Genomic DNA, 274,453 nt, shown 5'->3' with positions numbered 1-274,453 from the left:
TCTCTAAATCTGTTAAATGAAGGTAATGATGCGTGTTCTCATGGGTGTTTTACAAATAAGGGCAAATAGCTCTCAGGAGCTCCCTTTGAGAGCTGTTTGCCCTAGAAAGCTCTTTAGTGTAGTGTTGTTATGTTGAGTGGCTTTTCATTCTCTTCTTAGCTCAGTAGCGAATCATGAAATGTAGAACTTTTGAGATTATATTAATTGGGCTAGAACACTAAGAGGGGAAAACTAGAATTTGGACAGAGTTTGGCATCTTTGACCAAGGAGGAGTTTTAGTTTTCGCCAGAAAGCAAGGAAACCTTGATTCTACCGTGGCTGCTCCGCAGGCGGCCAGGCCAGGAGAAGGGTCTGAAGCGGGGAGACAGTCCCGGCGCTCCTAGCTGGGATTGGTGGTCTCTGGTAACTGAAGGTGCAGCACAGGCAGCTAGTGATGTGGTTGGTCTCCTTGTGGTCGGAAGAGAAGCCTGCGTTCCCTTCCACGTGGATTTCTGCACCTTCCCACTCCCACTCCTGTCTCCTCCTCAGCCACTCCCCTTCACCGTACACTTCCATAAACTTGAACTCGTTTTAGCAGTTAGCCTTTTAAGGGTGGGGCAGGGAAAGCTAAAACTTTAGAAAATTTTATGCTGCTCTTTAAGTTTATCCCTGTCATTGTGGGATGCAAGTTGAGGGATTATAATTGTTTTTCAGGGGATTTTTTTTTTTTCTAAGCAATGGCTCTTTCCGTGAGAGCTCGGAAAATAAGCCTTGGAGGAACACTACTGAGTGTGTTTGAGCTCCCTGATTTCTCACCGGAGAGTCGTCTTGGGGTGGGGGCTGTGTCTTACTCAGGGCGGCACCTGGCTGCCTGCGGTCGGTGCTCAGGAAGTGTATGAATTGAGTTTTCTCACCACTGTCAGCAGGAGCGTGGGCTTTTGCCACGCGCCATCCACACGACGCTTGAACTGTGGAACCTCGGGAGGTGAGGGCCCAGGGTTGGGATGAAAGAGGCACTGTCAACTGAGGAAAGCGTCATTTAGGTTTTTCCTTTTTCTACTTGAAAAGCACCAGATTTTAAAAATAACCTTATGTAAATTTAGAAGTTTTAATTTAAAGTAGAGAAGTGTCATCTGGAAACTAAAAATGTAGTTTAATTCTATCTGGTTTAAAAGCAGAGCAAAGCAGAGAGCAGGAGCTGAGAGACTTCTACAAATTGTTGCAAATTTCTAAAGTGGCTGAGTTATATATATATATATATATATACATATTCATATGTACCTTTGGGCTACCACAGCTTGAAACCTTTCATGTACAGATAATATGATTTCAGTTTAGATTTCCTACCTTAAAATGCAATATTTTGTGTAGAATACATCTCCATTGTACTTTACATGAAGTATTTTCTTAAAAAGCTTTGTGTAAAATTAAAATGTGTATATTTTCTTACAGACTTTCATCGTGATTTTCAGTGACATAGCCTTAAAAAAATTGGCCCTAAGAAATTCTTGCAGTGTTTTTCCAGATGCCCTCTATCTGTGGAGGCTTTTATAGTGGAGCCCCTTGCCCAGCTGCACTTTGGGGTTTAAATTAGAATTTTCTTACAATTCAATTGAACATTGACTAATAGAATAGCACCCCGTTAATAAAGCATGCTAACTCTGCTAAGTGTGCACAGCCCATATTTATGTAACTGAAGTCATGGAGCTTTTGAGTTGAGGATGCAGTGTAGATTGTGATGAAGAGTTCCGACCCTACAGCCAGTCTAGAAGGAGAGTCATTTAATCTTCCTGAGCCTTAGTTTCCTCACTGGAAAACAGGGATAACAATAGTAACTACCTCAGGGTTGTCTTAAGGATTAAATGATAGTGTATGTGCCTGGCACATAATGACCCCTCCATAAATGTTAACTACTATTATTATTAACAAACTAAGTCCAGTGAATCATCCAGGGATGTGTAACAAAATCCCTAGCACTTGAAAGAAGAAACACCTGACGCATTGACCAGAAGTCCCAGTGGGGGGAGGTCTCAGCCAGTGCATCTCCCAGGAGTCCCTCCCGCTGTTCCCGAAACCCGGTACTGTCTGAACACTCTCAACCCCCACCCCCGACAGCCTAAGAAATTGGAAGAGGGCAAGCTACTTGCTCATTATCTCAGAGTGGTTAATGAGTGGCAGAGTCAAGGCTAGGGTTGGGATCTCCTGACTCTGGTTGTGGGGTCTCCGCCATTCCCGCTGCCTTGTGAGACACCTCAGAGGTGGCTCAGATGGACAATCAGTCTGCACGGTGCCGCACACTAAAGCACACACTCCAGGCACCTGTGCCGAAGGGGCTTGAACGTTGAGTAGTGGCCACATGAGCGAAGCGGGCACCCAGCAGTTCTCAGTGATGTAAATAAAGCATTGTGCAGAGTCATTTTCGGGACAGAGCTTGGCAGCACAGCGCTCTGCACTTTGTAATAAGTACCAACTTAACATTTAAAAAAATCTAGTCCTACATTCCTTTTTCTTAAAAAAAAAAAAACAAAAACAAAAAAAAACTTTATTTTGTGCCATTTTAATGACTGAAATAATGTATGTGAAAGCACTTTGAGGAAAAAAGTATCAAATGTAATATAACTCTAAGGTTGTATCATTAATGTCTTTAGAAGATGAAACAGTTGGTTAGATGCTGATTGACATAGAGGCTTTTACCTGTGGGGGACCTGAAATGCAGACATACATAGGGAGAAGTCATCTATACTTTATGACATTTATAACTATGAAACTGCTAACCGAATATGTGCAGGTATAGTACGTGTTTTATGAAAATTGTAGCTCAGTGCTGAATAACTTCAGAAAACTAGGGACCAACTTTCTGGTTTAATTATAATCATTAAAAAGTAGCAGTGGGTGCCCACTCCAAAACAGGGGAGCTCTGCCAGGGCCCTGGACTCGAGGCCTTCCTGGCTTTGAGCGTTTGTCCACCACACATTCAGTCATCTCGCATCCTGAATACGGTGGGAGCAGACGCATGACCTGTTGGTGTTGACAGTGTCTTTTTTAACCTATGTCCTGTGTGGGTCTTTTTTTATTTTTTTATTTTTTTTTTATTTTGTGGGGCAGAAGGTGTCGGGGTGAGAGGAGGAGATTGGATGGCTGTAGAACCAGTGTGTTTTGGAAATTACTTTTAGGATTTCCTATCAATTAAAATTAACTTGACGTTCATCGTCCATGTTTGTTTTTTCTCCAAGAAGAGTAGCTGAACATAACTCACCTGTTAGATTAGAGGATGCCCAGGAGTGAATGGCACTGCTGGCCACAGGGAGTCCCCGCTGCTCTGCATCCTGACCCTCTGGTCCCCTTCTGTTCTGCTACTGAACCCACAGTTACTCTCAGGCCCTGCTCCTGCAGTTCTCCACACTGGGCTGACGGGTTGTCTGCAGTTTTGTTCTTGATGACTTGGATTTCATTGTCTTGCTTGCATTAATTTGGGGCCCATCTCTCTGCCCTAAGCATTTACAACCAGTCCTCTTTATGTAGGTGGGTCTCTGGACATGTTTCTTATGTATTTATTAATAGACTCCAGCTTTTTATCTGTTTTAGCTTCTGTCAAACCAGTCACTCAATTCTTTTGTACATATCTGATTCAGTTTGACACTTGTGGAAACAGGAGAGGAATAGAGAAGGCAGCCCCAAGGACCCCTGGCAACCCAGGGAAATTGCTGCTAGCCATACTGGTCTGAGAGAAGGCCTTGGGCTGGTTTTAAAACATGCCCTACTGTTAGCAGAATATTTGTATCTATGGCATAGAGTTTCGGTTTTCCAAATCCCAGACTTAAAAAAACCTAATGTAAAGCTTGCTCTTTGGGGCAGGCCTACAGTGCCTGGAGTAATAGTTCCCCTCACCTGCCTTGTTACTGAGGGAATGTGACTGCCCACCTGCCCCCTGGTAGCACTGGGCAGGTGCTGGGGGCTGCACGTGAGCTGCACCTGCTCCAGCATCCACCTCGGTGCCGGCCTCGGCCATAGCCTGGCTGTGGTGGAGTTCACTGCAGTGTCCAGGTGATGGGGTTCTGCTGCTCTTCCTGCCACCCACCTGAGGTATGTGTTCTCTCTTGAGATGACATGTACAAGATGATGTGACTCCGTGTCCCAGACCTGAAGGACAGGAAATTGGGGAAGGTTTCACCCCGCGATAACCGGGTGAAAAGGTCCCGTGCTTCTCCCCAGGAGAGGAGGAGAGGGCAGGTCGTCTTGCGTCAAGGCCGACTTGGGAGTGGGGTCACTCCTAGAGGATTGTGCCTTCAGAGCTGGATTCCGTGTGTTGTGTAGAGAAGACTTGCCAGTGAGTTGATGGTAATTGAACTAGAACTGGTAGAGCTGGACTTGGCGGGCAGCAGTGCCTCAGAGCCCCGGCCAGTGCAAGTCCCTGCTTGGAAGTCCTCCCCACACGGGGCGCTGATCTGGCCGACCGTGCACTTTTCTCCATCCTGCTGGGGGGTAGGGGGCTACTCTGACCGGACCCTTGCCGCCCTCCATGTGCACTCACTTCTTTGCTTCTGTGTACAATTTTGAATTTGAAATTGTTTACCTCCCTTAGAAAAAGCATATCCTTTTCCTCATTGCTGAGTGACCTGAACATAGTAGCCCGGCCCTATTAACCTCCACCTGCAGTCACAGGTGGTGTGTGAGCAGATCTTCAACCCTGCAGACCCCAAGGGATGGGGTTGTCTCCATTAAGTCGGAAGGTTGGCCCGCAAGGTTTCAGACCACACGCTGTTCACACCCTCTGTGCCTGTTCTTTGTTCATCATTGTGCTGGAAGCAGGTTTCAGGGTCCTACAGGCCACTCTAAACTTCTGAGCTGTTGCACACACAGGGCTTGAAGTCTTGGAGCATTCTAGTTTTTTCTTTTGGGCGTGGTGGAAATGAACTGTCAAATGCTAGCAGGCTTCAAGGAAGGAAATAGTGTGTGTGGTTGGAGCTTGCTTAGATTTGCTTCTGAGCCATGAGATAGTTTTAAATCATATTTAAGCACCATAAACTTTAGTTGGAGAATGGGACTTCTGGTTCATAAAATATTCACATTTAAGGATAGTTAATTTTCAGCAATTATAACAATAATAACAGGTATGCCAAATAAATAAATGTATTCTTGATTCAGAAGATACTGCAGGAGGCAGCACTGCTTTCGGGTCCTCAGTATTGAATCCCAAATGGTGTTCTGTACAGCTCAGAAGCACCTTAGCGTGTGTGTGAGTGCAGGAAGGCCAGGCCTCGGCGATGGTTCTGGTGGGTGAGGGCCAGCTGAGCTCACCTTCCTCCATTTTGACAAGCTATTTTTCACCGTGGCCACGGTCTTTGGAACTCCAGTATGAGAGAAATTTACTGAGATCTTGAGAAATCATCTTGATTAGGCTGATTGTCCATCAAGAGAATTAGTATTCAGGAGCTAGAAAGGACAAGTGGTACTCATTTTAGTTACTTTGGGTGTATGTTTGAAAACCCTCACATCTTGGGTCTGCATAGAGGGGCCGTGTTGTGCCCACATTACATACATACACTGTCGTGGTGCTAAGAAGGGAGGGGCGAGTGCACGGTGTCGGCAGATGGTTCTCTGTGGTGAACAAGCCTGAGCCGCTCATCCACACTCGGGACCATGTCTCCTGGGCAGACCCCACCCTTTCCTTCTCTGCAGTCTGATTCCTAATGACTGACCATCCGTGGAGGAACCCCAGTTTTGTGTTTGCTTGGCAAAAATAAGTTTGAATATTTTGTGGTGGTTGACAGAATTTTGTCCTAAAATACATGCTTCAGATTCTTTAAAACTTGTAACGTTTATACCAAAGGTCACGCTCTGCAGGTGTGTGTGTGGTGGGAGCAGAAAGTGAGGTCTGTCTGGGGGCCTGGCATCGTGTGCGTTGCTAAGGGGGCACAGTGAGACAACACGGGAACTGAAAACGCGTCGGTAAAGGGTCACACTGCAGTGTCGTTGGGTGTTTCTTAATTGTTATTGTAATATATTTTCAGGTGTTTTGTTTTCTAATTTAATTCTCTGACCCTGTTGTCTGACTGTGAACTGCTAACAGTGTTAAACTTGATATAAATAAATGGGGCCCTTGAAAGGGGAATGCTGTCTGCCTGTTGTCTCACAAGGCTTGCCAACTGTTTTATTTTAAATAAAGGTTGCAATATTTTATTGGCAAAGTAGGCTTTTTGATTGGAGTGTTTCTGCCATGATTTTTACCCGACGGGGACTCTAAGCAGGATCTGTCCCTTCCTCTGCGTGAACTAGTTATAAGGTAAAGCGGGTGGAGTAGCCACCTCTACATTCTTTAGAATGTCCCCTGGGGGTGAATATGCATCCTCTGATGGATTACATTTTTGGAAATGGCCAAAGGCATCTCCAGAAGCCCAGCTGGTACCTAAGGTGGGTAGTTGTGTGTGTCTGTTCATCTGTCCGTCCACCATGAGGTGACTATTACAATGTGACTCGATTCTTTCAGGGTCCATTCTGAGAACAACTGCAAATAAGTCCTAAAAACTCAACATGATAAAGGCCATCTATGACAAACCCACAGCCAACATAATACTCAATGGGCAAAAATTAAAAGCTATCCCCTTAAGATCAGGAACAAGGCAGGGTTGCCCCCTTTCACCACTCTTATTCAACATAGTTCTGGAAGTCCTCGCCACAGCAATCAGACAAGAAAAAGAAATAAAAGGCATCCAAATTGGAAAAGAAGAAGTAAAACTATCATTATTTGCAGATGACATGATATTGTATATAGAAAACCCTAAAGTTTCAGTCAAAAAACTACTAGACCTGATAAAAGAATTTGGCAAGGTGGCAGGATATAAAATCAATACTCAGAAATCAGAGGCATTTTTATACACTAATAATGAACTGTCAGAAAGAGAAATCAGGGAATCAATCCCCTTTACCATTGCAACCAAAAAAATAAAGTACCTAGGAATAAATCTAACCAAGGAGATTAAAGACTTGTACTCAGAAAATTATAAAACATTGATAAAAGAAATCAGGGAAGATACGAATAAGTGGAGGCATATACCGTGCTCATGGTTAGGAAGAATAAACATCATTAAAATGTCTATATTACCCAAAGCAATTTATAAATTCAATGCAATACCAATGAAAATACCAATGACTTACTTCAAAGACATAGAACACATATTCCAAAAATTTATATGGAACCAAAAAAGAACACGAATAGTCTCAGCAATCCTGAAAAGGAAGAAAAAAGCGGGAGGTATCACACTTCCAGATATCAAGTTATAAGGCCATTGTACTCAAAACAGCATGGTACTGGCATAAGAACAGGCACATAGATCAATGGAACAGAACAGAGAACTCAGAAATAAACCCACAGCTCTTTGGACAACTGATATTTGACAAAGGAGGTAAGACAATACAATGGAGTAAAGACAGCCTCTTCAACAAATGGTGTTGGGAAAACTGGACAGCTACCTGCAAAAAAATGAAACTAGACCACCAACTTACACCACTCACAAAAATAAACTCAAAATGGATAAAAGACTTGAATGTAAGCCATGAAACCGTAAGCATTTTAGAAGAAAACATAGGCAGTAAGCTCTCTGACATCTCTCGCAGCAATATATTTGCTGATTTGTCTCCACAGGCAAGTGAAATAAAAGACAGGATAAACAAATGGGACTTTATCAAACTAAAAAGCTTCTGCACAGCTAAAGACAATAAGAACAGAATAAAAAGACAAACTACACAATGGGAGAATATATTTGACATAGCGTCTGATAAGGGGTTAATAACCAAAATTTATAAAGAACTTGTAAAACTTAATACCAGGAAGACAAACAATCCAATCCAAAAATGGGCAAAAGAAATGAATAGACATTTCTCCAAAGAGGACACACAGATGGCCAATAGGCATATGAAAAAATGTTCAACATCATTAATGATTAGAGAAATGCAAATTAAAACCACAATGAGATATCACCTCACACCAGTCAGAATGGCGCTCATCAATAAAACAACAGAGAATAATTGCTGGCGAGGATGTGGAGAAAAGGGAACCCTCCTGCACTGCTGGTGGGAATGCAGACTGGTGCAGCCACTGTGGAAAACAGTATGGAGATACCTCAAGAAATTAAAAATCGAACTGCCTTTTGACCCAGCTATACCACTGTTAGGAATATACCCCAAGAACACCATAGCACTGTTTGAAAAGAAGAAATGCACCCCCATGTTTATGGCAGCATTGTTCACAATAGCAAAGATTTGGAAACAGCCCAAGTGTCCATCAGAGGATGAGTGGATTAAAAAGCTTTAGTATATATATACTATGGAATACTACTCAGCCATAAGAAATGATGACATAGGATCTTTTACAACAACATGGATGGGCCTTGATAACATTATACTGAGTGAAAGAAGTAAATCAGAAAAAACTAAGAACTATATGTTTCCACACATAGGTGGGACATAAAGATGAGACTCAGAGACATGAACAACAGTGTTGGGGTTACAGGATGGGGGGAGGAGAGGGAGGGGGTTGGGGGAGGGGAGGGGCACAAAGATCATGGCTTTTCAGCATTGGCCATATTCCCCCCTTAATCTATAGACAGACAGCAAATATTTACGTATGGTGTTCCCACTATAAAGACTGCTGTCTTAGGGACAAATGCTGACAAACTATTTCAGCAGTTCCTCCTTCTTCAAAGACTTATATGTAAACATAAGAGCTCCATGTTTCATAGGACATACTCAAGCTCACTCCATGCTTCCTGGTGCTTTAGCACAAGGGAATGCCCCCCCCCTTTTTTTTGTATTTTTTTTCTTTTATTTATTTATTTTTTGTATATTTCTGAGGATGGGGATGGGGAGGCAAGCAGACAGACTCCTGCATGCGCCTGACTGGGATCCACCTGGCATGCCTACCGGGGGGGAATGCTCTGCCCATCTGGGATGTTGCTCTGTTACAACCGGAGTCATTCTAGCAACTGGGGCGGAGGCCATGGGGCCATCCTTAGTGCCCAGGGTGGATTTGCTCCGGTGGAGCCTTGGCTGTGGGCGGGAGGAGAGGGACCGGGAGAGGGGAGAGGGGGAGGGGTGGAGAGGTAGATGGGCGCTTCTCCTGTGTGCTCTGGCCGGGAATCGAACCCGGGAATCCTGCACACCAGGCCAATGACTCCGACGGGTCTACCATATCATGCTTTTTACTTAAAAAAAAAAAAATTTACATTTCTTTTGAAAGCTGATGAACAGGAGACACCAAATCTACCTTCTTTATTAGATCTAGCTAATAACACTGTTCTGTCTTTTTTCCAAATAGCTCCAGATATATGGAAAAGATTTATATAGGCGGATGGGGATCCTCAAACCCCTCAGCGAGATCTTCTGAGAATGGCTTTTAAGATACCTAGAGGCAGAAAAAGCCCAATAGAGATCAGGGGGAACTACCAGCTTTTAGGATACACCCTTAAAGGCTCCAGCACCCCAAAGGGGTCTCATAGGATGCCATCTGGGTCCTGCTTCAATAGTGGAAAGGAAGGTCATTGAGCTAAAGCCTGCCAGGCTTACACACCTCTGCTGTGAGGAAACAGGGACACTGGAAGGTGGGCTTCCCCCTCGCTCCTCTAAGGGAGGGTTCAGTCTCTTCCAGGCCTGCTCCAGCCACCTATGACCTAACCTTGCCCAGAATGCTGGGGTTTGCCACTGAAGGCTGAAGGTGCCCAGGGCCGTCGACCCCATCTACGACACTGTCGACGAGCCTAGGGTATTTCTTCCAAGAAGCAGGTAAACTGATCTCATTTGCACAAGGGCCACTTAACTATGTTTTGCCTGAATAGTCAGGTTCTTTATTCTTCCCTCAAAGATCTCTGTTGTGGGTGTTGATAGTCCTATTTTCTGCTGCTTTGCTTAATATATAGTGTTTCCTTTATTCCTCCTACCTCAATGCCCCACTCATATTTCAGGCTGGGACCTACTCTTAATTTAGAGCTCTCTTTCCTCCTTTTGCCAACTTGTATTATGAATTTACCTTTGCCACCCAGCTTAGTGTATCCCAAGGTTCTCTTTACCAGGCCACAGTCACAGAGCTCCAGGGAAAAGCAACCTGGTCTCAACTCTCCAGGCAGAGGAGAACAGAAGCTCCATATCCACGCATGCTGCAAATGGCTTTTTCCAGTCTACCTGAATCATTACCAGCTAGAAGCAGCGGTCATTGGGACTTGCACATGAGCTGCAAAGTATAGAATGGTGACAACAATTCCAGTGCCATACGGACTTTTCCTGTGGGGAACTTTCCTGGACTCCTGCTCCCTGTGACAGCTCCTAACAGACTGAACTGTGGTTGGGTTGCATTTTTCAGGGATTTGGCATGGTGAGGGGGCCAACTTGGACTTGGGGAACATGTTAAGGACACTACTCATTTATGGATTCTTGCTATATTGGCCAAGAGTTTGCTTAAAGGCTTTTAATCACTGTAAAAAAAAATAGAGGACTAGATGAAGAAGATGGGGCACATATACACCATGGTATATTCAGATAGGAGAAATGGTGACATTGGATCACTTATAGCGGAATGGTGGAGTCTTGGTAGCATTGTGCGGAGTGAAATAAGCGAATCAGAAAAAAACAGGAACTGCAGGATTCCATACATTAGTGGGACATAAAAGCGAGACTGAGAGGCATGAACAGGAGTGTGGTGGCTATGGGGGGTGGGGGGAGGGAAGGAGGGAGAGGGGGAGGGGAGGGGGAGGGGTACAGAGAGAACTGGATAGAGGGTGGCAGAGGACGATCTCTCTTTGGGTGATGGGTATGCAACATAACTAAATGACAAGATAACCTGGAAATGTTTTCTTTGAATGTATGTACCCTGATTTATTGATGTCACCCCATTAAAATAAAAATTTATTTATATATATAAAAAAAAAATAATAAGTCCTAAAAATATTTTGCACCAAAGTGGCAAGTAAGTGTAGAACCTGACAAGAACATTCTATTCTTATTTGGGTCATTTTTTAAAAAACAAAAATGAGTCATTGCTTTTACAAGTAAATATGAGGACACACGGGACCGGCACCTCAGGAGGTTCTGTGAGCCCCTCCCCGCTCCTCCGCCTGCCTCTGGGTCAGCGTGGGAGTCATTTCAGCCTTTAGAGAAGAGCCCCCCTCCTCACCCCCTTGCCTCGTGGACTGCTGTGATGTTTTCACTGCCGGAGGCTATGGTATTTGTGGAGTAAATCTGGAAATTGTCTTGGAAAGAAGTCACTAAGGGCCGGGTACTGGATCAGACTGCCGGGGTTGAACCCCACTCCTGACTTGAGCTTTGTGACTTTGCCTGAGATCGGTCGTCTCTGAGCCCCTGTCTTCTCAGTGATCAAATGGGGATGAACTTGGTACCCAAGTCAGTGTTCAAGGCTCGCGAGACCAGGGCTCTGAGGTACTCGGCACAGGGCACAGCACGTGGTCAGCTCTGGGGTGCTGCTTGCCAGCCAAGGTCCTGAGAACGGGCAGAGGGCAGGCCCCGCCAGGGCATAGCGTGTGGTGTCCGGCTGACAGCAGTGTCACCAGGCTTTCCTGATTCTGTTCCCTGAGCACTTGATGAAGATGAACTCAGTCCTCACAGCGGCCTATGAGGGAAGTACAGCTATGAGGTAAGTCCCGCTTTTTACAAAAGCAGAAACCAAGGTTATAGTGAGCTTGTTTGTCCTCGCAGCGGTAAGTGGCTGCAACCTGGCACTTGAGCCAGGCGGTCGGGCCCCAGAAGAGTGTTGGGAACCACTGCATTCTGTGTGTCTTGGTCCCCAGGGTATAAGGATTAGACCTGTATTTATGACATCGGACATGGCTGGCTCGCCTGCTCTAGAGCATGCCTTTAGAACGCATGTGAGCAAGCTCGCAGCTGGGTGCAGCGGCGGGGTCGGCTGAGGCAGGGTGGGGGTGGGGCCGGGGCCCAGCCCACTGCGCTGTGCAGTTGAGCCAAGTTGACATTCCTCCCCGAGGGGTGTGAAACTAAGTTCCTTCCATTCGGCTATTTACTGGGGAGCTGCTGTGGCTCAGGCTGGTACTCCCTAATCACAAGGCAGCTGAGTGTGTGCTCGAGTGTCACATGAGGGGGCAGTGCCACTTCAGCAGGGCCGATGGTAGGAAGGCCGGGAGGGCTTTAAGTCCGAGAACGACCTGTGTATAACTGAGAAGTGTGAAGGGAAGAGACCTCAGAAATGACTTTTCCTTTCCAAAGCTGCTTGCACGGTACTGCCGTCTCCTACAGAAGAGCAATGTGCTGAGGAGGGAGCCTTCTCCGCGAGGAGTGATGCACTATCAGCTCGGTGAGCGCCAGCATCCGCTGCGTGTCCCCCACCGCCCTGGTCCCCGTCCCCATCAGAGTGACGTGGCATTCTGAATTCTGCTGAGTGATTGGGAGTACTAGGTCTCATTACAGAAAAATACAAAACTTTAATATTTACACATGACACGATGAGGGCAAGGCCCCCTGACTTGACATTTTTAAATCTGCAGAGCAGAACAAATCTTAGCCTATACTGAAGTGATTTAAAAAAAAAAACAAAAAAAAAAACGTATTTGGTGTCCTTTTTTTTTTTCAGCCTGAGGCTCTTCCCTGAGTAGCAGCCCACATCCAACCGAGGACCGGACCCGGACCGGGGGGCCTGCCTGTGGCAGGTAGGAGCACCTCTCTCTGTCCCAAGGCTCCTGGGGTCGCTCTCCCACACACTGGGCCCACGTTTTGAACGAGGCTTCTCTAAGGCACCGTGTGGTTTAAGGGACCTGCCTTTTATGCAGCACAGTGTGCGTGCTGGACGTCCGCGGCGGAGGGTAGCCGGGCTGGAAGTGTCCCACTCCCCCTCAAGGCAGGACGTAGTTCATCCTCTGGGCAACAGATTTGCAGCCCTGCGAGGAGAAGAGAGGCCCCTCCTTGGGGACGTACACCATCATCCTGGCGATCTCGTCCAGCGCCGCCTCCGTGTACGGGAGCGCTTGGCTCAGGAAGGCATCGCGGGCACACAGTCTCACGTGGCGGGATTCCAGTGGCAGGAAGGGGACGAAGAGGTCAATCAGGTTTTCCTTCACTAGGCGACTGTGGCCAAAGCCACTGTCTGAAATTAAAACCAAAGTTATGTGGGAGTGTGACTAGGTTGAATCCAGCTGGAGTTTCAGTGTCCCTGACTCTAAGCGGGGACAAGGTCTGACACGCAGTTCTGGAAGGCTGGCGGGGGACCTGCAGCCCGCGCTCTCGGAGCATGCGTGCCCGGGGCAGCCAGAGGCCGGACGGCGGTCTGGGTTGGTGGCAGGAGGTACAGTGAGCCCACCTCTGACTGCAGGCCGAGCCTGGGTCCCACAGGCCTCCCGGCCACTGCCTGCACCTCCAGGGCTAGGGCCGGCTCCTCCTCTCAAAGCATTTTCCGAAAAGGGGCTCAGCTTTCTTGGCACTCTTCCTGTGCCTCTCTGATGCTGACAAGGGGATTGCGTGGAGGGTCCTGCGGTCCTGAGGACCCTGTCCCCGCAGAAGCACGCATTCTAGCCCCAGAGGCTCGGGTGCTGTGTGGCCGGGAGTCGGTTACCTGTGGACACCAGAATCTCAGCCCGGAGGTGGGGCTCCACGTGCTCCATGGTGATCGCCTCCCGGGACCACCCGGCCTTCAGCAGCCCCAGGACCGCCGCATTGATGCTGTTGCCGCCAAGGTTACTGGAAGAGACAAGCGCTTGTTAGCAGATGTCACCCTTCTGTCTAGGTTCACACGGATGACCTGACTGGTGTGCGTCTCTGCCGTGGCAAGGAGGCATGGAGAGCCACAGTCCAGGGCCTCCCTTCCCCCAGAAGATCTTGTCACAACTCCAAGGTAGATACAAAAGACACAGCTTTCCTGCCTTGCTCCCTTCTGACAAACACGGGAGCCCAGAGATGGCGTGCTGGGATTCCCTCCACTGACTTCCATGGCAGGGAGGGGCGTGGGCGTGTGTGACACGAGGACAGTGTGGCAGGTGCTCGTGTAGGGGCAGCAAAGGCCCAGAGGGAGGACTTCAGGGGGAGGCTGGGGCTTCTGAACAATGCAGACCCAAGTAGTGAATGCCAAGCGCAGGCAGGGAAGGCGTGCCCAGGCAGTGGGTTCCAGGGGCCCCGAGCCTCAGCCGCACGAGGAAGCCGTAGCTGGGCACGTGAGCTGATGGCTAAGGTGAAGACTGGTTTTAATACTCTGGGGGGTGGGGTGTGCATGCGTGCAGTGGCTGGGTCGGTTTCCTTCCTCAGAACATCCCTAGGGCCACAGAGCAGGCTGGCGACACCTGGGGTGGCAGCAGAGGGCCCAGCAGGGAGCGAGGAGGAAGGCGCCTGAAGGGGGGGGGGTTAGGAATTAGCTTCTTTAGGAGGGTCCTGACGGCAGACAGCATGGAGGCCACCCAGGTCTGCACTGTGTGCCCTGCGCTGCCTGCGGCCCTAACTGGGGATGTAGAAGGGTGGAGGGGACGCTTGGGTTTACACGTGAGTTCTACAGTTGTGACAGCATCAGGCAACCGGGACATTGGGTCTGAAGCACAGAGGGAGGGGGCTGCCTGGAGCTGCCAGACACCCCCCCCCCCCCGGCCCGCACCATGTCCTCCTCTTGCTGCAGCCTCACTCTGCCTCTCCCTGGGAGTGAGGTCGTGGGGACCAGGACTTGTGTCTCCTTATGAAGCAGACTGGTTCCCTGAAGCTCTCGGGTACATTAACTCAACTTTCCTTTCAGTGTTCGAGCATGTCCTGTGCCAGGCCCTGGGGCACGGAGGGGATTTGAGTGCCTCTCTCCTTGCCTAGCAGGCAGATGGGGCTGCCAGTGATCCAGTGCCTCCTTCCTGTAGGGATCATGCCCCCGCTGCTGCCTGGCTCTCAGCTCTGGGAGTCCCAACCCCCAGCTCAAGGTCAGCTGCTGAGCCAGACTTCTGACTCCTGCACGTAGGGAAGCTATTGCCCTCAAGAAAGTCATCTCTGCGCACACACACAAGTGGCCACACTTGCATCAGCCCGGGTAAGACCTGACCTGCATTGCTTCATCCGAATTCCCCAGAGGTCAAAGGCAGGCTTACACAGGCTGGGGCAGGCATCCGGGGCAGAGGGGAGGGAGGCTTACACAGGCTGGGGCAGGCATCCGGGGCAGGGGGGAGGCAGGCTTACACAGGCTGGGGCAGGCATCCAGGGTAGGGGGGAGGGAGGCTTACACAGGCTGGGGCAGGCATCCGGGGCAGGGGGGAGGGAGGCTTACACAGGCTGGGGCAGGCATCCAGGGCAGGGGGGAGGCAGGCTTACACAGGCTGGGGCAGGCATCCAGGGCAGGGGGGAGGCAGGCTTACACAGGCTGGGGCAGGCATCTGGGGAAGGGGGGAGGCCTGGGACTCGCTCACTCGGCCCCAGGAGCATGGAACTCAGTGCCTTCCCCATTTCTGCCCAGGACCACCTGGCGCTGGGTCTCTGGCCCACAGAGCAGGTGCTCAGTAAATGTTTATTAAAGGAGCGCGCACTGTGTCTTCCTGAACTGCCCATCCTGTTCCCCAGCCAGCACCCCCTGTTCCCATGTCAGGGCTTCAGCTCAATCACCAAGACAAAACCTGGGTTCCCTCTCTAGTCGCTCTACTAGCCCCGAGACGAGCATCGAAGAGAGGTTCCTGGAGCACCCCAATTCCCCCTTCCTCTTCGCCCGCTGACCGGGAGGTCTGAGGGGACAGAAGTCACATCTAGAAACTGGTCTCTGCCCCTGGGTCTGGGGTAGAACATGTAATCTCACCAGCCCTAAGACCCCAAAGGAAGGGGACGCAAAGGCCTTTTCAAACTCTGGAGAGACCAGCAGGGTAGGGATGGGGATTGTTACCAAACAGATTAACAACTGAATCAAGCTTATATCTGAGTCTTAGTTTCCTTGTTTGTAAAATCAGAGAATTAGACAATTTAAAATACCTACCTTAGGTCACCTGAGATTCCAGTTAGTAAATATATGTGCATTCCTAGGAACACTTTCTATGCCCTGTCACAGCCCTTTCTCTTCTCTTCCTGCCCACAGCCCAGAGAACAGCCACAGATGTCCCTCCCCACCTGACAGTGGCAGTGAGAAGTGGCCGTGCTCTGGCCCCAGATTCTGCATTCCTGTCCTGGCCCCCGGTGCCCTCCTAGACCTGGCAGAAATGGTCGGTATCAGCTCTGAGGCCCAGGTCCTCTAGCCCAGCACTCTCCATGTCCTGCCTCACTGCCACCACCACCGGGCAGGCCTGCAGAACCACGCTGCGTCCCTCAGACAGCAGGCTAGGGAAGTGTCCAGGACGAGGCCACCAGGACGGGCTCACCAGCAGTTTGAGTCAGCTGCACTTTTCCTGCACATGTGCCCATCCCCCTACATGTTGTGAAATCAAGTTGAGAGAAGACCCCCCCCCCCCGGCTGAATGTGAAGGCTCTGCCGCAGCCCCTGGCACGGGCCTGGCACTGACCCCCGGCCTAGCTGCAGGCTCTACCTTCTCCAGGGGTGCCGCCTGGACATTTTCTGGTGGGTCCCAAGGAGGCCACCTGTCACACAGGCCCTCCCCGTCCCCAGGGGAAGCCCAGGAGTCGGCCTGGGGAGACCCTGCCTTCCCCGAAGGAGGGCTGTCCTGCTGGAACCAGTCCTGCCCAGTGTCTGCCCCAGAGCCTTCTGCACTGTTCCGCTCCTCCACGGGGCGCACGCAAGTCCAGACCTGCTCAATAAAGCCAGTTAGTTCTTCAAACGGACTCGACTGACTTTTGTTAACAGATTCTGATACCCTGCCTTTCCCCACCCAGTTCGAAGCACCAGGAGACCTCAAGGTGGGGGTTGGGGGCTCTAGGCACCCAGGGCTGCGCTGGGGCCACACCCTCACGCCCCTGCCACAGGTGTGGTGTCCTCCTCCCCGCAGGCCGCTTTACCCGGCCGGCTGTTCACGGTCCACCCAGTGGCCTTGGGCAGCGCACAACATTGGGGTCACTGGGGAAAGGGCAGAGCTGGAGGGGACAAAGGCACTGCTGGGCACAGGGAATTGTAGAGGCCAAAATATTACAATGTTATAGAATTATATAGCAGGGTCACAGTAGGAAATCCTGGCACTGGGCTGAGAACTGGACTGAACCCACGGAGAGGGCCCGCAAGCCTCAGCCCGAGGCAGCGCTGCTTTAGGCGCCCTTGGAGGAGGGGAGGCAGCTATACACAAAGGGTTTCTACAAAAGCAAGCAAGAATCCCGGTTGAGCTGGTCACCGGGCTGCCCTCCCTTCAGTCAGCTCAGAGGGTCCCCAGGCTCCCACCCCTGGCGGGGCTTATGGGGTGACGCCTTATTTGGCCTCATTGCATTTGGGAGCCCCCACCTAATTCACTGCCGACAGGAAGAGCTCTGCCTCCGGACTGTCTCGGAAGGTGGTCGGTAAGACAGAGCCCATTACATCAGAAAATTTCTCTGCTTTTCCCTTAAACCCACCTTGGGACAGCCTCCCTGCCCTTCACAGTGCTCTGCAGTTAGTGTCCCATAAGCCTTTCGTGTGGAGCCGGAAGGACTTGCCATCCAAGCACAGATATCTCAACCTGGCACCAGTTGAAACCAGTTCTATCCTGTCTTACAAACCCACTGGGAAACAGGACCTGCCTTGTGCAGCTCATCCGTCGCACTCCACGCCTGGATACAAAACCAGACCCCTCCTCCTCCACCTGCACAGGGCATGCCCTAAAGCTGGGAAACCCCGTAGCAAGCCCGTACTGGCCTACGCGCCGGGGTGGGGGTGGGGGTGGGGGTACAGGGGCAAGGTTTGCCTTCCGCTCAGTGCAAGGAGCTGCATGTGAAGCCTTCAAGTTGGGCCAACAGGAACCCAGACTTGACTTCCACAGACCTTGGGCAGCACATTCTCAGGTGGAGCCAACATAAAATGAAAGGGTTGGACAAGCTGGGTTCTAAGTCTGCTCTCAGCAAAGCCATTTCCAGAGCCTGGGCCAGTCAGCTGAACTAAACAGGGCCTGCCCGCAGATCAGGAGGGCTTAGCCTTCAACACATTAGCCCCTTTTTTTCCCTTTTTTTTGTGATGGAGACAGAGACAGAGAGAGGGACAGGCAAACAGGAAGGGAAAGAGATGGGAAGTATCAGGTCTTCATTGTGGCTTAGTTGTTCATTGATTGCTTTCTCATACATGCCTTGACCATGGGGCTCCAGCAGACCGAGTGACCCCTTGCTCAAGCCAGCGACCTTGGGATTTCGTACCTGGGTCCTCCGTGTCCCAGTCCAACAGTCTATCCAATGCTCCAGCCCCTGGTCAGGCTGTCCCCTTAATTTCAAGCCAGTAACCACCTCCCATGGTCAAAGAAAAACCTTCCAAGGTCGGGGAGAGGAGACACTATGTAGGACTGAGTTGGAAACTCCTCTGCTGGGTCCACATTCAGAATTTTCAAGGATAGTTAGTACTTGATTTTCAACTAATTTGCCTACGAGTAAACTTAACCCTTTGAGTAGTAAGTTTTTTTCACACTCGGTGACCCCCAGGAATTTTTTTTTCCCCAAAAAATGAGTTCCAGTTACAGTTTTAACTTAAAATCATGTTTGTTAACCAATTTATGGAAACAAGAACATACATTTGCCTTTTTTTTAATATACATGCACAATCATACTCTGGATGGTCAGGAGGCACGAGGATGTACATGAATGTTCGTGCTACTCAAAGGGTTAATGCCCTTCTAAGGGAACTCCCAGTATGTGAGTTACATTTCAAATGACATTACAAAGCTACAGTCATCAAAATAGTACACTATAGGCATAAAGATAGACACGTAGCTCAATGGAACAGGATAGAGACCCCGGAAGTAAACCCATGCCTATATGGTCAATTAACATCTGACAAAGGAACCAAGAATCTACAATGGGGAAAAGACAATCTCATCAATAAACAGTGCTGGGGAACTGCAGAGTCACATGCAGATATATGAAACTAGACCACTATCTTACACCACACACAGAAATGGACTAAAAATGGGTTAAATACTTGAACATAAGACCTGAAACTCTAAAACTAGCAGAAAACAAAGGTGGTAAGCTCCTTAATATTGCTCTTCATGATGATTTTCTGGACCTGACACCAAAAACAAATACAATAAGCAAAAATAAACGCGACTACATCAAACTAAGCTTCTATACAACAAAGGAAACCCCCGACAGAAGGAAGGGGCAACCTACTAAATGGGAGAATATTTTCAAATCATATGTGGTAAGGGGTTAATGTCCATAATATGTAGAGAACGCACAAGTCAACAGCAAAAACACCCAACCACCAGATCTGAGTAGTTTTCCAGAGAGGACATACCAATGGCCAGCAGGCACATGAAAAGATGTTTATCGTCAGGGGAATGCAAATCAAAAGCTATCACAGTGAGATACCATCTCATAGCTGTCCGAAGGGCATGACAAGATGAGACAAATGCTGGCGAGAATGTGGAGAAAAGGGAACCCTTGCGCACTGTTGGAGGGACTGTAAACTAGTGCAGTCCTGGGAAATAGTGTGGAGGGTCCTCAGAATATTAAAAATGGAGCCACCACACGACCCAGCAACTCCACTCCTGGGTATTTATACTAAGAAAAAAAAACGCTAACTTGAAAAGACATGCACTCCTGTGTTCACTGCAGCATTACTATCACAGCCAAATATGGAAACAGGTTTTACCCTGAGTGTCCATCGAAGAATGAAAGAATAAAGAACATGTAGTTGATACACAATGGACTTACTACTCAGCCATAAAAACCAATAAAATCTTGCCATCTGCAACAACATGGCCGGACACTAAGTGAAGTCAGAAAGAGAAACAGTACATAGTCTCACTTCTATGTTGAATCTAAAAAAACGAACAAAAATAAAACAGAAACAAACTCAAGCTCAGATACAGAGGCCAGACTGATGCTTCTCAGAGACGCGGGGAATGGGTGAAGGGGGTCAGGGGGTACAAGTTTCCAGCTATGGAAAGTAAGTCCTGCAGATGCGATATACAGCATGCCGGCTCTAGTTACCAACATTGCACTGCAGATTTGAAAGCTGCCAAGAGATCTTCAAAGTTCTCATCAAAAGAAAGAAATTTTGTAACTACACATGGCAACAGATTTTAACTTAACTAGACTGGTTGTGGCGACCATTTCGTAATACAGACAGATCTCGGAGACACTGGTCTCTGTACCAGACCGCCCACACAAAGTGGGTATTGCAATCAAGCAAGTTGTAATCTTTTGCTGATGGTCTTGTCTTCAGTTTGTAAAAAAAACCCCAACACGTAGAAGCCTAAAGCAGTAAAATGGGGTACGCCTATATATACCAATAGCCAGTCATGTCCCATACCTGCTCTAGTCAAGTACACCTCAGTTAAAAACAACATCAAAGGCCACAACCATACTGCCCTGCGGAGAAGGCTCTCCGGTGAGCGGTGAGCGTGGTGCCTCACGGAGGCGGCTGTGTGCAGACTGGGGGCTGGAGGGGAGCTCCACCACCCCAAGAATCACGGGGAGGCCAGCTGCTCTTCCCCAGGCCAGTTAGCTGGCTGTGCCGCGGGGGAAGGGACTCAGTTCCTCAGAAGTGCCCTGGGGGGATTCAGAGCAGGAGCAGGAGACCTAGGTCCCCGGCCTGCGACACCCCATGCAGCGGGGCCTCCTGGAGAAGGGCCCACGAGCCCTCACACCAGCTCACACCTGGCCCCCACGCTGGGCCCGCCAGGCACACCTGCACCTCCGTCTTCCCTCGTCAGCCCTCCTGTTTGCACGCACCCCTACCTGAGAAAAAGAAAGATGGTTCTTGGGGACTCAGCCCCAGGACTCCCAGGGGCCTGGTGCTCCAGGTGCTGCCCGAGGGCCTCGAGTAGTTCGGGGTGCAGCTTCTCGGCCTCATCAAAGATGAACAGGGTCTGGTGGCAACGTGCCTGTGTCTCCCGCACCTGGTCTGCCAGCTGCTCCTGCAGGGACACAGAGAGCTGCGGGGGAGCCCTGGGGGCGGCAGTCCCACCCTCCGGCCAGAAGACCCAGGAGGGGCGCCACCAGCCTGCCCATTTCCCAGGGGTCTGCAGTGGGTTGCCCAGGGCTGGGTTCTAACCTCCAGGGACAGGGTGAGGTCCCCAGTGATTGTCCTGCACCCTGAGGTTTGGGAGCCAACTAAGTGGAGCCAGCCTGGGAGAGGGAGGGGGGCCTTCCTGCCCCTCCAGAATGAGGCCCCAGACAGCCAGCTCGCCCTCCCCAGGGGGCAGACATCAGGTTCTTATACAGGGGCGACAGGCGAGACAAACTCAAGTGCCCAGGGGTGGCCACAGTCTCATCTTGAAATTCCAGGAGCAGAGCCCACTGGGCTGAGAACTCAGGGAGCAGCCTGGGGGACCCTGTCTGGGGTCAGCCAACTTGGAACTGGGGTTCCCTACCCAGGCTGAGAAAATGCTGCTTTGTGGGGTTCACCAGAAGAGGGCCAGCCCTGCCCGCGGGGGTTCAGCGGACTCACTGTCCACCTCTAGCCTTCCTGGATTCTGACTTCAGCCCCCACCCCCGCCAGTGAGGCTGTGCAGGCTGTGAGCATGTGTACGTGTCACTCTACACGGTGGGAGAGCCCAGACCTGGTCTGCCACAGTCAAAGCCAGCTGCTTCTTCCTGGGAAGGCCGGGTTGACCGCTGCCTGCCCTCTGGCCGGTCACCCTCCCCCTGCCCTCCAAGGCCAAACTGAAACTGCCAGGTGACTCAGGCAGTCCTGTCCTCAAACGTTTATCTAATCTTCCCAGGTTATCGCAATTCCAAATATTGGAACTGAGAGCCAGACAGACGCAATCATCTCTGGCAGCAAGTCAGGCTGCCGTGGGGCTCTGGCCCCCGTCCAGCTCACTTTAAAGGTTACGTCTCAATGAAAGACATCCAAAATAGCAGGGTAGCAAAGACAAGTTTTGTCCCTCTGCTTGTTGGCTTATAATGAGCAGTTTGGAGGAAAGAAAGTTGCATATCCTATTTTTATTTTTTTAAAAGGCCTATCCCATCCTAAGTGACTTTCTCCAAACTGTAGGATATATACCAAAATGCTAACTGCTATGTCTGCGTGGGGAGACTATGATGGAGTTTTTGCCTTCCTCCGTTCTCTATTTCCTTTGACATTTCCACTGCTTCTGAAACAGCAAAATTAACACACAGGTTCTCTGGTTAAGCTGTGTCTGGCCTCGTATGTAAGGAGACGGAGGTCGGGATGAGTCGTGTTTGGAACTTGTCTTTCCCCCTCACTGGTGTGGCCAGATGTCTGAGTTATTACAGGTTCTGTGGAAATGGCCGCATCCTCCGACCCCCACCCCGGCTTCCCCAGGGCCGATCCTCCAGCCCAGAGGGCCATTCCTCAGGCTGTCCTGGCCACACTCCAGCCGCAGCCCTGCCTGGCCTCACCTTGTACAGGTCCACATACTTGGGATGAGGGAAGTGCAACATGGTGATGAACACCCTGACACAGTCGCTCCTCAGCCCGTCCCGGTACAGGTTCTCTGCCAGCATCCGTGCCACAAAGTTCTTGCCTGTGCCAGACCAGCCGTGGAACGACAGAGCCAGGGCTTTGTCTGGCTGGGGCAGCTCTAAGTAGCCCCTCACTGTGGCCAGGACCAGCTCCCGGGCCAGATGCTGGCCATGTAGTCGCACACTCAGGTCTGCCTGTAGGCCTAAGGGTGGGAGAGACGACCACAGTGAGAGGTGCACACAGGCCTGATCCCACCAGGCTCAGCTGACAGGAGAGTGAGCCCCTCTGAACGTCGCTGAGGTGGGGTCACTTACCCACCCTATGTGGTCTCAGAACAAGCCAGAGGGCAGAGCTGGCAGCAGAAGGGACCCAAGGGCTATATTCTGAAGAATTTGAGACATCACTATTGAACTTAGGGAGAGAATGGACTCACTCTTTCAGAAGGTGCTGAAGACCCCCAGAATGACTGTGGAGTCCTGTTTGGAAGACGCCCCCCACGCCCATGAGGTTGCTCCCACCTGGAAGTTTCAGGATACCCTAAATATTTTATGGAAACACCCTCCTTTTATTCACTTTAACTCAATTCAGCAAATACCTACTGAGGACAGCTAGTGTTTTCAAAGTCCTCTGCTTGCCTTACTTCCTCACAGCCCCAAGGCTGCAAGGTTTGGAGACAGAGGTCAGTGGGGGCTGTGGGGGAGGAGGGAGGGTGTGCACCGTCTGCGGGCAGGGTGACGCAAGGTCTCTTGCCCTGTCTCCTGCATGGAATTGCCTCCTGTCCCCAGATCTCTATCTCCTCAGGGGCAGGCAAGCTCCAACCTGTGAAGTTGTTGGAGATCCTGCAGTCTCCACTGTCGCAGCAATCCTGGAAGCTGCAGTACCATGTGATCAGGATATCCAGATACTGCTGGCCCAACAGGGGAAGGCTCCAGCCTAGAAAATGAGGAGCTATGAGGCAGGGACAGAGCCTGGGGCCAAGAGGGAGCCTGGCCTCCCTACCCTCCCCCTCCAACAGGTTCCTCCAGTCCTCTGTCCTCCCTCCAGAGCCAGCCCTTCACTGGGCCTCCCTGGTGCCAGGGAACAGCACGAGTGAACACCTCTAGCTTTGAGGAAGTGGAGGGCTTTGCTATTGATGCAGCTCCCGCAAAAGCTGTTGGCTCAACAAACATGCCTTAAGCCCTGAGCCAGAGACGCAAGAAGCCTGGACCTGCCTGCGAGGGGTGTGCAGTCCAGTCACGACCCCCTCAGGAGCTGGTCATTATCGTTCTTCCTACTTGGCTCTGGATTCCAAAGTCATCTGACCACAGCCAAACCCAAAGGCCTCTAAAATCTTTTGTCAAATGCCAATTTGACCATGCCCAGCAGAGACAAACACAAAACAAAACAAAACAAAACCCAATCAGTGGAAGTTAGAAGTCTTTTGATCTAAACCAAAGACGTTCAGAGAGCCATTACAGGACTGCCATTACAGTACTAGCACTGGATCTAGAATTATCCACCGAGGCCACCAGAAGCCTCAGAGAGCACCTGGCCTATGGAAGTGATTTACAACCCTGACACACAATTTGTCAGTGACAAAGCAGGAACTGGAACTCAGGTCTGGAACTCGCGGCCCAGGCTCTGCCTCCTTAACAGCAGAATGGGGAAAAGGGACTTGGGGTGTGTCCAGTGGGGACCTTAAGACAGATATCAAGGTGTGAGCTGTCCGTAGAAGCCAAGGAACTCCACAGGGGAGGGCGGCCAGGCCGACCCTCTAAATAAGACAGCCGCATCAGGGACCAGGGGCGTGGGCGGCAGAAGCAGGGCTTCTTGTGGGCAGGATGACGCAAGGTCCCTTGCATTCGAGCCAAGTCTCCTGAACTGAACCGCTTCCCGTCCCCCACAGACCCCTATTCCCTTAGGGACATGCAAGTTCCAGCCTATGGGTGCTTCCCGGCCCCAAGACGCTGGGCGCCTGCAGTGTGTCCCGGAGCGAGCCGCCCGCCGCGCCCGTGTGCATCTCCCCGCCGCTCTTACCCAGGGGCCCCGCAGGGGCCGTCCTGTCCTGCTCACAGGTCTCGGGCCACACGCGGCAGCTGAAGAGCGCCCAGTATCGTCTGGAGAGGGCGCCGGCCGCCCTCAGCCCCTCCCGCAGATCCCGGAAGGCCTGCCCAGCCCGGCCAGGCTCCTCGGCGGTCTCCCTGGGTGCGGCCGAGCCGCGGTGCCCCAGCGCGCCCGCGAGCGGCGGTGGTGGCGGCAGCGGCAGCAGCAGCAGCAGGACGCAGAGCCAGAGCAGCCGCAAGGAACCGCGCGGCATGGCCAGCCCTCCGGCTCTCTGCTGCCCAGCCGCGTCTGGCGGGTTAAGTGCAGACGGCGGGCACGGAACTTCCGAGGCCGGACCCGCCGGGGATTGGCGTTGCCACGGGAACCGCAGCCCCACGTGACCGAGGGCGGACGCCCGGAATCAATCCTTGGCTGGGCTGGGAGGGCACCCGGTGGCCAGGGGCAGGCGCCGCCCTCCCACAGAGCTGGCCTACCGGCAGCCATCTATTCCGGGCGGACTGTGGTTGCGAAGGTGAAGTCAGATCTGGATATGGCTACTGTCATCACCCTGCTGTTACTCTCGGGCAGCCTGTGGCCCATCCGAGGCCTACCCCATAAGGGCCCCCTTCGTGCCATGCCCAGTGGCTGAAGATCAACTTCCTGCCACCCTGGGCAACCACCTCGCCGAGGGCAGACGCGGCCCCGAGGACGGGAAGAGCCCAGCGGCTCCGCGGAGGGAAATGAAATGAGCGGCTCTTCGCCAGCAGGTTTCCACAGCCGGGACCGCAACAGAAGCAAGAGGAAGCTGAGGGCTCCCATCTGGATGTGTGGGTGTTGGAAACTCCCGGGGTCATGGGGAAATCAAGAGTCTCGAGTCGGTGTAATCGTATCTCCTTACCCATGCGCAGTTTCTGACAACACTGGGAAGACCCGAGGCCCTCTCACCGGCTCCCTATCCCATAGCATGAGTGCGCGGCTAAGTGAGTGGGTTTCAGAACTCAACGCAGTTTTCTAAGTCACCTGACCTACTGAAGCCACTGGCCTAAGAGCCACCTTGTCCTAGGAAGAAACTGCTGTCTAGAATTCATGGCACTTGGCTACTGTCAGGCTCAGGGGCCATGTGTCAGCAACGTTACAAGCAGATTGATTCGCCCGCGCACCCCAGTCTCTGCTCCTAACTCCACCGCTCACCAGGTCAGCTCCTCTCACTCGGCTACAGAAACCAGGTAGGCACCTCTGTCAGAACACAGGAGTTAAACTGGAGAGCACTGTTATGTAAGTATACGGTATTGCTTAGCCACTCAGGGTCATGTCAAAACTGAACCCAAGCCTTCCACAAAGCAGTGACCAGCCAATGAGCACCATGTTATGTGCAGTCCCGCTCAGGAAACCCTCCAGGGACAGCTACCGAGGAACGCACTACTCTATACGCAGTCGGAAACTGAAAACATCACTCACTCAATAAATGTTGAGCCAGAATGGCAATCTAGTACTGTGGTTAACTGAATGGCCCGTGCCATTTTCTGTATGTGGCCTTGGGTGTTACTTAGCTGCCTGGTGCCTCAGTTTCCCCACCTATAAAATGGGGATACTGTATTCCCCATGTATAAGACTCACTCTTTTTTGAAAAATTTGGGGTCTAAAAACTGGGTGCGTCTTATACAGTGGTTGTAGATTTTTTATTTGCATTTCCTGCTTTTTCGCACTTGTTTTTGTGCTCATTGTTGAAGCCAGTGAATCGTCATCAGACACAGGTGAGGACAAGCTAATGGATGGGAGTTTTGACAGTATGAGGAGTTGTATTAATTTTATGAATAAAACTTGAGTTCAATAACTTTATATAAGACTTTTTTTTTTTCAAAACTCAGGCCCCAAAATTAAGGTGTCTTATACAGGGGAAAATACAGTAATAGAAAATAGTCACTTTATAGGGACGCTGTGAGGGCTGATGGACTAGTTCAGTTACAAGTTTACTTTTATTAGAGCTGTGTCTCACCCTGGCGGCGGCTCTAGATGGTGTACACAGGGAGCCTGGATGGTGTTATTTATACTAGTGAAGTTTATAGGTGAATTTATGGTGATAAAATTACTAGAATACTAGTTTCTTTAAAAAACCCAAACTTTAAGACCGTGGAAATAACTTTTTACTGTCACTTTCATGCAGTGCTGTTAATTTCTTAGTTTGATTTGAATTTAGCATTTCATGGTAACTAAAGTAGCTGGCTGTTAAATTCTTGGACAAGCAACTCCATTTCAAGAATACATTTCCTTTTCCTAGAAAAATAGGGCCAAACATTTTTTCAACAGTCAGTCCCACAAAGAAACAATGAATCCAAACACTAGTTTTTAGAGGAGCATCTAGTTGCAATAAATTGCTAACACTTCTCTGAGTCGAGAGCCTGTTGGCTGAACTCTAGGAGCAAATTTCATGGATTATAGCGACACCTAAAGGCGCTTGTGAAAACTACAGGCAGCTACAATTCCTTAGCAAGCCAACCCCATCCGTGCTGCTCCTGTGTTTGAAACACAAGATTTCTGTCCCCAAAGCTACTAAATCAAAACCTGCATTTTAGTAGTCTAAGATAAAATGGGCACCCACCACCTTCGCTGTCATCTCAGTGGGACTTACCTTTGCAGAGATGGTTTCCCCAGTCAGAAAACATCATCAGCCTTGAAAACCACCTTTGGGTAAGAATCAAGTCTACTTCCAAATGAACTCTGCACGTAAAAGGCAAACTCTGAAAACAAAATGAATGGTTCACAGCTTGTCTACATGCCAGCAGCTCCTTTACCATCTATGCCATAAAACCCCTGAACCATTCCAGTGGACTGAGACTGACCTCTCAAAAGACATGGCCAGAACCACAACTGACCAGAACCACAGGAAACAGTTCTGGTGACCCAGGTACCGACAACAGAGCACAGGCCCAGGAGGCTCTGCGTTTCTGGAGTCGGGTTCTACACACACCACACGTCAGGCCTGCATCAACCTCTTCAGTGTGGGTCCGCTCTGCCCCCCGCCCCCAACCCTCACCATTCTTTCCTGGGCCTTATTTGCATTGTAGTTAACTTACATCACTCCCGAGACATTTAGTACTTGGCAAGCTGGAAAGGGAAAGTCATTACCATCTTGATGGCATCCACAGCTCACAGCCCAATAGCCAAATGTCTCCTGAAGAGAGATAAAATACTTTACACACCGTCACTTACTACTGTTATTCCCTGGGATTTATACAGCAACCTACCTGACAAAGCCCACTCATGCTAAACCAGTGATTATGACCATTTTCGTCTCTTACAAAATGAGGGCTGCTCAAAGTTTTCATAGGCAAATACACTGGGTGAAATTATCCCATAACAGAAGCGTGCCTCCCACTCCCAGCCGCCTTGTTCAAGCTTCACTACCAGTCTTTCGGACATGCCAGAGAAGCCATCAAAGCCCGAGCTCTCGCCTGAAAAAGGATCAGCCGTGGAGAGTCCATAACATGGCCTAGGCTCCAGCCTCCTATTGCTATTCAAGTGCAAATGACAAAAACGGGAGCAAACACAAATACTGTCGATCAAGTAAAAAAGTCTTAAGAACGCTGCTCAGTTGTGTGCTTAAGATCTATGATGCTGGATTTCTACTTCAAAAGTTAAAAATACAGGTGTCTGGCCCTGGCCGGTTGGCTCAGCGGTAGAGCGTCAGCCTGGCGTGCGGGGGACCCGGGTTCGATTTCCAGCCAGGGCACATAGGAGAAGCACCCATTTGCTTCTCCACCCCCCCCCCTTCCTCTCTGTCTCTCTCTTCCCCTCCCGCAGCCAAGGTTCCATTGGAGCAGAGATGGCCCGGGCGCTGGGGATGGCTCCTTGGCCTCTGCCCCAGGCACTAGAGTGGCTCTGGTCGTGGCAGAGCGACGCCCCGGAGGGGCAGAGCGTCGCCCCTGGTGGGCGTGCCGGGTGGATCCCGGTCGGGCACATGTGGGAGTCTGTCTGACTGTCTCTCCCCGTTTCCAGCTTCAGAAAAATACAAAAAAATAAATAAATAAAATAAAAATACAGGTGTCCTAAGAATTACAATCCGGGATCTGGTCTTCTCTTCCATGCCTCCGCATTCTGCCCTGACAAGTTCTTTGGGATTCATAACTCTTCACCTCTAAAGCTGCAAGAATTGAGTTAATTACTAAAAGCACCCAAGAGTTATCCTTTGGGGAATTGTGATCTAGTCACCACATGGTATAGGCCTTTTGAAGGCCCTTGAGGAAGCTAACGGTCTGATTCATCATATACTGTGGAGGTACGAGATGGTGATGTAACCTTCTGTCCCCTAACACAACAGATAGCAGACTGAAATAGAAAACACTGGCAATATCCTGAAATGGGGGGCGGGGTAAGAGGAAAACATCACACGTAAATACTTATTAAAATCTTTATTCATCTTTTTTTTTTTTTCACAACTGAAACCCATAGAACACACTAGAAATTTAGGTGCACATCTGTCTGGTTTGGTGAGTTACCAAGCACAGCCTCTGTTTGTACAATACAACAGCTCTCAGAGGAAATCCTTGGCAGATCAAAACAGAGGGTGGAGGTTCTTACGCTTCCCTTTTAAGCAAATAAATTAGCTTCCCAGTAAGTTCCCCCCAGTTCCCCCAAACATCTGTATTCGGAACACCTTAGTTCCTTAAAAGCCTGTGGCAGCACAGTCCCCATCCCCTGCCCCCACCCCTACCTTTTCAGCCCAGACTGGAGGAATCGCACCAGAGGGGAAGCTGGCTTTCCCTGTGCAGGTTTCTGCAGGCGGGTCTACCTGGTTCGTTCAAGTCCTAGCGGGGCTGGCTCACTGGAGGCGCTCAGTAGGTGGATGCTGAATGAATGGCCTTTTTGCTCATAGGGCCCACTCCCAGGGGCCGAGAGGAAAACCTTTCACTAGCTTCAAGTTATTCAGCAACATAAATCAGTGTTTCCCTGTGTCAAAATAAATACTTTTCTCGCTAAAATACATATATGACTATATACATACATCCACCTTTCCTGACGTTTCCTGAGGCTCACGCTCACAGGACGTCTTGTATGAGACAGCTCGCTGACGGGCTGCTTCACCATGACTGAGGTGCGACCACTTACTGGGCAGCCAAGGACACAGGGGCCACTGAGAAGGAGAAGGGAGGCTAACGGAACATGGTGGATTGGAAGGGGAGGCCAAAGCCTTTTCTTTTTTTAAAGAAAGCATGGGTTTCTTTGGAAGAAGATGTTGCCTTCAGATGACATTGAAAAATGGCCCACATATAGGATTCATCTTTTGCAAAATAATATGCTGTGAATGTACCCAAATTCTCCCATTTCCTTCTTAAATCTCATTTGACATATCAATCTGAGAAATGCCTTACTAACACGTTGCTGAACAACACTCCGAGCAAATCCGAGCCTGTCTCTTCGTCTGTTCTGCACAGGGAATTATTTATGGCCAAACCCAGAATATAGACTCACATTAAAGAACAGTTTTAGATTGAAACCTCTCCCCTCATAGTTCTCCATTCAAACTCTGGAATCAACACATTTAAGAAACAGGAGGAGAAAAGTAAATAGCTCTGATTTCCCTAGCTTTATAATATTCAAATGTACCCGCATCTACCCTTCCACGTCACCTAGGCACACCCTACTTCAGGTTGACCAAAACCCCTTCCAATGACTTGTCCGATTATAATAGTGCTAGATTCTAATAAATAAATGGCAAAGAGGACAGTGTTAGGAAACTTTTGAAAAGATATCTGTTTTTTCAAACAAAATTTAGTGTTTGTGAATTTTAGGGCTACCATATGTTTATGGTTGATTTTCTTCAAGGTTCACCTGAACATACTTTCTTTACTTAATCCAATCCTGACCCTGAACCCAAACTTCCTTTCTCAGTAACATGTCATTAGCATAATCCTAACTTTAACCAATACAGGTCTGGAACACCGTTTTAGAGCATGAATTTTTAACTAGTAAGGAAAGAGAATGATATGACTAATTTTCGGCCATGTTTTACAAAGGGACGGGACATCTTCAAAGCCGTGTCCCTCCTAGTCCTTTTCTCAGCAGAACCTCGTGCCTTCAACATTATGAACAAAGTTCCCAGTTTGGGGACAGCTCTTCAGTACAATGTGGCACTGACAGGACCACGTGTTGAAAGAACACTGACCCAGAAGTTAGTGCAGCGAGGACAGCAGCGCCCATGTCCTCCTCCGGCCGCTGCTGGCCCTGCAGTGAGCACGCTCCTGGGCGTCCTAGGCTCCATTGAGGACTCTAAGCACCCATTCCCTCTCAGTACCCGGCCTTGCAACTGGAATCAGTGCCTCCTTTCATTAATTCTACTTCAGTGTTTTGTGCTAATACCTGTCTTCTTAAATTCAGTACCTTTTACAAGAACTCAGCCAGCTGTGTACATCTCAAAATGTACTTATGAAGTACAAAAGTATCCCAACTTCACACTCTTATAAAATAGTCCCAGGACACTCAGTTATCTTTCAATGTGAGGACGTTGAGGCATAAAGTCTAAACTGCTTTTGAAAGGAGTTCAAAACTGTTTACTTAAAACTCGTCTCCAGTGGCTGGAATATGCTTGTTCACCCACAGTGCTAACTACCAGCCTCTGCTCTACAGCACAGGCCTGGCACAGCACCCAGACAGCCTGTGGGCTGGTCCTGCAACTCCGAGGGCAGGGGGCGGGCACCGGGCCCGCTGTCCTGGCCCTCTATTCTACTGCAGCTGCTTACACGTCACAACCTCTTTGCCACAACCCAAACTAAGCCTGTGGTTTAGTAACCTGAAATTTGAGAGTGCGAACAAGAGACAGGGGAACATGGGTTCGAAACTCCAAACAAAAGTAAATGACAAAATTAGGGTTTGACATAAATCAAAGTCTTAAGGCTCTTCCTGGTACACAAGACGGGTCCGGCCACCAGCAGGACGGGCACCATCACCTGTAGGAGGGAGCTGGCTTTTCTCACAAGAAAGCCACGATCAGGCTGGCCGATCTCTGGGGAATAGCAGCTCCAAAGGCCTTAAAGGCAGAGGCGGAAATTCGTTTCCGAAGCGAAACCAGGATGGCAGAGGTCACAGGCTGCCTAAATCTCATCCAAAGGTATTCTTCATTTGCTTTGTTAATTTGGAAAGATTTGTCTCTTTTGGGCAAAAGGAAAAAAATAAAAGTCTAAGAGAATCATGTTTGGGCTGGAACAAGAAGCTCTCTATGGACAATTTTTGGTTAATTTCAACACAACTGGGAGAACGCAGACTTTATGTGGACACGTGTCACATTAGCTTTTTACTCAGTTTAAGAACTTAAATCCGGGGGAGCTACTTTCACCAGCCCAGTCATGTCTCCCTGGTCTCGGTTCTACCTTCTCCCCCCTCCCGCCTCCCCGCCTCTGAGAGGCATCGGAAGCGCCACTGCGGCCCCGGCCCCGTCGCTGAGAAGCCCAAACCCCTCTCCCGCTTCTGTTCTTCCTGCCACTTGTTGTAAAAACACACCCCCTCCAACACCCCCTCTGCAGCCCCGCAGAGCACCAGGCAGCCCTGCCGCCCTCCCGCCCTCCTCAGCGGGCAGTGAAATCCCCAGTCTGACTTGAGATTGCAAAGTGTTTCCAGAAAATCTACAGGCGTGGCAGAAGGACGATAGGGCTGCACACTCCAGAACCAACCCCAGCGCTAACCTATCCAGACGGCACACCTGCTGGTCCTTTGGCATGAGAACGGGCGAGTGCCAAGGAAGTCCGGTGACTGAGCAGGAACATTTCCGTTGTCCGAAACTTACAGTCCTCGCTTTAGTTTCTACGACGGAAAACACCAAAGCAAGCCCAGGCCACCCTGCCCCTGGTCACCAAAACTTGCTGCTGGCCATCTCTAATCCCTCTCATACCATTTGGAGCTGATTGTGCTGTTTCTCTATCTTTGTAAAAAAGAAGTTTCAGTTATTCTGTGTTGCGAATTACAAGTGAGAGAGAGGCATCCTGTCTTCCACCAGCACAGTGTCCATCCCAAACTGGTCAGTGCACTGCTTCACGGTGGCCAGGACACTCAGGAGCCGCTGGTCCACAGCGTCCAGGTGGGGGGCGGAGAGCACTGGGGAGATGGGGTCGTGGGCCATGGCCGACTTTAAGGCAGACTTCAGCACACCATTCTTCAGGTAGTTCAGTCTGTTCCAGGTAGAAACCCGAATGCTGGAAGAGAATGTTTGTGGACTGGTTACACACCTCTCACTATCGCATGGAATTTAAAGCCTGTTTGGCACACAAAAGTAAAGAAATAATTATGCAAAATAACAACTGAAAATAGCATTATGAGTAAGTCACATTTTGCTATTTTTCTAGGTAATGAATGAGAGATAGTACATGCAGTTTTACAAATGTGCATTGCAGTGCTATCATAAGACGTGAACTAATCTGAACATCCAATAATTGGCAGTTAAATGAGTTATGTCACAGCGTCACATCCATTCACGGAAATACCATGCAGACATGAAAAGGAGGAAAGAAAATTCAGTGGCACAGGAAAATGTCCATGACATAATGTTGGGCTGGGGTGCGGGCTGGAATAAAGAGACTGTTTTACTCCAAATCTGTGGGGAAGGAAAATGTGTGTACACACTCACAAGCACACACACGATTAGAATGAAGACACTATAGTGTTAACAGAAATTATCCTTATGTCTTTTTTTTTTTTTTTTTTTGCATTTTTCTGAAGCTGGAAACAGGGAGAGACAGTCAGACAGACTCCCGCATGTGCCCGACCGGGATCCACCCGGCACGCCCACCATGGGGCGACGCTCTGCCCACCAGGGGGCGATGCTCTGCCCATCCTGGGCGTCGCCATGTTGCGACCAGAGCCACTCTAGCGCCTGAGGCAGAGGCCACAGAGCCATCCCCAGCGCCCGGGCCATTTTTGCTCCAATGGAGCCTTGGCTGCAGGAGGGGAAGAGAGAGACAGAGAGGAAGGCGCGGCAGAGGGGTGGGGAAGCAAATGGGTGCTTCTCCTGTGTGCCCTGGCCGGGAATCGAACCCGGGTCCTCCGCACACTAGGCCGACGCTCTACCGCTGAGCCAACCGGCCAGGGCTCTCCTTATGTCTTAATGTATGACTTTAATTTCCTTCTTTTTATGTTTCTGAATTTAAAAGATTTTCTACCATTAATATTATGCATAGGAAAAGCTAATTCTAAGGACACTTACTTTCCTTAATTATTTCACCACCTTAAGAAGGACCTCTGTTTATATCAGGAGGAAAGTGCTCACCCCGTGCGAGAATCACTAGGTGTGCAAAACAGGGTGGGGGGCCCTCTGCCGGAAGCCTGTTCTGCAACCATTTCATAAGTAATTAAGTAAAGGAGGCCAGTGTTGGCTAAACATGGGAGGGATGAAGCACAGAGACAGTGTGGTTTTGCTATTTTAAAATACACTACAAATGCCCTGAGTGTCTGGGCTTCCCTTGTACAACCAAGGTGTCACCTGATGTGGCCTGCTATAATAGATTCCTTTAGTGTCTCTATCTCCTCTTAAGCCTTCTCGGTAGAGGGCGCCCAAGGAACACTGCAGGAGGACGCAGTGTGCAGGCCAGGTCACCCATGCAGCTCTGCCCAGCCCAGACACAGAATGGGGCAGGCCCTTGGTGATGCTGCAGCAGCCTCGTTCTGGCCTGGTCAAAACCATCCTGAGACCCTCCCGAAATGGAAACCAGAGGCCCCAACGGCCCCCTACCCACTGTGGAGCCCTGACTCCCTCTGCAGATCTATGAACAGGTGCGGCCTAGAACCCAGAGGGTTCCTACCAAGCCATCCCCCCCCCTTTGAATGCCATGACACCAGTTGCTGACACCTATACCCTGCCTGCATTCTGGAGGGCTGATTCCTGCTTAACCCAGTGCCGGCCAACTGGTGGGCTTCCCTGCCACTCAGTGGGCTGAACTACCAGCCTTGGGAAGGGGGTCCTCTTCCAAGTTTGTCCATCCTTGGGTGCTCTCCCTCAGCCCTAGCTTTCTTTTATAGCCACTCTGGCATCAGAGTGGATCAAACTTCCCTGTTTAACCCGCTATGTCTTTGCTATCTCCTGAGTAGACCAGATGGATAACACTAAGTATGTATTAATATAAACACATTGTCCTTCAAAGATAGTTTCTGATTGGATGTATCATTGCTTCCCAATACTAAATAAAGATAATTAAGGGTTGCCTGGGTAATCTTTCTGCAGAATATCTTTGTGATTAAGAAAAGAAAAGAAGAAGAGAGAAGCAGATCAGCTGCCGGGAGGGGTAGTCTTCCACGGTCCCAGGGGCTTGGGTCTGACCAGCAGGAAGTGGACTTGCATTTCTGTGTGGGCTCCAGCTAATTCTCAGGGCTCGCTTTAAATTTTCCCAGCAATCATTATCTGAAAAGGAGCTCCTTAGAGCGCTGTGTCTTTATCTCATTTTCTTGATTAACGTTTTAATTTCTTTATTCTCTAACATAGGCTTAAAAAATCAGTTACTAAATACCTATGAGAAATGATACTTTCGGTTTATACAATTTCAAATTGAGATATGCAGACCACAGGGTGTCTGCAGAGGTGAGAGAGAGGACTTGAAACCATATGGTAAACACATTACAGTGGCCAGGGACACAGACTATATTAGGTTTGAGGGAGGAGGAAGCAGACTATATTGTGCTATTAAAAAAAATACAGATATACCTTAATGAATAGATGGAACACTTCTCTATTCATACAAAATTAAAAATGAATTGAGTGCTGGGTTTCTGGCCTGCACCCTTCCTTGGTCCTCCATCTCAGGACTCTGAGGGGTTCTGGGTTGGAAACGCATGAAGAGCTCTGCTCAGGGGTTAGGAAGTTTTAAGGCCACGAACATGCCGTATTGCGACCTGAGCCTGGCATGTTGTGTAACTAACACAATGAACACTTACATGAGCCTGGCACGTGGTGGGCATAACTAACATGATGTATTGTGACCTGAGCCTGGCACGTGGTGTGTGTAACTAACATGATGTATTGTGACCTGAGCCTGGCACGTGGTGTGCGTAACTAACATGATGTATTGTGACCTGAGCCTGGCACGTGGTAGGCATAACTTACATGATGTATTGTGACCTGAGCCTGGCACGTGGTGGGCATAACTTACATGATGTATTATGACCTGAGCCTAGCACGTGGTGGGCATAACTTACATGCAACACTGATAGAGAGGGGCAAGAATGCTTCTCTCGTCCAGCGAGGGGTTCCCAAAGCTGAAAGTAAAATGAGATCACAGTGAATTGGGGGGAAGCACCAGCTATCTCAGCATCGGAGCAGAACAAATTCTGTAAGAAACCCTAACATGATCCTAAATAATTTCATGCTCCCACAACTCCAATCACTTAAATTAAAAATAAACAGGGCATGACCAATTAGGCACAGGATTTCTAACAACTTGTACTACAGTAATGAACAATGAATCTACTCGTTTATGAGGACCCTTTCTCCTGACAAGATACAGCAAGGTGCTGGCGCACAACCACGGTAACATGGACCAAAGGGAGATGCGGAGACCTCCAAACCCGAGGACACTAAGTGTGGGCAGAGAGACACGGGCTCTGCATCGCAGGCCCCCGCCAACACGTGGACAGTCAGTGCTTGTGAAGAGAAGTTACGCTGTTCTACTCCAAAATTATTCGTCAGAACAGATTTGGATTATTCTGTTATCCACAGTAAACATACGGACGTATTCAAACTGGAAAAACTACTCACAGAAGCTGAGAAAATAGTTAATTCAAAGGAGATATAAAAATGATCTTAGCAGCAATTCATAGCAGATCATTTTTACAAGTAAGGATAAAGATTTTCATGCAGCACTGGCTACTGCCTGCTGTGCTGTGGGGTGGGGGAGAGGTGGTGTCTGCTGGCCTCTCGCCTCCTGTGGCTGTGGCCACCTTCCACAGAGCACGCCGCACCTGGTGCACAGTGTCAGGGGGCCGTGTCGTTTGCAAACCTGCCCATGCATTCTTTGCAGAGGACTGCATCCTAGCTTATTCTCAGCTACCAGTGGTAACAGCAGCGGACGGGACAGTTCCTGGCTCCAGAAAAGTGTTCTACCAGCTGACACTAATGTGTAACACTGTGCGGCACCGCAATGGGCACCAGAGGGTGCAGAGTGCATGCTGAGAACGCAGGGGACACTGGGCGCCAGAGGGTGCAGAGTGCACGCTGAGAACGCAGGGGACACTGGGCGCCAGAGGGTGCAGAGTGCACGCTGAGAACGCAGGGGACACTGGGCGCCAGAGGGTGCAGAGTGCACGCTGAGAACGCAGGGGACACTGGGCGCCAGAGGGTGCAGAGTGCACGCTGAGAACGCAGGGAGGGCAAAAGAGGCTTAGGGTGTTCGTATGGAAAATAACACACTAACTCATAAGTAATAACACAAGAATAAACTCTTGTTTGTGTGCTCACAACTGTAAACCTTTTGCCCACCCCTGCACAGTGCACAGTGTGTTACTCAAAGAGCTCTGACTTAAAAAAAAAAAAGACATTCCATTTTTTCAAAACTAATAAAATTATGTTTCTCAAGATGAAAATACCTTATGTTTATATATAATCACTAAGCAACTCCTTGTCCTCTCATGACAGCAAAAGGTCTGGGCCCAGAGTGCTATAAAAATAGCCAAACAGCCTATCAAAAAAATCTATCTTTTAAAATGCATGAGCCTGTGGATAGAATAAGTTTAACAGTAATTAAGTTTCATGTTCTATTTAAATATCTATTTCTGAAGATTCTAAACATCATAGTCAAGAAAGGATGACATGAGTAGCAATAAACCCAAGGCCTTGGTTTCCAGCTGTCTGTGAATAGTCACAGTCTGACTCCCGGAAAAAGGCGTGTTCCCATTTCTTTAAAGCCCCTGAGCAAGGGTGGAGGCATGGGAGCACAGCGGCGCAGACCCCGGGCCCAAGCAGCCACATGAAGGCTGGCTGCCCAGTCCCCACAGGAACCCCACCAGGGATGCCCAGCTGGCCCTACCTTTTGGCATTGTCGAGAAGGATGAGCATGCTGGCGCCCTCGTCATCCTGAAAGCTCTCATAGTGATGGCGGTCAGCATTGCCGATCAGGTAATCAAAGACGGCTGTGTCGATGATGTCCAAGAGGCGCGGGCCGGAGTCGTAGGGGGACGTCTTCTTCACGGCGTCACAGTAGCTCTCGTCATACTCCCACCTGGAGGCAGGCATATCGCCAGGTTACTGACAGCGCCAGCGCTGTGCCTGACACTGTCTGACACAGAAGACGAGGTCCCTGCCCAACAGGCTTGCCCCGACCCTCCGGTGTTCCTCGTCCAGGTCAGACCCCGGGCTGCACATGGGGCTGGCTCCTGGCCAGGCACAGGGGACAGCGAAGGAGTGGCTCAAGGGGCATTTACCTGGCCAGTTTGCCTTCTCGGTAGGTCCGGCCCCAGGGGTGTCGGTGCTTCTGCAGAGGCCACACGTCTGGAAGCCAGAGTGTGACAGATCCCTCCATTGTGTCTCCATCAGCACAGGCGGGCTCTGTTTCTCGGCAGTAATAACACTTCCCGTAGAAACAAGTATTATTTCCTAAAGGAGAGAAAGGAACCAAGTACAGGCTCCAAGTCAGGAAAAAAGGAAGATTCCAAACTGTCCCCAAAGAACGTAGAAGAGAGACAGCAGCTAAGTAACCAAGATCCTGAACTTACATTAACTATTATACAGGTAATAAAAGCACACGGTGTAAAGAAGTCTCTCTTTCCCTGGGTCCCTTCCACCTGATCTCTCTCTGGGCGTCCACTGCTGTCACAAGCGCCCTTCTGAGCTCCCTCTAAGCAGAGGAGAGTCATGTCTTAGTCTGTTCTGCCAGAGCGCCTGCAGGAGGCAGCACACATGGCACAGGTGGGTGGGCACACTAGATACGGGAAGGTCCACGTCCCGGGCTGGGCAGAGTGACAGTGTGAGAGTTCGTCACACTCCTCTGAATGGTGCAGTCTAAAACTTACCAGCTGTGTATTTCTAGAATGTGCCATTTTCATATGCTTACTAAATTCTTTCCATTCAGGAGTCTCTTAAATCTTGCTCTGCCCCATCCCTTCTTTCTGACTCCTACTACATATGCATTCAGTCCAGCGGACCCAAGCGCTGCCACCCCCAACCCTCCCCTCCCTGGCGCACCCTCTACAAGTGATTTTCCTGTGTTCAAGCCCGTTTAGTGGCTCCCAGTGCCTAATGAGAAAGCCTTCAGTGCCCTTCAGTGCCGCTGTCCTGACCACCTCCTTGCTACCTCCCTTGCCCCCCAGACCCTTCACTGCAGCTAATCACATTCTCACAGCTGTCATGCTCTCTTGTCACCCTGTATCATAGCTGTCCTCCACCTGCGACGGGGCTAACTCAGCCCATGAACTGGATGGGAACAAAATCACTTCTATTTTCATTAACTCCTGCCTGAAACTTAGCATTTCCTTCACTAATTACATCAGCAGTAAATTAGCGTTACCTGTGGCTTTTTCACTAAAATCACAGATTTTTCATATCATAGTAGCATTGTGCAAATATTACAAAGTATCCGCAGGGGTCTCCAAACTTTTTACACAGGGGGCCAGTTCACTGTCCCTCAGACCATTGGAGGGCTGCCACATACAGTGGTCCTCTCACTGACCACCAATGAAAGAGGTGCCCCTTCCAGAAGTGCAGTGGGGGCTGGATAAATAGCCTCAGGGGGCCGCATTGCGGCCCACGGGCCGTAGTTTAGGGACCTCTGATTATAGTCTCAAATGATTTAATGTATTAAATAACAAGGCACAAGTGACAATATCACAAATTTGCTTGTTGAAAAAGTTTTATATTTTGATACAAAATATTTCAATATTGTTAGCTTCATGTATAAGTCTATGCATTCTAATTTATGTTTTTAAAAACATTTTGAAAAAGCATCCATAAGCTTCTCTAGACTGCCAAAGGAGTCTCTAGCACAAAAAAGGTTAGGGTTCAGAAACCGATGTACTGTTCCATGGAACTGTTCCTCTCCCAGTGAGACCTGGCTGCAGTGACCCCTTCGCTGGGTGACTGTCGCCCGGGCCCTGGCCCTGCGCGGCCCTCTGCACACGCCTGGTTCCCCAACTAGATGAAGCTCCGTGAAGACAGGAAGGAAGCATTCATTTCCAGGTATTCAGCACCTAGCACAGAGCCTGCCACAGACGTGCAACAAAATTTTGTTGAATAACTATAAAAGAATATAAGCAAATTAAATATTTGAGGGTTTCAGATCTGAGCTTGAACCCTGGCTAACAATTAGTCATTTTAGGACTTTGGGAAAGTCAGTTGACTCTTTTTAGCTTCTTTCTCAGGCATGACATGGATAAAACTCCCTCCTCTCCTAAACTGCACTCTTGTCAAGGGGATCGAATAAGGTAACTGTGTAAAAGTGCTTTGTAAAGTTGCAAGGGCTACATAGAATTCAGTTATCACACTAAGTTATCCGGTGATATATTTTTCAAATGTGCTAAGGTCAGTCTATTATTTTAAACCCACCTCCAGTCAAATCCCCCTACCTACAGGCTATGGACTCAATCTCTGCGTACCTAGAATTCCTATGGTGAAGAAGCCCTAATCCTCACTGTGGTGGCATCTGGAGGTGGGGCTTTGGGAGAAGCCCTCATGCTGGGATTAGCATCACTGTAAGAAGAGACAGGAGAAAGATGCTGTCTCTCTCTCTCTGCCACATGAGAACAGGGCAAGAAGGTGGCTGACTGTAAACTAGAGAGAGGGCCCTCATCAGAACCAACCTCACTGGCACCCTGACCTTGGACTTCTAGCCTTCAGAACTGTGCATGAGTCTTTACTGTCACAGCCACACAGCCTATGATGTCTCGTTATAGGAGCCTGAACTAAGGGCCCTGTGCTCTGGGTGTAACAGAGGTTCACTCCCCGATGTACTGATCCTGTGTACCTCCAGGTCTTTATGCTCTTGTTTCTATTATTATTTCCTAGTATTTTGCCGAATGCCCGTTCCTCTTTACTGCCTGGGTAGCTCCTACTGATTCTTCAATACTCAGTCCAAATGTTAATATCTCCTCTACAAACCTCTTCCTGGCCTCTCCCCCATACCTCATACATCTGAGAGCTAACCTCTATGAGTCTCTAGAGCAGTGGTCCCCAAACCCCAGGCCGCGGACCGGTACTGGTCCGTGGGCTATTTGGTACCGGTCCGCAGAGAAAGAATAAATAACTTACATTATTTCCGTTTTATTCATATTTAAGTCTAAACGATGTTTTATTTTTTTTAAATGACCAGATTCCCTCTGTTAAATCCGTTTAAGACTCACTCTTGACGCTTGTCTCGGTCACCTGATACATTTATCCGTCCCACCCTAAAGGCTGGTCCGTGAAAATATTTTCTGACATTAAACCGGTCCATGGCCCAAAAAAGGTTGGGGACCACTGCTCTAGAGAACAGGGACTCTGGCCTATTCTTATTGACCTCCTCTCATCCAATGGGAATTTATATTTGTCTGGGCATAAAATTGAACAAGCAAAAGTGACTAGAGGCACTGGCCGGATGGCTCAGCGGTACAGCATCAGTCTGGCGTGTAGAAGTCCCGGGTTCGATTCACGGCCAGGGCACAAAGAAATGCACCATCTGCTTCTCCACCCTTTCCCCTCTCCTTCTTCTCTCTCTCTTCCCCTCCCACAGCCAAGGCTCCATTGGAGCAAAGTTGCCCCAGGCACTGAGGATGGCTCCATGGCCTCTGCCTCAGGCATTAGAATGGCTCCAGCCACAGCGGAGCTGCGTCCCAGATGGGCAGAGCATCGCCCCGTGGTGGGCATGCCATGTGGATCCCGATCAGGCGCATGCGGTAGTCTGACAGCCTCCCCACTTCTAACTTCGGAAAAATACAAAAAAAAAAAAAAGGTGACTAGAAAATAGATGAAACAAATCAGTGAAACTGTATGCTTGTGGTTATTTGTAAGAACAGCATAGCTTAGCCTTGTAAGTTTAAAGTCTGAATGATGAATCTGTCACAAGTCTTTTAAATATTCAGTTTCACCTCATTCTAAATGCAAATCCATTCATTCTAGCAAAGCAAGGTGAAGTTCATCTTGCAATGTCTGTTCCAAGTCATATTACAATGTGTCACTGAAAATGTCGTCATGAATAGGCTGGGACCAGAGACCACAGCACCTCTGAATTCTCCGATTCTCACTGTGCCCCCGGGAACAGGAGTGAGAGTTTTAGCTGAGATCCCGCACCTCAAAGTGAGACAATAGAGAGCAGAGGACAGGGGTCCATGGCCAGTGCCACATGCCGAGTGACAGGCTCCCGTTGCAGGGCGGCAGGAGGCAGGGGTGATCTTCTAAGCCCAAATGCAACCCTACGAGGGAATTTCTGACCCTCACAGAGTTGCCTTATCGTTTCCTCAATTCTAAGTTCCTGAGTAAGTACATGCATATGAAAAAACTACCCAGCCGATGATATACAGAAAAGTACAGTTTTAGGCCAAAATCGGAGTCTGAGCTTTAACTTAAGAGCAAGCAGAGAGAAGTAAAGTTATCAGCTACTTACACAATCAGTAAAGGGCCTCACTTCCTGCTGCACAGACAACAAAGTACACTTGAGGGAACACTTGCTCCCTGCCATGGAGACACCTTTCCCCCAGGACCCGACGGCTAGCTGCCTGACCCGCTCCTATGCTCACTAAATTACAGTCCTCAGTTCCTCAGAGTCACGAACCAGCTTGCTCAATGACACCCCATGTAACTTCCTAACTGTGCCCCATCCAAATGTCCTCCAGTCCTCTTACCTACAGTCAGGAAGGTGCTCAGGAGCTGCTCCGTGGCCACAGGCTTGATCTCTGTCCGCAGATTAACAAACCTGCCCACCACCAGGGGGGCTCGGCGGAAACCCAGAATCCTGGTATTTGGAAGGTTGAAAAACAGAAGAGAAGAATCTTTGGGGCCATATTTTAAATAGTCTTACAAATTATAATTAATCATGTCAGATGTGTAAAGGAATTATAGGCAGGTAAGGTAAATATTTTTTAGAGGTACAAATATTTATGAGTTTAATATCAAGATGCATGTAAGTTATTTTAATATTCACTTCAGCAATAAATAAATAAGGTAAATGTAGAAAAATGTGAATGATTGCTGATTCCAGGGAGTGGGTACATGGAGTCATTATACTATTCTCTCGACTTCCGTTAAAAATTTTTCATAATAAAATTTTAAATAAATTTTAACAAAGCATTAAAAAAACTGCCTCTAAATCCATACTTAGGTTCAGAGCTTTGGCTAAAACAGCACATTGACAGAAAATGATACAGGTTTAACCTGAGAGGAACCCATAGGACAAATTAATCACAGATATATTTGAAGATATTTCTCTCTAATGATCTAAAAATTACCTTATGCCTGAGCATAATCTTTCCCTTTTAATGAAAGTCTCTGTCTAAAAAAAAATACATCCTCATTGAAGGAAAGTTAGAGGGGCAGAATTCAGAACACACAAAAAATTTATAATGAAAATATAAAGATCACCCATAATTCCATAACCCAGATAGAACTCCTGACATTTTGGCATATGAACACTTTTCCTTTACAAGTATATATGCACACACTCCTGTGTGCAGACTCACAATATGCAGTTGTTTTTTTAATTTTACTATTTTTTTTATTAAGACTTTATTCATTTTAGAGACAAAAAAGAGAGAGAGAAAGGAGGGCGAGGGCAAGATCAGGAAGCATCAACTCCCATATGTGCCTTGACCAGGCAAGTCCAGGGTTTCGAACCAGGGACCTCAGCATTCCAGGTCGACGTTTTATCCACTGCGCCACCACAAATCAGGCTACAATGTGCAGTTTTGTATCCTGTTTTTCACTGATTGTTATATCACGAGCCTTTTCCCATGTCATTACAAAGCCTTTACAAATGGCTGTGTGGTTACCAGAGGGAAAACAGGGTGGGAGGAGAAAGAGGGTCAAGGGGGATCAACTGCATGGGGACAAAAAGAGACCTGCCTTGGGAGGTGAACACACGATGCGATACACAATGATGTATTATGGAACTGTACACTTGAGATATAATCTTATTCACTAGTGTCACCTCCATAAATTTAATAAAATAATTAAAAAATGGCGGTGTAATAAAAATGCATTGTTCAGGGCTGCTGACTTTGTCCTAAACTCAATCTTAGATTAAAGCACAAAGGTAAAGAGATCAACAGAGGAGTCAAAATATAAAAACAGAGAGAACCCCGTGAGGCCAGATAAGGTGGTCAGGTACTAACGCCCTTATCTGAGATGGAGAAAGAGCAACCTAACGCAGAAAAGTGTCAGGAGCCACAGGTGGGAAAAAGGTGCAAAGGACATCTTCTCCTCATGACCCCTGCCAGGCCAAAGACCAGCAGCAGCCAGCTTGGTGCTGAGGGGCCACGTCACAGAGGTGGCAGCTAACAAAAAAGTTAACAGGTGGCAGGTAACAGAGGGCGTATGGAGACTGGCTAGAGAGTATATTTTAGATTTCAAGGTAGAAAATGACTTTTTTTTTTTTTTGACAGAGACAGAGAGAGTCAGAGAAAGGGATAGATAGGGACAGACAGACAGGAAGGAAGGGAGATGAGAAGCATCAATTTGTCACTGTGGCACTTTCATTGTTCATTGATTGCTTTCTTATAGGTGCCTTTACCAGGGGCTACAGCAGACCGAGTAACCCCTTGCTCAAGCCAGCAACCTTGGGTCCAAGCTGGTGAGCTTTGCTCAAGCCAGATGAGCCTGTGCTCAAGCTGGCGACCTCAGGGTCTTGAACCTAGGTCCTCCGCATCCCAGTCCAACACTCTATCCACTGCGCCACTACCTGGTCAGGCTAGAAAAGGACTTTTAAATACAAGACCTCCTAAAGCACAAGTCATAAATTAAAACATCATATTTAATTAACATAAAAAGTAATGATTCCTGCACAAAGACAACTTCACTCTAAGTTAACAAATAGGTGTTGCTGTGAAAAGATAAGAAGATACTGAATTTTGCCAATAATTGGCTTGGTTGGTGAGAGCATCAGCTGGAAGCGCGGAGGTTACTGGTTCGGGTCAGGGCACATGCAAGAACAGATCGATGCTCCTGTCTCTCTCTCCCTCTCCCCCCTCTTCTCTCTCTAAAGTCAGTAAAATAAAATAATGAGATGCCACTTGACATGTATTAGATGAACAGAAACTGGCATGTTGGATAATATGAAGTTCTGGTATGGATACGGGAAGATGACCTTCATGCACTGCTGGGATCCACCAACAGGGAAACAGAAGGGAGTGTGGCATGAAGGAAATGGGGAAACAAATGAAGTCTTGGAAAGACTGATTCTAGTGTAGGATCAAGTGAGGGGCGGGATTTACCCAACTCTTTCCCAGTAGGTCTTAAAAGAGGCAGTAAAAACTCACGGGATTTTGAACAAACATTTACTTAACCTTTTCCATAGCATCAGATGTTTTTCAGATTGCTACCAGTTTTTCACTTCTGAAAATGCTTCAGCTAAGACTGTGGTGTATGTATCTTCGAATTTCTAATTATTTCTCTAGAGTCCTTCTTAGAAACATCTTTCCAGAGATTTCTTAGATATTTGCATAAAAAGGTGGTTACACATTTTTTAAAGAGTTTGATTATCAAGGGTTTTGACACATAAGACCAGAGTTCTTAAAATAAAGATTAAATCAATTAACAATACCAGAAGCAGCATATAAATCTCTTCCTGCCAATGAAGTGGTTTTTTTTTTTTTAAATCTCTGCCATTTTTAGGAGAAGAAAATCCGTATCCCACTGCTTCAGCTGGACGGTTTGTATTACTTGTGAGGATGAGTGCTCACTCCATCACACTTATTAGCAGTCAATTACTATTCCACCAACGGTGTCCTTAGACCATTTTCTACTAGCATTTGAGCATATGTGTAGATCCGTATAAATAGTTATATATTATGGCTATTAATGATTAGATTACATTAGATTCAAGTATTTTCTCCTGGTTTGTTCACATTTAAATTTTTGTTTATTGATTTTACAGAGAGGAGGGGGGAGCAAGAAGTATCAACATATAGTGGCTTCACTTTAGCTGTTCACTGCTTGCTTGTCGTATGTGCCTTGACCGGGCAAGCCCAGGGTTTTGAACCAGTGACCACAGCGTTACAGGGTGACATTTTATACACTGTGCCACCACAGGCCGGGCTCACATTTAAATTTTGTTTGGTGGCCCTGGCTGGTTGGCTCAGCGGTAGAGCGTCGGCCTAGCGTGCGGAGGACCCGGGTTCGATTCCCGGCCAGGGCACACAGGAGAAGCGCCCATTTGCTTCTCCACCCCTCCGCCGCGCCTTCCTCTCTGTCTCTCTCTTCCCCTCCCGCAGCCAAGGCTCCATTGGAGCAAAGATGGCCCGGGCGCTGGGGATGGCTCTGTGGCCTCTGCCCCAGGCGCTAGAGTGGCTCTGGTCGCAACATGGTGACGCCCAGGATGGGCAGAGCATCGCCCCCTGGTGGGCAGAGCATCACCCCATGGTGGGCGTGCCGGGTGGATCCCGGTCGGGCACATGCGGGAGTCTGTCTGACTGTCTCTCCCTGTTTCCAGCTTCAGAAATATGCAAAAAAAAAAAAAAAAAAGTTTGGTGTTTATTGACATGTCTGTTAAGCTTTTTTTTAGTGACTTTTTTTTTTTTTAGATTATTGCTCTTATGCTTAGAAAGTCCTTCCTAATCCAGAAAAAGACAGAAATTCACCTTAATTTCTTCCGGTTTCCTTGCAAATTTATTTTTAAAATATTGTCACTATTTACGTAATAGTCTGTCTTGCCCTGACCAGATAGCTTGGTTAGCTGGAGCATTGTCCAGAAGTGCAGAGGTTGCCAGCTGATTCCTGGTCAGGGCACATACTGGAACCTGAAGTTCTTGTCTCTCTTTCTCTCTCCCTTTCTCTCTCACTGAAATTAAAAAAAAAAATGCCCTGGCTAGATGGCTTGGTTGGTGAGAGCATCAGCTGGAAGCGCAGAGGTTACTAGTTCGGGTCAGGGCACATGCAAGAACAGATCGATGCTCCTGTCTCTCTCTCCCTCTCCCTCTTCTCTCTCTAAAGTCAGTAAAATAAATATTAAAAAATAAAAGTGCCCTGGTGAAAGAGCTGATCAGAATGGGAGAGCAACTGGGTTATTAGACAGTTCACTTACAAGATTCCTGCTGAAAAACGGTCATTTTCCTAGTTGACTTATACATGTAGAATTCATGCCTATTTCTCTTTTGGAATTATTCTGGTTATTAAAGCTGTGCATATTTTATATGGACAATAAAATTCATTATATATGTCATGCTATATGTTGCCAGAATATGGGGGAAGGTTGGTATTACTTCCTTAAAACAAAAACAAAATGGTGTTGCCAGGCTTCCATTTAGGGATTTGAGTTTAAACTTTGGTTTTCACCCTGCCATCTTATTACTGATAATATCTTCACTCATGATAATGACAGAGGGCAGACCAGAACGAAATGACCCCATAAAGCCTGGAGTTAGGAAATTTACTCTGGTATTCTTAGTACCTACCATCTGAATTATGAGGGACTCATACAAATTTAACAGAATCAGTCCAGCAGCTATCCAAAGTAGATAACAAATCAAAGTTATCTGCAAGAGTTGCAGCCTTTAGGAGTCCGCACACCCTCTCTTCCAGGACATTAATGAAGGAAACAAAACACGGGTAGCCCGCTGCGACCACACGTACCTGTCCAGGTGAAAGGCGGCCACCTCCGCATTGTGCCTGTCGTAGCCAGCGTAGGGCTCCCCTTCCACCACGTAGTCTCGGCTGTACCTGCAGAGGGAACGCAAGCGCAGATGCGGACATGGACCCCACCGGCACACAGGCAATAGCACGAGGGGCCGCAGGACAGAAACTGCGGCAGCCCTGGACCTGCTACTGCACAGCTCCCGGCAGCCCTGGGAACAGCCATGGAGACTGAGCCACTGGGAGAGCGGTGACAATGAAGTGGGGGCCAGGGTCCTGGTCCACCTCAGCCATCATTCCGTGAATAAACCACAGAGGTGGCACTTTCCCATCTGAAAGACTTGCCATGTGAAACTACAAACTAATTTTCTGGAGGGCAAGGCCCATCGTTCATCTCCACAACAGTGGTGAAGCCCAGAGTTGGTGCTTAATAAAAGTTTACTGAAATGTTTATTAGACTGAACTGAAGAGATGAAGGAAAACTTGTAATTGAAATGTTTAACAGAATGGCTAGCCAAAAGGCTTCTAAGAGTGGTTTAAATTTCTTGGGAAGAAAATGGTCCTGCTACACTTCAGTCTTTGTTAGCAAGAAGGCGCAAGTGTATTTGAAAAAAGCTGTCTGAATAACCAAACCCTTCTCTTTCTGTTTCAGTTGATAATGCCACAGTGGAAGAAATACTGGACCAGAGTGCCAGCTAGGGAGGGACCGGGACCCTAACCCTTCCCTTGGGGTCTTAAGAGTCCTTCTCTACAACGTTAGGGGCTTGACTCAAAGGCAAACCGAATATCTGTCTCATCTCAAACTCCATTCTGATGATTTTACATTATATGCACATGAAAAAGGGATCATGAAAACTGGCATAGTTCTATTAATCATAAAAACAGATACAATTTAAACCTGTTAAGTAGGGAGAAAAAGACCTCTACTGTTCACCTGCATTTCCTGATTCAAAAGGAGTCCTACTGGGCTGTAAAAGGAACTGCCACATAGAAATAAATTGAGATTGAAGTGAAGAGGAGAGGCTCCACTAAGGACCTGATCGCCAGTGCTGCAAAGCCTGTGGGGAAGTGGGAGACGCGGCAAGAGAAGGCCGTGACCTTCAACATAAACGGCCATGGAATAAAAGCAAGCATGGCCACAAAAACCACTCATCACGGCGAAGTGATGAGATATTTATGCTAGAAGACAGCCAGCCATCGGCACACGGCTGGACCCCAGTTACTTCTTACTTTTGTCAATATATTCCAATGTATTTGTTTCTAGAGTCAAAGCATTAGTGAGGCTACCTAGAATTATACTGGCTTCCTCCAAATTAAAAGTTTCAATCTTCAAACAGGTCTGCAGCCAAAGCTGTCACTCAAGCACTTCTCTGTCACTATAGCTGTGGGCCATCAGTAAGGCTGGGGAAAGTCCTTGAGCTTGTTTTTTTTTTTAAATGAGAGCAACAGAGGGACTGGCAGGGACAGACAGACAGGAAGGGAGAGAGATGAAAAGCATCAGTTCTCCGTTGTGGCTCCTCAGTTGTTCATTGATTGCTTCTCATAAGTGCCTTGACTGGGAGGGGCTCCAGCTGAGCTAGTGTTGCTCAAGCCAGCAACCTTGGGCTCAAGCCAGTGACCCCACCCTCAAGCTGGCAACCTCAGGGTTTCCAACCTGGGATCTCAGCATCCCAGGTCAACGCTCTACCCACTATGCCAGCACCTGGTCAGGCCAGTCCTTGATTCTTTATTTTTCAGACTCCAGAGGAGCCACAGAAACATGCGTGTTGATGTGCAGACCATTCTCCTCAGTGAGAGAGAGCTTTCTGGTGTACTGAAAGGCTGCTCGAAGGGACACATAAGACCCTAGAGCAGCGGTACTCAACCTGTGGGTCGTGACCCCAGCTGGGATCGAACAACCAAAACACAGGGGTCGGGACCCACAGGTTGAGAACCGCTGCCCTAGAGCAACAGGGAACTGTGGAAGGGGGATGAAGAGGGGAGGGGGAGAGGGAGGGGAGGGGGGAGACAAGCAGAGGGGAGGGGAAAAGGAAGGGGAGGAGGAGGAGAGGGGAGGGGAGCAGAAGGGGGAAGGGAGGAGGAGGAGAGGGGAGAGGGAGGGAGAGGAGAGGACTAAATAGCCTCGGAGGCCCCCAGGTCAGAAGAGCCATGTGCTGGGTGTTTCCGGACCCTGGTCAATTTCTATGAGCACTAAAGGTACACCTAGCTCCCCAGCTAGCGACAGTGCCAGGTGCAGGTCGCATAGGTAAGTGTGCGTAGTGACTCCAAGTGCCATCACCACTGAGAAGCCCACATACTTGCCGAGTGAGGGGGACAGTCCCCCCAGAGCTGGTGAGGGATTAGGGGGCCCAGCTGACAGAAATAAGGAACTGGGTACAGAGAGGAAGACAAGACCTTGAGGGGCCTGACCATGAGGCGTGGACGCTGGCTTCTGGCTGGTGAGCAATGGGAAGGCCCTGACATTCTAAGGCTAGGCCGCACCGGGAGAACGTGGGTCTCTGGGGAGGGGTCACACGGCTCCCAGCGTGGTCTGGAAGAAGGAGGTAAAAGAAGGCTGCAATGGCAGTGAGAGATTTGAGATGAAGCAAGTGGCTGAGGCTAGTTTATGCTTTTACCTGCTTACCCGCTGTCACCTCCCCTCGTCGCCAGTCCTCTCCTCCCTCCACGTACAGCCCAGGCCTGCAAAGCACCGGGACTGACACCACCACTGCCCACTGCCAGGACTCTGGCTTCTGACACTTCCTGCTGCCCCATCTCACCCTCCATCCTCGGCCTCGCTCTCAGCCTGTTTCTTATTCTGGAAACAAACCCTGCACCTGCTCCCAGCTGTGATGTGTAGGTGAAAAGTATCACCTGACACAAAAGTCACCAGAGCAATGCCTGGCAAATGGTGTGCACGCCATGGAACTAGATCCCCAGGCCCATCGAACTACCCTTTCCCACACTGCCTGCCAGTCAGACTTCTCTGTTCTCCAAATCCACTTCATCCTTTAACCTTCCTAATTCCCACATCTCTCATACATCATGCTTCCCAGTTCCGGGTACACACAGATCCCTTCAACTTCTGCGATCCCAATAATTAGTGCTCCGGCTGCCAGTGCTCTACTGAGTTGGTAATGAAGGCAGCTAAGCCAACTGCTCTGGTCACAGTTAAATTCTGCACATCTTTACCCCTATTTCTTCTCCCACTCCAGCGAGAGACCCAAAGGTATGTGTAGCAATGCTTTCAAAAGCTCCACTGAGGATTGAGAAAGATGTGAGGACACAGAAAACTTCAGACATCACAAGCTTGGAGAAAATTCACTGGTAACTAATTCCTGGCAAACGAACATGAATCACCACGTTAACCTACTTCAAATTCATACACTGACAGAGAACTTTTAAAAAAATTAATTACACTATAGAATTGACACACCAATTATCTCTGCAGATCCTCAGAGTCACTGTTTAACATACAGTCCACTCTCTAGTTCGAGCATTAGACTGAGGAAACTAAAATGGCCAGTTCCCTGCTTACAGCAGGTAAAAGCAGCAATGAGATATCACTGCACACCTAACAGAACGGCCGAAATCCGAAACACACACCACAGCAAACGCTGCTGAGAGCGACGTGGGGAAAAGGAACTCGTCCCCGTTGCTGGTGGGAATGTAAAATGGTGTGGCCACTTTGGAAGACTGTTCGGCAGTCTCTCACAAAATTAATTAAGTCTTACCACATGATTCAGCAATTGTGCTTGGTATTTATCCCAATGAGCAAAAACTTACATCTACTCAAGAACCTACACATAAATGTTTATAGCAGCTTTATGCACAATTACTGAAACTTGGAATCAATCAAAATACCTGTTGGTGAATGAATAAACAAACTGTAGTACATAAAGACAATGAAATATTAGTCAGCAATAAAAACAAATGAACTATCAAGCCATAAAAAGACAGAAAAACCTAAAATGCATATTGTTAGGTGAGAGGAGCCAATCTAAAAAGGCTAGAAAAGGTATAATTCCAACTATATATATGGCATTCTGGGAAAGGCAAACCTATGGGAATAGTAACAAGGCCAGTGGTGGCTAGGGGGTGGGGGACGGAGGGAGGGAGGGATGAACAGGTGAAACACAGAGCATGTTTAGGGCAAGGAAGCTCTTCTGTATGATACTATAATGGTGGATACTTGTCATGTTCATCAAAACCCGCAGAATGTAAACTTAATGCAAACTATGGCCAGTAGTTAATATAACAGTGGCTTATCAAGGATAACAAATGCACGCCACAAATGTATGTTAATAACGGAGACACTGAGGAGAGGGGGAAGGACTACCTAGGAGATCTCTGTACCTCCCCCTCAATTCTCCTGTAAACGTAAAACTGCATTAAAGAAGTCCATTGCCACCTGACCTGTGGTGGTGCAGTGGACAGCACAATGACCTGGAATGCTGAGGTCACCGGTTTGAAACCCCTGGCTTTCCCAGTCAAGGCACACATAACAAGCACACAGTGAACAACTCAAGTGAAGCAACTATGAGTTGGTGCTTCTCTCTCTCTCTAAAAATCAGTAAGTAAAATCTTTTAAAAAATAAATCAAACAAAGTCCACTGCCCTGGCTGCATGGTGCAGCAGATAGAGCATTATTCCAGAGTGCCAAAGTTGCCAGTTCAATGCAGGGGTCTCTGGCTCGATTCCGAGGGAAGCTCCACACCAGGTCACCAGGTTCTAGCCTCCGTCAAGTCATGTGTGAGAAGAAATCAATGGGTGCATGACCAAGTGAAACAGTGAGTTGATGCTTCTCTCTCTCTCTCTCAAAAAAAAAAAAAAATCTATGAATTAAAAACAAAAACAAAACCCAGGTGAAAGAATTATAGCTTCAATGCTAAGAGGGAGTTTTGTCACCGATCCAAAACCCACTCCAACTCTGGGAAGCTCCTCTAAAAAGCATTTAGTTATCTTACCTAGTCTTTAACTGAATACTTCTGGTGACAAGTTGCTTATTTCCTAACCAAGTCATTTTGTATCTCAATATCTGGCACATAGTAGATATTTGATAAACTTAAAAGGATAGCTCTAACCATAAAAAGTTCGGTCTTATACGGAACCAAATCATGTTCCTATAAATTTCCCCCTCTCGAAGACTCACAGAACATTATGAGCTAGAAAAGACTTCAAGGATCTTCCCATCAACCCCCCTCGTTTTACTAAAGAAAGACAAAGCCAAGAGGAGAGGAACGCTCTCACATAAATCCCAAGTTACACACATCAACCAACTAGCACATGTAACTTCCAGGAGGAAGACTTACCGCTTAGGTTTGAAGACAACTTTCTGTCCTCCTTCAAGTATCAGCAAGGCTTTCAGCTGTGTCCCTTTATAACCCACATCAGCTTTAATGACTTTCTTGGTGGCCATGGCATGCATGATTGCCCCCAGCTCTGGGGTCTCTTCAGGATACACTTCCCGGGGAACCACCCACTGGGTTGCAATCTCCCAGGGAGACTGCAAGGTGTGGTCCAGCTTGGGCACCAGCTCTACCCGCAAGCCAGCCATCATTCGGTGAAAAGCCCTCTGGTCCTCCCGGTTGGCAGCTGATGAATCTAAGTTGTCAATCAGGAAAACTTTGGTGAAGATAAAGATGACGAGGAGGATTGCTAACAGCACGACTCGCTGCTTCAGCTTCATGTTGACCTCTCTTCCTTCTCCCCGACCCACTCTCTCTCATGCGCCAGGGAGAGCAGGTGGCGATGGTCAGCAAGGAGATTCCATCATTATACACACTGATCCATTTCCTCACAGAAGCGCCTTCTACATGTCCTGCAAGCCCAGAGATAAAGCAAATTTCAGTCAGAAATTCTGTCCTTCCCCTGAAACCGCAAATACATTACTTATCCTTTCAGCCTTGCTAAACCTATGCTTGAGAAGACCTAATAATTTAAAATTAACTAGTCTGGGGAAGGACTTACTAGATAAGAACCAGATACAATGAAAATTTAAAAGCAAATACTCCTGGCCCTGGCTGGCTGGCTCAGCAGCAGAGTGTCGAACCAGTGTGTGGACGTCCCAGGTTTGATTGCTGGTCAGAGCAAACAGGAGAAGCAATCATCTGCTTCTCCACCCCCCTTCTCCATTCTCTCTCTCTTATCTTTCTCTTCCCCTCCTGCAGCCATGGCTCGGGTGGAGCAAGTTAGCTCCAGGCGTTGAGGATGGCTCCATAGCCATCACCTCAGCTGCTAAAAATAGCTCGGTTGTCTAGCAACGGCCCCAGATGGGCAGAACATTGCCCCATAGCAGAGTGCTGAGAGGATCCCGGTCTGCGCGCATGTGGAAGTCTGTCTCTCTGCTTCTCACTTAAAAAAATCAAACTAAATAAATTTTTTAAAGCAAATACTCCTGTTTTAATAGGATGCAGAACCATCTAGGAGCCATTTGGATGGCTACAAATTCCTAAAAACCAAAACAATGAGGAAAAAGCACAACAAAAAATAACACAGTAAGATATGTATAACTTCTTAACTTTTATTTCTGCTTTTCAAAACCCATAGAGAATTTCTGAACATCCAAACCACCAATATTTGGTAACTTCTCAGTTGTTATCTTCTCCAAAGTTTAAAGACATACTGTAGGACAGAAACTCCTAAAAATGCCAAGAAGAGCACAGAGGACACAAATAACTCCTCTGAACTCAAGTTCCCAGCAATTGTATCTAACTTATGATACATGTCACATCTGCTGACCATGTACTTACATACAACATCCAGACACACATCTCTCCTTAATCAGCCTTCTACTAATTTTTTTTTTTTAATTAAAACCCCTGTAAAATATGGATAATCAAATCTGGGTAAATTAAGTAAAGGGAAAACATATCTCTGTAATATCTGGCTATTAACAGAACATGACTGGAAAATGAATGAAACCTGGTACTACAGCAGCATGACTAAGGATGGAGAAAACTTTGGTGAAGATAAAGATGACAAGGAGGATTGCTAACAGCACGACTCGCTGCTTCAGCTTCACGCTGACCTCTCTTCCATCAGGCACATCACAAAGATACCAATGCCACAGACATAAAGACATTGCAGTGTGGGGCCAACCACACACAGTCAATTCCAAGTTAAAATATTCCAAATACAAGATCTGTGTGAGGGTGTGTCAGTCTCACTTGCACGCTGACAGGTTGCCTCCCAGGGCCATTTAAAAACACACACAAGCTTGCTCTGCTCTGTGCCTACAGACAGCACAGCACTGGGCTGGGACAAAGGTGACACCACGACAACAGGGTGTCGCCTCATTCTCCAATCCATTTAACAACTGAAACTATTAATCGAGGGAATAAAACCAATACAAAAGACAGGGCAAATGATTCCGTGTGAGACATTTCCACCTCAACTGGAGACTGCTTCCCTAATACCAGCTGAAATGCATCCCGAAACAGTTTAGTAGAGCAACAATGGGTTCTGAGAACCGCCTTGAGGAGAGCCCGCTGGCATGCAGTTTATTTTTAGTGATTAACCAACCACTCTGCACATTAAGTTTTCAAGAAAGAGTGAAAAGTCATTGTCAAATTCAAGTTCTGATTATCTCCAGCCACCTGTTTGGTCTCATCATCATCATTTCCCAGGGAGTACATAACACTATTAGCTGAAACAAAGGCACTGCAAGTGCATCCAAAATGTAATTGTGATGGTATCAAGTTTGGTGTGAAACTCAATGTAAAACAGTTCCCGTGCGTACTGATAACGGCAGTGCTGCGAGATTTCAGAGATCTTTGCCAGTCCCAACACAACCTAAACCACACAACTTCTTCAGTTACCCATTCACGGTGCACGTCAGGCTGCAGTGATAAAAGGGAACACGGAAAGTTCGCTGTGTCAGCAAATGCTTCCTCCGCACCTGCAGCTGCCACTCCCGACTGTCCCAGCTCAACTGGCACCAAGGGGTCAGCCCAACAGCCCCTGACTTCCTATGAAGCTTTCTTCAGAACTCAAGTCTGATTAAGGCATAAACTTCTAATGATGTCGCTCGTTTCATTTAGAATAACAGAAATTCCCTCATGCTACATGCTCATATCATATGTAAACATTTAGAATAAAGGTTAGAATATTGAAGTGGTTTTTTTTAATCACCAATATAGGAAGATCTAGCAGCCCCCAATCTGAGACAAAACAAACAGTCCAACCCTGCAATGTGAGTGTTTTTGAGTTCTGAAGTCTCATTAACCTTTGGAACAGGCCTCAGAAGAACACATACGTTAATTCAGGGATGAATTGCAAACAATTCATCCATCCCACTGGGATGGAAACTGATAGCAAGGGAACTAAAGAGTTCAACTGTTAGATTATTTCACTATTTACCTCTGCAGATGAGCAGTGAGAGCAGGTTTAAAGAAGAGGCTAGGTCCTGGCCGGTTGGCTCAGTGGTAGAGCATCGGCCCGGCATGTGGAAGTCCAGGGTTCAATCCCTGGCCAGGGCACAGAGGAGAAGCACCCATCTGCTTCTCCACCCCTCCCCTTCTCCTTCCTCTTTATCTCTCTCTTCCCCTCCCACAGCCAAGGCTCCATAGGAGCAAAAGTTGGCCCAGGCCCTGAGGACGGCTCCATGGCCTCCTCCTCAGGAGCTAGAATGGCTCCAGCTGCAATGGAGTAACACCCCAGATGGGCCAAGCACCACACTCTGGTGGGCATGGCGGGTGGATCCAGGTCAGGCACATGCGGGAGGCTGTCTGACTGCCTCCCAGCTTCTAACTTCAGAAAAAAAAAAAAAAAAGAGGCTAAACACGTCCTCATGCTGTGATCATTCACGTCTAGGTAGAAGGTCACGATTTGGCACTGTCCTGACTGCCCTACCCTACAGTTGCCAACCTTATTTAGTGCTGGTCACCTACTGGATCACCGGAAGAACTGCCTTCTGGGCCACCAGATCCTCCAATCCAGACTTGATAGTGCAGCGAATCAATTTTTAATCACAGACCATGTCCTATTTCTACAAATTTCTCAGCAAGGCATACAAACCCTACCCCACATGGCTTCAGCCAATCTACTTGGTTAAGTATCACCGTCTTCTCAGCTTTAACCTCGACAGACCACAAACACACTCTGGTCCCCAGCTCCCCGCGTGTGCTTGACCTTTGCCCTTGTCATGCCTCACACTGAAACTCCCTCCAGATTCCTCTTGCCCTCGGCCTTTCTTCCCATCTTCCCGTTTAAAGACTGATCTGTCTTTCAAGGGTCACCTCCAAAGCCACCTGCGATTCTTCCTCACACTGCACTAAGCTCTCTCTCCGTCAGACCTCAACTTAATGGCATTTTGCCTTGTCCAGTATATAGCTCCTAATTCCCCTCTTAGAATCTTGGCTCCTGAGCGATCCTGACTACCTTCGCATTCCCCTGGAGTACCTAATATAGTAAAGTTTATTCACCTAAACTGAAGGAAGTGTTACAAAGAGGCTCTGCAGATATCTTAAGACTCTGGTGTCTCCTTTGGTATTAACTGTCAAGTGAGTGTGTATCAACTGGCACCCCAATGATGGCAATCCTTAATCAGCTAGCCTCCCTTTATTTAGTCATTTATTTCAATACAAACACTATTGATACTGACAGTTCGGAAAAAAAAAACAAAGATGTTTAAGAAATCAACAATGTAGAGATTGTAGTGGAATTTCTACAAAAGTTTATGAGTTTGCAAGACTCCGAGTCCAGGAAAAAAAAATGTATGAACTGCATGATAAGGATCAATTTTATCCTCCAATGATGGTACACTGTACTGCTGTGCCCTTGAGAGGGGAGGGTGCCCAAGATAATTCTTTTCTATTTGAGACAGCAGTATACTATACACTCTGCAAACTGGGTTTCTAAGATCCCCATTTTAGATACTAAGGAAATTAAAACAATACCACTGGGTATATTCCAATTATTCATGAAAACTTACCCTGCATTCCCAGAAGCCTCCGCCTCCTGTTTTATGCTCTCACCTCTTCTTATATATGTCTCCAACAGTATAGCACTGTCCAGGTATATTACAGTCATTTATTTTAATGTTTCTGTTACGTGGAACAGAGCCTACCTCAAAGAACAAATAGACTCAAGGTAATAACATAACTCAAAAAATGTTAAATATAAGAGGCAGTGCAAATGATAGTCTTCACACTAAAAGTTGGTGTCAACTCCCGATTTGAGTTCTGGAAGGTAGACCTTTACAAAGGATTTTCCTACTGAACTCTGGTTTCTCTCTCAGGTCCTTTGGCTAAACGAGCCTTGCTACCGGGGCTCTGTTTACTTTCATCCTGCACACATGCACATGCACACACACACACCAGCTGACACAGTCACAAACTTAGGACTATTAAGTTGTTTGGGAGAAGAGCGATAGGTAACAGAAAAATAAAAGAAGTCCTGGTATAAAGCCCTCTGTTCAGGAATCTGACTGAGGTCTGGAGAAACACATATGGGAAACACATCAGTGCAGAGGTCTGTAAGTCATCGTGCGATAAAATTCAACATATGTGGCTGCTGAGGAACGTGCCAACACTCACTGCCTTCCTAGGGGCTCCCACAAGCCACCAGAGAGGTTCCAAGCCTCATTTGTAGTAGTGGCCCTTGAATCTCCTCTGGTCAAGTGACTGCCTCACACTGCTTCTCCTAAGGTCATAGAGAAGAAATCCTATCCTTGGCTCATAGCAACTGCAAGTGAAAGCTTCAGAAATAACCCTTTTTTGTTTCCAATTCAATGGTCAAATCAAGTTCTCATCACATAAACAGAACATAATATGCCTTGTGAGTTTAAGGCACAAGGAAAACATTCAGTATGAACATTTCACCAAGAGGGCAATTAACAAAGGCAAGTATGGCAAAGGTGTTGCAATTTATTATACAACTAGCATATGATCATATTGACTCACACAGCTCCATGCCCTTGATCCTGAGTAGGAATTACAAGGACCCTTTTACAAACTTCTTCGGTAACTGTTGGTTTCAGCAAACCTCTGAAGGTTTGGTGAACATTAAGAGATAAGACTTGAATTTCATTACGAGTTTTTGATTGTCTACAAAGATAGACACCAACAAACAATTCCCATCAAATGGTAAAATCAACTCCCCCCCCCCCCCCCCAAATCTGAGCTGGTTTTGTGACCTGTTTGGACCAACAGAATGCTGTAGAAGTAACTGTGTCAGTTCTGGGCTCAGGCCTTAAGAGACCTGGCAGCTTCCACTTGGGACCAAACCACTATGTAAAGCAGCCTGGGCTAGATGACTGAATGATGAGACCTCTATGGAGAGAGATCCTGGCCAGCCCCTGGCTCTTCTGGCCACCCAGCTGAGGTGCCAAGCACAGAAACGAATCCATCAAGGGCATTACAGTTCCGATTAAGGGGCTAGTTGCCTGGCTGGTGGTGGCGCAGAGGATAGAACTTCAACCTGGGACGCTGAGGTCCAAGATTCAAGACCCTCAGGTCGCTGCTTGAAGCCCAAGGTTGCTGGCTTGAGCAAGGGGTCACTAGCTCAGCTTGAGCCTCCCCCGTTGTCGAGGCACAAACAAGAAGCTAGCAATGACCAACTAGTAGTGACGCAACTACAAGTTAATGCTTCTCATCTCTCTTCCCTTTCCCACCCCCCCACACAAAAAGGTGCCAACTGATACAGCCACACATGCGAGACCAGCCCATATCATGTGGGGGGAAAAAAAAACAAAACAACAGCAGGGCTGCTGACAAACATGATAATAAGAAATAATAAGTTGCTGACTTGGCCCAGGCTGGTTGACTCAGTGGACAGAGCATCCGCCCAGCATATGCACTTTCCTGATTTGACTCCTAGTCAGAGCACACAGGAGAAGTGACCATCTGCTTCTCCCCCACCCTTCTCTCTCTCCCCCTCTCTCACTGTCTCTCTTCCCCTCCTGCAGCCATGGCTTGATTGGTTTGAGCACGATGCCCTGGGCATTGAGGATGGCTCTGTGCAGCCTCTGCCTCAGGAGCTAAAAAATAGCTCATTTGAGAGCATGGCCCCAGATGGGATGGGTGGATCCCAGTTGGGACGCATGTGGAAGTCTGCCTTTCTATCTTCCTTTCTCTCACCTGAAAAAAAAAATTTTTTTTTAATTTTTTTAATCGTTGTCTTAAGCCATCCATTTTTAAGAGTAGTTTGTAAAATCCAACATTCTCACATCTATTAGGTCCATATCAACTATTTTGGGGACATAAAAATTTATTGAGGAAGAACACATAGGGAAATAGATTATGTGACAAAAAACAATCCCCTCAGGAAGAAGGGAAACATTAATTCATCATTAACTATAAATAAAGATTGAATAAATAAACTGTTGTCATATTCTTGATTATTTATGCCTTATAGAGTAATAAACTCATTATGATAGTTATATGCCATTTCTATTTCTCTTCATTGTAGATGTTTAGAAAGACACATAATTAAGGACTCTTTAAGGTAACAAGAAAACAAACAGAATCTCCACTAGATCACAAAATGCACTTACATACTTCAGCAGTTAAGACTAAACTCACTCAACAACACAAGCCCAGTGTATAAAGCCTAAACTTTATACTTCAGCCAAAGCAGAAACTAAAGCAAAAACCACAGCCCTTTACAAAAAAAAAGAAAGAAAAGAAACATGCACACTTTTACCCTGGGCTATACTGTCCTTTTGCTTTTTAATTGGTAGTGACATTAGAGCACTGTGCTATATTATTACGAGCACTGTGCTATATTATTATTAGCAGCCCCCTAGAAATCAAGCAGTCTCTCCTGGTTCTCTGTAACAATTACTATAAGGAAAATCAAGAGCATTCAGAAACCTTCCCACTTAACACTGTGTGCTTCTATCTAGGAAGTCAAAACCTCCAATACCAAATGGCATCCGTGTTTATCACCTGATAAACCCCAACTATCTTCAGGAAACCAGCCCACCCCACACTGCCACCGGCCACCCACCACCACAGGATAACACACCTCTTTTTCATCTTCAAATAAAACAACAACATATACCAAATAACATTAATCAGCATCTGCCTATGGCTTTCCTTTCCCTGTAATTCTCGACTTAAGAAATAGCTTCTGGCCCTGGCCGGCTGGCTCAGTGGTAGAGCGTCGGCCTGGCGTGTGGAGGTCTCAGGTTTGATTCCCGGCCAGGGCACACAGGAGAAGCGCCCATCTGCTTCTCCACCCCTCCCCCTCTCCTTACTGTCTCTTCCCCTCCCGCAGCCGAGGCTCCGTTGGAGCAAAGATGACCCAGGCGCGGTGCTGGGGATGGCTTTGTAGCCTCTGCCTCAGGCGCTAGACTGGCTCTGGTTGCAACAGAGTGACCCCCTAGATGGGCAGAGCATCCCCCCCTGGTGGGCGTGCCGGGTGGATCCCAGTCGGGCCCATGCGGGAGTCTGTCTGACTGCCTCCCCATTTCCAGCTTCAGAAAAATGCAAAAAACAAAAAAAAGAAATGGCTTCTGAATTCACCTTCCTATGCTGAATATAAACTCATCTGTAGCAAAGGGGGTAAGGGTGTTGAGGGTATATGCGCTGGATTCTGAATGTCTGCTGGTCACCTACTGTGAGACTTGTGAAAGTGATTTAATGCCTACCCATTCTAGGCCTTGGTTTCCTATGAAAAATAAGAACACTATTATTTAACTCACAAGTGTTATTAAGAATGAATGGCATTATCACATGTACTGTGTTCAATCAGAGCCTGGACAACCCATAGTAATTGCTTGTTAGTCATTATCACCATATCAAAAACCCAAAGATGATTTCCTGAGACGAGAGAAGACAAAGCAAATAACCCTGACTGGTTAGGCAGCCTTCTGGAGTACAGTCAGGGGCTAGATACACTAGGTGCATTACTAAGAGAGAAAGTAGTCCTATATCTCTGAACCAAACCCTGTCCTAAATTTGAGAAGCAGCGAAGACTCAGAGCAAGTAGGACTCTTTAGAGTGGGTACCACGTGAAGTGCAAGACTGGGAGGTTACGTCACTAATTTGACCAACCTGTTTCCCTCCTCTGCCAAGTTCAAGTCTACCATATTCAATCTAACTGCAACAACTGGAAAGCATGAAGTCATTCCACCTCACAAAAAATGTTGGAAGAATGACTTTCACAATATTCTTCAGTTGAGAAAATTAGCTTTAGCTCCGTTTTATATTTTATCAAATTTATTGGGGTGACATTAATAAAAGTATACAGGTTTCAGGTGTACAGTTCTATAGTACATCATCCATATACTGTATTGTGTGGTCACCACCCCAAGGCTTCTCCCATCACCACTTATCCCCCTTGACCCTCTTCTACCTCCCCCACCCCCTTTCCCTCCTGTAATCCCCACACTGTTGTCTGTGTCTGTGAGTTGGGTTGGGTTTTTTGGGGTTTTTTTTGCTTAATCCCTTCACCTTTTTCACCCAGGACCCCAACCCCCATCCCCTCTGACAGCTGTCAGTCTGTTCTTCCTATCTGTGAGTCTGTTTCTATTTTATTGTGTTTATTAGATTCCATATGAGTGAAATCATATGGTACTTCTTTCCCTGGTTTATTTCACTTTAGCGTAATACTCTCCATAGCTCTATGATGTGTGTGTGTGTTTTACAGCTCTGTGTTTTAATAATGACAGCTTTTCATGTTCTTCAGCTCATAAGCCTTAAGAGTAACAACACCACAGACACAGACAATCTAACTCCCATGCAGTCCAAACTGGTCTGAGTGTTAGATTTTGATTTCATTTCCGCTTACACTATTCATATCTATCAACTCAGAATCCCATAGGTGAAATCCTCTAACAGCTCCCTATGAAGGAAGACAACTGGGCATCAATGAAACATTAAGGCAGCCTTTCTCCCTGGGTATGAGAGTAACAACAAAATAGACACTAGTCTTTGTTCTCTCTCTGAAAAAAATTCAATTCCTGCAACGTCCCATTTAAACCTTGATTTAGGGCAATCCTCTAACCCTCTTCCTTGAAAAATGAAAAGAAAAAAAAATCTTTAGTTCATAACATTAGTGAGATCTGTTCTGAAAAAGCCAACACAGGCAGTGTTCATTGATGTAGAAACTCGGGAAATGCCAAAGAATTTGCATTGCTTCAAATGGGCCAGGAATAATGAACCTTCCTAAGTTCCAGGTACTTCACTATTCCATTGTCAGTGTCTAACCATTTAAGGCTGTTACAGAATGTAATTCCTATATAGTATGGAAATACCAAATTTCAAGTAATATAACATTATCCCTCAGATTTTCATGTTTTCCATCTTTACTGTTCAGTTCACTACAGTTCTTGGAAAGGTATATAAACTTTATATAACAATAACACATCACATTTTTTATTATTTATTCATTTTTTTTTTTTTTAGAGAGGAAGACAGAGAGAGAGGAGACAGAGAGAGAGAAGGAGGGAGGAGCAGGAAGCATCAACTCCCATATGTGCTTTGACCAGGCAAGCCCAGGGTTTTGAACCGGCAACCTCAGCATTTCCAGGTCGACGCTTTATCCACTGCGCCACCACAGGTCAGAACACATCACATTTTTTAATCTAATGTTTTAGGGGGGTCAAGCTGACAGGCCACAAATCAGTTTAGAAACAGAACCTCAAGCAGGTCTGTGCTGAGTTATAGCTGAGTGCCTCCAGCCATGATCCCTTGAATATACACATATAAACACACACACACACACACACACACACTCACTCTTTTATGGTGTGCCTGTCTCCTTTACCATTGTGAGTTTCTTAAGGACAGGGGATAGGTTTTATTCTCTTTGCATTTCCTGGGAAGCCAGCACAGTACAGGGCACATGAGAGGCACTCGAAAAAAGCCTGTTGAATGAACAGAGTATGTATAGCAAGAGCAAGGAGACCTTTCCGGTTATAAGAATTCTCCAGCTCTCAGTTTATTGACGACTTCTTTTTACAGAGGGAAACTAAGTCCTAAAATGAATCCAGATACTGGACAGTAAAAAACAAAATGCTGAAATAGGAATTATGTACACCAATTTTGTACACTCAATTTTAAATTGCTGCCTTCTATATTCCCTTCTAGCTTTTAAAGCAATGTCATTGTCCACTTGGTTGCTGGCACTGGTTGGGACTGGGAGTAAAGATGATCTGGAAAAGCTAAGAGGAACACTGGAGATGGTCCAAGACACTGCCCAGGAGTGATACAAGGCAGGGCTGGAGGAACCGGAGCTCCAAGTAGTATTGGCAAAGCTTTCTGAAATGAGAACAAACATTAGTACCTCCACTTTGTTTTCCTTCTTCTGCAGAAAGGCCTACAGAAACATAAATGCACCCATACAGAGTGCAAGCTTACTACCTCAACCAAGGGTAAGAAACAAGAAATAAACAAAAGGTATCTGGGCAACCAAAGTGGTTAGGAAGTCCCCCTTTAATAAAGAGGTTGCAGCCCCTCCTCACTAGGCCTGGCTAGCTGTTGTCCAGTCTCTTTCAGGAAGCAGTTAACTGGGTTGCTACTCCACAGAAATCCAGAAGCTGCAAACTAAAAAGAGGATAGCAGGCAGAGCTTCCCACTTCTGAAAGAGATGAACTGACTACTAAAAGCATCTTCAAGAATTCAACAAGCAGATGGGGGAAACAACCTACATATATCAACCGCCTCAAAGCCCCTCTCCATTGTCGGAAATGGATGCTAGTGATGACCTTAAGTCAACAGAACAAAGGTTAAACTATATTGGCTAAAAAGCAAACAAAACATATAATATACTGTAAAATTTTTCCATAGAAAGTGTAGTTAAAATAAGAATTTGCAAGTAATACTTTATTCCCTAACAGTAGATAAAGGAGGTACATAAAGCAGAAAGTCAGCACTTCATATGGTTGTGTTGCACTTGCACAATTTCACATTCCTTGACCTCTTTTTAAAATGTATCCAAATTAACACCCTCCCCCTCCATAGGTTGTTACCATACCAGAAAGTACAGACTTCAAACACACCCCAAAGCTTAGTATCTCTTTTCTCCATCAGTCTCCATTTCTTATACTGGGATGACAGATGCAGCCCCAAGATTCATCAGGTTCAGAGCCAGGGCTTTCCTCTTATGTTTCTGGGTAAGAAAGATAAAATTGTAAGTTAGATCTTTGCTGTATAGCCTCTCCTAGATGGCTCTGGCAGTCAGGTTGACATTGTAAGTTAAGTCAGAGACTAGTTTTAGTTGCAAAGTAAGGTCTTCTGTTGTGTACCCTTGTCTATGCTAATGAACTCCTTAGTCCTTAGGGGTTACAGAGGCAGTTCAAGGAAGGGAAAGAGAGAGGTGTGGAATGAGGAGCTGCTAGAGAAACATTTCAAGGAGGAATGTCTCCTCTCCCACTCCCAATATTAGGGGCAAGAACACCGACAGTCAGGGTCATTGTTACCGGTGTGCTCATTATCAAGAGCTACCTTTCCATTAATGCAAAAATACTGACTACCAATCTCACTGAGGCAGAGAAGGCTGAGGCAGTAAAGTCTGCGAGGCTGTCCCCAGGCTGCAGGTGGCTGAAACATTCTACAGTCCTACAACCTAACCTCAAGGCAGCTCCACCAAGTAATACAATTTATAGACACCTACCTCCATGGCATATTTTCAACAGGGCTCTGAAACACATTTTCTTAGCTTCTTTTTTTATTTACACAAAAAAATGAAACAATTTAGTATATGCATAAAAGACATTTTCCCTTTCCTCATTCTGTTTTCCATTCATTCATTTAACTATCAAATATTTCCAGCACATCAGCTATGAGTTATGCATCGTTAGTATCATCGTTATTACAACAAGCTGCACTGCCTCATTGCGGCCGTGCTTCCCACCCCATCTACAAAACCTGACATCAACCTCAGAAGACTGTCTACTTTTTTATTGTTTGCAACTATGGGCACAGAAAACAAACAGCAGGCTCCCGATTCTGTATGTGATTGCGGCAATCACCAAGAGACAATCACTGTGATTACAACTTTAAAAAGTTATCAGTTCAACTGCTGAAGTGTCTGGCATCAGGGTTTACACCAAATGAAATGACAGGTCACACACAGTGTGGGAAGCTGAAGCCTGCCCTATAAGTAAAGAAAATTTCATTTAGAAAATCAAAATTCAGGAAAGAGAAAAAGCAGAAACTTTAAGACAGTGTGAAAGAGTTGGAGTCTACAAATGGAAATCAAGAGAACAGACTAAAAGTCAAGGAATTATCAATTCAATATAAAATAATTCTATGACATAAAGGATCAGATGATAGAAATAGTAAACACTGATTTGTTTGTTTGTTCCCTAATTCAAAATACCCAGAAGGAAAAGCAAGGCATGTGTTTTCAAGTTTTCATTCTTTAACCAAATCGTAGCTACTTTTCTAGTGGTTCCAGAGAAACAAGCAGAACAAACGAATGTCACACTGAAGGAGTGCCATGAGCTTGCAGATGTCCCCCTTATCTTCCACCTCCACCCATTGCTACCCCTGCACTTTACTGTGAGGCTGAGAGTCCGAAGCACCTGCTTGTGCTTTTTTATTCTTTGATAAGCACTTTCAAGTGTGGAAGGCCTGCCTGCTAACTGAGTCCACCGTATGGCTCTAGGGGCCAAAGTCCGACACCTTCATAAACTTCAGAAAAGTTATGAATTTAAAACAAAACCTTAGTTTAACTTGAAATCTACCTTATATTGGCTCTGAGTCCAGGCAAATAATCTAACATCTTCATATCTGTACCTCAGTGTCTAAAAGACATGTCTTGATGCTAAATAACAATATAAATGTGGGGAGTGCTGTAAGGCTTAGCTCAAAGGTCCTGTATCAACTCAAGGCATGTTTGTAATACACAAGCACACTACTAAGGTCTCAAAACCCAATTAAAACAAATCAACTCCAACAAAATTTATGCAGTAATTTACAACACAAGAAAAGAAATAAATAGGAAACAGCTACCCTAACGACTAAACTACATATTTATGAAGTTAAAAGCTAAACGACCCCACAATTCCTACTTTCTTGTCAAGGTGAGAAATCAAACCTCCGGAGACCTGCCAGCTGGGTGGAGATGAGACTAATAACGGATCCTAGACTCAAGTCGGAGGAGTATCAAGCAACTCTCATTTCTCCAAATTATAAACTACTCAAGCACCCAAATGATGAAATGTCCATTTAAAGGGCTAAGAATTCAGTAAGCGTAACCATGCCCTGTCCCCTCCACTTTCCCTCCAAGTTCTTTCTACCCTTCCTCTTCCTACCAGGAGACGTGCAGGTAACAGAAACCTGCTTAGAATGAAACTCTCGTCAGACCCACAATCAAGGATACAGCCCAGCCTGACAACTGGCCGCGTTCATCGTTAATGGCAACGCTGAGGTTCTTTTTTAATCGCTGGGCCGTCACACCCGGAAATGAAATCTCAAGCGCAACCCACTTTGGACTGCTGTACCATTTCCTTAAGTGGCGCCCGAGGGCCAGCGTGGGGTGCCCGGCTGAGGAGACCACGGGCCCCTGGGCACGGTCATCCTGCCTCCCGCTCGGGGCCTGCAGGTCACTCGTGCCTCCCAGCCACGAGGTGGGCCCCCGGGCGCATGATCCTCGCCGGCCACTACAGTGGGACACGAGGACGGCGCCGGTGCCAGTCTCCTCCGAGGACCGTGTCTGGGCACAACGGTTGGTCACTAGAGGGACCCCGGGCGGCCCAAGGCGGCCCCGGCGAAGGCCCTCGCCGCAGGCGAGCTGAGGACGCACCGGCCGGAGCCACGTCCCTTCAGCCGCGACTGCCCGCAGGACCCTGCTTCGGAGCCGGACAAGAACAGTGCCCGGGCGGCTCTCCCTCTGGGACCCGCCTGCGACCCCTCGAGATCCCTTGCTCAGGGTACCAGCTCCGGCCCCTCGGGGCGCCCCGCCCCCAGGCGGTCCCCTGCCCCTAGCGCGCCACTACCGGGCCAAGCGCGGCACCAGGGGGCGGGAGGCGCGAAACCTCCTCCGCCCTCACGCCGCTCACCTGCGGGGCCCTAGGCTCGCTCCATGGCCGCTCACGCCCAGCCTGCGGTGTGGCCCCGGCCACCCCGCTGCCTCCGGGGAGGGGCCGCCCGGCGCCCCGCTCACCGCCCCCAGCCGCTGCTGCCACTGCGGCTCCCGCCCACCCCCGGCCTGGCCATTCCCTGGCCACCTCTCTCGGAGCTGAGCCGGCTGTCCCACACCCACCCCCCACACCCACCCCCGCCTCAGCGGCTCCCAACTGTTGGTACCGTCCTAGCGTAAGGCCTGCCCCACGACCAATCCGAGGGCTAACTCCGTGAGACCCCGCCCACCGCTCCCCGGTGGGCGGGCCCATCAGCTCCTCTCTAGACCGTCCTCATTAACCCTTTCCAGGCCGGGCCGCTTTGCTTAACTCCTTCCGCACCAGCTCGGTCTTTCCTACCTCTCCCTGCCGCCCCGCCCCCCAAGTTGCCCTCTCACTTCTCTGGCTTTTTCTTTTCCGATTTCCGTAAGTAGGCAGTGGGACTGGAGAGTCGGGGGCCTTCGGGTCAAGTTCTGTTTCTGAGAAGCAATTTCCCTCCTCTTTCTGCCTTTTTAATTTGTCTCAACTTCTGCTTCTGCCTATCTAAATGTATATACCCCCATTGCCCCCAAGAGTCCGGCCTTCCTCCAGGGGGCCCAACTTGCTCTTCTTTGGACCTGAGCAATGCTCCCTGATACATTTATTTGCAGGTAACAAAACTGGGATTGATTTACTGTAATCTTAGTTGTTTAACGTCTGCCTCTTGCCATGGACTGTAAATCCCATGAAGGCTGGACATACCCAGTAGACTCCCAATGAATGACCTGAAAGAAAGATTCTCCCTGCCCTTACTCCATATCTTTCTCACAAACTCCATACAGTGCATCCATGGATTTATTTACCCTATACTAAGTTTGGACTTAGTGTGTCTGTCCCTGAAACATGATAATGCACGTTTCTCCACAGGATAAATGTGTGATAGGGAAAGACCGAGCTATACAGTTCACTTAGGCGGTGGAGTGTCATGATAAGAACGCCTTCTTACAGGCTGGGAGATGTTGGGTGTGCCGCCTACCTTTCAGAGTATCAGTGGCTTTATCTGGAAAATGGGAGTTAATCTTAGTACTGACTTCACAGGGTTTTTGTAAGAACTGAATCAGGGGACATCAGCATTTCCTCTCAGGAGAACCCAAAGAAGTAACTGGGCTTGACACCAGCCCCAGACTATCTAGTTAAGGAGGCAGCCCCTCTGCAGAAAACATGAATTGCTGCGAGCACCCAGTCAAATGCAGAAGTTGTACCAGCCTTTGACCACAAAGTCTGAAAAGGTCTGGGAGTCACTTTCTGACCATGGAATACAGAATTCTTGGGGGGACGAGCTGGATGGTGATGAGAGTCTTCCTCATGTCTTTACACGGGAACATTGGTCAGTCTGCGGCAGCTCCTCTCCCTGAACCTCATTCACTTACTGGTCAGATCACAAAGTAAAAGGGCAAATCGCCAGTTCCTCTAGGACAGCTGACCCCAAAGGTCTCTCCTTTCTTGCCTGTAACTCTGACAAAGTGAAGTTGGGGAGAAGGCCACATCCAGTAATAGCCTGAGTTTGCTAGTGATCCCCCTTTAAGGACATTCAGTGAGGAGGGTTCCCGGCTTCTCCAGGCAGTGTACTCCAGTGCTTAATTTCACCTCCATCAATCCTTCCATCCACCTCACAGGTGCAGGACACACACTTTCCCCTCTTCTGTCCTCAGAGAGTGAGAGCCATGATTTCAAGGCCTCTGAGTCAAAGGTTCTCAGAAAGCAAAACCCTACTGTCTCTAGTTTTCCCTTCACTAGGCTCCACCATCCAGGCTCTTTGTGAATGCCCACGCAACACCAGCACAGCGCGTGACACTCCAGGATGTCAGTTTCTGCCCTCTCCTCCTATGGTGGGCCTCATTTCCCAACCAATCAACAGTCAGTGTAGTCTCAGCATCGTGTAGGATGCAGTCATTTAAGAAGGGGACTCTGCCTTCAAAGAGTTTACATGATAGCACACAGGAAGCACCTCCAAGGAATGTGGGGGCTTAAATTATACAGCACAGACTCTGATCTCTGAAAGAATCCGGGTCCAGGAAGACAATGTGGCTGGTACCACCAGGGAGGGAGAACTGAGGTAAACAAAACATGGGTGAGAGAGAGGGACAACATGAAGCAAAGGTAGGCAAGGGTAGGTGAACTTAAAGACAGGCACCCTCAGCAGATGATACATACAGGAGACTTGTTCATTTATCCATTCCTCCATTCCTCCCTTCCTCCCTCTCCACTCCCTCCCTCCCTCTCCACTCCCTCCCTCCCTCTCCACTCCCTCCCCTTTTTTGGTGAATGTCTAACAAGTGCCAGACACTGAGCTAGACCCAGGCCACACAAAGACAAGGCAGGACTGGCCCTCGTCCTGAGAAGCTTACAGTAGTCTAGCATTGAGAAATAGAAAGGAAGGTCAGGCAGAACCCCCCGTGAGGAAGGTCTGATCTGAGCACTTTGCCAAGACTCCCATGTTGCTCTTTCACAACTCATGTGAAATATTGTGGTTCTGAACATCAGTTGGGCAAATGAGTTTGTAAAATTTGTATTTTTTGAGTTTGCTCACTTTTATTGTTAAAAAATGGTGCTGGGCAGCCACGTGTGTGTGCTTGCCCTCAGAGCAGGGCAGTTGACTGCAAATTGCGGATTACCTTCCTGCTTGGGAAGGGCCATTGTTTTGCTAATGTTGGCTGGAGGAGAGGTTTTTGCACCAGAAAGTTTTGAAAAGAGAGAGCAGATGAAGAAGGAGAGAGAAGCCATGTTGGCAGGGAAGAAGGTGTGCAGATGGGGAACCAGAGCTGTGGGGCTTCGGGAGCCCTACTGAGGCTTGTGGGGGCCTTTGATTCTAAGAGGAACCAGAGAAGATTCTCCTGGTTGTGGAACCGGAGAATGTGTCAGGGCTTTGAGAGCCACTGAAAAAAGAAAGGGAAGTGTTTTCCCTGAGTTTTGCTCGTCGGCCGATGTGAGACTTTAATAAAGGAATGGCCCACCATTTTTTGACTCCACTGTTTCTTTACCATCTGCCCAAATTCAGTGGGAACCTGCATGTGCATGGACTTGACAGCTGTGACTGCTGGCCATACAGCATCCTTGTCTAATCTCCCCCTTTTCTAATCTCTCCTCTCTCTCTTTTCCTTGCCCACAAACTATAAGGCTCTTAAAGACACAGTCTGACTTTACTTCATCATTATTTCCACCTGTCAAGTGCCTCACACACGGTACCTTCTCCACACTGATGTGTTAAAGTGCACTGAGTTGCAATCAGAGCAGAAATTTGGCTGTCCCCCTCCAGCCAAGGGTGGTGCACACACGTCCTCAGCAGAGGATCCAAGGCAGAACCCTCCAGTGGCTTGTCCACAGCCCACTGAATTCGAGGCAACTCCTCTGCTTGGCATTTCCAGTCCAATCCACTTTGCCAGGCCCATATTCTGCTTACTCTCAGAAGCCAGTCCCCCTTTCCGCCCCCATGGTTGTAATACTCTTCCTCTGGAAATCCCACCTTACCCCAATCTCTCTCAAATGCCGTTTGCTTATGAAGCCTTTCCTGACCCTTCTGTGGGTGTTTCTCTGGGCTTCTGAGACTCAGTCCTTTGTACTTTGTTTGTACCTTGCATAGTATGGTTTGTATTGACACCTTTGGGGACCCGTCCCCAAGACTGTAAACTTTCAAAAAGTGCTTACAGAAGGAAACAAACCAACCTCAAAACTACCAACAGACGCAGTTCCATGTCCTCCTTCTGAGGACCTCAAAGTAATGAAGTCTCATGCAAAGATGTACTGACCTTGCCTGACCAGGCGGTGGTGCAGTGAATAGAGTGTCGGACTGGGATATGAAAGACCCAGGTTCGAGACCCTGAGGTCGCCAGCTTGAGTGAGGGCTCATCTGGTTTGAGCAAAAGCTCACCAGCTTAAGCCCAAGGTCGCTGGCTCGAGCCAGGGGTTACTTGGTCTGCTGAAGGCCCGCGGTCAAGGCACGTATGAGAAAGCAATCAATGAACAATTAAGGCGTTGCAACGCGCAAAGAAAAAAGCTAATGATTGATGCTTCTCATCTCCCCGTTTCCTGTCTGTCTGCCCCTGTCTATCCCTCTCTGTCTCTGTAAAAAAAAAAAAAAAGATGTACTGACCTTGGATCTGGTCCAGTCTCCTCATGCTGTCGATGTAGAAACAGGTCCAGAGCTGAAGTAACCTGCCCAGGAACACAGCCGGTTAGAGTAGAATCAGTAGGGATTAGATCCCAAGTTCAGTTCTGCCTCCTGACACCCACTGGATGGGCTCTCTGATAGGCTGGGGTCACCTTCTCCCCTCACCCAGCCCTCAGCTATATCTCACTGGGTCTGGCTAGTGACGAACTCTCTCGGCAGCACTGTGGGTCTTGCTGTCTGGGGTGGACATGACCAGTCTCCCACCCTTTCTTGGCTAGACAGGAGCTGGACAGGCTAGACCTTGTTTTTCCAGTCTCCTACCCTGCTGGAATATGGACAAACGACCAGCTGTAACTGATGGGACCCGAGGAGAAATCCCCTGGAGGATTTCTGGAAAAGGCTGCTCTCTTCACTAAAAGGAAAATGTCAAGGGGAAAAACGCCCAATTTCCCGCCTTCAGAGGCAGCTCTGTGAAGAGGTGATGTGTGCCGTTTGGTAGCAACTTTACAACCACAAGGGTGGAAGCCTAAAAACAAGGCCAACCCTCTGATGAAGGCGGAAAGGAAAAACAAAGCACAGACACGTTTTGGGGGTATCTTTCAAATTCTGAAGGATCACATATGCAGAAAGTGCTAAGCACACAGCTCCATGCAATTCCACCCACTGAACACACCTGTGCAGCAAGCATCTTCTCATCACTACTCGCCCCCAGGCGTAGACACTATCCCAACATCTAACATCATAGGTAGACACTATCCCAACATCTAACATCATAGACAGGTTTGCCAGCTTTTGTGCCTCATGCAGACAGAACCTGATTGGACCACGCCTGGCAAGTCATTTTCCGGATGCCACAGTACTCTTCTGTGTCTGGTGTCTTTCATTTAACATTATGTTTCTGAGATTCTTACGTTGTGTGCAGTTATAGGTCATTCTCATTGCCAAATAGAATTTTATTGGGAGACTATCTTATAATTTATTGATTTTGGGTTTTTTTCAAGCTCAAAATTTTTATTTATTGAGTTTTTAGAGAGAGAGAGAGAGAGAGGAAGGGGGAGAGAGAAACATTGCTCTGTGGCGTGACGCCACTCATTCATGCATTCATTGGTTGATTCCCGCATGCACCCTGATCGAACCTGCAACCTTGGTGTATCAGGAGGGTGCTCCAGTCAGCTGAGCTACCCAGCCAGGATCTCTGTTACGCTTTGATTATATTATCTTGGGCTTTCAAACTGGCCAATCTCTTTCCTAATTCTTGATGGACATGTGGGTAGTTTCCAGATTTTTGGCTGTTACGTATAGTCCTGCCAAGAGCATTCCTGTACTATGAAGAAGGTCTGAGTTTATCTCAGAGTAGAGCTGCTGGGTGGGTATACTTATATTTAGCTTTAGTAGATAGTGCCAGTTTTCCAAAGGGGCGGTCCCAACTCACTCACACGCCAGCAGCATATGAATTGCAGTAGCTCCACATTCTTGCCACCCGGATCCTTTCTGAGTCATTGAACTAACCAAACCTGGAACTGTCTACTTCCAACTTGTGTGAGTGTTTAAGCCGTGGCTAGCCAGAGTCTCTGATACATGGAGCCCAGAGCTTCCCAACTAAGGCGCTCTACAAGGGTAGGTTGGGGTGCTTTGCTCCAAAATTGGTCTTTCCTTTAAAGGCCAACCGCATTCTGCACTGGGAGTCACCCACCACCATGGCCAAGGGCTGGAGCACAGCCTTCGCGTCCCTTTAGGTTCCCTCACTTTCATCACCGCTGCCTCCATTCATCTAGGCCTTCATAATTTTTTTCCTTTCTGCTGCAACGACTCACTATGGGGTATTCTCATCTGAATCTCTCCCCTCAGACCTCCCACAGTATTCACTGCCACAGCTGAACTCCTGAGGTCATCTGAATAATCTCCGATAACCCATTTAGTTTCCCAGAAATACACTAAAAGGCCAGCTAATCCTAGCAGAGTAACAATCATTAACTGAGAAGTCATTTTCTATTTTTTTGCCAAGCCCTGTGCTAAGAGCAATCACATATATTATCTCATTTTATTCTCACAATAACATTAAGAAAATCTTTATGCCAATTGCCAATTTATGGCCGCTTAGTGCCAATCCACTGTTCATTGCCTGCTCTGTGAAAATCATAACCTTTTAGATTTTTTTCCCCTTTGCTAGGTGGCGCCATGTCCGGCTTTTGCCAGTAGAGGGCGCTGGAGAGGCACTACAAGGAGGAGGGGGCTTTCCTCCGCGGTGCTGATGTGCCCCTCTCATCTCAGATGGCCAGGTTCCTGTAGCACACACACAGCGTACAGCTGCTTTCCCCATCATCCCTCCTGGCGCCTCTACTGAGACATCTCTCCATAAATGGCTTTCCCTAGCATCCTAGACGGTGGGTTTTGAGCAAGTTTAGAGGTTTCCAGCAGGTCCCTCCATCATGGCACTGTCATGACCAACTGCTCAGCTGCTCAGTGAACCAGGACTGTACCCTCTTTAGAAATCTGTGTCTCAGCTCTGGGAGGGCCGTGGCTTCCTTGGCGCTCTGTCTCAGCTGGAGCCAGTGGGGCCCTCTAGTCTTGCATTCTAGAAAATTCACTGTTGCCTTGCTAAAACCTTACTCCAACCCACGGTTACACTTAATTCTTCGTCTTGAACTTGCTCTGTTCAAATACTGTCTGGTTTTTATTTCCTGATTAGATCCTGATGAATATACTCCTTTTCTGATTACTTTTTTTTTTTTTCAATGGTTTTCTTTTTCACTTGTTTTCTGTATTATTATTTCAGAACAAAAAGCTCTGCCAGTTGACTCTACCTCCTCTCTACAAATTGAAACATTATTTCCAGCAATTTCACCTTCTTGAAGAAATCCTTCCTTGGAGCCTGACCAGTGGTGGAGCAGTGTTAGTCAACCTGGTCCCTACCGTCCACTAGTGGGCATTCCAGCTTTCATGGTGGGCAGTAGTGGAGCAACCAAAGTATAAATAAAAAGATAGATTTAACTATAGTAAGTTGTTTCATAAAGATTTATTCTGCCAAACTTAGCGAAAATCCGACATAAAGTACTTGGTAAGTAATTATTTTTATATGTTTTAACTTGCTGTAACTCTGCCTTATAAATTTTATAAAGTAAAGTTACTTCCCTACTTTATAAATCACCAATACTGTGGAACCAGTGGGCGGTTAGAAAATTTTACTAACAGAGATACAAAAGTGGGCAGTAGGTATAAAAAGGTTGACTACCCCTGGTTTAGAGCATCAACCTGGGACACTGAGGTCCCAAGTTTGAAACCCTGAGGTCACCGGCTTGAGCCCAGGTTCGCCAGCTTGAGCACAGGATCATCAATGTGATCCTGAGGTCACTGGCTTGAGTCCATCAGTCAAGGCACATATGAGAAGCAATCAATGAACAACTAAAGAGATAAAGTGATACAACTACTAATTGATGCTTCTCATCTCTCTCCTTTCCTGCCTCTCAGGTAAAGAAAGAAATGCTTCCTTGGAGCTTTTGGACTCGCTCCCACCGATTTTTGCCCTTCATGTGTGGTGTGCCTTCAGAGCACGCCAGAAATCTCCTTGGCCTTTCTTGTGTGCCTCACATTCATCCATGTGCTTCTCAATTTTGTCGTTTTTGTCTCCTCTTCCTTCCTGTCCTTGCAGGTGTTTGCCTTTAAAAACTACCCTTTGCATTCCTACTTACAGGCCCGGGTTTATGTTTCCATAGTCTTGCTGTAAAGCAAATTTTCATTAACTTGTTATCCCTTGCGGAGAATCTATATCTATTAATGTCACTGCTAAGGTTCTAATAAAGAAATTATTTTATTTAGGAAAAAAACCCTTTTACTGTCATTGTACAGGGACTTGGGGAGAGACAAAAAAACACCCCAAAAACAAGACACACACACATTCATTCTGCCATCTTTACCCAGAACTCCCTATGTTATTTCAAAATCTACTTTTTCTTTTTAACTTAACAGTATATCATGAACAACTTCCCACATTATTACTTCTTTTACTGCAACATTTCCTTCAACTTCTACAACATTTAAAAAGAGCACTGATAGTCTCTGCTGAGGATATCCTGTAATTTATTTAGCAGGTTTCCCTTTGTTGGACACTTAGGTTGTTTGCATTCATTTGCCACTGAGAACTTTTTATAAGGGTTGTGGGGCAGACCTGTGTCACAGGCACAACACAGTTACACACTGAGGGGCCCTGGAGAATCCATAAGCCACTGACTTTATCTTCTTTGATGTGCCATCCAGCTGCCAAGGGCAGAGCATCATGCCTGCCTTCTTAGCCAGCTGCTATGCAGCAGCTTATCCAAGAAAAGGCAGAGTTCATTCTTTTCAACTAGTCTTCAGTTTTTCCTTCTCCTCTTTGTCCTCTATTTTGCACTTAACTCCTAATTTTGCCCTCAATTTACAAAACAAACTTATTATTGGCTTCCCTTGCATGCAAACAGAGCGTGCTGATCATTCACTTCCGTCTCTGAATTAGCCTCTGACCCCAGGACACACAACGTTCCGGGCTTGCACAGCACCCTGTCTGCGGACCAATCAGACCCTAACTTCCGGTGGCTGCACTGCCGCCATCTTGGCTCCTCTGGCTTCAGCTCATGATATTGGGCGGAAGAGAAGCTTTCAGCATCTCCAGTTACAAAATGCACCAAATAATGACATAACTACACAGAAATAAATACAGGACCCTCAATGAAAAGCGAAGTTCTGGAAAAGCTTAGAAGGAAAGTGAAAATAATTTTGACCCTTCACGTTTTCACCCGCCTCCCTGCACAAACAGACTGGCAATTCACAAGGAAATGCAAGGTTTTCAACATCCAACAGCTTGGAGTAATGAAAAGAAAAAAAAGTCAGAAGTAAAACACTCTATACAGTGCTTTTCCTTGTCCTTTCTCAAACTCAAAAGGGGCTCAAGCAATAACATTCTCCTTCTGAGTTGAAACCAGCAGGGGCGTAGGCGGCCCCCGGGACAGTGCCCCTTTCATGGAAGTTGAGTGAAGACTGGGCTTATTCATAGGACTTGCTGGGCTGTGAGACCACACCCTTTCTGGGCTGCAGCTTACTGACCTCGACGGGGCAGTATGGGATCCCTTCCTTAGTGGGAGCACCCTGAGGTGAACGCTTTTATGTTGGGTCTGATCTGTCACTCTTGATGGTTGGGCTCTCAAAGCGCATTTCCTAAGATGCTGCCACGTGCCAAGCCTGGAAACCAGGGCACTGGTCCTGCGAGGAGACAGACACGCACACCCTGAATCATGAGACCTTTTTTATGCCGCTGGCTCATATGATAAACGCCGACTGCCAGCTGTCTGTGCCAGCTCCAACAGAAGGGGGGGCTGGGGGTGCCCACCTGCATAGAAGAGGGCAGCCAAGGAACCGGATGGAACAGCTACTTCTTAGACTGCGCCCTGATCAAGCACATATTTCCAAAGATGTTCTTATTCATGCATGTAGGATTCAGAAGATAGCAGTTTTTTATGTTATATATTTCATCACACTTAAAAGTATTTTCCTTGCCATTATGGGAGGTCTGGGGGAGGTGTTGGTGGAGATTGTAGGAGGCAGCTCTCTTTTCTCATCAAGACACCTCTCAGGTGGCCCTGGCCGGTTGGCTCAGTGGTAGAGCGTCGGCCTGACGTGCAGAAGTCCCGGGTTCGATTCCCGGCCAGGGCACACAGGAGAAGCGCCCATCTGCTTCTCCACCCCTCCCCCTCTCCTTCTTCTCTGTCTCTCTCTTCCCCTCCCGCAGCAGCCGAGGCTCCATTGGAGCAAAGATGGCCGGGCGCTGGGGATGGCTCCTTGGCCTCTGCCCCAGGCGCTAGAGTGGCTCTGGTTGCAACAGAGCGACGCCCTGGAGGGGCAGAGCATCGCCCCCTGGTGGGCAGAGCGTCGCCCCCTGGTGGGCGTGCTGGGTGGATCCCGGTCAGGCGCATGCGGGAGTCTGTCTGACTGTCTCTCCCGTTTCCAGCTTCAGAAAAATACAAAAAAAAAAAAAAAAAAAAGACACCTCTCGGGCTGTTGCTAGCCAGCCCTACATCAGGCACCAGAGTGGCATCCAGTGCTGTCACTGCTGCAGAGCAGGTTACTGTGTCACAGGGAGTCACCATACAAATTCAAAATATAAAATACAGGGTAATGAGTGCTGCTCATTAACCCATTAACCCATTCTAGATCATTCTTTCATTGTTAATTGAGCACCTACTGTGAGCCTGCCACAGTCCTGGACCCTGAGAGTATGAGAGTCCCTGTTCCTTGAACTCACAGAATGGGAGACCCTAGGAGTAGAGGTTGCCTGATCAAATACAGGATGGCCGGTTAAACGGGAACTTCAAAAAAAACAAAGCACAGGTTTTTAGTATAACTATGCTTCGTGCAGTATCGTGGTTGGCAAAGTTTGGCAGCCCTTTCTAGGAGAACGCAAAGGGCCAAGGAAAAGGAGGAAAGACTCCTGTCTGGTCCCTGCTGAAGTGGCGTCTCCTCCTGGAGGCCTCCGTGACTACCTCTGCACCTGAGTTAGTCTGCAATGACAATGTGCACATATGTGTTCATCATCAGTCTCACCCAGGAGAATGAAAGCCCCTCCCAGGCAGGGTCCTTTTTTGCCCTCTTCGTGGTCCTAATTCCCAACAAGTCAGTGTGTAGTCACAGCTTGTACTGTGAATGCTCCTGGGGAGATGGAAGGAGGGCATTGCACTAGGCTAAATACCTAAAAGTGGGTTGTTGGGTCACATGGTAGGTGACAGTTGAACTTTTAAAGAAATTGCCTGTTTTCCAGAATGGCTGTACCATTCTGCATTTGAGAGGGTAGAGTTTTATTGATCTTTCTTTTATTTATCCCTTCTTTTGTTTATTTTTAAAGTTTTACTGACATACGACTTAACATGCCATCTTACATGTAAAACTAGATGAACACCCCACCCAGATCAGGACGTAGCACATTTACAGCACTTCGTCCCAGTAAGACCCCACAATCCTGCAAAGGAATCGCTATCCCGACTTGAATCACTCCAGATTAGCATTGCCTGTTTTAGAACTGCACTGCAGCGGGGTCACAGTGCACTCAATCTCCGGTCTGCCTTACTCCACTCCACACTCGGCCATCCCTCCAGGTGGATGTATATCACAGGCTTTGTTGCGCTGCTGAGCAGTGCTGCATTGTACGCACGAGCCTCAAACTATGTGTACTGCCTTCCTGTGAGGGACATTTGGGTTGGACCCAGTGACTGGTTGTTAATAATAAAGCTGCTCTGAGTCTTCCTGCCTGTGTGTTTCTCATGTTTTTGGTGGAAGTGAGCACTGAGTTCTGTTGGGTATAAACCCAGGAGTAGAATTAACTCAGCATGTCTAGCATTGAACTGCCATACAATTCTCCAAGAGGCGGACCCCTTCACCGCCCCCACAGAACGTGGCGGACTGCTGCTCTGAGCCCGGCACTGGGCCCTGCCGGACCTTTTCATTATGGGATTTCTGGCGGAAGTCTAGCAGCACCTCACCGCAGTTTTAAAGCTCATTTCCCCGGTGACTAATGATGCTGAGCATCTTTTGTTTATTGGCCATTTGGATGCCTTTTTGTGAGGCCCCTGTTTAAATCTTTAACCCATTTAAAAATATTGGGTTATCTGTGTTGAGCTTTCTCATGCAGGAGAATGAAGGTGGTGTGATGTCTCTAAACCTAGGCAACGTTCACCTCAGAGAGAAAATGGGCCTCAGCCCAGGGACAAAAGGTGCTTTTGGGGGTGTGAAGGGGAACAAAGGGGAGGGGAGCTGTCCTCTCTTGAACCCCCGCATGGCACTGATGCTTCTGAGTGGTTGGTTCCTCACCTCAAAGATCCTGAATGCCCCTTGCCCACGCCTGGCTGTCCTCACTGCCCCTTTAGGAAATCCTGGGAGACTGGGGTCTTGGGCGAGACCAGCTTTTTCCCCTGGGTCATGGTGCAGACCGCTCTTCACAACCAGCAGGCCCTCTATTGAATGAGGACCCTTCTGGTGGGCGGAGTGAGGCAGGCTGCTGTTGGGTGACAGCCCAAGGGGAGTTGTGACACCTGGGTGCCCCCGGCCATGCGTGGGAGCGGGCCCAAAGGCAGAGTGCCATGAAGAACCTGTCCAGCGCTTGGCGCGTAGAAAGTGCATTCATCAATGGCAGCCGCTGCTGTGGTTAGTGTCACAGTGGTCTGCATGGGTCAGGCTTTACCTGTCTAAAGTTGTGGGACAGCAAGAGGGGCATTGGATGCATCCAACAGGCTCAGAAAATTCTGGGCATTTCCTTTGTATAGCAATAATTCAGTATACCTCACCCCCATGGACTATAACAGGGGTCGGGAACCTTTTTGGCTGAAGAGCCATGAACGCCCCATATTTTAAAATGTAATTCCATGAGAGCCATACAACGACCCATGTACATTACACATTATCCATTAAAAATTTGGTGTTGTCCCAGAGGACAGCTGTGATTGGCTCCAGCCACCGCAACCATGAACACGAGCAGTAGGAAATGAATGGATTGTAATACATGAGAATGTTTTATATTTTTAATGTTATTATTTTTTTATTAAAGATTTGTCTGCAACCCAGATGCAGCCATCAAAAGAGCCATATCTGGCTCACGAGCCATAGGTTCCCGACCCCTGGACTAAAAGCTGCATGAGGCCAGAAATTATGCCTGTCTTGTTTACTGCTATATTCCCAATGCCTAGAACAGTGATACATACTTGGGGGTCTGATAGATGTTCACTGAATGACTGAAAGTTATTTAAACGGTGCCAGCCTGTCACTGCTCCTAAGATCTGGCTGTAGAGTAGGGCAGTGGTCCCCAATCCCCAGGCTGCAGACCGGTACCGGTGCATGGGCCATTTGGTACCGGTCCACAGAGAAAGAATAAATAACTATTTCTGTTTTATTTATATTTAAGTCTGAACGATGTTTTATTTTTTAAAAATGACCAGATTCCCTCTGTTATATCCATCTAAGACTCACTCTTGACGCTTGTCTCAGTCACGTGATACATTTATCCTTTCCACCCTAAAGGCTGATCTGTGAAAATATTTTCCGACATTAAACCGGTCCGTGGCCCAAAAACGGTTGGGGACCACTGGAGTAGGGGGAATGCGGCTGGGGGTGGAAGAGTGTGGAGAAGTTCAGAGAAGAACAGGAGCCAATCTGGATGGAGCTGGAGAGAGAGACTGAGGAGCTGGCGAGGCCAACGGCATGCCCAAATCTGATAGGTTCTGGGCAGGTGAGGTCTCCCGGGTGAAGTTTACAGCTAATGGCCCATGCCTTCTCCCACCCCAGGCTCTCCACTCACTGCACACATAGCCGGGCCCAAACAGCAGGAGCCTCTCTCTGTTCTGCTTAGTTTTCCAAACTCTGTTCTGTCCACCAAAAATCAGGGCCTACCCTGGCCAGGTCTCAAGGAGACTAAACTTCCCCTTAGTGGAAAGATGGGGAGGGTCTGTTTCTCTAAGGTCTGGAACTAGCAGGCAGAAGGAAAAAATACAAAATCCCATTAGCAACAAGGACTTCCTGGAGGCCACCAGATGCGAGCCGAGGCTGACTTCCCACAGAACACAATCAAGTGAAAATTTCCCTCATTAGTGAAGCTTCAGTCTCCCTGAAGTGTGGGACAGCAAGGGCGTTCTCAAGCGCTAGATAAACACAGTAACCAAGATAATTATAACAACACGGACTATGAGTGAGCTTGAGTAATCATTCTAGCTTGGGGGCAGAGGGAAAAATCAACACCACTCCTAGCGCGTTCATTGATTTTTCAAACATTGATTCAGCACCTACTTTGAGGTAGACACTGTGCTAGGATGTCCTACAGAAATGAGTAAGACATTGGGCCCGTTCTCAAAAACGGTATGGCTTCGTGGGAGCCAGCCAGCTTTGAGCATGAGATCAGAGGTTTGCAACTTTTCCCATTCTGGGTCAAAGATGTGCCATCAAGGAACTTAGCTGCCTTTCTTGCTGTCAACTTCAACAAGAGGTTGACGCTTCTCTCCTGTCTCCTGCTGCTAATGGCCTCTGTGAGACCTCAGAATGTTAAAGCAGCATTGGGTCTGAGCAGATGGGGTAGGAAATGAAGTCGAGAATCAGCTGTGCTGAGCCCAGAGTCCTACAAAGACAGCTTATGCTCAGACTCGAACCTACTTCTTTATTCGACCGGGTGGGGCCCAGAGGTCTCACCGTCCCATCCACTGCCCTCTTCTCTCCTCTTTAATGCCCACCTCCAAAGAAAACCCCTAAATCACTCCTTCCTCCTCCAACCCCCCCCCAAAAAAAAAACCCAAAAACACTCTGTCTCTTTCATTTGGCCAACAAACACAAGCTTCTGTTAAAAACAAGAAGACAGGCCCAAAATGGAGTTGCCTAGGCTAAACCCGATGTCGCCACACTGAGACGTAAGTAAATTACAACTCTGTTCTTTCAGAAATGGAATCGTAAACCAATCCCTCGGGAATCACCTGACCAACGCTAGCTAGGTCTTCTGCCTGACAGACCTCTGCCATTCCCTAAGGGAATTTTGCCATAGCCAACCCCCTTTCGGGGCCTAGTATAAATTCCTCACTCCTCTTCTGCCTATACATCTTTCATTTTGTACCGCTCCTTGGAGCTCCTTTGTATCTGCTAGGTTGGATGCTTGAATAAAGCCAATAAAATCTTTAAAGTTTACTCAGTTAAATTTTGTTTAGCATTTTCATTCATATAAACTTATGCAAGAAGTGACCTTGGCCCTGGCCGGATAGCTCAGTTGGTTAGAGCATTGTCCTGAAGCACAGAGGTTGCCAGTTCAATCACTAATCAGGGTACGTACAGGAATAGACCAATGTTCCTGTTTCTCCCTTGCTTTCTTTCTTCCTCTCTCTAAAATCAATAAAATAAACATTTAAAAAAACTGAACTGGCCCTGGCTGGTTGGCTCAATGGTAGAGCGTCAGCTTGGCGTGTGGAAGTCCCAGGTTTGATTCTCAGGGCACACAGGAGAAGTGACCATCTGTTTCTCCACCCCTCACCCTCACCCTTCTCTCTCTTCCCCTCCCACAGCTATGGCTCAAATGAGCAAATTGGTCCCAGGCGCTGAGGATGGCTCAATGGCCTTGCCTCAGGTGCTGAAATGGCTTGGTTGCCATTTCAATGGAGCAGCAGCCCAGACAGGCAGAGCATCACCCCCTAGTGGACTTGCCAGGTGGATCCTGGTCGGGGTGCATGTGGGAATCAGTCTCTGCCTCCCTGCCTCTCACTTAATAATAATAAAAAAAATTATGCAACTCACAATGCGGGGGGCGGGGTTTAGAGTGGTGGGGGGGCAGGTGCTGAGAAGGCATGTGGAAAAGCCCCCTTACCCAAGCTTTTTTTTTTTTTTAACTTTTTCTCCTGGAAACTTCCAAACATACACAAATGTTGAGAGCACAGTACAACACACCCTCATGGATCTATCACCCAACTTCAACTATTCGTAACAATAGTCTGCCATTCTTATTTCATCTATTCCCTGCCCTTACTTTTTTCTTGAGTATTGAAAAACAATGCCAGATGTCCTCTCTTTGCCCACTTCAGACTTCTCTTTGCAGTTCTAACAGAGGAGGCGCGTCCTCGCTGGTCTTAAAGGGGCTGGAGGAGGCGGAGGGCAGGCAGCCAGGTCAAAGTGATGAGGAAGGATGGGGAAAGAAGGATGCAGGGACGCGGCCGGAGCAAGGGGCACGGTCAGGACAGCCCACAAAGCCAAGACAAATGACCCAGCTTCATTCTGACCCAGAGAAGAGCTGTGACAAAATGAGCAGGGAGTGATGGGACCCAACTGGCCTTCTGGACAGCAACTCAGCTGCAGTGGGGAGAGCGGACTGAGCAGGGGGCGACAGGCCTGGGAAACTAGTGCGGCTTTTGATCCCTTAGAAGCTACAGCGTGCAGGGGGCTGGGCGTGGACGCGTGGACTCCGGAGACCCCTGCACAGTGCGTTGCATTTTTTATTGCATTGTTCAAAACCGAGCTCAGCTTCTGGACTTGACATATAACTATTTGACTTTTCTGAGCCTTCTGTCCTTGTCTGTCCCAAGCATAGCACATTCTTTATATGGGACCTTGATCACAGTGGCAATGAAGAATGAATGTCTAGAAATAGAACCTAAATGGAATCAGAAATGCTACAGCTGACTAGTGGTCCACCCACTCCTTCCTCTAGCCCACATTGCTACATTCAGGCCCCTTCCCTTCCAGAAAATTCTGTGGTCAGGGAAAGAGCACAGAATTGGGCTGGGGACTCAGTCTAGAGAAATCAACTCGGTGCTCCACCTGATCTGGACCTTTTGCTGAGAGGCAGCGCTGCCGGCCCTCCATGCACGTCCCCATACCTGCCTGCTGCCCCCGCTCTGGCCGCACCCCTCAGCCAGAGTGCAGGTGCACACACGTCTCTGAGTCCTACATCACCAGTGGGCACTCATGGAGTTTGGGACTCTCTGTGCGTTGGGAGCCAGAGGATGGGTGAGAAGCAACACCCTCCTCCCCTCAAATAGTCCCTGCTCTTGGAGCTCCTGCCCTTCCTGAGCTCAAATGGTTCAAAAAGCCCCAATACAATGACAGTGCAGAGTTGAGAGTGCCTGATGGGGGGCACAGGTCACCAGAGAACAGTCAGCCGATTCTGAGGGGATCGAATCCCGCCCCACAGGGCCTGTGCTGTGAGTAGGGATAGAGCGGGGCTGATCAGGGAGGATCTGAAGGGGTCATCTGGCTGAGGTCAAAGGGTAAGGGAACCACATTGGTGCCCAACATTCCTCTCCTTGGGCTGCAACTCCACAAGTGGCCACACGGGGCCAGTGTCCAGTCATGCTTCAGGAGGTGCAGCTAGCCGCAGCAGCTCTCCCTGCAGTCTTTCTGCGGAATTCTGGCTAATTGTGAAAAAAACTTCCCCCAGGCTGAGCGACTCGGCCCTTTAGGCCAGAGGGACCCAACGGCCCGGGTGAGGAAGAGGAATGGCAGATTACTTCCACTGTTGACACTGTTTCACTGAGAGCAGCCACGGGGGCCCTGCCCAGCTGCCTGGCACCAGCTGGCTCCACGCTGACCAATCAGCAAGCACTCATTTGGGCCCACACAGGGCTGGCAGGGAGGTCTGGCTACATGGGGGAAGGGCTGCCCGCACAGGGGGGAATCTGAACTACACAGTTCAGGAAGATGGGGTGTAATGACCCTCAGGAACATACAATACGTTCTATTTTGTCAGATCCAACAAAGAGGGAAAAAATATGGTGTGCTTATAACTGTACATGCTGTATTATTAAGTATATTCCTGACCCTCCTGGCCCAAGAGAACTTTGATACCGATCAGAACCGAACCCTGCCGTTGACATTTACGAGGACTGAAAGAATCTCCCACAATTGAGCTTCTGACTCCGTACATTTTGAATCTTGTTTCTCTTCCACTTGCCACCTGCTTCCGGTGCCAGGTGCCATAGGTCACAATCATCTTGCAATGTGACCTTTGGTGGACAGTAGGAATATTCCTAGAAGCCGTTTCTACACTGGGGAAAGGGTGCTAGAAGTTATTTTACTAGGAAGCGACTGAAAATGCTCTTGCAGTTGAACCTCCTCTGAGCCAGGCACTAAAAATGACCACAGCCACTCCAAACACCACCCAACGTGACAGGAGTCATGACTGGTCAAGGTGTATCAGAGTGGGAAGACTGTAGTCATCGTTGATTATAGTGAATACATCTCACTTTTCCAACTTTTACTATTTTTAATCAATTGCTCAGGGCCTCTCCCAGGAACCTGGCAGAGTTTGTGCAAGTGATGGGTCCCGAGGCCTAAGCTTTGTTAGCTTCATGCCAAATCCACCTTTGCCTGGGACCCCTCACTCTCCGCCACCTCCACACCCCACCCCAGGAACTGGCTTGCCATCTCCACTCCACTGCTCAACTTGTGCTGCTTCTGGTGGGAGGAACCTCTTCCCCTTCTGAATGGGAGGGGAGCAGGTCTCAGCGCCCCCAGACACACAGCCCTTCTAAGCTTCCCACTGATTCGACAGCCATAAGAAATGATGACATTGGATCATTTACAACAAAATGTAAATAACATTTTACATTTTGATAACATTATATACGGAATGAAATAAGTAAATCAGAAAAAATCAAGAACTACATGATTCCATACAGTGGTGGGACATAAAATCGAGACTAAGAGACTTGGACAAGAGTGTGGTGATTACCGGGGGTAGGAGGAAGGGGGGGTGTGGGAGGGAAGGAGGGAGAGGGGAAGGGGGAGGGGCACAAAGAAAACTAGATAGAGGGTGATGGAGGACAATCTGACTTTGGGTGATGGGTATGCAACATAATTGAATGACAAGATAACCTGGACATGTTTTCTTTGAATATATGTACCCTGATTCATTGATGTCACCCCATTAACATTAATAAAAATTTATTAAAAAAATAAAAATAAACACCGTGCCCCACAGAGACAAAGTCATACACAGGTGTTGATGGTGCACCTTTCTTGTGGCCAGAGGACTGAGGTGAGTCATCATATATGTGAGAAAACAGATTTGGGACCTTCTGGGGCTTTTATCCTGGGAGGTGGGGTTGAAGGTCTGGGTTGGCAAGATGGGTAGAGCCTGGGCAGCTGGTGGCCAAGTCCTGGGTCACTGCCACCTATTCCTTCGGCCCCAGCAGCCCTACCCTGAGTAGTTCCCTGGGTAAGCCCAGGTCTCCTGAGGGCAGAGGCTGGGCCTCATTTATCTACTTGTTTCCTGCTCCTAGCATAGTTCTAGGGATATAGCTGGTGCTCAAGAAATGCTGGATTCAAACACCAGCAGAATGGAGTGGGCACGGTGTTTATTTTTATTTTTTTAATAAATTTTTATTAATGTTAATGGGGTGACATCAATGAATCAGGGTACATATATTCAAAGAAAACATGTCCAGGTTATCTTGTCATTCAATTATGTTGCATACCCATCACCCAAAGTCAGATTGTCCTCCATCACCCTCTATCTAGTTTTCTTTGTGCCCCTCCCCCTTCCCCTCTCCCTCCTTCCCTCCCACACCCCCCCTTCCCAGGAGTGGCCCCGAAGGTGTGTGCTGTGCTGAGTAGCCGTGGGTGTGTGAAGGCCAGGGGACTGCCCATCACAGGAAGGTCCCGGCATCCAAGGCCAACCCCACTGCCTCCCTGTCCTTCTCACAAGTCCCCCTTCACGATGCTATTTTGTGTAAGGACATCCTTCTTTTAGAAATCAGGCAAGGACCAACTGCACCCTAGTGTCTCTATGCAGGAATTTCTTCTGGGCATTTCTTGGGAAATTAGTATGTTTTAAAATCCTGAATGATGAGAAAAATCAACTGGGGGAACAGGGGGGGAGAAAAGGTATTTTTCTCCTGTGAGAATTGAAGCCTAACAATCAACCGAGAGACGTGACTAGTTTGAAGGATTCTGCTGATGTCAAGTGAAATCAGGAACAGAGAGTGCTGAGGACTCCGAGTTGAAGGTTAAGGATGGACATTATTGGGAGTGGGGACAGGAACACATAGGAGAGACCTGGTCACCCTATAATCAGTCTTGCTTATAGCTGTTGCAATATTATGTGTGTGTTTGTGACTGTGTATGGTGTTGAGTTACTGTGACATATGACATAAATACTAAAAGTTTTATACATTTTGTATATCCTTCTCAAATCATATGAATGGAATTCCAAGAAATAATAAGAGCAAAAAATAAATCCCGCCCTGGCTGGTTGGCTCAATGGTAGAGCATCGGCCTGGTGTGCAGGAGTGCCGGGTTCAATTCCAGGCAGGGCACACAGGAGAAGTGCCTATCTGCTTCTCCACCCCTCCCCTTCTCCTTCCTCTCTGTCTCTCTCTTCCCCTCCCACAGCTAAGGCTCCATTGGAGCAAAGTTGGCCCGGGCACTGAGGATGGCTCCATGGCCTCTGCCTCAGGTGCTAGAATGGCCCTGGTTGCAACAGAGCAATGCCCCAGATGGGCAGAGCATCGCCCCCTGATGGACATACCGGATGAATCCCGGTCGGGCACATGCGGGAGTCTGTCTGACTGCCTCCCCTTTTCCAACTTCAGAAAAACACACACAAAAAAATAAAATAAAATAAATTGGCAATTTCAAGATGATTCTGTGTAGTGCTAGAAGACAGTATCTAGCTACCACCCAACAATATTGGCTGGTGTTTTTCAGTGTTTGAATATTTGCAATGAGCAGTTCTTTGTAAATACCACTAACTTAGTACTTCCTATATATTCAACAAAAATTTTAAGGTAAATAAATAGGTAAGGGAATATAGGAGTGTTTGGAAGGAGCTGGAACCCAAGAGGAACAATCTCTGGTCATCACAAAAGAAAAATGAAAACTTTTGGTTAAACAAGATGGATTAAAAACCTACACATCTATCTCCCCCCCTCCCCAAATTCCACTTACTAAGTTTTATTAAGAAATAAGAAAGGGCTCTGGCTGGTTGGCTCAGGGGCAGAGCATCACCCCAGCATGTGGAAGTCTTGGGTTTGATTCCTGGTCAGGGCACACAGGAGAATCAACCACCTGCTTCTGCTTCTCCCCCCTCCTCATCTCCCTACCCCTTGCCCTCCTGCAGCCATGGCTCGATTGGTTTGAGCACATCGCCCCTGGCACTGAGGATGGCTTTGTGGAGCCTCCACCTCAGGTGCTAAAAATAGCTCATTTGTCAGCATGGCCACAGATGGTCAGAGCATCGGGCTCACAGGAGGCTTGTCAGGTGGATCTTGTTGGGGTGCATGTGTGAGTCTGTCTCTCTACCTTCCATCCTCTCACTTAAAAAACAAGCAAACAAACAAACAAACAAAGGTGTGAACTCCCAAGGACAAAGTAAGAGACACCATTGGCTAGAAGACAGAGCAGGCTAAATGGAGCTGGCCTGTCAGGGTCTAGGAGGCTGCAGTAGATGCCAGCCTCCTTACAAGGTGGAAGGGGATGGGACAGAGAATGCAGGGCCAGTGGGACCACCGCCGTTCCTCCCCTTACCCGAAAGTTCATTATCTGCACAGACCAGATGGATGGGAAGCCCAGTCACCAGGCCCTGAGGACAATGAAGACACACTCACACAGTGAAATCAGGCCACTGGGGGCAAGTCCCCAGCCTGAGCCCCGGGACCTCTGGAGCCCTCCTCCTCTCCAGTCTAAGCAGCCCGCTGCTACCTTCCATGTGGGAGGTTGGAAGAGTCTTCTACTAGAAAAACTGACCAGCCCTAGAGAAAAGACTTGTAGTTCCTGAAATTTGGGTCTTCTCAACAAGCAGGTCCACACCCTGGCCCCACCCTCAAGAGAGGCTCCACCTTCAGAGAGGCTCCACCTTCAGGGAGGCCCACCCACCTCCCCACAGGCACCCAGGGTCACAGAACAGAGGGAAATCACTAGTAAACACACACACACACACACACACACACACACACACACACACACACACACACACTTTGCTTTCTGCTCATGATTTAGGGGAAATGCTCAGTTAAAACACTATTTAAAACAAGCACCCCTCTGCTGCACCGCTAAAATAGGGAGAATTATTCTTATCAGCTAGGAGTCGGCACTGAGTTTTGAAAATCATGCTTTTTAATGGAAAAAGGCTTATGTCAACTCCAAATCACTAATATACTTCACATAGCAGTAGGTTTATGATGAGTGTAAAAATCTTAAGTTTTCACATATCTGGTAGCTAATTCAAGAATAGGGGTGTTTACTTTGTGTTTGTTTTATTAAAAAGTTTTAATGCAAATGAAGTTTCTCCTTTTTTATTTCTTGAGTGCCAGGGTTTTTAAGATCAGAAGAGAATGGCATATAGTAAAGCAATCTGGTTTGGGGTTCTAAATTTTCCAGCAGTGACTTTACCGAGTGTTGGGCAAATGGATTTGTAAAGTTTGTGTTATTTGAGTTTGCTCACTTTTTTATTTTTTTTTAATTTTTTTAATTTTTACAGAGACAGAGAGTCAGAGGGATAGATAGGGACAGACAGACAGGAATGGAGACAGATGAGAAGCATCAATCATTAGTTTTTCGTTGCGTGTTGCGACTTCTTAATTGTTCATTGATTGCTTTCTCATATGTGCCTTGACTGCGGGCCTTCAGCAGACTGAGTAACCCCTTGCTGGAGCCAGCAACCCTGGGTCCAAGCTGGTGAGTTTTTGCTCAAGCCAGATGAGCCCACGCTTAAGCTGGTGACCTTGGGGTCTCGAACCTGGGTCCTTCCGCATCCCAGTCCAATGCTCTATCCACTGCGCCACCGCCTGGTCAGGCGAGTTTGCTCGCTTTTATTATTAAAAATGTCACTGGGCATCTCCAGGTATGTGATCTGTGAAATTGCTAATTACCTTCCTGCTTGGAAGGGCCACTGTTATGCTAATGTTTGCTGGAGGAAGGGTTTTCTGGCTAAAAAGTTTTAAAAAGAAAGATGGAGAAGAAGGAGAAAAAAGCAGCCAAAATGGTAGGTAAAGAGAGAGAAGCCAGTTTTGCAGAGTAAGAAGCCATGTTGGCAGAGTGAGTGCAGAAGGGGAACCAGAGTTGAGAGGCAAGGGGCTTTTGTGAGCTCCACTGAGACCTGTGGGGGCCTTTGATTCCAGGAAAACCCGGAGAAGATTCTCCTGGTTGTGAAACCAGAGAATGTGTGAATGGCTTTGGGAGCCCTGTGTATTTGTTTGCTCATCCACCGGTATGAGTCTTTTTTTTTTTTTTTTTTTTTGTATTTTTCTGAAACTGGAAATGGGGAGAGACAGTCAGACAGACTCCCAGACTCCCGCATGCACCCGACCGGGATCCACCCGGCACGCCCACCAGGGGGCGATGCTCTGCCCACCAGGGGGCGATGCTCTGCCCCTCCGGGGTGTTGCTCTGTTGCAACCAGAGCCACTCTAGCGCCTGGGGCAGAGGCCAAGGAGCCATCCCCAGCGCCCAGGCCATCTTTGCTCCAATGGAGCCTCGGCTGCAGGAGGGGAAGAGAGAGACAGAGAGGAAGGAGAGGGGGAGGGGTGGAGAAGCAGATGGGTGCTTCTCCTGTGTGCCCTGGCCGGGAATTGAACCCGGGACTTCTGCACGCCAGGCTGACGCTCTACCACTGAGCCAACTGGCCAGGGCCGGTATGAGTCTTGAATAAAGGAATGGCCCACTACTTTTTGGCTCCACTGTTTCTTTACCGTCTGCCCGAATCCAATGGGAACCTGCATGTGCATGGCCACGAGGGCTGTGACTACTGGCCGCACACCTAACAAAGCATTTTACTATAAAAACAAAACAAAAAATAAAAAACCAAAACAAACACTGATTTTTTTTCTTCCTAAAGAAGGTAGCTTATATGTTTTGATTATATTTCATTTAGAAAGGAAGGTTTGTTTATATTTTGCTTTTTTGGCTCATGTATTTTTTTTTTAATCCATATCTGATAACCCCTGACATTAAAGACAGATCAAAATAAAGCAACAAAAAGAAAAAGGAAAAAAAGAATTCTGGAAACAAGGATAATGTAGGGTACTGAAGAAAACAGACAAGTGCAGGGATCTTCAGAAAGATCAAGAGTCACTAAAAAAAAAAGAAAGAAAAAAAGAGGATGCTATACATAAAGGAATACCCAGAGAAAAAGAAATAGCTCTTGGAATTTCAACATATGATAGTCAAAATAAACTCAGTAGGAGGGATGGAACAAACTTACGGAACTTCCTCCCTGAAATAGAACAAAAAGACAGAGAAATGGGAAATAAGAAGGTGAGATATATTAAAGAAGTTTCTCAGGGAGAGACCAGAGAAATTGAGAAGAGGAGATCATCAATAAACTAATACAAGAAACATTTTCAGGCCTGAGGCCATAAATCTCCAGTTTGAAAGGACCCAGCATACCAGGAAGAGAATGGAAACAGATCCACAGCAGGGACTTCATCTTGAATTGTCTGGCCGCCAAGCATGAAGAGGCAGAGGAAGAATCCCACACAAAGATTACTACTGACAGGGGATGAGGGTTCCCACCAGCAGCACGGGGAGCTCAGGGACAAGGAGTGATCCCTTCAAAACAATCCGAGAAATGCCTTCTGGTTTCGAACTTGGTTTCCAGCCAAGCTCTTAAACCTGGGGAGAGACTAAAGGCATTCTGGACACGCACAACTTTAGAACAATTTACCTCCCACGTTCCCTTTTCTCAGGAAGCTACTGGAGCAGGAGCTGTACAAAAAAATGAGGGAATACACCAAGGAAGAGAAACACAGGGGCTACGGAGCAACCCCGACGGAGGGACCTCCAGGATAAGGTGAAGGGATGTCCTGGGCTCTCCAACCTGGACTTGGGCTCAGACAGGAGCAGGAGGCTGAGAGCCGGGGACAGCCGCACAGAGGAAAACACGTGTCCCATCACTCAGTGTCAGACCACATAGAGAGAGGGGGGAAAATTAATGACAGGTACCCAGAGAATAAGGTAAACAAAAAAGGCAGTTCTCAAAGTGAGGGCAGGGCAGAGGTAAGAAGCAGGAGACTTGGCTGGGAACACAGTCACCCCGTAATCACACAAATACCGACTGACTACTGACTTTTAAATATCGTCACACAGCTTACTGTGAGGTGGGAGTGGATGGATGTGTGTGTGTATATGGTGTAAGAGAAACAATCCTTATCTTTTGTGGTGAAAGTTAAGGTGACCAATCGTTCTCCTTTAGGGAGGACAGTCCTTCTTTTGTAAGTGCCGTCCTCCCTCGAAAGTGTCCTCCTACATGTCCTCCTTTTTGATATTGGAAGACTAATCTGTAAATGTCCTTATTCGATCAATACAGAGTTGATCCATTGCGTGTGATGTGATATATTTGTATCTGAGTACTTTTTTCTTACAATTATTATTAAAAATTAATAGACATGTAAGCATAATTACAATGTAAAATATTGTTTTTATTATGCATTTATCATATTATAGGGTATTACTGTTGCAATGAATAAAATGTTTCTTTTATTTATGATATTGTTTTCTTCAATTTATTTTTGTCCTTTTCATTGTAAAAAAGTTGGTCACCTTATGAAAGTCAATAAAGAACATCTAAAACAGGGGTAGTCAACCTTTTTATACCTACCGCCCACTTTTGTATCTCTGTTAGTAGTAAAATTTTCTAACCGCCCACTGGTTCCACAGTAATGTTGATTTATAAAGTAGAGAAGTAACTTTACTTTATAAAATTTATAAAGCAGAGTCACAGCAAGTTAAAGCACATAATAATAATTACTTACCAAGTACTTTATGTCAGATTTTCGCTAAGTTTGGAGAATAAATCTTTATAAAACAACTTACTATAGTTAAATCTATCTTTTTATTTATACTTTGGTTGCTCTGCTACTGCCCACTAGTGGGCGGTAGGGACCAGGTTGACTACCAGTGATCTAAAATGAAAGAGAGAAATGACAAAATAGCCTTTTAAATATGGAGGTCAGCCCTGACCGGATAGCTCAGTTGGCTAGAGCATTGTGCTGAAGCACAGAGGTTGTCAGTTCGATCCCCGGTCAGGGCACATACAGGAACAGATCAGTGTTCCTGTCGTCTCTGTCTCTCTCTCTCTCTAAAATCAATAACATAAACACTGAAAGAAAAAAAAAAAAGCTAAAAAAACAAAATAAATAAATAAATATGGAGGTCAGTTTTTTAAACCTGCTGAAAGAAATACAAGTGTTTGTCCATGAGGTTGAGGCTCGGAGGGGGACAGGAGATGCAGAGGGCTCCTGTTTTTTGTTATAAGCCTTGAAATACTATTTAACTTTGAAAACCACATGTCCTGTATAATTATGCTAAATGCAAACATTAATGGCAATTCACCAAACCTCTGCTGCCTTCCACTTTATACTGAGGTCCTCTGCACTCAGAAACCTGGTTGCTTGCCATGCATCTAAGCAAGGGCTTCACGTCCTCCGAAGCAAGAGCAGCCCCTGTGCTAGAGAAAGAGAGAGAGAGAGAGAGACCCAGCCGACAGTGGGCCGAGCTCTGCGGTAATCCCCCGACCTTCCTTCTAGCTGCTGGGCTCCTGCCAAGATTCGGTTCTCCACTAAATCAAAGCAGCAAACCCTAAATTTCCTGCCCCCTACCCCCACACCAGATCCAGCCAAACAGACTGTGCAGGATTTAATAAATTGGATGAAGCTAACCTATGAAAGGGGAGAACACCCCCCCACACACCCCATCACCACAAGGCATCTTCACAGTTGCTATTGTGCTCTGGAGACAGCAGAACGCACGGCTTCCCTAGAAGACCCGGCAGATGGGAAACGCATTACAGATGTGAGCGGCAGAGGGACGCTTGGAGACCTGAACGTTTCAGGAGTTCAGGGGTATTCATGGGTTGCCTGGAAACCAGAGGCCAAATAGGAAACAGGAAGCCCTAGGAGAGCTTAGCTTAAAAATTTCAGCATCATTTCCAGAGGTGAAGGCTGCTTGCCAAAGCCCGAGGGCAGCGCTCTGGTCCTTCTTTCTCTTCAGCTTCAGATTATCAGAACTTCAGAACTTTCACCTCACTGCACCCCCCACCCCTAATCTCAGCCTTCACCATTTAGAGGTAAAGGTAGGCTTCTTAAAGGGGTTGTGTTAGAGTTCATGCAAGCACTAGAGGTGAAGCCATTTTCTGGAAGTTAAACAGAAGTGTCATCTCACACCTCTGGGGTTCCTGCAGCTGCAGGGGCCGCCCGTGCAGAGCACTGATTTACTGCTCCCATTTGTGTGACCCTGGTGAGGTGGGGTCTGTCTGAGTTCACCCCAGAATTCACTGCTGGAGTCAAGTGCAGCCAAGCTTGGAGTGCTCCTGGGACACAAGGGAGCGAGCGCAGAGCATGGAACACAAGCGTCCTCCAGTTGAACACACACAACGGTGCCTTTCTCTGCTGCAGACACAGGCCTGGCCCAAGGGGTCCCCTTCAATGTGCCCCTACACTCGGTCTATCTGTCACCGTAAATCCATGTGGGACCCCCTCCCCTCTTCCCACCTGAAGACCTCCTTGGAGGCTCCTGCTCTTAGCGCCCAGCCCTCCTCTGCACCCTGTAGATCTCTGGCTGCAGTTCTCACCTGGCATCAGCATCGGTGCACTTGAACGTTTGGGAAGTGTGTGCGGTGTGAATTTCAGAGTCAGGCTGACCTTGCTTTCCAACAGTGATGAAATATGGGGCAATCTAACTTCTCTCAGATTCAATTTCTTCACCTACAAAAACATGGACAATCCTTTCTTCTCCAGGGTGTCGTGAGGATTGGGGGAAATATCTGGGTCTTGAATAGACGTTTCTCCAAAGGACACACACAAATAGTCAACAAGCACATGAAAAGATGCCCAATATCATCAGCCATTAGGGAGTGAAAATTAAAGCCACAGTGAGCTACCCCTCCAACACCTACTAGAATGGCTATAATAAGAAAGAAAATAAAAAATAACAAGTGCTGACGAGGATGTGGACAAATTGGCACTCTATACATCGCTGGTGGGAATGTAAAATGGCGCCGCTGCTGCGGAAAACAGTTTGGCAGGTCCTCAAAAAGTTAAACATAGAGTTACATATGACCCAGCAATTCCAGTCTTGGATATATACCCCAAAGAATCAAAAACAGATACTCAAACAAAAACCTGTACATGAATGTTCAGAGCAGCATCACTCACAAAATGTGGAAACAGTCCAAATGTCCTTTAGCTGATGAAGTGCTCTATCCACACAGCGGAACATTACTCAGCTATTTGAAGGAATGAAGTTCTGATAACGCTACACCACAATGAACCTATGCTAAGCGCAAGAAGCCAGGAACTAAAGTTCACATATTATATGGTTCCATTTATATGAGATTAGACGAGGTAAATCAAGACACAGAAGGCAGATTAGTGGCTGCCCAGGGCTGTGGATGGGGGCAGGGGTGACGGCTTATTGTGTACAGGGTTTAATGTGTATGGGGCTTCCTTTAGAAGGGAATAAAAGGCAGTGAAAACATATGTAAGAAAGGTTTTTGAGTTCGACAGAGGTGAGGGTTGTATAACACCATGACTACCTTAAATGCCACTGCAGTGTACCATTTAAAATGTTAGTTATATATTTTGTGAGTATTACCACAATTTAAAAAAACCTCTGCTGCAGGTCTGTGTTTGACAATGGGTGAAGATCACTGGTTCTTAAACCTGGCTGTATCTATAGGAGTCACCAGTCAATGCTGATGTCCAAGTCCCACGCCCAGAGAGGTGGTCTGAACACTGCGATTCATGAAAGCACCCCCAGGTGATCCCAGGGCCTTCTCGTCTGCTCCCAGCTGGGTTGGCGCCTCTCTCTCCCAGCTTTCAGGCTAGCGGAGGGCTCAGGGCCGCTGGCCGGGCTGTCCTTGGCTGACCGTGGGAAGATAGATAGGGAACACGGGAAGAACTGCACAGGGCCTTGGGAGAGCGAGATTGAAGGGGGCACACTCCTGGACTGGTCTATGTGTATGAGGGTCAGTGAGGGCGGCCGCCATGGCCTTCAAACTTCTACCTTTGAGGAGGAGTTGCAGGTATTTCCTACACAGGTCACCTGTGGAGCCAACCCCAAAGAGTGACATTAAGCCAAGGGAGGAGTGGTGTCTAATTCTTCTGAAAACAGTGTTAGGGAAATTCTCCAGATGTTTTCCCAATGGCCTCTTCAGGGGCAGCTACTCTGGACTTAATTCTGACCAAGTACAAAAAAATTAAAAAGTACAGATGGCAGAGCTTGTGAGGAGATAAGCGTGTCGCCTTGGAGAGAGGCCACTGTGATAACCAGACAGCCAGGGAACCGCGACTCGGGGGCTTGGTTACCAATCGCTGCGTGACAAACCTACCCAGGAGTTAGTGGCTTCAACAAGAGCCATCTACAAACGTGAGACGACACCTCACACCCACTGAGATGCCTACTCTCAAAATGAACAACAAACAAAAACCCAAATAACAGAAAATGGGAAGTGCAGGCGAGGATGTGGAGAACCCGGAACCCTTGCATACTGCTGGTGGGAATGTAAAATGGTGTAGTCATTACGGCAAACAGTATGGAAGTGCCTCAAAAATTAAAAATAGAATTACTGTATCATCCAGCAATCCCACTAGCAAAAAGAACTGAAAACTTGAAGCTATCTTTGCATGCCTGTGTTCACAGCAATATTATTCACAATACCCAAAACGTAGAAGCAACCCAAGGGTCCATCAGTGGATGAGTGGATAAACAGCATGTGGTACTCCTGGGGAACGGAAGTGCTCCCCGAGTCTTCCTTGGGGACGGGGCCAAGCTCCTGCACGGGGCACATCAGTCCCCTTTCCTGACCACCCATCCACTGGCTCCCAGGAGCTTCCCACAATAGGGCGTGGTTTTCTTCAGAGCACTTCAGGTTACTATCTCCTTCTTTATTTGTCCCCTCCACCACCTCTCCCCTTCTTATGTATTTCCCACACTGGTAGCTATTTATATGTCTTCTCTCTTCGTGAGTTCAACTGTATGGAATTATTAGCGATCTTGACTTTTTTAGATCTAAAAAAAACCATGGCAACTTCCTATGATCCTGGCCATCAATCAGATTATGAGCACGTCGTGAGTGACTCTGCACAGCAGGGTCCTCACACCTGGCACACCTCTCCCTCGTCAGTCCCAGGTGCCAGGCCTTAGGGAAGGGATTCAGGAAGTCCAGAGGGAAGGCATGCACGGCCCCGGAGACATAAAAAAGAAACAGGACGCTGGAAATGCACATTCTGGGTATGAAACCAAGAACAGCCTCAGCGAAGACGAGAGACATGTCTACAGAGACAAGACTTGTCTTTTACCCAAGCTCCTGGTAAAAGCACACACACCCATCCTGGGACGAGCTCGGGGCAGAGAAACCAGCATGGACTCAAGAGAAAGGCACGCTCTCTGAATAGTCTCAGGACCTCTAACACTGAGCTTTGTAAAAAAGAAAACAAAAGTGTTTTTATTTGATTGGTTTTTATCATTGTTGTTGTTTGTATATTTGTTTTCTATAACTGCTGTAACAAATAACTACACATTTAGTAGCTTAAAAGAACACAAATTTATAATCTTACGAGATCTCAGGTCTGACTGGTCTCAGTGGGGGAGAACCAAGGTGCCTGCAGGGCAGCCTTCCTCCGGGAGGTGTCAGGGGAGAGTTCGTTTCCCTTCCTTTCCCACCCTCTAGAGGGCACCCACGATCCCTGCTTCCCGCCCCCTCCCTCCAGCTGCAAAGCCAGCAATGGCAGGTGGGTCCTGCTGAGATCACATCACTGGCCTCTTCTGCCTCCTTCTCCCCCTCTTAAGAGCCCCTGTAATAAATACTGGGCTATCCGCACAACACAGAATCATCTCTCCATTTTAAGGGCAGGCTGTTTTAACAACCTTCATTCTATCTACATCTTCATTGTCATGCAACATAACACATTCCCAGGTTCTGGGCATTAGGAAGGGAACATCTTTGTGGGCCATTCTGTCACAGTTTTTTTTTTTTTAACTTTGGTTAGAAGATTAATAACGAGATGAATAAGAAGGTGATGAATGTTAGTGGAGGTCAGAACTCACTCAGACACTATCTGCTCTGTAAAGGGAAAAACAAACAACTGCAATTTAAAGGGTAAGTGGCATCCTGCCATGGAATGGGCAGGGCAGCGGGTAAGAGCCCGGGTTCCAGCATTCAAGTGGGCAAGAAAGCACACAGGTGTCTCTTTTCCTCAATCTGACTTCAACTTGACTCCAAGTTCCTACCCTGCCACCTTGGCAGGGAACTCAATAAAAAGAAATGATCACCACAGCTCCTCCTTTCCCCAGAACTAGGGCCTGCCCCTCTGAACAATCAGTCATTAGCAGCAGCAGAGCACTGAGGGCCAGGCCCTGTTCTAAATCCTCAATCACCTGTATGAATTCCTTCAATCCTCCTAACAATCCTGAGACAAGCAATTAGGAACACCTCTGATTGACAGATGAAAATCTGAGACCCAGATTGGTACAGGAACTTGCCCAAGGTCACACAGCTCTAGGTCATTATGGCAGCGGACACTTTCCTTATCCCAATTTACAGTGGCCTCTGGAAGGTTCTCTGTCTCAAAGCCATGTGTGGGATGTGGAAATTGTTGCCGAGATGTGGCGCCCCAGTACTCATGCCCTAGCCTCTCCAAGGGTACCCCTCAGCCAGCCCACCACCCAGGTCTGACCACCTCCTTAGCACTGCCTGGTCCTGTTCTCACCCACTACCATTGGTGGCTCCTTCCTTCCTTCCTCCCTCCCTCCCTCCTTCCTTCCTTCTCTCCTTCCCTCCCTCCCTCCTTCCTTCCCTCCCTCCCTCCTTCCCCCCTCCCTCCCTTCCTTCTTCCCTTCCTCCCTCCCTTCCCTCCCTCCTTCCTCCCTCCCTCCCTTCCTTCCTCCCTCCTTTCCTCCCTCCCTCCCTTCCCTTCCTCTCTTTCCTTCCTTCCTCCCTTTCTTTTTTCTTCTCCTCCCCCCCTCCCCCTCCCCCTCCCCCTCCCCCTCCTTCTCCTTCTCCTTCTCCTTCTCCTTCTCCTTCTTCTTCTTCTTCTTCTTCTGGGGATCCTGTACTTTATTTTTCTGGTTGCTGTTAAAAATATTTATCTTTTCAACCAATAGCTGAAATAGACAACCAAATGGGTACTTCTATTTTTGGCCTCATTGTACAAGACTCCCCCACGAGAGGGGACACATAAGGACTCAGTTTCCTTCATCAGTCTTAGGACCAGAACATTTAAAGGAGAAAACACCCACATTAATATTTTGAGAAATTATTCTGTCACACAGGAAGGGAGTGCCTGGCACTTTTAAAGTACTTTAGATACATCCCAGAACATGGAGAGAATCTGTGAAAAATGTCCCTGGTGGATAAAGTGTCAACCTGGCCGCACCAGAGGTCGTGGGCTTGATCTCTAGTCAGGGCACATATGAGAAGCAACTAGTGAGGGCACAACTAAATGGAACAACTAGGTGAAACGAGTTGATGTTTCTCTCTCTCTCTCTTCCTCCTCTCCCCCACACCCATATCAATGGGTGTGTGTGTGGGGGGGGAGAATGTCCCCAAACTGCTTGGCCCTCTCTCTGAGGAGTCCCGTAGAAGGCAGGAGGTGCTCAGAGACCAGCAGATTTTGAACAAAATGGAAAAAGAGGTAGATTTCAACATGACAGACATGAACCTTGACAAAACCCTTTGGAAAGGTTATTAAACGCATAACTTATGAGCTTTTAGTAGAGGACATGATCTCATTTTCTTTAATAGTGGGGTCGCCAGACTGGAGGATCAGTGGGACATTCCACTCTGGGTTGAAACATGAACCTTAATGAAGACTCTCATTCTAACCTCAAGGTCAGGTTGGAGAAATGTCATTCAGATGATAACCTGGCTAGATGGCATTCTGAATTATCCCCCCCCCCCGCAAGCCCCCAAATTTGTATGTCAAAGCCCTAACCCCCACTGGAGCTGAAGCTTTTGGGAGGTGACTGGGTTTAGGTGATGAGGTCAGGGCCCTCATTGATGGGATTAGTGCCCTTATAAGAAGAGTAGGCCCTGGCCGGTTGGCTCAGCGGTAGAGCGTCGGCCTAGCGTGTGGAGGACCTGGGTTCGATTCCCGACCAGGGCACACAGGAGAAGCGCCCATTTGCTTCTCCACCCCTCCGCCGCGCTTTCCTCTCTGTCTCTCTCTTCCCCTCCCGCAGCCAAGGCTCCATTGGAGCAAAGATGGCCCGGGCGCTGGGGATGGCTCTGTGGCCTCTGCCCCAGGCGCTAGAGTGGCTCTGGTCGCAACATGGCGACGCCCAGGATGGGCAGATTATCGCCCCCTGGTGGGCAGAGCGTCGCCCCTGGTGGGCGTGCCGGGTGGATCCCAGTTGGGCGCATGCGGGAGTCTGTCTGACTGTCTCTCCCCATTTCCAGCTTCAGAAAAAATGAAAAAAAAAAAAAAAAAAAAAAAAAAAAGAAGAGTAAGAGACACCAGAGCTTGCTCCCTCCACCATGCAAGGACACAGAAGATGGCAAGGCAGAAAGAAGGCTCTTCCCAGAACCCGACCAGGCTGCCACCCTGATCTTGGACTTTGGGTCTCCAGAATTTGTGAGAAAACTAAACCTCTTGTGTTAGCTGTCCAGACTTGGGTGTTTTGTTGTGGCAGCCTGAGCTGACAATACAGATGGGTTTATAGCTGATTCCACCAAAGTACCTGAAAAGTGTTTATTCATGGAATTTTATCAGGGGCGTGGCAGGGGTCAGGGCAGACCTAAATTGGCATATACAGGATGCATCTGGCCTGGCTTTATCCTGTTCAGCATTTTAGGTAATGACTTACATGATACACAAAAGGCAGTTAATGCCAGTGAAGCTGGCCCATGAGCTGGGGATGGGGACAAGGACAGCTTACAGGTCAGCTGACATTCCTAGGAGGAGCCCAACACACCCCTCCACATGCCTTCATGTCGTACCCTTGTGCCTTTTGTCTTGTTACTAGTTTCTCTGCCTAGAATGTCCCTTGTCCTTTGTCTATTTGAGAAATACCTACACATTCTTATTTCATTCATGTGCCACCTGTGCTCCAGGTGAAATCAAGAACCCCAGAGTTCAGGCCCTTTTTGTGCTCTGTAACGGTCAACATCACTTCCACGTGTACACCTGCTTACACAGAGTCTTTCCTGTTACCCATTAGGCTACAGAAGGCAAGGACTGCCCTGTTCACTTCTGTACAGAGCACAGGGCCTGGTGTGTGGTAGGTGCTTTACACACATTTGTGGAGGGAAGGAAGAATGGAAGGAAGGAAGGAAGGAAGCAAGGAAGGAGGAAGGGAGGGAGGGAGGGAGGGAGGGAGGGATCAAACTGACAGTTACTCATCTCTTGCATTATAAAGATATTTTGATTATCTATTTATTATGCCAAAGTACCCCAATACTTAGTGGTTTAAAACAGTAACTATTTTATATGTCTAAGATTCTGTGGGTCAGGAATTCAGGCAGGGCTCAGCCTGGTGGCTCTTCCCCATGTGTGTTGGCTGGAGCCATTCACTTGGCTGTATCTGGCCGATGGCTCGGCTGGAAGATCAAGAGGCTTCATTCATATGCTTCACATAGCCTCGCTCCCTGCATGGGGCTTGGACTTCACAGAATAGTGGCCACAGGATGGCTGGATTTATTACATGACAGCAGGTTTTCAAGAGGGGTTGTTCCAAATGGTGAAAGCTTACAAGACTCTACAGCCCTCTTAAGGTCCAGCCTCAAAAGTTAGTGTCACCTTCACTATGTTCTATTGGTCAAAAAAGGTCATGGGGCCAACCCAGAATCAAGGGGAGGGCTCCATGGGCAGGATAGCACAGAATGTTATGTGGGGGCCCCTAGTGGCCAAATGATGTAGTGAAACAAGAAACCTGGGTTCAGATCTTGCCTCTCTGATACGTAGGTCTCACATCCCTTTCTGCCTGTATATTGGGTCTGAGGATATGGCAATACCGCTTTCATAGGGTTGCTGTGATGCAGGTCCTAACACTGCCATTATGTAACTAGGTAGTTAGGTCCTGTGCTCTGTGGCTGAGGGTAGATGTGTCAGGAGGGAATGGAAAAATTTCTTTTTAGGGGAGAGGTGGTCTAATTTAAATCCAGGTGGAAAATAAGAGCAAGAAGAGATACTTCCTTTCGAAACACTTTAAACTAACAACACTCCCTGCCCTCTACCCATATCCCTCATGACCAGCACAGAAGAAACGCTGACTGCACAGCCAGAGCCCCTTGTCAGAGACTGGCTACAGCAGACCCGGGTCAGAGGGACCAGCAGGGCTGTCGGCCATCTCAGGAGGTGACAAACTTGCCCAGAAATAGCTCCACTGTCCCCCCACCCCTTGCTCACTCCCCTCACCCTGCTGGTCTCCTTCCTCCTCCGGGACATGCACAAGCTGTCCCCTCCACCCAGACACCTTCCTCCAGATACCAGTGTGGCTCACTCGCTCCCTTACCTCCTTCCAGTCTCTGCTCAAATGTCACCTGCGCAATATAGGCCCTCAATAAATATTTGCTGAATAAATAAAGGAACTGTCAATGAATCCCTCTGTCGCCTTCATAAAGTCCCAAGTTAAAGAACTCCACCCTAGGTGCTGACATACACAGCCTATGTCATCATAATTAAAGCCATTATTTTTTGAGTGCTAAACACTTAAAAGTTTGCAAGGCACAAATCTGAGCATTTTAAATATGAGATAAGTGCTATATTATTCCCATCTGTCAGGGGGGGCATCTACAGCACGGAGAGGTGAAGGCCAGACCCACTGGTCTCCTTGTGACTTGCAGTCAACATCTGGAGCTCACAGCGGATGAAGCCAGGCAAACAGCCCCAACAGGCCACAGAGTGCCAGGTGGCAAGGGGAACACCTGCCATCATCATCTCCCCCTCCCATGCGTGCAGTCTCCAGGGGTGGCCAAGGCAGGGACGTGTGTTCAGAACCCGGGAGGAGCAGACAAGTAGCTAGCCTGCTGAGCAGGGTGAGAGGTCACTTGGATGGCTCATGTCTGGTTAATACCTCAGGAGGTTTTAAATGGTTTGGTTGCTAGTAAAATTTTCCCAAAGAGGCTTTGGAAGAGACATAATCAATTAAAAAAAAAATCCACCCCCATCCTCACCCTTTAGTTTTTCAGTGTGTATTCTTCGGGAAAATGCAACCCATGTTTCCCAGCCTTGTATGCTTTGACATGTTTCTTAGGGAGTATCTGGCTCCCCCAAACCTCAGAGCCTCCCCCGCCTGCCCCGTCCTCTGCATTCCCCCATCTCTCCCAACACCGTACACACAGGAAGTCACGTTCCAGCAAAAGCCAACCTTGGGGGCTGCACGAAGTCCACACCTGAGAAGCTCAAATGGCTCTGAGCCAGGATGCCCACATGGCATCCCAGGGCCTGTCCCCTCGCAGCCTCATAGCCCTCAGGCAGGCCACTGTCATCCGTCCCATGGGTGTCCCATGCCCTGAGCACAGCTGTTGGAACAGTGGGGGCAGCTTGCAGGACCTCAGTGTCCCTTTATGCACTTGAGAGTCTGGATAGCCTGACAATACAGGGACTTAGGGAAACTGGACGGGGACGCGCATGGCGCCTTGGCCATGAGTCTCAAGACAGCTCTCCCCACTCCTGAGGGTGGCTTTCCATCGGGCCGGCTAGGGACAGGCGAGTGGAAGGGGAGCATGCTCGGGGCAGCAGGGCTGGAGCCCAGGCTGCTCCAGGGCCTCCAGCCAAGCTCCGCGTGGTGGAAGTGATAATAATTATTAGTGCCTGACATCGTGTGACACTTCATAGTTTAAGAAATGCTGTCAGCAGTTCGAGGTAGCCACTACGTTTGGAGCCAAGACACTTGGACTGGGATTTTCTGTCCAAGCTGCACAACCCTGGGCAAGCCACTGAACCTCTCTGAGCCTTGGTTTCCTCATTTGTGAAACAAAGACAAGAACGACACCCACCTCATACGCTCGCTGCACGCCTCCTGAGGAAACGCCTGCATACACACTTGCACGCTGCACCACGCTAACAGCTAGGGGTGGCTGTTGTGGGGTGGACGCCTTGTCTCCCTCCATTCTCAAGTCTCAGTGCCCAAGAGCCTGCCACTGCCCGAGAATGACAAATGGATTTTCAGTTTTCCATAGATACTTTTTTTCTACGAAAGAAAGCAGATGGCACTCTCTGGCTTACCTTCCTGTTCCACGTGCTTGCTGTTGCCCGCTACACCTGTGGGTCTCAGGGTCCTGAATGCTGTGGTCTGCCAGGGCCCGTTTCTAGCAGGGCTCATGGGAGAACTCGTCCTAAAGGAATAAAGGGTAGAAGGTGGCTTGGGGTGGCTGTCCCAGGAGAGGAGTGTCTTCTGAAGAACAGGCTGCTCGGGGTGAGGCCCACATGATAAGGCACTGTACAGAGATGCCTCCCCAGTGACCCAGGGACCCCCCTTGGGCTCTGAGGAACACTGGCAGTGGCTAGCAGCACAGGGCCTGGGCTGGGAGAGGCACGCAGGATTGAGGGGCACATACTGCTGTCCTGGCCCGCACTGGGACACCCCCTTGGACTCCCAGAATTCTGGTTCCTAGGAGTGGGGGTCCCATGACAGCAGGTGGTGGCCGGGAGAGCAGCACTGGTTCTTCCAAAGACCATGATGCTACCTGGCCTAACTGCGGCTCAGGTGCGAGAGGCGGGGGCACCAGGATAAGGCCCAGGCTTCCCAGCACGGCTCCAGGGCGTGGCGGCCGGGCTCTCCCCTGCGCCATGGCAGGTCCGCCATTTACAGCCCAGCCCCAGCCTCTGCCTGTCTGCTCACTACGGGAATGTTCCCCTCCTGACCCTACACCGATTCCTCTTTTCATAAACACTGGTGGAAAACGTGTGAAAGAGTGAATACATGGAGAGCACGGGGGACACACCCGGGATCCCCCAGTACTCAAACCCAGACCGAAACCCCAAGGCTCCAGCGTGGGCTGCGTTTGGGGCTCCTGCCCTTCCCCCTCCTGGGCTCCTGTGGTTGCCGTCACCCCTCCCCCGCCCCCCAGGGATGAGGCCACGGACACCCGGCCCCAAGCGTCCCCTATCCCGCCAGCACACTCACCTTGCCTGGGGCTGTCTGCCCATCTCAGGGACCCCAGCTTCACAGCTGCCCTGGTCCCTCCTGGCTCTGGGCCCACCAGGCCCTCTTGCTGAGCAGGACTACGCTTCACAAAGCCAAAGCGCGCAGGCGCAATATGAGCTCCTGCGCAGGCGCCCCCAGATGAGATGTGTCTTCGCTGCATCTTAAGATCACCTGGGGGGCTTTGATAACCAGGGCATACGTTTCCCCCCCACAGCAACTACTTCAGAGTCATCAGAGCCGCTGGGAGTGGAGCGCAGGCGTCAGTAGTCTTTAAAACGCCTCAGGGGACTCCAAGGCGAGGCCAAGTTTGAAAAAAGGTGATTGGGAACTTGAAAGTAATTCCTATGCCCCCCCTCCCCCCCCAAGCCCAACAGTTTCATTTAGACTCTCTGGGCAGCCTGTGGTCTGTTTGGTTCCGGTAGATCTCTAGGTGACCCTACTGTGCATGGGGATGAGAACCCTTGATGAAGTCCAAAGCTTGATCATTTTGCCCCTGAGGAATCTGCAACCCCAAAAGGTCAAGGTCCTTGCCTGAGGACATGCAACACAGGGTGGGCCCAGGGTATGAATCCAGCGCCAGGGTCCCGAGCTCTAACGCAACTCCCTTCCTGTCACAGAGGGTAGACAACACGCAAGGCGGCAGCGTCCACCCACCATTTCAGAATTTAGGTGTTGGACTGGCACCCGGGGTCAGGAGAGGTTGCAAGATCATCTCAACTTCGATCAGAGAGCTGGCACAGGGCACCCCTCCCCTCTGCTGACCTTTATCAAAGCCAAAGGGCGAGGTCCCAAGAGACATCACTCAACTCCCAACTCTGGGGAGATTTAGAGTTTTTGTGCTACTGAGACTGATTCAGACGGTGATGATAAGACATGAACTAGGTCGCGGTAGAAATCTAGACAAATCATACCCAGAGATTTTCTGGACCACACACACCTGGAAACTGCCTGGGGTTTCGATGCCTTTTGCCAACTCATGGCACTCTCTCCCTCCCATCATGGGCCCTGGGCGCCCCTCCAGCTCCATGAACAGGTGCTGGAGACCTGTATTTACCGAGTGCCCGCCCCGTGCAGGCACTGTGCTCTCATGTCCTTGGCCTCAGAAGAATTCATACTCAGGCTGGGATCATTAGTGCTCATTTCACAGATGAGAAAACTAAGGCATGGGGAGGGTAACAGCTCGCTCCAGACCACCTGGGGAGTAAGTGATGGAGGGATCTAAACCCAGGTTGCCAAGTCTGAGCCTTCTCTCCTGGAGTACGCTGCCTGCCGGCATGGGCCTCACCCAGTGAGCGCTGAGCTCTTCTTCCTGAGTCTAAAGCCTCGTCTTTTCAGACCCCAGTGTCTTGCTTCCTGCCCTTGTCACTCACACCGTACTCTGGACGGATCTGCCTGTCCCCTCCATGGTACCATTTCCTGTTTTCCTCTTGACCCCCGGGTACAGGGCCCATGGGAGGACACCAGGGAAGTGTGACGGGCTCTGTGGCCACCAGGGCCTGGCTTCCCCAGCACTGTGAGGAGACACACCAGGCGCTGGGATAGCAGGGAACTGCCCCACTCAAGACCTCACCTCCACTCCAAGAGCCTTCTTTCAGCTCCAAATCACCAGGGAAAGGTAGCTGCGAGCTGTGATCAGCCTGACGTGAACACACTTAGGATGGGACAGTGCACCAGCCCTTCAATTTTATATGACATTTTTATTATTAACATAACTTGACAATAAAATTAAGAGGAATTTGAAGAAAAAACACTCCAGCGTCTAATCCTACCTCTACTCCTGACATAACTGTTTTCATTTGTGACTCTTTCCAACCTTTGGTCAGAGAAATAAGTTTTTCTACTTAGCTCTAATCAGTGTTTTATAAACAATTTCGTGTTCTGCTTATTTTAGTTAGAACTAGCTTATAAACATATTTCCATGCTGTCATCTTTGCAGTGATCCATTCTAATGTCTGTAGAGTCTATCACATTTGTTTTTGGCGTTATAAATTATCCCCTGATAGTTGAAGATTGAGGTTACTTTATAAATGTGAGCAGCATACATTTGCTTTGGAGGGGCAGGGGCGCCAGGGCTGTCGTGTGTGGCAGTGGGACCGGGACCGGGACCGGGACCGGAGGGGGGAGAAAGCGGAGGAAGGTCACCTTGGGTGTCAGCTGTGTCTGCACCAGGCGAGCTCACAAAGCAGACAGCCCGAGGCAGCTGAGGCACAGGCATCACTAGCGATTCCCACAGTCTTTCTGGCTCTGAAACCTTGGCCCTCTTCCCTGCTGCATTTGTAAACCTCGACCATGAGGGACCCTACTTTAAACTTAGAGTGACGGATGCAGAACAGGGTGGGGGTGGGGGTGGGACATAGCCACCACAGCAATGCTGATGCTAGGAGCAGTTCATAAGTGCCATGGGCCGGAGGCTAAATGCTCCATGCGCATGCTCTTGTATCCTGTCACCCGCTAGGTCGGTGTTGGGGGGGGGGGGCTGAGGCTCAGGAAGGAGGTGCACCTGTCCCTAGGTGCTTGTGGGTGCTAATCACAAGGTTCTACTCCATGTATATCAGATTCACATCACTCCCGAACTCTAGAGAATAGGAAGTCCTACCACAGCAGAAACTCATTTCTCAACAACCTCGGCAAGCAGCTGGACTCTGGGGCCAACTCAGGCCCACAGCCCAACCCAGGCAGGAATAAGGGCTGGGGTGGCAGTGAGGTGACAATGAGGTGACAGGCCAAAGCTCCTGGGAGATAAGAAGACAACAAAGGGCTAAGTCTTCTTGGGGTTTTCCTCCAGACACCCAAGAGGGGTTCTTATCCTTCCCACACGTGTTGTCACGTTTAATGTACATGTTGGGTCTCCATCTGTACGAGAAGCTGTTGGAAGGCAGGGTCTGTGTCACACTCTATTGTGATCTCGAGAGTAGACAGGCTACATGCAATGGAGGCCGAGCTCAGCCTCAAAGGATGGCGGAGACCCCAGGAGGTATACAGAAGTGGGAAGGGCACCCTGGGCAGGGAGCTGGTAGCTCAGGCTGGACGACGGGAATGGCGGGAGCGGGGGCTGCGAGGAGACAGAGCAGACATTCATGTTGGGGAAAGGGGAGAGAGGCAGCTGGAAACAGTGCCCCTAGACGAGCTGGTGGCCGGGGGAGCGATCCTTCTCCAGGTCTGACTTTCTCTGGCTCAGCGTGCAGAACAGCGATGAGGGTAAAGGGTTGATTACATTTGGCTATTTCTTATAATCAGCAGAGGGGAAAGAATAACCCAACAGTAGATTAGGCAAACGGAGATCCAAGTTGCCGTGTTGGCCCCTGAGTGAAAACAGGCCGTCTAGCGCCTGTCTCAATTCAGACAATGCTCTCGGAGGAGCACAGGCCTGCAGAGAGTCCCGCGGAGGAGTCCCACGGAGGAGCCCCGCTGTCTCCCTGGAGGGTGGGGCCCCGCCACTGCCCTGGCCGGGGCTGAGCTCTGGGGTGGGTGCTGCTCAGGCCAGACGCTCCCCACAGCGAGCACCACTGGATGGCTGTTTGGGAAACGGGAGAAAGTCCCCTTTTTTCACTGCTGCGGTTCCTCCCGAAGCTCCAGAACCTGCCAGGAGAACCTGGGGAGGCAGAACCATCTTCTGGAATGGCCAGGACTCGCTCCTAAAGCTCTGATGCCTTGGTTCTGGGTTTCCACCCCCTGCCCCTTACCTGGTCTTCTAGGGATCACCACAGGGAGAGGTAGTCAGGCCCTTCTCTGGGTCCCCACCTCTTGGGTTATTTGCTAATTTTGTTTGGAACACTGGTGTTAAGTAAAAACATCAGGGGTTCCTCACAAAAACAGACAAAATGGGAATCAGAAAAACAGAAGAGTCTCCAACTCTTTCCTAGCAGTGTAAGCAAACAGCCCTGGCTGAGGACGGCCCATAGAGGACACCCTTTGGCAGCAGAAGCCCCAAACCACCTGCCTTTAGCTTGGGAGGCTTTCTCTGTGGCTCATGTTACAAATTCTGACCCATGTGCCCAACTCAATGCTGGGTGTTTCCGTCTAAATGGAACCACCTTAAACTCAACAGGTCAAAGCCTAATTCTCCCCGGGCCCCTCACAGGACCGTATGTCCACCCTCTTCTCTCTCTCTCACTTAGCAGCTGGTACCACCATTCCTGCAGAGAAAAGAACCGGACACATGGCATCACTCTTCCATCCAGACACCCAATAACCTCCAAGTCACTGCTGCTTCCTTGGGTTAAGGTTCTTGCTCCCAACTGTCGCGACAGACTCCTCAATAATCTTCCTACCTCCACCCTGCCCATCTCAAAACCATCCCAACCCAGCTCCCAGCGGAATCTGCCCCACACACAAAGCTGATCATGCGCCTTGCCCCCATTCTCCTGGAGTGGACAATGGAGGAAACAGCAGAACCAAATCGTTATGGGGAAGGGACTGTTACCTTCTTAGGGTGAGGTGGTGGCCCAGTTTCCATCGGTGGGGAAATAAATCTGTCCTGCTCCCTTCCCCCTGCAGGAATGGGTGTGTGTGTGGGAGGGGGGGGGAGGACAGGTGAGGCTGAATTTATGACTCCTTGTTTGGGTTAGAGCAGAGGGACTCAGTGGTCACTGAAGGTTTGTACTGTGAGAAAAGCAGACAGAAGCCACAAGGCACATTGTGTGATGCTGGAAAGAGGAGTATAAACACATTACCTTAAAAATAAGTCTTTTGGCCCTGGCCGGTTGGCTCAGTGGTAGAGCGTCGGCCTGGCGTGCAGGAGTCCCGGGTTCGATTCCCGGTCAGGGCACACAGGAGAAGCACCCATCTGCTTCTCCACCCCTCCCCCTCTCCTTCCTCTCTGTCTCTCTCTTCCCCTCCCGCAGCCGAGGCTCCATTGGAGCAAAGATGGCCCGGGCGCTGGGGATGGCTCCTTGGCCTCTGCCCCAGGCGCTAGAGTGGCTCTGGTCGCAGCAGAGCGATGCTTGGGAGGGGCAGAGCATCGCCCCCTGGTGGGCAGAGCGTCGCCCCCTGGTGGGCGTGCCGGGTGGATCCCAGTTGGGCGCATGTGGGAGTCTGTCTATCTCTCCCCGTTTCTAGCTTCGGAAAAATACAAAAAAATAAAATAAAATAAAATAAGTCTTTTGTCTCTGTTGCCACCAAGGCAGCACTCCTGCCCCTGTCCCCGCTGTGTCCCAACGCCCCAAGGTGACCAAGCTCACCCAGCCTGTGGTCTCCAATACCATCCTCCACTGACAGGCATGAGGATTCCAGGGAGGACAGCTGATTCTGTATCTTGAGGCAGGAAAAAAAAATCAGATGGGTCTGGAACATCTTGTTGCCAGAAAGCAGGAATGCTTTCAAGACTGCCGGGGACAATGCTGTGAGGACAAGGGGCCAAACCCAGGGCTCCCAGGCCAAACCTTGACAATCTGGGCATTAATTAGAACAGGTTGAGCCAAAGAAAGAATGTGGGTTCACTACAATACTCAAAAAACTGTTGAGTGTGCAGAGAAGTGGTCAGTAGATCGAAAGGAGGGTGAACTTAAGGCGATGTGCTCATCTGTACTGACTTGGGTGAGGAGGGGATTTCATATGAATGGGTCTTTAGTCTCCTCTCTTCATTCCATTCCTGTTCATCAAAGATAAATATGTGCTTTCCATCAGTAATAACAGGAAAATATAAAGGCAGGGAACTCTGAGATGATCTGTTTTGGGGGAAAAGTAGGCACCCTCCCAGGAGAAAGCATCTCAGCCCTGGGGTCACACAGGACAAATGAGTAAAACAGGGTCCCTATGAGTGCAGTGGACCCAGAGAGGAGCGGCAACTGAGGGGATGGGACTTCCCGACGGCCCCCCATTAGTTATCATACAGCACCAGCAGGGTGCTGTATTACATTTTAATAATGCTGACTCAGATCAGACCAATGCATCAGGATGACAGGACAATAGGTTATTATGCAACGCTGGCCATGCAAGATATGAATTTATCTCACGTCAGGGAGAAGGCAACACTGCAAAACCGGACACCTTCCCGAAGGGTACGGACTTAAAGGTCTTGTTGAAGTAACGAATAATGTTGAATCATAAAAGAGGAAGCTCCCCCACCCCTCATTCCCTCTCCTTGGGTCACATCTCAGGGTCACATCCCGATCCAGGATCAATTGTTTAGCCACCCAGACTTAGCAACTCCAGTACTTGGAGTTGGTTCATTTTCTTCTACTTTTGTTCTGGTAAGATTGTTAAAATCCCTCGTAAGGTAAAAATAGTATTTGGTGAACTCACTGAAATCCTAGTAAGGCGTCAAACTTGGCGCTCCAGGAGGGCGTGGAATGCAGGATAAGACACCAAGTGAAACCCACAGTATTAGCACTTTTATTACAGGGTTTGAGGTAAGGCTATGACACAGCTTTGGAATCATGGTAGGTTGCCTATTTAATATGTTCAGAGGTTTTAAGAGGATCTGCTGTAGTAAATATGTGACTCGAACAAAATGTTCGGAGGGGTTTCTTTAAAGTTGCAACCAATGGAAAATTTCTGTGATAATACAATTGGCTATATTTGTGAACTTTAAAAAACAGACTTTATTTATTTCTCTAGAACAGTTTCAGGTTCACAGCAGAACTGAGCAGGAAGGAGGGGGTTTCTATATACCCCGGCCCCCACCCACCCACGCACAGTCTCCCCCACTGTGAACATCCCAGACCAGAGGGTACATTAGTTGCAGTCAATGAACCCGCATTGACACATCATAATCACCCAAAGCCCACAGTTCACAGCGGGGTTCGCTCTTGGTGCTGTGCGTTCTATGGGTTTTGACAAGTGTGTGATGACACGTGTTCACCTTTACAGTACCATACAGAGCAGTCTTCACGCCCTGAACACCCCTCGGTGCGTGCCTGTCCTGTCACCCCCTCCTCGAGCCCCTGGCAACCAGAGCTTTTCACTGTCTCCGCAGTTCTGCCTTTTCCAGAGGTCAGGCAGCTGAAATCATGCAGTGTTGTGCAGACTTGTTCAGTCTGGTTTCCTTCACTTAATAAAATGCATTTAAGTTTCCTGCATGTCCTTTCACGGCCTGAGAGCTTATTTCTTTTTAGTGCTGAGTAACATTTCAAAAGTCTGGACGTACCACAGTTATTTTTCCATTCACCTGCTGGAGGACATGCTGGTTGCTCTCAAGTTCCGACAGTTACAACTGAGTCAAGTTTCTAGAAACACCCAGTCCTTCCCACAGCTACCTGCTAAACGTGCCACCATCCACATGTGGCTGTTTGTGATCTGGCCGTTTGTGAGTCGGTCCTCTCTCTGGACTCGGTTCTGGTCGCCTCTTGCTTTTCACACTCCAGAGATGGCCAAGGTCCCACACTTCCTGTCTCCTGACCCGCACGTGCCACCGCCTTTCCCCGGCCCCTTTCCATTTTTCAAGGTTCATCTTCAATGTCGCCTCCGGGGGAGAGACTCCACCAGAGAGCAGCTGCCAGCAACACTGCGGCACGAGTCCACGAGGACAGGGCGTCTCTAGCCCGTGGGGCCCTCCCCTGCCCGCTGTCCCCTGCAGCTCCAGGCCCCTGAGATGGGCCTGCAGGTGCATTCTTTCCCGAGTAGGGAGAGCCTGGGGCAGGGCTGGGCCCTCTCTAAACTTCGGCAGGCTGATCTCCCGGGGCAGGCTTAATGTTTTAGGGACAGTCGTGGCGGGTCTGTGTGGACGGGGATGCCATCTTTGAAATTATGGCTGACTGCAGAGATCCCCTGTCTGGGCAAGGTGATGAGAGGGACAGCAGGGCAGGTTGCTGAGGCTGGGAGCTTCCTCCACACGGCAGTGGCTCTGGCCACTGTCCTCTCTGTTGAGGTGGGAAGAAGCAATTCCACAGTGTGAACTGGACCCCAGGTCCAGGGCTCGGCCACTTCTGTCTGCTGCTGCCCCAGCCACAGCCACGTTCTGACCCCACTGACTTGTGAGCAGGACTGGAAATGGTGGCTTGAATGACAATTTTATACTGCAGGGAAATTTTCAGGGCTTCAGAGAGAAGAGCTGCTCTTAGGCCTTCCACAAGGGCGTCTGACGCCCGAAGGTGACACTGTCCTAGGTGTTGAAGACGTGTGCCTTCTCTCAGCTCCATCAATTCTTGTTCAGGAAAAGGGGGTAAAAGATGACAGAAAATGGGACGAGGTCAGCTGAGCAGGGCTGAGGAACCTGCGTGGGGTAGAGCCACCCCTCAGTGGCTCTGCCTTCCTCGGTTGGGAAGCGGCAGGCCACCAAGGACAGTGCTGAGGGGACGGGCGGGCAGGAGGGCCACGTGGGGCCAGCGGAGAACATTCCTGACACTGCCTCGCACGCTTTCAAAGCAGCGGCTCGCCACAAACACTGTTTAGAATTCTAAATGTCATATAAAAATTCTTATTGATTATTATAAAATACTTACAAGTCATTTTCCTGATGCCACAGGGTATTGTCCGCAGCCCCAGCAGGAGGCTACTTAGAATAAAGTGGAAGGCTGGGAACCAGGACAGGTACGTCACCCCTCGCTCGGGACAGTCCTGCCCAGGTGTCTGTCCCCCACCCTGAGCCTTCTGCCTTACCTCTTTGGTTTTAGATTCTCCTTGGAGTGGCCAAGATTTCCTTCACTGGAAAGCCAAGCTTGTGTTTGTCCCCAACCTCTGGTGCCTAAGCAAGCCCGCCATCGCTGATCTCACCACTGCTGTCCTGGGAACTGCGCCAGGGGGTGACTTGAGAACTTGCAGAAGCCCTTTTGCTTAAAAGAATCTACCTCTGAGCCAGGTGCGCCTGCCAGGAGGGACCTGGGAATGCTGCCGTCCTCAGCAGGTGTGTTCTGAGGGAGGAGAGTAACAAATGGTTTTCCAGGATCATCAAGAGCCCTTGTAAGAAACTCAGGTATCACGGATCTCCTGTGTCTTCTTTCCCCTTCTGCTGGTGACTGCCGGACTGCTGACATAGGTCATCGTCCTGCCACCTCCCCCAAAACAAGCCATGGCCCTAAGGCAAAACCAGGGGATTCCCCCAGTGAGTGTGGTGTGCTCCCTTGGCACTGCACTGACTGAGCCTCTTGACGTGGGCTGCAGCTCTGCACGCCCCGCCCTGGGTCCTGCACACCGCCACCCTGCACGCCATGGCCCTGCATCCTGCACGCCGCAGCCCTGCACGCTGCTGCTCTGCATCCTGCACGCCACAGCCCTGCACGCTGCTGCTCTGCATCCTGCACGCCACAGCCCTGCACGCTGCTGCTCTGCATCCTGCACGCCACAGCCCTGCACGCTGCTGCTCTGCATCCTGCACGCCACAGCCCTGTATGCTGTGGCCCTACATCCTGCACGCCGCAGCCCTGCACGCTGCTGCTCTGCATCCTGCATGCCACAGCCCTGCACGCTGCTGCTCTGCATCCTGCACGCCACAGCCCTGCACGCTGCTGCCCCGCACCCTGCATGCCGCCGCCCTGCACGCTGCTGCTCTGCATCCTGCACGCCACAGCCCTGTATGCTGTGGCCCTACATCCTGCACGCCGCAGCCCTGCACGCTGCTGCTCTGCATCCTGCACGCCACAGCCCTGTATGCTGTGGCCCTACATCCTGCACGCCGCAGCCCTGTATGCTGTGGCCCTACATCCTGCACGCCGCAGCCCTGCACGCTGCTGCTCTGCATCCTGCACGCCGCAGCCCTGTATGCTGTGGCCCTACATCCTGCACGCCGCAGCCCTGCACGCTGCTGCTCTGCATCCTGCACGCCACAGCCTTGCACGTGGCTGCCCCGCACCCTGCATGCCGCCGCCCTGCACGCCACTGCTGGGCCTATGTGCTGTGGTTTAGCGACTGTGCTGAGTGATGCTCAGGCACCACCTCAGTCCTGAGAGGAAGGGAAGTTCTATTCTTATCATCCTTTTCCAGATGAGAAAAGTGCAGCTCACAGAGTTATGAAGCTGGCCGCATGGGTCCTCAGTTTTAGGACACGATTTGTACTCAGATCTTTCAGACTCAGGGATGTAACACTGCCTTCTTGTGACTGGTAAACTCAGTGATTGTAAAGTTTAGGTGTAACTCGAACTAGTCTTTGGACAATAGACAAACCTTACAATGTTGGCTACCTTTTGAGAAAGTAGAAAAATGACTTCTTTTTATTATTATTTAGTTTTTCAGCTTTATTGAGGTATAATTAACAAATAATATTGTAAGATATTTAAAGTGAATATCACCTCACATTTTGTCTTTTTTTGGAGGGGTAAAAACATTTAAGTTCTACTCTAACAAATTTCAATTATACAATACACTGTTATCAACTATAGTTACCAGGTTATACATTATGTACTCAGACCTTGCTCATCTCATTGCCAAAAACTTGTACCCCTTTTACCAACCTCCCTCTAATTCCCCTAACCTCCCTACAACATTTCTATCAACATATTATCAAAAAGTTAAACTCAGTATCAACTTTACCAGCTACTGACAGAGATTGAATTTCTCCTGCCTTCCTCTCTATAACCTGCGTTTTTCCACCTCCACTTACCTGGACAGTAAGTATTACCCTGAATCCTCTGAAATCACTGTTATTATTGGCAAAACCTGTAACATGGTGGCAATTTCATGTGACTTGACCAAGTAACAGACATGGCCACCTGGAAAACCTTCACTGTCTTCACCACTCGATCTCTCCCAACCCCCAACCAAATTCCATCCCCACTTCAGGTTCAGCTTAAATAAGGCCTCCTCCTCCAAGAAGTCTTTGCTGGATTCCCCTCTGGAAGTCGTCTTTCCTATGTGCCACGGCACCTGGTCTGCATTTCTTGTCACCATTTTCCAGGCATTATGGTTCATCGTCTCTATGTGTACAGGCTTCTTCCTGAGGAAGGAACCCTGTCTAATCTGTCCCTGACTGGCTCTCAGCATAACACCCGCACACTGCAGGTGCCCGACAAGAGTACACTGAGCTCACTATGTGGCTTCCTGCTCCCTGTAAGGACGTGTCTATCCCAGGGCTCCACACTGTAGCTTATAGGGGAATCGGAGTAGAGAGCCGGGGGTGAGGAGGGACATACTCCCCCCAAACCGCCCACCCTCCCTGTCCTGACCCTCAAGACCTCCCCACCCCACCTCTGCACTCTCCTGGACAGCAGGGGTGGTGGTCAAGATGCGCCTCTGGCCTTGCTTGAATGGAGAGGGGCCCGGAGCCCTCTCTGGGTCACACTGCGTGCAAGGATCGGGTGAGGATGACTCCGGATGTGCCTGAGACAAGACTCTCTTAAGGTTATTCATTCTACCTCAGAGGAACTTCTCCCAGTCTGGCCTGACTGGCAGAGCCAGGAGCCGTGACTCTGCTCACTGCCTTGTGTGCACAGTCTTAGGATATGGTCTGCTGGCCGGTGAGTCAGAGACAGGTGGCTCCACGCGTTCCCGGACTGATTACCTCCTGGAAGGAGTCCCTGGCAGCCCGTACCTCCCAGGCCTGGTTGACGTGGGAGGGATTTGTGAATTTCTATTTCCTCCAGAGAGGTGACATTCTCACATATGGAACCCATTTTCTCTCTAGAAAATGTTGATTGTGGAAGACTGCTTACCCTAGAGAGCTCATCTTAAACTTAACTGAGCTCCAGTGTCCACTTCCTGTCATCCAAGTTCCCCTCCCGCCTCCCTGAAAGCACAACTGGACAATGGAGGCCCAGGACTGTGAGTGGCTGACAGTCTCCACTTCTCTGTTGGCACTGCGGTGGGCACGGGGGGCGGGGGGAGAACTCGGGCCGGGACTGGGCTCCTTGATCTTCTGGGACCCGCTGCACCTCTCCTGTCCCCAGCCTCACCCAGAGGATAAACCAGAATGAAGATGGCACAGGTGACACTCCTGAAGACAGTCGGGGGCACAGACGAATGCCTGAGAAATGTCAGGCAGGCACCGTGAGGGGCACAGAGATAAGCGTTCTTATCCTCCAGGAAGGCAGACAGCAGGGACAAACAGACAAAGAGAATAAGCAAGGCCCAAGACACGGGCATGTGGGAGCCTGGAAGAGTGGGTGTTGAGCTGGGGAGGACACCCCCCTAGCAGAACCCTGAGTGACAGGAATTTACCCCGGGAAGATGGTGATGGCGAGGAGGAACGGGCCTTCCAGGCAAAGGCTCTGAGTCAGGGAGACAGTGGCACCTTTGGGGACCTGTGACTGTTGTTCCTGGTGGATGGGCGGGGGGGGGGGAGGGCAAGGGGCTATGGAGGTAGGCAGGGCAGGTCATACGGGGCTCATAGGCCATGCAGGGATCTGGGAGTAGGCTCCGGAAAGAGGAGGACATCACTGAATGTTTTAAGCAGGCGAATGACAGGAGCAGGTTTGGGGTACAGGGTAGACTGATGTGGGTGCAGTGTGACCGGTGCCTGGGGGCCCTCCCACACAGCAGCCTTCAGGACACAGAGCCCTGGGAGGAACCATCTCCATCAATACAGAAGGAAGCTAATGGGAGGCCCAAATTAAGGTAGCAGAGGAAGGAGCCTGTGGGGATGGAGGTAGAGAAATTGAAGAATCAGGAAGCTGTGTGCAGAGACTCAGTAGCACCCACGTGCAGAGACTCAGTAGCACCCGAGTGCAGAGACTCAGTAGGTACCCGCGTGCAGAGACTCAGTAGCACCCGCGTGCAGAGACTCAGTAGCACCCGAGTGCAGAGACTCAGTAGCACCCAAGTGCAGAGACTCAGTAGCACCCAAGTGCAGAGACTCAGTAGCACCCGAGTGCAGAGACTCAGTAGCACCCGAGTGCAGAGACTCAGTAGGTACCCGAGTGCAGAGACTCAGTAGCACCCGAGTGCAGAGACTCAGTAGGTACCCGAGTGCAGAGACTCAGTAGCACCCGAGTGCAGAGACTCAGTAAGCACTGTGTGCAGAGACTCAGTAGCACCCGCGTGCAGAGACTCAGTAGGTACCCGAGTGCAGAGACTCAGTAGGTACCCGAGTGCAGAGACTCAGTAGCACCCGAGTGCAGAGACTCAGTAGGTACCCGAGTGCAGAGACTCAGTAGCACCCGCGTGCAGAGACTCAGTAGGTACCCACGTGCAGAGACTCAGTAGGTACCCGAGTGCAGAGACTCAGTAGGTACCTGCGTGCAGAGACTCAGTAGGTACCCGAGTGCAGAGACTCAGTAGCACCCGAGTGCAGAGACTCAGTAGGTACCCGAGTGCAGAGACTCAGTAGGTACCCGAGTGCAGAGACTCAGTAGGTACCCGAGTGCAGAGACTCAGTAGGTACCCGAGTGCAGAGACTCAGTAGGTACCCGAGTGCAGAGACTCAGTAGGTACCCGAGTGCAGAGACTCAGTAGCACCCGCGTGCAGAGACTCAGTAGCACCCGAGTGCAGTGACTCAGTGGGTACCCGAGTGCAGAGACTCAGTGGGTACCCGAGTGCAGAGACTCAGTAGGTACCCGCGTGCAGAGACTCAGTAGCACCCGAGTGCAGAGACTCAGTAGGTACCCGAGTGCAGAGACTCAGTAGCACCCGCGTGCAGAGACTCAGTAAGCATCTGGATGAATGGAGTTAAGAGAGGGGAAGCAGGATGACCACTGGGTAAGGACAGCCAGTGAGGATCTGGTGCCATGCTCAGAACTGGGACACAAAAGGAAATCAGGGTGGAGAAGACAGTTCTGTTTAGGGTATCCTGAGCTTCTTCCTTTTAAAGTAAGAATCAGTGACCTGGCTGGATAGCTCAGTTGGTTAGAGCCCCATTCTGATACACCAGGGTTGCGGGTTTGATCCCTGGTCAGGGCACACACAAGAATACATGGATAAGTAGAACAACAAATTGATGCTTCTCTCTCTCTAAAATCAATAAATAAAAATAAAAAAATAACGTAAGAAATAGCTTTGCCTTCTTTACGCCAATAATTTGTTTAGTGAGAATTTGCTTTGTTGCAAGAAAAAAAAAAAAGAAAAAAAAATTCAGGACACCCAGAAAGGTATGTGAGTGGATAAAAATTCTTCTTAATTCTGCTCCCTAGACACATATTGGTGAACATTCTTCCAAATCTTTCTGTGGTGTATAATTTATAAAAGCAACAGAGGATAATACTGTTTCTAAAACTTCGGATGCTCAGCGGTACCCCAGGTCAGTACAACCAGAACCGCTGGGGGTTGGGGACCGGGTGTCTTGTTTTCTAAGCTTCCTGGATGGTTTTAAGGTGCAGACAAGATGGAGCCAAGAAGAGAACTCGGGCAGGCCCCTGCTGAGTCCATGCTGTTCCTCAAGGCCTCAGGAAGAACCCCAAACCTATATAACAACAAGCGTCAGTGACCAGAATGCATTTTAGACTTCTGCCTAATGCTGACCTAATCACCATTCAGAGGGCTGAGGAAAAGACAGCATTTTTAAATATTCTGCTCTACTCTAACCTAATCCAGGCTTCGCCCCGGGTGATGGGTAGATGGATGGCAGGGAGCCACCTCGGCGCTCGAACTCAGACATCAACTCCTAGAGACTCGGGCCCTGCAGCTGGCCGTCAGTGCCGAGGACGCTGGAGTCAAAGGCCAAGGCTCACTTCGGGAACTGGCCAGACAAGGGGATTATAAACTCTTGAAATAGGCCTGCACCTCTCAGAGAAGGGAAAGGAGGGCCTCCAATTCACATTAGAGCTTTGAGTCCAAGAATTGTAAACATGTACCAGCTGCCAAACCCGACTCTAAATATATTCCAGTGACCTCATGTTCTCATATGCAGTGGAATAAAAAGAGCCATTTTTATATTCATCTTGGACGACAGCATCTTGAGCTTTCATGGGTGCCTCTCAAAGTACTGGTTCAACTAAGAGCTGCAGACAACGCTTCAGCCATTTCAAGTCACCACGCAGGATGACAATTATTTATCTCCTTGCAAGATGGACCGACCCTCCAAGACATTTGGGAGGGTCAGCAGCAAACCCTCAGCCCAAGGGAAGAAAAACCCTCCGCCCTGCGGGGAAAATCTCCCATCAAGGGAGCCAGGCGAGGCTTTGGAGGGAGCAGCACATATTCCGAGGCCATGAGCGTTTTGGTTTTGGCCTCTTCACCCTGGGCCTCATCTGTTACTCGTTTTCTCTTTGGCAGAAGAGACCACATCCAATGTCCCCCAAAGGAGAAGGCTGGAAATTTTTCTAAAAGCCCTTTAAGGTGAAGCCCAGTGAAAGGGCAAATGAAGCTTCACGCCTTGTATGGTCATATCTCACCAGGAGAGAGGGGGGGGAGGAGGGAGGGAAGGAGGAGGGGGGAGAGGAGATTATCTGTTCCCCTGACATCTGTGAAGTCTGTGTGTTCTTTAGCCCTAACTAATAGAAACAGAGAGTCGACCCTAAAACTGGGGACCCTCTGAGTGATCCCTGGGGTGACAGAATCATCCAGTTCCCCTCACCTCCCCCTGTCCCCAGCTTGCCTTCGCCCCTCTGGAGCCCTGGCCCCTGCCCTGTCTGTGCATAAATCAAGCAGCGGGGTAGCTCGGAAACATGACGAACACCTTGGCAGGCTGCTGCCTGCAGAGGCTGGGAGGCGAGGGGTCTAAAGTAACCAGGCCTTGGCTGCGAGCGCGGCCAGAATTTGCTGTTCCTGGAGCTGGCCCAGCGGCTCAGATGGGGCTGCCCAGCGAGGCTTCCCTGGGGGCGCCCCGCGCTCCTCCGGCCAGAGGAAGACAGCGTGTTGGTGTCTGTCAAGAACATTATTCAGAAAGTCTTGGACACTTGTGAGCCCTCATGGTGAGCATGGAGACGGGGCTTGGATGGCCCCTGTGACAGCCACAGGCTTGAATGCTGCTGTTTTCACCCAGAGGCGGGAGGTGTGATGCCCGTGTGTGTACGTTGGGGGTCTACCCACCCTCCTGAAGACCCAGCCCCAGAGCATCTCCAGCCCTCAGCATTTGAGTAGTTAGGGTCTCCCTTTCCTGTTTCCTAGTTCCACTAGTTTCTGTCTCTGGTCCTCTGGGGTCACTGTCAGCGGCTCAGGACCCTGTTGGAATGACAGGCGACGCCTGCTCTGCCCTCCCTGCCACACTGCCCAGTGCGGCCAAGCCAGGGGTCCCAATCACCACCCTCCTGCCGTCCCTGTCTGCTGGGCCCTGAGACCTGTCACAGGACCCAGGGCCCTTCCATCACGGGCACAGTCACAGCGCACACATCTCGGATCAGGCTCTGGAAGCTTCAGCCTAGATATCTTCTTTTTAAATTGATCATATTGATTTTAGGGAGAGAAGGAAAGAGAGAGAGAAACATCAGTTTGTTGTTGCACTTATTTATGCCTTCATTGGTTGAGTCTTGTGTGTGCCGAGGGGAGGACTGAACCCGGAACCCGGGTGCATTGGGACGACGCGCTAACTGAACTACCGGCCAGGGCTCTTCCTGTTCTGTTCTGTTCTGTTCTTGAGAGAGTCATGGAGAGGGTATTCCGGTTGTCACAGTGGCCGGGGTACAGAGGTGAGCCCCTGAGGAGAGCTCTGGGAGGGGTCTGCCTCAGCTGAGACAGGCTCCAAGCACACGTGTCATGAAAGGGCTGCCTCCCTGAAATCGTGAATCATGTTAAAACATTCCTTCCCCTCTCCAAAACCTCCTCAACACGTAACACCATTTTTTAATTGAAATCTTTTTTATTTTAAGGGAAGAAAGCTCTGTGAGACCCTTACTGTAACTACTGCTGCTGCTCCCCTCTGCTCACCCCCAAACCCTCTCCTGACCTCAGTGTCAACCCTCCAGGCTCCTGGTGGAACGATCAGCATTCCTTGGGGCAGGGCTTCCATCCAGGGGTTTCCTGTCACCAAAGCCACACTAATTCAAACCCATTTTTCATTAGGAGAAAATAAAATTCACAAGCAACATCAACTAAAAAACGGTCTTTGAGAGAACGTTCTTTCTTTCCATTTAAAGCGAAGCACATGACAGCTGGTGACTTTTAAGCTGGGCTGAATGACTATCAAACCACTTGAGAATTTGTGTTTTTAGTTTTTCCTTTTTGGAGAAAGGCAGCACTTTGGAGTCCAGAAGAGCAGATGAGGAATGGAAAGTTCTGGTCTTGTCTCTAATTGTGGCCTTAAAAGACCTAGCCAATGCTCAGCAAGGTCATGTTCCAGGACCTAGGTACATTCCTTTCCTTTACACTTGAAACTCTTTTAATAAGCTACTTAGAAAACAAACCTCTCTGTCCCACCCTTCATTTGGGTTCCATACCAGAACAGCTCATGTGTACGGAAACATTTCCACCTTTCTTCATTTAATGGAAAAGATCTGATACAAAAGACCTAGAGGGTGTTTGCTGCAGATGGGAGTGTTCCTGTCCTCCCCATATTAACATTTTGAAACCCTAACTACCAATGTGATGGCAGTTGGAAACAGGAACTGTGGGAGGTGAGGTTTAGAAGAGGTCATGAGGGTGGGGTCCCTGTGATGGGATTAGTGCCCTTTTAGGAAAAGGAAGAGGTCCGAGTGCTCTCTCTTTCTCCACCACGCACACTCACAGCAAGAAGACAGCTAGCTGTCTGTCACTCTTAGCTCTGTCTTTTTGGGTATATCTCCTCAGGCAAGGGAAATAAAAGAAAAAAATAAACAAATGGGACTACACCAAACTAAAAAGTTTTTGCACAGAGAAGGAGACAATCAACAAAACGAAAAGACAACTTACTGAATGGGAGAAGATATTCACCAATGACACATCCAATAAAGGGTTAATATCTAGAATATATAAGGAATTCATACCACTTAACACGGGAAACCCCCCCCCCCAAACAATCAGATTAAAAAGTAGTCAGAAGACCTGAAGAGACATTTCTCCAAAGAGGACAGAGTCCTGAGCAATTCAGCTCCGACCTACTTTTCCGACTTTATGTGCTGCCACTTTTCAACATAAACTCTTCCCAGCCTCAACTGTGCACTACCAGTTCCGGCTTTTGGTTCTCCTCTAGCCCTAAATCTAGTCCACACACAAATCCTGCCTCTTCCACCCAGCCTCCCCCAACCTCTCTGACCTCACTACAGGGCTTCTCCTTCTGGACACGCACGACTTCCCTGGTCTAGTGGGCACGTGGTGTTTAAGCAACTAGGACTGTGTTAGCTGCTCTGGGTTTTGTAGGTTTTGTGTTTGTAGTGAGGCTGTAAAACTCCAGGCCCGGACATCCAGCACAGTGCAAGGCCCACAGGGAGGAGGCTCCGGCCTGGCACAGCCACTGGGAAAAAAAAGTTACATTTGCATGTTGACAGCATGTAAATTTCTTCAGCTAGAAACTGTCATTAGCAAGAATAATTAAAACAGGAAGCTGCTGGGTTGTTCTTTCTTTGAGTCACATAATAAATCACAATCATACTTGCCAAGTTTTCGCACTGCTAGTGCTGGGCACCAAAATTGCCAGTTACAATGAAAGCCAGGGTCCACCAGGGTGGAGAACAGAGTTTAGAGCCTGGCTCCAGCCCTCGCTGAGTGACTAGGCAAATTCCTTAACCTCTCTGACTTCTCCTGCTGGAATTTGGGAAGAGTTATCCCTACCTCCGACAGTTGTTATAGGAATAAGTGAGACATTGGTATGAAACGAGTAAGATGACAACCAAGGCATCAGTGGTCATATGATGAATCAAATTGCTAAGTTTTTGAGAAAGACATTGGAAATCATAATGGTGTCTATAGGGACATAGTGAGGAGACAAAGGACAGGACTAGAGGATGGTGGGCAGGTGGACAGGACATAGTGAGGAGACAAAGGACAGGACTAGAGGACGGTGGACTAGCTGCTTAGTCACCTTTGTCTAGGGCAGGTTTGGGTTCCAGGTGTGGGGACAGGGTGAGGGGGAGGTCGTTGCACCCACGCAGGGAAATGTGTCCTTTCTCCCCAGCCGCCTCCCGCCTGACCTCTGCCGCTGGTGGCACACTGCCTGCCCCATGCAGGTAAGCACTCACCAGGCACGCCGTCGTTCCCTGCTACTTGGTTGCTTCCTCTCCGCTGTCATGTTCCCACGAGACCCAGAGTGCCTGGGTCAGCCTGCTCGCCATTCCCCAGGACCTGGCGGAGAGCAGGAATTTAGCACATACCGGTGTCTACTGGATATTCCCAAGTACACACTTTCCAAGAATAAAAGAAGAAAGACTTCTTCCTAGACTGACTTGCTCACCAACAAATGGATAATTAAGATATTGCAAGGAAGTCACAGGCAAAGGCTCAAGGTGCTGCTTTTCTTACACTCTGCAGAGGTGCAGAGGGTTATAATTAAAATTTTTTTTTATTGATTTCAGGGAGAATGGAAGAGAGAAAAAGAGAGACAGAAACATCAATCTGTTTCTATATACGCCCTGCGGGGGATCGAACCAGCAACCTTTATGTATCAGGCTGATGATCGAACCAACTGAGCTCTCCGACCAGGGCAGAGGGTTACATTCTTAACAGCAATTACACAGCTCAGGGCAGATGGAAGAACAGCAAGGACAGGAGAGAACTCGGTTTGAGCGAGACCCTTGGCTGTGTTTGGCAGCTGTTTACTGGGCACCATAGTAGCCTCGAGGCGGTGTGAGAGAGGCCTTCGTCAGCCGGTCAGGGAGAATGGAAATGTTGGTGAGTACATGCTTAATTATTTTGGGACACTCCAAAACAAAAGCATGGGAGTTGAAGGGAGGGGGAGACAATCTGGCTGTAACAGTTTATGAGAATTCAGCATCTCTGAAGAAACTGGTTCCGCTGACAAAGGCACAACAGAGCCACACTGAGGGTGGTGCAGGAGGCCTGCTGTGGACCCTGAACTGACCCTGGGGGGAGGGCTGGTCCATCAGGCTCTGTTGACTCAAGAACCAGCAGGAGCCCATGTTCCATTTACTCAAGTCAATGGGACAGAATGTTCCCTTTCTTGCAGCATTGCTGTTGTCGGTCCCTGGGGCAGAGGGGTCCTGGGCACTGTGGCCACGGGCAAGAACATAGCCTGACCAGGGCTCCAAGGTCCTGCCAGTGGCCCCCAGTCTCTGTTTTGGGGGTGGGGGAGACAACATTTTTATGGCTGTGGAGATCGCAGTTCCTCTTAAAGAAAAAAATACAAAAAAATTGGTGTTTTGCTTAAGACCGTTAATACCACTTGGTTGCACTTTAAAAAATTAATATATCTGAGGCACGAGCAGAAATCCTGAGATTTCTCTATTGCGCATTTTTTGTAGCTATGGCATTACTTACCATGCACGTGTCTTCAGGGTGGCCTGCCTTTTTCTTTCTTCTTTGCTTTTTTCTCCTATCCCTTCTCTTTTTCTCTTCTCAACCTTTTTCTCTACTTCCTTTTCCTTCTTTTTATTTTTTCTTCTCTTAAAAAAGAGTTTATCTTCATCATCATCATTATACAGAAGAAGTCTGAAGAACGGTCCTTCCAGGGTTGGGTGGACATAGTCACGAAGGACCCCGGTTCCTCCCAGCTCTCCCTCCTGCTCGGCAAGACAGCTTTGCTCTCAGGCCACTGCCCTCCTGGCCACAGACCAGGAGCCTCAGCCCCAGGAGTTCCATTGTAACACCTAGGCTGGTAAAGAAAGTGAGTGGAGAAAGCTGGTCACAAGGCTATAGGGAGTGGTGGGGACTAGGGTGAACCACAGTGAATTTTTTCCTACTGCTTCGAGATATAAATGCTTGTTACCTGCCGTTGGGAGTTACAGCTCCAATCCTGCAGCAGCAAGCAGTAGGGAGGATGGAGGACCTGCCCCAGATAAACGGGAGGTGAGGCTTCCTCGGCCCCAGCCTCTCTGCTGTCACAGTGGCTGGGGACCCTGCTGCTGCCCTACCCCTAAGCTTCACCTCCTTCGCAGGATCTTGTACTTCCTAAGAGCCGGAGGGTCGCCGTCACCTTTCCTGCCACCCAGCGCCCAGCACATAGGCTCATGCCCTTGATGGCCTCCATCATGTGGGACGGAGCCCCCAGCCCTTCCTTCTAACCCAGTGTCTAATTTCCAGTGGTCCTCTAAGTGTGGTCCACAAACCAGATCATCCACATCACACGGGACCTTATTAAAGACGCACAGTTTTAGACCTCATCACAGACATTCTGGGGCAGAGACTTGGCAGCCTGGGTCTTGGCCAGGCCTCTAGGGATGCGTGTGCGCTCTGACATTTGGAAACCGCTCTCCTCAAGTCTCTGAAATGTTGAGAAACCAACAATTTAAACAGTGGTTTTCAATCCTGGCTACACATTCACTCATCTGGGGAGCTTTAAAAAAGTTATTAATGCCTGGATCCTACCCGCCCCGCCCCCTTCCTCCCTAGGTCTTATATAATTGGTCTGGTGTGCAGCCTGGACTCTGAGATTTTTAAAAGTTCCCTGGATGATTCTAAATTGCCGCAAAGACTGAAAACCACTGATCTAAATAAATATGGAGACAATTATACTATAAATGATTAAGCAGAAATCCAAAAGTGACACACACTGACAAAAATTAAAAGTCCTTTGTACCGCTTCAAAACTCACAGCTCACTGTTATGAAACACTGTCATCTTCTGACATGTTCTCTTAACTGTCCTTTTTCCCTTTTCCATGAGTTCAGATAGAAGGAGTAGGTAAAATAAGCTTGAAATAAGGTGATTTCGTTGGGCAGAAGGAGAATGGGTCTCTGTGAAGCTCCCTTTAATGCAGAAGGTCCTCCTGCCACTAGCCAGCTCAGAGGACAAAGGGCGTCCTTGGACTATTTTAGCCAATATGAAAACAGTATGTGAGTCTCTTCTTAGAGAAGAAAAAAACCCCATGAAACCAGAAATAAGTCCTCCTTTAGGAGAGGAATCAGTTTCAATTTAGTAAAACTAAGGAATCCCATGAAACTGATGTTACCCAAGAACAGTAAGTCACCTTGATTTGGCACAAGGCCTAGAACCTCCTTAGGTGCATTGTGGGACCAAAGGTCTCTATTCAAACTGCATCTGTTCGTACTCTGGACGTTTTCGTAGGTTTCTATCCCAAAGATCCAGGGAGATGGGACCACACTCAACAGTATAATGGTTTATCTCTTTCAAAACAGAAATTCTAACTTTCGTATTTGTGTGGTTGTTAAGATTAGTGAAAGTGTGGCCCTGGCTGGTTGGCTCAGCAGTAGAGCATCAGCCCAGCATGTGGAAGTCCTGGGCTCAATTCCCGGCCAGGCACACAGAAGAAGTACCCATCTGCTTCTCTATCCCTTCTCCCTCTCCTCCTTCTCTATCTCTCTCTTCCCCTCCTGCAGCCAAGGCTCCATTGGAGCAAAGTTGGCCCAGGCACTGAGGATGGCTCCATGGCCTCTGCCTCAGGCGCTAGAATGGCTCCAGTTGCAGTGAAGCAATGCCCTAGATGGGCAGAGCATTGCCCCCTGGTGGGCATGCCGGGTGGATCCTGGTCGGGCGCATGTGGGAGTCTGTCTTACTGCCTCACCACTTCTAACTTCAGAAAAAAAAAATTAGTGAAAGTGTGATTTAGGTTGTATAAGGTCATAAACATGGCTACTATGGTTGGTAGAGTTTCACTGATTGTATTTATTGCTAATTGCGTAAGAGGTAAGAAAACTTATAGTGAGTCTTTGGTTTTCTTCCGCAGTCAATGGAAACAGGTCCTGTTTTTACATTAAGACCTCAGAATAGTCTCTAGCAGTAAAAACGGCAGCTTGCTCGTCTTCTCCAATAGCATAACAAGATGCTAAGAGTTTCTGAACCTACACTGGACGAAAGCCGGGTTTGACAATAATTATGTAGTGACACGGCAAATCCAGCAACTGTTACTTCCAGCTGAGACTGGGCTGTGGACAAGCCAGCCCAGATCAAATTCAGATTTTAGTGTGCACCAGCCACTGTCCTCAGACTCTGACTCAGTCACACTCGGGTGGTGTTCAGAAGCCATCATTTCAAACAAGCAATGGGGGTGGGTGAAATACTGGTCTTGATAATCAACAATAATGAATGGGGATTCTTGTATGGGTAGCTTTTCTTCATGTTTTTTCTCGACTTGCCAGTTTGTCTAGAATGAATATAACTGGTCTATTTATTTGGTTTAGAGGTTTATGAGATACTTCTCCATTCAGATAGAGGCACTAAACTATGCAAAGACGCCTCTCTTGCTGTTTCAAACTCTCCCTTCATCCCTAATTTTATCCCCGTATCTGGATCCTAGAGCAGAAACGGCAGGTTACAGTGTGGAACAATGGCAGGAACTCAGACATGGATAGCGCCCCCTACGCACGGCCCCTGCTCTGGGGGCCTCAGACATGTGAGCGAGTTCAGCCTCAGAGCTTGATTAGGTGGTTCTGTTGCTGTGTACATTTCAGAGAGGAGGAACTGGAGAAAGAAGGTTAAGTTCTCTGCTCAAGGCCCTGTAGTGGTATATGATCTAGCGCTGGAAGTCTTCATTCTTCAGCTCTATACAGGCACGATCTCCCCAAGACCCCTGCTCTCTGGCACGGCCTGACCAGTTACACCCGCACCTGCGCGCTGAGGACTCCAATTCTCCTCGCCTCACCGTGACTGGCATTGTCTGGCTATTTTCACCAGTTTGACAGATATGTGACAGCGCTCTGATGACTTAACTTTGCATTTCTCTACTAGTTCAGTATCTGCACAGAAAGCCACATCGGCTTCCTTCTGTGAACTGTTCATACCCTTTAGCACATTTTTCTATTGAATAAATATTTATATTGATTTGCAAAAATTCCTTGTATACTCTTGCCATGAATCCTGTTTCATAAATTCCACTCTATTACCTTATTTGCAGTTTATATGACACACCGGACAAAACAGGATAAGAAAGTTCAATAAGGTAGCTAGATGTTTAGTATTAGCATATAAGTGGACGGCCTTCCTAGACACAATACTCTACTTCCTAGACACAATAGTCTAACAAAAAGTCATATTCGTAGCAGAAACAAAAACTAGTTTACCTGGAATAAGCTCATAAAAGATGTGTGGAACAAGTAGAGAGAAAATTTTAAAACACTGAGGGACATTAAAACCCTAAATAAATGGGGACATATTTCATGTTCATAGATGAGAGGAATAATCTTTTCAAATTCTCAAATTCATCTATACATTCAAAGAATTCCAATAAATACATCAACAGTGTTTTCACTGAACTTGACACACTGATCATAGGGAAGACGAAAGACTTAAGAACCACCAGGTGAACTGGAAGAACAATGTCACTAGCTCACCAGACACCAAAGCTTGTACAGCTACGTGGTAATGAACATGGTACTGGCTCAGGGACAAACTACCGATGAGACGATGAGACGAGAGGGAACCCCGACACTGAGCACGTGCATATGCAAAATGGATGTGAGACAGAGGTGGCACTGTGAGGGAGAGCAGGGTGACTCTGTCAGAGAACTGTCACTTTTTTGGTTAGGGACAGTGCAAAATTTCAAAGGCCACTAGAGAGGTGAGAAGATTGTTGAAAATGGAGCTCTGATTTGTGCAAACACTGGGCATGCGGTCCTGTCTGAGGTTCCCAAGCTTCTTGAGGCAAAGACATAACCAACTCCCGGCCAGTGACTTACAGGGGACATAACACAGGGTTGTTTTGTTTTGTTTTTGTATTTTTTCCGATTTACAGCTCCACACGCTGGAGGATGGATTATTCTCAGAAATGGTAAAATGAAAAAACGTCATGTGTTAGAATCTATGAAATGCGGTAGTAGCAAAGAGGGCCTCTTTGGGGGCTGCCCATGTCATATCACATTCTTGAGAGTGGGAGAGGCAGTTGGAAATATGCCCTTGGCTTCCACTCTGTCAACGGGGCGCCTCCTTGTTCTGGGACAGAGAGCAGCAGCTGAAGCTGACCCAGACAGAAGCTTCTCCTTACCAACAGAAACCCTGTCAACCATTCCAGCAAGAGTGAAAAACTAAGAGAGAGGATTTACTTAAAAGTTAATGATAAAAATGTACTTCCGAGTGAAGGCTAAAAAATGTAAGTATGATAATAAATTATCCCCGCACAACCTGTATTTTTCAGGAATTTATTTCAGTAGAAATATTTCAGAAAACTGTACTTCAATTCGTTTTAATTCAGCGTATGCAAACACACGGAAGGTCTCACACTCACATGTGCACAGGAAACAGAAATAACAGGTGGGAGAGGGGCCGAGCAGCACGCCACTCGCCGAGGTCATAGTGCAATCGAGGGCTTTGTCAGGAGATCCTCGCATTCGCTGGGATAAAGGACAAAAATGGCTTGTGTTTTCCTGCATATAGTCATCACGGGATATGTGTCCCCACAGACAGCTGTCTCCTTCAGATTACACTGTGAATGAGTCCCCCCTCCCCCCCACACCCACACGTCAGTAGGCTGCAAAACAATGAATCTGTCAAGAATCAACATGTAGCAACTTGACAGTCTGGTGACTTCTGATCAGACCTAACAAGTCAATAATGATTGGACTATATTTGTGAATAGTTTTAATAGGTGATCGCTTCAGGGAAACTCAGTATTTCTTTATCTGGTATCTGAAGCATGGCTAATATTTATGGAGATTCCTGCCTGTCTATTAAGAAAACAAAACTTCAATCTCAAAGCACTCTAATTAATTGTCCATTCCCTTCATCTCACCGCACCTTGGCAATCCAAATGACTAGAATCAAAATTTAAATTCTGCTAATAATGAACCCTCAAGGACCAGTTAACCCTTCATGAGACTTTAAAGCCCATGCCTGCTCTGGAACAGACAAGCTCTTTAATATCTTTGAAACTAGCAGCATGTCTCCAAGTTTTGCTTTTACTGGCAAAGCTAGTTTAGTCTCTTAACTTCCCTTTTATTTATATATTAGAGTTGTTTTCACTTTCCTACTATCATGTTCTCAGATAAGCAAGAAGTGCCTGCTTGTCTGTTCTCAGTCTTAAAACACATGAATGAACCAAAATAAATCTCATTTCTGGCCAAAGGGACTCTCATTACCAGACTTCAATAGCTTTTATAATACCCAAACTTTTCTAGCTGTATCATACTCCTTTAGAGATTTTTCTTTATTTTTTAAAAATCATTCTCTTTTTATTTTTTATTCATTTTAGAGAGGAGAGAGAGAGAGGGATAGAGAAAGAGAGAGAAGGAAGAGCAGGAAGCATCAACTCCCATATGTGCCTTAACCAGGCAAGCCCAGGGTTTTGAATTAGTGACCTCAGCATTTCCAGGTCGATGCTTTATCCACTGCGCCACCACAGGTCAGGCTAGAGATTTTTCTGAAAGGCCTTATAATTAAGTGTATGCTCAAAACAACAACATCAACAACATGAAGTAAAAATAAGCTCAACACAATGGGTGCTCTTCCAAGCTGTTCTTAAAGGGTGCTCATCTCCTGTGTGACGGAGGTGGATTTTTAATCTCCTACCCGGAAGGAGAGGAGCAGGGAGGAAACTTGTCTAAAAGGACTCCAAACCATGGAGGATGACAACAGTTTCCTAGCGGTATACGCACAGACTTCCCTAGACTGGCCGGGAGACAGTGAGCTGGTGGAGAGAGGAACAGATAGCACGCACTCCTGAGACAAAGGAGTGAGAGGGCAAACGACCACTGTCAGCCTCGATGCCCTATCATTGGTCTTCAGATTGATAAGGCACTGACCAAATTCTCCCCACACTACAACTTCAGATACCAGTGTAATGAAATTGCTTTCAATAAGCTCAAGAGTTTGCATGCCCTGATCTCTTTCCTTAGAATCTTCTAGACAAAAAACAAAAAATAATCACTTTCGACACAAGTCATTTTTCAGGGAGCAAAAACTAAGTCATTTTGAAAAGGCTGACTTCACCTGGAAAATAATTATCATCAATGTGATTAAATAACAGTGTTTGTATCTCAAAGCTTAGAAAAAAACAGTACCACTGTGTTGTAAGATATTTGGAAGAAAACAAACAAACAAACAAAAAGCAAAAGACAGAGAGAGAAAATAAAATAAACCCAACAAGATCACTGAAAAAGTCAGGCAAACCTCAGCACTTGCTTCACACGGTCTGTTCAGGCAACAGCTGTGCTGTTCCTGTTCCACCAGCACACGGTCGGGTTCATCTTCACTTCCAAAAAGGGGTCCACTTATTTCAAAAACCTTTGAAGCAGAGGATTTCTTTTATTAAAGATTATTTTCTGTTATGCAACACTGGTACCCCTTGTTTGCAGAAGATGATAACATGGTGGCTTAAAAACTGGGTTTAAAGGAATGTTCCTCAAAGAACAAAAACAAAACAGGTTACATATGGCAAGCTGTCTTTCCAGATGCCCACACTAGCAATTACTTACCTATGGCAACCTAAACATGCTCTCTCTGCCATACCGGTTATTTTATTAGTTTTGTTTATTCAAGTAAGGGTAGAATTAGAGTCAGTATTATTAAATGTGAAGTGCCGTGAATCAGTGTGACTTGTATTTGACCAGGTCCTGAGGTAGAACGGTGGAGAATGAAGAAATAGAGAAAAAGGATAGGATCGGGAGGTCTCTCTGTAGGCTGATGACCTACAAGAGCCCAGACACCCCTGGTAGATATAAATGCATTAACCCACAACCTGTAGATTCTGGAGGAAAAGAGTAAGCACCTGGAAGATCAGTTGGCTTGCCTAGAACTTCAGCAAGACACATCTGATTATGATGGGCTTGCCCAGCAGAGGTGGAAAAGGTCTTGGGAAAATTACTGAGAGTAAAAATAAACTAGCCTAGGAAAAGGGAAAACTCCAGATAAAAGTTAAACAGCTACAAGAACAGCTACATTCGTTTACTGAAACCAATGCACAGAATGACCATCTACACAAATTGAATAAGGCTCTGAGAACAAGTACACTCAGCTGAAGAAATCCCTCAATGAGCCAACTGCAGATCGGCAGAAGTATCCCGTACCAACGCGAGCTACGGCAGAAACCTACAGAGCGAGAAAAGCTACTGGACAGTAGCAAGAAGATGAAGATGCAAAAGGCCCAAACGAAGCTCCACTTGTCAACTAAGGTGAATAATACTCAGAATAGAGAGAGGATGAAGCAAATAGAAACAGAATTGAAGCATGTGGAGCTAATTAAGTATCAATATCAGAAGAAAAACTCTGGACAGTCGTTGAGTATCCAGAGGCTTGTATCTGAAATGATGAACCTACAGAAGAAGCAGCAGCTGCTGGCCCGGAGCCAGTGTGACACCTTGGCGCGGAACAAGCAGCAGGAGATGCAGCTGGAGACAGAGCGGCCAATAAGGCTGGGCTGGAGCACCGGTGCTGGAACTTGGAAGAAACTGTCAGATACCTGTTGGGGACCGAAATATAATTAGGGTATTTTGTAATTTGGATATATTTAGGGAACAGAGGTGACTGGGTCCGACCCTCCACCTCACCTGCCTAGTTAAGAAAGTGCTATACCTAATTCTCACTTGTCCCACGTGTGTTTTTTGGAAGAGGCTGGAAGCCAGTTTCTTATTGGTGTAAAGTTAGATTTGAATTGTATGGTAGGGGTTGTCTTTGAGTTGTCTTGGAAACAATTGAATTGCTAATGGACCATGTTTTTCCCTGAATAAAGACTGATGCACTTTGGGGAGCGGGTGTTGCATCAGATCAGGAACAGTAGAGACTGTTGGCCATGCTGTCCTCCCAAAACCATCTGTATGTGTGTATCTTTAAGTCTCTACTTAATTCCATACCTTTTCCCATTCGAAGACAGATTCCGTAATAGACTCGTCGTGGCTATAGACCGTAACAATTGGCGCCCATACGTGAGGCCATCGAAAAAGGGAAAGAGGAGAGGTAATGGAACTCCCCAAAAATGTGCACATGAAGTAAGTATAAAGCTTTTAGAGAGTAAAGCTTTTAGAGAGTAAAGTATAGTGTGGGGGGAGAGTATAATAATAAAGTAATTTGGGAGTAAATAACCATGAGACAAATAGGTTCAAAAGTGAGGGACCTTTTTCTTTTTGTACAAATGTTTTTATTTGAGAATAAGTTGTTTAATCAAAATAAGGTAAAAACAGAGGAATGTAAATATGAGAAGAACTTGTAATCTGGGAATAACTCTGGAGTTGAGAATATCATAGCTGTGGCCATTTTAAACTTTGTGCCTCCGCTACCCTCTGCTCCCAAGGTCTTTGTCTCAGACCCTTGAAAATCCCCGCTCCAACAAGCTTTGGATCAAGCTCGAAATGCAAGGGAAGAAATGGAGGAATTCAGCAATATCAGGCAAAGTCCTGATAAGCAATATCAAGAATTTGTTTCACAACTGATTCCAGAAGTTAAAGGAATAGTAGTAAAAAAGTTTATATAGAAATATGTACTAATATTAGGCCTTCATACATGGAAGGTCTTGCTTTTGCCACAGGCGTTAGGGTAAGAATTCCAGGGTATTTTGATAAAAGGCAAAACAAATGAAAAGAAATTAAATCAGGGAAATATTTATGCTAGTGGATCTTATTTTATTTACAATGCGAGGATTTGGGGCATTTTGCTAGAAACTGCCTTGCTCCTCCCGAAAATCATCCTCGGCCTCTTTTTCAAGCCCAAATGGCTCCTAAAAATCCAGACCTTTGCCCACATTGTAGAAAAGGGAAACACTGGGTGAATGAGTTTAAGTCTACATATAATGCCGAAGGGCAAAGAATTCAAAAAAGCCATGGAAAATACTGCTGCCTTAACCTGAGCAGGGTGCCAATGCGAGGCCTGCTGGGGACTCCAGCCGTGATGGGCAGGGCAGACCCGGAGCGGCGGGGGAGAAGCATCCCCCTCCTAAATAAGCTAAATCTGCCATTAAGCGGGGATTAAAGTAATTTTCAGCCCTGGCCGGTTGGCTCAGTGGTAGAGCATCGGCCTGGCGTGCAGGGGACCTGGGTTCGATTCCTGGCCAGGGCACATAGGAGAAGCCCATTTGCTTCTCCACTTCCCTTTCCTTCCTCTCTGTCTCTCTCTTCCCCTCCCGCAGCCGAGGCTCCATTGGAGCAAAGATGGCCCCGAGGCTCCATTGGAGGAAAGATGGTCCGGGCGCTGGGGATGGCTCCTTGGCCTCTGCCCCAGGCGCTAGAGTGGCTCTGGCCTCGGCAGAGCGACACCCCGGAGGGACAGAGCATCGCCCCCTAGTGGGCAGAGCTTCGCCCCTGGTGGGCAGAGCATCGCCCCTGGTGGGCGTGCCGGGTGGATCCCGGTTGGGCGCATGCGGGAGTCTGTCTGACTGTCTCTCCTCGTTTCCAGCTTCAGAAAAATACAAAAAAAAAAAAAAAAAAGGAATTTTGGCTGCCAATTGTAGCAGCTATTAAAATTTAAAAATAATTAGAAAGCTAAAATGCTTTTTAAAGTTACATTCCTTTCCTGTTCTATGCTTAATAAAAGGGTAAAAAAAACGCCTACTTAAATATAGCTAAACAAAATCTCATATACAGCCATTCTTGAAACTTTTCGAGAGAGTTCTGTTTAGTTTCTATCCTTTATGTTCCTATTAAAATAGCCCTACATAAAATCAAACAAGCCACGTTCTAATCTCTAAAATCCCGGGTTTCTCTCTAATTTGTTTACTTTGTCTAATTTTTGTTTATATTTGGTTTTTGTTTAATGTTGTCTAAATGTGATTTTTTTTTTTGCTTTTTTTTTTTTTTTTTGTATTTTTATGAAGCTGGAAACAGGGAGAGACAGTCAGACTCCCGCATGCGCCCGACCGGGGTCCACCTGGCATGCCCACCAGGGGCGATGCTCTGCCCACCGGGGGCGATGCTCTGCCCCTCCGAGGGGTCGCTCTGTTGCGACCAGAGCCGCTCTAGCGCCTGGGGCAGAGGCCAAGGAGCCATCCCCAGCGCCCGGGCCATCCTTGCTCCAATGGAGCCTCGCTGCGGAAGGGGAAGAGAGAGACAGAGAGGAAGGAGAGGGGGAGGGATGGAGAAGCAGATGGGCGCTTCTCCTGTGTGCCCTGGCCGGGAATCGAACCCGGGACTTCTGCACGCCAGGCCAACGCTCTACCACTGAGCCAACCGGCCAGGGCCTAAATGTGATTTTTTAAGGTCTGAATTCTTGCATGCAAAAATTAGTAATGCCAGCTTTAATAAAAAAAACTAAATAATATTATCCCTACAAATTTTTAATTTTAATTAAAAAATAAAACATGCTCATTTAAATTTAAATAGAATGAAATATAAATCCTAAAGACTTACTAATTTTGGCTAAACTACTTCAAACTTCAGGCTGCTTGCTGCAACTGCAAAGCTTAAAACAAAATAAATTTACCTAACAAAGGTGTAAATTCTTTTTAATATAAAAAAATAAGCCACACTAGAATTTTCCAACTTTAATATGCTCTTTAAATTGCCTATTAATTAATGGGGTAGAAATGTTTTTATAAATATGGGAATATTGGCCCTGGCTCGTTGGCTCAGTGGCAGAGCGTTGGCCTGGCGTGCGGGAGTCCCGGGTTCGATTCCCGGCCGGGGCACACAGGAGAAGCGCCCATCTGCTTCTCCACCGCTCCCCTTCTCCTTCCTCTCTGTCTCTCTCTTCCCCTCCCGCAGCCAAGGCTCCATTGGAGCAAAAGTTTGCCCGGGCGCTGAGGATGGCTCTGTGGCCTCTGCCTCAGGTGCTAGAATGGCTCTGATTGCAGCAGAGCGACGCCCCGGATGGGCGGAGCATCGCCCCCTGGTGGGCGTGCCGGGTGGATCCCGATTGGGCGCATGAGGGAGTCTGTCTGACTGCCTCCCCATTTCCAGCTTCAGAAAAATGCAAAAAACAACAACAAAAACAAACAAACAAAAAAGAAAATATTACTTGAAAATACATTTACTATATTTTATTAAAAATTAACATAAAAACAAATATTTCTTACAATTTTAAAAATTAAAATATTCAAAAGTATGTTCAACAAATGCTTAAAAGTCAATTATAAATAATATAAAAAAACAGAGGGGGGAAGTCATATCCTGGAACTCCTGCAAATCTTATCATGCTTTTTACTTTAAAAAATTTCTTTTGAATGCTGATGTACAGGGTTATTCAGCAGCTGAGAGACTCTGGAATCCTACAGGAAATGCCAAACCTCTTTCTCTTGCAAACTTCTACCCTCTTTTATTTGATCCAGCTAATAACACTGTTTTGTCTTTTTTCCAAATAATTCCAAATATACAGAAAAAGTTTATACAGGTGGATGAGGACCCTCAACCCCCTCAGCGAGATCTTCTAAGCATGGATTTTAAGGTCTATAATAACCAAGAGGAACAGAGCCCAAAAGAAATCAGGAAAAATACCAGCTCTTGGCATATGCCCTTAAAGGCTCCAATGCCCTGAAGGGGCTTCATAGGACTCCATCAAGGCCCTGCTTCAAGAGTGGAAAGGAAGGTCATTGAGCTAAAGCCTGCCAGGTTTCTCGGCCCCCACCAGGGACATGCCTTTGCTGTGGGGAAAAAGGGACACTGAAAGGTAAGCTGCCCCCTTGCTCCTCTAAGGGAAGGTTCAGTCTCTTCTAGCCCTGCTCCAGCCACCTGTGACCTAACCTTGCCCAGCCTGCTGGGACTTGCCACTGAAGGCTGAAGGTTCCCAGGGCTTGCGGCCCCATCTCACGTCACTATGGATGAGCCTACGGTATTTCTTCCAAGTAGCAGGTAAACTAATCTTGTTGCTTGTGGACACAAGGCCACTTACTATGCCTTGCCTAAATATTTGGGTTTTTATTCATCCCTTGAAAATCTCTGTTGTGGGTATTAACAGTCTTATTTTCTGCTGCTGTAATATATAGTGTCTCCTATATTCCTCTTGCCTCAATGCACCGTGCCTATTTTAGGCTGGGACCTGCTCCTAATTTAGACAGATTTACCTCTGCCACCCAACATAGTATATCCCAAGGTTCTCTTTAACACGATTGCAAAGTTCCAAAGAAAGGCACCCTGGGTTCATCTCTCCAGTTTAAAGAAAACGGAACTCTGTCTCCACACATGCTGCAAATGGCTTTTCCAGTCTACCTGAATCATTGCCAGCTAGAAGCAGTGGTCATTGGGGCTGGACTCTAGCTGCAAAGTGTGGAAATGTGACCACAACTCCAGTGCCTTGTGGATTTTTCCTAAATGTGCATGACTCCTGCTCCTTGGGACAGTTCTCAGACTGAAGTGGGGTTGGGTTACATTTACAAATTATATGAAGCAATAATAATGTCAACATGGACTTGGTGAAATTACATTAACATGTTAGGGACATTTAAAACTGTAAGAATTTAGCCTGACTGGGCGGTGGCGCAGTGGATAAAGCATCGGACTGGGATGTGGAAGACCCAGGTTCGAGACTCCGAGGTCACCAGCTTGAGTCCAAGGTCACTGGCTCGAGCAGGGGGTTACTCATTCTGCTGAAGGCCCATGGTCAAGACACGTATGAGAAGGCAACCAATGAACAATTAAGGTGTTCCAATGCGCAACGAAAAACTAATGATTGATGCTTCTAATCTCTCCGTTCCTGTCTGTCTGTCCCTGTCTATCCCTCTCTCTGACTCTCTCCTGTCTCTGTAAAAAAAAAAAAAAAAAAAAAAAATTTATTTTAGATCCTGTTGTATAAGACTTTGCTTAATAATCTAATAGGCTTTAATCATTAATTGTATTAGGACACTTGTTACAGTATCCATTAGCACTGGCTATTTTAATTTTGTTGTTTATTTTATATTTTTCCAATCTGCCTCCAAATGAACATGGAAATTCAAATGAGTATATAAATCACAACATACAAATTGAAATTTTAAAAAATACAGAAGGGGGATCTGTTGGGGACCAAAATATAAACAGGGTATTTTGCAATTCGGACATATCTAGGGGAAAGAGGTGCTGGGCCCAACCCCCCACTTCACCTGCCTAGTTTAGAAAGAGCTACACCTTATTCTTGCATGACCCACCCATGTTCTCCAGAGAGGCTGGAAGCCAGTTTCTTACTGGGGTAAAGTTAGATTAAAATGGTATGGTAGGGGTTGTCTTTGAGTTGTTTTGGAAACAACTGAATTGCTAATGAACCACGTTTTCCCCTGAGTAAAGATTAATGCACTTTGGGAAGCGGGCATTGCATCGGCTCAGAAACAATGAGCACTGAAACACCTTAATTGTTCATTGGTTGCCTTCTCGTACGTGTCTTGACCATGGGCCTTCAGCAGACCAAGTAACCCCTTGTTTGAGCCATGCCGTCCTCCAAAACCCATCTATTTATATATCTTTAAGTCTCTATTTAATTCCATACCTTTTCCCGTTCGAAGACCCCATAATAGACTTGTCGTGGCTAAACCGCAACAGCTGAAGAAATCCCTCAATGAAGCCAACTGCAGATCGGGGGAAGTATCCCGTACCAATGCGAGCTACGGCAGAAACCTACAGAGCGAGAAAAGCTACCTGACAAGGAGAAGATGAAGACGCAAAAGGCCCAAACGAAGCTCCACTTGTCAACTAGGGTGAATAATACTCAGAATAGAGAGAGGATGAAGCAAATAGAAACAGAATTGAAGCACATGGAGCTAATTAAGTATCAATATCAGAAGAAAAACTCTGGACAGTCGTTGAGTATCCAGAGGCTTGTATCTGAAATGATGAACCTACAGAAGGAGAAGCAGCTGCTGGCCCGGAGCCAGTGTGACACCTTGGCGCGGAACAAGCAGCAGGAGACGCAGCTGGAGACAGAGCGGCCAATAAGGCTGGGCTGGAGCACCGGTGCTGGAAATTGGAAGAAACTGTCAGATACCTGATGACATGTAAAGAGGCAACGGAGAATAAACTGAAAGAAGCCAGTGTGGAATCAGAACAGGATGAAGACAAAAGGCATGATGCCATGTCCAACCAGTCTGTTCTACATAAGTGGGAGAGAAAACAGAATCTTAGACTTGTGCCCAAGAAGTATCATGCTGACCTAGAGAGAAAGTGATGCCCTTGACAGAGGGCCTTGGCTGATCGCTCTACCACCGTGATTCCCTGAGCCCGGCACTCGGGCTGGCCTGTTTCCACAGTTATCAGAACATAAAGTCTTTGATGAGGGCTGAAGATTTTGGACCTGAGTTTATCCTTTTATGAACTCTGATATCAGTACAGAACCAGCTCATCTTTTCCTTTCCCTGTTTTCCACCCAATAAATGTATATTAATTTGTTGTAAAAAACAAAACAGTAAGAAAGTCAAAGGTAGATATACTCTTAAAAAGCTTCATGGAGTAAATCTACTATTATTATTAATTTCCAATTAGTACAATGCCCTATAGTTTTGTTTTCAGTAGTAAAGGCATATAGCTTACAGATTAACTGATAAAAAGGAAAAAAATACGAAGAAAGACTTCTGCTCAAGTCATTTGGCCAAGTAATTTCTATTAATCTCAAAAGATCAGCAGAGGGCCCTGGCCGGTTGGCTCAGCGGTAGAGCGTCGGCCTAGCGTGCGGAGGACCCGGGTTCGATTCCCGGCCAGGGCACACAGGAGAAGCGCCCATTTGCTTCTCCACCCCTCCGCCGCGCTTTCCTCTCTGTCTCTCTCTTCCCCTCCTGCAGCCAAGGCTCCATTGGAGCAAAGATGGCCCGGGCGCTGGGGATGGCTCTGTGGCCTCTGCCCCAGGCGCTAGAGTGGCTCTGGTCGCAACATGGCGATGCCCAGGATGGGCAGAGCATCGCCCCCTGGTGGGCAGAGCATCGCCCCTGGTGGGCGTGCCGGGTGGATCCCGGTCGGGCGCATGCGGGAGTCTGTCTGACTGTCTCTCCCTGTTTCCAGCTTCAGAAAAATGAGAAAAAAAAAAAAAAAAAAAAAAAAGATCAGCAGAGGGCCCCAGTTTCAACTAACCTACAGAGTGTACACTATATACTGTAAACATTTTTTTTCCTTCCATAACAACAGTGCTCCTGGTCTCCTTGATAAATCCTCTAGAAGAGGAATAAAGCCACTTATGAAAACTCTGCGGCTATAAACACCCTCTCAACACACAGACAGACCGAATACCAAGACAGTCCATACAGAAGGTAGTGCAATCATCTATGGCATTTTCCACACAGGGAAAACATCTGTCATTGAAGCACAGGCCTAGAGAAAACAAAATACTCAAACTCAAATTGTTTGGATCCCTCCTTGTAATGTTTGTACAAACAGTATTTACAGAGCAAAGAAAACAAAATAGGAAGGTGTGTTTGATGAATTCTCTTCTAACTCTTACATTCTGGAGGTTACAGTAAAAAAATAATACTTTTGAAAAAATAAGCAGAGCCCAAACACAGAGGGGGAACGAGATAAAAAATAGTGCTCTAGAAGGTCATTATGTAGTTTGCTTTATAGTCATATTTTAAAAACTGGTAGTTACTTCCATATTAAAAATAAGCTTCCATGTTTAAATAAACTGTTAAATGAGATATATCTTAAAATTATATTTTGGCTAGTACTATGTTCTAATACACTGGGCCATAGAATATACCAACCATTATGCTTGTCATAAACTAGCTTACATTTAAATGATCATATCTATGAGTTCTTCTTGGCTAAGAGAAACAAATGAACTTACTACTGATAAGACATTTCAAGCTCTGAATCACCCATTTACTAATTTATGAAAGGTAGGCCTAAAAAGAGGGAAAGAAATTCATCATCCCACTAATAAACTATCTAAATACTTAACATATTTTGGTGACATATTTTCTTTGCTTGAATTATTATTAGATATCATGTGGTAAATTATAGATAAAAAAATTTACCTATGTTATTTTTAACTCCTCTTACTGGTTTCCATTTGCTTCAAATGCTAAAATAATCTTTAAAAAGCAATGACTCATCTTCTGAATAGACAAATTTGAATACAGAAAAACAAAGGCAAGGAATTCTGTGCCAGCTGTGCTAAGAGTCTCAGTCAGTCAGAGGTCACGATGCTACCTGCGGACTATGGTCCGATTTGAACATTATTCTTCCACTGTGCAGGCATCCTTTCACGTTTAGGGCTGAAAATATGAAACACATCTTCCAGTTTAGCTCCCTCTTTGGCAAAACCGTGCAACATCAGGCTCTGACTTCCAGGTGCAAGCTGCACAGATATGGCTGACCTGTGACTTGTCCACTTTAGCTTATTTACGACAGACAAAATAATAAAAAAATCCACAGGGTTCTCCATACATAATAGTTTTAAAAAGCACATACACTGTTAAAAACACTCATTTCTGAAGAGTCATAAACAAATGAAGAATTTTTTTCAAAATGCAAAACAAAAGAAAGATGTGCAAGGTCTACATGGTAATACTGCTGGCTACACAGGCAGCGTCTGTCCACACACCCAACGTGGGTTACGCTGGAGAGGCCGTTTGCTGAAAAACTGTCCAACTCGGGCAACGCTCAGCCCTCTCTGGCCCGTGTCCCTTTCCATGGGCCAGAAATAATGGTATTTCTAAGTGTGCCACATGAGAAAGATATCTGAACTCTTAATATCTTTTTGAAACAGAAAACTAAATTTAAAAACTCAGCACTTAGAAAAGCTCTTCTGCTTCCCTTTGGATAGATTTTTAATTTCTTTAGCTAGTTATTCTGTGGGCAATATTTTCTACTGAAGTTTCATGGGTTAAAGAATAAAATACTTATGATAAAAAAGCATAACATTTTCTAAGACTACAAAAGTGAGAAGTTTTTTTGTGAGGCCTCAAGTAACAGAAACCTTGTAGAAGATACCCAGTGAGAAAGCCCTGCTTTCTCTGGGCCACTGCTAACACGATGTCTCAAGTTTATAACACTCATCACATTGCCTTTGTCCAAGTGCCATTTTTTGTTAAAGCTCTAAAGCTTCCTATCTTCAATTCTTCTTCTTTTATTTTTTGGGTAATTCAACATTTATATGGGATACTGAATGCATTACTGCATAGAGAGCCTTCCCATAAAACTGCTTGGTCAACTATAGACAAACTATGGTTTCATGCCCTATATTTGTATATAGTATGTTTTCAGGACAATGATTTGCAATAAAGGGAAGTTGTATTATGAAGAAGGAGAGTTTTGATACTTTAAGTTCCTAGGATCTCAATCCTTCAGCTTTCCCCCTTTTAAAATTATTTTGTATGCTTTATAATACATACATATAGATGGGGAATCTCTGTGAAACAAATGGGACCCTGAATCTCATTGTGAACAAAAATAATGAAAATGAATAATAAAAAAACTGGCATTGTGCACAATAAACAATGTAAAAGAAAAGATCAATTTATCACCTGGATGAAAAAAAACACCTGTGACAGGTAGAGAAGAGAATCCAACTCAACTGGAAACTGTACTGACGTAAGACCTCGGGGAACTGCGGGGCTGGGAGTCTGTTCTCTACAAGCAGGTCTGGAGTCCTGCAATAAATTCATACAGAGGGCTCCTCTCACACCCAGTTAGAAACAACTGTGTTTTCTGGAGTCCATTTGAAAAAAAAACAGTCTGGCGTGTGAACAGCCAGCCTTTATGCCTCCTGCAGGAAGTCATGTTTCCCATACAGTACTAAATTTCAGAAGTTTAGTGTTTAAAAATATCTTCCCTCATCCAAAACCAAACAAAAACCCTCCCAAAGTCCCGACAAAGACCCTACGACTCTCATGACAGCATTTCTGATTCCTACACACTTGCTGTGGGCACGCAGGTGAGGCCGGAGCCCCAAGGCGTTTGGGGAGGCCATGGGGAGGGCCCTGCTTGCAGAATAGTCTTACACCTCGGTTCGAAACCAGCTCTTGACGTAACCTGTTAAGAGATATGTTTTTCCTTTTTAAAGTTTATCTAAAAAAGGCAACTCTCCCGCCCCCCAAAATTAGTACAAAGTTAAAAGAAATGCAAATTAGCTACGATCTATTCCAAGCACAGCACCGCCAGAGGATTCACACACACTACTTGGTGTTTCACGTTGGTTTTCCTTTCATTCTTTAAGGCAGTGGTTTCCACAGGTCAGTCAGTTCAGGGATAAGGAGCGTGGTCCATGGCAGTTTGTTTGCAACTCCAGTTGGATGTCTGGGAATGATGTCTCACTTCGTTTCCTGACGTTAGTGCTTTTTTGGTTCGGAACTCTGGAGGCTGAGCCGAACGCCCTGGGCGCCCCTGGCCCAGGGCTGGTTGGTGTTCAGCTGGCGCTCGTCGGCCAGGCCCTCCCTCACTCTGGAGCAATAGTTCACCTCTCCGCCTCCTTGGGCTTTTACTCAAAAGTCATCAAGTTTGTAGGAACCTAAACAAATGTGTTACAAAATGATATTTATTTTTATTAAAAAATAAAAAATATTTTCCCATTTACAAATGACATTCAATATTGTATTCGTTCCAGGTGTACAATCCCCTGATTAGACATTTATATAACATATTAAGTGATCCCCTGATGAGCCCAGTACCCACCTAGTGCCCACCGGGCAGCCTACGCCGTTACTACAGTAGCACTGACTGTATTCCCTAATGCTCCCTATGCTGTACTTACATCCCCACGGCTTTCGGTAACTGGCGATTTTACTTCTTAACCCCTTCACCTTTTTCACCCAGATCCCTAAACCCCCTCCCCTCTGGCAACCATCAGTCTGTTCTCTGTGTCTAAGAATCTGTGTCTGTTTTGTTTGTTCGTTTATTCTTTTTAGATTCCACAAAGAAGTGAAATCATACGGCATTTGTCTTTTTCTGTCTGACTTATTTCACTTGATATACAACTCTGTAGGTCCATCCACTAACTGATAGCACTTAAAAGTTGTTTTTTGAAGTACTATTTCTTATTTTTCCTCATTGTTTTAAGTGAGCCCAAATATTAAAATCTTTTTGACCTAAAATATCTTTTAAAAAAATTAAATTTATTGAAGTGCACTGTGTGTTTACCACCCAAAGTCAAATCTCTGTCACCATATATTGGACCCTCTTAAACTATCTTTTTAAAAAAGGAACATGACAGAGGGTACTGTAATCATTTGTAAATAATCAATAGGATATGATAGAACATTTTTGGAGAAAAATCACTGAGATGAGTTAATACTCTGTTTAGTGAAGTGAGATCCGGATGGGAGAAAGGGTAAGGACAGCATCTTTTCTGTCTAGCACACAGGGCTCAGCAGATGTTCAGCGAGTGAATGAATGAGAAAGAATGGCTCTTAGTAGAATGGCTTTTTTTTTTTAAAAAGAAAGATTATTTGATGAGTTTTCCAGTCAAGGACTAAAAGATGGCTTCACCATGTTTTAAAAAATGCTCTTGGCCTGACCTGTGGTGGCGCAGTGGATAAAGCGTCTACCTGGAAATGCTGAGGTCACTGGTTCGAAACCCTGGGCTTGCCTGGCCAAGGCACATATGGGAGTTGATGCTTCCAGCTCCTCCCCCCTTCCCTCTCTCTGTCCTCTCTCTCTCTCTGTTTCTCCCTCTCCTCTCTAAAATGAATAAAAAATTTAAAAAAATGCTCTTAAGCTTTACTACCAAACTTCCAGAGCTGTGCTAGTAGAGCTATTCACATGTCAGTGGTCATTTCTGTCTTTGAAAGTGGCTTAACCGCTCTCCCCCTCCAGCAAGCCTTTTCTTTTCCGTGGCATCTCCTGTGCCTCTCACTATACTCCGCCAGCACGGGCTATGTTCCCTTATTTTAAACACCTTAAGTTCATTGCAGCTTCAGAGCCCCTGCACTCTCTATTCCCTCTGCAGGAACTCTGGGCCCCTAATTTTCACGTGGCTCTTCTTCCTTCTTGTCATTTATGTCAATGTCGCCTCCTTAGGGGGATCTTTGCTGCTCACCCCTGTTCATTTCAACTTGCCTCTCCCATTACTCTATATCACACAATCCTATTTTGTTTTCTTGTGTAGTTTTCACTACTTAGAATGTTTATTTGTTCATTTATTGCCTGCCTCACCAAAATGCGAACTTTGTGTCTTATTAGCTGCTGTCAACAACAAAAGAACAAAAACAAAACCCCTTTCCCACTTCATTCAGAAAATTAGTCCTTGGAACTTTTTTTTTTTGTTGTATTTTTCTGAAGCTGGAAACGGGGAGAGACAGTCAGACAGACTCCCGCATGCGCCCGACCGGGAGCCGCTCTGCCCACCAGGGGGCGATGCTCTGCCCCTCCAGGGCGTCACTCTGCCGCAACCAGAGCCACTCTAGCGTTGGGGCAGAGGCCAAGGAGCCATCCCCAGCGCCCGGGCCATCTTTGCTCCAATGGAGCCTTGGCTGCGGGAGGGGAAGAGAGAGACAGAGAGGAAGGAGGGGGTGGAGGGTGGAGAAGCAGATGGGCGCTTCTCCTATGTGCCCTGGCCGGGAATCGAACCCGGGTCCCCCGCACGCCAGGCCGACGCTCTACCGCTGAGCCAACCGGCCAGGGCCAGTCCTTGGAACTCTTAACAGTGTGCCCATGCTATGAACACTGGGGGCTGGGGGGCGCTCACCTGGGGTCTGTCACTCTGGCAGGCGGCGCTCAGGTGCTTAAACCACAGCAACGCATTCATCCTGTTGCCGGCTTGGAACTTGTATGAGTTTCCTAAATTATCAAAAACAGATGGAAAACAGTCAAAACTTTAGGACGCTGACATATAACAATAACTCTGCCAGCTACCAAAGTGCAAAATAAAACAAGACTAGAGTTCTCAGTTTCAGAATTCTATTTCCATAACACCCGCCTTTCCAATACAGAGAGTTCTCTCGGCTCCATTCATGTGGCTGCACTTAAGGAATTGGAAGAGAAGTAATTTTGTCTCCTAAGTGTTCTTCAGAATAAAATAGCTTTAAATAAAATTGTTTGGCTTTTCTAGATTTATATGTGTGGATGAGGGTACAGAATATTGGTTCTCAATACTACTTAGATGATCTATTAGATTTTTAAAACAGATTTTCTTTATTGATTTTACAGGGGGAGGGAGTGCGCATAAGTAGTTGTTTCACTCTAGCTGTTCAGTGGTTGCTTGTTCTATATGCCTTGACTGGGCGAGCCCAGTGTTTCGAACCGGCGACCTTAGGGTTTCAGGTCAGCACTGTATCTGTTGCACCACCATGAGTCAGGCAGTAGATGTTAATGTGAAGTTTTTACAGGCCAAAGTGCTTTAAAGCCTAAGTGTTTAATACTTAGACATTAGCTATTTAATGTGAATAAGCATTAATCAGCTGACACCGGTATCAGCCATGCCTTTAGTTTTTAGTTGCATCTGTCAAAATTATTCCAGATTTCTGGGTTTAGGGCTTAAAGGGAAAATATGAGGAGGTACCTTTTTCTCTTTTAGAAAATTAGAATTCATCTGTGTTGTGTATACTTAGTAAACCTAATGTCGATACTTATACAAGACTGACACATAACAAAAATGTTTATACAGTTATATGTATTAAGGTAATAAACTGAGAAAAGGAAGGCTTCATGTACTATAGACTGCCTTAAGTTCAGCTTTATTCTTTTTCATCGATCTAAGTTCTTTTTATTTCCCATTCTTACTAACGTCTACTTCCCTTCCTAACTGCTCTCCATGGCCCAGGTGCTTGATCTGTCTGCAGGCATCACATGGCTCCTCTTTGAGATTCCAACACCCAACTAGCTTTCACACTTTCAGACACAATGGTTTGTCTTTACCAAATATTTATTTAAATGCCATAATACCCTAAAACAGACTATCTGTTGACATAAAATACTTTCTGAATGAAGAGGTTAAAATACTATCCAATTGTCCAGTCCCTAGAAGGTAACATGGTATTTCGTTGTTGAGTGCTAGAGCGGAAGTTCTGAGCGGATAAGAAGGAACCCTTGCTGGCTTCCTCAGTGGCATCACCGACAGCAGCTGTCGTGAGGTACGAGCAGCAGCCACGTCAGGCTCTGTCCTGGTGACTGCCTGAGGTTCCCTACACACTCGAGAGGGCCTGGAGGGGTCTGAGTCCACACGGCCAACCTCCTCCCTCTCATGTCCACTTTAGAAGCTGCTACGATTTTATTTATGTCTCTGCTATACAGTATTTCAAAGTATTGTAATTAAAATTATACTTCTTTGGAAAGTGCTCTGAGTCAAATAAGCAATTAATTTGATTAAAAGTAATGGAATAAAAATCAGTTAAAGAAAAACCTCTGCCACATTCAGAACTTAAGAATGACAATTTAATTCAGGGTATAAATGTGGGGTACAGTGCATAGCAAATGACTGACACTTGAGAGCGACAGTGGGCCATGATCTCCAATCAACTCCTTCCCTCCTGCCCTCCCTCGCTGGTTATTAGCTCTCTAGGGAGTACTTGTATTTTTAATTTCAAGCTTATGTCCCTGCAGAAAAAAAAATCAGCTTATTAAATAAGCAATTAATAGATAATAACTGGTAACTACAAATACTGAGATCATCACTTCACTTTGTGACAAATATTTCCCAAAATACAAAACTACACAAATGTCCCCCAAGCACGTGTTAACCCAGTTAAATGAAGTTTTGGCTTATGGAAAGTGACGTACACGTAGTACCTTCACCCCTGGTTATTCTACTGATTCACCTTTCTCAGAGTCAGTCAGTAGGAAGAGATCTGTGTGTTCTGGGTCGTCAGCCATCATCACCATCCAGCCCACTACAGACACGGTCTTATTTGATGTGGACTTGAACTGAAAGACACAATGATGATGAATGGTTATCTTTTCTTATTTTTTGTATTTTTCTGAAGTGAGAATCAGGGAGGCAGAGAGACAGACTCCTGCCTGCACCTGACTGAGATTCACCCAGCATGCCCACCAGGGGGCGATGCTCTGCCCCTCTGGGGCATTGCTTTGTTGCAGCCGGAGCCATTCTAGTGCCTGAAGCAGAGGCCATGGAGCCATCCTCAGCACCTGGGCCAACTTTGCTCCGATGGAGCCTTGGCTGTGGGAGGGGAAGAGAGAGATGGAGAGGAAGGAGAGGGGGAAGGGTAGAGAAGCAGATAGGCGCTTCTCCTGGGTGCCCTGGCTGGAAATCGAACCCGGGACTTCCACACACTGAGCCGACGCTCTACTGCTGAGCCAATTGGCCAGGGCCAATGAACAGGGATTTTGATGGCCCATCCTGAGCCACATTTAAGCGCCAGGGAGCACCTTTTCAGTTTCTCCTAGTGAGAAGCGAGCTGTGTAACTCTGGGCCTCTCGTCACTAAAGTCCACCTGGGCACGTCCTTCTGCGAGTCCCCTGCCATTCAGATCTTTCCCAGCTTCACCTCCGCACCAGCACCTAACTGTCCTGGTGCCCAGGGACTGGGACCTGGCAGTGGGCTGGTAAAGTCACTCTGCTCTTTTATTTGTTACTGTGCCACCCCTCACCCCTCTCTCATAGGAAATGTAGCTGCATTTTAAGAGATGTGATCTTTTCCCCAGGTTCATTTTGCTATAATTGATATATAGCACTATGTAAGTTTAAGGTGTACAATGTAATAGGGGTGTTCATAAATCAGCAGTGCTATCAGACAATTCTTAATAACATATTCTTACTTGTATTTCTGGGGGGAAAAAAGATATTCTTAGCCTACTCTGCTCTCATGCAAAAAAAAAAAGTATACTTTAGAGAGTAAAAAAAAAAAATGTGTGTGTAGGCTTCCAGACTTCCTCCTTCTACACTTATATACATACATAAACAAGCAAGCTTTCATTAGTGATTTTTTTCTCCTCTAGCTTTTACCGTATTTTTTGCTCCATAAGACACATCTGACCACAAGACACACCTAGGATTTTAAGGAGGAAAACAAGAAAAAAAATATTCTGAACCAAATGGTGTATTAAAATATTTAATAAAATACCGTATTTTTCACTCCACATGATGCACGAGCATTTTACCCTTCGCTTTTGGAGGGGGGAAAGTGCATCTTATGGAGTAAAAAATATGGTAATTTTGAAGAGGTTAAAATTATAGAGAAGCTGAAAAAATGCTACCTTGATTATCAATATATCTACATTTGTATTTGCATTTAAATACAAGCTGCAGCCTGACTGGTGGATAGACCATTGGTCTGGGACACAAAGGTCCCAGATTCAAGACCCCAGGTCGCTGCCTCATCGACTTGAGTGCAGGCTCACTGGCTTGAGTGCGGGATCAGAGACATGATCCCATGGTTGCTTGCTTGAAGCCCAAGGTCACTGCCTTGGCTTGAGCCCCTGGGTCAATGCATGTATGAGAAAGTAATCAATGAACAACTAAAATAACACAACTACTAGTTGATGCTTCTTATCTCTCAATCTCTCATCTTTCTCTCTCTCACTAAAAAAAAAACGGAAATAAAAAAAAAAGATGGTAAATACAAGTTGCGGACACCATAACAATGACCCCTATATTTCAACATGCTGTCTCCTAAGAATACAATCCTATATAAACACAATGTATCACATCTAAGGAAATTAACAGAGACAGCCATAGAAATTTTCTTCAGTTGTCCCAATTATGAGCTTTATTGTTAAAAAAAAAAAAAAAGATCTCTAGGATTCAACCTGGGCACATGCAAGACTCTTTAGTCTCTTTTACTTTATTTATTTATTTTTTTTAATTAATTAATTTATTTATTCATTTTTTAGAGAGGAGAGGGAGAGACAGAGAGAGAGAGAGAGAGAGGAGAGACAGAGAGAGAGAAGGGTGGGAGGAGCATCAACTGGATGCATCAACTCCCATATGTGCCTTGACCAGGCAAGACCAGGGTTTCGAACCAGCAACCTCAGCATTCCAGGTTGATGCTTTATCCACTGCGCCACCACAGGTCAGGCTAGTCTCTTTTACTTTAAAACAGTCCTCCTCTCCTCTGTTTACTCTGTCAAATTTTGGTTTTAAGAATGCAAGCCAGTCATCTCGTAGAATGTCCCACAATCTGGATTTGATTGTTGCCTCACAATCAGATTCAGGTTAAATTTCTGGCAAGAACAGCACATAGGTGATGCTGTGTTTATGTAACAGATTTTATTACTTGATCTGTTGCTTATATCTCACCAGTATTTCTTTCACTTTGCATTTCAATTTTGATAATTAGAATTTCTTTGCCTTCATTGCCTTTATTCTGTACCATATCTCTTTTATCCTAAAATATGTACTAAATATAAACATGAACCTGTCTCTATACCCTTTATCTTACTCTTATAGTTCTTTCTTTAATCTTACCAGTTTTCACTAACAAGATGAGGCAAACAGTCCATTTCTTTGGTACTCGATTTACTTTCTCCACAACCTACTATGCTCTAATTTCTAAACATTTCACATATATTATGTATATTTATCAGAAGGCTCATATAATTAAAACCCAAATTATCCTGTTATTAGTAAGCAGAAACATCAAACACAAAAAGATGTTTAATATATGGTGGGTGACAAATTTAGTTATCAGTTTTCTTATTTGGCATCTTTATATAATCAAAGTTAGGAAAAAACGTTTTATTTTTATATGATTCTATTAGGGGACAGTTAAGAAATGAAACAATGTGTTGTTTAGGGAAACATGGTAAAGTAAAAAAAAAAAAGAAAGCAAGGCAATGATTAACATGAAATTCAGGACAGTGACAAGTTGTGGTACAGCTGATAGAGAAGTCAATGCCATCTTCCAGCACTTCCCACATTCATTGAAATAAAAAATGTACTCGTACACACCTCTGGTCTGATTATAGGGCTAACTATGATAATAAAGAACTATATAGTGCTATCTGGGTAAATTCAGAAGCAGTAAAGAGATCATTTTTTTAGTAACTTACCTTTCCTTAGTATGGTAAACCACTTAATTCCCCCACAAAATACATTATTTAGAAATAAAATTCTTCTCAAAGACATTTTATTAATGAAACATGGAAAATTATTCTTCCTTTCAAAAATATATCACTGGCATATAACAACAAAATGCAAGCAAAGAAGATTTATAAAAAAGATTCCACATTTGGAGAAATGAACATTGAGGCTTCTTTTTAAAGTAATATGAAGCACAAGAAGGTGGACCACAGTAGCTATAGTAACTATTATCCCTCTTCACTGTTGGGAAAATCACTCAATCAGAGACTGAGGTGGAAAGTTCTTTAGATGGTGTTTGCAGTTTTTCATATTTTAATCATTAGGAACCGGCACTCCAAAAAGATCACTCTGAGCCATAGTCTAACCATTTTCTGAACAAAAAACCCCAGTTTGGGAAGGCTTTGATGCCAAGACATATTTGTAATGTGCAGCTTTGACATCTGCAATGGAAAAAACTAGCATTCAAAAAAGAAACTTCAAAATATGGAAGTTACTCCAAGAGTTTCCTTGGAATGGTCTTACAAAATAAAAACAATTCCACTGCAATATTCAAATAAGAAAGAGGTGTAAGAACCTCTGGATTAGAATATGGAAAATAAATCCAAACGGCTGCATTCCACCAGGACTACTTACTTTCTCTGTAGCTACAGAGAGGCTGCGAAACTATGCTAAGGATTTAGAGAAGGAATACTCACATGTCTTCTTTCTGTAGCCATTAGGGACTTGGCAGCGTAGTAAAAAAGTTGTGTCCCACACAGAATTGCCCAATATTTTGTCCAAGCCGCTACCTGGAGAGGATAAACACGTAAGTGTACGGATGGAACGCTGGCGGCCCATTTTTTAAGGTCCTACACATTTACATATTTTTAGAAGTGTTAAAATATAGTATGACAAAAATCTTACTTTTGGCCTTTTGCCTTCCTTTAACAAAGTCTTTCTCTTGAGGACACCTTGCATAGTAATGATTCCTGGGTATAACTGCACGGCCAAGTCTTCCGATTCTGCAGAGCTGTAACAATGAAAGGAAGGCAAAAATAAGTGGGGGCCACAGTGGGTACCAGCTATCAAGTAGGTACTTAAATGAAATGTGATTATTCTTTACTTTATTCAGAATGAGAAGACACTGACAATTGGAAAGGTTTATTGACTTGACATTTAGAAGCTGTCAGAAAAGTGAATCAGGAATTATTAAAGTCAGCAGATGGTTAAAAAGACACACTTTATTACATATTTGAACAAGTATAATTTAGAAAGAACAGGGTGATTTACTTTAGTAAAGACTAAAGAAAAGATTTAAGACTTTTTTTCTTCTTAACATGCCATACTGTGTCACTGCCGAGACCTTTTTCCCCATAGGAACTTAGTCCTGGTAGGAAAGATGAAGACTCTATTTATTAAGAGTATTTGCACACATAAAACTCAAAAATAACAAAAGCTCAAAAAGGAAAAAAGAAAAAGAAAACTCACACTTAATTTAATTCTAAAATAGATAAATAAAAAGCATAACAGCATGTGGGGGGATGTACTTGGTGGGACACTTGAATCTATGTAAACACAATAAATTAAAAAAAAAGCATAACGTATTAAAAAAATGGCTTTCTGCTATCTATTTTAATTACATTTAAATGCTATAAATGCCTAACATTATATAGGCTAACTCTAAAACCCAAGATTTCCTTTGCGTATGTCTTAAGAAAACCTCACAAAATAACCAAACATTTAAATATCTTTTCCCAGCTGATTTAAGGTCTTAAACTGAAACAAGAATAATTTCTACATGAGTCAACTGAAACATACACACTAATAAAAATCTGTCATTCTCTGGCGATCTGATTTGAGCTGCAGAATTCCCACGACAGTGAAGAAAGCTGAAGTTTGCCAAACTGTCCCTTTATGATAATTAAGGTGTCTTCAAAGTAACTTAAATGCCTAGAAACCATTAGAAATATCAGGCTAGAGCTATTTAAATTCAGGGATGTTTACAAAAGGAGATTAAACATCACCAAAATGACATAAAGTACACATCTAAAGTTGGCTGTTTTGTTGTATTATGAATTGGTTGATCAACCATCACCACTAACCTGCAGAACCCTAAATCATCTTCTTCTGCAGCTAATCCAGTGCAGAAAGAGGGCGCAGTTTAACTAGATGAACAAATGAATGCACATGTATTTAAATACACAAGTACTAGTTAATAAAATAGACTGGCCTAAATTCAGGACCTGCAGTTGAGCAAAAAAGCTCTTCCAAAAGGCAAATCTAAAGTATATTTATTAGCAAAGTAATTCTTTGACAGTAGCCTTTGTATAAGGCTACAAGTGGATGTGTATTGCTCATCCAGTAACTAGGAGCATTAGAAGGACCTGTGCAGTTAAAAAGCTACTAAATTGGAATTATTTTAAAAATGTGACATTAGGCCCTGGCGGGTTGGCTCAGCAGTAGAGCGTCGGCCTGGCGTGTGGGGGACCAGGTTCGATTCCCGGCCAGGGCACATAGGAGAAGCGCTCATTTGATTCTCCACCCCTCCCCTCCTTCCTCTCTCTCTCTTCCCCTCCCGCAGCCAAGGCTCCATTGGAGCAAAGATGGCCCGGGCGCTGGGGATGGCTCCTTGGCCTCTGCCCCAGGCGCTAGAGTGGCTCTAGTCGCGGCAGAGCATCACCCCCTGGTGGGCAGAGCATCGCCCCTGGTGGGCGTGCCGGGTGGATCCTGGTCGGGCGCATGCGGGAGTCTGTCTGTCTTTCCCCGTTTCCAGCTTCAGAAAAAAAAAAAAAAAGTGTCATTAAGCATCAAGTTTTAGCAATTAGCTCTGAGGATCAGAAAGAATAGCTCAAATTTATGCCTAGATTAAATCTTGGAAAGTTTCTTGGGCCTTTTTTCCAGTCTTTAAACAAATTAGTTGAGAAAGAACAGAAATTATGCGAGACCACAACCATGTAAGCCAATCACCAACACCAGAGAGGAGTTCTGTGACCCCTGAATGCAGGAGAATTGTACCTGCTGGCCATCATGTGGCTCCGATTGTCATTTCGTGCCACTCGTGTCATCGGGCCGAGAGAATGGTATAATCTGTTCCTGTTGGATTCCATTATAAATTGTTTATATTACAAATACTTTAATTCACACAATCATCATCAGTACCTAGAACAGTATAACCATTTCTTTATGTAATACAGCTTTCTAAATCTTATAGAAGGATAGTATGGGACTGTTTCTGTTTCTTTTAAAAGCACGCAGCACAAATTTCAAAAAGGATGTTTCTACTATTGATGCTTAGTACTCATCATATATTTATATATACATCCACTTTCACAAATCAGCTAAAATACTTAAAGACATTCTATAATGGGATATTATCAAACCCTAAAAAATACTTCACAAATCCTTTGTTTTCTATTCCAGTTCCTGGAGTCCAGTTTAAATACACCTGTATTCACATAAATAATTTATTTTTATTATATGTCCCTATGAAGACACCTAAAAGCAATATGGCCTGTAAACTTAAAATTAATGTCAAAACACATTATTTTCCTCCCTATCCTTTTTATTAAGTCCAAGAAAACTAATAAAAGAAAGAAACTGAGTAATAAATAAACAAATTATTTTATTTCCATATCAACTGAAATAAAGGATAAAGCTAAATGATAAAAATGGTATGCATTAATATTTATCTAAATGGTGTGTAATACTGAAAGGAACTAAATACACACACAGAAACACTGATACTTCTTTGCCTGGGAAAAGCCAAAAGTAACATGTTCATAAGTGATATTTAAAACAAAAAGCATTATTTAGCAACTGAAGCAGCATCATCTGTGTCTCTCCAGGAAGTAAAATCACATTTGAATCTTGCAGGGCAACATTAATTTGCTCTCAAAACGTTTCAAGAGCCACTGATTTAAAGTTGGCACAGTACAGTAGACTTTTAGCTGCAAATGTCTGCAAAGCAAAACAGTTTGTCATAAAAAATATTGTTTTGAGATGTGAAAGTAACACTGTCAAACACTGCCTTTGGAAATCACCTGCTGGGACGAGAACAGATTTTATCTACACCGTTCTGGTTACCCTCACTTATATCTCAGGCAATCTGAGAAACAGTTTTGTTCAATGATATTTTTCCTCTAAAGATTACAATGCACTCTATCATCAACACATGGGATCATCCTCTTTCCAGAGAGAGAGAACTGAGAAAACCAGTAGACAGCACATGCCGGGGGCAACTCTTTATGTTTTTCCTGTTTCAGGCAAGCCCAGATAAAGAGATTGAAAAGAAAAGTTGAAAGAAAAATAATATGCAAAAACAAATTGATAAGAATCCCCCAAACAAAGACAACACAGCTTGAGAACACAGATATTGCAGAAAGGCTTAAAAGCACTGAAAAATATTGGATTTACAAGTAAAATCTTAATCACATAATGGTGAGAATTCTTTATGAAGGGTCATCAAGAACAAGGATATAGATTTATAATTAAACGACAAAATTCAAGTATAGTTTAAGTATATATTCAGTATGATTGTTTTCTATTACAAGTCACTTGTACAAAGTTAGGTAATGAACTATTTCAATTCCATCAATTTTACTGTGACATTCAAAATTAAATCTGAACAACACTCTTGCTTAGAAACTTAGGTTGCTTAGTATATACTAAAAAGATTATTTTTGTCAAGAGTCAAGTACCTTTTAGGTATAAAAATGGCAGAACTAAAATGGTCAGACTGTATCAAAGCCTTAATGAACATTTAGTAAATAACAGTTATTTGCACTGTTGGCTACATTTTTTAGGGCATCTGATTTTGGAATAACAGTATAACATGACACCCACGCAGGCTGATGACAGCGCAAAGCAATGAGGAAAGGAGAAGAAAGCACGACATAACACTTTAGTATAAATCCGTGTGCTCTGTGCAGACTCTGAGTTAATAATAATTTACATTCAAACTTCAAACTACTTTGCTTACAGTATAATTTAAAATTTACTAAGTTACTTTGCCCTTGACACAGTAGTAGAGAAGGAAGCTGACTATTCCACTAAATGCCTTAAATTACTAAAAGAAAATAGAATGTAAGGAAGCAATTTTACTTTTCAACACATAGGTAGATAAGTTGACCATGATTTGTTAATAATCTTTGTAATTTATCATTTTAAATATACTAAAATTCATATACATGTGTTAAGCCACCAAATAAACATGCATTTGTCAGGTAAGAGTCAAGTCCAGACTTAAACATCAACGGCCAACTTCTGCTACCAGCAGGACGCTCAAATAGTTGCTTAGACATATGTAATAAATATTATTGCTTAGAGTCCATATGATCATACATGAATTATATTATTCATATACTTTCAGACAGACAAAATAAACTCAAAACAGTTCAAATGGACCACTTCTCTTACCTTTCAAAAGCAGGCCATGAAGTCTCTTCACTTAGTTCAGAACCATCACTGCTACCTGAAATCAAGTTACATTTTTTAAAACATCAGAATTATACTTTGACTTTTATTTTAAAAATGGTTTCTCTAACTGTGCTTGTAAAATGAGAATCATGTTATTTGTGCGTGAACAGCCACACATCAATTCTTCATTCTAGTACTACTGCTGCTAAATTTATTTTGCAATATATTGGAATAAAATTGACAAGAAAATAGATTAAAACATTTTTGCAGCCTGACCTGTGGTGGCACAGTGGATCAAGTGTTGACCTGGAATGCTGAGGTTGCTGGTTCAAAACCCCGGGTGGGCTTGCCCAGTCAAGGCACATACAAGAAGCAACCAACTGTGAGTTAATGCTTCCCATTCCTCCCCACCCCACTCCCTTTCTAAAATTCAATCATTAAAATCTTAAAAAAATATTTTTGCATGTCCACTTATAGCTCAAATTTATTATGTTAATAATTTTTATATCCTTTGTAGGTCTGTCATAATTTAAGACCAATATAACTATAAATTCTTAAGAAGTCCATGGCATACTTCTCTCCCTTTCTATTCCTTTTAAAACCCATTACTACCTTAAGGACAAAAAATTTAATGAAATTCAATTTTTGCCTTCTTAGGCAAAGTAGAAAAGAAGATAAAATCTTTAAGTTAGAAATAAAAAAATGAGTGCTGTGACAATAGCATCAGAGTATATCTCTGGCCAAAGTATCAGTTAAAATAAGAGTTTTAAATTAACTAAAAACAAACCAAAATCAAAAAACAAGACACATAGGGAAATTAATTTGGAGAGTCCAAAGCAGCTTAGATTGTTCTGGTAACCAATAATATGTCTCTATGTATCAAGCTGACTGTCTCTCAGATTTTCACAACCAGTGTTCCATGACAGACTTAACTCTAACCCTATAAAGTCCACCACATACATGGTGGACTAACACCTCTTCTAACTAGAATGGCACTAGCTGTGTACCATCCTTGTGAAAACAGAATAACAGCCACTGAAATAATTTTCTGGCTGTGTGGTTCAGATGACAAACTGGAGGTGATCTGTCGATGGGTCTTATAGATGATCTTTTGATCTGTAACATTGTGTGGTAAAGACTAAAAATTTAAGAATAATTAGGATGACTTATTTGTAGAAATTTAAGTTTTTCAAAAGCACGAAGCGCACAATGGATACACCTCCCTGAGCTAAGCAAGACTACTACTTCAGGTTCTGGAGGACATCTACCACACTGGGAAATGTTAGAGGGCGCTGTCCCAAGCACTAGTAAATTACCCCGAGTATGTTCTCAAGTCTCTACGGTATGGATTAATGTAGCATGTAAAAGTTACATCTAATGAAAACACCCTTTTGTGATTATAATATTTGTGTGTGTGTATTAACATCTACCAATTATGGTTATAGACTTACTTTGCAGAATGTTAAAGCTCTAAAACAAAACCCTAGAAAGTAATGCCTATGTCTAATGGTCTAATGTTTTTAATTTACAAACATGGACGTAACAATTTTCACTGTTTATCTACTTAAGAGTCATAGAATAATTAGAAAATAAATACGAAGGCAAAGCTAAATTAGTCCTTCCTGTTCTAAGCAAAATGAGACCCTAACTGTGAATGAATTAATAACTAGGTGACACTCTTGTGGTAACCAAAAGAATACCTATGGAAAGTAAAGCCACAAATAAACTAGAGAATAATAATTATCGTGATATATTTATGATGAGAAAAAGCCAAATACATTATTTGACAGTTTTAATTTTAAAAATTAGGTTTTGCTTTAAGTGGCATGCAGAATTCTACGTATAACAAATGTTTTAACTGGAAAAAGTTCTTCCTTTCTCCGCTAAACTATTCTGTGTATTATTTTTCAGAATCAGATTGATATTTGCATACAGGCAATTTACAGCATTAATAAAGTGGTATGTTTCAGGGGCCAACTTGTCTTCTGTTCTGTAAATTTTGTTGTCATTTAACATTTGCATTTATAAAAAGGGGAGCGTTGACAGAACACACTGCTGAATGGTGCTGGAAAGTTCTAAAGCAATTTCATTTTCAGGGTTTAGAACTCTAAAGGGTTAAGGAAGTGATTTTATTCAAAAAACTGAACTCCTGCATTTCGTTCTAGTGACTGTTCATCAATATTGAGTGGAAGAGTAGCAATAATTGGCTTAGCCCTTGAGTGACGTGGCACTTAACCAAAGAAGAGGACATTGTCCTCCTTTATTTCTTTTTTAAAAACAAAAATAAAAATAGCACCGTGTAGAGATTTTCTTTTCCTTTTTTAAAATTTTTTAAGATTTTATTAATTTATGGGGTGGGTGGGATGGCGAGAAGCATCAACTATATAGTTGCTTCACTTTAGTTGTTCATTGATTGCTTGTCATATGTGCCTTGACCCGGTAAGCCCAGGGTTTTGAACTGGCGACCTCAGTGTTCCAGGTCGATGCTTTATCCACTGCGCCACCACAGGTCAGGAGAGGTTTTCTAATTATCAAAAGAAATATGCTCACCTAGAAGATTCAATAAATTAATAAAAGTTTAGGAAGTGAAAGCAGACAAATTCCTGTCTTAAACTCACATCCCTTTCCAGTGCGCTCCCACCTCCTCGCTCTCCTGCAGGGAGCGACCTTTGTCCCTGCTAACCTATGAAGCAACTCCTCCTTGGGTCACCAGATCTCACCGAGTCCACTGATCAATTCCCAACCTCACCTTCTCTTATTTTCTGCATTTGATAATTGACATATTCCACACTCCCTTCTCCTGGAGACACATCCTCTACTGGGCTTCTGTGCGCCATGCCTGGTCTGCCCCCTACTTCACTGATCCTTCTGTTTCCTTTGATCGCCCATCCTTTTTTTAAAAAAATAATTTAATCAGACCTTTAAATATTAGAATGTCCTTTATTATTTCTTTACACTCTATCCCTAGGTGACCTCAACCAGCTCCATGACTTGAAATACTAAAATATGCTATCCTTGTATCTACAGACGGATCTCACCCCACTGGGCATCTATAACTCAAGACACCGCACGTGTCTGAAACACAATTCTCAATCCCACAGATGCAGCCATCCTTCACAAACATCTCCCCGCTACAGAGGACTGCTCACTCAACCTTCCCTATCTTGGTAATATACTGCACCACCATCTAAACTAGCTGCTTAGTCCAAAAGAACCGGGAGTCACACTGGACTCTGCCCTTCCCTCACACCTGCATCCAAGCTGCACGCAGGAACCAATTGAGCCAGCTCATGTGCCTGTCCTACCATTCCTCCAATGCATCCCTTTGTGGATCAAAAATACCGAGCACTTTTTAAACCATCATGAATTATTAATTTCAGTACTACTAGTAAGGTGATCTTATGTCTAATTGCTATTTTGCTTTTATACATTTGCTGTATTTGCAGTGGGGCTGATGACAGTTCTCCAGCAACCCATGCAGAAAAACATGTCTCACCTATTGATATTCCACTAGACACAGTAGAACTCTCAGCCTGGCCTTGCGATGGGGCATGGGGCTCCATGACGCTGTCATCCAATAGATGTCTTGGCCCTGCATTTGGGAACGTTGCACTCTTGAACTCTGCTGTGTTCATTTTATGAATGAAACTGCAAACAAAGAAAAATATCTTTTATTACTGTTACTAATTTGGGATACAGAAGATACTCCTATATAAAGATCCAGGACATAAAAGATTACCCACTATCCTGAACTTCTGAACTCTCGTACTAGTGAACACACAGATTCTACTGTGACAGCCTCAAACTTAACAGTTTGGGAAAATTACTTTAAGAAACGAGGCCATATATACCTATGTAACAGAGAATACTTTAAGTCTTGGGTGCATTAAAAATTTTTTCATGCTCACTTTTGGAAAATAGCTATTGAATTGTCACAAAACTCATAGCAAAGGTGAGCCACAGACCCCATTTTGAAAAAACAATCTTGCAAAGCTAAAGAAATTAAACATCAAGTCATTTCCCATTCTTTATAATTAGAAATGAAAACCCCCAATTCTTATAAACCTTAGTTTATGGTAGCTTATCTTAGTTAATACAAATAATAACTGTCTTGATACAAAGAAAGGTTATAATTTAAAAAGTAGAGAGGTGTATTGCTTTCTTGGTTTTATTTATGATGATGCTTTATGATGTTAATTTATCTACCCCATATTTGCAGGCACTATTGGGAAAAGCTCATTTCCAAATTAAGGTAGAGGAAGAAATAAATGCTTTTAGGCAACCAAGACATTTTACTGAATCAGAACATAAATAGAAAAATCCAACTGAAACCAATTTAAAAACTGAAAGCTAAGATGCCAAATGCTGACTTATATCCCAGGCTCTGGGACTTCCTGTGTCCATGAGGAATCAGGTTCCGAGGCGACGGCAGTGTCTGGGGGAGCAAGGCTGCCTCGGCGGTCACAGTTTTCCTCCCGCTCTGCGGAGACCCCACCTCGGGACCTGCGAGTCCAGTTCAAAAACAGAGAGAGAGAGATGAGATGTTTTCAAGAGACTGTTTTATTTTTAACCTCTTCGTATGAAGTGTTAAATGTTGTTTAAACTTTAATATGTTAATTCCATTTAATTGATTGAACACAGGTTGGCAAACTCTCACTTTTAAGAAAAGCAAATTTCAGAGGTTTAAGACTGAAATGTTTTCCTTTGCTTTGAATACTCTTCCCCTCGATGTCGTCATGGCTGGTTCCCTCACTTCCTTCACACATTATTAGATGGGCCTTCAAATACTTTTTAGTAATAAGAAACTTATTACTAAGGCCTGTGTTACAATTTTTAAAAAGGTACTGAACAATGATTTCTTAAATAATGAGTTGCTTCCATTGTGTAGTTTTGAATTTGTGTGGTATATATACTTATTATAATGCAACAGGTAAATTAAGAGATTATGACTATTTTTAAGACTTTATTTATTTTAAAGAGGAAAGAGAGAGAGAGAGAGAAGAGGGGGGAGGAGCAGGAAGCATCAACTCTCATATCTGCCTTGATCAGGCAAACCCAGGGTTTCAAACTGGTGACTTCAGCATTCCAGGTTGATGCTTTATCCTCAGCGCCACCACAGGTCAGGTGGGATTATGACTATTTTTAAATATTTTAGTACTTGACCCAGTATTTAAGTAAAAATTTTTAAAAACTGACTTCTGTAATTATTCAAATAAGAATTTCCACTTAACCACAGAAATTTCTAATGTAATCAATACTTATTGCCTAGAACACTGTACTCTTAATAATAATAGCAATAAAAAAGAATAGATATTTATAAAGACCTATTATTTTCTGTCTGTATCTATTTTCCCTGGTTAGTTGGAGTATTTGTTTTTACATTACTGACAAACCAAAAGCCCCAAGCAGAAGAAAACTGATATAGTTTCACACTAAAAATAAATTTTTGTATGCAGTATAAAATGTGCTAGATTTACTCACTTTGGAGCATACCCTTCCTTACAAGGTCCCTGACTTACCCCTGGTAAGGAAAGTGAACTGTGTACTAACCTAGTAAATCTTCCCGAGAGGCGGCTGAGCGTGGGGTGCTTGTCCCTGGTTCTATCTTTAATGAAAGTCTGAATTTTATAAAGAACAAAACACATAAAAAATATTATTATTTGACAAAATATTAAAGTCATGTATTTTCTCACAAAAACATAAAATTATTTTTATAAAATAATCTCAGCTATTTTTTTAACGTTTATTTTACTGATTTTAGAGAGAAGGAGAGAGAGGGAGAGAGAGAGAGACAGGAACATCGAGCTGTTCCTGTAGGTGCCCTGATGGGACCAAACCAGCAACCTCTGTGCTTCAGGACGATGCTCTAACCAACCGAGCTGTCTGGCCAGGGCTCAGCTATGTATACATTTTTCTTCAAGAGTAACCTTTAATAGTTACTATCTCTTCCATACAAAGTGGATCTTATGGTTGGTTATTCTGGGAAATATTAGGAAGGGGAAAAACATTAAGAAGTATTTAAAAACAGAAAAATCTCTCTAAACTACCCCAACACTGCTAAACAATTCATCACCGTTAAGATATTTGATAAATGGCTAAAAGGTGATTTAACTTGAAGTTGTATTGATTACTGACATTTAATTCAGGAACTTTCACATATACTATTAAATACATTCATTATTCAAATACTTCCTAGAACCTTTACTGTATGGGCTAACAGCTTCCATAGCACTAAAAATTTCTAAAACACCTTATTTGAAACTCACCATCTAAAAAAACCAACCAACTTATACAAATAAAAAGGTTGTTTTCAAAATGCCTGGGAAATCCCTGTCCTAAGTCAGAGTTTATTAGTTGGTACTTAAGTTCCATTTAAGTTCCATTTAGGATCATATACCCAGTTTTGAGTTTCACAGCAAAAAAGAGATTATGATTCCTATCAGTAGAAACTATTTCAGGAAATAGGATATTAAAGCCGCTGCAGAGACTACTTTGGTATAGTCCACAAAGTCTATTATTTTTTAGCGTTTGTCTGAAAAATAATAAAGGTGTTTTATTTTTAGCATTCTGTCAACTGGAATTTTTATGAAATTGCATAATACAAGTGACATTCATAATGATAAATTTATTATGGGTTAGTTTTTTACTTTTTTGATAACCTAAGAGGAACGATGTACAATTATATTCCAATTAGTCAACAGTATAAAATACATGTGCTGAATATGATTAACCAGAACTCTCTGCTCTCTTTTTACAGAGCAGTTTAATTACTTGGGCTACAGACTATACTGAGTTCATTCATTTCATCATTATTGAACACCTGCTGTGTTGGGCACTATGGTCTCAGGGAGTATGATAAGACACCGAGGCAGACACGGTGTCCCTGGCCTTCTGAAGCTTCTAGTCTAGTAGGCATGGGAGACAGAGAAGTAAACAAAAGAACTACAATTTCCTTATGCAGAACCAAAATAAAACACAGATGAAGCTATGGGTGAAGCATGTTGTTTTTGGTAGCAGCTGATACTAACAGCAAAATGGAATGCGGAAGAAGCATGTTAAAAAGGTCAGTAGCAAAGGCCAGCCAGAGTGTCCGTCACCTACATCATCGTCAAAACACCATCAACACTGATGCTGAGTCAGTGAAAAAGATATTATGCTTGTTACTAAATAAAATACCTCAAAAGAATTTCATCCTCATTAAATCACACAAATGTAATTTGTAATATCTATACTGGCTGCCTCTATAGACGAAGCTGCCAAAAACAGAGGCCTCTGGATAAATAAAGTATCATTTTTATTGAAATCTCTTTCAGCTTACACACACACACACACACACACACACACACACACACAAAACACCTTTTCCTTAACTATCACTTTAATGGCGCCTATTTTAAAATGCTCTGATTTTCAATATATTTATACAGTAGGTTCATGCAACACAATTGCAGCGTTAGAAAAACAATCTATCTTTTCCAGTCTCCCACATGATGCCCCAACACCACCAAGCGGCTTGGAGACCTCCAAGGCCCCCCTCTGTTTTCCATCTATTCCTTTGACCATTCCCTCCCCCCGACCCCTGTCCTTCCCCTGCAGTTTGGAGCGAATTCCTGCACAGGTTCGGCCTCAGGTGCCACTGTCTCGGGAAGCTGTTCAGATTTCTTTTCTCCTCACTTTTCCCACTTACAGCCGAGTCGGGTCCTCCCTCTGCCTGGTTCCCATAGCAGCCTGAGCCTGGGATAGCTGCTCTATTACAGCACTGTCTGAACTGTTTCCTAATCTGTTCTGTAGATGCCCTTCTTAAGGGCAAGAACAAGATCTTATTTCTGTAATCCCAGCAACTATCACATTAACTTACCTGTAACAGAAGTTTCATAAATATTTGTTAAGTGTATATATAATGGGAAGGCTGCTCTTGTTCTAGGTGCTCAAAATAAAAATCAGTATAATAGCTTCAACTTTCCCACAAAATTAAAGGTATCTTAAAATATGTCAGTTGTAAGATAGTTAAAACTACTTAATGGTTTAAATCAGTGGTCCCCAACCCCCGGGCCGCAAACTGGTACGGGTCCATGGGCCATTTGGTACCGGTCCGCAGAGAAAGAATAAATAATTTACATTATTTCTGTTTTATTTATATTTAAGTCTGAACAATGTTTTATTTTTAAAAAATGACCAGATTCCCTCTGTTACATCCGTTGAAGACTCACTCTTGATGCTTGTCTTGGTCACGTGATACATTTATCTGTCCCACCCTAAAGGCCGGTCTGTGAAAATATTTTCTGACATTAAACCGGTCTGTGGCCCAAAAAAGGTTGGGGACCACTGTTTTAAAAGATATATTTTCATAAGGGTTCACTGCTTTAATATGGAAAGGAAGAAATTTAAACTAGATCTATCAAACCTAACTCTCAACAACTTGAGAAAGAGGAAATACTTTTTTTTTTTTTTTTGTATTTTTCTGAAGCTGGAAACCGGGAGAGACAGACAGACTCCCGCATGCGCCAGACCGGGATCCACCTGGCACGCCCACCAGGGGGCGACGCTCTGCCCACCAGGGGGCAATGCTCTGCCCCTCCGGGGCGTCGCTCTGTTGCGACCAGAGCCACTCTAGCGCCTGGGGCAGAGGCCAAGGAGCCATCCCCAGCGCCCGGGCCATCTTTGCTCCAATGGAGCCTTGCTGCAGGAGGGGAAGAGAGAGACAGAGAGGAAGGAGAGGGGGAGGGTGGAGAAGCAGATGGGCGCTTCTCCTGTGTGCCCTGGCCAAGAATCGAACCCGGGACCTCTACACGCCAGGCTGACGCTCTACCACTGAGCCAACCGGCCAGGGCCGGAAATACTTTTTAATAAAAGAATAGATGAGATATTTGTGCACTGACTCAATAACATCAAGCGACTGAAAGGAGATACATGTAAATGTCTTTACCATTGTAACTGTATGGCTGGATTAGGGGTTTGCAATGTACTATGTAAGACAGATATTTAAATACATGGGGATGGGAGGGAGGAGTACAGTCATACAAACCACTTTTGAAGGTTCAACCTACTTGTAATTATCATCCTCCACAAACTTTTGCAGTTCTTCTATGTACTGAACGGAGTTCAGATATTTTTGGACGTGAGGCAATACAGGGATATCTAGGCAAAACATGATAAATAATTAATTATCCAAAAAAGTACACCTCCACCAGAATTTAAAAAGTTAAACTGAGAAAATAGTATATACGGTGAACGAAGGCCACATACTACCCAAATATAAATTAATTCTAGAAGGACATTGAAGAAAGTTTTATTTAATGCAAGACTAAAAGTAACTCAGAAAATTACAGTCGCAGGCTATTTGTATAGATTAAAAAATAAAAACAAAACCCCCCCACAAAAAAACAAAACCTAAATAGCCCCATTTAAAAAATCCAGCATATTTGAGAAATTTCTTTTTTTTTCTTTTTTTACAGAGACAGAAAGAGAGTCAGAGAGAGGGATAGATAGGGACAGACAGGAATGGAGAGAGATGAGAAGCATCAATCATCAGTTTTTTGTTGTGAAACCTTAGTTGTTCATTGATTGCTTTCTCATATGTGCCTTGACCGTGGGCCTTCAGCAGAGCAAGTAACCCCTTGCTTGAGCCAGCAACCTTGGGTCCAAGCTGGTGATCCTTGCTCAAACCAGATGAGCCCACGTTCAAGCTGGCGACCTCGGGGTCTTGAACCTGGGTCCTCCGCATCCCAGTCCCACGCTCTATCCACTGCGCCACCGCCTGGTCAGGCCAGCATATTTGAGAAATTTCAGAGAAAAAAACCCAGACACTTCATTGTGATTTATACTGAGACCTCATTTAAAGACAAGATATAAGAGAGTTTTGTTTTCTTTTAAAGCCTGGCTTCCATTTGTTTTTTGTTTGTTTTTTATTTAGTAAGAGGAGAAGAGGCATAGACAGACTCCTGCATGTGCCCGAACAGGGTCCACTCGGCAAGCCCACTAAGGGGCGATGCTCTGCCCATTCAGGGCCCTTGGCTCTCATTTTTGTAAATGCAGATCTTCCTCACCTATTTACAAATTTCAAATTAATATTAATGTAACATTATGAGGTGGTGCTATTTTTTTCAAATTGAGAAAAGGACAAAAGAAGAGATCGATTTAGCTTTCAGTGAGATTCACTCCCCCTACCCCAGCTTTTAGGAAGTTTTTGAGATTTTCTTTAAAGTATAGGTATACATAAGTAAAGTTAGCTTTAAGAAAAATTTATTCTAAATTAATCAGATAGTGTAAATTCACTGTTTTACATAATAAAAACAGACATCAGTAGGCTCTACTTATTCCCTATCAAACTGAAAGCATCCAAACATTTAAAAACATTAAAAAAAAATCCAACCTTTCCTAATCATCTGGGTTTGTGTAAGCTGTTTTTATACATGTATTTCCACAAAATACATCTTGGAAAAAAAATTAGGTTATTTATTCAATATCAGACTGAAGAAAGCTAGTCAATTGTTACCAGGATCAAGGGTCTTAGCTGCTTCCCTAACTGAAAAATATAAAAACTATTTCAAAATGGATCAGGGAGCCTGACCTGTGGTGGCGCAGTGGGTAAAGCGTCGACCTGGAAATGCTGAGGTTGCCGGTTCGAAACCCTGGGCTTGCCTGGTCAAGGCACATATGGGAGTTGATGCTTCCAGCTCCTCCCCCCTTCTCTCTCTCTGTCTCTCCTCTCTCTCTGTCTCTCCCTCTCCTGTCTAAAATGAATAAATAAAAAATAAAAAAAAAATTAAAAAAAAAAAAATAATTTAATTAAAAAAAAATGGATCAGGGAGATCAAATGAGATGAAGATAATAGAAATTAATTTTGTAAATTATGTTAGCAATGTTGTTACAAAATAGCAAAAGAGCAAAGATAAAACTTAAAATATGAAATATGAAATACCCCAATTCCTTAAAAGCAAGATCTGAAACAGGATGCTAAATATTAAACAGAGAAATAAAACGATCATTGTTTTCCTGTATGTTAAGATGATGTTTCCTGCTGTGTGAAAAGTGGCCTTCATAGTGTGTAAATGATCAGCAGAGTCCCAGCGTGATAACGGATTAGTTCCCTACCCCCCGGAACTTACCATACTCACAAGACTGCTGTAAATCAGAGATTATTCGAAGGATGTTATTCATCAAATTTGATCTTTGCTCATTTTCTAGAATGCTGCCAGTTGAGGGGTACGCTGAATCAATGTACGTTAAATCTGACAAATAGATACCTGAAACAAAGGGAGATAAATGTTTTCCTACTTGTAGCTGGGAAGAGTCTGACAAAGTGAAGGGGGGAAAAGCGAGCTTGTAGCTATATTTCAATATATGCCGTATTTAGAATGTATCGTTACTAATACACTGCAGCCTTGTAAAGACATGGCCACTGAGGCCTAGATTTCCATGGAGTTGGGGTCAGACAGGTAAATGGGGGGGGCGCGCGCAAAAGTAGGTTTGCACTTGTTTGTATGAAAAAGAATACAATAATAATAATACAAGAATAAACTCTGTTTTGTGTACTCACAACTGTACACCTACTTCTGCCCCAGCCTGCAGTGTTTTTTTGTAGCTGTCTTCTGGTATCATTTTAAAGCAAGGTTTGAGGCTAGAGAGAGGCTCCAGCACCTATGGGACTTAACGGAAAGAAGATGAGCTCCTGAACTGGCTCCGGCTTCTGACTAGTTGTGAATAATGGAGACAGTTATTTCAATCTCTGAACCTCCGTTTTTATGTTTACATACCAAGCACCCTACGTTGCACGCTGTGGGGTAGCCTGAAGAAGTTAGGTTAGCCAGGCTAGCAGTGGCACAAAGTAGTCACTCAGTATTAGTGCTATACCCCTTTGCCTCGAGTGAGTAATAGTCTGATAGAAATACCTTGTTCTAAAAACTTTTGAAATGGTTCATGCAAACCGAAGTAAATTCTCCTCTGCCCTCATCCATCGAAGTAACATATCCCTTAAAATAATTTGGTTGCCCAGGATTTCTAGACATGCAAAGTTACTTCCAAATAGTTCATGTAAAGTATATAAGACAACTACAGTTGAAAAGAAAAATAGATTTCCCTACTTTTACCTCATTACTCCATGTTCATAAACCCCAGGGTAAATGCAACCAAAAGGCTGCACCCACAGCCTTCCAAATAAGGCGTTTTTTCTCAGGCCATTTCTTCCATCTTGAATGTTTCCTAAACTTATCTCTGACCACCTAAATTATATCTTTCCTCCAGGTCAGTGTCAACAGTTCTTTAGTTTTCTCAGAGATTCCAAGAAAGGAATTTAGGAATGGTCTAGTCCAACCCTCTCTTTTCATAGATGAAGAATCTGAATTAGACGTGAAAGTATGTGTCTAATGGCACAGAACTGTTAAGTCAGGGGTCCCCAAACTACGACCCGCGGGACGCATGCGGCCCCCTGAGGCCATTTATCCGGCCCCCACTGCACTTCCGGAAGGGGCACCTCTTTCATTGGTGGTCAGTGAGAGGAGCATAGTTCCCATTGAAATACTGGTCAGTTTGTTGATTTAAATTTACTCGTTCTTTATTTTAAATATTGTATTTGTTCCCGTTTTGTTTTTTACTTTAAAATAAGATATGTGCAATGTGCACAGGGATTTGTTCATTTTTTTTAAAATTTTTATTTTTTATTTATTCATTTTAGAGAGGAGAGGGAGAGACAGAGAGAGAGAGAGGAGAGACAGAGAGAGAGAAGGGGGAGGAGCTGGAAGCATCAACTCCCATATATGCCTTGACCAGGCAAGCCCAGGGTTTCGAACCGGCGACCTCAGCATTTCCAGATCGACGCTTTATCCACTGCGCCACCACAGGTCAGGCTGTTCATGTTTTTTTTATAGTCTGCCCCTCCAACAGTCTGAGGGACAGTGAGCTGGCCCCCTGTGTAAAAAGTTTGGGGACCCCTGTGTTAAGTGATAGCACTGGCGCTCAGAGTGTAGAAGTACCCCAAGTTTCTTTTTTTATTTTAACGTTTTTATTTTTCAATTAAAGTTGACATACATTACCAAGTTTTTTAATTACACTGTTATAAATTCATACAGTATCTATACCATTCACCAGATAATTTTATGACTTTATAATCTCTTTAGTTAAACCTTCTCATATTTATATCTTATCTGTTCGAGACTATAAACTCATTTAAGGTAGCCGCTCTACTGCATGCTAAGCAAATGAAAATCCTGTGCAGTGTCTTGATAACAGATGCTTAAAACAATGCAAAAGGTTGCCGTGACCATCTTTTTACTCATCCTACTATCATTCCTCTTTCATTCAGAAAATCTCCAGTCTTCTTTAGGCCATCCATCAACTTCTTTCTTATGACTTCAGATGACTCTGTAGCCTCGCTCTGTCCCTCTTCCTCCAATCTCAGAGGCAGGAGAACCCCTTTCTTCTTTCCAAAACTAACCTGCCATTCTGAATGTAAAATACCCACTGTTGCCTCCACACCTGCTTACCCTCCACTGGTTCTGTCCCCAGAGCCAGTGCACACACACACACGTCTCCTCTATTAGGAAAATAGAAATTAAAGCACAATATATAATCTCAAATCAGTATTTATCTTGCTGTTGAAATTTATTCCTGCAAAGGCATGCGTGACCTCCTCAGTCACCTTTAACCGGCTCTCTTGGTTTCCCCTTGTCTTTCTGTAGTCTTCTTACTATTTCCTTCGTTCCTTGGTCTTGAATGGCTGGAACCTTCCTTGCTTCCTGTAGCCCCTCTGCTGCTGTTTCCCCATGTTCCCTGGGAGCTGGCATTCCCCATGTTCTGTCATTAATCTCCCTCTCTACATGTACTTCTTCTGGATTACTTCACATTTGTAGCTTCAACTGTCACCTAATTGCTGATGACTTTCGAAATTTCTTCACAGAACCAAGACATTCACCTTCAATTTTACATGCCAAACTAACTGTGTTCAAGCTAAACACCTGCCATTCCAATTTCCTAATGTGGTCAGTGGTATTACCAATTGCTGAAGTTTGAAAGCGCAAAAATCAAGCAAATAAAAAAACTCAGGAGGAACTTGCTGCTCATACTTCCCCCAGATTAAACTACTAGTGAATAAAACATAATCACTGAATGATCATGCAATGTATTATATAATATAAATCAAAGACTGGGGAGCTCGTGGTCCATCTGTCCCAATGTTTTTAAATATCATAGGAAATGCCTAAATGACTGTCTTTTTCTTAAAAAAATAGGGGGAATCCAGCAACAATGAGGCACACCTGAAAAGGGTGCAGATCCCATAAGCAGAATAATGTCCGTCTGTCATAACCCTCATTTCCTATTATCTTACTTCTGGCTTACTTCACTTATTATTATATCACCTGCTTCATTCTTGTTGTGAGCATGTCTTCACAGGCCCTTGAGTTTGCACCCCCTGCTACACCTATGCATGCCACAGGAATTTAAACAAACAGTGTGTGCAAGGGTCAGAAACAAGGCTGACTTTAAATAAGGATGGGGGTCAAGAGTGGATGGTGGAAGTATCAGAAAGAGAAGGGACTAGCCCCAGCAGCAGGAGGAGGAAGCACACAGCACGTCCACAAAGGAGAAGCGCAAAGGTGTCCTCTAGAAGCAACCACCCTCAATGCCATGCTCCAGTGAGAGTGTGGCGTGGTGCCCTGCACTACTGTAACCCCCCACTGCCACTTAGCGCCCAAGCTCTCAGCCAAGTCACTTATGATGCCCAAACTGTGTTTCCTCAGCTATTAAGTTACCTAATCACATTTCCTGATTTAATGAACTTATAATAGCATACTTAGTACTCAACAACTAGCATTTCTCTCTCCAGCACCCTAATTCCAAAGCAGAACTGCGCCAGAGGTTGGTAAAAGTGACCTGTTCAAGTTTATAGTCTGTGTGTGTGTGTGTGTGTGTGTGTGTGTGTGAGAGAGAGAGAGAGAGAGAGAGAGAGAGAGAGAGAGAAAGGGAGTGTTAGAACTCTCTTTTTCCTCCCACTCAGGCCTGGATTATGTTTGCATTTAAGTCACAATATATTAACTATAAGAATAAGTTTATTCAGACGAGAGTTGACGTGTTACAGAACAGGAGGAAGTACCAGTATATAGCATCAGAATTTAAGAAGTGTTACATTTCTGAAGAAATTTTATACATAGATTTCCACTTAATTTTTGGTAATTTTATATACATGAGCAGATTTATCTCAAGAAACATTACACAGTAAGATAAACATATTACAACATTAGGTTTCTTAGAAGTTTAAAACCTTCTGAAATGGCAACTTAGTAAAATGCTTAAAACTCTTCCAGGCTATAAAGAGCATTACATTTTCTTAGGGGGCTGCCTCCTGACCAAGTGTGACTCTTGTTCTTTGTAACAAAAAAAAAAACTCATCAGCCTGCAGCTACTTCTAAGTGAAGTTGAGTACTATGTTTTTCAGTATTCAACTTAAAAAGATCTCTGGCCAGCAGACTAAAATGTTTGTTTTGTAATTGCCCGCTGAACTAGGACAGCGTGTTTCCAGATGGTGCCCTTCCTTCAACCTGCACAGTCTCTCCTTGTTCTGAGCTATTCAGCCTCCTGCTGATTCCACTGCCCCCACCCCTGTTTAAGGCTACAGAGAGGAAATCCTAAGGAGGAGACTCCCCCACACCCCCCGGGCTCCAGCAAGTTTCTGGTGACGTAATATGTGGGCTGAACTTGAGTCCACTGAGAGAGGGAATCACTATTCAAGGGCACTGTATATACAATCTGGGTCAGCTGCAGCTGGTTACTGCGTTTCTCCATGTGGCAGACAGAGCGAAGCCACAATGCCTTCTCTGCTGGATTAAAGACAAGCCGCAGACCAGAACTTCCACTCCACCATTTAAGATTACATAGGTGGCTTGTCAAATTCGATTGATTAGTGTCTTAAGAAGAAAAAGGAGTTCCTTATTTTCCTTATTACAGCTTGGATTCGACGGCCCAAAACAAAGATGCAGTTGCCATTAAAGTCACAGAGGAACAGACTTCTACACTGATTTGTAAAAGCAAGGCTAAGAGCGGCAAGTTTCTGGGTCTGCTTTATCAACAGATGCAAAAAGGTATTTTAATACTTTTGTTTTTATTTAAAAATTCTCATGTATGTCAACATGCATAATTATTTCACATCTGTCGTAGAAATTTCACAATCTCTTATTAAACAAAGAATTCTGGAATGCACTAAAATTTATTTTACCTGAAAAAGGTTTTGTTTTGCAACTTTACTTAATAACTAGTTGTTGTGTGCTTTATGATGATTAATGCATTATTTAGGAATCAATGCCATGATGTTCAGTGAGATGCTAATAGATTAATGCATATATGCTGGGTTTCAGAAAACAAGTGCTTTAGTGACACCAGACAAATTTTATCTTTAAGATTAATGTATAAAGTTTGTATTTATAGCAGTGATTAAAAATGGGATACAAATGTAAAGAAAACAGTTGTAAACATTAGTCTTCTTCACATAGCAGCTACAGTGTGTGCTAAAGATTTATATACTGTTAGATACATTAAACTACAGCTAGGAAATGCAGCTAAAAAGATATAATATTAACTGAAAGGCTTTGCAACAATACCTGAACTATAGTATAATTAACTATAAGCAGAAATCTTTGTAATAATTTAAGGCAGGTCTATGGTACTTCTTGTTAAAACTCAAAGTTTTGAATATTTTCCCAGGTTTACATGTAACAGTAATTTAACTTGGGTAACAGAAATAAAAATTGTTATGGCTGGAATTAATTGAAAAAGCAAAGTTACTGATACATTAAAAAATATTTAAAATCTCAGAGATTAGGATTGAAGAAAAAAAGAAAATGTGATAAAAGTATTATGTAAGTCAGCATAACAATAGCAAATAAAACCCAGAAGATACAATTACTTAAATAAGTGAAATAAAAGACCAAAAATACATAATAGTTTTAAATAAAAATAATTTTGGTAATCACACACAGTGGTTTCTTTCACTAATTCATCTGGGGGCTTTAATTTTATTGTGAGAATTATTAACAATAAAATTACTAGTTACTAACAGTAAGCTTTAACACCAAAGATAACTTAGGTTTGTAATGATTTGGGGGATCCTCTGTCTTATAAACATGAAAGATACTAATTGCAAGAATCTTCGACAAGCAAATTATTGTAAAGCTAAGATTATTTCCAACTTGACTTTCATGTCCTTTCCTTAAACATTCTAAACTCTAAATACTGGGAGGATCTCTGTGAAACATATATTGTAAGAAATTCGGATAAAATTTCTAAGCAATACCGGATCTGAAATACTTGTCATCTTTTCGTTGTTGGCTGTGAAAAGCGCAGAACCTCGCTAAGCCTTAGGTAAGCACTGAATCTAGAATCCAAAGCAGAGAGGTAACTAGTCTCTTCCAGAACAAAAGCCACAGTCTGGACATAAGGCATCGTCAACACGCTGCCCCACGCTGCTTTCGGGGCACGACATGGCCTTTGAAGTGCCCCTATGTGTTTACTACCTAAAAGGAAGTCAGTCCTGACTTAGTTCTTCTCTCTGCTAGTTGGCAATACAGCAACTAGGAACAGAAAAAGTACCCAAAAAATTAACCCAAAGCATGGAAGATTTTTTTTTTTGCCCTAAAAACAACCAAGCAAAGGCAGATGTAAACTTAAGTATCTGTAACTAATTTATAACGCTCTCCTGGGACCCAGGAAAAATGTAACATATACAGAAAGGTTTTATGAGGTAACAGAGATTTATGGATCTTTCACTTTTTAAAGCTGAACATATGTGGGAAAATATTAAATAAGAAACTGTTTCAGAAAATCTTAACAGTAAATGTATTTTTAAAACCAGTTTTGACTCATGACGTAGGCTAAGTCTACTACTTAAAAAACCCAGCCCCTTACTCTGTTTTAGGTGACAACAAAATCAGTGCTTTTGTAAGGATAAGGGAACTGCACTTATTTTAAAAAATAAACTTTCAGTTGCCTCCTTTAAATACTAATTTAGGCCAGATTCTCTTATGGGAGATGGTGATGTATGTGATGATCTAACTGTGCAGGAACCCACAGAGAGCCAGGGCAGAGCACACCAAGAAGAGGCGACCGACTGCTGCTCTAACTCACATTCCCGTTTTCACATCCTTTTTCTTCTGCGACAACACTGATGCCAAGTCACAAGAATAGTCACAAGGATTATGTGCTCTTAGTTGTTCTATAAAATCCTGTGTCTGGTAGGAACACAAGCTTTTCAAATACAATACTGTCCATAAAACTGCACTTGTTTGCAAGGTTCACGATACTTTCTGACTTTTCCTTGTTTTGGTAGCTTGTTTCGTAATACATTATTGAAATAACATAACTGTATGAGCTGAGAGTTTCTGTCCTGTTAGGAAAGGGATGTGAGAGGGCTGAACACCAGGTAAGCAGCTGTGCAGGAGAAAGGTGGACCACCTGCCTGGGAAGCAGAGGGCTTCTGTTTCCTTGCCCTCCATTTTTAAATTACACCATAGTCTCAATTCCATGAATCTGTATATGTGAGAAATCTTTTGTTGGCTCTTGGTGTAGGGTAACTCTAGGTAGTAAAAGTTCTTTTAAAATAAAATAGAAGACTCTTAAGGTCTAAATTTTCTACTGATGTCATAAGACAAAGTATGAAAACAAAAAACATCTTCATGCAAATGTGCTTTTGGCAACCAGTCAGCAACAGAAGGCCCTTCATATAAACATGGAAAGTTATTATACTCATCCTTTCTACCTTAATTATTTTTTAAAAGAACAATAATTCCCCTTACTCCATCCATTCTATATTTCCATTACCCCCCCCCACACACACACACTTTGTGAAAAATGAGAACCACAAAGTTAAGACTCCTTCTGTAGTTACAACATGATTGGATGAAAATCACAGGTCTAGAAAAGTTACAGGTTGAAGATCTGAATCCCATTCCAGTGTGTCAGCTCCGTCAGGAATGTATTCCTTTGTAAAATGGTATACATTTAATTCACAGTGTTGTGAACGCAAATAGTTAACATGGGTTAAGCACACACAAATATGAGGGACTCTAATGGTGCTGCTGATGGAAAACAGGAGAGCATGTTGCCACATGATGTTGTAGATGGTTAATATGAATCCTGGAGTTTTCTGCCTGGGTTAAGTTCTGGCTCCATCTCTTAGAAGCTGTGGGATGCTGGGTAAGGCACTTAACTTCTGGCTGACAGTTTCTTCATCTGAAAATGAGGGTCATAATAATCTACCTCAGAGGGCTGTGGTGAGAAGCAAGTGATTCAAGACATGTGACAGGCTTAAAACAAGGCCTGGCATGTAGCAGGCAGGTAAGTACGGACTCTGGCTGTTACTGCGTCATAGTCAGTGACAGCAGGCACAAACAGCCTGGGACCCGGCTTCATGAGTAAAAGACAAGGGAACCAAGGTGACAGGAGCAGTGCAGCAGCTTCCTGACGAACTGCTACGCCTCTGTAGGGAGGTAACCACAGGGCAGCGAAGAGCCTTTTGGTTCTGGAACTAAACAGCAAAAATGAAACGTTCCAAGCATGTTTCAGTGTATGTGCCACCACCATAAACAGTCAGCAAAGAGTCAGGGAACCTGAATTCTTGACCTGGTCCCAGTATTACCTCTATGTGTGGCCCGGGCCTTCAACATGCACAGGGCGCACAGAGGTCCCTGAATGAGGTGGTCTCCAAGGCATTTTCCAACTTTAACCATCACATTCAATTACAGACAATTCCTCTCCTTGGTAATGGTTATAAAAGTTAACATTTTACTAAAATACAGTTCAGTAGAACCTGTTAAGAGAATGAATCTGCCGAATTATATCTATAAGTTTAGAGTATATGTAATTCTATGATTTAGAATATACCATCACCCACAATAACTACTGTATGCTTTTTATCATTCTTAAACTTGTCCCAATCCCAAAAGGACATGCTACAAGAATAAAAATATGCTAAAATTTTCCTGTTTTAGATTTGTCTAAAACCCTTTCTTTGATAGTTTAAAAAGCTATTTACTGAGAGGGATAATTTAATTGAAACTGCACAATATAAATATAAAACATTGACTAGTAGTCATCTGGTAACTCAAACAGTAGCTAGAGAATAATGGTTTAATTAATGCCTTACAAACAGAGTGTGCCATCTTGGGCATTTTCAGAGGGTAAGTGAGCCTTCAAAGGTCAGAGAAGTCTCTTACAAGGGGGCCTCTGCCCACAGTGGACACTCACTACAATCTGCTCACCGGGCTCAGAACAAACAGCTATAAGACGGCAACTGGAGAGCTAGTCTCTGAAACCTAATTTTTAAACAAATGTGAAGGCACTATGATATTGAACTTGAGAAATAACGTAAATGCTGGTCCAACTTACTAACAAATAGTCTTCTCCTTAGATGCTGTTTTATATAACTGACTTTCAAAGTAGATTAATATTGGACCTGGCCAGTTGGCTCAGCAGTAGAGCATTGGCCCAGCGTGAGGAAGTCCTGAGTTCGATTCCCGGGCAGGGCACACAGGAGAAGAGCCCATCTGCTTCGCCACCCTTCCCCCTCTCTTTCCTTTCTGTCTCTCTCTTCCTCTCCTGCAGCCAAAGCTCCATGGGAGCAAAGTTGGTCTGGGCACTGAGGATGGCTTCATGGCACTAGAATGGCTCTGGTAGCAACAGAGCAATGCCCCAGATGGGCAGAGCATCGCTCCCTGATGGGCATGCCGGGTGGATCCCGGTCAGGCATATGCAGGAGTCTGCCTCCCCACTTCTAACTTCTGAAAATACACACACACACAAAAGTATATTAATATTAATTCCTTTCCTTCATTGGTTTGCTTTTTTAAGAGACGACACAGAAGCTCATTACAACATGAAGGCTTTTACCTGGACCCTAATTGCGCTGCTCTTCCTACTGATGGGCACCGGACACGGCAGAGGACAGTTCAAAATAAAAAAAGTGACCCAGAGGAGATACCCTCGCGCCACAGATGGTGGCAGAGAGGAAGTAAAAAAATGCGCGTACACGTTCCTGGTCCCTGAACAGAAAATAACAGGGCCAATCTGTGTCAACACCAAAGGGCAAGATGCAGGCGCCATCAAAGACATGATCACCAGGATGGACCTCGAAAACCTGAAGGATGTGCTCTCCAAGCAGAAGCGGGAGATAGACGTCCTGCAGCTGGTGGTGGATGTGGACGGAAACATTGTGAACGAGGTCAAGCTGCTGAGGAAGGAGAGCCGAAACATGAACTCCCGGGTGACCCAGCTCTACATGCAGCTCCTACACGAGATCATCCGGAAAAGGGATAATTCGCTCGAACTCTCCCAGCTGGAGAATAAAATCCTCAACGTCACCACTGAAATGCTGAGGATGGCAACAAGGTATAGGGAGCTCGAAGCAAAGTACGCTTCCTTGACCGACCTTGTCAACAACCAGTCTATGATGATCACTTTGCTGGAAGAACAGTGCCTGAGGATATTTTCCCGACAGGACCCCCACGGGTCTCCTCCTCTGGTCCAGGTGGTGCCACAACACATTCCTAACAGTCACCAGTACACTCCTGGGCTGCTGGGAGGTAATGAGATACAGAGGGACCCAGGGTACCCCAGGGATTTAATGCCACCACCTGATCTGGCCACCTCTCCCACCAAAAGCCCCTTCAAGATACCACCAGTAACTTTCTTCAATGAAGGTGAGTTAGAATGGAAGTATGTGGTTAATGTTTTCTAGTTGATAAAACTGTGCTCATAATAAATGCTGACTCTTCATTGTGGTGAGATAATTATAACTGAATATTAAAATTTCTATTTTTGTTTTCTATTAAGGATTGAAATTAAACAGACCCATCAGCTCTAAGACTATAGAAACAGTGTATTCTGTAAAAAAAAAAAAAAAGTCTTATATTCAAATCCTTACAATCTAAGCTACTGTCCTTGACACAGGGATGAGTCCACGAGCCACACCTAATCTCTCTAACCACCCTCTCTGTGTCCAGTTAGGTCTTTTCTGCTCTCAACAATACCTCTTGCTGCTCCTCCTGTCACCCTCCTCCTCAAAAGGAACATGTCAGAGTTTGCTTTCACCCACCATAATCACAGTTCCTCCTGACCCCTGGCCTCAGCACACGAGTCCTTGACTGCCGGGCTGAGATGGAGTCTACCCGGGGCCTAGGTTCCCTCTCCCTTCCTGTCCTGAAAACATCTGCACAAAACCTGTGCTTCTTGCTCTCAGTCTCAAGACAAAAAGGCTTCTTTCCTAGATTCCAAAGCTAAACAAATTTACAATTTGTACCTGGACCCACATAAGTATACATAAATTTTCACTAGCCAAAAACAAAACAAAAGCAAATAAACTTCAACCTAGAATTCATCCTAGTGTCTTTTTTCTTTTTCATCCTAGCAGCTCTACCTCTTTTGCTTAATTTCATTCTTTCACTCCCTCCTTCATTCAGTACCAGTCACTGGTCTAGGTGCCTATAATACAAAATAAATAATTCCCCTCTGTTTCAGTTTAGTGAGCTCATGGCGAACTTTCTGAATATTTTACATTTGCTTTATACCTGCATCCATTTTTCCATAAGCTATTCTCCTGAATTCTCTCCAAGTTTATTTGCTTCTATAGAGTGGGGGTGGGGGGTGGGGGCGGGACACAAATGCCCAAAGGCAGGACATAAAACTGTACATAGACTATGACATGATTTTAAACAACAAAAACACAGAACAAGGACGGGAAACGCATGCAGGACAATGTGGCCATATCTTTCTGCCACCGTGGACACCACTGACCACTCCCACCTCTACTTTATTGAGCCTCCCCATCAAATTATGACTCTTCCTACTTCTCTAGGTCCCTCATTGGCATCTTCATCCTTCGACAGCTTCAAAAGGCTTTATTCAAAACGTTCTATCTTAGGTCTCACAGATCCTCAGGCTACAGGTGTCACGACTGAGCAGGTGCCTCCTACCTGGAGCTCCCCCTCCTGGTTCTAACCACAGCTGGATGTATGCATCTGGATAGTCTATCATTACCTCACAGAGGGCTGCTTCCTCTAGTGAAATGCTTGCTTTCAGTTTATCTGTCAACTGGGCAAATTTCATGGCTTATCTAAAATAATACCTTAAATGTTACGCCTTCCCAGACGCAAACAAACACATCTGTGTGGCTCTTTCCCCAAATTGTGACTGTGCCTTGAACACGTTTTCTAAGCCATACTGCACTGGAGTTATTTGTCTGAATGTCTGTCTTCCTGCTAGAGTGAATTCTGCTGGAAGAGAGTGAACTGTCCTTTTCATTTTTCTATCTCAAGCATCTAGTCAGGATCAGGTTTGGCAAATGGTGCTCAGCATGCTCTAAGCACTACAATAAATATACTTGGGAGATGAATGAATGAATAACTAAACCCTAAAAGACTCTTTCTCAAGCTAGCATTTGCCTTTTAGCAATAAGTAAATTATTATTGTAAAAGCAATACCTATTTTTTTAAAGCAATACCTATTTACTGAAGAAAATCTTGGAAATACTAATAAACTTTTAAGAAAGTTTTATGGAATATTTAAATACTCAAAAACATATTAACATTCTGATAATAACCAACAAGTTTTTCTTTTTTTCCCCCCTCTCATAAACATGGTCATATTCTTTTAACTTTTAAAAATAGCTTTGTTCTGCTTTTTCTTTCTCTGTGATTATATGCCTGGCATAAATTTCCATAAGTAAAATTAATGGATCAGTTGATTTTGATTTCTTTTGATTTCTGTTACCACCCAATTCTGAACTTGCCGGCTCACCTCTGACGCTTCCCTCCTGTCCCTCTTTCATGGATGTGCCCCTCATTTGTACACAGAGCCAGAACTGCAGCTTAGATCCAAACTGCTTATGGCCCCCGCCAGAGGATAAACATTTCCTGGATTAACAGCTGTGTGACCCTGGGTGGGGGTGGGGAGGCAGAGAATTTCTGTGCCTCAGTTTCCTCATCTGTAAAATGAGGGTAATAAGTGCCTGGCAGACAGAGCAGCTGGTCAATTGCTCTCCAGAACTCCAGTTTCTCTCTCCATCACAATGTACAGTGTGTCCGTAAAGTCATGGTGCACTTTTGACCGGTCACAGGAAAGCAACAAAAGATGATAGAAATGTGAAATCTGCACCAAATAAAAGGAAAACTCTCCCAGTTTCATACCTATTCAGTGCAGTTCAATGTGGGCTCACGCACATATTTTTTAGGGCTCCTTAGGTAGCTATCCCGTATAGCCTCTACAGACTCGTCACTGACTGATGGCCTACCAGAACGGGGTTTCTCCACCAAACTGCCGGTTTCCTTCAACTGCTTATCCCACCGAGTAATGTTATTCCTATGTGGTGGCGCTTCGTTATAAACGCGCCGATATTCACATTGCACTTTGGTCAGGGATTCGAATTTAGTGAGCCACAGAACACACTGAACTTTCCTCTGTACTGTCCACATCTTGACTGGCATGGCCGTGGGCTGCTCCACTGTATACATGGTGTTACATCATCATCTGCGCATGTGCACATGCTGCCGCATCATCCTACAGAAACTGGGAGGGTTTTCCTTTTATTTGGTGCAGATTTCACATTTCTATCGTCTTTTGTTGCTTTTCTGTGACTGGTCAAAAGTGCACCATGACTTTACGGACACACTGTATTATCCTACTTTGCCAAAGGATCCAGCTTCCATACAGGGGTGATGGATGGAGGCTTGATTTGGGATGAACATACAATACGGTGTACGGATAATGTGTTGTGGAATTGTGCACATGGAATCTGTGTAATTTTGTTAACCAAGGTCACCCCAATAAAGTCAATAAAAAGGAAAAAAAGCACCACTCTGATCACATCATACTTCTGTTAAAAAGGTTCTCCCATTGCAAACTGAAAAAGTCCAATTTGTTTAGCCTGGGTAAGACTAATGTCCTCCTCAAAAGATCAACTCTATTTCTTTAGCTTTCCTGCTAATCATTTCCTTTACAAAAACTATTTCAAAAAAAATTAATCAACTCATTGTCTTCTCTTCAAATTATAAGGCTAAGACTAAAATAAAATAAAGTAAAATAAAATAATAAAATAAAATAAAAATAGCTACTCCTCCTCTCCTTGAAGCCCTGTTGATTCCCATAGGCTTGAAGTGGCTGCATCGCTCATGAATTTCCCTACTCTGTATAACATACTTCTTATATTCTCTCTTGGATAATCAATTATCCTTATGTGTACACATAGGACCTATGTACACATATTAAAACAATGCCTTCCTATTATAATATAAGCTCCTTCCAGGTAGGTGGATATTGTGTCTCATTTGCAGATGATAAGTAGATGGTGACTGATTTGATGATATATTTTTATACAGCGTCTTAAAGTCGTCATTCCAAAGACCTTCATGAAAGTACTTTAATACATTTTATTTACTGGACTCATTCATTTTATTTATATTGTCCTAACTCTCAGTAACAACAGTCTAGAACACCATTAAATGAGGTAAATGCTGATCATTATTAATATCTTCATACCCTTTGTTTTCCAAAGGAAAGATATGTACAAAATGACCCACTGGGTATAGAAAGGAAAAAAACCACATTTATATGCTTTTAAAAAATAAATATTTGTGTAAGCTTTTAATTCATACAATACCAGTATAGTAATTTGTACATATAATTTATAAATAAACGTAACTGAGGTATGTGGAATTTTTAAAAAACTGATGGGGTGTACAGTCATGTACACATGGAGATGACCGTCATGCAGTATTTTCTGTGGGTGGTGAACATTAAGTGGATGGTATCACCAAATCTGGGAGAAACTAATGCTCACATAGTCATGAGCTGACACTCTAAAAAATGCTTATACAAATGGGATATAGTAGTTCTAGTATACATTGAGCTGTAGTGCAAAAAAAGTCTAGTATTACAGATTTAAATTTCATGCTAGGGATTCAGCATATCAAAAGTCCCATTAAGTAGACTTTTGCTTTAATGAAACATTGGTGTACAGATCCCGAATAAATCCTTAATGTAATTAAAAACAGGCATAACTTTTTTTTGTTATTATTTGTTGCTATAAGTAAACATTACATTTTGACTTATTGTATTCTATAAATACTAGTCTCTGAAATTCAAGGACATTATTAGCTATACCATAAGAATGTTCATTAGCACAGTAATATTTATATAAGAAAAGTGCACAGAATTAAAAAAAACAACTTTTCTTTGTTATTGACCTTGGGTAAGTCATTGTGGCTGTTTTCTCACCAGCACTGGTTGGAGCAAATGATTCTAACATCCCTCTCTAGTCTAATATTCCATGATGCTTATCAATATAATACTACCAGCAACAATAGCTATTTTCTTTTCTTTATAAGGTGCTAAACTCTTTCTCATAATATTCTTATGTCAGACTGGAAAATACACCTATGCTGTTTGGGTGCTAGCACACACAGTGCAGAGATGGGGGCTACGAGGGACTTCTGTACGTCTCGGACACCAAGCAGCTCATTTGACTGTACCCCACGTATAGGTGGTGCCTTAGCATTCCAAAGTCTCTAGTACTGTAGACCATTTGTACGTATTGCTTTAAAAGTGCTTTAGCCAGTCACAAAGGTCAGATACTGCATAGTTCCAATTATTTGAGGTACTTAGGAGAGTCAAATTCATTGAGATGGAAAGTGGAATGCTGGCTGCCAGGGGCGGGGGAGGGTTGTTAAATGCAGTGTAGAATTTCAGCTTTGTAAGAGGAAGAGTATGGAGAACGGCCGCACAATACTGAGGATGTCCTGATGCCACTGAACTAAAACTTTAAAATGGTCAAGTTGGCCTGAAATTGATATAATTTTATTAACCAATACATTCAATATAGAAAATGGTTGTTTATAAATATTATCTACAGTATTATCTTCCCATCATTTTTTTAAAAAGGTGTTTTATTTCATGACAGGCGATTGTATATTTTCTTTTAACATGGTCATAAGAAAAATGCAAAGTTATTATGAACTTAGAGGAAATCATGGCATAATTTTGTTAGTTTAACGTACATTATCTCCAGGAACATTATCTTCCTTTTATGGTAAAAAATTTTCTTAACTGTTATTCAGTGGCTGCACTTTAGGTTAGTCCTTTATAGAAGGAAACACTCCTCTTTTACAAATAGTCTATTTGTAAAAATAAGTTCATTCCTCATAGGTAAGGGGACCGGAGCCCTCTGCAGGGTGTTGGAGCACAGACCCAAGGATCAAGAACGCAGTCAGCAAGGCTGCGCTGCAGCCCCGCTGCCTCTTCTGTCAAGAGGCCTCTGTGATGAGTAAATGAGGAGATTCATAGGACATGCTCAGTCTGCGGTCGGACAGGCCCTGATCGTTATTACCCTTTTTCCTGTGCACTTCCCTCCATGTGCTTTTGCCCTGCCATGAATGGGGACATAAAGGATATGCTTAGAAAGTTAAACTTGAAAACGCAATAATTAGAAACTAAAAACATGCTTTTCAGTGTAGAATAAGGTAATTTTCAATTATTTAAAATGCTTCCTATTTGTAAATTAAAATAAATTTTTTTTCCTATTTGTAAATTTTTAAGATGCAATTGGTTTTAGTAGAATACTTATACTGACAAACAAAAAACACTGAACACTGGTTAATAAGCAAAAAATGCTGGGATATGATTCTATTAACTACTTATGAAAAACAATAGCTAAGTCTTTAATAATTTTTAAAAAGCTCGGTTGCGAACTGCATTTTGAACTTACAGATTAATAAACAAAGGAATTAACATTATTACAAAGAAGACTCTATTATCCCTTTAGAAAGTATTTGCTCAAACTTCCCATTGCAGGAATGCTGTCAAATATATGTCTCTAGCACCTAACTCACAGACCAGTTAAAAAGTTTACTTTCAAAAGATTTTTACTTGCTGACCAATTATTTGAAAGCTCTAACTTGGTTATCTTTTCCTTTCTTTTTTTGGTCCTGTTTTTCTTTATCACAAAGAGCACAGGATTAAGACAAAGTAAGAAAATAAATGAGAAATTCACTAACAAAAGGGGAAAAGTCTCCTTTTAACTTAGGTAGTTTGTAGGAAAAGGGCAGATATGTTAATGATGGTTCCTAGTAAAGGTGCTATTCAATGTATGAAACATTTTAAAACCCACTATTCTGTTTAAAATATGGCTTCATGAGAAATACATGCTGGGAAATAATGTGGCATGACAAGTCAGTATTTTCTTTCTGTGAATCAAATCTATTAAATGGAGTGTAGTCCTATACAAACTTTAATCATCCAATAAACTGAGGAAGAGAGAGCCTGGTCCTTCAACTTCCATGTACAGAATTCCAGTTTCTTGCTTAGAGAAGAATCCATTTGTGTGTCATAAAAGAGGAAGAATATTGCAAGATTACTCAATGCAAGACATGGGTTAATAACATTCCCATCTTAAAAGAAAGGTACTTCTATGCCTGCTGAACCATTATGAACAAATTCCTAAATCAGATGTCAATTTATTATTTCTAACATGCAAACGAACAAGTTATAGTTGATTGTTCAAAATGAAAACTGGTCCAAACTGACCGCTGGTGGCGCAGAGCATAGAGCATCAACCTGGGACACTAAGGTCCCAGGTTTGAGACCCTGAAGTCACTAGCTTGAGCACAGGGTCACAAGCTTGAATGCAGGATCATCAACATGATCTCAAGGTTGCTCGCTTGAGTCCAGAGGTGACTGGCTTGAAGCCCAAGGTTGCTGGATTGAGCAAGGGGTCATTGGCTTGGCTTGAGCCCCCCCCCCACCCCCTTGAAGGCATGTATGAGAAGCAATCAATGAACAACTAAAAAGTGACACATCTACGAGTTGATGTTTCTCATCTTGTTCCCTTCTTGTCTGTCTCTTATGCATATGAATGCAAAATAAAATAAATGCATACATACATAAAGCTGATCTTTTTCTAGTCATTTAAGAATTCTCACTAAGCAATGTTTTTTTTTTTTTATGGGACAGAGAAAGTAGTAAAACATTTTAAGAATGATTTATAATCTAATTTTAGAGCAGAAAGTAAATCAGCTACATAAGTAATAATGAGAAAACATTTCTGCCAAGATCAACAGTAGACACTAAGACAGGTTAATGGTTTACTTATAAAATAAATATAAACAAATAGTAAATTACGATATTTACTGTCTTTACTGAGGGGAAAGAAAGGTAGCAATAAGCACTTTTATTAATATTATCCACATGTAATGGAGAAGGATTTCAACTAAATTTTCCTGAGCCTTTATATCAACCACCCAGTAAACATGAAGCCCACTACCAAAAAAGTGTTGAGAATTAAAGTAGAAGATAACTTTAAATTTGCATAAATGTAAGTCTTATCAGGTCAAAGCTGGATTTAGAAAACCAAGAACTCTCCAAATTTCCTTTCATATCTGAGTGCCCATTCAATAGAAGGGGGAACAATGGCATTTCTTCAATATTCTGTCAACATTCAAAATCTTTGATGTTTCTAAGTATTTTACAGCAATTCAGATAACCTCATGAAAGTCCAACTTGTGAATATATATAAACTGTCTAAACTACACTCCAATGAGTGGAGAGTAAATATTTACAAAGATGACATTCATGGAGCAAGCAATACAAAGGTGACTTATAAAATAAGCAAATTTCTGAAATAAGAGAAATACTTATGTGTAACGCAGCAAAACCACTTCATGTGTACATTAACTACAATATTAGTAAGTTTTAAACTAAGAGCAATATTCCTCAGATATCCTGACTACTCTCAAAGTGACAACTTAGAAAAATCTGGCTAATTTTGGAAATAACCACAATGACAATCCTTTTAAACCGAGGAAATCAGTTCCAGCTCCAGTGTCTACTTCATGGGCTCTAAGTACTATGCTCAGTCATTCATGTTCAGACATACTGAACTTGTAACTCCTCTGTAACATCAAGTTCTGTCTCCATGCCTCAGCACATATTACCCACGTGTAGTCTTGATTAGACTTCCTTCCCCCCAACAAGCCTAATCCCTAATCTTCGGAACTCAGTTCAGATATAGGTAGACTCTGATCTCCTGCCGTAAATCTAGGTTAGCTATTTCTTAGCTAGTGTTCCTATATGCATAACTTGGATGCATAACTCCATCAAAGTACTTGCCATGTTGTTGCGAAATTATCTCTACTTGACACTTCCCCACTTCCCACTTGACTCTCTCTTTATCACTTGAGCCTGAAACAGTTTCTAACCTACTGTAGAGGCAACAAAGATATTTCTGGAAAAGATAATGCAGATTTGAGGAAACCACTGTGGCTACCAGGAATCATTTAGTTCAACAAGTATTTGAGTGCCTAAGTGGGTTTAAACTGTGGATACACAACCAATAGATACAGTCTTGCCTACTGGGAGTTCCCTGAATAAACAATCATTGATTACACAAAATAATCTAAGAATGGATTTGGAAATGATACTTTACTTTTCCTTCCATTTCACTCCCACATGTAAAATTAAAATTCTGTAAATTTCATCCTATCTGAAATACAACCTCTCTACCCTTCTCAGACTTGACTACTTGCATGTTTCTATAAATGGGAAATAGCTCGTACGTGACTAGCAAAAAAAGGAGAAAAATATCAGTAAAACAAAGAGCTCATATTGGTTCAAATGGGATTTTTCCAAGCATAGCAATGTTTTGTGCCATGAGTTAACTGTAGCTGAATATAAAAATATGCTCAGAGCTAACACTGGCTGTTATTTTTAGTGCAGGATTTTGCAGAACATGGGGCTTTTCAGGAATATATTATTTTCCTACAGTAGAAATGACTGCACATTCATCTGTGACTAGCCACATTAAATTATTAATTAAATAAGCATAGTTCTGTGTTAAGGCTTGGAATACCTTATAACTTAAATGCAGTAACTGAGAGGGTTTTATATTAAAGATTATATAAAAATAATTCACACTGAATTTAAGTGAAGTGTGATCTAACTTACAGCCCGTCTTATAAGCTCAAAACATGATTTTTATCATAGCTGTCCCCAGCTTAACAACCTATCTATGAGCTTTCACAGACTAACCAATATCTTCATGAATATAAAAGCATAAATTCTTAACACAATTTTAGCAAACCAGACCCAGCAACATACTATACTATATAAAAACAATAAAGTAGCATGAACAAGTCAAGCTTATCCCAGGAATATAAACTTAAAAATACAACCAACAGGATTTATCATATTAACAAATGAAAAAAAAAATTTTTTTAAAGGTAAAACCCATCATCTCAGTAGATGAATGAAAAGCCTTTGACTAAATCCAAAACCCTTTTATGATAAAGTCTCAGCAAACCAGAAGTAGAAAGGACAATAATTTTTAAAGTAGTTATTGCAGCTTAGAGGGAAATGTTAATAATGATTATAAGATTGGAAATCTTAGAAGAGAGATAAAAACTATAAAGAAGAATCAGATTGAAACTCTAGAACGAAAATATTCAATATCTATAATAAGTATAACCCAAGAAAGATGGCATTCTTTCCAGTTTCTTAAATTTCTTTTACTAGTAATCTGGTTACTGTATTGTAATTTTTAAAAATCTTAAACAAATATCAATGAAACAATAAAAATCTGGACTATAGAAATAGATCATTTCCTGATTTTTGTGTGTCGTTTTCAATTTCTGTGTATTTAAAATTGAAGGCAAGTTCATTGATTCATTTACTTAACAAAAAAATTACTGACCACCTACTAACAATCAAAGCACTGATGGACAAGAAGTTAGAAGAAAAACAAAAACAGCCCCTGTTCTCAAGGAGCAATGTAGAGGGAAGAGTTAGTTCATAGACGCTAAGAACCCCTTCTCATGATGTAACTGTGTAGCTCTTTATTTAATGAGATTAATTTTGTATTACAGATTTTCTTGTATGAACTTCACTTGACTAAACTCTATTTTCACATAATTTCTAAATTATGGTCAGAATTTAAATTTTTCTATTAAAATATAAAATTTGACAACTAAATTTCTGTAGTTCTTTTTGTTGTTCTAATAGATCTTTAGGGTAATTCTTATTTCTGAATCACTTAATATTAAAAAAAAAAACACACAAGACTCTCAGGCCCTGGCTGGGTTCCTCAGTAGATGGAGCATTGTTCCAGTGCACCAAGGTCACAGGCTCGATCCCCAGTCAGCGCATATGTGAGGCAATCAATGAGTGCACAACTAGATGAACCAACTAAGTGGAACAAGAAGTTGATGCTTCTCTTTCTCCTTTCTTCCCTCTCTCTACTCTCTCAAAATCAATGGAAACAAACAACAACAAAACATGGCTCAAAACTTTGAAGCAGGGTGAAACAAAAGAATGTTCAGTAAAACTGTTTTTCTTTAAGATCCAAAAATGTGGTATCACAAGTTCAAGAGTCAGATACTCTACAAATTATTTTACTAAATGTTTTGTCACTTGAAAAGATACGAAGAACTTATTAGTGAGTTAAAAAATGAGAGAATCCATAAAACTATGAAATAAAATGGGCAAATAAAACGTAGCAGAACATGGACTCTGGGGTTAAAAAGAAATCAGCTTAAGTCTAGGGTTTATTACCTTCGAAGATACAGGACCATAAACTATAAACTAGTTAACTATCTCATTGAGAGAACATCTGTAAACGATCACAGGGTCATTGTGTAGATTAAGTAAGAAAATTACTATTTGTCACATAAACTGATACAACTCTTCAGAAGGGCCCATCGCCAACATTCCTGAAATGTATTCCCAAGGACTGTTCGTTGCGCGGAGGAAAAAGCAGATTCTATCAGTTTGGGAAACTCTGGTTTATTTCAGGGCTTCTCAGTCTTTAATATGTGAATATACATTGTGAGATCCCAAAAGGGTAGTACAACCTTTAGCAATTCTAAAACTCATTTCATCACGGTACACCGTTTTCAATGAGTATTTCAAAGAACTAGTGTATTCCACTAAAATCAAATTTCAAAAACTGTCAATTGGGCACTCTGGAGAGCTGTGAAAGTTTCACATGCTCCTGATTCAGTAGATCAAACCCATGGCACATCTATAAGGAACTGAAAAAGTGAAGTCAGTAAGAGGACAATTTGTATAGTGTTATTTCTAACAGCAAAAATCAGATGAAACCTCAATGTCCAACGTCAGCAGAACAGTTTATCACTGTCAAAGACTGTGTAATTACAGCCGCTGTAAGTGCTAGAAGGAAGACTGGAAAAGCTAAAGATAGAGAGACAGAATCCAATTTTCTATGTTTTTTAGAATTTTAACAGTATAAAAATGTGTGTATATGTACAAAGGGTTGCAAGAATAGTGGAAAATGATACAAGTTAATGTCCTGGACAGTGGGACTGTGATAATCCTTTTCTTTAGTTTTTAACTTTTATAGAATTGTGTACACAGTAGATAAAAAGCGATATCTGTCAAGAAAGATGCAAAACTAAGGCCCTTGATTGAAAACTGATTTAATATGGCTGTTTTCCTATTAAGTTTCCTGATGATCAATAGTATTCAATTATAGGACCATTCAAGGACTGTCAGCATGCAAAAGAGGCTGGCCATTCGATCAGTGGGATTTACATGATTAAGCCTGAAAACAGCAAAGGACCAATGCAGTTGTGGTGTGAGAACAGTTTGGATCCTGGGGGTTGGACTGTTATTCAGAAGAGAATGGATGGCTCTGTCAACTTCTTCAGAAATTGGGACAATTATAAGGTAAGTCAGTGTCTGGGACCTAGGGGAGAGGTAGAACAAAGCAGTTCTGGCAACAGTGGCCATTCTGTGAAATAAATTAGAAACGCAGTTAAAAAATAACTATCCATGTGTTTTTCATTATCAACGTTTATCAAAGGGATGATATCCATCTTGGATTTGCAGTCAAAATTTAAATTTAAAAAGAAAACTGAAGATGTACTTTAAAATGACCCCTTTCGGTCTAGATGACTTATACATATGTAATTCTTTGCAAAGACTACTCCTAATTCCATTTTCGAAAAAAATAACTGCTTTTTTGTTTATGTCCACATCTGTACACATCATCAAATGTATTCAAGCAATAATATAAAGTACAGGACTTTTTACAAATGACCCCTTCTCTGAGACTAATTACCTGTGATAATCACGCCACCATGCTTTAGGGCGATGACACCAAACACTGGTGCTCTTGGGATGTTACGCACACCTAGACTTTCATATAGGACCAGAATCATGCAATGCCAATGTTAGAAAGGTAAACAACTAGTCTTTGTTAGTAATTTTGATGTTTGTTATGCTAATTTTTTCATGAGTGGTATATACTTTCAGTTTAAGGATGGCAAATAGGAGAAACTATATTTTCTAAATAGTTAATTCTTCAATCAGAATTGTGAAGTAAACATGTGATTACTCACTCTTAGGTGATATTTTTACTGGCAGTTAAAAATGAGATATTAATATAGCCATGTCAGAAGTTGGGTATATTTCTAAACAAGGAACTAGAAAAAAGAAATTCTGCAGCACACCTTCCTTAATAAACATTTATTGTTAAGATCAGGTTTACTATATTTAAATTCCGCTGCATACATGCAATTATGGCAAATGCTTGTTGAACTATGACAGTTAATTGATTTTTTTTCAAACATTAATCTACAATTTTTCAAAGGGGGAACTCTGAAGATGACTATTTTATCTTCTTTTACTTATAAGAGAGTTAAAGAAGATCATTTGTTCTAAAACAGATACTGTCGTTTTCATTGAATGATCATAATGTTAGATACCCTTTTTGTCTGACTATGGTGGGGACAATACCAACATACTTTTAGGAAAAAACGAGCTCTTTGTGTGAGTGTGACAGAGATCAGGAACCCTTTTCAAAGATCTGGGTAGTTCATTAGTTAACGCTTTTAGTAGCTATGAATAACTTTTCTTCTCTTTTGCCTTTGTCTTATTTGTAGGGTTTGAAAACTAGCTGTGCAAATAACTACTACTGACAAATTAGGAGAAAGCAAAACAAAACAAAGAGACTATGTGGGGCTCATAAAGATCAGGTGACCTACTAAAATAGAAATTCACCTTACCACTTAAATGGCCAATACTTTTATGCTCAAATATTTAAAACTTATCTATTAAAATATTTACTATCTCTACCATTATTTATGTACTCATGTTTTTTGTAATTAACAGAAGGGGTTTGGAAACATTGATGGAGAATACTGGCTTGGATTGGAAAATATTTATATGCTTAGCAACCAAGATAATTACAAGTTGCTGATTGAATTAGAAGACTGGAGTGATAAAAAAGTCTATGCAGAATATAGCAGCTTTCGCCTGGAACCCGAAAGTGAATTCTATAGACTGCGCCTGGGAACGTACCAGGGAAACGCAGGGGATTCCATGATGTGGCATAACGGCAAACAGTTCACTACACTGGACAGAGACAAAGACATGTATGCAGGTGAGTAAGAAAAACCGATGTGTATTCCTTGTAGAATCACCCTCTTCCCTGCAAGGACTAGAGTCCTATTATCAAAGTGTATGCTACTAAAAATCTTTCCAGAAAGGTCATTTGACTCAGTTGGAGGAAATTTAACCTGCTGAAATTAACAGGTTCAGGATCTCTTCTGTAACTATAAGGCCATCCCAAAGTGTGACTTCTGTGAAGAAGGTTCTGTTGCTCTAACTTGGAGAGATGGGAGATGGAAAACAAAACTAAATCACATTCATCTAGAAATAAAACTCTCAAGAGTCTAAAATTCCTAACAGACCCTAACTGGACACCTCCCACGTACCCGGCTGGGTGCTGAGGACACGGCAGTGAGCAAAGTCCTTGCCCTTCGGCAGCTTACTCTCTAGAGGGAGACCAATGATTTATTTGTAGGTAGTGACACGTGCTCTAAGGAAAAGACCGAGGAAGGGAACAGAAAGAGGTGGGCAGCAGGGGCTGGGTGGGGTGGCCAAGCAAGGTTACTATGAGAGAATCACATCTAAATAGAGACCTGGGCCCTGGCCAGTTGACTCAGTGGTAAAGCGTCGGCCTGGCATGCCAGAAGTCCCGGGTTCGATTCTGGCCAGGGCACACAGGAGAGGCGCCCATCTGCTTCTCCACCCTCCCCCTCTCCTTCCTCTCTGTCTCTCTCTTCCCCTCCCGCAGTGAGGCTCCACTGGAGCAAAGATGACCTGGGCGCTGGGGATGGCTCCTTGGCCTCTGCCCCAGGCGCTAGAGTGGCTCTGGTCACAACAGAGCGACGCCCCGGAGGGGCAGAGCATCACCCCCTGGTGGGCAGAGTGTCAACCCCTGGTGGGCGTGCAGGGTGGATCCCGGCTGGGGGCATGCAGGAGTCTGTCTGACTGTCTCTCCCCGTTTCCAGCTTCAGAAAAATACTAAATAAATAAATAAATAAATAAATAAATAGAGACCTGAAGGATCTGAAGGAAGCTGGCCACTTGGGGACACGGGTCAAGACATTTCTTCGCAAAGGGGAGTAGCAAAACGAGTGCGACATGAGTACAGAACAAAAAAGGGCCTTGTTCAGAGAGGAAATCAATAGTCTCTGCAGAAAGAATCAATTAGGCCCTCCACATAGATAATTTTTAATTTAATTTTCATACACTTCTGCCTTCCTGACCCAGGTTTCCGGCCCTTAGAGCTCTCACTCCCGAAAACTGACTCATAATTCTGTTCAGCTGTGTCCCGGCATTTCTGCCTGCCCCACACAGGCAGGAGGGGAAAAGGGAGAGAGTGAAATAACCATAATATCTGACTTTTCTACAGAAACCCATCTAGTCGCTTGTCCTGCCAATTTATTTTATATTATTTTTTGCTATTTTGAGAATTCAATTTCCCACAAACTTGACTCTCTTAAGCAACTCCTTATCTTCCCCTCCAATCTCTCTCCCATACCAACAATGCTTGTATTTTATTTATCCTGCTACTTAGAAAATGAAATCACTTAAAAAAAAAAAGGGGCCCTGGCCGGTTGGCTCAGTGGTAGAGCGTCGGCCTGGTATGCAGAAGTCCCGGGTTCGATTCCCGGCCAGGGCACACAGGAGAAGCGCCCATCTGCTTCTCCACCCTCCCCCTCTCCTTCCTCTCTGTCTCTCTCTTCCCCTCCCGCAGCTGAGGCTCCATTGGAGCAAAGATGGCCTGGGCGCTGGGGATGGCTCCTTGGCCTCTGCCCCAGGCGCTAGAGTGGCTCTGGTTGCAACAGAGCGACGCCCCGGAGGGGCAGAGCATCGCCCCCTGGTGGGCAGAGCATCGCCCCTGGTGGGCGTGCCGGGTGGATGGGGGGGGGCGCATGCGGGAGTCTGTCTGACTGTCTCTCCCCGTTTCCAGCTTCAGGAAAAAAAAAAAAAAAGGCAAGTATTAGGCAAGTGAAGGCCAGATAAGAAAGGCAAGTCCAGTGATCTTTCCACATACTTAATATTTAAGTAACAATAACAGAATAAATGGAGATAAAACGATGAAGACAAAAAGGTTAACAGAAATCAGTAAGAAAAACTCAAATGAAATTGTTCCACAGGTAGAGTAAGTTCTTGATGGTCTCTGGAGTTCCACACCCAGAAGTAGCTTTTACTCTGATTATCTCTATTGTTCCTCCCAGGTAACTGCGCCCACTTCCATAAAGGGGGCTGGTGGTACAACGCCTGCGCACACTCTAACCTGAATGGAGTATGGTACAGAGGAGGCCACTACAGAAGCAAGTACCAAGATGGCATCTTCTGGGCCGAGTACCGTGGCGGGTCCTACTCCTTGAAAGCGGTTCGGATGATGATCAAGCCTATTGACTAAAGAGAGACAGGCTACAGCTTACACAGAACCCCGTATTTTTCAGTCCCTGAAAATGTAAACTCTACATGTATATTATTTTGCACAATTCATTTCTACAGATAGAGTTTTCTAAATGAATTTTACCATAACTGTAAAAGGGGATTTATGAACATAGTTTCATCTTCCCTCAATATACTGCAGAAGATTATTAGTTTCCAGAATCTTAGTTACTTTAAAAATCACATCGACTTAATAAAGGCAAAGTTTGTTTTCTAAAATGTAAATATTTGCCACAATGTAAAACAAACCTTAACTCTATTTTAAATCAAAACTGAATACGTGTTCAGGATTCTTAACAATTTATTTAAAAACTTTATGAGACTGCTCAAACTTCCTATGAAAAAAATATTTTTAAGATATCAGTCAAGTAGCACATTTTATTTATAAAAACAGACAAGAAATTAGGGAAAACTCTAGTTTTGCCAAAAGAAAATACATTTTTTGCATTAAATAAAAGTTATTTCAAATTGAATCTGTGCCTTTCACATGAAATGACTAAATCTAAATTCTCGACATCATTATTTTACGCCAACTTTCCAAAAGAACTAAGTGACTCACAATATTAAAATACATTATTTTAAAAACAAAAACTTAAATGTAGATAATATTTAGTCATTTTATAAACAGAAATATACAAATTAATTTTTTGGTATTATCACTATATGATTTGATGAACAAAATCTCTTGAAGTGCATTTTATATTGTTAGGTCAGCAAAATATTGATATAAAAATGCAGAATGATTAGTGAACCAATGGTCTAATACAGTGGTCCCCAACCTTTTTTGGGCCACGGACCGGTTTAATGTCAGAAAATATTTTCACGGACCGGCCTTTAGGGTGGGACGGATAAATACACAAAATAAAACTATGTGACTGGCATAAAAACTGTGGTATTTTTAAATATAATTGTCGAACTTATGAGACAAGCGTCAAGAGTGAGTCTTAGACGGATGTAACAGAGGGAATCTGGTCATTTTTAAAAAATAAAACATCATTCAGACTTAAATATAAATAAAATGGAAATAATGTAAGTTATTTATTCTTTCTCTGCGGACCGGTACCAAATGGCCCATGGACCGGTACTGGTCCGCGGCCCGGGGGTTGGGGGCCACTGGTCTAATAGATCTGAATTATAACGCTAAGCTATTTTATAAACACTTTCCATCCCTAACTTACTGATTTGTACTATCTGGAAAAAACCATATCTGCTATTCAAGTCAGAAAGTGTGGGCAGCTTTATAAACACTACTGTACACATGTGGGTGGGACTGAAACAACTTCAAGGACTTTTAGCTATTTCTTCCATACTGAAGTTCAGCAGCTACAGAGCAAAATCCATAGGGGTTTGCCTAGTCCAAACTGCTAATTCTATTCTTTGTGTATATGTCCCTAATTCATCTTTGCAACTAACAACTTTATTACCAACCGTCTGAAACAATTTCCTTCAGCAACAAGCAAGAAACATGTTCATTGCTTATAGCTAAACTTACCTTAATTCACTTATGAACTAAAATTTAGAGAAATCTCATGAGACTTTTGAAGAAAGAAAGAAAGAAGAGAGAGAAAGAGTGAGAAAGAAAGAAAGAAGAGAAAGAGTGAGAAAGAAAGAAAGAAGAGAGAAAGAGTGAGAAAGAAAGAAAGAATAAAAGAGGAAGGAAGGAAGGAAGGAAGGAAGGAAGGAAGGAAGGAAGGAAGGAAGGAAGGAAGGAAGGAAGGAAGGAGGGAGGGGGGGAAGAAAGAAGGGAAAGGAAGGAAGGACGGGAGGGAAGGAGGGAGGAAGTCCAATCAGAACCAAAGACAATAATTTATTTGAACAATTCAAGTCCACCAACAGAACCAATGTTTTTCCTCTGTCACATCCCAAAATAAAACTTCTGGTGGGAGAAGGTAGGAGAATATCAAAACCTTATTGTGGTATTATTCTTTGTTTTACCTATGATTCTTTTTTAAATAGTTTTCAGGTCTGTCCCCACCACCCCTAGATCCCCCTCTGCTCTTTTTTTTTTTTTTTTTTTTGCTGTAAGATTTCTGGGAGGAATTTGACATCTAATTGTTCTATTGAATCTTAGTTAAATAATACTTTATTAGAGCATTTCATTTATTGACAGAACTGTAACATTTCACTTGAACATTCAACATTTGATCAAAGACAAGTCTTCCAGAATTTTCACAGAGAGTATTAGTAAAACTAGAATAATGTAAACATTAATACACAAACTAGGAAACGGGGCTGAATGTTACATTGCCTTGGCCGCGGGCCCATTCTATTTTCCTTACAGAGCTGACACAGCTCTGCTCTGAAGTGTCTGCAGAACAAATCATGCAAGAGAGTTCCTTGAGGGCAGGGAATAAGGAGCACTATTATGTGATGATTCAGACAGAGTAGGTTCTAATGTCAGAATCGCTTGCGTTTGTGGCCTGACTCTACCATCTACTAGCTGAGTAACCCTGGTCAATTTATATACTCTTGCCTTAGATTTTTTTTTTATCTAGGAAATGGGGATAATAACAGTATCTAGCTCATGTATTGTGAAAATCAAATGAGGCAATACATGTGGTAAAGCACTTAGAATGCCTGACACAAGTAGGGACTCAGTAGATGTAGCTATCAGATTATTACTCATCCATGTTCTTCCTGTAATACCTATTATGGTGTCTTGCATAGAGTAGGTAGGTGGTCAATAAATGTGTTAAAAAAAATAATATCCAAGTTTTCAGGCGTAAAATTACATCGACCCATGATCTTCAATACAAACCTAATAGAGCTATATCAGCTATTACAGCAGATAGTAAAGAGACTGGACCATAAGAAAATAAAAAAAGAAATCAAGGCAAGAATAGCCATAGTAGGAATTTTAGCCTGACGAGGATCTTGTGAGAGAGTAGAAAGGTCTAATAGTTCACTACTTTGCAGGTTATCTAGGAATAAATACATAGTTGCCTCACCTTCAGTAAGATTAAGCTGTAAGTCTGGAGCTGGTTTACAGAAAGACTCTACATCAGTTATTTATTCTTTTAGTGAGAAAGAGAGAGAGAGACAGACAGACAGGAAGGGAGAGATGAGAAGCATCAACTTACAGCTGTGTCACTTTAGTTGTTCATTGATCGCTTCTCATATGTGCCTTGACCAGGGGGCTCCAGTTGAGCTAGTGACTCCTTGACCAAGCCAGCGACCTTGGATTATGTCTATGATCCCACACTCAATCCGGTGACCCTGTACACAAGCTGATGAGCCCATGCTCAAGCAGGGGACCTTGGGGTCTTGAACCTGGGTCCTCAGCATCCCAAACCAATGCTCTATCCACTGCGTCACCACTGGTCAGGCTCAATTATTCTTTTTTTTTTTTTTTCACCCTTCCGAAGCTGGAAACAGGGAGGCAGTCAGACAGACTCCCGCATGCGCCCGACCGGAATCCACCCGGCACGCCCACCAGGGGGCGATGCCCTGCCCCCCTGGGGCGTTGCTCCGCTGCGTCCAGAGCCACTCCAGCGCCCGAGGCAGAGGCCACAGAGCCATCCCCAGCGCCCGGGCCATCCTTGCTCCAATGGAGCCTCGCCGCAGGAGGGGAAGAGAGAGACAGAGAGGAAGGAGAGGGGGAGGGGTGGAGAAGCAAATGGGAGCCTCTCCTGTGTGCCCTGGCCAGGAATCGAACCCGGGACTCCTGCACGCCAGGCCAACGCTCCACCGCTGAGCCAACTGGCCAGGGCCAGGCTCAATTATTCTTAATAAAGGAATGAAGCTTATCCTAAAAATGATTTAGACTCTGTCATACTCAATGGGAGGCCATCAACGCCCAGGAAATTTAAAATCTTTTTGGATAATGCCAATATTAGACATCACTTTAAAATTTTCTAGATACCTGCAAATAAACTTATTCTTAGGCTTCAAGCCTGGTATAAAGATCAGGGCTTCAGTCTAATGTTCACTTGACTCTATGAGTCATGATATGAGAGTGCTAATTCTTCTAGCATTATTCTTCTTAGAATTTCTATTGGTAATGTAAAAAGCCTGTAAAAACCTCTGCAATCATGAAAATGTTTTAAATTAATTGTAAATCTGTACTAATGTAATACTATTTTTATATATGTAATAGTAAGTTAAAGATTTTTACACCCTAAAAAGTAACAAGTGTTTAGTCTTTTATTTTAGGGTCTATGAAAGATAACCAAGTAAGAAAAGAATGATACTACTTAGAATGCCATGACCACCCCCCCTTCCAAAAAAGCCATCTAAAAATAATCTCAGCTTTCAATTTTATCAGTGGGGTTAACAGTTATTAAGTTGTAATTCTATAGATAATTATAAGCAAGACTGAAGAATGAACTCAAAATTTCAATCTAAATACAGACCCTATATATATATAAAATTTAGTGACAGGATGTGGAGATAGACTCCCACATGTGCCCCGACCAGGATCCACCTGGTACGCTCACTAGGGAGCATTGCTCTGACCATCTGGGACATTGGAGTATTGCTCCATTGCTCGGGAGCCACGCTTTTTTAGTGCCTAAGGTGAGGCCATAGAGCCATCCTCAGCGCCCAGGGCCAACTCGTTCCAATTGAACAATGGCTGCAGAAGATGAGAAGAGAGAGAAAGAGAGAGAGAAGTGAGAGGGGTAGGGGTAAAGAAGCAAATGGGCATTTCTCCTGTGTGCCCTGACCAGGAATCGAACCTGGGACATCCACACTCTGGGCCAACACTCTACCACTGAGCCAACTGGCCAGGGCCCAGACTCCTAAAATATTGATATAATTCCATAATGCTTTTTTAAAACTATAAATGAATTACTTATAATGTATATCTTTCTAGCAAGTTAATTTAACCTCCCTTGTCTCGGTTTCACTTGTAAAATAATAATATCACTTATCTTATAAAATTGTTGTTAAGATTTTATTTAAAATACACAGCACTGGGCATATAGTATTATGTGCTAAATAAATGTTAATTATTAATATTTTTGCTATTATTCTCCTGTAAAGGTCTGCTTTAAAAATTACAAATTATTGAAATATCAGCACTTGGAAACACCACTGGCAAAGCTGTCGAAACTGGGGAACTTTAGTCTGCTTATGACTGAAATACAGATCTGTATGGCTGCTATACATTTCTTTTTAAAGAGAGAGGCTCCTAAAGAAAAACTATGAACACAGGAAAGAAATAATGCAACCCTATCCCCAGCCTTTTAATATCACAAGTTAACAAGTGATCTAAAGTAAACTTCAGAAAATACATATACCGTTGAAGAATGTTAGAGGAATTTTAAATATATAAAAAAGAATGAGGGTAAAAAAGGATATAAATAAGGTAATGGAAAATGAGAATGTAATTTTGGCCAAAGAAAAATCTAGGCCAGCTGCCACTTGGTCAGAGCTCATTCTCAGGATCCAAAAGAAAATGACTAAATACACTTTATTGCTGTTGTAGAATACAATACAAAATCTAATGAGAAGAATTAGATATAGTAATCCATGGTGTATATGATCGGTAAATCAAACCAAAGAAAGGAAAATGAAATAAAATTCTTTAAATATTAAAAGACAATGACATTTTTTAACCATTAGGCATTTTATACCTAACCAAGTACAATTCTACCAAAGGGGAAGGGGGAAAAAATCTCAGTGCCCACAGAGCTGCAGAAAGCTTTGCACTTTGTTGAAATTATCTGAATAGAAATGTAAATAAAATGCTATTATTTTTGAAAATATTTGTGCACAGGTTAACAGAAATTTCTAAAACTAATGTAAAACTAAACCATATTTTACTGAGGGATCAAAATAGGAAAAATCACTGAAAAATTAAAGGGCCAGATAAAATCTGAAGATTCTTTAAGTTTAGGCTAGCTTTAAACATTCCATTAGCTGTGATGAGGACACCCTTAACAAGTCCTGGCAATGGGATGTACCCCTCCCATGACAAAAAGGACAGGAGAGATGGTTCACAAGGTAGTAATGTCAACCTGAACCTTGGCATTAAAGACCTGTGACGTTCCATAAAGGCAGGGACAAAGGCCATGTCACCCCCTGCTAAATGTGTCTTGCATCACGTATCGCAAAACAAACACTGGTGAGCCAGCCGATGGGCCAGAAGAAAACTGGAAGTGTGGGGTGGGGGGCTGGGTAGGGAGTTGATGCATACAAAAATGCCACACAAATACATTTATTGTTCTTAAAGTTACTGGAACAATGGGAAGAGCCAAAAAAGGATCATTTAACTAAGTAATTCAACCAACAAGTATTAGTAAGGGCTTACTTTTGTTCTAGGTGCTAGGGACAAAACCTTGAACTGAGACAAAGGAGGGCTTGCAGACTGCTGAGGGGGAGACAGGGTGAGGCAAACATCATAATGAAAATAAAATGGTGCTTTTCAGAGAACAGGGGACGCAGAGGGCACTATGTTACAGAAGGTTATTGTAAGGACAGCTTTCCTCTTCTCAATAAAAGGCCTATTATGAAAATCTAACATATTAAGTAAAAAATGAACTGTGTGTGGGACAGGGAGCCCTCCCTACAAGAGGAGTCATACCCAGAAATGTCAGAACAAGGTATTTGTGTCCCACAGAAGGGCAGAAGCTCGAACTTCTCTGCTTCTACCTAACAGGAAGTAATATAAAGAACGCTAACAATTCACACCCAAGTTTTAGTAATACAAGGTGGGAGCAAAAGTAGGTGTATAGTTGTTTATATGGAAAATAATGCAATAATTAATAAATGGTAATACAAGAATAAACTGTGTTTCGTGTACTCACAACTGTAAACTGACTTCTGCCCACCCTGGATGCTTTCTTTCCCAGAAAACATAAGCTGGCTAAGCTACGGCATCTTCCCCAAATTACGTAAATAAAGTAGAATGAGGCTAGAAAATGCACATGAAAGAATATCATGTTTCATACATCTGAATTATTTTTGCGCAATGTTCTACTTTCCTTTCTCTCCAGCAGAGCAAAACTTGCCATGCCAAATTCTTCAATAAACCCCTTCAGATTGTTCTCCAATGACAAGAACAAATGAGTCTGTTAATGTTTTTCAGATTTAAAGCAATAATTCTCTTAAAAAAATAAGAAAAACAATTTTTTTTCCCTTGAGATTTGCCAAACTATTCTTCTCCAGAAAAATTGTATCCTTATTCTAAGAATTTTTCACTATACTGTCCAGCCTAACTTTTACCTTGAGTGAGATCCAACAGAAGAGACAACTTGTTAAGGGCTGATGAACCGAAAGCCAAGAACACATTTCCTACTTCTCAGAATTTAATCCAAATGAAATTATAGATAAATCTGGCAGTAGCAAAATCAAGAGTTTTGTCAGCAATATAACCCCCACCTCCTTTTTTAGTTTCACAAAGAATGGCTGTTTTTGATCATATTTTTTAGGGGCAAAAACATCATTAGTCTGGATCACATCTCTCGTGTTAAAGAAACATACAAGGAGCTTTTACCTTCTCTAGGCACTACCGATTCTGGTTGACATATTCTTCCCATAAGAACCTTTGCAGACATAACGGATAAAGGTAGCATTATGCCAATTCTGTATGCTTGCAGAGGGACGGTTAAGCTGAAGCCACCAAGTTGCATAATGAGCACTATCTTTCAAATATGTCTTCAGGGCAGGTTTTGTCCTATCAAATGTACATCATGTCATAAATGTTGACATTTTTTGCAATTTAGGAGGCCTAGGTTTTTTTTTTTTTGTTTGTTTTTAAATTATTTTTATTTATTCATTTTAGAGATGAGAGAGAGAGAGAGAGAGAAGAGGGGGAGGAGCAGGAATCATCAACTCTCATATGTGCCTTGACCAGGCAAGCCCAGGGTTTTGAACCAGCGACCTCAGCGTTCCAGGTCAATACTTGATCCACTGCGCCACCACCAGTCAGGCAGAAAGCCTAGTTTTTTATGAGTGCTAAAAGACTCTAAAATCAAGACAAGTTACCATAAATTTAGAATTCATGGTCTTAACTCATTTTAGAGTAGAGCAACATATGAATAAAGTAAATATTAACAGGCTATAAACTATTGTTAGATCTGTATTCTTCCAAGCACTCGAGTATTGAAGATCAGGAATGAAAAAAAGAACCAGCTGTCTATGACATAAATAAATCAAGTAGTCACAGCTGTATAAGTTGAAAATGCTTTACATTTTCCTAAGAAAAGCAAGTATATCTATCTCGATAGAATACATTCAAGTCAAGATTTGCTACACAATTAAACAAAACTGTCCTACACTAAAAAGATGATTTCCATGTTGGACACCAGCTATACTGAGTCATGGTAATTTATCTGACTCATGTCTTTCTCCTTTCACAGGTCTACCAAATATTTATGCCAAATGTACCATCATATCACAGTCTCAGATGCTTCACAAACTAGCACAGGGATGAATATGTACATGTGGACTGCCAATATATAAAATCATGTAGGTACTAAAGTGTATGTACTCTCTGATATAACTTCAGTTCTTTGCCATCTTTCCCCCATTGGTTTCTAATTATTGGGTAACCTTAGAAAACATGCATCTCATTTCTACAGAGAACAGAAGTGGTCGAAGAGGAGAAATCCAGTTCCAAGTCTCCAGGGTGGTGGAGTAGCGTCGACAATGCTATACGCTCACTGGTACATGAAGTGAGGGGGTAAGTAGGGGAAAGATGGACATGCAGAATCAGCGTTAGCTAAAGAGATCTCCTGCGACCACTATCTGAGTACCTAAGATGTCACCAGGCCCTGGGAATCACACAGAGGATATACAGGTCTAGTCTAGATCTGGGAGTCATTGGGTGATTTGTGAAGAAGTCTGAATGAGATCACTTCAAATGAGTGTCAAGAGTAAGAAAAAATGTGGATTTAGACCTCTAGGAGAACAGATTTAAGACAGAGAAAGAAGAGCCAATAAAACGAAAGCCACAAGCACAGACAGTAAACCCGGAGACTGGTGCTACACGTGGGGAATTTCACAAGAAGCAGAAACAACTAGCACCAACCCGACAAATTTAAGATGAGGCTTGAGAAATACTTAGGTATTACATGTTCTAACTAGGAAGTCAGCGGTGACCTTGTTGGGGAAATTCCCACAGGTGAAGAGGGAGACAACAGCATACCAAGTAAAAGAAAACAGTAAGAAAAGGAAGGAGGAGGAAGAGGGTACTTTTTTTTTTTTTTTTTTTACCAGCCTAGGTATGAAGTGAAAGAGAATCACACGGTGACAGTGAAAGGGAGATTATGGGTCATGAGAACATACAAGACTTAGATGATATTTTAAAAATCCTCTGTTCCTCTTCTCCCTCAAATTATATTTTCAAGAGCTGGTGTAGCCAAGGCTAACAGTAAAAAGCGGACATATGCAGAACGTCTCTCAGAGCCTTTCTGGTACAGTCGTGCTCACATGGCCCGGAACTGTTTATCAAAGACACAGGACACAGGATTCTGGTGGGCTGTGGCCGCCAGAGATATACCATGTTTAGGGTTATTCTGCCTTTGACACAAGATGCACAACATTCCCAATTCCCACTGGAATCCTAGGAGGCCCAGTGTCCTAATGAGCTCAGTTCTCCTCTGCAAACTAAGGCTGATGCTCTATCGTGGCTGAGAGTGTATCAACTGCTTTCGTCTCTACTTTGTCTTCTGAGTCACTGGAATTGTAAGGACTACAAAGATGACACTGTAACATATCCTGAACAAATAATGGGTTTTTTTTATTCCTTTCAAAAATAGCAATCTGCAAATCCAGTATGAGTAGGCACAGTACAAAAAAGAGAGGGGAGATAAGACAGGAAAGGGGATTTTAGAAAGAAATATTTACAATTTAATTACTCTCTATAAAGGATCAAACCAACTTATGTTAATTTATGCTCAATACATATTATATAGAGTATCTTCTGTATTTAAATTTACACGCACTTTTTTTTCTTAATTGAGAGCAGGGGAGGCAGGGAGATACACTCCCTCATGCACCCCAACCGTGATCCAACCAGCATGCCCACTATGGGGCGATGCTCTGCCCATCTGGGCACTGCTCCTTGCTTGGCAATCCAGTTATTTTTAGCACCTGAGGCGGAGTCCATGGAGCCATCCTCAGCTCCCAGGGCCAACTTGCTTGAGACAATCAAGCCATGGCTATGGAAAGGGGGAAGAGAGAGAGAGAGAGAGAGAGAGAGAGAGAAAGAGAGAGAAAGGGGGGAGGGGTGGAGAAGCAGAAGGTTGCTTCTCCTATGTGCCCTGAACAGGAATTGAACCCAGGACATCCACACACCAGGCCAATGCTCTACCACTGAGCCAACTGGCCAGGGTCTTACACATTTTAAAAGACACAGTTTGAGACTTCTTTTCATTTGAACACCTAACAAAACATTATTCATATGTTGTTGAAAATAACCTTATAATGTTATTGCTTAAATACTTCTTGGAGTTTATAAACACTGCAAAATATACAGCAAAGAGAACAATGCTTGGTCAAGTGATATATAAAATATAGATCTGTTTGTCTTAGCACTAAGCTAAATTTCCAGAGCTAAACAACTCATTTTTTTCCAGGAAAGAAGTAATACCAACACTCATTGAGACTACTCAAAATATCTGCCAACTATACAAAATATGAACTCATGATGTTAAAAATAAATTCAATAAAGTCTCTTCCTCAATTTCTTTACTTAATGTTAAATATTTTTACAGCATTAAAGTTCATTGCAAACTACTGTTTGATTCTTTAAAAGCATTACTAAAATAGCTAAAATGTATTGTTTTACCATATGGCCCATCTTTAATAAAAATGATCATCTATGAGAAATCTGACAGGCAAAAGACAAATTTAATATTACATTCCAGGTAATAAGGTAACATATTCCCTTAGTCAATCTTTTCAATTTACTAATCCCAGTAACTTCTTTAAAGGTTACAGATACTTTTTAAATACCTTGAATTTTATATAATTCTTGATTAGGTATAATGAACACAGTGATGTTAACTCACCTAAATAGGGAATGCAGGGTGTCATCTTTAAGCTACTTATATAGTCTCTGAGTCTTTTGTAGTTATCTTCTTTACTCATTACATATTCTAATTTTTCAAAGGTAGTTTTGTCTTTTCGACTTAGTAACTAAAAAGCAAACAGAAGAGCCCAAGTTATTTCCAAATCCCATTTTATTATAGCAAAGACTTAAAGTTGTTGTTGTAGTTACTATAAATTTGAATTTAGGTTCAAATTTATACCTTCTGTAATTATATTTTGTTAATACATAAATTATAAAATCAGACACATCTATTAAAGATGATAAACCCAAATCTATTAACTATGAAATATAATATCTCTGGCATGTACATAAAATATAACAGCTAACTCAAATTTGGTATATATAAAACAGAACACGTCCCCCACCCACTCCCTCACTGTTCTTCCCCGAGTATCAGTAAAATAGCATTTCCAATACCTGACTCACTGCCATTTCTCCAGACTCATCTCCTACTATCAACCACCCCCTGGCTTACTCCACTGTCAACACAGACCAACCTGCTATTGCTTGAACATGATCAGGGCCTTTGCACTGGCTACAACCTCTGCTTGGAACTCTCTCCTCCCAGACACCAACCTGAACGGTTCGATCATCTCCTCCAGGTCTCTCCCTAGCAGTCCCTTATCGCAGACCCTCTCACAACATATTACAACATGAAACACTTCCCTGCTTTCCTTTCTATTCCACTGACTCCGCTTTATTTTTCTGCAAAGCATTCATCATGATTTATGATATGTTGTTTTTTTATTTACAGTTTTTCAATGTATAGAAAGTTAGCTATGGAAGAATGGGACTGTCTACATCACTCACTGTTGTATGTCAAGCAATTACACAGTGCCTAGCACAGTAGGAAATATTTTAAAATTTAATACAAACACCAAAAGTTTTATTTATATTAATAATGGAGCTCTTACTGTATTAAAAAAATATTTTCCATACAAATACATGAGGGAGAAAATAAAAATATTTTCAAGGAAAATAAAAATTAACTGGAAGGAGCCTGATTGGTGGTGGCGCAGTGGATAGGGCACCGACCTGGGACACTGAGGTCCCAGGTTCAAAACCTCCTGGTTGCCAGCTTGAGTACAGATCATGATCCCACAGTGCTGCCTTGTGCAAGGGGTCACCAGTTTGGCTGGAGTCCCTGGGTCAAGGTACGTATGGAAAGCAATCAATGAACAACTACAGTGCCACAACTCTGAGTTGATGCTTCTCATCTCTCTCTGTTCCTGTCTGTCTCTCTCTCGCAAAGAAAATAACAACTGGCCTGACCTGTGGTGGCGCAGTGGATAAAGCGTCAACCTGGAAACACTGAGGTTGCCGGTTCAAAACCCTGGCTTGCCTGGTCAAGGCACATATGGGAGTTGATGCTTCCTGCTCCTCCCCCTTCTCTCTCTCTCTCTCTCTCTCTCTCCTCCCTCCTTCTCTCTAAAGAGAATAAAAAAAATTTTTAAAGAAAATAACAACTAACTGGAGGGGAATATTTGTCACTTCTAAACCACAGTATAAACTAGAGTATAATTATTTTCCTTAAAACTTCAAAGATGAAATTCATAACTATATACTTATAATCATTTCCATTCCTCCGTGAAATTCAAATTAAGAAAAGAGAATAAGGCCATCATTATGAAAAATAAATTTTAAAGTAGGAAACTCCTTCACCCAGGTGTTTCTAAAATATAAATAAACATAAAGGACTGTAAGTTCTTCCACACTAATGATTTTCCAATATAGAAATCTTACCCTGGTTTTCATGAGAAACATCTGTCTCTGCAGACACTACAGACACTACGAAAGAGAAAGCAACACTAGGCTAACTAAAAACAGTTATATTTTAATAATTAAAGAAAAAAGAAGCTTTTTACAGTCAGTCATGTCCTTCAGAATACACTAATCTTTTGTACAAAATGTAATGAACAAAATCCATCCTTTTTAACATTAAAGAGCAGTATTAAATATAAACAGACTTAATTAAATGTAAATTTAAAAAATTATTGATTTGAGAGAGAGAGGAAGAGGGGGGAGGGAGAGAGGGAGACACAAAAAGAGAGGAATAGGAGAGGGAGGGAGAAAAAGGCAGGGAGACAGGGAGAGAGGGAGAGACAGGAACATGGATCTGTTCCTGAATGTGCCCTGACCAAGGATGGACCCCACAACCTTTGTGTATGGAGACAGCATTCCTACCAACCAAGTGATCCAGCCAAGGCATAAAGGGAAAATTTTACTTACATAAATCTAAACAGAAAATATCTAGAAAGCTTGAGGCCAGTATCATGTCACTCAAAGATAAAAATGCACAAATTTGCAGAAGTCAAAATTCACATCCTGACCTTGCTAAGGTAACAACCAAACACAATTAACATAATGTCAGGAAGTACAGCAACAGTGCATAATAGCATGCTGACTCTCAGATTTCCCACTCTTCCTGAGGAAAAAAACTCCAAAACTCGACTGAAGAAAAAATAATGGAAATCTAAGTCAGTACAGTTTTTGAAACTTAGACTTCAGATTTTCCTCAAAGTTTCCAAAAGCATAATCTTTACACAATTAAATGTAATTCTGTGTATGTACTCTTTCCCATAGTAAACATGAAGGGCCATATTGTCTAGAGCAGGGGTAGTCAACTTTTTTATACCTACCACCCACTTTTGTATCTCTGTTAGTAGTAAAATTTTCTAACCGCCCACCGGTTCTACAGTAATGGTGATTTATAAAGTAGGGAAGTAACCTTACTTTATAAAATTTATAAAGCAGAGTTACAGCAAGTTAAAGCATATAATAATAATTACTTACCAAGTACTTTATGTCGGATTTTTGCTAAGTTTGGCAGAATAAATCTTTATGAAACAACTTACTATAGTTAAATCTATCTTTTTATTTATACTTTGGTTGCTCTGCTACCGTCCACCATGAAAGCTGGAATGCCCACTAGTGGGCGGTAGGGACCAGGTTGACTACCACTGGTCTAGATGCTTAAAGAAGTTCTGCAAAAAATGATTTCCTAAATAGCAGAAACCAAGAGCCATGCTGTAATTTACCCCCAAATTACCTGACGAGTCTCCTGAAACACTTTAGGAGAGAGAAAAATGCAGGCTTCAAAGAACCAAGTACAAAGTGATTTTAAAATCCTTATCTATTATCATGATATGAACCTTACTAAGCACCGCAAAAGAAACTAATACATCCTTACTTCCGACAGGAAGTTAACCTTTCATTAGCTTGAGGGATACTTACCGCCCATGTTTTAGTTAGCCTAAAAATCGGGGCGCTCTGCAAGCCAGAAACCACTGCCATCAGTGCATGAAGGTTATTCAGCTCATACAGTTTCTAAAGATTTAAGAAAAAGAGAAGAGATAAAAAATAAATAGCATCAATACCAAAAACTTTAGATGAATTAATAACAAGTAAAATCTAGGCAATTAGTAGTGTCCAGTACTTATCACCGCACTGCTGAGATTTGTTTTCAAGTACTTTGTATGTTATAGTAAGTTGCTTTTGGCCCACAGTAGAAATTCCACATTCTAACCTGGTGTTGCCCCCAAGCTCTGGGAACCAATCTACCTCTAGTTGGGTAATATATTATATTAAGAAAAGCCAAGTTATGGCTCATATCAAGTTTACCAGGTATGACCATGCAGCCCAGTACCCAGCAAGCAGTCTCCTTCCTTATATTAAAATAGTACTAAGCCTCTGTCTTACGACCAAAGTTTTAAGAAAAGTGTCTGTGCCCCTGATCCTGGTCTGGTTTCCTCCTCACTAGACCCAACATTCCAGGACTAGGGTTCAAACCCGCTTTCTCTGGCCCTCCCCCTCCTGTCTGAATCCCCTTATCCTCCGCTTCTCATTCACACGCGGACATTCACCTGCTTCCCCGCACCAGACCTTGCTTTTCAGTCCCTGTGCAGAAAACTTATGCCTAGCAATAGGTCCTGTCAGTTTGCCAAGACAACTACTTGACCTCTACTGCTCATTTCCCATACTTCTCCCTACTAGGAGACACTTACGTCTCAAATGCCCTATCTAAAAGTCGCTCACTTAGTCCACACCCAATTCCAAGAGACTCCACGGCAAAAAGCCTGTTCTGAAAGTTAGAACTGAGACGAGGGGAGGGGCTCTGGCTCTCTGGGGAACACAGACCGGTGTTCCACCTTCACTCAGGTCTTAAGGAATTCCTGTCAAGTTTCAAAGAATATGAACTCAAGTAAAAAGGGAGGATAAAAAGGAAACTGAAAACACAAAAAAAACAGGAACTCACAAATGGAGAAGTTAGGTATGGCCCTGGAATAAATTGAAGATGACATATGAAGGACTATCCAGAATGCAACATGAAAGCCCTCAGGTAAAAAAAAATGTAAAATAAGTTTAAAAGGCCATCATTTATCTAATTTAAGTTAGGAGATAAGAAATATAGCAGGTGGCTCAGCGGTAGAGCGTCGGCCTAGCGTGCAGAGGACCCGGGTTCGATTCCCGGCCAGGGCACATAGGAGAAGCGCCCATTTGCTTCTCCACCCCTCCGCCGCGCCTTCCTCTCTGTCTCTCTCTTCCCCTCCCGCAGCCAAGGCTCCATTGGAGCAAAAGATGGCCCGGGCGCTGGGGATGGCTCTGTGGCCTCTGCCCCAGGCGCTAGAGTGGCTCTGGTCGCAATATGGCGACACCCAGGAGGGTCGCAACATGGCGACGCCCAAGATGGGCAGAGCATCGCCCCCTGGTGGGCAGAGAGTCGCCCCCTGGTGGGCGTGCCGGGTGGATCCCGGTCGGGAGCATGCGGGAGTCTGTCTGACTGTCTCTCCCTGTTTCCAGCTTAGCTTCAGAAAAGATGAAAAAAAAAAAAAAAAAAAAAAAAAGAAATATAGCAGGGTAGGCCCTGGCCAGATGGCTTGGTTGGTTGGAGCATCGTCTCGATACACAAAGGTTGCCGGTTCAATCCCCCATCAGGGGACATACAGGAAGAGATTGATCGTTCTGTACCTCTCTCTCCTTTTTTCTCTCTCAAAAATCAATAAATATTTTTTAAAAAATGGTGTAGAAACAATACTTGAGAGATAATGACAGAATATTTTCCAAAATTACTGAAAAACACTAATTCCCAAGGACAGAACTCAAGGAATCCCAAGCAGAGTAAATAAACTAAAAAAAACAAAAACTCTACTCTGAAATAGCAGTTTTCAAGAACAAGTGTGACATAAAGATGCTTCCGGACCAAATAGAGCTCTAAGAAAGATTTTTAAGAACGCTGCCAGAATTTTCCACAGAGTATCTGTGGAAAATTATGAACCGGAACCCATAATCCATACATATTATATATTAAATTTACTCCAGATAGATTAAATAATGAAATATAAACTCAAAGCTACAAAACTTTTAAAGGGTAATTGATATAAGAAGACATTTTTTATATTCTCAGAGGTTTGGATAAGCTTTCTTAAGTAAGACAGGCTTAAATAAGAATAAAAATTGAAGATTAATAAATTCTATTACTAAGCTAAGAACATCTATATCAAAAGGTAACATGAAAGAGTAATGAATGATAAGCTACAAATAGGAAGATATATGCAAAGTATATAATAGAGAACTAGAAATCAGTTATATTAAAAAATTATAAAAGTAAATAAAAAAAGACCAACACCATAATAAAAAATTGTTCAAAGATCTTGAATAGACATTTCAGGAAAGAAAACCTAAATGACTAAAATATAAGAAAATGTTCATTCTCATTAGAGTCAATGAAGGCTATTGGTCTAACTGTACTTTCTTTGAAGGTAATTTGTCTTTTCTCTCTCTCTATTTCTATATATCTCTATATATCTCCCTATATATTTCACCCTCACATGAGCACCAAGGGACTCACACAAGAATGCTTGATAGCAACAGTGTTTATAACAGCAAAAATCTGGAAACCACCCAAGCCAGAATATACCAAATGATTTGTGGTATATGCACACGACAGAATACAACAAAGATATACCCAAAACCACTCAGTAACATTGCTGAGTAAAAAAATCAAGTTATAAAAGTATAAAAGTATTAGGAATAATTCAATTTAAACAAAAGTAAAAAACATACAACAATATACTATTCAAGGACACACATACGTAGTAAAACGATAAAAGAAAAGCAACCAAAATGCAGTGTAGCGGTTCCTTCTGCAGTGGGACGTTAGGAGACTGCATATGAAGAGGGACAGGGAAGTCAAAGTGGGCAGTGGGTACAAGGGTACCCACTTTATCATTCTTTTGATACTGTGAATACATTTTCTGAATATTCTTTTGTGTCTATCGATGATCAGTTTTACGTGCCAACTTGGCTAGGCTATACAGGACTCAGTTATCTATTCAACCAGGAATCTAGGTGTTGCTGTGAAGATACATGGTTCATATCTATAATCAGGTTAATTTTAATTAAAAGATTACATTCCATAATTAGGTAGGCTGAATCTAATCAGTTGAAACACCATAATAATAAAAATTAAAGTTTCCTACTTAAGAAGAACCCTGCCTCTAGACTGCAGCCTCAGCTCCCACCTCAGGGTGGGGGGGCCACTCTACTGCCCTACAGATTCCAGACTCACCAGCTCCCAGCTCCCCAATCCCAGGAGCCAGCTCTTTAAGGCGGTTTATACTTTATATATTTTTTATGTCTCCAGAGAACCCTAACTCATACTATTTACTGAAAGAAGAGAAAAACGCTCAGTTTATAACAAACTGAATATAGATGGCACAGAGTCAGAATACAGGGATTTAAAAGACTGTCATGAGACAAAAAATTATGAATTCAGGGCTTAGAATAAAATAAAGCATTGTCAAATATAACTCAAATTCTAAGAGCCTGAACTGGAATTAAATGACTATTTCACGAGAAGGATAATGGCAGGTTTGATGGGCAAAATTTGGTGGTTTTGAATGAAATATACAAGCCCATAAAAAAACTAACAAAAATACCAGAAAACAATAATGCAAATTCATAATCTATGGAGAAAAGTTATGAATTTCTATTAGCTAAAACCCAATATTTACCTAACATACCACAGAGAATGTTTTTAAATTTTTTACAACACTTCTGCAAAAATCATATTTTAGAAGGCCAGTTCTGCCACCTAGTGCCACAGAATGTTAGAATACAACTGCTCCGTACGTTCAAGGAAAATAAGCAAGAGGTGTGACTTACCATGTTCCATTTCTCTTGCTGCATTTATTACCTATGCCCCACAATTAACTTATTTGGTTAACATCCTCATTTACACTATTCTTTCAAAAATAAAGTCCTATCATTCCTCACATGGCTGGCAGAGTGAACTATACTCACAAAAATTAGGGGATTATTATTTATCGCTTCATATTCATTTTGAAATATCCCCTAATTCTGTGAGCAGTGTATTTCAAAAGAAAAGATGTGATATGTACTCTCCTACTTAGTTCTATAAGGCTTTCTCAATCACCTTCAGAACAGTTCAATATTTATAATGGACCTGACCATAATCTGACCTCTGTCTACTTATCCAGTCAAATAAACCAATGTTTTTCAACCATTGGTCCGCCAGAAATTTTGTGCCAGTCCGTGAAAGAGTTAACCACCTTGATACTGTATGAAGATTATAGACCCAATGACCTAGGCTCTGAAAACACTGAAATAAACCATATAATTCAACTACTCTAAGGAGATGGAGAAGAGATACAAAAGGAGAGGAAGACAGAGAAATAAAAGCCAGAGAAAACTAGCATTTACTTAAAAACTTCGACATATTCATCACTAGGCCTTCCTCTCCAGCATCAGTAAGTAATAAATAAAGTACCACGGGCAAATATTCACAACAGTGCTGAGTGGCTGAACTCAAAAATAAAAACACAAGTTTTTCTTACCTTAGCAGTTTTAATATAGTGGCTTAAAACTTCTGCTCTAATTTTTAATGTTTGAGCATGAAGAATCTCTCTAACAACCCAAAAGCTTACCTGCAAATAAAAATTAAAAATAGTTGAATGGCAAGATTCTTTACTTACTAGGATCAAATTAATGACAAAAGCTACTTGAAGAACCACCTATACCTGTTTGAAAACAATACTTTTTCTTTCCCTGACTCACCACCGGGACATAACCAATCTTCAAATGTTGCACACATGTCATATATACAGACAGATATAGATATGTTTATATGTGTGTACACACACACATCATTACCATTTTCAATTTGTAAAAGCTAATATTACAAATTTTAAGGAAAAGATCTAAGAGAATGCAATAAAACCAGAGTGATACAACATGAACACTATACAAATACAAGCATTTTTTTTGCTGTGTTCCAAAACACTTAGGCAGCGTCAGGTAAGCTCTAAGAACAGACACAGGAAAATGTGCTCCTTACAGCACGTTTCCCGTGGTCGTGTGATCCCACAATGCCACTTATTTACACTAAGCAGAATACAAAGTGTGAAAAATTCCAAGTACAGTTTTGTTGGCATAAATAAAATGAAGTAAAGTACCAAAGAAAAATACATACAAGTCACTTAACATTAAGATTGTAGTTTAAAAATCATGCAGTGCTTTCTAGTTCAATGAAACCACATTCATGATTTCTTTTTAAAAACTTTAAGAATTATTCATCAGAAGGCAGATCTATAACATTCTATGCTGGTAAAAATGGTTTGCTTCCCATATGATATAATGTAACATGTATGTAACATTTTAATTCATGTACAATAAAAATAAAATCAAAGCACTATCAGTTGGCTCAAAGATATACAAATATAAAAACAGGAAGTAGTTAGAAACATTAGCACAAAAGATTTCACTACCTCCTATTTTTTCACCTACATATTTTGACTGAGAAATGTCAGATTCTATTTGCAATCTGAATCAGTAAACTGTCAAAATGCATATGTTTTATGAAGCTATCTTCATATTTGTTGTATATTTGGGCTATTAATGGTAATAACTACCCCTGATTCTAATTACGTTTACTTCTAAAATATACCAAAAGTTGTATTTTAACAACTTTAGCAATTAACTGTGAATGCAATCTAAACTGCATGATCACTGACTTAATTAAATTTAATGCCAGACAGATATTCTGGTGATTTTAAAACATGATCACCCACTCTTTATCATTCCTCTCATTGAAAGTTGGGTTGTATGTCACCTCTCATGGAATCTTGACAGGCTCCTGAGTGCTTCGATGAACAGAGGACTAAAGAAACTGATGTTGACTTCCAGGACAAGGTCACGTTCATGTTGGAACATTCTCTCTGGGTCCCTGAGCTACCATGTAAGAAGTCCAACTAAGCTCAGACCACCACACCAGAAAGGCTAAATGTGGGTGCTTCCCAGTCGACAGCCCGAGCTAAAGCCAATCCCACCTAAGCATACTGACCGGAACAACCAACACCAAGATACAATTTAATAAAATTACTGGATTAAAAAAATTTTTATTTTATTTTTTTAAGTGAAAGGAGGGAGATAGTGAGACAGACTCCTGTATGCACCCCAACCAGGATCTACCCGCAAACCTGTTGGGGGCCAATGCTTAAATCAGTTGATCTATTTTTAGGCTGATGCTTAGACCAACGAGCTAACCTCAGTGGCCGGGACTGATAAAGAGGAGAGAAGCAGATGGTTGCTTCTCCTGTGTGTCCTGACCGGGAATTGAACCTGGGATGCCCACACGCTGGGCCGATGCTCTACCCACTGAGAAAACCAGCCAGGGTACTGTAACATAATATGTTTGTTTACAAAAAAACCTTTTATTGTGATGATAAATTCTAACCACCTCAGAAATATTTTTAGAGTAACTGTTATGTAGCTTAAATATGGAATTCAGTACATGTTTGTCCTTGCCCCTGTTGATGATTTAATCTAATTTCTAAAAACTTTAACTTACTTCCACATGGGGCACATAGTGGACCAAGCAACCTGAGAAACTACTGGCTACAAACCCACAGGAAATCATATGTCAAAGATAACAGACTGTTTTGCTAAATAAAATAAAAAAATTTAAATGGATAGCTAATAAAGGATTTCCCCCAAAGGTCCAAAACAAAGACAGAAATAAAGGCCACACTCTGGTGAAAAGGTGGCCTAGAACCCACCGGCAGAGGAGAGTACAGAAGAAGGAGAAAAGTCTTTCCTAAGTACGTGTAACCTGCCCTAAGTTGGTTTCGAATTTAAACTTTCAGCACAAAGAAGTACATACAGATAGATGTTCCCCAGCCAAACCATTTAACTCAAATAACGGCCCTAGGTCTGTGACAGCCCTTGGGACCAGCAAAAGCAGACAAAACGTCTCTCAGGGGGGACATACTCTCAGCCTAGGCAGCAGCTAAAGCTCCAAAGAGAAAGCTTCATCAGAATCCAAAATTAAATGTGTAAGAAAATAAACCATGTGTACAAGGGTCAGTAGAAATAAGAGATTTAGTACTCCAGGGACTTTGCATAATTATAAAATATAACATGATAAAGTATAATAATTATAAAATATAACATGATAAAGTATAATAATTATAAAATATAGTAATTATAAAATAAATGTTGAAAATGTTTTAAGAAATTTAAAAAATAAGAAAAAAGATGACTTTGGTGTAAAAGCACACAGTTGAAACAGGTATGACATTTTTGAAGAGAATTTGTGAACTGAAACAGAGACCTGAGAAAATCACATAGAACGAGTACAAGGGGATCATAGGATGTAACATGTGAAAGGCTAAGACAAGCAGGAAAAAATGTCAAGTTCCAACAAATTTTCAATAGGAGTTACAGAAAAAAACCCAGAATGCAGAGGGACAGTATTGGAAGAGATAGAGGCTAAAAAGGTTCCAGAACGGATGTAAAAAGTTAAACTATTTCTTTATGAAAAATTATATATTGAGGAATGATGTTTCAGAAACTGAACATCACAATTTTATCAGCAACTCACATGATTAAATCTCCTTGTGAAGGCAACTGCGTTTGGTGCGGAACTGTATTTTTCTTTTTTATTCCACCCACAACTTGAAAGCTCCTGGAAAATTAGGTTGAAAATGAAATATTAATTCAAGAAATAGCTTGGCTTTCTTGTCATATTAAGGGTTTCAAAACATTCAAGACAGTTGTGTCCCTTCCTAGAACTGTCTTATTTAATAGGAATGTATCATTATAACCGTTCAATTAGATAATAAAAGCAAAATTTTATTAGCAGAATACAGGAGGGCAAAATTACTTGTCTATGAGAACACAGATGGCTGGATTTCTACTCTGTAGGCTGGCTGATGAATACTCCTTTGAAGAGGTCTGACTCCTAAGAGGAAATATCCACAGATCACAGAAGCTGAGCACCCCACAGCCCAAAGGGAAGCGTGCTAGTGGCCAAGCCCCCTAGGTCACTTCGCACTTCCAGCCAGCTCTCCATTCCTCACTCTTCCACTGACAGCCAGGACCCCTGGTACAGAAACCTCTAATAAAGGGGTTCCTGATCCCCCACAGGGTCTGTCAATAGAATTCAAACCACTCAAGAAATTGGATGTAAAAAATTAAATTTGTATTTCACAATAACCTCTAACTGAAATGACATCCCTTTCCATTATAAATACAGGCTACAGATTACAGAATTATGAGTGACTTTGCAATATGTATGACTTTGTCACTAATAAAAATCATGTATTTTCATATCATATTACAAGATATCTCACCCTGGCCGGTTAGCAAGGTTGGTTAGAACATCATCCAAAAACATCAAGGTTGCAGGTTTGATACCATTACAGGGCACATACCCTGTGACCAATGAGTGCACAGCTAAGAAAAGCCACAAATGAATGCTTCTTTCTCCCCTCCCCTTATTCTTCATTTTTTTTATTTTAATTAAGTGAGAGCAGGGGAGAAAGAGAGACAGACTCTTGCATGGATCCATCTAGTAAGCCCCCAAAAGAGTGATGTTCTGCCCATCTGGGGTATTGCTCCATTGTTTGGCAACTGAGCTGTTTTTATCACCTGAGACAGGCGCTGTTTTTAGCAGAAATGGGAATACTGAGGGGAGAGAGATATTGTTTCAACACAGTAGACAAGGAGTAAATGCTCTGAAGATACAAATTACTTTTTCCAAACAAAGAATTAGATTAAAATTTTCAAATTTAGGCCCTGGCCGGTTGGCTCAGCGGTGGAGCGTCGGCCTGGTGTGCGGGGGACCCGGGTTCGATTCTCGGCCAGGGCACATAGGAGAAGCGCCCATTTGCTTCTCCACTCCCCCCCCCTCCTTCCTCTCTGTCTCTCTCTTCCCCTCCCGCAGCTGGGGCTCCATTGGAGCGGGGATGACCCGGGTGCTGGGGATGGCTCCTTGGCCTCTGCCCCAGGTGCTAGAGTGGCTCTGGTCACGGCGGAGCGACACCCCGGAGGGGCAGAGCGTCGCCCCCTGGTGGGCAGAGCATCGCCCCTGGTGGGTGTGCCGGGTGGATCCCAGTCGGGCGCATGCGGGAGTCTGTCTGACTGTCTCTCCCCGTTTCCAGCTTCAGAAAAATACAAAAAAAAAAAAAAAAACCCTAAAAAATTTCAAATTTAAAATTACTGAAGAAAAAAATAAAATGACAGTAAAAAAAAAAATTACTTGGTCCTCAGCCTAGAGGCTGAGGCTCACTTCACAGTAGCTCTCAACAAAGCCAAAAAATATTTAGTGGTAGATATTACATTAACATAAAAATGACATTATGTGATAACTACATTAAAAATCATCAATCTGCTAGAAAGCATTTTGTTCCTCCTAAAAATCACAGCATATTTATATTTTAGGACAAAATTCCCAAAGTTTTTTTTTTGGGGGGGAAATTCCCAAATTAAATCCATAAATACTAAATTTCTTTCAACCAATACAATTTCCAAATTTATATTAATGCTATGACCGAAGTGTCAACTTGCTGTTAAACTAATCAAATCATTTACCATAGACGTGTGACATAGAATTCAAACTCAATGATAGAGCTTTACACATAATGCATATTTCATTTTCCTACTATAAGTCTGAGTTATAAATAACAGATATCCTTGTACATTTTCAGACATTTCCAATCATTTCCTAAAAATAGAGTCCTGCAAGTGAAATCACTGGGTCAAAGAGCATGAACTTTTTTAAGGCTTTGAGATTTAACTGCACATCTGAAATACTGAATTATTTATAATACCACTACACAATAGTCTTATCAAAACTGGATGTAGTTAATTCCCCTTATACATATCATTACTGTAATTTCCCCAATTGTAAGAGCAATTATGTTGAAACACATTTGTTAAATAGAGAGAAATGGGAAGTGGGGGGCCATGAATTGCCTATAAACCCACCACTAGAAGAAGACCTACGTATACATCTTACCAATTCACATGAAGTGCCTATGAAGGCCTGGTTTTTTTGTTTGTTTGTTTTTTTTTTTTTCATTTTTCATTTTTCTGAAGCTGGAAACGGGGAGAGACAGTCAGACAGACTCCCGCATGCGCCCGACCGGGATCCACCCGGCACGCCCACCAGGGGCGACGCTCTGCCCACCAGGGGGCGATGCTCTGCCCATCCTGGGCGTCGCCATGTTGCGACCAGAGCCACTCTAGCGCCTGAGGCAGAGGTCACAGAGCCATCCCCAGCGCCCGGGCCATCTTTGCTCCAATGGAGCCTTGGCTGCGGGAGGGGAAGAGAGAGACAGAGAGGAAGGCGCGGCGGAGGGGTGGAGAAGCAAATGGGCGCTTCTCCTGTGTGCCCTGGCCGGGAATCGAACCCGGGTCCTCCGCACGCTAGGCCGTGAAGGCCTGGTTTTTGTTTCTTCAAAGTAGGCAACACACCTGACCTTTTCTGTGTGATTTAATCTACTGATGTAGTGCTTAAAATAGTCCTTCTCGTCCTGAGAACAGACACCTTTACAGCAGTAATAAAAGTAAGTTAACACCAACTTAAATTCACTATGTTCCAGGCACTATTCTAGTGCTTTGTCCATACCAACTCCTGTGATCCTATCTTCATCATTATATAATTTATTATAATAAAAAACCCAGACAAAGGTACTGGTGACTCATGGCTTTATGTTTTACGTTAAAAGATTTTTAAAGCTTTTGTGATTTCTCAAATAAAAAATGCTAGGAGGTTTTGAAAAGTTTAATTCTTGGAACATTTCAACATCATTAACTTAATGAAAATTTCTGATGGAAGTGGGGTGGGGTGGGGGAGAATGAATCGATCTGTAGTCACATTAATTGGGAGCAAATGGATTAATATTCAATTGAAGCTCTCCATTTGGAAGAACTGTATAATTAGAAAATAAGAAACAAAATTTTTTTTAAAAACTACTTAAGATGGTAGTTTCTGCTTTAGAAAATCTCTCCCCTTTGAGACAATATATATGACTAGTCCATCTAACACAGGGGTCGGGAAACTTTTTGGCTGAGAGAGCCTGAATGCCACATATTTTAAAATGTAATTCCGTGAGAGCCATACAATATGTTTAACACTAAATACAAGTAAATGTGTGCATTTTATGTAAGACCAACACTTTTAAAGTACAATAAGTCTCTGAATTCCTTTTAATAATGTTGTTATGCTGTTGCTAACCAATGATGAATAAAGTACTTCTTACCATTAATGCGACTTCTGGGGCTGCATGGTTTTGCTGATGGCTTTGTAGTCTGGTTGATACGTGGTGAAGTTAAGCTTCATGCAGGCGTTGAGACTTCCACCCATTCAACATGATTGTAGGTTGGTCTTAATGTTCTTTAGATGTGAGAAAGACTGCTCACATGCATACGTAGAGCCAAACATTATCAGTACAGCAATACTCACACACTGCAGTGTGTGGTATGTGACAGGAAGCGCGTTCCAGTTTTGACAATAGCTGGTCCACGGGTTGAAGTTTTTTCATTCCTCCCACTTGTGTTTGCTCACCAACTCTGCTTGCTGTTATGCAAGTCTTTCCAAATCTTCATTCAGTGACTTGAACTTATTTACCCACATGTCTGAGGCCTTCAGGTCAGCAGCTTGTAGCTCAAAATCTCTGATGGAGACACTGGGGATGTAAATCAGGTTGGCGCTGTCCACTGCACACTCGTGTGGATGGTGAACTTAAAAAGATGAGTGTGCTCACGAAATTCTCCAAAGCGCGCTTTGAATGACTGCAGATTAGATGTGAAGCCCGCTAGCTGCTGGAGATCAAGATGTTGAGCAGCATCACTTGCTGTGCATGCATCTTTAAACTCTCCCCGTTTTTCAAAGTGTAGTAAATGACCTGTTTCAATATCACGAAGAAGAGTTCCAGCTTGTTTTCAAATGCAAACACTGCTTGTTGAAGGGATAAGACTGTATTTCCAACGCCTTGCATTTTCACATTGAGCTAGTACAGATGTTCAGTCATGTCCACATGATGATAGAACTTCAGGAGCCACTCAGTGTTAGCTAACTTAGGATGCTGGACGTTTTTCATTTCAAGAAAAAAGTCCAGATTTCACTCAGACAAGCCGTGAAACGGCTGAGCACCTTCCCTCTTCCCTGTGGGTGGCTGGAGCCAATCTTGACAACCAACGCACATTGCTGTGTAGAAGCAGACCAGGATAATTATTCCCAACTTCATCCAGCAGTGTTTTAAACTGGTGGTCATTTAAAGCTCAGGCAACAATAAAGTTGACCACCCGAATGACCAGCGTCATCACCTCACCAAGCTGCTTGCCACACATCTGAGCACAAAGTGCCTCCTGATGTAGGATGCAGTGAAAACTTAGGATGAGTCTCTTTTCATGTTCACGAAGAAGCCCTGCGAATCCTCTTGTTTTTCCCCACCATGCATGGAGCACCATCAGTACACACCAAAATAAGTTTATCCATCGGTAGATTTTTTTCCTTAGGAAACTCAGTGAAAGACTTGAATAAATCCTCCACTCTTGTTGTCTCTTTCATAGGCAAAATAGCAAGACTTTCCTCACATAGTGTGTCACCGACAGCATATCCTGCAATCACGCTGAACTGGGATAAACGGCTTACGTCTGTTGACTCATCCAAAGCGAGAGAAAAGAATGGTGCTGCATTTATGTCCTTCACTTGTGTTGCCTCAATTTGATTTGCCATCATGATGGTACGATCGTGAACAGTTCTTGCCGACAGAGGCATGTCTTTTATTCGTTTGATTATCTTGTCTTTATTCGAAAAGTCGTCAAAAAGTTCATTGGCAGTATCAAGCATGAATGTTTTGGCATACTCCCTATCTGTGAATGGTTTTCTATTTCTCATAATTGCTAAAGCACCAGCAAAGCTAGCCAAATTCCAGTCACCTTGTTGGGTCCAAATACGGAGTTGCTGCTGACTAGCTTGCACTCTGCACAGTAGCTCTTGACAGGCTTTCTTCTTGCTGTCTCCCGCTGGATATATCGATGCAAATGTAGTATGGCGTGTGTCGAAGTGCCGCTTTATATTTGACCGTTTCATCAATGCAATTTTATCATTGCATATTAGACACACTGCAGAACCTGCTCTCTCCACAAAGGCGAATTCCTCTGTCCATTCCTGCTGAAAGGTACGATACTCCTCATCTTTTTTTCTTTTAGCTATCTTCTTCGTCAAAAGGGTTTCTGCAATTTAGCCAGCTGACTACTTGATTAAAAGGAGGGAAGTTTACTTCCTGACCTCACAACGACCCGTGTACATTAAGCATTATCCAATAAGAATTTGGTGTTGTCCTGGAGGACAGCTGTGATTGGCCCCAGCCACCCGCAACCACGAACATGAGCAGTTGGAAATGAATGGATTGTAATACATGAGAATGTTTTATATTTTTAATGTTATTATTTTATTAAAGATTTGTCTGCGAGCCAGATGCAGCCATCAAAAGAGCCACATCTGGCTCATAAGCCATAGGTTCCCAACCCCTGGTCTAACATAACCAGCCACCAGAACTATAAAGATGGAGAACAGATAGGTGGGTGCCAGGAGATGAGGATGCCAGGGAGGGGGACAGCAGACGGGTGTATCTGAAAGGAGCAGGCACGCAAGGGAGAGACCTTTCTGGTATTGGAATCATTCTGTATCTCGGCTGAGGTGGAGGTTAAACAAACCTACATGTATGACAAAATGTCATAGAACTATAACAGGCATGCACTAAACTCTACTTTTGTAAGATGTAACTACAGGGAAAACTGGGTGAACAGTAAATAAGACTTCACATTATTTTTTTTGCAACTTCCTATGAATCTATAATTAATACAAAAGAAAATGTTGAACAATAACAACAGCCCATTCAATGGGTTATGAAGCTGAAACTGCATGGAACACTTGGGCCACTTACTTCTTCTACCCGACATACACTTAAGTCAGCTGCCTTTAGGCCTTTTGCCTTGCTCCAACTCCCCCTCTCAACAGCCACTAAATTTCTGTGAGGAAATAATTGCTTTTTCCTTTGTTTCTATCTATTTTTGTCTCAGACTCTAGGATCTTCTTCTAGTGACATGGGAATATAATCTAAGAAATAAATTCTACCAGTGTCACAGAGTACGCTGGTCAGGAGATATTTTATACTGCCCTGGCCATGGTGCAGTGGACAGAGCGTCATCCAGAGCACAGAAGTCGCTGGCTTGAGCCCCGGTCAGGGCACACATGAGAAGCAATCAATGGCACAACTTAAGTGGAACAACAAGTTGATGTTTCTTTTTCCCCTCCCCCTTATTCTCTCTCTCTCTCTCAAAAAAATAAAAGTTATTTTATACTAAAACATCTCCCATAGACAACAAAAAGTTGAAGTAAACTTAGTGACTTAAAGGATTTAACATTTTTTCCCCATTGATTTAAGGGAGAGAGAGAAGAAGGAGGAGAGAGACAGAGAGCATCAACTTGTTTACTTAGTTATTCCATTTAGTTGTGTACTCATTGACTGCTTCTTGTATGTGCCCTGACCGGGGGTTGAACCCGCAAACTCTGGTACTAGGTCAATGTTGATCCACTGAGCCACTCAGCCAGGGCCTCAAAGGTTATTTTCTTAAGGGTCTGACTTAAGAACGGGACTGACTTGAGCTGAGTCCACTTTGTAAATAAGCCTCCATTTTAGCAAAGGCTTAAGGAAATAGAGCAGCTTTGATGATGCCTCTTAAAATCTGTTCGAATGGATTTGACTCACATTTTCAAAACCAGGCAGAGAAGAGAAATCCTCTGATGTGGTAAGGTACCTAAAAGCTGCAAAGTTAATATTGATATTTTAGGAGGAAAGGTCAGGCTTCCTGTCCCGTCCTTCCTTTGGGGAAGGGAGGGAGAAGAAATGTGAAAGTTTCCTGGCTTGCAGAAATGTACTGCGTAGGAGGCTCCCTTCTACTAGGAAGCTTAAAGAGCATTTTATTAATTTGGGCTAGGTGTGCAGAGAGATTTTGTAGATATGATTTTTTACACTTGTGTGATTTACACCAAACCAGGATGGCTGATAGCATTGTTTGTAAATGAAGAGGGGAAGGAGATTTAAATTCCCTCCCTTCCCCCCACACCTGTAAGAAAGCAGGTAAATAGCTAAGCAGGTGCAGGAAGAGAGAGATTGAAAAAAACCTTTTCTTATTTGATGAGCCATTCGAAGGCATTAATCCCCTGGCACCATGGAAACCACCCTGCCACTCCTGAAAGCATATAATTAATGTACATATCTCTAAACAAAGGAATGGCAAATGAACACTAGAAAATTTAGGAATATCTTTTTATAGAATAACATTTTGGCTATTGTGTTACCTTATAATTTTTGATGTGTAAAAATGTTTTTTATGAATCCTATGGACAAATGTTGTAAACTTGCTAATGAATTGTATCCCACCCCCCTCATCCTTTTCCCACCTCCCTGTGTGTGTGTGAGCAAAGGTATATAACCTGCCACAAGGGCTGTGCCTGGCGCACACGATTCGGGTCTGCGAATGCCCCGTGTTAGTCATATGTGGCTGGCATATTTAATAAATCTCCTTTAATCAAACTCCTTAAAATTCATCTGGACTTTGTGTCCCTATGTAAACCTGCGGAAGTGAGGTACGGTACTTTTCAGCATCTGGGGTACAGATACTTTACAATACTGACAGTAACTCACATGCAGAAAGTCCATTTCTGAATGGTCATTAAAAGTGTTAAGTGAAAGAACACTCATTCTGAGCCATGAAACCAGGAAGCCCGATTTCCAGCTGCGCTTACTTTAGAAGCACGTGGGAAGGCAAACACAACTGAGGACCACCTACCCTGTGAAAGAATTAATGAATTTCACAGGGGCCACAGCTTCTCTTATATCTTGTAGGTCTGTTCTGTAAAGTCAAATTCTTGCTCTAACTTTCATCTTGTAGGTTCCAACACTCTTAACAGGACTGCTCTAAGGGTGATGTTGGAGGGATACCTATAGATAGAAGAAGAGAAAAGGCCAATATAGACCAGCATGTAGACAGAGATCGAGGAAGAACAGAAAAAAGTGATGAAATCTGCAAAAGGCTGCAGATGCTGGGGGTTAGGGGACATCCTCACAAGATGGCAAGAACTGCTGAGGTAATCTTGCTTAAAAGTGGGAAGCTTTAAAGGGATATAGTATATCCACTGGCATTCAGCCTGCATGGCTATTTAGAAAGAAGTTTCAGCCACAGATGAAGTCCTCACTATGACTCCTGTATTTTTAACCAACAGAATAAGCTTTGAAATCAGCATTCTTTCTCAAACTATGTAACTCCAATATAGTATGTTAAATCAAAACTATCACTTCTCTTTTCTGATGTACTCACATTGTCTCCTCCTCCCTCCTCCCATTACCTTAAAGCCGCTTCTATCATGAGATGGGAGGTAAGGGCAGCAGTTATATATACACATACCTACTCCCCTAATCAACAATTCTTCTCTGCACCTACTCAAGTTCTAATCCAAGCCCAGCCTCACCATGAATTAAGGAAGATATGGTGATGAACAGCAATGATGTGACATGGTCCAAGAGCTGGCCTTGCCTCTGATGGAACAATCAGTTTATTCCAGTCTCCAAGAAAAACTTCAATTCTAGTGTCTTTTGCTTTTTTCACATCTCTCACTACATTCATGAACTGTTTACATTTTAACTCTAATGCCAATGATAACCTTCACTGAACAAGATATTCCTGATGTTGGAACTTTGAATGTTACCAAGATTACAGTCCCTTTTGCTTACATAAAACAGTCTGCAGGGAGAAAGCTCTTTCTACATACTGCCAATTGAACGTTTTTTCAACGATGATTTCATGAGATTCAGAATCCTCTAGCACAGCGGTTCTCAACCTGTAGGTCGCGACCCACAGGTTGAGAACCGCTGCTCTAGCATGTGCTCTCTCCCTCATTTACCCAGCATTCTCCCCCAATCTCTAGTGCATCCAGTCAGGCAGGAAGGCCTTACCGGTCCTTTGTATTGAACATCTGTGTACTGACGTCATCTAAATGACTTATGGCACTGACCTACCAGAACAAATAAAGTGTGCACTTTCCTCTCTGAATGGAATACATGCCTGAGGACTTTCAGTCAGAGCCTGTCACTTCACGAACACTTGAGAACCTCCCAAGAGGGGCGAACATTATCCAATGTCCTGACTAACGTACAGTTCCCTCTGTATGTAAGACTTACGAAAGCCCCACGGGACTGCGACTGGTGAGGAAACTCAACTGCTAGCAGTGTGCTGTGCTAACTCAGCCTGCTATAAGCAACGTAAGGCTCATTCTGAAGACAACCCACTGTTGTAATAAACATGGCAACACCTTCAGAAGAAATACAAGCTTTATAGAGCATCAGAAAAGTCATAATCATCACAATAAAACCAGAAAAGTCATTAATCGTCAAAATAAAACCAGAAAAAAAACCCTATGATTGTAATAAACATGGAAAAACCTTCAAAATACAGTCAGTGCTTCATCAACACTGAAGGAGGACACGCACTGGAGAGAAGCCCTTTAAACGTGTAAGAGCTTTCTACAAGAAAACAAACCTTCAGGGTTAAAAGAGAACCCGTACTGGGGAAATCTACACACACAAGAAATGTAGGAAAACTAGTCAGCTGAGCTTCAGCTAGATACCAGAAAATTCACCCTAGAAATTAATGAAGCACAAAACCATTAAGCTAAACTTCTGCTCTTACTAAGCTTTGAATAATTCATACTAGGGAAGAAAGCTGAAAATGTTCTGAATTGTGGGCAGACGCCCCCCCCCCAAAAAAAAACCCTCGTGTTTCCATAGACAGACTATTACCTCTAAAAGTCACATTCTTGGTCTGGATAACAGATTTTTGCAGAAATGACAAACAATGGATGATGATATGCCTGTGATCTATACAGTACAAATCTTCAGAATGGTCACTTATCAAAGTCAAATACCGAACAGGTGTTATCTTAGGCACAGGAGACACATCAGGGAGCAGAGCAGAGCAAAGTTTCTGGAGAACAGGGGAAAGAGTTCAGATAAAGAGAGGGGGGGAAAGAATGACATGTCGGTCTCTGATTGGTACTAAACATGGGGAGACTGCAAATCACTCAGACCAGGAACCTGAAAAACTAGTACCAAAGCAAACATTTTTTCTATGTAATTACAATCCTACTATTTTTTCAAATTACCCGTGAATTTTCCTTTAATATTAAACTTGCTTCATTTGTAAATGTTTTTCCATTCTTATCTACCAAGAAACAAACAAAAAAATCCCTAAGAAGCCAAGTATCAAAATCTGTTCCTTTGTTTTCTTTTAATCTGAGGTAATTTCAAGTGTGATACAGGGTTGGGGAAAAACCAGGGTTAGCATTAAGTCTGATTCATATCTGCTCTTAAAGATTTTGTTTGGCAGTATTCTTTCAATGACTGAGGTCAGTACCTATATAATAAAAATAATTTTTCACACTTCAAAGATAAAGTAGTTTCTACAGTGAAATAAAAGGTTTGGAAGTTTTCTCTTTTTTTCCTTGAGCAATTCTGAAGTATAATACATTTGGCACAATGAACATTGTAGATAAGCAACTTTACTGAGAAAACAACTGCGCCTCTTATAGTTGACCCTTTCCTCCTGAAAGTCAAGAATAAGTTTAGTTAAGTTCTGCCTGACACAAAAGACTTGGGAATTCAAGTCGGAACTCCACAAACTAATAAGATTTATAGGGTCCTACTTAGAGAACTGAAACTGCAAACAGGAGAAACATATTTTAATGAGTTCTAGGTAACTGAGAAATTGCCTCTAGTAGAGAAAACTGAGTGAGGCTTGTGTGGTTCACTCACCGGCCTGCCCCTGAAATCACTAAACCACACAGCTGGATTCACAGTCTATTCTTCGAAGTTCAAATTTAGTATAAATTTTATTTCAGAAAATGTGAATACATCATCACGGGAAACAGAATTATATATGGATATATACACATAATGATGAACTTTGATTTAAATAGTTTTGGTGTAACTTAACTAAAGATCTCCCAGTTTCATCAAGTACTGACACACACACACAGCTTTTTATGTTTAATACACACACACATATAAACACAAGAGACTTGAACATTGGTAGAGTGGACAAAAACATGAAGATAAAAGTTACCAGATTCAGTGATAACCACCATCTTTTCATAATATTTTGTTAAAATTTTAACAAAAAATCCCTTCATTTTTTAGGAGAATTCCTTCATACTTTAAGGAAACTAGTATTCTAACTACATAATGAGAGAGATACCATTTTATGCTAATAAATGAGATTAATCCATTAGACTGGCTGACATTATGGCATAAACGATCTTTTGTTAAATTTCTCAACAGCAAGAGTTTTGACCTATTAACTAACATTTGGAAACCAATCTGAAGATGCCCCAGCTCTACAGCTCAGTAACTAACGCCCTGAGGGCACGCATCGGCACAGACACTACTCATCAGGAGCATACTAAGAAAACAAAAAGGTAGGGTAGTATTTACATCAAACATATAAAACCTGCAATGGCACCTATTGCTGAGGGACATAATGTCCTTGTAGAGGAAGACATTAGGTACCCGGGAATGACCAGATCCACACTGGACAGCGGCTGTGTGGAGGGGGAGGAGGGGAGAGAGGCGGCGAACGTGGGAGAACATGGAGCGGCTGCAACAGTCCTGGTTAGGTCGGTACCCAGGGGTCACCTTGTTCTTCACATCTCACATTAACTATCTCATGATAAATGAGAGAACATGTTTCTACCCAATGACAAAGTCCTGCTTATGCGGCAAGGTATAATGTAGTCTTGGAGATTCTGTGAGTAATGGTTTTCAAGGCCGCATTTAACCACCTAGCCTGCACTCAACCACCCACATTCTGCTGTGCGCCTGCTATAAACTCGCCACAGCTCACCCGCCTGTGCCCTGGGTGTCACAACTCACTCCAGTAAAGCCTTTCCCTGTGTACGCATAATACGTGGTTACAGTGGGCAGATGCATAATAAATGCCAGTCTCCTTTAAAAAAAAACAAAAAAGCCTTCCTCGAGTCCCTCTTCTCTCCAAAGTGTCAACATAGTCATATTACAGAGTCATAAAATGAAAGTATAAGTGAAAAGACAACTAGAGTAAGTTGTGAAGCCCAGTATCTCGTTTCCATTCTCCCATTAAAAAGCTTCAGAGCCTCTCGAAGTCTATTACTCCCTTCACTAAAGTGATGAAGCCAAATGAACCCAAATACAGTTCTACCTACGACTCAATCACGTGCAGCTATGAGTGCCATTTGAGGTCCCGAGGCCTGAATGACACAGTAACAGACTAGTTACATCAAGAGCTTTAAATACTTAAAATTCAGAAAGTATAATTTAACAATTCTAAAACGTCTTGACTTGGGATACTATAATTGCTTATTTTGCATATTTACAAGAAAAGTTTTTAAAACTACTCACATCTGGTTGAATGGCTTTAAATACTGGGACGTCCATTAACGTTATCTGACCCTGAAATAAAAAGTTAAAAAAATGACAATTTCTTCTTTAGAAAGCCAAGATATGACATAGATTCTAAATTAAAATGATATTCTATACTAAAATATATTGAATAAGAAAATACTAGAAAAATCTCAAATTTATAAGGGTTTAAGAAAATGAAAATTTAACTCTTACACCATTGAATATCAGTATTTCTTTTTTTAAACTGAATTTACTGGGATGACATTGGTTAATAAAATTATATAGGTTTCAGGTGTACAGTTCTATAATATATTGTCTGTACATTGTATTGTGAGTTCACCACCCCGTCAAGTCTCCTTCCAACACTGTTTATCCCTTTACCCTTCTTGTAACTCCTCCCATCCCCCAAACATAAGTATTTCTAATTATCTCACACCTGTTTATATTTCTTGTGAGATAAATGAGGTAAAGTGAAAAAATAAAAATAATTAAAAATTTTTGAATATGGGTATATATTAAATCAAAACCAAACCAAAAATCAGATCTACTAGTTCATGAGGCAGTGCTATGGACCTATCTCAATGACTAAAAATGTAAAACAAAATCCAACAATGCATCAAAGAATAACATGCTATGACCAAACACAGTTTGTTCTTGGGTTGCAAGAACGGTTCAGTATCAGAAAGTCAATAAATTCTGTTAATGAGTTAAAGGAGAAAGAGAACACACACAAACATTTATGTCAATTAAGAAGCTTTTCTGGATAACTTTCATGGTGTTGCAATAATGCCTTCAATTTTTACTTTTCAACTTTTTAATTTACAAAAAAGTAAAAATATTTCTGACATGTCAATTAAGGGCTGGGGGAGGTGGTATAGGTAAAGACTATGCAAGCAATTGCCATAAAGGTAAATACTTATTATTACTCACCAAGCTGGAAATGAAATTTATGAAGCTCTTCTCAAGAGATCTACAGTTCTTCTCATCTTCCCCGTCTCATCCCTCTGCTTGCTCCATCACAACCTGCTTTATTTGTTTATTCATTTTTACCGTCTCCTCTGCTGATCCTACACATTCTAACTCAATAGCACCAATACGCAAATTATGTGCAAAAGTTGGAGAAAGGAGAGGAGGGAGTCTTACCGCATATTCTTCTGGTGTGACCTTGAGAACATCAAACACCACAGCATCAAAGCTTTTCCTCAATTCAGAACCCTTGTCACTTAATGAGTCAGAACTGCTACTTTTCTGTTGAGTTAAAAGAAAATGCAGCCACTTTAATACTGTCTCAAAGTCAATGTCACGGAAGCTAGGTCAGCATAAAAAAACTAAGGAAACGGAGTGCAGGGGGCTAACAAGCGCTGCAGGGAAGTTGGGCAGACAGTTAGTTGCTTCTCCGGAAAAGCACTAGAGTCAGGCAACTTGAAGTTGAACCTCAACTTCAGATTTTTAGGTTTCTGAATAAAGTCATTTTCTCTCTGTCAGTTTCCTCACCCTGACAATCCTATTATTTCCTAGAGAAAGAAAAGAATTTAACAAGTTCAATGATTTTCACATGGGTAAAGGGAAGTTAGACGAGAAGGCTACACCTGTTTATGATTTATAAATTAATTTTTACTAAGAAAAACAAATTATTTTCAGAACCTAAACCACAAGAGAAAACATTCAGAACTCCATTAATTAAGTCCAGTCTTACTTGTGAAGTGGTGAATGTCTGTGACAATTGATAATGTTCTTCCTGTTATATTACAAATTTAAGTGTTTTCTGCCTTGAGGTTACTGTTTTAAGTTTGAATTTGCTATTGCAACCTATACATCAAAAGGTGGCTTTTGGCCCTGAAAACCTTATTTCTGTTCCAGTTGCACTTCCTTTGAGCCAGGAGATGCAAATGTATTCTTGCATCATTTGGTCAAAACCACAGCATCATCACTGTAACTACACGTAGACCATGCTCTGCTAAATGGTAGTGGGAAATCAGGCTACAGATAATGACACGAAAAACCTGACCCAAGTTTCAATCACCAAGGTATACTACATGTCAATCTGCCAGCTGTTATACATCACTTTTGAGCACTTGTCATTACGGCTCATTTTTAGTTTCCCTCCCTTTCAAGAGCAGCTAGTTATAAAAATCGTTACCGAGGAAGAGAGCTGTCGTTAATTTTGGAAAATTCTCAACCATTATACTGGAAAACAAAATTTTTGTTGCATCCACAAAAACACTTGTTCTTACTTAATTCAAATGTGCCGATCTCAAATCTGACATTAGTTTTTCTCTGTAAGCTACAGTATTTTTTGCAATTCAAGATTTTAGGTTTTCATCTTATTGTAAAATTTTCAGCATTTAGTTTAACATAATGAAGTAGAATGACTTCTTGGGCATCATCTTTGTGAAAATATAATAATTTACATAATGCAGTAAATACACTAATACACTAAAAGATATGATTGCATCAGAATTTGTCTACAATTTTGAAATAGAACATATTAAAACACTTATTTTAATCATAAAATTTGCACAAAACTTATTTAAATTCTATTCAGGCAAAATTTGCGTTTGTAGCTCTTGCTTTTGTGTACTCGTTGAGGACAATCTCGTTTGATGCTCCAGCAGTAGTCTGCTCATCACTAACAGCTCCAAGATTTTTGGGAAACTTATCAAGGTGACTGTTCAGGAAGTGAATCTTAACGCTCATGTTACATCCAATGTCACGGAAAGCCAACAGCATCCTTTGAACCAGAAGTTTATAGTTTTCTGCTTTTTTGTTGCCAAGGAAGTTCTTTGTAACTGCCACAAAAGACTGCCATGCTGCTTTCTCCTCCTTATTCATCTTCCTGGCAAATTCTTCGTCACGTATGAGGGTTCAAATCTGAGGTCCATCGAATGCACCTGCTTTTATCTTCTTGAAAGACAAGGCAGGAAAAGCAGAAATAATATGTTGAAAGCATTCACTTTCTCTATTCAAAGCCTGAACAAACCGCTTCATTAAGCCAAGTTTGATGTGAAGTGGGGGAAAAATGATCCTGTCTCGATTAACGACAGATTCATTCACAATATTTTGCATCCCTACTTCCAGAGCTTCACGTTTTGGCCACTCCTTCTGTGTCCAGTGTTTCTCCCGAGCTCGGCTGTCCCACAAACACAGAAAGCAAGGATACTTCGTGAAACCTATATCTGAGTCTGGTTCTGTTGCTTGCTCTGTCTCTTCAGACTGTTTCTTCTGACCTTTTAGCATGCCTTGCAATTTGCTGAAAGCCAGACATGGTGTACTGAGTAGAGGAAGGTAAACAGACCCATAGTGTAAGGGTTTATGTTTATTTAGGTAGGAGTCATGCGGTTTACTCTTCACTGTTGCTGGGCTATTTCAGTGTTTAATTCCCTTTAGTGTCTTTGCTTCCTCTCCCATTGTCTTCAGGTTTCTCCAGAAACTCCTCCTTAGTTTGCGGTTCCTGGAGGTCCTTTCGGCTGCAATCCTCCATGGGGCAGGCAGCTGCTGATACGGTGTCAGATGGGGCGAAAAGGAGCCTTGACAACCCCACATCAGTCTTTCTCTGAGTCTGTGCCCTTGGGCTGTGCCCTTCTCAAGGGCTTCTCAGTGGCCCAAGTTAGAAAGTGAGACTGGAAGGCTGGAGGGGGCTGGAGGCGGGCATTTCTCTTCCTCCAAGCAGATTCGGCTCTGGAGTTTCACTTGAAGTGAGGGAGGGCAGAGTGTGCTGGGCATATTTCGAAGGGGTTCCTTTCCCCCTCCCCCATGTGAGAACCTGGTGGGGCTCCTAGAGGTAAAATGCACAAAGTGGGGGTGGGAGACTAAGACTGGGCCCCCAGGAGTTTGTAACTTACAAGCTAGAGCACTCACAGCCTCCAGCAGTTGGACAACAGCAGCTTATGTCTCCGTACCCTCCCCAGGCTCCAGTGACTTCTGCTCTTGGTAAACTGTGATGCTCCATATGTGCCCCTCTCTCTAGTTTTTTAGGCGTCACTGTCAGTTTGCTCTGTGACATCAATTCTCTGATAGAGCTAAAAAGAGTGAGTTCCATTTTGTTCGGTTTTCTTGTGTTGTGAGGACAGGAGTGATGAATTCCAAGCTCTCTGCGTGTCTGAGCAGGAATCCAAAGTCCCATAAACGGATCTTATGCATACTATTATATTTCATGTGTTTAGTCTTTGGAACTATGGCAAGCTTACAGTACATTAATATTATTTTATGTCCTAAGACTAATACAGAAATTTATTTATAATGTTAAGCAGTTGAACAGACATCAGTTTTGCATTATACACTAATCCAGTAGCTTCCCAAATAATTAATTACATCTGTCAAGTAATAACCTGGTATTAAACATAACTTGGTAATTTTCTCAAAGTTTTAAACTCATTCAAAACAAGCTAGAAAGTTATAAGTAGTTTTACTGGTCATGATAATTAGTAATCGCTTTCCCTTCATCCTTACAATTACAAGTGAGATGCTTCTATTTGCTTCTCCAATACCAGTAAATACTACATACACTGGTAACAATAAGCTAAGCATTACTTAAGAATAATCTCCACTGTGAGAACAGTCATTCTTTATTTAACACAAGACTAAACAAACTACACACTTCTAGAAATCTGAAAAAAATTCACTGCAACTCTATTGCTATCAGAAGCTTCAAGTACAGGTTAAGAATCAAGGTACTGAAGCTCTGGCTGGGTGGCTCAATTGGTTAGAGTGTCATCCTCATACACCAAGGTTGAGGGTTCGATCCCCGGTCAGGGCACATACAAGAATCAACCAATGAATGCATAAATAAGTGGAACAACACAATGTTTCTCTCTCAAAAAAACCAATCAATAAATAAAATTTAAAGAGTAAAGGTACTTTGACAGGAAAAGTCACACAAAGCAAGTATTTTATTCATTCTGTAAACTTGTCACATTTATGAGAAATCTTCATTTCGATGTTAATAGCTCTATATTTTAAGAGAAGGTGGAAAATTGTCCTTTTAATTTTATTTTCTTGCTACAGCAGTACAATTTAAAAGGCAGACTCCCCTGCCCTTATTTATCATATACTAAATAACACCACTCTGAGTTCGGACGTAATTAATTCACTTTTATGAAAGTAAAAAAAAATTTTTATATAAGTAAAACGATCTATTTTATTTAAGAAATAATTGTGTGCTGCTTCCTGTAATATTAGACAAAGGTTTCAGGATATATAGTTATAAACATACTGTACATATACATCCATATATTTAATGTACTCAAGTAATGTGGTTATAAATATACCAAGTAAACATACTATAATACAGACACACAAACATATAATGCAATCCCTATCTCAAGAAGAAAAGCTATGTACAAATTTATGAATAAAATTATAAAAAGGTATTTTTTTAAAGTGCTCCATCTGTTTCAGGGATCAGGAAAAGACATTCTGAAAAGTATAGCATCTGAAACAGGTTTTGAAAGATAGACAAAATGTATTTTTTGCACAGAAAGAAGGAAGGGCACATGGAAAAAAGAAATTCCTGGTAGAAAAACACAGGCAGGTATAACAAAAGCAGGAAAAGCTAAGGTTTATACAAACTTCAGCAAGATGTAGCATTCTTTCACAAGACTGGATTTCAAGTAGAGGATTAGCAACAGTTAAAGTAAAACCCATTAGAAAAAATAATTGGGGGCCATTTTGAGAAAAGTCTTGAATACAAAGCTGAGGGTCACAAGTGTTTAAGCAGCAGGCAGTGAGGAACCACAGTGTCCGGAACAATGAAGTTTAACAGCTGGATTTTAACAATACAAAAATTGAACTGCAGTTAAGTGCACCCAACACAGCTGAGAACAGAAGTGCAAGATCAAGCTGAAAGGCTGTTGCAGTAATCCAGACAAGAAGTAAATCAATGATCAAATGAAGGTGGCACGAGTAGAAATAATGAGGGAAGGACTGGACCCAAGCGATAAAATGTGGGGACAAGCTCTTAGGCGGCCGCCAAGGATCTAAGGATCTCTATGTCTTTGTGGTGAAGCCCTTGTGTAATCCTCTCAACCTGAGTGTGGGCAGGACCAGGGACCTGTTTCTAATCAACAGAATAAGCAGAGCTGACAGGGTGGCACTTGCGGATGACATCACAGAGGAGCGTTGATGTCTGCTTTGCAGGCAGACCCTCCCAGATGTGATGAGAGAATGACCGTGGTGGGTGAAGGGGACGCAAGTTAATAAGAAATCTAAAAATTTACACTTAGATCTCTGGGGTGATGGCGCTGCTCGTAACAGAGGTCAGAGAGAGGAACGGCACTATTTTCTTCACAGAGGTCAGAGAGAGGAGCGGCATTAACTTGATTTGGTTCAGATGCTAAGTAAAACGTCTGGCCTATCAGAAATGCTTAATAAAATTTATGAGGGTAACCAGAGCTAGAGAGAAAAATATGGCAATCATCTATATTAGAAAAATAATCGAAACCACAGACTTATAATAATTTCAATGATAGCAAGGCCCAAGTAATTGGCTGTAGCAAAAGGGAGGTGAAGTTATTAAAGAAAATTGAGGCCATGGTGTTAAGAGAAAAAAAATAGAGGAAAAACATAGAAGCTAGATGCTAAAGTTATTAAGGAAAGCAGGCAAGTAAGCTAGATCCATAGACACAACAAAACAGAAAAAGAGGTGAGGCAAGAATAAAAGGAGACACTAACTAGAGAGGTGAACATACAGCTCCTTCCTCATCTCCATCCCTAACAGGCTCGGCTTCATCACCAGAGCAGCCTGCCAACAGTCCAGCCCAATGGTCCCCTAACCTCCTTCCACAGGCTTGGAATCAAGGGAGCCAGACTGTCCAAAATCATGTGATTCCAAACAAAAGAACCTTTCTCTGTTTCATTTTTACTATTAAACTCCAGGTTCATGTAATGTAAAAACACCCATAGAGAAATTCCTTTAAACATAACCTTAAAAAGGACTTTAAAGAATCATTATTTGTCAAGCCTCTTAAACGGGGCCTGACCTGTGTTGGCGCAGTGGATAAAGCATCGACGAGGTCATCGGTTCAAAATCCTGGGCTTGCCCAGGGTTCAAGGCACATATGAGAAGCAATTTCCCATTTCTCCCCCCTCTTTCTCTCTATCTCCCTCCGCTCTCTAAAATCAATAAATATAATCCAAAAAAATAAAAATAAATGGACAAGGATTAGCTGCTTCTAAATGCACAGTGAACGTGTGAATGGTACAATTAAAACACTTTTTTAAGAAGTAAAAAACTTGTAGGCCTCTTTCAAGTTCTGATTTAAATCTGTGACCCACCATAATGCTTGAAAAGTTAGAATGCCAGGTAAGAAACTTTACAACAGAACCTCTTAAACGTCTCACCTCAGAAGCAGTAGCCGCAATATTAACATTGCTTGCCCGCCCATTCATTAGGTCCATGCTTCCCACAACATCAGTCCCTGGCGCTATGGTAACAGCAAGGAAGACTGATCCACTGCTTCACATCCAAAGCCAATGATACATTATTACTCCTGTAAAAGATAAACAGAAAATTTTAAATGTGTGTTTGTTATTGTAAGTTTAAGAAAACAAATCCATGCCTATCACCATGTCAAGAAATAAACTGTTTCAACTTTACTGAATTCTTTCTTATTTCAGTTAAATCAATTTGAGGACAATCTAGTATGCCATTTTAAATGATCAGAAACACCAAATGGGAAGTGTTCAGAGTGTTACTGTTATATTCATCATCAAAGCAAAAGCACACCTTTTTCATTCATTGTGAGAAAAATTCAGCATTTTTTTTTGGCCCTGGCTGGGTGCTCAGTTAGAGCATCATCCTAATACACTAGGGTTTCAGGTTCGATCCCCTGTCAGGGCACATACAAGAGTCAACCAATGAATGCATAGATAAGTGGAATAAAAAATTTGATGTTTCTCTCCCCCCCCCCTTCCTGTCCCTCTACAATCCAATTTAAAGACTTTTTTGTTTCAAGTGCAAAAAAAAAATGTGGCAGAGTAACACATGGCATAATAATAAATTTTTAGAGATCTAAATGACATCCTTACATCAACAATATTGAGTAAGTTTATCATGGCTGATAATCTAGTTTACAAAGACATTACAAATAATTTAAAATATTACCGAATGTGTAGTAAAAATATCAATACATATTGTACAGGGTTTTTAACTTTATTGACTATCTTCAATCGGTTATCTCACTTATCTTCACAACTACCAATAAGACTAATTAAGTAAGACATTATACTCATACAGCACAAAGAAACAGCCTCTGAGGACACAGGACGGTCAATGAGGATCCAAGAATAAAATTCAAGCCATCTAAAATTCTAATAAAATATTCTTGCCACAAACCGTGTTTCTTTCCACTTTACTGGACGTCAGAATATTTACCTGAGGTTCTAATCCCTTTCTGCAAATAGCTTCACCTGACTAGGACAGAATTTCTTCCTCTCTGTATAATGACAGGAGTAAATGGATCTTGAGGCTATCCAACTTTAAATTTCTGTGACATTTTCTTTTTTTTTTCTATTTTATTTTTCATTTACAGCTTATATTCAGTATTACCATGCATTGTTTCAGATGTACAGCATAGTGTTCAGACAATCATACACTTTACAAACTGGAACCCCTGATATTTCCAGCATCCACCTGGCACACACATAGTTATTACAATATAATTGACTATATTCCCTGGGCTTTTCTTCATCACACTCATGTGATTATTCTATGACCATTAATTTGTACTTCTCAATCCTTTTACCTTTTTCATCCAGTCTCCCAACCTCCCTCCCCTTTGGCAACCATCAGTCTGTTCTCTGTATCAATCAGTGTTTCAATTTTGTTTATTTTGTTCTTTAGAGTCCACATGTAAGTGAAATCATATAGTGCTGGTCTTTTCTGACTTATTTCACTTAGCATCATACCCTCTAGGTTCATCCATGCTGTCACAGATGGTAAGATTTCATTTTCTCTCTCTTTTTTTATGGTTGAGTAATATTCCATGGTATATATGTACCACCACAGCTTTTTTAATCCACTTGTTTATTGATGGACACTTGGGCTGCTTCTGTTTCTTGTCTACTGTAAACCTAACTCTGCAATGAACACAGAGGTGCACACATTCTCTTGAATTAGTGTTTTGAGTTTCTTCGAGTCAAGTCCCAGAAATGGAATTGCTGGGTCATCAGGCAGTTCCATTTTTAATTTTTTGAGGTAACTCCATACTGTTTTCCACAGTGGCTGCACCAACCTGCATTCCCACCAACACTGCACAAGAATTCCCTTTTCTCCACATTCTCACAACAGCTGTTGGTTAATTTATTGATGACATTTTGCCAGGTGTGAGGTGGTAGCTCATTGTGGTTTTGATTTGCATTTCTTTCATGATTAGTAACACTGAACATCTTTTCATATGTCTATTGGCTATCTGTATGCACTCTTTGGAGAAGTGTCTGTTAAGGTCCTCTGCTCATTTTTTCACTGTGTCTTTCTTTTTATGCTAAGTTACATGAATTTTTTTTATAAATTTTGGATATTAACCCCTTATCAGATGTATTATTGACAAATATATTCTCCCATTCAGTTCCACAATGTTTTCATAAGAGAAATGCTATGTGTCTATAAATTATAGGTATTTTAAATTATACCTACTTTAAAAACTGAGTTTGAAATATTGATAAAAATTCTCGCGATGCTAAGTTTTTTTTCTTCGGAGAGCACTGCATGACAGTATAAAAGCACAGACTAGCCTGACACATGGTGGTGCAGTGGATAATGCATCGACCTGGAACACTGAGGTCACCGGTTCAAGACCCCAGGCTTGCCAGGTCAAGGCGCATATGGGAGTTGACGCTTCCTGCTCCTTCCACCCTTCTCTCTCCCCTTTCTCTAAAATGAATAAATAAAATCTTTTTAAAAAGCAGCACAGACTAGAACAAGACTGCCTACGTCTGAACCCAGCGTGCTGCTGGACTTCTGTGCTCACTTTACTTATCTATCTATGAAACACAGATGATGATGAGTATTTACCTCATAGAGCTGCGGCGAGGAGAAATGAATTAATATATGCACAGCACCTAAGCCAGTTCCGACACACGGTGAGTGAGCTATTCTGATGATGCATATTTCATCTACTATTTACTTAACCCACACAAAGCTTAAAATCAATGAAGTCATCTAATTAAAGACAAAAGCCTCAGAAATACACCTCCAGCAAAACACATGCTGGTGGGCATCACCAGAATCCTAAAGGCAATCCATTGAGTGAAAATGCCTCAAATTTGTTTCCCGGATATAGCGAAACATGTCTGTGGCTTTCAAATGCTTAAAAATTATTACTAATGACAACAGCCTTCAGTCACATCCTTGGCCTTCATTTCTTTAGCTATAGCCTCAGAACCAGCTAAGAGCAAAACACTGTGCTAGAATTTTTTTAAATGAAAAACATATTAGAAATAATGGTTTTTAAAATCATTTTAGTTCATTTATAAAATTCATGGGAAAATGAACAGAGTATAGCAATACTTTAAGTTCTTCCAATTCACAGTATTTCATTTTATAAACTTCACTATCCTTATGATGCTAGTAAGATCAACTTATATTTGAATTGCTATACAAAATGAGCTTAAAAATCAAAATTCTCTCTGAAGGCAACATTCCATTTGCAATGAAACCTCTTCAAATAATTTCATTTCACTCCATGTTCTATGCATATTTAGATATGAATTCATAAATCAAGAGTGCCCTCTAGTGTCAAGAAAAGGATTTTGATTAAATTGTTAAAGAAAATGTATCATTTGTCTATTTTATCAAATATAAAAGTTTTATTATTTACTTAAAAGAAGTAATACAGACCAGAAATAATTAATACATTGTAAATTACAACAGTCAAGTTTTCTCAGCCTGCTTTTAATTAAAATGTCAAATTGTTCCACGAAAATTAAAGTCGGTTTAAAAACAACTGTTTAGTAAAAAAAAAAAAAATGGACAGCAAACATATCTTAGAGAAAATCCTATTCATAACTATTTACAAATGCACTACAGTCAACAATATTTAATACTGGGTAAGGACAACAAAGCCTCCTATGAGTCCATGAAAACGCTAATCCTAAAAGTGGATTGTTTTAGTACACGTTTCAAGGCCTTTCTGTGCTTTACACACAGAAAAGTTAAAATTTAACAGTACAAATACATGCTTTAATATTACTTACTTTTTATAGCGCTATGAATGGCACAATCATTCATGACAACATCACAATAGCTCTTTTCTTAACTAATTAAATTATTTCCTAATTACTCCCTTTTGAAATTTCTAAAGATAGTTAGTTAATCTATCTTTTAGATTTAAATCGCCAAACAGGCATATTGCTTCTTTCCAAGCTATAAAATACCCAAGTAGCAAATGTGAAATGTGTAGCTATAGTTTCTTGCTTGAGGTCACAGGACTAGATTATTAAATTGCAGGCTCATTCAGTCTCCTAACTCACCAGCTTCTCACTGTATTCCCACCAAGAAACCTATACTTTTTAAATAAATGAACTAGGAATTAAAGTAAAAGTGACAATTTCTCACTAATTAACCTGATCTCATTTCACAGTACCAATTACATATTCTTTCATAAAATAATGTATGCTCTCATCATTAGAAACACTACCCTAAAGACCCAACAGTTTTGCAAAATACTCCAGAAGAGGTAATCAACAATAAAGAAAGTGGTAGTGAGATGCAATTAGTGCAATTTCTTTGGGAACATTAAGGCAATACAGAATTGATATGCTCATACACTTTTGCTTAAAACTTTCAGTCCTGGAAATTCACCTTAGCAAAACGGGAGAAAAAGAAAAAAACCTATAGATAAAGCTGTTCAATTCAACATTATTTACAATAGTGAGAGCCAGAAAACTTGAAAGCCTCTGTACATATTCACATTAAAAATTTCAAGTGAACAATTATAAAGAAACAAAAATAGAAGTGACAGGATTCACAGAAGCTAAAACATCTTATTATATTCGTGTAAGTTTTGTGAAAATAATAGGAAATGAAAAAATGAGGGAAACAGGAAAAGAACCTGGAAAGGTTGTTCCTAGTCTGTTCAAACTTGTAACATGACTAACGGGGAAAGAGCAGGAAATAAAGAAGAATAGGAGAATACTACAATGTGTTACCCTGTGATTCAGCTTCAAGAGTCATATGATTTCTACAGCAGGAAATGATGTTTAGGTTTATAAGAAAGACAAGTTGCAGGGTAGGAAGAAAGGAGGAGTAAAAACACCCAAAACCATGGTATAAATTTAAAAGTACAGATGGCCCAAAGGCGCTAGGGAGAACCTTTCTGATGAGCTCTGGAGAGGATCAAAGAAGTGACAGGACCAGATTGTGGAGGGTCCCATCTGCCAAGTGGGGGAATTTAGATTGGAAGAGACTGAGCCTAGGAATCATTCAAGGTTTCTGAGCAGGGCAATGACCTTAGGATATGAAAACCAGTATTTCAAGGTTTAACATGCCACTGGGCTTTAGAGTAGTTTAGTAAATAAGATGGGGCCCTCTTTTGTCCAAAACAGCAAAGTATCTTAAGTGATGTGCAAGCCCCCTTCCCACACAGGCTTCTCTAATCTCCACTCTCCAGAACCCTCTCCTAGTTTTTTCTTGTACAAAGTCTCCCATGGGCACATTTTATCTCCTTTACTTCAATCACCTCATCCTACCACCTCTAGTTTCCAATTCAGAATCCCTAATTCTGTACAAATGGCTATCTCAGTTGGGTGATATTTAAATGGGGGGAAGGGAGCCATCAAAGAGCAGAGGAAGTTCAGTGGAAGAAGGAGGAGACAGGAAATGCTCCTTCTGGGACTTGAACCAGGTGTGTTATGCTGGGTAAACTGTTTAACCTCTGAATTTAGGTTTGTTCGTTTATAAGTAGGAGATGATAAAATGTACATCTGAGATAGTTTGTGAGAATTAAATGAAATCATATAGGAAAAAAAAGCAATGCAAAGAGATATGGTACCCTACAATGGAAAGAACACAAATTTGGAGTCAGAAAGTCCTGGCCCTGGCTGGCTGCTGCTCAGTGGTAGAGCGTTGGCCCTGCATGTGGGTGTCCCGGGTTCAATTCCCAGTCAGGGCATACAGGAAAAGAGACCATCTGCTTCTCCGCCCTTCTTCCTCCCCCCTCTCTTCATCTCCCACAGCCATGACTCAATTGGTTCAAGTACATCAGCCCAGCCTCAGGCACTAAAAATAGCTCAGTTGCCAGCATGGCTCCATATGGGCAGAGCATCAGACCCAAATGGGGGTTTGCCAGGTGTGTCCTGACCAGGGCACATGTGGGAGCCTGTCCATCTCCCCTTCTACCACTTGAAAAAAAAGAAAGAAAAAACAAAGAAAGTCCTGGGTTCAAATCCTAGCCTAAGCACTACCAGCCAGCTGGAAGGCCCTGAGCAAGAAACTCTGTTAATATTTAAGCAGAGGCTCAAAGTCTATCAGTTATGTGGCTTTAAAAAGAAAAGCAGAAGGAAAGGAGAAGGCAGACCTCCAAGGGCTCTTCTTCTGCTTCTCGATTCTAGAAACATGGGAAAATTCCAATAGAAATCAATGGATTAAAAAACTGAGTAACTTCCTCTAATTAAGAATTCTGAGGCCCTGGCCGGTTGGCTCAGCGGTAGAGCGTCAGCCTAGCGTGCGGAGGACCCGGGTTTGATTCCCGGCCAGGGCACATAGGAGAAGCGCCCATTTGCTTCTCCACCCCTCCGCCGCGCCTTCCTCTCTGTCTCTCTCTTCCCCTCCCGCAGCCAAGGCTCCATTGGAGCAAAAGATGGCCCGGGCACTGGGGATGGCTCTGTGGCCTCTGCCCCAGGCGCTAGAGTGGCTCTGGTCGCAACATGGCGACACCCAGGAGGGTCGCAACATGGCGACGCCCAGGATGGGCAGAGCATCGCCCCCTGGTGGGCAGAGCGTCGCCCCCTGGTGGGCGTGCCGGGTGGATCCCGGTCGGGCGCATGCGGGAGTCTGTCTGACTGTCTCTCCCTGTTTCCAGCTTCAGAAAAATGAAAAAATAAAAAAAAATTAAAAAAAAAAAAAAAAGAATTCTGAAAGCATATTCTAAGACAGAAGTACACTGAAAGTTTACTAAATGATCCAAGAAAATTTTTACTTTAAAAAATATTCATTTCTTCAGTTCTAAATGAATAAACATGACTAACTAATAATTATATCTCTCAGGACAAGGAGAAGATAAATCTACAAATATGTAGTTTGCAATATTCAATCACAGGATTTAACAATGAGCAGTCCCTTACGAGAGAGACCACTTTGCATGCTGACTAACAAGTACCCACCTTGAAATTATTTCATTTATCCTTAGCAGTACAGTATAAGTGAATAAAAAAAATTCTGAGCTACACTTAATTCTTAATCAAAGGCGCATTTTTCTTTTTTTTTTTTTTTTTTAATTTATTTATTAATTTTTAGAGAGGAGAGAGAGAGAGAGAGAGAGAGAGAGAGAAGGGGGGAGGAGCAGGAAGCATCAACTCCCATATGTGCCTTGACCAGGCAAGCCCAGGGTTTTTTGAACCGGTGACCTCAGCGTTCCAGGTCGACGCTCTACCCACTGCACCACCACAGGTCAGGTCAGGCATTTTTCAAACAACAACAATTCACACCCTGAAACTAAAAGGACAAGTTCTGGAGAAACCTCCATCACGGTAAGCCAGCCACAACGACAGGTTTAGCAACCTCATATAACAACGGAGCTGCAAAAAAAAAGTTTAAATTAATCTTCACATTTAGAAGTCTCATGTCAAAAGAACAAAATAAATTATATTCCAGCAAGATTGTTTACTGGGTCACATACCAAATTATAGTTTAAAGTTAAACATCTACATATAGTTTCCAGACATATATTTTATTTCTAAATATTTTAGGTACATATTCAACATGTGTGAGAAAGATGATTTTCAAGACAAAGTAACTCAAGACCTCAAGTTAGAAGAAAAAAAGACAAGGATAGCAGAAAAATTTCACTTATTCCATGCTACCACCTTAATAACCCTACCTGAAGTAGAATGCATATATTAAGGGCAATGAAAAGAAACCAGCTCATTTAAAATGTACCTCACTGTTAATAAAATAGTGGACATTATTTGTCAGAGTAAAGAAGCTACTTTTAGAAAATTCACTTGGATTAAAACTGTTTTACCTTGATCAATAAAGAGACTCTACATGTAAGTCTTTCAGATATAATTTTGTTGCATTTGTACTAAACAGTAGAAGTAATGGGATGGTCCATTTATAAACTGGCCCACATCTACACAAACAGCTTATATTTCCATGTACCTAAATGGCCTAAAACTAAATACTTATAGTGGAAGAGAGACTTTTGAGTTGCTAAATATTAAATGGGGGAAAGTCTATTACATAATGCCTTTAAAAGTTACACTCCCTCTCACACACAAGTTTGCTGAAGATAATTTGCCAAGTGATTCTAATACATAAGAGTTCTGAGATCTTCTATGTGACCTGGTCCAAAATATAAATGTAGGTTAACTAGAAATTCAGATAACAGAAAGCAAGTTCCATGCAGAGATAAACTGTGCTCCACACATTACTGCTTTGTTTTGTGTGTTTTTGTTTTGGGTGTGTGGGTGTGGGTGTCTTTTGGCCAGATGCTCCACTCAGAATACTAGCCTGTAAGAGTGTTTATTTGAAATTAAAAAAAACACAACCTGACCATATTGATACAATATCATCAATTAAAACATGAAAGCTATCTGACCCAAATATAAAGAGCTTTATACATATTTAGCAAAAGTGTGCCCAGGATAGTCTGAGAAAAGCACTCAGCCTGTTAGGAACAGAAAACAGCACCATCAGTCAGTGCTGATAGGGCAAGACCAAAGTCAGGATGGCAAGTTCAGAGCCAGGACTTCAGGTGAGGCAACAGCACAGCGGTACCTCCCTTAGAGCTGCAGAGAACAGAAAGGGTGTAGAAAGAATGGCAGTTAAATAGCCCAGACACCCAAGAGGTGCCTGAACCTGAAATGTGAGTCTAAACTGAACATCACAGAATAATCTGCAGGCAAATGATTATACACAACGGAACACTAGGCAATACCTAAAATATCACAGAAGAAAATTCACAGTAACGCATGGGAAAACAGTCACAATGTACTGCTAAATGAATAAAGTAACTTTCCCAAAAGTATTTAAGGTGTGACACTTGTTGGCTGTCTTTATCATTATTATAGAATATTACAGCTACATTATAGCATAGCATAATACAACACATAACCAGTATACACTGAAATGGGACTAATCTTCAGGTTTATAAGTCAATTTTTTTCTAACTTTTGGCTTACCTATTTTAAATTTTTCTGCAAAGATATTTTAATTAAGAAAAAGTAAAAAAATGTTTTCCCACATATTGCTTATTAGCTACAAGAGGGAAATTAAGGAACCAAAATGACAGTCACCAGAGGTGCAGAGGAATGCCATGCACCTCTGACTGGGTATGCTGGGATGGGCGCAGCATCACTCATGAGCAGGTGGCGAGCTGGGGCTGCACACCCTGAATCCAGTCTCGAGGAAATGGACAAGCCTACCCCGAGGAATCTTCTGTAACTGTATTCTTTTACAAATGCCAATGTTATGAGGCACAAAGAAAGGCGTTACACATTAAGAAAAAGAGACCGGCCAGTTAAAGGTCCTACATTAGAGGGCAGTAAATGCTACACAAGATATGATTGGGACAACTCACAAAACTGGAATACAGACTATAGGTAAAAGTACTGTATCCATTTCCTGGATTTGATAACTGCACTGCAGTCACATAAAAGAGTAATTTTGTTCTTAAAAATGCAGTTGAAGTATTACAAGGTACAGGGGTATTAGGTATGCAAACTAATCTCAAATACTTCAGAAAAACAGCATGCGTATGTGAGAGAGAAATTAGAGATGAGAAAACAAATGGGGCAAAATGTCAACAACTGGTGAATTTATACGGAGGGTGTACCACTGCATTCTCTTTATACTCTTATAACTTTCCTGTTCGCTTGAAATTATTTCAGAATAAAAAGCAGAGGGGGAATCCAGTAAATTCTCCTGAATTATACAGAAGGTACTCAACTTAAAAACTTGCAACTTGCAAATTTCACAGGAACTAAGAAAGCTATACATCCAATCAAAAGCACACCTCTTCCCACCAACAGGTTGCCTCCGTGGTCGCCTGTTTAGTGTCACTTTTGCCTTCAGAGTCAAATGGTCTCATGAACAGCCTTCTGGAACTAAAGTGCGTAGATCCACAACAGTTGCGCCTGGTGCTAATACGAATAATAATACAGATGAAAGAGGTGGAAGGTACTCTGGCAATCTCAGCTTGGGGTACATTTCAAATCCCCAGGTCTTCCCTTATTTTAATATCTGTTCCCTCATTCCAAGGCATGCCTCACACCCTGACTCCCCAAGGAGAATTGTGGCTATGGTAACTCACAACACAGTGATGGGGAATCATCCTTCATATGTGCAAGAATGGGAGAAGGGGAGGGAATAAAAAAGGAAGTAAAGAAAAAGAAAAGGAGGGACTAATTAAGTTTATTTACCTACTGCTTTATTCCAATCCCGATTTTAGAGACAACAGCCCCGTGGGAGGGCACATAACCTGGCCAAGTTCACATAATCAGTTAACGGCAGAGGCACGTCTTAAGCAAGTCTTCTGCTTGCCAATCCTCAGCACTTTCTGCAAAGCTAAATTATCCCCTCCCTACAACCCTTAATTAATTAATACAGTAGAAATGTGGGGTGGCAGGGGTGAAATATCTAGTTTCCCTCTTCACGTCTAATAAAATTCACTAGGTGAACAAGCTCACAAAGGGAAGAGCAGGTACAAAGGCTAAGAATGGTAAAATCCTTTGTCGACTGCATTCAGGGAAGTGCCAGTAGCTGAGTACAGGATAATTAGAGGGCAACATGTAAATGAGCTGGGAACATCAGGAAGGAGTCTGGAGACATAGGTATAAAAGAAGGGCAGTGTCTGTCACAGTAAAAAGAAAGAGCTGAACTTTATCCTGTAGGCAACCAAAAGGCAGAGTCCTTATAAATGAACTTTTAAATTATATGCTCTTACAAGTTTCATTCAGAAGGAAACACACATACACAGAGACCTTATTATTCATTCCCATTGAATTCAAATGTCTCAACAAATGAATACCTAAGTGCTAACTTCATGTACAACAGATCTTTGATGTTGATTAGGTATTTGTCCCAACACACCTTGAAAAGTCCCCAAATTTGAGAATACTACTATGCCACATAACACATTAAAATACAACTAATGTCTTTTTACTTCTACAGACCTTTTAATGATTCTAAAAATACTGACATAATTTATACATACATTACCAAACAAATTGCACGGTAGACTGATTGACATCATGAATTTACACCACCACAGGATCTTGCATTTCCCTTATCCAAAATTCCTTTTTCTAGACCTATCTTCGCTTCTCTCCCGAGTCACCAGCACCAGGAGTTGGCTCCGGTGGCACAATGAGTGCTGACATAAACAGAAGTCACCACACAAAAGAGCAGAGAGTAACAAATTGCACTGAGGTGTGCCTACTGGGTGGGGGACTGAGATCAACTCTGTGCTCAGCAAAGTGACAAGTCATCGTATGTCATACACCCTCCAAGTCATTCATGGACTAGTGAAAACCACTAGTGTGAATTTGTGAAAGACAGATAGCTAGTCTATCAGAAACGGACTAGTCAAACCACCATGTTCTCTCATAGTAAAGCTTACACTGGTCTTTTAAAAGTGACAATGCCTGCAACAACAAAAATATTTTGCATAGCAATTTATAACTAACACAGACATAGCTTAAAATAATTTTGTCAGAAGGATTTCAAGAGATCTTGTTTGCGTCGACCTGGAATACTGAGGTCACCAGTTTGAAACTCTGGGTTTGCCTGGTCAAGGCACATAGGGAAGTTGATGCTTCCTGCTCTTCTCTCCCTTCTCTCTCTAAAATGAATAAATAAAGCCTTAAATAAAGAAATCTTGTTTTAGTAAACTCACAACTTAATTTTCCATTAGAACATTTTATTAAAAACCATGAGTACAGGGTGTCTGAAGATGTTTACCCTGCATAAGGTCCAGGGGCCACCCAATGACCAACCAAGGGAATTTCCTGTATAAATATTGAAGTTGTGGAGATTATAACATTGTTCTTCATTTATTTTAGCAGTCCCCTAAGATAAAAATTATTACACTTGCCTGACCTGTGATGGCACAGTGGATGAAGCAATGACCTGGAATGCTGAGGTTGCTGGTTCGAAACCCAGGGCTTACCCGGTCAAGGCACATATGACAAGCAACTACTATGAGTTGATGCTTCCTAACCCCATCCCCAATCTCTCTCTCCTCTCTCTAAAAAATCAAGAAATACATTTTTTTAAATTATTACATTCAACTTAGGAAAATGAGGCTCTAAGAGGTTAAGAGAGATATACCGCTTAAGAGCAAAAATATCTTTCCTAGAATTCCATCCTTCTCCCCAAGTCAACTCCCCAAAAAGAAGGCTTCCCGCCCAGCCTGTGGTGGCGCAGTAGATCAAGTGTTGAACTGGAATGTTGAGGTAGCCGGTTCAAAACCCTGGGCTTGCCTGGTCAAGGCACATATGGGAGTTGATGCTTCCTGCTCCTCACCCTCTTTTCTCTCTCTCTCTCTCTCTCTCTCTCTCTCTCTCTCTCTCTCTCTCTCTCCATCTCTCTTCTCTAAAATGAATAAAAAAAGAGGAAATGTCAGGACATCTGCACAGAGATCTGATGTTTGAGATGAGTCTTAATGCACAGAAACTGGGCAGATGGAGGGGAAATCGTAAGGACATCTCTGGCAGAAGTAACACAAAGACATAAGGGGGAAAACTGACAAGACAGGAGAATGTTAGTTAATTCGTTGCAGAGAAAGCACAAGTGTGTGAATGTGAGTGTGTGTGTGTGTGAGAGAGAGAGTGTGAGAGAGAGAGAGAGAACACGGACAATAAACTGCAAGGACGCCAGGAGCCAGGTCATGAAGCATTGCCAGCAGCAGGGGAAGGAACAGGCACTTCATTCTCTGAATCGAGATCCCTTAAATGCAGGACCATGAAGTTAAGCCCTAGGGTCATGATCTCCCCAAAAATATAAAAATTGTGTGTTAAACACACAATAAAATCAATTCTCCTGCCTCCGCAGCTATCAAATGATTTTCCAAGGGCCTCAGGAATAAAAGGTCATTATGGGTGGCCAACAGTCACGATGTAACTACAGACAGGGACGTGTGCCCTAATATTTTATTTTAGAAAAATAACTGGCAACCCTACTATGGTCAAGGATTAGAGTGAGAACCTCAAAAGCACATAGAGCAATAAGAAGGTTATTGCCTTATACAAGCCAAGAGATTACAAGTACATTTAAAAAAATCTCATTCCAGAGACTTTTCAAAGGTAAACATGCTATAGTTTATTGGCCATCTGCATATGGGCTGCCAGCAGGAAAGGAACTAAGCATGCTTATAATTCTACTTCCCATTGAAAGTTCATGTCACTCACTTATTCCACACCATCATCAGTGAGAGCCATTTATATGCAGGAGAAGCTGCAAGTGAGAAGGAACCACTTTCTTCCAAGTGCAACCAGTCACCAGTGAGAAACTAATCAGAAACGGCCAAATGTCCCAGAAAGGAAATGCTGATGGTCTAAACAGGCTGGCAAACTCTGGCCCATAAGCTGAATCCTGCCCATGACTGTGGAGTAAGCCATACTCATTCATTTATACTGTTTATGGTTACTTTCACGACAGAGGCAGACCTGAACAGGTGCACAGAGGCTTGATGGCTGGGGGGAAAAAAGCCTGAAGTATTTACTATCTGGGCCTTTCCAGGAAGTGTGTGAACCCCTGGTCTAGAACAAAAAACAGGGACCGAGTCTACTCCAGAAAGTACTCCTTATTAAGTACAATAGATGGGAGTACTATGCAGGGAAGGCTGTATGTGGACCAAATTCAGACAGAAACATCAGTGCCCTGGGTGCCGCTGTAGACATATTTGTAGTAGCAGCAGCCTATTTCTAATCAACTCAAATATACAAAATTACAAGTATACGCTATTTGGAAAAATACAGCTACTCAGAAGCAAATAGTAAGGGCCAATTTTCTCAATCCCTCCCAATCCTAGTCTTTCCCTCTCCTCCTTCCATGCAAATCTATCTTCTCTCGCACGCAGGAAAAATAAGACAATACTAAGACCCAAGCGCCGCTGTGTAAAACCACCGAAGCACCTGCTCTGAGACATGGGTCTTGGCCTATTAGTGGAACACTAGCAAAAGGCAGTTTAAATTAATGAATCTTAACTCTGAATTGCAGATTTCAAATAACATTAATTGTTTCAAAAGCAAATAAAAATTAATTTATTGATATAATTAAGCTCGACCAGTGGCATCTGTTAGACTAGGTTGAGAAATTATGTGTATGATGGTAGTCATGTTTTAACAGTTTACTTTCAAGTGATATGAAAATAAATACTGCAATATATTCAAAGAGATCAATTCCAGGGAGCTATACAGAAATAATTATTTTGAAAATGAAAGAGTCTCATAAACACACCATCTACGGTCCTAGAAGTCTACGGCACAATTTTCTCTGAAGGTATTTGCTCGGCGACCTGTTTTGTCAATAGGTTTCACACAGATTCTAATAATAAGCAGCTAAATTTATGATTTTAGATACTCTAAACAGGAGTTTAACCTTGGTGCTATTGTCATTTGAAACCAGATAATTCTTTGCTGAAAGGGACTTTGCTGTGCATTACAGACTGGTTAGTAGTATCTGTGGCCTCTATCCACTAGATGCCATCAACAGTTTTGGCAATCAAACATCTCCAGATACTGCCAAATGTCCCTGGGAGGGCAGAATCACCCTAGTTGAGAACCACTGCTCCAAGCCCGGCCTGTGGTGGCGCAGTGGATAAAGTGTCGACCTGAAACACTGAGGTTGCCAGTTTGAAACCCTGGGCTTGCCCAGTCAAGGTACATATGGGAGGTGATGCTTCCTGCTCCTCCCTCACTTCTTTCTCTCTTCCCCCCTCTAAAATGAATAAAGGCTCTAAAAATAAAGAGACCACTATGCCAAATGAATTAAATTTCTTAATAATTTCTATGAAAAAAATTTCAATAGACTTTTGCTTTGTGTTTAAATTACTTGAAAGATGCAGTAATGATGCACATTATCTCAGCATGCATATCTACATTAGGATCTTCATTGTATCACTTTTCCAAATGGCTTTATTTATATGTAGGTGTCATGCAATGAACTGCACAGGTTCAAAGTATATAGCATATATCCGTGAAAAGAATCTCCACCATCAAGACAGTGAACATAACCTGTCACTCTAAAGTATCTGGCTCCTTTCATTCTGCATACAGTGGTACCTTGAGATACAAGCAGACCAACATGTTTTTTTTTTTTAAGATGTGAGCTGTGATTTGGTCCATATTTTTGTTCGAGATCCGAGTGAAATTCCAAGATACGAGTCATAATTCGGGAAGCTGCCACTGGTTGGCGCGTTGGCACACGGGTCCAGTTGGCAGCACAACACCAGCATCTTGTTCTTTCTCATGTGTTACCCGCAGAATCAAGTCAAATCTCGTACGCTGTACTCATTCTTGCATCATTTTTGCATTTTTTAGTACCTTTTTTTGTGTGCTATCATGGGGCTGAAGAAAGTGAGTATAAAGGACAATGGTGAGAAGAAGGAGAGAATGATGTTGATAGAAGTAAAGCAAGAAACAATAGAAAAACATGAGCATGGTGTACAAGTGATTGAACTGGCAAGGCTGTACGACCGCAATACATCTACAATTTGTACCATCCTTAAATAAAAGGATGCCATCAAAAGCACAAATCCAGTGAAACGAACTATAATTCTGTCCCAATTAAGGACAAATATCCATGAAGAAATGGAGAAGCTTCTGCTGGTGTGGGTGAAAGAGAAAGAGCTGGCAGGAGATACAGTGACAGAGACTGTAATATGTAAAAAGGCACATATTATTTATGGCGTCTTGAAGAAAGAACCATCAACCTCAAAAGAGGCAGCAGAAGATACATTTAAGGCAAGTCACGGCTGGTTTGAAAATTTCAAGAAGAGATCTGGCATCCACTCGGTGGTGAGGCATGGTGAAGCTGCGAGTGCTGACATTAAGGCAGCTGAGGAGTACATCGCACGTTTTGCTGCGCTTATCGCAAAGGAAGGCTACATCCTCCAGCAAGTGTTCAACTGTGACAAAACAGGATTGTTTTGGAAAAAAATGCTGTGGAGGACTTTCATCACCGCAGAGGAGAAGAAGCTGCCAGGCCATAAACCCATGAAGGACCATCTGACCCTTGCATTGTGTGCAAATGCTAGTGGTGACTATAAAGTAAAGCCATTGATCGTGTATCATTCTGAAAATCCTCAAGCCTTTAAGACTCACAAGATTCTTAAAGAAAAACTGCAGGTTATGTGGCGTGCCAATGCTAGGGCATGGGTTATGCGGCAGTTTTTTATTGAATGGGTAAATCTCGTTTTTGGTCCTGCAGTGAAGAAATATCTTCAAGAAAATAAACTCCCGATGAAAGTATCACTAATCCTTGAAAATGCTCCAGCCCACTCACCTGGTCTTGAAGATGACATTCTCCATGAGTTCAAATTCGTGAAAGTCCTCTACCTCCCACCCAACATGACTTCAATCTTGCAACCTAGGGATGGATCAGCAGGTCATTTCCAACTTTAAAGAGCTTTAAACAAAGCACTTGTTCCGCAGCTGCTTTGAGGTGACTGAGAATACAATTCTAACCCTTCGAGAGGTTTGGAAAGATCACTACAACATCGTGATATGTTTACGCATTATTGACTTGGCACGGAAAGAGGTTACAAGAAGAACCTTAAACTCCGCATGGAAAAAGTTATGGCCTGATGTTGTTGCAGACAGGGACTTTGATGGATTCGAACCAGAGACTGATCCCGAGGTAGAAGTGTTGGAGGAGATTGTGTCTCTTGGAAAGTCAATGGGTCTGGAGGTAGATGAGGGTGACGTAAACGAACTCATCAAGGAACATGAGGAGGAACTTTCAACTGAGGAGTTGAAGGAGCTACAGATGATGCAACATACGGAGCTTCTGCAAGAGATTAGTAGTGAGGAGGAGGTAGAGTCGGAGGAAGTGATTTCTACAAGTGAAATTAAAGACCTGCTGGCAATGTGGGAGAGGCTTTCAAGTTTCATTGAAAAGAAACACCCATGAAAAGTTTCAACTGGTTGTGCTTCAGCATTTTTTAATGACACTTGTCACATTTCCGTAACATTTTAAAAGGCAGGCAAAAGCAAACCTCTTTGGATAGATTTTTATTCAAAAGTCCTGCAAGTGAAAGTGCAGCCAAAAAGGCAAAAACAGGTGATGATTAAATGAAAAATACATAGTGTTAAGCTTAGGTTAAGTTTAAAGTTAAGAAAGTGCATTTTTTTACAATTAAGTTTTTGTGGTTTCATTTTAAGTAAAGAAAGTGCAGTTTTAGTTTTGTTTAAAGTAAAGAAAATGCAGTTTTAGTTTACATTTAGTGTTAAGAAAGTGCAGTTTTAGTTTACGTGTCTACAGTGCCTGCATCCCTTCCTCCCTCCCTCCTCCTCCGCCATTCACCTCAGTTAGCTGCACTCGTCTGTCTCCAAGGTAAGAATACAATACTAAATAAGTTTTTTCTTTTATTTCATATATTTTATTATGCATTCGTAAAGTATACATGTGTGTTTCTTAGTTAAAAACATGTCTTTTTTCATAATTCAGGATGGTTTGGGAATGTTTCACAGGGCTGGAACAGATTAAATCTATTTCAGTTATTTTAAATGGGAGAAATTTGTTTGATATATGAGTTGACTGACTTACAAGCTCGGTTACAGAACGAATTAAACTTGTATCTCAAGGTATCACTGTATTTATTTTGAGATTCATTGTGTTGTTGTGTGCATTGATGGTTCATGCCTTTTTACTGTCCAGTAGTATGGATATATCATAATTTATCCATTCATCTACTAATGAGCATTTGGCTTTTAATGGTTATTACAAATAAAGCTGCTGTGAATATTGCTGCACATGCACTTCTTTCCTCTTCAGTAAATACCTAGGTGTGGAATAGCTGGTAGGTTTATAATTAACACTGTAAGTAACAACTAAACTGTTTCCTAAAAAGCGGCTGCACTATTTTACTGTCCCAAGAGCAAAGTATACGGTTCCAGTTCTTTCACACCCTTGCCAACAACTGATAAGGCCAGTCATTTTTACTTTAGCCATTCCATATTGAATAAACAATATTGTTTTTGAGAGTTCTGTATAGATCCTAGGTACATATCCTTAATCAGATACTTGATCGGCAAATATTTTCTTCAGCTTGTCTCTGCATTCTCCAATGGGTATCTTCCAAAGAGCAAACATTTTGAATTTGATGAAGTGTTATTTTATGGTTTGTGCTTTTGGCGTTGTACCTAACAAATATTTGCCTAACTCAATATCACAAAAACTTTCTCCTGTTTTTTCTCTAAAAGTTTTATAATTTTAGATTCTACATTTAGGTCTATGATTCACTTTGATTTAATTTTTGTATACAGTGCAAGATATACATTGAAGTTCATTTGCTTGTATCTGGATATCCAACTGTGCCAGCATCACTGAACAAATGAACCTTTCGTCACTGAAACTGCCTTACACTTTGCTAAATTCAATTATCCATGCGTGCGTTGGCTTATATTTGGACTCTATTTCTCTATCTTTACACCAACACTATACTCCTTTGTTTACATTAGTTTTAAAATGAACTATGGTATCAGGGAGTATTAGCTCTCCAACTTTGTTGTTCTTTTTCAAACTTGTTTTTGCCATCCTAGTTCTTTTCAATTTCTCATGAATTTTAGAATTAGCTTGTCAATTTCTTTTCTTTTTTTTTTTTAAGCCTGTTAAAATTTTGATTAGAACTGCACTGAATCAACAGATCAGTCTAGGGAGAACTGCAGCCTTAGCAACAGTGAGCCTTCCAACCCATGAACAAGGACCTTGTCTCCATTCATCTAGGTGTTCTATACTTTCCTTCAGCAATGCAGTGTGGTTTTTCGCTATTGCGCACATGCTGCTATGATGAATGGCACTGGTTTCATTAAGCTTCGGTGTCTGGCTGTTCAGTGCTGTAAAGTGCAATGATGTTTACATATCGATCATGCATCCCGCAGCTCTATTAAACTCACTTATTAGTTCTAGTAGTTTATAGGTTCTATCAGATTTTCTATAGTCATATGATCTTCAAAAAAAGGTACTTTTACTTCCTCTTTTCCATTTTAGATGCCTTTTATTTCCTTTTCGTGCTTTACTGCACTGGCTAAAACCCCCAGTACACTTTGGAGAACAGAAGTGGTAAGAGCAGAAGACCTGTCTTACTCCCAGTCTTAGGGAGAAAGAATTTGGTCTTCTACTATTACAACTACATTATCTGTAGTTTTCTCAGAAATGTCCTTTATTAGGTTGAAGTACCTTTCCAATCCTAATTTGCTCAGAGTTACTATCTGGAATGAAGGTAAAATAGTCAAATGCTTTTTTCTTTTTGCATTTGTTGAGATGACCATTTGGTTTCTCTTTTTTTGTTGGATAACAGAATGAATTACATTGAATGCTTTTTAGGTGTTAAACTAACCTTTCATTCCTGAAATAAACCCCACTTGGTCATGATTCATTACTGTTTAAAACAAAACAAACTGTTGCTTTCAATTTGCTATAATGTGTGCAGAATTTTCGCAGGTATCATGTGGGATATTTTTTTTTCTTTCTTTCTTTTTTTACAGAGACAGAGAGAGAGTCAGAGACAGACAGACAAGAACGGAGAGAGATGAGAAGCATCAATCATCCGTTTTTCATTGAGACACCTTAGCTGTTCATTGATTGCTTTCTCATATGTGCCTTGACCGTGGGCCTTCAGCAGACCGAGTAACCCCTTGCTTGAGCCAGTGACCTTGGGTCCAAGCTGTTGAGCTTTGCTCAAACCAGATGAGCCTGCACTCAAGCTGGTGACCTCGGGGTCTTGAACCTGGGTCCTCCACATCCCAGTCCAACCCTCTATCCACTGCGCCACCGCCTGGTCAGGCTCATGTGGGATATTCCTGTGGAGTTCACTCTTCTCATTATGTCTTTGCCTCGTTTGAATACAAGGGTAATACTGGCCTTACAAAGTAAGTTAGTAAGTATTCCACCTCCACAATTTTCTGATTGTGTCTGTGTAAAACTGGTATAATTCATTCCTTAAATATTTAGTGGAATTTACTTGTGAAGTTAATGGGCCTGGAGTTTTGTGTGTGTGTGTGGGGGGGTTGTTTCTTTGTGTGTGTGTGTGTGTGTATGTAATATTTTAATCACAAATTCAATTTATTTAACAGATATAGGACTATTCAGGTTGTCTGTTCTTCAGTGAAGTTTGGTAATATCTTTTGAAGAATTTGTCCATTTCATCTGTTGTAAATATACAGGCATAAAATTGTTCAAATATTCTCTTGTTACTCCTTTATTATCAGTAGGCTCTGCAGTTATGTCACCTGTCATTCCTGATACTAACCAGTTTTGCTAGAACTTTATCAATTTTACTGATCTTCATAAAGAACCAGTTTTTAGTTTCATTGATTTTGTCTAGTATTGTGTTTCTGTTCTTTTTACATTGATTTCCAAATTGATCTTTACCATTTCCCTTCTTTTAATTACTTTGGTTTCATTTATCTTTTTTTTTATTTCATTTCTTAAGGTAGGAGTAGAGGTCATTAATTTGAGATCTTTTTCTTTTCTAATCTAGGCATTCAGTGCTATAAATTCTCTCCTAAGTACTGCTTTAGTGGCATCTTACAAAGTCTGACATGTTGTGTTTTCACATTCTCTTACTACAGTGGTTCTCAACCTGTGGGTCGCGACCCCAGTGGGGGTCGAACGACCAAAACACAGGGGTCGCCTAATAAATATGTATTTTCCGATGGCTTTAGGCGACCCCTGTGTTTTGGTCGTTCGACCACCGCCGGGGTCGCGACCCACAGGTTGAGAACCGCTGACTTAGTACAAAATACTTTCTAATCTCCTTTTGGTCTCTTCTTTGACCCACAGGTTATTTTAAATTGTCTTATTTAGTTTCCAACTATTATTAAGTTTTCTTACTATGGAATACTACTCAGCAATAGTAAGGATGAAATACTGCCATTTGCAACAACATGGATGGGCCTTGAGATATTATTGTTCTAGGTTAAGTAAGTCAATTAGAAAAAGCTAAGAACCATATGATTTCACTCATATGTGAGATATAAAACTGAAACTCAAGGACACAGACAACAGTATGGTGTTTACCAGAGGGAGGGGGGAGGGGGACAGTCAAGGGTAAAAGGGGACCAAATATATGATGACAGATGATTTGATTTTGGGTGGTGGGTACTCAATGCAATAGGAGATAATGTATCACAGAAATGTACACTTGAAACTTACATGATCTTATTAGCCAACCAATGTTACCCCAATAAATGTAATTAAAAAATAAATAACTTCCACAGTTTTCTGTTAACTTCTCATTTAAATCCACTGTGATCAGATAATATAAGATCTCAATCCTTTTAAATTACTGAGACATATTTTATGGCCCAAATTATGGTCCATCTTGGAAAACTATTCTATGTGCACTAAAGAATATTCTGCTGCTGTTAGGTAGATTATACTATAAACAATAATTAGGAAGGTCAAATTGGTTGACAGTATTGTGCAAGTCCACTGTACCTTTGTGATATTCAATATTCAAAGGAGAGTATAGAAATCTCCAACTAAAACTGAGGATTTGACTGTTTCTTCTTGGAGTTCTATCAGTTTTTGTTTCATGTATCTTTGAAATTCTGTTATTAGGGACATAAATGTTTAGAATTGTTTTATTCTTTTGATTAACTGACCTCCTTATCATTATGTAATGACATCTTTTATCCTTGGAAATATACTTTGCTCTGAATAAAGTCCGCTTTGGTATTAACATGGCCACTCCATCTTTCTTTTGTTTATTGTAAATATGGTATTCCTTTTTCCATCCTTTAATTTTAACCTATTTATATCTTTATATGTAAAGTATGCTTCTTAAAGGCAAGGAAATAGTTGGGTCTTGCTTTTTTATATAATCAGATGATCTCTGCCTTCCAGCTGATGTGTTTAGGCCATTTATATTTGATGTGATTATTGACATAGTTAGGTTTAAGTTTATTATCTTGCTATTTGTCCCACATTACTTTTTCCTTCTTATTATGCTTTCTTTTTAATTAGGTAAGTATATTTTCTGATTCTATTTAATCTCTTTTGTTGGTTGGCTTACCTTTTAAAAAACAAGATTACTTTAGGATTATACACATCTTTTAATTTACCATGGTCTACCTTCAAGTAATACTATACCACTTCATATACAGTATATGACTCTTACAACAGGATACTACCTCATATCATATCTTGCCCACCCAAGTCTCTGTACCTGAGGTATACCACCTCTTTGTTAAAATGGGAGAGAAGCATCAGAAAGGTATAAAATAAATAGCAACAAACAGAGACTTTCTCTCTGTCTTCATTTTAAAAGGATAATTGAAGTTGAAAAGAAAATAGATGTTTAAAACAAACTCTATAACCACATTCACCTGGGTTCAAATTCTAACTCTGTCACTTTCATATTGTGTAACCTTAAGCAAGATGATTAGCTTCCCTATTTCTCAGTTTTTACCTCTTTAAGATAAAGATAACACAGTATCTACTTCATCAAGTTATCATGACTATTCAATGAGTTAATATAGGTAAAATGATTAGAACAGCACCAAACCTCTATTAAATGCTTAATAAATAGAAAGTCCTATTATTCACACTGAATAAGACAGTGTTTTTAAGTTCCCTATGCACTACCTAAAATGCTTACCTAGCCCACATGCTGGGTTGCACTGTTCTAACGGAATCTCCAAATTAACTCCTTAGGCTCTTTTAGTTGCAAGAAAGTCATTCAAATTACCCAAATTTGCATCATATATACTACTAGTTATTGAGCATTTGTTATGTACTTAGAATTGTTCTAAAAGCTTTGCCTATGTCATCACATTTAATCCTCACAACCCTATAAAGAAAGGTATTATGATGTTCATTTCACAGGTAAGGAATGACACTGAGAAGTTAAACACCTACCCAAGGTTACACAGCTAGTAAAAGATAGACAATTCTACTATCAAAAGCCCGACCAGTTCCTGGAGAAAGAACTGGATGTGGGCTCAAGAAGGGCAGGAGTCAAAAAAGCTAGAGCAATGGAAGCAGAGTATCAACAGAAACAGAAATCAGAACCTTCAATGTCATGCTCTGCGCCAGTCTTTTTCTCAGACCACATGGTTCCTCCCTTAGAATTTTGTGCTTCTCTTGGCACAAATGCCCTATTCCTTCCTAGTACCAACTGCCTTCCTCGTCTCCTGTATCATTTCTGTAACTCATAGCGTCTGCTTATACTGTGTGTACTTTCCAGTCTCTCAGACTTTAGTTTTATAGGCCTCGACACTAATGCACTCTTTCAGCCTCAGCTCCCAGGCTCAATGGCAAATTAACACCATACTTCCTGTAAATGGCTATAACCTTCCCCACTACACAACCCTAGATTGTTAACTGGCTTACAAATTAGTAGCCCTTAGATAAAATGCTAACTCCTGAACCAGCCAGTTGCAATAGAGTTCTATAAAGTAAAAACAAAACACCACAGGAAAACATCGCTATGGAGAGTTCCTCTTCACTGCACTGTAGAAAAAGCAGGTTTCCTTCAAGGGAACTCTGGACAGACCAGGATTACAAAACACATGTCTAGGACACTTAGTCAGCTAAGTCACCACTAATCTGAGGCTCAAAAGTCTTGTCAGCATCACTAATCTATTTAGTTATGATAACAAAGCAGTTATAAATACAAATTCTGGTTGTTATTAAGGAGATCGCATAATTTACAGTGTCACACAAGTACAACATGAGTCACAGGTCCAGCTATTGTTAAATCAGAAGTTGCCATACTATGTCAACAGTACTACCACTGAAAGGAGGAAAACCCACTGTCACTACCATTTTCAGGTCTGCTGGGAGAAAGAAGTAGTCAACATCAATGACCCTACTACCCCTTCCGACAACTGTATCTGTCGGGCCACACCGACTGAAGCAGAAGGGGGAGGCTGGAAGGTGCACTGTTTCTACAGCCCACTCTCAGCTGCCCACACTGCTGAGATAAACAAGGGCAGCACAGAAGGCTTCGACAATAGTACTAGTTTCTTTCAGTTCCAACCTCCAAGCGAGATCTTTAAAATACTTTTTGCAGATGGGTTCACCCAGCACCTTTGCCTTTCTTAATGACAGAGAAAGGCTTTGAATGCAAAGCTTTCTGCTATATTTATAGCTAAGCGCAAGCAAGAGATAGAAAGGAAAAAGTAAACATAATACTTATTAATATTACTTCCCTATAAATGTTTGAAGTCTTTGTGTTGGGAGGATTACCTAATACATAAAAAACTAGAAGGCTTAAAAAAAGAAAAAAAGAAGATTCTAAACTGTTTGGATTTCTCCTCCAATCTTCATTTTCAAATTTTAAACCTATAGCCTCACGAAGAAAGGAAACAGTGAGAAGCTAAAAGTTATTAACTATACACTATCATTTGAATTCTAATCTGCTTTATTTCTAAGGGCTAAACAATCTGATTCCACCTTATCAAATATAACAGTATTTTGTACCCTATCCCAAATAAACCCTTCAATCCAGGGCATGACTCTATTTTTAGCCATGTTATTCCCCAACACCTGCATGTACTCCCCACCTGAACGAAACCATTCCTTGAGGACCATTCCTGCCCTCGCCGAGCCAGCCTCCTCTCCTGTGAAAAGCATTTCCATCTGATGTATAACTACATACAGTCTCGAGTTATTTACTGTGGTTTCATGCAAGATTTGTCTTTCACCAAGAAGACATGAATGCGTGTGAAGACTAAGACTTACATTTCTGTGATAACATTAAGAAGTACTATGCTCACGGAAAACATTAAAAATACTGCTGACAAAAAGAAAAAGCAAGTCAAAAGTGGAGTTGCTTATCCATAATATACCTTTAAAATGCTTCTCTTGTAGTAGGCTTACCCCTATTCCTCCAGCTTTAAAAGACAGGATCTAAACCACACAAGCCTATAAAAACAGATCTGCAAATCAAAACTAAAATCCTAAAACCTAAAAAGACCTATAAAATTTCAGCACCTTTAGAACAGCAATAGCTTAAGAACAGCAACAGAAAACATACAGGTTGTCCTGAAAGCTACATAAATGCCAGAAGGCCAGGAACATTCTGATCAAATCGTGGAACTCTCAATCAAGACTGGAAGTGGTCTACAGAATAATTTATACCAGTTACCGCAGAGATCTAGAGCAGTGGTCCCCAACCTTTTTTGGGCCATGGACCGGTTTAATGTCAGAAAATATTTTCACAGATGGGCCTTTAGGGTGGGACGGATAAATGCACTAAATATAATTATGCGACGGCGTAAAAACTGTGGAATTTTTAAATATACTTGTCGAACTTGCAATATTTATTGGGCTAAGTTAAAGGAGGAATGAGCATGTCCTCATTATTCAGGCTGTATTTAAATTTGTTATTCTGACAACGTTTCATGTTATTTATTCTTTCTCTGCGGAACCAGTACCAAATGGCCCACAGACCAGTACCGGTCCGCAGCCCGGGGTTTGGTGACCACTGCTCTAGAGCGGTGTTTCCCAATGTGGGGCCCACAACCCACAGGGGGGCAATTCGATAGTTAAGGGGGGCAATTTGAAAATGGACTCGACACGACTTTAACTCTTTCGCCCCGGGCCATTTAAGTGCAATGCTAGATATCAGTGCCAAATTTAACAAAAAATGCAATTCTTAAATAATTGCGGTAAATAATTATTAAGTATAATTTCATTTGACGAGACCAAAATATCAACTGGGTGATTGGCGTCGTCAAGTAAACTTCGTCCTGGGTTCACCGCGGAGCGGCAGTGCCGTCTGCAGTGAGGAACCCCGGACGTTTTAAAAACTCGCTAAACAACGCAGTTATTCTCACCTAATTGGCCCATCGCAACTTCTGTAGTGTTTCACATCATTCAGTTGGTGTTAATTTGAAATAAGTGTCAGTCAAAACTGTTGTAAAAGCTCGTTGATTTAATAAATATACATATATATATTGTACAGATATAATTGGTATTTGATTTTATTTTTATCAATATTAAACTCTTTATTAAGTACTTCTTGCATCGGGGCTAGAAAGCAATAATATTTCATAAATATTATTGGGGCTATAATAGTGCATGCACGACAATTTTAATTTTAGAGGCATAACTTTCCAGAAAATTTTGTCAAGTGGAAAAAATATAGATACCTTTTGATTTGCAGTGGTAGTGTAGTAAATGTGTTATATATATTTAAATAAATATGAATTTTTAGTATACATTTACTCTGTCACATTGAATATATTTTAACACATATTTTAATATTAGTTTTTAATTGATCTTATTTTTATTTCTTATAGCCCATAGTAAAATGAGTGGTGCAAGCAAGAAAAAAACTCGTCAATATTCGGAGGAATATTTAAAATTTGGGTTCATACCCGCTGTTCACGATGAGCGGGATTCCTTTTTATCTTTTATGCCAGCAATGCTTGACCAATGAATCAATGAAACGAGGTCGTCTTGAGGCACATTTGAAGGTGAAACATAGTGCTCATATTAATTCAGATTTGAGTTACTTTAAAACTTTAAAGAAAAATTTTGAAAAAAACAACATTAAAGTCTCTATTTACTGCTCATACTTCAACTAATAATCGTGTTCTTGAGGCTAGTTATCAAATTTCTTTATTCATCGCTAAAACTGGAGAAAATCACACTATAGGAGAGAATTTAATAAAACCGTCAATATCAGCATTTCTTAAAACGGTTCTTGAAAAAGATGACAAAGATGTAAAAGCTATGCCACTCAGTGACAATACTGTTAGCAGAAGAATAGACGAAATGAGTGAGGATATTGAAAAACAACTTACTGAAAAGCTGAAAACAAGAAAATTCTCCTTGCAAATGGATGAATCAACTTTGAGAAACAGTGAGGCAGTATTGATAACTTACGTAAGATATATTGATAAAGGACATTTTGCTGAAGAAATGTTGTTCTGTAAAAGATTAGAAAGCACCACTACCTCCAAAGATATATATATAATAAGCTAAAAAACTACTTAGATGTCAATGATATACCAATGAAAAATAGAACATCTTGTGCTGCAGATGGTGCTCCCAATATGATGGGCAAGAAAAATGGCTGCTTAAAATTGATGAAAGATGCGAATCCAGAAATGATTCTTGTGCATTGTGTTATTCATAGGGAAAACTTGGTAGCTAAAAACATCTCGCCTCTTCTGAATGAAGTATTACATACAGTAATAAAGTGTGTTAATGCTATTAAAGCTAGTGCCAAATGTGAGCGTCTTTTCAAGCTATTTTGTGAAGAACAAAATGAAGACCATGTGAGACTTTTACTTCATACTGAAGTCAGATGGCTATCTAAAGGAAACTGTTTGAAAAGATTTATGGAACTGTTTGATACTCTTAGTGATTTTTTAAGCAACAAACCTGAAATGAAGTATCTGTTAACAATAGATGGTAAAGCATTTGTGAGTTATTTAGCCGATATCTTTGAAAAACTAAATATATTAAATAAGCAACTTCAAGGAACAAAGAAAACTCTTGTCAATGCAAAAGCAAAGATATTTGGTTTCATTACCAATATTGAGTTATGTCAGAAACATATTAACAACAAAAACTTTAAACAGTTTCATTGGCTCCAAAAATGTGAAGTAACTGATACCGCTTTACTTGTTATTGCCAATCATTTGAATATTCTATCGGCTGATTTAAAAGAAAGATTTTCTGATTTAAAACAAATTGATTTCCCAACATGGATGATTCAGCCAATGTTAGTGGATTTGTCTGATATATCAAATATGCAGTATCAAGAAGAACTCACAGAATTGCAAAATGATGAGTCAGTTAAAGCTTTATTTAATATCAAAGGAGCGATGGCATGGCTTTGTGAGGAAACAGAAATCAAATACCCAGATTCAACCAAATGTGCAAGAAAACTATTGCTACCGTTTCCATCTTCATTTTTAGCTGAATGTGGATTTAGTGCTGTAAATGATTTACTGGTAAAAAAAAGAAATCGGCTGGATATAACACAACGTGGAGACTTGAGACTAAAGCTAACCAAATTGGAACCTAATATAAAATCTCTGTGCAGCAAGCATCAAGCGCAAGGATCACACTAAATTAAAATAAATATAGAAAAATCTGTATTAAAATTATTTGGAATTTAAATTTCTGTTTTTCATTATATGTTTTGAAATTTTACTTACTGTGTTTTGTTAACAATTTCATAGGGATTTCTTCCTAGAACCTATCATTTATGTTTATTAAGTGAGCAAATCAAATTTTTAATGTTAAAAATTATGTATGTTACATGGGGGGGACATAAAAATTTTAGAAAGGTTAAGGTGGGGCATGGCACAAAAAAAGTTGGGAAACACTGATCTAGAGTAACCCCAGCTATCAGAGAATCTAGTCTGTGATTACACGTGCTCTTCATGGTCCTAAACCAGGAAGAGTGAAGAACTAACTCAGCCAAGCACTTTGCTTATTACACTTTCTCATTTAATCTTTATAACCATCCTATGAAAACAGTCTTTTTATTTTCTTTTTTGTCAAGTGAGAGGCAGAGAGACAGACTCCTGTATGCCCCCCGACCAGGATACACCTGGCAACCCCCGTCTGGGGCTGATCTTCTGCCCAACTGGGGCTGCTGCTTCACTGCTTGGCAACCAAGCTATTTTAGCACCTGAAGTGAGGCCATGAAGCCATCCTCAGCACCCAAGGCCAACTTGCTCATTGGAGCTATGGCTGCAGGACGTAAAGGTGAGGAGGGGAGAGAAGCAGATGGGCTCTTCTCCTGTGTGCCCTGATGCGGAATTGAACCTGGGACTTCCCCACGCAGGCCAACACTCTACCACTGAGCCAACCAGCCAGAGCCAAGAACACACTCTTATGCCGACTTTACAAACAAGGGAGGATAAATAATAAAGAAATTAAGTAACTTTCCCAGATTCATACAAACTTTGAGCACAGGATTAAAACCACTGTCTATATTAGATACACAAGAAAAATCAACTTTAAATTTACTTAGTAAATTATTTGACAGATTCCAAGAACATTCAGATGCATTATTAGAAATTTAAGGCAAGGTGAAATTGTGGTTTTGACATTCACATTTCTTTCCATGTAAATTAAACTATAAGTTTATATACTTAATAGAAAATGCAACTGAATATTTTTAGACTAGACCCAACCAAAATTAATGTTTCTCAAGCAAGCACACTTTTTTTTGCCTATCATAGGGTCATGTAGCTATATATTTTTCTATGTTCTCTTCTAGAAACTTCAACGTTCACCTTTCACATTACATCTACAGTTTCCTGAAGGGGCACATAATCCCTATGTCACCAAACTATTTCAGAAAACAGGAAAAAGAGGGGAAGCTTCACAATTCATTTTATACAGCCAGCATAACTCTGAAGCTACAATACATCCATATACTGATAAATGTAGATTTTCAACAACTATAAGATGGTGGCAAATCAAATTCAGCAGTGTGGAAGGAAGAAACAAACGCAACATGGCTAAGTAGGGCTGGACTCAATACAAACAGGAGACATCTATGAATGCAACACATCCACCCTAGTAGCAGACTGATGGAGGCAAGACAGGTCTGCCAATAGAGAAAAGCATGTAATAAAACTCAATACTTATGTTTTAAAATCTTACAAAACTAAGACTAGAAAGTATTTCTTAATCTTTTACAGTTATCTATCAAAAACATAGAGTAAGTTGAAGGAAACAGGGAGAGGTTGGTAAAAAGGTACAAATTTTCAATTATGAAAGGCACAGATTTTCAGGTTCAATGATCTAATGGGTAACATGGAACCACTGTTGATAACACACTACAGAGGTGAAATTTGCTAAGAAAGTTGAACTTAAATGTTTTCACACACACAAAAAGGATAAATAAATATGTGAGGTGCTGGTGTCTTAACTTGATGGGGGGAAGCCTTTCACAATGTATACATATCCCAAATCACCACTTTGTTCACTTTCAATATCTTACCATTTTGTCAATTAAACTTCAATAAAGCTGAGGGGGGGGAAATAACATCTACAATAGTCTCTTTTCTGCACACTGTTCCTTTTTTTAGAGGCATTTATTTTTATTTTTATTTTATATTTTATTTATTCATTTTTAAAGAGAAAGAAGAGAGTGAGAGCGAGAGAGAGAGAGAAAGGAGGAGCAGCAGGAAGCATCAACTTCCATATGTGTCTTGACCAGGCAAGCCCAGGTCTTTGAACCAGCGACCTCAGGGTTCCAGGTTGACGCTTTATTCACTATGCCACCACAGGTCAGGTCCACACTGTTTCCTTTCTTACTAATGTTTCTGTGTGTGTATAATTTACTTATATGTTAATTAGTTAAAACAAACAAATATATAAAGGCAAATATTTTTGTCTGTTTGTTTACTGCTCTATCCCCCACACCAAGAACTGTTCCTGGGACACAGAAAATGTTCCATGATGGGGTTTTTTTTATGAATAAAAAAATGATTTCTAAATAAAAATTTAGATTTTGAAAACATTATAGTATTTTTTTTGAAATTTCTGTATAAATAAGCAGTTATATAGGCTAAGTTTATACATATAAAAAATACATACACATATGTATATCACTTATTTATGAAAATATTTTTAAAATAAATAAAATAACCCTACCTGATTTAAGTAAATAACTATAGTGAGATAGCATACTTAATGATGAGATTTTAGAGGCATTCCTATTAAAGTTAGACACATGAGATTTAGACTCACCTATCTCAAGTGAGCCCTCAGTGTTGCCTGGCAATCGCACCACTGTATTTCTCTATTTTATTCACTTTTCCACTCACGTAGATGACTGTGTCAGATATTTTTCCTTCTTCTTAAACCTCAAATACACACTCCCATTCTTTCCTACACTCAGTTAATGACCTTGCTTCCCATTAAGGTAAGCAAGACTTCAGACACCACCTTCACACCTGTGCCAACATACTGTCTTTTCTTCCTACTTCTGTCCTCCACCTGTGCACAGACCAGGGCTCGGCAAACCACAGCCCACGCTGTCTGTGGCTGCCTTCATGCTACAGAAGCAAAGCTGGGCAGTCCTAACAGACTGTACCCATAAGGCCTAAAGCCTACTATCCAGGCCTTCCTAGAAAAAAATGTGCTGGCCCTGCTCTAGAGCATCTCTCCTCTCGTCTCTGATGGACACTGCTGGCTGAAAGGGCCCACTAAGCGCCATGCACAGCAAATGAGGGGAGATCCACACAAGACATGTATAACATCAGAGACACATCAGACACACTGAAGACCAAGGAAAGATCTTAACAGGTCACATTTAAAGGATGAAGACGCAAGGGTGTAAGACTTTTCAACAATCACTTGAAAAAAAATTACACTGAAAATTAAAGTGGAAACTCTTCAATTTTGAGGGAAAAAGATTTCACCTTGGAATGCTATATATACCCAGACCAGCCAAATAATCAACCAGGTGTCAGGGTAGAAGGAAGATATTTTCCACAATGTAAACATCTCAAAGGCTTTACCTTCTCAGACACACTTTCTTTGAAAGTTATTGAGGAATGCACTTCACCACAACAAAGGTGTAAATCGGAAAGAGGAAAGCAGGGATTCACAGACCACGGGCTCAGCACAGGGAAAAGGCAGGGAGGAGTCTCTCAGAATCCCGATAAATGGCAATCACAAGCTAATGTTGTACAGAAGTGAAGACCCACAGCACAAATTTTAGCAAAAGGATAAGAGCTCTTGGACTTTTCCAGTTTAAAAAAAAACTTGAGCCCTGGCAGGTTGGCTCAGCAGAAGAGCATCAGCCTGGCGTGTAGAAGTCCTGGGTTCGATTCCTGGTCGGGACACACAGGAGAAGCAACCATCTGCTTCTGTACCCCTCCCCCTTCTCTTTCTCTCTCTCTTTTCCTCACATAGCCACGGCTCAAATGATTCAAGCAAGTTGGCACTGAGTGCTGAGGATAACTCCATGGCCTCGCCTCAGGCACTGAAATAGCTTGGTTGCCAAGCAGTGGAGCAGTGGTCCCAGAGGGGCAGAGCTGTGCCCTGTAGCGTGCTTACCAGGTGGATCCTGGTTGGGGCACATGCGGGAGTCTGCCTCTCTGCCATCCGGTCTGCCTGCCTCTCACTTAATAATAATAAAAAAATTTGTACAGTCAATTACTTGATGTGTTTGAAAATAATGGGACAGTTTTTAGAAAAAATTACAAACAGAAAACCAAGCAAAAAACAAAAATGAAGAAAATATTTTAACTCTAAAGAGTATGATCATAATACTTGGCAAGGTTCAATGGTGAATATATTTATAAAGTCATAATGTAAACATTAACACTTGATTTAACCAAAAGCACAGTACAACTACATAGGAAGATAAAGGGAGAGGAAGTTTAAGGCAGCGTAAGAATCCCACAGCACAGACTCATCTTCCATAGTAGGAAGTCAATAGGTAATATCTAAAATTGAAAAATGTTTTAAAATATGAAAGTAAACATCAGAAGAAACAACCACAAGTACTGAAAACTTTTGCTCTGAGAGCAGGACCTGGGGAAGTTATACAACAATGAGGCAAGGAACTGACACTTTTCATTGTAAATCTTGTAGAAAATTTTTTTTTAACTGAACAGATGTGCTATTTGAAAAACAAACAAAACTAGTTGTTTTTGTACCATTTAATACCAATTAATTCACTTACCCAACAAATAATATCTGGGCATTGACAATGGTGCCGAGTACTTTTCTAGATGCTAGGAATATGACAGTGACTAAAACTCAGTCCTGCCCTGGCCAGCAGGCTCAGTGGATGTAGCAATGGCCCAGCATGCCCCAGGTTTGATACCTGGTCAGGGCATACATGAGAAGTGACCATCTGCTTCTCCTCTCCTCCCTCTCTCCTTTCTCTCGCTTTTCTGCTCCCGCAGCCAGTGGCTCAATTGGTTCTAGCATCAGCCCTGGGCACTGAGGACAGCTCAGCTGATTTGAGCATTCGTCCCAGATGAGGATTGCCGGGTGGATCCCAGCTGGGGAACATGCAGAAGCCTGTCTATCTCCCCTCCTCTCATTTAAAATAAAGAAATCTCAGTCCCTGCCTTCATGAAGCCTACATCCAGAGGGAAGGAGAAAAGAAACAAGTCAATGTATGCTATAATGTCAGAAAATTAATGCTGTGAAGAAAAATAAAGGTAAAGGTAAAGTGTGATGGGGATGCTATTTAGGTATGATTGTCAGAAAAGGACTCTCCAAGAATCAATAAAAAGAAAAATCAACCCTAAAAAGAAAATCTGTTTTTGAGAAAAGGTTATGTAAGTAAAATAACCAAAGGGTATCAACTAATTTTTTTTTCCCCAACTAAATTCAAGGTGAGAGCTTTTTCTTAAGTCTCTCATACTCCAAAGCAATGTAGCATTCACCTGACAGCACCAAAGGTTCTCCGTAGTGGTATACATAAACTGCCAGGCACAGTCAACCTAAGCTAAATGAACACTGTGATTTCTACTCTTTTATATTCCTAACTAGCCATTACTTAGTAATATGACTGAATACATTTGTACCAAAATTTTTTATTTGCACAGAATAGGTAGATGTCACACATTTCAAATTCTGATGTTTTAGTAAATCAAAAGCTCAAGACATTAATCAAGAAAGATTCCAGATTAATCCCAAATTACCAAAATTTATCCCATCTAATCGTTAATCTCTCCCAAAATAAGAACCCTAAACCACTAGGAATAGCACACATTTAAAGAAACAATTTATAGCTAATGCAATACATTTACTTCACTCTCCTAGTACCCTCACTCAGGCAGAGGCAGAGTTTCAAGCTATTTGATTTATCTTTTCACTGAAATCCAAGTAACTAAAAAGACATATTCCAACTAGAGCTACAATTTTATTTCAAATACAACCATTACACAAGAAAAAGTTTATATTCAAAAAATAGAACTGATTTTAACACATTTTATTCTCAAAGCATACATCATGAGAAGTAAATTCAAACTTTTTTATGTACCAAGAAAACAATACTTTTCAATTTTAATAGGTTTAAAAGTTTAACTCACAAGAAAAAGATCAATTAACTAAAGCTGGATTTAATTTTAATAGTGACCGATACTTGTAAATTTGTGGAAGAGCAGCCCAGCCACTGTACTGCATGCTACTGTATGATGACCTGTATGTACTACACAAGGAGACCTGGATACAACCCCTCCACGAGCTCTACACTCCAGGGGTGGAACATCGCATTATAGCAACAGCTAAAACTCGGTTTGGGTTCTCTACTTGCTTATTGGCCACTGGTGTGCTTAAAACCCGTTCCCTCATCTAAAACGGGGTCCCATCAATGATAAGTACCAACACACTTAAGAATCAATAATATATGAAAACTCTTTGTAATCTGTAAAGAATAACACGGATATTTGTCCTATTTCATGCAAAAAGGAAACCAATCACTTTCAGTTAAACTTTTCTGATTTTAACTATTAATAATTATCAGATTCCATGGAAGAACAGTAAGGACATTGGTGTACTCACAAACACAGCCAGAAGAGAAGATGCTTTTTAAAATAATTTAGACTTAAAATAAAAGTAGACGTACTTATAAACAAGCACCAAGAGAGAAGATTTTTAGTAAACACTTCATTTAAATAAGCCAAAAGCATAAAGCTGTTAAACCACATGTAAACACCTCATTTGACTTCAGGTAGAATGTTTACTTTGGAATAGTTGGGAACTAATGTATATAAACAGCAGCATATTTTTAAAACAACTATCTTAATGCTTTTCTTTACTCAGTAATAATTCCCACTATTCTAAGAAGGAAAAAAACACACAAATAATATCCTTAATCAAAAAACTCATTAGAGTTTTTACTTCTTAAACTAATATTAAACAGTGTATCTAAGGAAGTAGTAGCTCATTTGCCCACTTACCCTTTAAGCTCCATCAGGGCACAGATCTTTTTCTTTGTATCCCTAACATCTAAGCATCAAGTAGGTACTCAATAAATATGTATAGAGTGAATGAAGGAAGGAAGGAACAAGCCAACTGGGCCGCCCAACAAAAGCTTAAATGTTTGAAGTTGCAAGAGAACAATTTCACCTATATATCTATCATTCACTCTCAACAACTACTCTCTCAACTGTAATGGCATAGTAAACTGAAAAAGTCATGTACTGTACTAGATATTTAAACACACCAATGTTACTCACACATGTAACAGAAGTCCACAAAAGATTCACAGCCAGCTTTTTAGTTATATTTTTCTCTCAGGAAATCTTGGTGTTTTCTTTCTGATATTAAAGCGTGTTCCAATCTTGATAGTGCAAGCACTATCTGTAAAGTTCTGTTACAATCTTGAATAATTTAGGCAAAGTGAACAATATTTCCAGAGTCCCACCAGAGTATTCTGAAAAATCAAATTCCTTAATTCAAAGAAAGGTGGGATAAAATGGAAAAAAAGGAAGATCTTACCATTTCAAAATTTTACTGGATGTTTAAACTAAGTGAAAATAAACTGCTTAAAATAATTACATTGAAAATATTTATTAAAAAAACCATGTAATATCTTTATAATATTTGATCTTTAAGCTAATAAGACAAGTTCTTTTTCAAATCTTTGAAGCTAGATGATAAACTTTATGCCTACAAAGCTTCAGTTAAGAGGTTATTTTTTAGGGTTAGGGTTACGGTTAGGGGTTAGGGAAAAAAAGAGGTTATTTTGATTAAAATAATGCTGTTTGGATAAGTTCCTTCATAATTCTAAAGTCTGCAATAGCATATTCAGCAGTAATAGTAAACATTATATATACTGCTCATAAAAATTAGATATTTCAAAATGAATATGAAGCGATAAAAGAAGCATATGATTTTTTTTATTAAACAAGAACATCGGAAAAGCAAAGGACAAGTCAAAGAAAGTTGTTCGATTATGCAAATATGCAAAACCAACTTTTATTTCATTGGGGAAAATGCACTATACAAAAGGCTGAAAGTACTGGAGTATCTGCACATTCCCTGACCTCCTAATTTTTGTGAGCAGTGTATATATGATTCTACAGCACTTGTATAAGCATAATTATCTGGGTGGAACAGGCTTTTAGGAACTGCAAGGTACTATCTGTTAACTGAAATACTGTGCGTGCACAGATCGAAAGGTTGCCCAAATTCTGACAGTCGTCTTCAAAGAGACTTGTACAAGAGTCAATCTGAGGGTGAACACAAAAACACTAAAGTCAACACTTGTACGAAAACAAGGGCTCTCCTACAGCAACTACAGCGTTACATTCTGAAAATCCAGGACACATGAAAGATAAAGCTGAATTTACTGTGGCCTGGGTTTCCCTACTTTATGGTCTTAAACAGTGGATATTAGATACTCCTTTTTAGCGCTTTTTAAACAGAAATTTAGTGTTTCCATTACCCCTCCTCCACAGCTAACATCAGTGCCCTCTCTTCCTCCTCCCTCACCCCTCCCAGTTCAAACAAATTAACATTTGTACAAGGTGCCTCCTATCAGCTCGCAGCTTCTTCCCAAACACGCCCACGTACACAGAAACTGGCCTGCGTCTACACAGCACAGGGCTACAGGAAGAGTCGAGGGGGATCCCGGGGGGCTTATCCAGCCCCGCACAGGTTTACGGCCCTTTTCCAGATAGGAGCCCCTCCGTCGCGGCTCGGGTTGCTCTCAAGTCACCTCCAGAGCACGGTGTTTATGAGCCTAGCTAATCCGATACTGCAATGGAATTCCAGATATCCGCAGACAGTCCGGCTTTGCAAGTGTTTGATCGGAGCCGTCCGGAATCTCCTTTCAATTCACCCGCTCGGAGCAGTGCAGTCACCCGACCTCGTGCAGCGCCCCCCGCCTGCGCCCCGCCGCGCACCCTGCGCGGCATCAGTCGCTCCGGGTCCGAGGCTGCACCGCGAGTCGCGCTGCGGGCCGCTCCGCAACAGGTCACCCTGACGGCCGGTGCGCGCTTCGCAGGCGGCGGGGCGGCGGGGCGGCGGGGGCGCCGCGGCGGGACCGGGGAGGGGGTGTGGCCCGCCCGCGGTCCCCGCGCCCGCTCACCTGGAGCGAGAATGAGGCGCCGCTGGGCGCCGGGGCACCGGCCACCCGGGACGAAGGAGCAGGCGACGCGGGCTCGGGGGTTCGCCGCGCCCCCTGCTCCGGGACAGAGAGCCGGTGCGGGGACCGCCAGCCGCCTGACTCCGAGAGCGAGCCACCGCGGGAAGAGCGGCCCCGGACCCGCGGCGCCCCCGCCGCCCCCTCCCCGCGCCGCGGCCGAACAGCCCGGGCCCCGCGGCCGGGAGTTCAATACACTGCAGCCGCCGCCATTCCCCGCGCCGCCGCCGCCGCTGCGGCTCCGCTCCGCCCGGGGGGCGCCGCGCACCCACCTTCCCTCCCCCGCACGGCCCGCCGCGCCTCCGCGCCGGGCCCGCCGCCAGAGCACCGACCTGTACAGTGCGGCGTCGCCCCGAGGATGGACAGCCTCGCCGGCCTCGCCAGCCGCCGCCGCCGCCTAGGCTAGCGCTCGGCGACCCGAGCAGTCGGCGTCCCTCATTTAGCGCCTGCCGCCGCCGCCGCGGCGGCCCTCGGGGGAGGGGAGTGAGGAAGATCCACCCCGTCCGCCCGGGGCTGGGGGAGGAGAGCCGGCCTGGCGGGGACGCGCGCCGGGCGGGCGGGGCAGAGCCGCGCTCGCACACCAACTGCGCGCGCTCGCGCCGGCCCCGTGCGCCGCGGCGGCGGGGTCTTCCCGGCGCGCGCCCCCGCCCGCCGCTCCTCCAACGGCCGAGTCCAACGGCCGCCCGGCGCGGGTGGCCTGGGCGCGCGCCGCAGCCCCTCCGCCCGCTCCTGGGGGAGG

The 274,453-nt window shown here is 43.6% G+C and overlaps 4 protein-coding genes, 1 long non-coding RNA gene and 2 other non-coding genes across 19 annotated transcripts; 4 read left to right on the top strand and 3 right to left on the bottom strand.

Moving 5' to 3' along the window:
* Positions 1-12,529: 12,529 nt before the first annotated feature.
* TOR3A (torsin family 3 member A) lies at positions 12,530-24,793 on the bottom strand. Its single transcript, XM_066261247.1, has 6 exons — positions 24,446-24,793; positions 23,249-23,362; positions 22,366-22,631; positions 20,737-20,915; positions 13,544-13,668; positions 12,530-13,078 (listed from the first exon to the last, which is right to left on the bottom strand). The coding sequence occupies exons 1-6, from the start codon at positions 24,723-24,725 to the stop codon at positions 12,828-12,830; spliced, it is 1,215 nt and encodes a 404-aa protein (XP_066117344.1). The 5' UTR covers positions 24,726-24,793; the 3' UTR covers positions 12,530-12,827.
* Positions 13,677-19,088, top strand: LOC136325984 (uncharacterized). The gene is made up of 3 exons (XR_010729359.1): positions 13,677-13,822; positions 14,817-14,983; positions 16,010-19,088. It is a non-coding gene; the product is annotated as an uncharacterized lncRNA (long non-coding RNA).
* Positions 24,794-29,660: 4,867 nt separating the features above from the next.
* Positions 29,661-67,276, bottom strand: FAM20B (FAM20B glycosaminoglycan xylosylkinase). Of its 10 annotated transcripts, none has more exons than XM_066261235.1 (9): positions 67,102-67,274; positions 64,071-64,205; positions 52,460-52,968; positions 47,169-47,255; positions 42,230-42,339; positions 37,844-38,015; positions 37,450-37,641; positions 35,624-35,683; positions 29,661-32,634 (listed from the first exon to the last, which is right to left on the bottom strand). In XM_066261235.1, the coding sequence occupies exons 3-9, from the start codon at positions 52,834-52,836 to the stop codon at positions 32,403-32,405; spliced, it is 1,230 nt and encodes a 409-aa protein (XP_066117332.1). In that variant the 5' UTR covers positions 52,837-52,968; positions 64,071-64,205; positions 67,102-67,274; the 3' UTR covers positions 29,661-32,402. The 10 variants fall into 10 exon arrangements, with proteins under 10 accessions (XP_066117332.1, XP_066117339.1, XP_066117337.1 ...); XM_066261242.1 differs by having other exon boundaries at positions 64,096-64,205; XM_066261240.1 differs by lacking the exon at positions 67,102-67,274 and adding an exon at positions 66,846-66,974.
* Positions 67,277-76,914: 9,638 nt separating this feature from the next.
* TRNAV-GAC (transfer RNA valine (anticodon GAC)) lies at positions 76,915-76,990 on the top strand. The gene has a single exon. It is a non-coding gene; the product is annotated as a tRNA-Val (tRNA).
* Positions 76,991-135,690: 58,700 nt separating this feature from the next.
* On the bottom strand, positions 135,691-274,206 carry RALGPS2 (Ral GEF with PH domain and SH3 binding motif 2). 4 transcript variants are annotated; one of them, XM_066261231.1, is made up of 21 exons: positions 274,047-274,203; positions 236,633-236,781; positions 230,438-230,542; positions 229,292-229,342; positions 216,391-216,474; positions 213,347-213,436; positions 208,725-208,817; positions 205,450-205,576; positions 167,806-167,943; positions 165,745-165,835; positions 162,248-162,315; positions 161,068-161,200; positions 160,194-160,345; positions 159,447-159,587; positions 156,698-156,752; positions 154,298-154,375; positions 152,207-152,312; positions 151,999-152,091; positions 148,084-148,189; positions 146,016-146,107; positions 135,691-143,840 (listed from the first exon to the last, which is right to left on the bottom strand). In XM_066261231.1, exons 2-21 carry the CDS (start codon positions 236,687-236,689, stop codon positions 143,811-143,813), a joined length of 1,890 nt encoding a protein of 629 aa, XP_066117328.1. In that variant the 5' UTR covers positions 236,690-236,781; positions 274,047-274,203; the 3' UTR covers positions 135,691-143,810. The 4 variants fall into 4 exon arrangements, with proteins under 4 accessions (XP_066117328.1, XP_066117329.1, XP_066117330.1 ...); XM_066261232.1 differs by lacking the exon at positions 154,298-154,375 and having other exon boundaries at positions 274,047-274,206; XM_066261233.1 differs by lacking the exon at positions 159,447-159,587 and having other exon boundaries at positions 274,047-274,201.
* ANGPTL1 (angiopoietin like 1) lies at positions 172,364-195,462 on the top strand. Its single transcript, XM_066261230.1, has 5 exons — positions 172,364-172,770; positions 177,530-178,377; positions 190,209-190,402; positions 191,849-192,119; positions 194,266-195,462. The coding sequence occupies exons 2-5, from the start codon at positions 177,555-177,557 to the stop codon at positions 194,451-194,453; spliced, it is 1,476 nt and encodes a 491-aa protein (XP_066117327.1). The 5' UTR covers positions 172,364-172,770; positions 177,530-177,554; the 3' UTR covers positions 194,454-195,462.
* On the top strand, positions 193,631-193,706 carry TRNAT-GGU (transfer RNA threonine (anticodon GGU)). Its single transcript has one exon. It is a non-coding gene; the product is annotated as a tRNA-Thr (tRNA).
* Positions 274,207-274,453: the final 247 nt, after the last annotated feature.

Source organism: Saccopteryx bilineata, chromosome 2 (assembly GCF_036850765.1).
Source record: "Saccopteryx bilineata isolate mSacBil1 chromosome 2, mSacBil1_pri_phased_curated, whole genome shotgun sequence".
In the NCBI taxonomy this organism is placed as follows: Eukaryota; Metazoa; Chordata; class Mammalia; order Chiroptera; family Emballonuridae; genus Saccopteryx; species Saccopteryx bilineata.
This window is presented reverse-complemented; position numbering and strand designations above follow the sequence as displayed.

Excerpts from the sequence above, each read along its gene's own strand:
- TOR3A (XM_066261247.1), bottom strand. The coding sequence starts at position 24,725 with ATGCCGCGCGGTTCCTTGCGGCTGCTCTGGCTCTGCGTCCTGCTGCTG. Across the intron at positions 22,632-23,248 it reads GATCTCCAACAACTTCACAG|GCCTACAGGCAGACCTGAGT; the intron begins GTTGGAGCTTGC and ends TCCCACCCTTAG. Across the intron at positions 20,916-22,365 it reads AGTATGTGGACCTGTACAAG|GAGCAGCTGGCAGACCAGGT; the intron begins GTGAGGCCAGGC and ends GTGTCCCTGCAG.
- FAM20B (XM_066261235.1), bottom strand. The coding sequence starts at position 52,836 with ATGAAGCTGAAGCAGCGAGTCGTGCTGTTAGCAATCCTCCTCGTCATC. Across the intron at positions 38,016-42,229 it reads GAGCACCTTCCTGACTGTAG|GAAATAATACTTGTTTCTAC; the intron begins GTAAGAGGACTG and ends TCTCTCCTTTAG. Across the intron at positions 37,642-37,843 it reads CGAGAAGGCAAACTGGCCAG|GTGGGAGTATGACGAGAGCT; the intron begins GTAAATGCCCCT and ends GCCTGCCTCCAG.
- ANGPTL1 (XM_066261230.1), top strand. The coding sequence starts at position 177,555 with ATGAAGGCTTTTACCTGGACCCTAATTGCGCTGCTCTTCCTACTGATG. Across the intron at positions 178,378-190,208 it reads AGTAACTTTCTTCAATGAAG|GACCATTCAAGGACTGTCAG; the intron begins GTGAGTTAGAAT and ends ATTCAATTATAG. Across the intron at positions 190,403-191,848 it reads GAAATTGGGACAATTATAAG|AAGGGGTTTGGAAACATTGA; the intron begins GTAAGTCAGTGT and ends TGTAATTAACAG.
- RALGPS2 (XM_066261231.1), bottom strand. The coding sequence starts at position 236,689 with ATGGACCTAATGAATGGGCGGGCAAGCAATGTTAATATTGCGGCTACT. Across the intron at positions 216,475-229,291 it reads TTAAAGCCATTCAACCAGAT|GAGCTTTCAAGTTGTGGGTG; the intron begins GTGAGTAGTTTT and ends CTAATTTTCCAG. Across the intron at positions 167,944-205,449 it reads ACCCTGCATTCCCTATTTAG|GTATCTATTTGTCAGATTTA; the intron begins GTGAGTTAACAT and ends CCTTTGTTTCAG.